Genomic DNA, 288,358 nt, shown 5'->3' with positions numbered 1-288,358 from the left:
CGCATACCCCCCACCCGCCCTTTTTCAAGCTAGTTCTCCAAACATCCGAAACAAATCACTTAATGTGTGTGTGTGTTTGCATGTGAGTATTTGTTTTGCTAATGTTTCAGTGTATGGGTGTAACACTGCTGTCAACACTGTCAGACTCTCAGGAGTAAGTGGTGGTAAAAGTCATGGTAAATGGTAGTGGTGGCTTTGACTCCTGCTCCTTAGTGGAGTAGAAGTAAAGGTGAAGACACTAAATCATGAGGTTCTGTTTTGGTCGAAGGCTTATGTTTCCAACCCAGTCATACTCAGCAAACCTTCACTTAATGAACAAACCTAAATGATATAAGGAGCTTAACTCTGTTCCTTCTTTCACTCAGTTTAAAAAATGCAGCTACATAGACGAAACTTTAGATGGCTTTGGTTCTGTCGATGTTTAATACTGTCTGTGTTATCAACAGTTAAACTGAACTCTTAACAAATCAAACTGTGGGTTAGGAATTTGAGTTTCACGTTTGAGTAAACTTATTAAGTGTTGATGGTACGACAGGGATTAGGATTACTGATTACAGCCATGTTTAGTCTACAAGGTGATGAGTGTAGAAGTAGTCACTGTTAAATAGCCTGTGTCTCTCGGGTATGTGATAATCCAGACAGTGGATAATGAATTGGCTTCTTTGAGTCGACTGTCCAGCCCCTAAAAGGAACCCCACCGTTCATCACTGGAGACTTTTAACTAAGTAAACCATTAGTCATTGTGGCAAAGTGCTCTGCATCTGGACATGAACATGATGGCTCTGTCCTCATGAGTCATGGGTCATTATTTACTGGTTGAGACATGAGGACAGCACTGAGGACCAGGTGTTTTTATTAGACCTAACACACTCACAGCAGCAAGATGTGGGGGAGAGGGGAAGTTATACTGCAAGGTCTGAAGGACCAGAGAATGAAAAAAGTATAGGTGAACGGTTATTCCTCCTTATCAACAACTAATGATATTTATTCTCACACTGCATTGGACTCTAACTTTTTATATATATGGTAAATTTAAAGCCAGCTAATGAGCAGCTGTTAGCTTAGCAAGGTGATGGAAACATGAGAAACTGCCACCTTATCTATTGAGAGATAAAATCTGCCCTCTGATGGTATTTCTGTCAGATGCTGTAACTTCATACTATCTTTTCTTTCTCCACGTTAAAAAAAAATAGATCTTATAAATTATGTTTAAGTGGACAGATTTGTTAGAAATGGTTAATCTATGGCTTCAACCATCAACAAGTCAAAATGTCTTTTAGTGCCAAATCAACACAGGGGTCATCTTATACACATGTTGCACATAACACTTTAATATAAAAAGGTGTTATGTTAGTGTTGTGTGTTATGCCACATTTTCAATCTTGGTCTTGCTGTTCTGCATCAATTTAGTTTGGTCCCTGGTGTTCCCAATATTAAATTTGTCAGGACAAGATAATGAATAGTGTCTTTGCATTGTAACATTGTGAGCATACATACTGAGTGAAGTTGCAGTGAAATAAAAGAAAGATTCTTCAGACTCAGCTTGACTCTTAGACTCTAGAAAACTGATGCTAACCACCAAAGCTGTGCTGATGGACAACGCCCCATGAGAGAGACTCTCATAAAATATCTGACCATCATGAGGAGGCACAGTCTGAATGACCAGTGTGTGTGACCATAATGCACTGCACAGCCTTACCACTGGCCAGTCTTTGGCAATATTCATACACGAACACACACCACATACTCACCCCACTGTGTGCCAAGGGCTGAAAACATCCGTACTGGGCTGCACCAACTATGTTTAAGCTGAAACACAGTATGGATTGAATTTAATTTCAGATGTTACTTCGTCTGAGATTATTTCTCAATGATTGTTTCATTATGAAGGTTTCTAGAAAGTACGAGTTATAATTGGACAAGTTACAATGATATCATGCCGCTACAAATGTTAACAATTCAACTGTTTGATCTCACTGTTCTGCTATTACACTGTTGATTTAGTACCTCCTTATAAAATGCTTTGTCATGTTTTATATACAGTTTTTGTTGTGGTCAGTTGATGAACAGGATTTAACCTTCAGCCATTGGCTTGTCCATCACCTTCTAATTAATTGGCTAAAAATATTATTTCAACAATTTGGCTTGTTTGAACATTGTGCTGTGATAGTTAATTGACCCTTCAGTCTGAAGGCAAATAACAGAACAACTTAAAATACAAATCCACTAGTTTTAACATATTTCTTAGTTCAAGTTTTGTACACATCTTCAACATAAATGGTGTAACAGGCCACTAGTATCTTAATATAAAGTGAATGGTCAAATTTTGCATCTTAAGACACAGTTTAATGTACACTTGCATCAACCAGAGTGTATCAGCCTTTCCTGATTATTTCTAAGCTCAATCATCACGCAAAATCACCTTGAATTTCCACATCTCTCTGTCATATTTGGGTTATTTCGGTTGACTAGGGGAGAGTGATGTCAGCATTAATCAATATGAAAAGCACATACACAGTCACAATTGTATAATGAGAAAAAGGTGCAAGCAGCACAATGCCCATAAGAGCTGCCAGACCATTGGCCTGCCTTTAAAACTGCTCCCCTCCCCCAGCATCCCCCCTCTTTTGGTTCCACATCTGGTTCACAAACTTGGGAAGGGGCCTTGGAGAGAACAATATCTGGGTCAGAGGAAACTCACTCCTTTTTCTTCTGTGCACACAACCATGCATATGTGCAGGACTAATTAGAATCAGCCAATCTATCAGCTGTTGAAAGATGATACCACACAAAGTTTGAATCTGAATATGGTGCAGTACAGTGGTCTGGGTGATAGCTACATGTTTGAGAGTGAGAGTTACCATGGAACAGGTTTTTTAGTGAAAACAAAAACACAAGACATTACCACTACATAACTTTATTAACGGTACTTCATACACACATCTATAATGTTTTTCAACAAAAACCTTTTCATACTTTGTAATAAATGAAAACTTTTGTAAATTTAGTCAAGTGTTTTCTTTTCCTCTGCCAGTTAAAGTCATAGGAAAATGTCTGAGTGTCTGCTGCCACCTTATGGCCAAACCATCAACTTCATGAGCTGCTGAACTATTGGAATAAATGCTTAATCAAGGACTGAGGGGAACAGGAAACAACACAACAGGGAAACAGGTTTATTCAGCATGAGTTTTTCAGTTAACCTGGAGTGTGTAAAAGATGTTTGTGATGAAACAGAGGAAGAAATGTTATCAACCATCTCACACTGTATGTTGTTAAATACAAAGTTGCGAGGATTCATTAGATTTATTGAGCTAGTATCCCAACAATACAACAATACAACAGTAACAATATTAAGCCAATGCAGAAGTGAGTCTAAATATCTTATTTATCTTTTGGCACACCCTTTACATGAGTTTTTTATTTTTATTTTATACCCAAGCTAGCTTAAGTTCAGCATTTTCCGATCTATCACTAGGGATGGGTACCTTTCACATTTGAACTGACACAATACCTATGCCCAGTACCTGGCAATCGGTATCGGTACTCAACGGTACCTATCTTCAGTACTTTTCGTGTGTTTATGCGGTGATAAATATCAATTTGTTTAAAACAAAATCTCAAGTTTTTAATTTCAATATATTTATTTCTCAATATACAAAGTTGCAATGCTATGTTCATTTATAAAATAGAAAATTGCCTTCTTTTCCTCTCCCTCACAGTCACAAGGATGCGTTTAGGTACCTCAACTTGGTACCTTTCGATTTTACATGAATCAGAACCAGGTACTTTTGACAGATTTCGGTCGTACCTATAGCGGTACCTAATTCGGTACCTAATTCGGTACCCAGTCCTATCTATTACCCGCAAACGCTAGGCTTCAAAACTCCACATTAGAAGCAAATGGATGATGTCACAGACATTGCATCTATATATGATACTGTCTATAGTTTTAACCTATCTATAAGTAACTGGAAATTTGAAGATCCATCACTTAAACAACACATTCACAAGCTTGGCATGTTTTTCAGTATACCACAACTTCAGAATTCAAAAATGTGTTAGTTTTCATCACGAAAGGATTGATGCAAATTAATAATGTTTAAGTGGAATACAAATTGGCAAATCACCTGTTCATTTGAGGAATCAAAACTTGTCTGTAACAAACAGTGGACTCAACATCAAAATGTGATTCTCCATCCTCTCCTTCAACCTCCTTTCTTGGGATACTTTACTTTGGCCAGTCTAACAAAGTCCTCCGCGCTGTCGAGTGACACTAGGCGGTCCTGTATGAAAATTAAACACATGGGGGCCATCAACTGTGTGGAACAGGTGAACAAAGATGTTTGACAGAAAATGGAAAAGAGACATAAAAACAAGTAAAAGAAAAAGAAGGGTCTGGTAAATGACAGGAAAGGGAAGGGGAAAGAAGGGTGACCTAGAAATAGGGACATATGAAGGCACGCTGTGAATTTAATTTTAAAAAGCCTGATGACATTTCCTAAGCGTAGTAAAAAGCCCCCTGTCTTCTCTTTATTGAGTTAAAGTGTGAAAAACTGCATTTCCTGGCAAGATGTACAGATGCTGAAGTCTACATGTTTATGCTCTACATGAAGTTTGTTGTGTGTGTGAGTGTGTGTCTGCATGTACCATGACATAAAGATATCTGTTCAGGTGCCCAGTTGTTGGAGGGAACAGAGAGGTGTGGTCTAACAGCTGGTCCAACAGTTCCCTCGCCTTGTTGAGGTTCTCCTGATCGGGACTTAAGCGGCTCTGTCTGTTCACACACAGCAAGGCATCTACTTCACACTGATAACCTGCAGGGATATCAGAAAACATCACAAGGCTGGCTGCAGGGTCTGACAGAATCTAGTTCAGTGGAGGTGATGGAAATATTTGTATGAATGGTGTATCACCTAGCTGCAGAAGGATTTTCTTCCACCGAGCTCTAACTTCACGTCTGGCGTAGCGTATAGTGTGAATGTCATAATTCAGCTTCTCCCATTCCTTTAAGCAAACACACAATTCATCAAACAAAAGACCTTTTAAACTGTAAAAGAGGTGCAAAGGTTATTTTGTGCCAAAATGTCTAACATGAGCTTTACTTGATTAGGTAAAATGATAGAAAATGCTAAAAGAGAGGTAATCACAGACTATTCAGATTGACTAAAATATTTGTCCTCACACCTTCAAGCCTTAGATAATTTAACAGTATGACCCCACACTTGTTTAAAACCTTACAGTTCTTCTGTTTCTTCACAATTGTTACCTCTGAGTTTTCAAGATATTGGTATTCAACACGCTGACTCTGTGTCACGCTGTCATTGCACACTAGGACATTTGAATTGAACAGAGTCATAGTTGGTGTTATTAGAAACACTTGTGCTTTTCCAAATCAAACCCTAACATGCCAGAAAAATCATTGGCCAAAGAAACTGCACACTCAATCCCTAACATGCCAGAAAAATATAGTAAAAACTGGTGTTACTGCATAAAAATTGTTGCGTAAGGTACACACTTTCCATGCTGTCCTGCTCCACTTTATCTACTGGGGTAGTTTCCCCTCCACTGCGTTGCCTGTTCACTGTTATAAAACCAAGTTTGGGTTAGTTTGGCCCAATATTAAAAACAGTCTCTCATGACATAATTGGAAGAGTTCACTGGTTCTTCTCTTTGAATAGCCAGCCAGGGTGTTGGCCTACATTTCTATTAAGGAATTCATTAACACAATGTGGCCACTGTGTCCTGCTGACTGCTGCTCTCCACATGAGGACCGCTGGTCACATGATCGCCAAACTCAAACTCTCAATTGGAACTGCAGTAACTCTGCTTTTCTCTGAAGTTTCACTGATCATACAGCAAGTACTGACATTTTGAGGCGAGGGCCTCTGAATGATAGTCCCACTGTGATTCTACACAAGAGACCGGATGAAAAACAGCAAATAAATTATTTAGAATGTGTAAGATCACGTCATTAAACATTTATAGTGTCATTATGAAAATAGATGCAGAAAAGGGCTTTCCTTCGATGTGGAAGCTGTTTGGTCAGTAGTGGGCATCACTCTGTTGTTCTGCTGGTGTCTGTAACTGCAAGTAAAACGTCAGAACTCACGTGGAGGCTTTGCTGATCTCTTTAAGTCCCCGTCTACACGAAAACGTTTCATCTGAAAACGCTAAAACGCAGTAAATAATAAATCTGCGTTTACACGGAAACGCTGACGGACTGAAAACGCTGTAGTATGCATGCCAGGCCTGTAGGTGGCGCTATGTCCAGAAGCTGCTTTTGGGAGATCTCCTCAGAAGTAGAGTTGAGCTGGTCATCTTGTGAATTAAGGAATACTTTTGGTGAAAGAGAGTCGGCAGAAACAGCAGATTGAGTAGCACAAGCACTATACGGTAGCTCGTGACGATTGTATCAACTGTACTGTTGTATGCACGAAGCGCAAAGTGGAGTTTGACGTCATTGTTTCCACTGATAACGCCGGTTGTTTCCCCGGCAACGGTGTCGGCAGCGTTTCAGAAAAATCCCACTCTGTAGGCCGTTCTCAAAAGTTTGCATTATAGGTACTTTTTGCCAGGTGTACCAGCAAATTTTTAGCTGTGAGAACTTCTCTTCAAGGAACTAAATGCTTATAAGGTATTTTGCTTTTTATTTTTGATGTAAAACAATTTCAGTTCATCATGTAAGGAACATGAAATTGAATCAATGACTTCATTCCTTTTTTGAGAACTTCCTCTGTATGTCCTCTCTTTATTAAATAATGATATTAGAGAGGGACTCTAGAAACTGAATTACTAAAAAAAACTCCTGAAAGAAGTGTGTGTGTGTGTGTGTGTGTGTGTGTGTGTGTGTGTGTGTGTGTGTGTGTGTGTGTGTGTGTGTGTGTGTGTGTGTGTTTGGGAGTAAATAGTGGATTTGCACAAATTAAAATGTGTGTACTAAATGGTAAATAGATATTTAGCCTATAGTTTTATACATTGCTACTTTTTTACCCTCTCCAATTCTCAGCCACTTTCAAGCTCCTTTTTTATTTAACTTTTTATTATTTTTTTTTTACACGTTTTGTGTGAATAACAAATCTTTAAAGACATCATATTACCATTTAGGGAGTTGGAACTTAAACTATTTTTTAATAAACATTTAAAAAGGTTGGTTGAAAAAAAATGTCTTATTATAGTCTTTATCACCATACTCAATTGAAATAAGTGGAATGTCACATGAACCTTTAATTCTTCAACCACGAGGCGAATTTGTGTAATTTAATAAAGGTGGTGAGCTTAAAATAGTGTATCCTGTGTCCAGCCCTAATTCAATTGTTCTTCCTGGCATGTGTTTCATAGTGAAAATATTGTCTTCCTTTTGTAAGAAAAATTGCTTTTGGTTTATATATACAGTGTTAGTATATCAACATGTTGCAGCTTTTCTATTTCTGTGGCTTACTTACCTCTGTGGCCTGGTCTGTCTGGTTTCTCATGCTGATAAAAGCCTGTAGCTCCTTGTCTGATCCTCGCCTGTCGGGAGAAATTGAGGGTTTGTTTGTGGTGGCCCAGGGTTCCACAGTGCTCCTCTGTCTCGGCTGTTTGTTCCAAGGGTTTCTCCTTGGAGCATATGGCCCAAAAAGGCTCTCATCATCACTGTCGCTAGAGTCACTGGATAACACCTCAGGTTGTCTGGGAGCTGTGCTGTGACGCAAACTTAGAAGAAGTCAGAAGAACATCATGAAAAACAGTAATGTGCAAACATTGCAAAAACAGAAATCCAAGCAAGTGTGTAGCTCTCATTGTTTTAGACAAAATTGTCACATAAAACTTCATATGAGCCACATTCACATGACAAGTCCAGAAAAATTTCTAATTTCAAAAATTTTTTTAAGACAAAAGTTAGACCTAAATTGTTCATTAGAATTAAAAAAAAAAAACAGTAAAAAAAATGAGCTTGTCAGTTTCTTGAAATCAAATAATATAAATAAATAATAAATAATATCAAATAATGTACAAACACTTGCTTGCTTATATTTCCTTTTTGAAGTGCAGTTTGGTTTGATTTAGTACTTAAAGCACATTTTTTTAGAGGCAGAACTTATTAAATGTAACTTCTTACCGCAAAATTGCATTCTTCTCTTCCCTGCTGTGATTCAGATAATGACAGCAGCAGATAGTAAACTTGGCACCCATCAGCCTATTCCAGAAGTTCACCACGAATCAAATAGATGTTTCTCTAATTAAATCTCAAACATGCACACAATGTCCACCAAGTTTGCTCCAGAGCCCTCAGTATTATAAATGCTGCCACAATGAAATGTCCTCATTTGTAAAAGCAGAGGACCTGAAAACCCAGGCAATACCTGAGCTTGTTATGTCCGTCCTCCTTCCCCTGTGCCTATCCTGAAATGAATTAGAGCTGTTTGTCAATTACATTATCCACGTGAGTCCAAGCAGGGAATGAAAACAACAACAGCACAAACACACACACACACACACACTCACTCACTGGATGGTTTAGACATGAATGGGATATCTATTCAGACCACTGAATGGTGTGCACAATGATGCAGCGTGCAGAGGCATGGTCTTAGTTGCAGACTCGCTGCATAACATGAAATCCAGCAGTGTGTACCTGTTTTGTAATTGATTCTTCAAAATGTCTGAGTGCTTGCAGGAGGAGCGCAGGGAGCCAGTGATGTGAACACCAGATGTCAACAGATCTTTATCAGCTGTTCACTCGCTATAAATGCTAATGGATAACTGATATAGAATCTTCATGCAAACTGGCATTGGCATGATCTGCATCTGTGTTGGCTTGTAAAAACTTGCAGCTCTCTAGTCAACCATTTGAGATCGTTGTTCACCTGACTGCTACTTCTGACAGCAGTGTAAAGTCCTTTAGGATCAACACAGCACAACAAGCAGTGAAGATACAAAAACAAACTTTTTAAGAGAAGAAAAGTCCAAAGGAGGAACAGGAAATGGGGAAACACATCTTTAAATTTATGGTGCAAAGGTTCTTCCTGCTGATTTTAAGCATTATTTTACAGACATCCAAGAGGTGAGTTGTGTTGTCCCTAATACCTTTTTGTAAATGATAGATCCCAGTGCTTTTTTCTGCTCAAAGTAACTTCTGTTTATTCTATGAAAATCACTTAAGTTGAGACATTTTAAAGTAAAACTTACAGAGATGCATATCAACTACGGTAAGCTAAAAGTTTTTGTCTTGATTTTTTGACTTTTTCTTAAATGTTTGCATGATTTTAATTTCAAGAACATAATAATTAAGTCCTTAAGCAAAGAACAAGACTTTTAAAGAATTTCTCGATCAAGATTTATTTTTTAACCTTGAAAAAAAAAAAAAAAAATTCCTAAAACCAAGTATTCAAGCTCATTTACTTTACAGTTCAGTGGAGGGACTTGATACAACAAAGAGTTATGACTACACCAAATACCACCCCATGGCTGAGGTATGTCTTCTTCTTCTAAGTCTGTGGTTTTAAGTCACATGGGAACACAAAAACATGAAACATAAATTTATAGTCACCGATGAAGTAAGTTTGTGGATTGTTTTCTTTTATAGACCTGGATTAGCAGGTAAGACCTTGTGATATGTTTGCCTGATAATAGATAGCCAGGTCAGATAAGAGATAGACACACAGTCAAAGACAAACAATGAACAGAGATGATCTTGATGCATTATGCTGTTGGCTCAGATCTACAGGTGGATGGAAGATGTGGTGCATGGGAACCCAGAGCTGGTTTCCTCTGCCGTTTATGGACACACTTATGAAGGAAGAAATATCACACTGTTGAAGGTATACAACACAATTCCTGTCATTTTATACCATCTCCCTTTTAATGTACTTTTTCATTGAGGATATACACAACTCTGCTGATTACCTCACATTGCTATACTTCCATGCATATAGAAAAAAGAAAAGAGCCGTCTTAGCTCTGTCTCGTCTTATCTGTGCAGCGGCACTTTGAACCAGGCGTTGGCCACAAAGGGACAATCAATTTACAACCAATGACGCTACTTACTGCAACAGAAACAAACTGTCAACACAAGTCAATTACTTAGGTTTAAGAAACCAGTCCTGATTATAACTTTGTTCCTCAAAGACTGTGCACAGTGACGTTGTGTTTACAAATCTTGTAATACTTGCTTTTAATTACAGTCCTCCATTTGCGTCATGTTCACATAATTTCTAACTATGGTGATTTTTCACCTTAAGGGGGTACTGTTGTTTTTAAGACTGTGGTCTGTCCAATAGGTAATTCCATAGTAGCTTTACTTGATTTACAGCTCAATAAAATCCCTGTTTTTCCAAACACTGGCTTTTTGGAAAACATTTATTTGAGCCTCCATTTGAAAGGCTTTGTTTTAGTTGCTGTCTCTTTAAGGCTCCAGCTCCAGAAACCCCATTCCCTCTTATTGACAGGGTTTTACAATCCAATCAACAATACATCTGACCATGTCTCAGTTCTTAAGTGATTACACCAAGCATCAATTGCTAATTGGATAATATTTTGAACATTACATGCATCCCTCTTCAGATCCTCATTCAGATTTTATTGGTCATGTTTTGTGTTTCCAGCTGGGACTGCAAAACCCAGAGGGCAGAGAGAAGAAGGTTATATGGATGGATTGTGGAATCCATGCCCGAGAATGGATCGCTCCTGCCTTCTGTCAGTGGTTTGTCAAAGAGGTCTGAACCATCTCATGTCCTACCATGTTGTGATGCTAATATTTACCCAGAGAGTACAATGAACTTTCAGTATTTGAATTAATCTGTTATTCAGATTGTGCAGACTTATAAAACCACTGAGAAGCTGGAGCGGATGCTGCAGAACCTGGACATCTATGTGACACCTGTAATCAATGTGGACGGCTACATGTTCAGCTGGGCAAATGAAAGTGTGAGTTCTCCAAATGTTTCATTATTTTAATCAAATTTCAGTTCTCATATTTCAGTTTCTAGTTTAGTGTTTAGTGTCTATTCTGGGACTGAATGACCTCATGATTTCTACACTGGACAATCTAACAAACAAACCATTCATGTGTTATATCATCACAGACACGTTTGTGGAGAAAGTCTCGTTCCACCCCTCCGGCAGATGGTGGCTGTTACGGCGTTGACCTCAACAGGAATTTTAATGCTAACTGGGGAAGTGAGTAATATGCTTTGCTTCTAAATGGCCCTCATTTAATTCAAGGTCATTATTACTTAAAGCTGATATTTCAAGGACTGTGCTGAAAAAACACAGACTGCCAACAATGTTCAGGTTTATTCTGAATTAACTTTAAATGAGTTTATATAATTATAAAGTGAAATATTTAACTTCTGTGCTGGTTTTAGTGCTATTTAGTACTGAAACAGTCACTTTTGCTGCTTAATTCAATTGGTACAAAACAGCCCTTATGCTACCAAATTTACTTAAATACAGTATTTATTAGCATTTCAAACTTACCAATCAGCATTATAAATTATGACACATTTGAAACCATGTTACCCTAATATGAAGTTTATAAACACCTTTTTTTTTACTGAATTTAGAATTTGTATTTATTTCCCTCGAAATATATTGACCACATGTTGTGTTAATGGAATAACCGATGTTTTGAATGTTTCTTTCCTCAGCTGTTGGTGTGTCATTTGACAGTTGCTCAAACACTTACTGTGGCAAATCTGCAGGATCAGAGCCAGAAGCTTCAGCTGTGATTGAATTTGTTGGTAACTACTTAAACATAAATGAAATTACTTATCACTCAGAACCCCAAGCACTTGAGGCATCTGTCATATTTTCACTCACTGTGGTCTCGTTTCTCTCCATAAAGTGCAGCACCTCTATAGATTCAGGACAACCATGGCTATAGGCTGATGTAACTCAATTATGTCTTTGTTTAGTGTAAAAAAATTGAAAAGCTGGAATTCATTAGCATTTTTTAACCTGCCCACGGGTTTGGGATCCAGAGGGCTATAGAAATAATGCAGTATATGAATACAAGGACAGCTCATGAACAGGTATGACTTTGTAGTGGTACTGGTTATGACATTTCAGTGTCAGTAAGACTTGTGTAAGATTACCAATGATACACATTAAGCTGGTGTTGTGCTATAAATAAGTTCATCTTGTTTTTTTATGTTTATGACCTTAGGTAACATGGCTAATAGGACTTTGTGTTTCCTCACCATCCACTCTGCTGGACAACTTATACTCTTGCCTTATGGGCACCCTGAGATATCTGCACCCAACTACGAAGAACTAGTAAGTGCTGGTACTACCATCCAAAATATGTTACTATTGAAGATTTTAGCTTATAAGGCCAGTGGTGAGGTATGCTACAACATTTAATGACTGACACTAATCATATTTGTCTGATAAAAAAGTATCGTTGTGAACTCTACAGCCATCCTTTAAATGAGTTCTGTTTGTATGTTTTGTGAAATTTGTAGGTTTCAGTGGGTGAGGCAGCAGCAGCAGAAATGAAGAAGGTACACGGGATGGGCTACACTGTTGGAACGTCTCCACAAATCCTTTGTAAGAAAACTAAATTAATTTGATCTTTAGAGAGAAAGATATTGTGAAAATGAATTCCTCCCTATTGATCAAACTAAATCAGAAAGTATCTGTGACAGTCTCCTCTCTTCTTTGATCTTCAGATCCAAACTCAGGCTCAAGCAGAGACTGGGCTCGCCTCATTGGTATCCCATTCTCCTACACCTTTGAGCTCAGAGACACAGGTGAGTTGGGCATCAGTTATGTGTGCTCTATGGAGAAATCAGCCTAACTTTGCCAAACATAACATCTTTACATGATTCTTTAGGTGAGTTCAGCCACTTGCTGCCAGAAGAGCAGATCCAGCCGGCTTGTGAGGAAGCTTACGCCGGGGCTCTCTCTATCATCACATATGTCCATGACAAGCATCTCAATAATGCTGCTGTCACCACACTTTCTGGAGTTGCTGTGACTATTTTGGGCTCTGTCATGGCTGTGTCTGTCACTACAGGGGGCTTTATGTAAGAATTCTAAACTGACAAGGTTTTTCATTCAAACTTTAACTATATATGTTGCAATTACATTATAATGAAGGTAATTTATTTCTGTGCATGCTTTTATATAGCTCATATAACATGTTGTGTAATTCACTGTAAGTGGGGACAAAAAGATTTATTTCATTGACATGACCAAACTGTTGTACTCTGTTATCGCAGGAGGGGGGCAGTATTGCCCCATTTTAGGCAGCACACATTTCCTTGTTTCAAATGTATGTTCAGTTGAATTTTACTCATCAGACAGAGAAACACACACTGAATACTGAATGTAACAGTTTTCCTCGGTCCATGATTGTTCATGTGCACTGGATTGCCACAAACAAGTAAATAAAAACCTTTGTCAACATGCCAAATGAAGCAACTGTATTAATTTAATAAAAGCATTACAAAAAAAACATAGCACAAGATCTTAACAAGACTTGTTGAAATAATGAGATCCTCACGAATAGATCTCCCAGCTGGTTCATTACATGTTTGGGTTTATTACAATCTGAGGGAAGGGGTCTTGTGGAGTGGAGAGCCTAAAAGAGACAGAGGCTGATTTTAAAACATGGGTGTGAGATCAATAGGTTTGTTTTGAGCTGTGAATCATGTAAAGCTACTTCAGGTACCAGGTGGACAGTATAAAGCCTAAAAACTATTCAGCACTCTCCTCTGCATTGGCCTTAATTTTCAACACTACAAAGTAGGGATGCACCTATACGAAAATTTTGATTGATATCCAATATTGATAGTTCTGTTATGGCCAATAGCTGATATTTACCTATATCACTATTGGTAAAAAAAATGTGTGTGTGTGTGTGTGTATATATATATATATATATATATATATATATATATATATATATGAAATAAGAAAATAAAAATTAAAAAATGATTTGGGTCTTGAAAGATTCTTCAAGATGCTCTGAAAATGGCCGGCAGCTAATGAGTAAATATTGATACCAATATATCGTGCATCCCTACTTGAAAGTATTGTTTTTGTAAAAGACAAGTGTTTGCTAACATGTTCACCTTTCTTAGATAGAAAATGTCATGTTTGCACCTGTATCTGCCTTTTTTAATTTTCAGTTACAAAACAGAAGTAACTGGTTCATGAGTGAGTAGCACACTCATGAAAAACCTCAGTACTAAAAAGTAGGTCACTGTCAGGAAAGCTTTAAAATGCCATAGATACATACATCATAAATCAGCTCAAACGGATTCACAGTTTGAAAGAAAGGCAGGAAGTCAGGAGGGTAGGAAGGGAGGATTTGTTATCTTCTGCATGTCTGTTGATGGATCAGTCAGAATGTATGTTTAAAAGGTGACGTCCCAACTTCCTGAGTTTTGTGCCTGGACATAGAGTGAAATTCTTTCCATTCACCTTTGTCTGTGTCTTTCATATGGCTTGTCCCCTCTGGTGTCTGTTCTCACACTTTGCTGTTCTCTCACATCACACACTCATGCACCCAAATCTCCTGTTCGTTATGGATGCCAGTGTGATGATGGCGTCACCCTGAGCCAGCTTTGTTATTGATCTCCAGATGTAATGATCACGAGACGCAGATGAATGTGCCGCCCTCATTGATTACCAGTGACAATTAAAAAGCACATCATAATTCTCATTGATCGTCAGGGACAGAGTGTAAAAAATAGGTGCCAACCGCATTGATTAGCCATTAAAATATGTTGCAAAGATATGTCATGGGTCCAGTGCAGAAGAGCCCTCTCACACACATCTTTTCATCATTTGAATGTGTGCAGCAGACATGCAAACATACAAAAGGAGCTGAAAAGCTGTTGAGTCCCCACCTAATAGATGGGAAAGCAGCACTTGTGAAGCATGCTGTGAAAATGAACCTGTCAGCACTTCATGTTGGAGCTAAACAAAGGGTTTTCCCTCTGTTCTCACATTCTCAACACTTGATGAAATAAAAACACCTCTCATCGTTTTTTAAACATTAAACATCTGGAAATCAAACCTTTGCTGTCACCTAGGGGATTCTTTGTAATGGATAAGATGTATTGCTGCACTCTAAAAATACACAGCTGAGACTGAATAAATACATATCAGCAGTAATTAAAGTTTCAACAGAGTTCCCAGTGGTGAAACATCATAGAGTCCATTCATCAAAACTGATTCAAAACAGAAGAAAAGATTCATTTCATCCATTCTTTCTCTTTCATAGACTCCTCAACTGACATCTCAGACTTCCACGGAAGCAGAGATCCCTTGGTGACTGGTTCCATGTTCATGGGAGTAAATAGTCTAGGGTTTCCAGGAACATCACAACACCAGAGTGGTTAATTCTACTGGGCACAAATAGTTAAGGATGGGAGTATTTTACTTTCTAATATTTTAAACATGAATAAAAGTAATAATGCCAGATGTCCACAGGATATGTGCACATTTTTCCAACCACTATTCATATGTCTTGGAAATCCCTCAATCTGCTGGTAAACTAAATGATACAATAAAAAAATATGTTTGTATTCTGGTGATGCAAAGGCATCCATGTCTGTCAAGGAGAACAGTACATGTAACATTGTTTCCTCATGGAGATCCCTTCTTTCTTTATCCAGTCGAAGACACTCATATTTTTCTTTTTTCGTAACAGCATTCATTTCATAAATCACTCATTTTTCTTTCCATGTTTTTTTCGTACCTGATTTAAATCACTTTTTTCTTCTACTAGCTCCCGCCTCCCTCTAATTCATTCTACCCCTTCTTTATTTTGACGAGTAAGCATGATTTCTTCTCCCACTCTTCCTCATTTTCCTGCCTCTGTAAAATAAATGTTCATGCTGTGTTTTTTTCGTCACCTTGATGAGTGTTCAACCACACATGAACACACAAATTTGATGGATGAGCCGAAGCAGCCAGACTTCACTGTGAATTATAATCACTTTCAATCTGTGTGTCTGAATCTCTTCCCAGTTCATACGTGTGTGTGTGCTTGCACGGGTTTGTGTGTGTCAGGAAGCTCTGCTCTGTCTCACTGAGTCAAGTGTCAGTATCTTTCATGAGTGTAAGTGATGGCGCAGTGAATGGTTGGTTTCCCAAAGGGCTGTATGAATGTGTATGGATGTGTGTGTATGTGTGTGTCGGTGTCCCTGCTTATTATTCTCTGAGTCCCCGGGTGTTTGACCCGTCTTTGTGTTCTGTTGAGGTTCCATGTGAGCTGGAATATAATTCTATTTCCTCTGCTGTTAAAATACAGTGCACACACACAAATACACCGACACACACAGATACACACACATACCTTTAGGGAACAGCCATCAGGGCGAGTAGTCCATCAGTCACCCTCACATAAGGTATTCAACTGCACTATGTCAATGTCACATTGTCGGCCGCTGTGTGTGTGTGTGTGTGTGTGTGTGTGTGTGTGTGTGTGTGTGTGTGTGTGTGTGTGTGTGTGTGTGTGTGTGTGTGTGTGTGTGTGAATACCTTTTGGTCTTTCAGACAGAGGTAGCAGGGGAGGTTACACTCTGGAAATATAAATCTTGGCCAGAAAGAGAGGACACTGAAGAAAATATCTGAATATCTTTAAGAAACAAACTTCCCTCACACATGCACAAAAACATCTTGTAAGTACAATTTAAAGGATTGTGTTGAATTTTGAATAAATATGCGGCCCAAATATTAACCCAACTACCACTGCCTGGCTTTAGGGAGTAAGTGATGGATGGGTACTGAGTCAGGCGACTCACCGACTGAATTCTAACAAAAGTACTGGGTACCAATTCATTTAAATTTGAAAGGTACCATGTTTAGGTACCCAAATGCATCCTTGTGATTGTGTAGGAGTGTAAGAGTTGGCAATTTTCCATGCTGGACATGAACACAGCATTGCAAGGTTATATATATATTGGTAACATTGAGTACCAGTACAGATTGCCTGGCACCGTATCATTTCAAATGTGAAAGGTATCCATCACTGGGCTTAAGTGTAACCTGAGCACCAGGAGAACAAAAATCTTCATTGGGCGTGTCAAGATCAACAGTTCATTTCAAATTAATTCACAGTTCAATTTGTTGAAAACATTAACTCATTAAACCTTCACATGCTACCAGAAAGATCAACTCAGACCAAACTTCAAGTACTTAGGCTGGAGTTTAAATACAATTATTGTCCAGCTCAAAAAAAAAAAAAAACTACTCTTAATCTGGGTCGGCCGTGGCTCACTGGTACAGTGGGTTGTCTCTGCAGACGGTGTAATAAATGGACGTAGTGTCCTTGATGTCACCCGTCTGTTGCTAAAATTGAGTTTTGAAGCAAATGGTTGGAGGAAGCCATTAGGTCTGGGACGATATGCTATTCTCGTTATATGATTCTATTACGATTTTTGGGGTGCAGATTCAATTTCAATTGCAATTCTTTGATATCTATGATTTTTGCAATTTTTAGTTTGCTTTTTTAACACTAGACCATGCGAAAAAGTGCAATTATCATGATAATGTCTGCAGGCTAAATCAGGAGCCATATTTTCCCATAAAGCACACATCACGTGAGTTAGAGAAAAACATTTCACCCTCTGCTGGAGAAAAGTGGTATCTTTTTTTCCAATCCAGTTTATAAACAAAGAGTGAACTAAAGAATTTGAAAAAAAAAAACTTTTTGACAAATAATCCAAATTTTGATATTGTCAAACAAAAAATCCTGATATATTGATTTTCATTTTTCTTCTTCCAACCCTAGAAGCCAATAACTGCTATGGGGTACCTGCCAGTCAGGTGCTGAGCTGTGCCTCTGACTGGGCAAACTTGTAATCTTAATATCTCCCAAATTGCTAAATTATATTTAAAAAACCACCCCCTTTAAAGTGTGTGCTTTTTTTAGACTTAAGTCATTTTATGTGCAGGCTGTAAAAACAAGTTTATTTCTGCTGTGAAAATGGCTTATTTTTTTATTTTTAATTTTTGGCTTGGTGGGTATGTGGTTCCATGAGTACTCCTGCTTCCTCCTTCAGTGCAAAAACATCCTCATTAGGTTGACTGGAAACTCTAAGTTGCCCAAAGGTGTGACTATGTGCATGAAATGTTGAAACGGACCTGTTCAGGTTGTACCCCGCCTCTTGCCCCATTATAGTTAGGGTTGGCTCCAGCCCCAAAACCTCAGGTGGGATAAGTGGTAAAGATAATGGATGAATAGATTTTCCCACAATATTATTACTGTTGATTGGGGACTCAGTGGAGTTAAATCATAAAGTATCTGAGGTATTCTTTGAAACCACTGATGATATTATTCTAGGATCAGTGAAAATAACTGTCTGCTCAGAGGAAAAGGAAATAGTGATATGCAGACGTGAATTAGGTGTGGTGCTCCTGTAAAAACACAAAAACTGTATTATTGTCTTATCCAAGTTTTCACCACTGACTGAGTGAGCACAAGGGTGATTTATGTTATTTATTTAACCAGAATGAACTTTCCGACTGGGGCCAGCCTCCTCTCTAGTGTTTCGCAAGTGCAAAAATGTGCTGGAAATCTCTCAGAGAGTATCTGTTCTCCTTCTTCTCATTAGATTTTGATTCTTAATCTCTCTCTAAATCATATAAGGTTTCCATTACAGCACATAAACATGTCCCTAGATCATCCCTCCTCTCAGATCACCTCTTAAAGTTGTTATTCTACCTCCATGACTGACAGCTCTTATTCATCTATGAACAATTGCATCTTCTTGACTCTAGAAAGCACAGGGGGAATGACCACAAGGCCCTCTTCATGATAACTATGGAAACATTTCACATCCGTTGATTCTGTTCATGCACCAAGAGATAAAACAACAGAGAGGGTACAACCAAAGAAACAGAGGAAGTGGGTTGATTGAAAGTGAATGAGGGACATTGCAGTGGAATTCAAAAGAGGCAGAGAAACTAACAGAGACCACACAGCAATCATAGACCCTCACCTCGGGGGTCATCCTGTCTCTGCCTGTCTGTAAAATGACCCACGATCACAACAGGAAATAGCCAATATTATACTAATACACCGAGGCAGCAGATGGAATATGCCTTTGCAGACATTTCTGTTCTGACACTGCTGCTTTATGCATGTGTCATCCTTGCTGTAGTTTAAATTTTTAGTTCTTATGACATTGCTTTATTCAGTAATCAAAGGCACTGTGATGATCTTGCATTTACTGTTGATTGCAGTGACAGCTATGGTCAGAATTGGTAGTGATTTGGTAGGATGAAGACGGGGATGGTCATGGGGTGGCAGTTGACATTAACGTGGTGTGGGATATCAGATGGGAAAAATTTGAGGTCATATTTACTACAGCATAGAGTGATTCAATTTCTGCCTCGTCTTTTAATTACTCTGTTTCAATAACGTGGATACCTAAGTACACGTAATAAATAAACCTGGACCTGCTCTCCTTTCACTGAGCATCTCTGGGGAAACAACATGTGTATGACAAAGTAACATGCTTATGATGAATTGTGACTGTTGCAATATGGAGCTATATGTTGATTTATGGCACCACTGGACTGAATAATAATGTGTGTGTTCCTTCCAGTGTGTGTGTGTTTTCTATGTTTGTAGGGGTTTGCATCAGAGTGAGCATGTGTGCTGTGACCTGACAGTTGATCATGAATAATAATAGTAATCAATAGCCGCACAGATCCTTGACCACTGCAGAAGGCCGGAGATGATCGACAAGATACACACACACGCACACACACACGCAAATCTATTAAGACCCCCTCATTGATGGCTGCATTTGGCGAACATTACAGTTGATCTTTTTTTTAAGTTGCTATAATTCCATTTACCTGTAGATGGCACTGTTTAACAGAAATAAAGACCCTGAAAAGCATTTAGATCAGCATGTCTGGGTTGATTTTCTGGCTGAATACTGATTAGAAATACTCAGCTTTTTGTAAATAAGATATTTTATGAAAAGACAGGGAGACTGCAAGTCAGGTCCCTTGGCGCCAAGGCAAACACAACCCCACTTCCACAAGTGGGGAGACGTCTCAAATGTGCATATAAAAGAATTCTGATGGTTTGCAAATCTATTAAAGCCTATATTAAATTAAAATAGTGCAATAGTAATAATAATAATAAAGATTATGTTAAATCTTTCTTTTAAAACCTCCCAATAAACATTGGTGGAGCCAGGAGTCTAGTTTCTGGAGTTTTCCAGAGCAGAGACGTAGCCAGAAAAGATACAATGTTGTGGCTGTCATGCCAAGCCATACAGGTGCTCCACTTCAGTCCTTTTTAAATGAGCACAGGCCCAGAGAAATTGCTTTATAATTTCTGCATATGGTTTCCTTTTTGAGCAGTACAGTTTTACCGACATGTGTGGATAAGTTAGTCCTTACCTCCAGGAGTACTGCTCTGGAATCACTGAACCATTCCCTCGCCTACCCAAAATTTCCATTTTCATTTTTTTTTCTTATTTTTGCATTATTTTAATATGTACTTTCAATATTCTGCAAAACCACCAAACTCTGTTTTAGCAATACATACAGTGTCTCCACTCTTAGAGAATAGATAAGATAAATCCACCCGTTAACCCCTTAATGTGAATAAACATGACTTTTTTTAAACACCACTGCAGTACAACAAACATCACAGAATATGAACTATAAAGTTTTACTGTGAGAAAGGCTGTGTCAGGCTTCAGAAAACTGCCTGTCCTCATTTCAAATTTTACAGAAGATGTTTCTTGAGTGATGAAAGCTGAATATCAAAGGTCTTTTCCTATTCTGACTCATTCTCACTCACTCGAGGAGACTACGTGGGTGTGGGTATAGATGTGTGTAGGCGATGGGTTCACACAAATGGGCATACAACTGTGAACTCGAGCTTGATTTGTTTCGGCAAAGAATGGCTGCCTCTCAGTTTTCTAGTGGAAAAAAATCAGACTTGCTCTTTTTTATTTTCTCTTTCTGTTTTTCTCCCCACTCTTACTTTTCTTGTGAGTTGATCCTGAATATCAAAGATCATAAACTCGGTGAATCAATAGGCAACTAATCACTGGAATATAATACTGGGTATAAACGTAACAACACCTCCAGTAGAAGATGGATAATGCTCCAGGGTAATTAGGAATGGATGTACAAACACATGAGCCAGCTTGTGATGGGCCCCTTAGCGAGAGCACTCTAACCTTGTGGCATACAGTATTCACTAAAACAACACGGCTTTCCATCTTAACTTCATTAATTCTAAATGAGAGAAAACATTAAACCTGCAGCAACACACAGAATGATATTTAACCTTTAGCTTCTGTTCATCATCAGCTTACTACCAACAAGCGATAAGAAGTACGTAGGAGGAGATATCTAGCTAAAAGGTACCTCTCCTAACAAGAAGTGAGGAAATACACTCCCATGCATCCATCCTACCATCTCCTCCTCCTGTCCCTTTCTCTTTACACCACCTGGTCCTCCTTTCAGGTTAATGTCATGACTATACAATTGGCATGTTCAGATCAGTGGTACCCAATCTTAGTCTTTTAAAAAGCCACATTTACATTTTTAAGGTATTATAGTTTATTAATACATAATAAAGACTAGAAAAGCACTCAGAGAGTGCAGACCTCCACCAAGCATATTGTAATTGCCAAACAAAACTTTAGTCCTACTTTAATGTTGTACTCCCTTTTAGCAGACTGTCTGCGACAATTTGGTTTTAGTTTCAGGTTTGTACGATAATTTATTACCTGACAGTGTTGAAAATTATGATGACACAGTACATATTTCATATTCTGGATCTTAGTATCCAGAATATTTCCAGGATGTGGATCGTATTTGTACATTAATTATGGTGATCTTGTCTTGTATTGTTTTGCAAAGCAATCTGACCATTTATCGTGGAGTTATATACACATATGGTGAAAACTGCCCTATGTCTCAATGATAAAGAATCCTTTAAAAAAAAAAAAACAGGATCCAGACGGTGATCCGGATCACCTCCAAAATTTAATCACTTCTTTCTTATCCCATTTTGATCATTTCCTGAAAATCTCATCAAGATCCACTAATTAGTTTTTGAGTTATGTTGTTCACAGACAAACAAACAAACAGACAGACAAACAGACAAACTCTCAAAACCATAGCTACCTTGGCGGAGATGAAAAATATGTATTGTGCAATAGCTATAATTTATTTTCCACATGCAAACAAAAATATGAATAAAATAATGATAAAAGTCTGTAACAGCAATAAACAGGCAGCACACTGCTGATAATCTCAGTGCATTGTTGTAACAGAAGGTGTTTTGCCTCTTTTCTCTGGGATTATTTTTCAGCACCTCTTTCAGCAAAGTTCAGTTAATGTGTGATTTTGTTGGATGTTTCTGTCACTCTTTCAGTATTATTCGTGTGTATGAAACATTTCTTAGCAGTTTGACTCTGTTTTAACCTTGCAAGCTTATCTGCCCACACATTCTTTACAATGGTACATGATAATGCACCAAGGAAAGTGTACGTCCCTAAACCACAGGCAAACACACACACAACACATACATAACACATGCATTAGTATAATTCATTGAGCCTCCATGCATACAGACTGCCTGTTTAAACCAATCATTACATTGATGCTGGCTTATATATGACACTAAGGGGAGGATGGAGGGGGAAGGCAGGATGGATGAGGGAGCCAAGGTGGGCGGAGCCAGGGTAGGAAAGGAAGAGAAGAAGACAGATTGACCATAAAATGAGGAAAACAAATAGTTAGGTTATTGTAAATCTGCAAGAACAGCATTTGAGAAAGGGTCTCTGGTAATGGGAACTTAAGACTGAAGCATGACACCATTTCTTATTTTCAGTTCATCAAATCAGTGAGGACGTAGAGAAAAAAAAAAACAGGATGGGTGGGGGTTAAGAGCTGTGATCTAGGGGTGGACAGCTGATAAACAGCAGGGCTGTGGTGGCAGGGTGTGGTGCTGTGGACAGGAAGATTTTAGGATGAGATGAAGAGGGATGAAAAAGTGGCTGAAGTACAGTATGGAGAGAGAGGGAGAGGAAACAGAATTTTGAATAAAGCAGTGTCAGAAGTGATAGATGAAGAAAGCAGCAGGTGGAAACAGTTAGTAGACCCAGATAATCACATTTTTAACCTATTATTAAATTATTTTACATTATTTTACACTACAAAACAGTTTTTAGGTTCATGTTAACAACATAAAACAGATATTTACAGCCGTGCATTATTTATAAGTCTGGAAAAGTAAGAAAATGGGAAGTCAGAAAACCCACCCCCTGTGTTAATTCATCCACTGGGAGCACCAAAATTGACACAAACAAAAGTTGTTCAAAGGGCTTTGGTTTCTGTCTTTGATTGCATCATAATTAAGGCGTAACTCTGACAGCCTTATTGGAGACTGTCCAAAGTTACAATTTAACACAAATCTTTTGTATTGTCATTGTACGGGCACAAAAAGTATCAGTACCCTAGACAACTCTCAGAAGTTGAACATGTTTGATAACATTTAATAACTCACCTTACATCCAGAACACAGGGCTGATGTGAACGTACGTTCTGGCAGAGACTGGGCCATTCCTGGAACTTTGGCATCAAACAGTGTCCGCTTTTTGTCTGATAAAAGGAATTCAACAATATGAGTTATTACTCTTCCTTCTGAGGGACTGTCTTTCACCAAATGTCATGGCAACCCAGTCTAGAGCCATGGAGATATCTTCCCCTGCACTGTTGCAGAAATAGACATAGGATGAAGTAGAAGAAGATAGAATGGTAGTCAGATGAAACGGCCATAAAAGCAGTGAATGGGGAAGATTTAGTGGAGACAATAGATTAATAGATGTCTAACTAATTGTAAACCAAAGTGTCAGACTGGGTGAAAAGAAGAGGTGAAAGGGAGAACTGTGAGGCACAGATGGATGGCATAAATGTCATGCTGCTTAACTAATGTTTCCCAGGCCTGTAGTTCAATTCTTTTTCAGAATTAAAGCTCCATCAATCACCCAAATGTGTCTTGTTAGCAGTGAATCCCTAACCAATCCCAACACAACCATAAATTGTAAGAAAAACAGATGATGGGGCTTTTATCTGTCTGTGTTCTTGTCTGTATCGGTTTCTTTCTTTCACCGCTGCATTCACACACACAAATACGAGATGTCTCAGACGCATAGTCATGCCCAAGAGTTGGTCTGTTTTGCTGCCAGGAGATTGCTGTAGTTTTTCATTAAAAACTTCAAAACAGACACTGAATCCCCCAAACCTACATATTGTTTTTCTCTTGATTTGTTCTTTTTAAAAGATCAGTGTGGAATCTGTTTGGTGGGGTAATACTAGACATACCAGTCATTAAATATCTCTTTTGCCACTGCCACAGATAGCCTGTCATTCTTTATCATGGCATGCATAAAATGTAATATATAGCTCCGGTGTAATTCAATATCCAATCAACTTTCTTCTACTTTTTGCAATTATTTGTAAAATATGTATAAATATATAAGCTAATTTAGTGTGGGAGTACCAGCCAGCTAATAATGACTGGGTTGTATTTCACAAAATTCAATTTCAGTGATAAACTGCGAAGATCTTAATTGCTTTTGGTTTTTCCTACTATAAAACTGAATCATTTCCTCTCGTTCAGGGTATTGGAGCTGTTCCCTCACCTCACATATTTACGGCATTGTTTTTAATATGCCGAAGAACCTATGCTAGATCAATGTTGGTTTAATTCCTAATTCCTATTTCCTTAAGCAAAGTTCCTTTTTAAACTTATATTAGCCAGGCTGAATCAAGTTTGTCATGTATTATAAAGGTGCTTTTCAACTGCTGGAACTTTCCTCAGGATTTTTGGAGTTTTTGAGGGTCTCATTTTTTGTTTTGAGGTAATTGATCTACTTTTGGTACTTTCCAGAGTTCTAGTTACTATGGAAGCAGGGCCTGCAACATCAAATTTTTTTTTCTTCTTTGTTGGATTTATTGGCGGGGTAAACTGTGTCATGCTGCTACAGCGTCACACCATTGTTTAATAGCTGCAGCTTTCAGCATGCGGCTTACATGCCGCCTACCATAAGAGGGCACAGTTTTTCTGTGGAGACGCAAACAGGATCAGGCTTAAAAGTACCAAACTGTGCCAAACCGCACCAAACCAAACTGGACTGCTTGGTGGAAATGCGGCTACAGACACTGAAAAACTGGAAATCTTCAGCCGAATGTGTTTAGATCAAGTTGAAGTCCACAGTAATGCATCCCACTTGAATTTTGGATACATAAATTTAAAAATATTCTCACCTGATTGGTATTTAGAGGTAATCTAAAGCCATTTGAGAAGGGTGCATCCAGTTGAAAGTTGTTGATCAACAGTTGCTCCTAACAAAACACTGGTGGAAAGCCCTAAACAGCCACAAAATGCCACAAAACAAATCTGAAACAGGCTCCTCAAAGAGCTTTCATTTTCTATTACGTCATTTTTGCTGTATGGTTTTTGGTGTTGTCTTTACTGCCCTGGTTGGTCTGGCAGTGTTGTGCAATTACTTTTATTTTTTCTCAGAATGTAACTAGCTGGATTTGCACACATTATATAACACTTCACATATATTCTCTCTCTTCTCCGTTGCTAGGCGCTACCCAAGTAGCTGCCTGTTGCAGCAGCTCTCTCGTCTTTGTCCGTTTCTTGTAATTTTTTTGTCTCTTTTTCGTAATCTTTGTATTTGGAGTGGATCATCACTTTGTATGGTTCATTGTTGGTCACGGACACCAAACTTTTTGTGGCTTCGGCGATATTTTTGACTACTTTTCTCCTGTGTTTGTCTGGAGATCCTACATGTAACCATGGCTGCATGTTTACATGCGAACTCAGCTGTTAGCAGCCTGTAGCATGTCAATGCTAACTAGTGTAGGGCTTGATGATTTCCCTCGAGCTGAGGAGGAGGAGGTGAGGACGACGTGCCGGTTCTCGGGTGTGAGCCAGGAGGTGACGACGTGGACCTGTCCTTCCATCCATCGTTGTTGGGAACGTGGGATCCAGCTCCGGGGGATGGACGAGCTAGCCGTGCTAATGCTAACCCAGTGGCATCGTGCTGTTCAGGGACGTGGCTGACGGAGCTGATATCGGACGCCGGCGACACATCGGAGGAGATTTGCCTGCTGTGAGCAGACAGGATCCAGGAGACAGAGACTGAACAGACTGCTGGGGAGGCTCAGTCCTGGACCCTGTGGAGGTGGAGACTGGCTGGGCTGGAGAGTGGTGGACGAGTGGTGGACGGAATGTCGTCATCTAATTTCTTATGGACCTTTTTGCACTTTCTATACTCTGTCTTACTTTTGTTTTCTTAAATGCTGCGGTGACTCCTGAATTTCCCCTCGGGGATAAATAAAGTATTTTCTATTCTATTCTATTCTATTCTATATATATTTAACATGTATGAGTTAAAACAACCAGCTTAAAGGCGTTGATGCTGATTTTTGTTTCACACAAGACTCAAACCACCATAGGTGTAGCTAAAAATGAATGTAGATATAGTTTGTACCAAACTGATGCACAGACAGCCTTAAGGGTTGTACTTTTAAAACAGACAAGCTTTGAATTTATGTCTTTGGACAGATGCAGACTAAAAGCTTCCTCATGTCTGTACAAAGCTAACAAACAAAAGAGGCCATTAAGGCGGTGTCAGATATCTGCTGGGAAAGTGCTGCTCAGCAAAAGGTGATGTAAATGAATAGAGACAATCATCTGCAGCAGATAAGTGCATATTATAATGAAGATAGGAGGCATCCATTCACTGTATTTCTTACCCTGTCTTCCTCCTTTGCTCCTCCCCTATCTTCATCCATCTGTATCTTGTTTTGTGTTCCATAACTGCTTGGGGTCTTCTTTGCTTAAATCCCTTCATCACTTCACTCTTATTTCCGCAGCTGTCTATACATCTGCCTGTCTTTACTGATGGAAGCCATTATTAAAAGCTGTTCTATCTGATATATTGCTTATGGCTGTAATTGATGCCCCGTCATTAATCATTATCGTTGAGTGCCTGCATTAGTGCTGACTGGCCAAAAAATGGCAGACACACAAACATTCATGCCCATAATCGTATATCTATATATGTCAAGGTCTAAAGACACACTCTTTAACGGGGATTCAAGTTTTGTATAAATACAGGGTAGGCAACCACACATACAGAGGCTTTTTGCATAATTAGGAACCTGTGCAATATCTATTTATTTTAGAATAAAGGTAATTTCTTCCCTGTGTTACACTCAGCATTCAATGCACAAGTGGCCACAGACAAAACATCACCTGCAGCTGCAAAACAGGGTTTCCAGAACATATTCAGACAGGCTGCTCATTAGAAAAACTTTGTTTAATCTGAACAATCAGTGAAAGAAATCGTTGTTTATAACTCCACTCCAACAAAATAAACAACTTTACTCTCACTAATTCCTGTTACTCCTGTGCTATCCACAACCACTGTTTATAAGTTGCGTCCTGTACCAAGGCAATTCCTTAGTTTGATCCTGTAGGTTTGCACCAAACAAAAAAACATCACCATTAATCTGAGGTACATACTGTACTGTGGCCCTACTGTGTTGCTGCATCCCTAATATGAGCAAATTGTTAAATTTAAGTACCAGAATAACCCTCATTAGGGATGTTTTTAGCAGAATAGGGATGTTATTCTTGCCTGGGGTGGTTGGTTCAGTTGGCTATGGCTATGTGCTTCTGAATACACAGGAAAAGGGATGCACCAATATCGATCCTGATACTGATCCTGGTATTGGTGCTCCTCAAAGCTCGATCGGTAATGGTAGGAGGGGGCCGATCCATGGTGCCGATCCAAGCAACCAGGTTTATGCCTTCTTTATTTTATTTTATTTTTTTTACCAGTGCTCTTGGCTACCTCATTTTGAATGGTACCACTGATGCACTTTCTTTGTTTTTTGCTGTATTATGAGTCTAAGTCTAAGTCTATTAAGAGTCTTGCTAGGCGCGGCCCTATTGGCTATGGCTGCCTTTTGCAGCAGCTCTCTCTTCTTTGTCCGTTTCTTGTAATTTTTTCGTCTCTTTTTCGTAATCTTTGTATTTGGAGTGGATCATTACATTGTTTGGCTCATTTGGTGGTCATGGGCACCAAACTTTTTATGGCGTCAGTGATGTTTTTACTACTTTTCTCCTGTGTTTGTCTGGAGATCCTATTTGTAACCATGGCTGCATTGTTTACATGTAAACTCAGCTGTTAGCTGCCTGTAGCATGTCAATGCTAACTGGTGTAAGGCCTGATGTCTTCTCACAAGGTGAGGAGAAGCAGGTGAGGACGACATGCTGGTTCTCAGGTGTGAACTAAAAAGTGATGACATGGACCTGTCCGTCCATCCATCGTTATTGGGAACGTAAGATCTATCTCCAATAAGATGGACGAGCTAGCTGTGCTAACCCAGCTACAGAGGGAATACCAGAGAGCAGAGTAGCATCATGCAATTCACAGACATGGCTAATGGCGCTAACATCAGACACCAACGCCATGTTGGAGGAGCTTCACCTGCTGTAAGCAGACAGGATCCAGGAGACAGAGATGGAGCATGACTGAAGAAGCTCAGTCCTGGACCCTGTGGAGGTGGATGCTAGCTGACTGGAGGTGATGGACAAGCTCTCATTATCTATTATCTTATGGACCTTTTTGCACTTTCTATACACTTTCTTACTTTTGTTTTCTTGATTGCTGCTGTGACTTCAATTTAGTTGTACTTGTTACAATGACAATAAATTACTATTCTATTCTATTCTATTCTATTCTATTCTATTCTATTCTATTCTATTCTAATGGGGGGGTAACAATTGAATAGAATTTCTGCATATTATCAAGCATTGTTTTGCTTGTAAACATTTAAATGTCTTTAAAGTTTTAATACATATTGATTTCAATAATTTCGCTAATTTTTTGCTATTTACCCAAAGCATTACCAGTCTTATCCCACAGCAGGGCATGCAGGTTATTATCAACCACTGGTATCGGATCGGTATTGGTTGAAAACCCAAAGCCTAGGTATATCCCTACACAAAATAGGAGTAGAGAAGAATTTCATGGATGAAACACATGCTGGTGTTGTCCTTTCAAATTCAAATGATCCTTTACATACAACTTTCACTCCGCCATCACTCTAAGTACAAGAGATGTCTGATTTATAGGACACAGGGTACTGGTGTGGTTCTTCAGATGCCTTTCTGTCTCTGTTGCATGTCTCTGACATGTGGAAGTACTTTCCCTTGTTAATCTGTGGGCTTGACTGTACTGTCTCAAAGTTTGGTCCTACACCATAAACTTTGGACATCTTTTCAGCACATTCAGCCAAAGTAATCATTAGAAATTTTTTGGATTAGAATAAAATACTTCATCTCATTCATAACCAGTAGGTTCAGTCTGGTCCATTAGAAAATATATTTTACTCTTGTTCCTGTTTGGTGTAGAAATATTCTTACAGGGACTAAATAAGTTTAACTTTTGTCTTTGTTGTAGTCAATATAAACATGGGAGTGGCAAAGCAAAACTCCATCAATGCTATAAAAAGATAAAAGATTTGAAAAATCTCAGGGGTGTGTGTTTTTGTGTGAATGCAGCAGAAACCGTTGGCATTATTCTCTCAGTTTCAACTTTAGCATTACATCACTACAAAGAATGGTACAGAGAACACACTGGAAGATATGAGAGATAGGGGATCAAAAAAATGAAGAAGTGAAATGCCACCAAGGGTGAAGTGCTGCAAACTAATTACACTGTAATAAATGTGCCTCGGAACAATGAGCAGCATCTGAATCCTGCCTTTACTTCGTGACAGATTACTGTGAAGAACTTCCCCCATTATCAATCATACATCTTTATGGCTTCTTTGGGGAATAGTTTGTGAACGTGTACAGAGGATTTTTGCCTGATGACCGCTGCATTTTCTCATTGCTGGAAGCTATTCAGATGTGTTGGGTGTTTGGTCTGTTGAGCGTGTGTGTCAGGGAAGGAGTGGTCAGGCAATTAACCAGCTGTGCTAACGATCATCTCACCGCAGAATCACACAATGTTTTACAGCAGCCTACAGCGCTTTACTGCCTTTGTTGTCACAGTGATGTAGTATTCTCCACCATAAAGTGCTGATACTGGTTGATTGTTTTGGCCTCTTCAGGCTTGTTCTCCTACATGCATACACACACTATGCAAATTCATACTGTCGGTATTACACACGCACGCACACACACACACACACACACACACACACACACACACACACACACACACACACACACACACACACACACACACACACACACACAGTACTCTTCTTTTATAGCCTGTGTATTTTTTATGACCGGTGTCTGGTGGTCTGTCCGGGGACCAATCTCAAGCTCTAGATCTCTCTTATCATAAAATGAGTGTAGTGGGGAGTGAGACTGTGGAAGCCATGCTGGAAAGCCTCCATTATGCATCTCTTACAGATATCCACCATTAATACACTTCACTGTAGTCAACCCATTCTGTGACAACAAAACAGAAAAAAGCCAATGTCGAACAAGCTATTGATACTGCAGGCTAGAAGAGAAAAGGAACGCTCATCATGAATTTATATTTTCTGATCTGATGTATGTGGCAGAAACCCCAACCTCTTCTAAGTAATAAACAAAAGGTGCTTTTTTAACAAGAATTTCTGGGAACTAAAGGGTTCCTGTTACCGATTGTTGTCTACATTTCTGCCAAGGCCTGAAGTCCTGTGAAGTTTATCGTATGGAGAAAAAATTTAGTCATGGAATGAAACAACGCAAACAGCAAGCATGGTCTAGGGATGTCCTGAAACAGATTTTTTGACTTCCGATCCAATTTATTTCACGATATGTTTTGCCGATACCAATCCAATACCTTTCTCTGATAAATCCCGTACTCTGTTGGGTGATTCTGTTGTGAATGACGAATCATAATTGTTGTATTAAAGTGAGCCCTGTTGGTACCTCATTGAAAAACACTCATTTTACAAATGTTGCAAGACGCTGTTTTACTATCATTGCTTTTCAAAGCGAAGTAGTCCAACACAGTTGACATTTTTGCAACGTGGTTTGATTTACTGCAGCCAAAAAGCGTTACGGTGCTGAAAACACATGAAAACTTGATCAGTCTTGATCACATAACAAAATCCAATGCTTTGTGATTCCTCCAAAAATAGCCATATTGGGCGCTGATGCCGATCAGTGTTTCAGAATCGGGACATCATGGTCTATCACAAAGTGTCTTATTTGATTCACTCACAGCGATTGCCATACATAAACTGCACTACAGTCATGGGTTCTTCTTTTCTTTTATCTTTCAAGTAATTGCTATGAAATTAACAGAAAGACAAAATGAATAAAAACATTCTGCCTACATGTGTTTAAGCACAGTACTGCAGATGAAACAGACACAATGATGTACATGTTGTGCCTACAACTGCGTAGGCCAATACATCCAAGAGTCGTCACAGAGCTAAAAAAGCTTAAGAGAACTGTGTTTCCACTAGCTGGTAAAGGTTCCCTCTTGCACCACTTTTTCCCCTTTTGTTTCCTGTCTTGTTTGAAAACTCACCCTGTGTCTCGCCTAGGTCCTCCTCTTCCTGTTCTTCCATGTTTTCAAAATGTGAGATTATGTGCCCCCTCCTTTGTGTTTCACCTGACTCCACTCTGGTGGACAATCTCAAACTCCACCTAAGAGCCCATACACACTGAACTCTCACTGATTTTATGCTAAGAGAGAGCCCGCAAGCACTGGCATCAGACATGTAATGTATGATTCTCTAAAGGCTGAAGATGGTATAAAAATGAGGAATGGATGACATCATACAGTATAATGCCTGGAGACAAGATGGTCCACTGAGCATTAAAAAAAGCCAACCTGTAAATTTTTGAATGGACCTAAACTTTCAAAAACTTTCCAATCCACACCGACTCACTCTTACTTTAAATCAGAGTCTTTGAAAACAAGACGAAATGGTTCCAGACACAAATTTACATTTGTTCTGAAAGCTTGAATTCAGCTCACACAAACCTGCATCTTTACACAAAATCAAACACTCACCCAAAGCGTGCTGCGCCCCAAACTGCAACAGATGCTACCCCTAACAAACCATTACAGCAGCATAAGCACCACCATAAACAAACCCTAGTGGAAGCATCAAGAGAAGTTTGCTGACAACGAGCTCGTTAATGTTGTTTGTTGGCTTTCTTTGTTGACTGCTTGTTGATGCTGTTTACTGTTTACACAGCCGGCACACTCCCCATCTGTATCTGCTGCACAGAGAAAAGTTATAAGAAAAATTATTCCCCTTCTTCTCCCCCTCCTGTGGAGCTGTGGACATTGTGACTTATTGTGTGTTTGTGCAGCCATTTGTGTGTTAAAAAAGTGTGTAAAGGAGTAATGGCATTTTGGCCAGTGTATGTGTATGTGTGCATATGGTGTATGGATTTATGTGTATGTGTACATGTTGTATCAGTGTGAGTGTGTGAGTGTGTGCGTGTGTCGTGCATCGGGTCTTAATTAATCTCTGTCATTAATAATTTAATCATGGCTTTTAGTTTAATAAACAGTTTGGCAGTGATGTATTGCGGCTGGGTCGGGTAATTTGATTGGCGGTGGAAATGAGCTGGTTATGCACATCTCTCCCTCCCTCTTTTTTTCTCTCAGTCTCTCCCTCTCTCTTTGAAGCAGAGATATTACTGCTGGCATTCAGGACCAGCGAGTGTGTGCACACAACAGGGGGAGGGCAATTACGCTAAGATGCCATAATGATCGGTGATGGATGTACAGAGAGGAGGTTCTTTCAGAGCACATTTCTGCTAATGGAGTAACACTGTGGAGACAGAATATGGCAAAGTGAAATTTCAGATTACTTTATATTACAGATGGCGTTTCCTTTGAGCCTCTTTAATTTACATTTAGGGCCAAAGCACTGTGCTTTATGCCTTTTTATATATGAACCCTATATTCAGCCCCTACACATTTAATGAACCTGGGTCCTCGAGGGCAAGATGTACATATACAGTGCTATGAATTTTAACACTAGATGGCACTCTTGAGTCATAAATTTTAAACTGCTTACTCCTTACACCGATTCTTTATTTTCTTTCTTCTCGTCTTAAAACCACACTTCCTTCATCTCCTCATATGTCCCAAGGTATGGTTTCTGCCCCCAGCATCTACTGTGCACCATTAAAACCATGAATGAAGCGTGAATCCTGGACTTTGGCTGTTTTTGAAAAAGGTGGGTGAGTACAACCAACCAGTGAACTCAGTAGCCCTCTCAGACTCGCGAAGTAGCAAAAAAAAAAAAAAAAAAAAAAAAAAAAGGGAGTTGCATACATTATGTCTTGCTTCAGAAAAGAAGTTATTAAAAGATAATTAAAAAAAAATGGTTTTACAATTTCAGTCTTAATTGGAGGTCTTCTGCACTTTTTACCTGTTGATTGTGTTACTGAGTCTTAAGCATAACCACGACCTATGCTTCCATACCTGAACATGCATAGAGATAAATTTAGCTTCATAAAATTAAGCATTACTTCAAACCAAGCATGACTGCCTCTAGGGGTGGGAAAAAAAAACAGTTTTATAATATATTGGGATTATTTGTTTGGCAATTTCAAAATCTGGATTCTTTGTCAAAAAGTCTCTTTTTTTCAGATTCAAATCCTTCTTTTCAGTCTTTGTTTCTCCAGTAAAGGGTGAAATGTTTCTCTTTGACTCACATGATGTGCATTTGATGGGAAAATATGGCTCCTGATATGGTTTGTAGACATTATCTTCATCATTTAACTTTTTCACATGGTCTGGTGTTAAAAAAAAAGCCAACTAAAGATTGCAAAAATCATAAATGTTGAAGAATCATAAACTAAATTGAATTGGCATCCCCAAAATTGTAATAGAATCGAATCACAAGAATAGCATATCGTCCCAGCCTCCTTACACAGGAAAACACAAATCAAGTGATCAGAAGTGTTTATGTCTAACTCTTTCCAGGGCACTTATTGAAATACTTTGAAATTCAAAATTTCAACTCTAGAGTGTTATTGAAGGACATAACATAATTTAATAACTTTTTTTTTTTTTTTTTAACTTCTATTTAGTTTTAGTTTTAGTTTTTGCAGTGTGCTCTTATGTCAACTACACAACCAAACAGACATAGCTGCAGATTCTGCTGACCTGAGGGCCACGCAATCAAAGGTACTGTGAGGTGAATACTTTGCCTCCCTCTACTACTCATACACTTTTCCCACTCTTCATTCTGCCTGCAACTTCTGCCACGTCCGCCTACTCTCCTGCCAAATGCAAAGAACTGTACTGTTTTGCAATGATGGAATATCACAATGACTGTAATAAATGCAGAAGGATTGAGGATATCAGTCTGGTGTCTGTCTCTAAGTCTCAGTGTGAGTGTATAACAGGCTGTGCCATCCTGCATAACTGGTCTATTACAGCAGACAGCTCATGGTGAGATAGTCATGCTGGGGCATTGTTTGGTCCATTTCACATGCTAATGTAGGAATGCTCTGGCATGTCAAAGCTGCTGTGGTAATATCTACTTTGGAAGCATGCAAAGCCTAACCGCCTTGTGTTTTTAAAAGCATGGCCGACAACAGAGCCTGTATGTGACGGATGAAGATTAATTTGCAACAGTAGATAAAAGAAAATGGCAAAGAGAGATAAAGGTCTTTACACACCTTCTTAGGTTGACTTAATAACATCATCCTACTGAAGGCAAAAAGATTAGTACACACAATGAAATATAAGTCCAAAAGTATAAGACACCTTCACTGACTCTAGCTGGTGATAGTGGACCAGGCACGATAACATGGGAGACAAATGTTCTTGATGGATTTCACTCTTCCAGCAGCTACAACCAAATTCAATATGTTTTAATCACTAGAGTTTTTACTGTAGACTTGTTGTTACCAGAAATAGTTATTTGTTAGGTTCTGCAACAGTTATTCAAGCTCGATAAGCAACAGTTGGATATGAAAGCATTAGTTTGGTCTCCAGCAGTGTAACTAAAGAGCTTGGATTGATTGTTTTATTTGTGTTATCATTATACCGAGGTGTAATATCCAGTGAGGCTAATTACAATCACACAAATGTGTCCTACTTGGTATCTGCTGGAGAATTGTAATAATCACATGAATGTTTTCTGGATGAAAAAGAAGGAGAGGTGGAGTATTGTTTCCCCCATGACACTGGTTGTGTCTGGTTTGAAGGGAAAATGGGAGTGTGTGAGTTCATAGAAGAATCAGCTGAGTCCCAGTTTACAATTTAGCATTAGTTAGTATTTTCTTCTTTCAGTGCATCGTGTCCAATGCCCGAGTTTAGAGAGGGAGTATGATGCTTCTTCAGGTTCAACAGTGAGGTTTTAAAATCCAAAATCAATGAGGTGAGACTTGTCAGTGAGGTAGGAGGCACAGGAACTCATCAGGCTCTTGACTCCAAAAAGCAGGAGAGTGGCGAAAGAGCTGACACAGATCTGGTGCAAGTCCAGCATTACGTGAGCAAGTTTTTCTAGCAGATCAATTTCTACAGGGTAGCAGAAGGCCTGCTCACCCCGTTAGGGTTTAAGCTAAAACAACCCGCTCACTATATACAGTGTAATTTGTATTAGCCTAACCAACTGTGGTCCATTCAGTCAATTAATCAGTCTTTGTTTATACACTGCAGATTCACACACATTTTGCAAAAAGTACATTTGGACAGGACTCTTTGTCATGTCACTTACAGAGAGTCAACATTAATCCTCCGTGAACAAATCACTTGGCATTGTTGAACAAGTATCCTCCAATTTCAGACAGGCCGCATGAATTGCCGCTGTCAGTCTTGTCAGTCTGAACAGCCTGCTTACATTACTTCTTACACTGCGCATTTCTGACTGACTTTTTATTTGAACCAGGCAGACTAGGAGCACTGAAAGAATTACATGTAGTGGGAACTAGTTTGAGTGCTCGTCCAATGTGATGAGGCCTCAGCCTTCATTAAAGTGTTTGGGCCACATTTCTAACCCCACCCTCTACTCTCAACAAAAAAGTATACCTTGTACCTGTTTCAAGGTACAAAACAAAAAAGGAGCTCATGCATTCCCAATATTTTGACAAAGGATTTAAGAGCCCCACATCTGCTATAGTGTCATCTTGGATGATAACTACAACACTTAAAACTCTTCTAATCATATGCAAAAAAAGACAAAAACAGCAAATTAAGATGACACTTATTTGTCATGTACTTGTCAGAGCAGAACAGATTAAATGGCATATTCTTCCCCCCAAGCATTTTGACCGGTTTGTTGCACATGTGAATAATTAGACACATGGATCATGAAAATGAGAGTTTGATCGCTCCGATGATGCACAACACATAACTGTACTGACTGACACATGTGTAAGTGTGTTTCCTGAATCCCTCTGAGGTTAAAAATGCATATGATTACTCTGAAATGTGTAAGAAGGTGTTTATGTGTTTACTGGAGCTTGTATTTGTGCATGTCTGTCAGACAGGCTTATTAGCTGGTAGAATCACAGCAGTAGTTAGTGAAGTGTCCAGTGTCCCTATGGAGAACATTCTGGATGTTTACTGTAAAGAAACTGTTCATTAGGACTGCACCTGCAACTCAAGAGTGAGGGGAAAGTATTTCAGAAACACTTGCACCGACAAACGAGGTCAGTGAAGAAACCTTAGGTATGGCAGTTTGTGTTGTAGCTGTTTGTAAGATGTACTGTGTGTTTTTTTTCCAACATCAGTATTGCTGCTGTCTCCTGCCCAGGCATAACAGATGCAAATTAGCTTATTGCTAACTCTGGTACAGATGAAAGCCTGTGATCTGTCCTCATGAAAAACAAAACAAAACAAAACAAGACAAAAAACAAAAGAAAAAAAAGAACATTAAAACTCAGATACAAATACCTCAGTGTAGGGGTCTCCAAACTTTTCTATCCCTAAATAGTTTTAATAGTTTTTTTTTGTTTGTTTGTTTTTTAAGTAGACCACCAATCTGCAGCTGCCATTAGAATACCAAAGTAGGCAAATCCAAAACTGAATAAAATCAAATGAATTAAATGCAAAAGAGAATCTATTGAGCAGATTGGTAGAAAGTTTGACTTTCTTTGAACACATATTATTGTGTTTTCTACAACAATCTGGAGACACTGGTATTGTTGTTATCCTGGCTTAATCATCTCATAACAAAGAAATGTTGAAAACAGATTGAATATTTTCTGTTTGTATGGTTTTTTTTTTTTAAAATAAAATTTAATCCAGATTGTTGTGTATATTATGTAGTTGTAAATAGTTCCTGATTTTAGAAGGTATTTTCTGAGTTTACAATCAAATGGATGCAAAAGGAAATGATTTGTTGGTTATAATGCTTGTCTTTCAGTATTTTAAGGACATGCTTTTGCACTGAGTTAAAATCAGTGATTACTTGCTCATGTCAAGAGGGTTTAGGCTAAGAGTTCCTCACTTCTTTTTTTCATAGTTTCATCTCTAGCTGATTTTCATGCTCACCTTTGTGGGGATAACTTTATGTCGTATTGTTCTGCTGCAAAAGCGAGCCGTAGATTCTCAATAGCTAATTTTAAACTCACTCTAGACTTGGCGGTACACCACTCTGCCACCTAACTATGGAGCATATGACAAAGAGAAGACAAGAAAATTAAAACTTTGTAAGCAATTTTAGATAATTAATAGTCATGCATGCTGGGTCATGGTGAGAGCCAGTCCTTTGTGCTCTGATTGGCTTAATTAGCTTTTGAAGTAGGAAATTACTCCTTCAATGAGATTGTGTGATTTCTGAGAGTGTAAGAAGAATGACTTAATCAAATATAATCAGTAGAGAATAATTAGGATTTATCTACAGCATAACGATACAATGGGCTATTTTAATATTATATCTTCACAATGAGAAGAACCAGCCCATTGGACAGCAGATAAATCTAAGACATAATACAATAATTCATGGCCCTCTCATGTATGGAAATGCATATCAGGCCTGGAGTCTTTTGCACAAATATGAACCACTTCCTCTCATATGGCGAGAGTCTCCTTTGGATCACATTAAAGTAAATAAATGTGGCATAAAAGCATCCTGTTTTGACTGACAGCTGCATCATGTATCATTTCCAACAGAAGCAACCTGCTAAGTTCACACAGGATGCTGCCAGGAACTGTGCCTTTTAGCAACAATGGGAGACAGAAAATACATGTAATTCTTAAAAACCTATTATACATCTTACCAGTAAGAAATGACTGCACTTAAAATAAAAGACAGTGTGAACAGATTATGAGCCAGCCTGTGCAGACACATCTCCCGTTGTCATGGGTACCAAGCTGACTAAAATAACTACTGTTCTTTGTTCAGACACCTGTACTGTTCTCCAGTCATATTCTGTCTTCTTTTTATGATTTTTGACTACTTCTTGATTATAAATCCTCTCCCTCTATTACTACACGTATCAATCCATCTTCAGTCAAAAGGTGAACCTACACACTTACACAGACTCGCACTATTGTTGCTGCCTTTCCCTTCCTGCTTATTTCTTTTTCTTTTTAAAAAGCGCTGAACCCACTGAGAGCCCAGCTTATGTCTTCACACCTTTTTGTTTAGTTTTCTGCTCCCCCTTCGTCCGTTCTCCTTTCCTTTATAAACACACCTTGCTTATTGAACTGGACTCACCACCTCTGAACACCAACACACATACAGAGATACGCAAGCTCACACACACACACACACACACACACACACACACACACACACACACACACACACACACACACACACACACACACACACACACACACACACACACACACACACACACACACACACATTTAAAGCCTGAAGTTGACACAAGACACAAGCAGGGCACACACACACAAAGAGCACACACAGAGCACACGCAGTGCCAATCCACTTAACCAAACCACTCTCTTCCTGAAAACGGCTGATTTGAGCCCCCACAGCCCCTAATCATCCAATCAGGGACAGAGCAATCTCCTCCCCACTGGGCCTATCAGGGCCCATCGTTCAGGTTCCACTGTTCCTGCAGCGCTGGTGAGACAGAGTCGTGTTCAGAGCGCCCTGCCACTCATTCAGGGCACGTTCAGAGGGGCTTTTTCCTTGCTGAGACTTTGCAGTTCATTTATACAGTTCTGTGCTGCACAGAGCTGCTGTTAAAGTGCATTTTATTGGTAACCAGGCAATATCACACATATCTGATGTTTTTTTAACTTTCTGCTGAAGGAACAGATGGCAACCACTGCCTCCCAAACACATTTCATCTATATACCTTCCTGCAGAACAGAGTAAACACATGACTTTCATTTTAATTAAGTGTATCTTACAGACAGATTATATATGAAACTCCTTATTCATAAGGTAAAAAAGTAAATGCACCTGGGGTAGCATTATCTCCATAGAGCACAGCTGTAACAAAATAAAAACTCAATTGACCCTTCATTTATCTGTAAAAAGAGGTTAATTTCCAGAAAAGTTGATCCACTTATTCCATCCAAAACTAGAAAAACACTCAAAGAGCGCAGACCTCCACCAAGCATATTGTGATTTTCATGCAACTCTTTAGTCCTACTTTAATTTTATACTCCTTTTCAGCAGACTGTCTGCAACAATTTGGTGTTAGTTGTAGGTTTGTACTATAATTTGTTACCTGACAGTGTTGAAAGTTATAATGACCCAGTACATATTTCATATTCTGGATCTTGGTATCCAGATACTGTCAGGATCTGGATCATACTTTTACATCCATCAGAAAATATGTCGACCATGTATTGTATTTTTTTGCAAAGCAATCCGACCATTTATCATGGAGTTATGGTAAAAATGGCCCTATCTCGCAATGATGAAGATTCCTTCAAAAAAAATCCTGGATCCAGGCGGTGATTGGGATCACCTCCAAAATGTCTTCACTTCCTCTTTATGCCATTGTGAACATTTCCTGAAAATTTTATCAAGATCTGGGAAACTCAGAACAGGTGTCTGCCACAAGTATGTATGTTATGCCTGGTCTGCCACAGTTAGTAAGTCCTGTCTTAAAGTCTTGTAACACGAAAGCGACCATGTCAAAAGAAACTGAGTTTAACAAACATAAGGTGCAGACATGAAGAGGATTTCTGTGAACCTGTGCATAATTACCGTACTCTTCCTGACAGTTGTAGATGACATAATGTTTGTGGCACGCTGAACTGAAATTGAATTTTACATTTTTTAAATACAAGAAGTAAAGGGAGTTAGTTTTTAAGTACATTTACAAAACAACCAAATTCAATTTCTAAACAGTAAATTTGATTTCAGATCGGGCTTTTTAAATTCAACATAATAATTCAAATTTGGTTTCTAGTGGCAAAAATCTCAGCCCATACCAGGCTTTTATCCAGAACCAAGAAATGTGATTATGACACCATTTTGTTGAGAATCCTAACATTGACTGCATATGTATATTTTCGTCAATTATTTAAAAAGCACTCAATCATCTGCCCCAGTCAAATTTCTGACCTTTTATTACGCCACACTCCAGTGTGCACTCTCTGATTCTCAGCTAACAGAGCTGGGGACAGAGGATTCTCAGTCCAGGTCCTGTAGCTCTGGAAATTGTAATGGTTTCAAGTACCAATCTTGTTTATTCCTTTTCAAATGGTGATGATTTTGCACTTTGCATTTTATCATTATGCCATTATAAAAGCTAGATGACCAAAGGACCACATAATGTCTTGATTTTAAAGATATTAAGTTTACATGATAACTTTTCCCTCATCATGTGCTTGTCTTGGAAAAAGAGGACATAAAGATTAAACTTTGTTGTAATTTTGGGCTGGTAAAGTAGAACATGCTAAGTCATGGCTACAGCCAGTCCTTTGTGCTCTGATTAGCTTAATTAGCTTTTGAAGTAGAAAATTACCCCTTCTATGAGATTGTTGGATTTCTAAGGGTGTGGAGGGAAGGACTTCATCAAATATAATCAGTGGAGAATAATTAGGACTTTTATCTGTAGCATGAAGTTACAATATATTGTGCTCTTTAATAAGAAATGGCCTAATTATTTGGCTCCTGATGTATGGTGGTCAGAATATACCCCATTCTTTATTAAAGCTTATAAATGAAATGGCTCTGAAAATGTGCATTTGCATTTGTGATGTGTAATGTAGCCTTTCTGTTAGCCTTTATGCTATAGCCTTTCATACCCACTACATTGTGGGGCTACTTAAATTTAGTATCCATTTGACCAGCTGAAAGCAGGTTGTTGGGTTTCAATAGCTTCCACTGATTAAGCCTATGTGAAAAACAGGTATCAAAGAGAGAGCAAAGGTGATGAGAGTCAGATGAATGGAGTGACAGAGGTAGAGCCAGGCGGGCAGAGGGAGACGGCGCTCAGCCGCAGACAGAGCAGAATCACAGAATATTGTGCGGGTGGACGAGGGTTGTTGTCAGGGTGATAGCAGCCACAAAAAGTCTTTTCTGTCCAGGCTGATATTGCCGTCTGTTCATTTCAGTGTCATGAAAACAGCCTCTGACACTCTATGTGAAAGGGGATAAGAGAAACGAGTCCAGGCTTTTAGAAAAAAAAGGGGGATGAGAAGGAGGGCAGGTGGAATTAGCTTTATATCCGTCCCTCTGACTCTGAAAAGGGACATAATTAGAGTGAAGCAATCTCCCCCAGTATCTCTCTCTGTCTGTCTTTCTCTACCTGTACTCTCACTCAACCCCATCTCAATCACTCTGTCTTTCTCCCCCTGCCGGTCTCTGATTTTCTCCATTTTCATGCTCCATAATGGCACATTGAGAAACCTTCATCCACCCTCATACCCATCCTCCTCTTCTCTTCCATTATCCCTTTTTTTGTCCTCTATTCCCTCCTCCTCCGCCTCCTTCCTGCCTGCCCTGTCTCTCACTTTCCACCTCTCTCTATCTCATTACTCTGAGGGGGGCCGCCATGCTGTGATCTTGGCCATCGGTAATGGCTCATGGCCTCAGCGGATGGGAGATTGCAAATGTAGCAGGGATGAAATATTAGGTGGTGACTGGGATTGTGTAAATCAATGGCTTATGAAGGCTGACCGAGCTCCGTCACCCCCCCACATGCACATCAGAGGCCTGGCCTGTTTCCTCTATTATCTCCCGCTCCATGGGTGACCCTCGCACTCTTTTTGTTGGCAAATCACTCCTTCAATGTTCTTTCCCTATCTCAGTTTGTCATTAACATCCCACTATTTTCTCTCTTGTGGATTTACAAACACAACCCTTCTCATTCTCCCTTCCCTGCCTCCCCCTCAGTCTGTTTCTACCCCTATTTGATGGGATTTGATAATGAGGGTTATGACATGGTCCTCATTTTTAGCCTCTTTCCTCTCTTCCTCCTCATCCTCCTCCTCTTATCTGCCTCTCTGTGCAGCAGAAGGTAGATAATGGGGATCAGAGAGTGTGTGGCTCTTCCATTAAAGCCTTTGCAGGTTCATAAACCAAATCACAAATCAAACAAAAAGTGCAGGAACAGAAAAAGGACTCCAGATTATGGCAGCCAAGTCTCCAAACAGGGTTCAGTAATGTCTGGATGAAATTAGAGGAAGAAGCATCAAAATGGCATTTAAAAATAACTGCAAGGGTCTCACAAATGGCTTTAATGTTGCTGCTGGAGTTCCAACAAAGATTTGCACGGATTATACAGTTGCAAATTAAAAACACTGTATATGCAAATGTCAGCAAACAAGGATCCAGCAAGTCTGCACAAATACAAGCTCACAATGGATCAGTCACCTATAATAACAAAGTCATCCACAGATTAAGCAGATTTTTTTGTCTTCCTAGTTTGTGGTTCTTGGTCATTTCTTGTTATATTGTGATAGCCATGCCTTTGTGGTCTTGTTCATTGTTATCCTTTTTTTGTGTTTTCACGTGGAGTATCTCAGTCTCCCTCTAGTGTCTTTTATTCCTTGTGTGCGTAATGTCACTCGTTTTTCTCAGTCTCAGTGTTTCCTGTTTTAGTTTGGAAAATTTATTGTCTGTGTGTCTGTTTCAGTTTTACTTCCTGTCCTTGTGTGCTTCCTCTTGTCTGAGGCCCCGTTTCCACGACAACATTTCATCTGAAAGCGCTAAAACGGAGTGAAAAAAATATGCGTTTACACGGAAGCGCAGAGGGACTGAAAATGCTGTAGTAAGCATGCCAGGCCTGCAGGTGGTGCAATAACTGTCTTGTCCGGAAGCCGCTTCGGGGAGATTTCCACTGAAGTAGAGTTGAGCTGATCATTTGGTGTATTGGGGAATACTAAGTGCAAAAGTGGAGCAACAGATGCTCATTTTGTTGAAAGACAGCAGATACAGCAGATTGAGCAGCACAAGCACAATATGGTAGTTTGCGACAATCATAACAACGGTACTGTTGTCCTGTGGTATGCACTCGTGCAAAGCGGAGTGTGACGTCATTGTTTCCACTGAAAACGCCAGCTTACTGTTTACACAGCAACGGTGTCGGCAGTGTTTCAGAAAAATTCCACTCTGGTTTTCAATAGTTTGTGTTTGAGGTGGGCTGAAACGCAACAAAACTTTTGCGTTTTACCCTAAAACCGTTGTCTTGCCCCCTGAGTACTCGATCGGTTTCACCTGTCTTATCTGTGTTTGGTTTTTCTGTTTTCCCTCTACTTTCATTGAGTCTTTCTTGCTTGCTTGTTTTGTTCCATCATTATCTCCAGTGTTTCTTGTGTGGGTTTTGCTTGTGGATTTTGGTGAACTTTCACTTGAACTTTGTTTTAAGTGCTCATTTTTTGCTTTTGTGTGTTAATCCCTCTTTTTTCTGCCATTTAAGTCTTTTTCCTTTGTTTTGCTTTCAGTCATGACAAATAGTTAACATGTCACTGAAAAGCCAGTCAGCTGCTCATTTGCCAAAGTAGCCTTACAGAAGCTATGCTATCATCAGATGAAAACAGTAGTCTTCATATTATCTAAACCACAGAGTTGTAAGAAAACTAAGCATCCCTGTACAGTGTGTGCTGTGAGAGAAATTAGTTATCCAGGCTGAAGTCATTTTTTGCACTAAGCAGTAAAAATGTTTGGTTTTGTAGTACTTTTTTTCTCTTTAAATTGGTGTCTGAGTGGTTCCCCGTACTTCCAAAGCTAGCTTCAAGCAGACACTCAACAAACTCCAGTTTGTAGCAGTTTTGCACTGTCTTCATTATTTGCAGTCAGAAGTTGCTGCTTGGTTGTGACAAATAGTTAGCATATTACATCTGACTCATGCAGGATCTGTGTCCATTCCCTCTCCGCTCCACTGAGTCTTGACTGCATGCTCACTCATTTGGTAAATCCGTCAGTCCAGCAAGTTGCCGGGCAGGACAGCTGAAGTTACAAGACTGAGAAGTTCCAGCTTTTCCTGCCCCAATAATGAGCTTCTCCTCATTCATGATGAGCTGTAAAACCTCAAACATGTTGCCTTCCCGCCTGGCTCCAGTTATTCAGTCATTTTTTTTCCCGTAGTTAAGTCAAATGCAATCTTGTGTCATCACAGGGTGTTTTATTTCATAAGTCAACAGGATGTTTAAATCTGGTTTCTGTGTCTTGCTCAATCTGCTCTATGAAAAAAATGCTGCAACATTTGGGGAAAAAAAAGAAGTCCTGCATTTCTGATCCAGGGGGGTTCAGCTTGCCGGAATGCAACAAAACAGAGCATTGTCAGTCATTGTCTTTCTGCCCAGTCTACAAACCCTTGGTTTCATATTGTACCACACCCTCACTGTAGATTTTTTTGCAGGTTTTTTAGGAATTTATAAAATATAAATGAACAAAAAAATAGATAAATAAATAAATAACAATTTAGCAATTATTCTAGATACTCTCAGACTACTGAAGTTCCAGTTGGAGTAAAATGACAGGTTAATGCCAAGGTTCACAGTGAAAGAGCTATTAATTGTACGGTTTGTCTCCCTTTGTTCTGGCTGTTGTTGGAAGCTATGGCTAATTATACAGCAGACTGTGCTCTGCATAAAAAGTAATTGTACAAACTGTGTCCCTGTACGTTCATTCTTTATTGCAGATACGTGTTCAGAGGCAGAATTGGGTCTTTAAACAAAGAAAGAACACTTTATAATTACGTTTATGTGTATGAATGTATGTCCTGTTAAAGCCAAGTGCAGGGCTTCTTGCTTTTGAATCTCAGTATTTACTTAATTTGTTTTGTGGTTTTTGCAGAACGTAGTGAGTCTGTCACTGTGAGGTGGATATTTCTTGTCTGCCACAGTATCAGATAAACGCCGCTGTTTGGTGAAGTGTCTAAACAACCTCTACAATTGCTTCTCAGTCAGAGTTAGACACTGGTAGAAACTGTTTTTATCACATACTGCTGTTAAACAGAACAGATGAAAGAGCAGCTGCTTATTAAATGAAAAGAGATGTGGAGAATTAAGTTTGAGCTAATGTCTAATCATCTTTGTCTTTTAGCTACCTGTATGTGCATGGATGCTATTATTATATTAAAATGCCCATTACTAGTGTTGCTTAGTTTCTGTTTTTTGTTTTGTTTGGGTTATTTTATAAAATAAAATCAATATGCTGTTTACTCAAAGTAGAATACTCAACAAACTCTGCCTGGATCTCACAATGAAATGTCATTCGACAAAAATAACTAAAACAGCTGCCTTCTCAAATGTCAGCATATATTTGTTGCTGTTGGTATTGTTCATTTTCTGGGTTGGGCAAAACAGCCTGATTGCTTCGAGTGACTAATCATCCAGTGGCTTATCAGCTTTAGGGCAATTCACAAAATTCCAGGCACATGTATGTATTGATCGCTGGAAATGTCAGGAAAGTACTATTATGCTTGCATCCAATGCTTAAGCAGAAGCCATGGAGGTAATTTCAAAATGCTGGTGGCTGAATGCTTTTCAAACAGAATATTTTTGTTGTGGAAATCGAAGCTTTTTGAAGCTGGAGCTTTTTGGCCCAACATTTCTAATCTTTGTGTAGTTCCAAAAGTTTGGAATGTGGCTTATATGATACCACTTCACATGGGAGATGACTAAACACTTATCCAGATTTTACTGAACTTCACTTCTTATGATTCAATAAACTCCCTTTGGAAGGGTACCCAGAACAGGTATGTTGGACACAACTAGTCTCTTTTCTTTCCATGCGCACCAGTGGCGGCTGCTGGTCAGTCAAGGAAAGGAAGCTCAATTTTTTCCGACCTACATCATAAATTTGTTTATTTAAACATTAATTCTATCCTCTGTTCCTTTTCAAGAAAATGATCTGTGACCCTGTCATACCAAACAGGTGTTTTTTCCAGAGGTTTACCAATATCCTCTCTACGCTCATCGTTTTTAAGAAAGGTAAACTCGCTGGGGATTGATAAAGCCTCCGAATCAGTCCATAACAACTGAGAAGATGCCCCGGTGGAGGGTTATACTTCAAGATCGCTGACTGGCTCATTTCACTGTCAATCAGAAAGGGATTCGGCCTCAATCAGATCATCCAATCATCATGCAGAAGCCAAGCGTCCAGGCCAGCCCATTGCATCATAGACTCCTAGAGATGCTTTGCGTCCGATGGGCGGAACAAAGCCCAGCGTTTATCCAATGACGGTCCAGTTTCCACAGTGGAACAACCCACTCTATGCTTCCCCGCCAAAGTCAGAAGATGCTGAGCGTCTGACTGTGTTAAAGCTCTGAGACGCTGCGGGGATGAATGAGAAGGAGGTGGAGCCAGTTACCTGTGATAGGTAGCTGATTCTGAACAAAAGATGAAGGAATTCTAGCGCATATTTTGTCAATGAAATGTACACACAGGAGTACATATCACCACTTTTTGGGGGGTCATTTTAGGGGGAGCTGAGCTTCCCTTGCAGTCTTAGAGCAATCGCCACTGATGCACACACAACAAATGTAGTCGAATAAAAAGACATAGGTTGTAAACCTGAAACATAAGCACACAAAACTCAGAATTAACTTTGAAAAATCACCTTCATATGTGAAACATGAACCCTTCCTTAAACACTAAAAAAACTCACTCACCAACACATCATCCCAGCTCTGACAGTGACTCCAACGATAAATGAAACTTATAGATTAATGGCATATAGCAATGGCCCTGCCCACCCCATGCATACAGCACGTGGTCAGTGAATGTTAATTTGACAAATATCAAAGAACTAAAAAAGTTACCCAACAATTTTAATAGCTTCAGACCAATCTCCAATCCTCCTTGCGTGGTTAAAGTTCAAGGATTTTTGATAGATGATTGGTCAAAAGGTTAAGTTTCGGAGCAAATAATCTTGGCATATTATTTTTTTACCTACTCTGTTTTTTTTTTTTGTGGAGAGCATTTTGTTTGCGCTATAGGAAAAGGTAAAGGATTTTTTTGTTCACAGAAACTCATATTTACAAGTTGTAAAGCACAGATCAGCTAAATAATTCTCTATATTGAGAGTTGGCAGTAATTTGTTTGATCTTATGGGTAATCTTAAGAGTTTTAATGATTTCAGACAAACAGATGGGCTGTTTTATGAGACTCTGTTTCCCAGGAGAATGCTGAAGTTGTCCTAATGTTGACAGAGGGTAAAGCTGTGTGCCTCTTGTTTTTAAGGGAAATAAATTTCATAGTTAATCAGAAAAGGATGGAAGCTTGAGGAATTAAAAAAACAAAAACAAAAAAACCTCTGTTATAAACACAGGTCGAAACTTCTCAGACGTTCTGCTTCAACTGTCCCTTTCTTTTTTCGGTCCAGCTCCCCTTTTCTCTTCCTTTTTGTTTATCATTCCCTTTCTCCTGCCTCTCCTCTTTTTCTTCTGTCCCCAGTGTTCATTGCCACATTGAGTTTTCACAGGAATTTGAGCATGAATTAATAATTAGCAACAGCTGCTGTTCTCGTGTGTGTGTGTGTGTGTGTGTGTGTGTGTGTGTGTGTGTGTGTGTGTGTGTGTGTGTGTGTGTGTGTGTGTGTGTGTGTGTGTGTTCATGCATGTGTTTATGTGAGTAAGCTTGTGTGTCTGGTGGATGCTAACTATTCTCGCGGGCTTGCTGTCACCGCAGTCACAGTTTCACACACTAAGCAGCCTGACATACACACACACACGCGCGCACACACAGTACATACATTAGCTTAAGCGCCTAAATTCACATGTATATGCACACCACCACACGAATGCACATCACACTTGTGTCTATCATTCACAACACACACAATATGCATTTACATTTTTCAGCCTGACTCTCTGTTTTTGCCCTTTTCCTCTCTTCCCTTGTTCTCTCTTTCTCTCTCTCTGTCCTCATTTGCTCAGCTGTTAGCTATGAATTATGGATTATATCCTTATGGAGTGAGAAAAGTTAGCTTAGGGCTATCATTCCCCACTTAACGATCATTAGTTGTGTCTTTGCACCAATTAAAGCTTGATAGCAAATCAGGCCCTTTTTACTGCCATCCAACTCCTGCATAATGCAGCTCAGTGCACCTGTTACTGTTGCAGACTTGGTAGTAAATATTCCGAAAATGATGCAAACGTGAGCAGAAGTTTTTAGTTTCAGACTTGATTTAAGGGAATACACTTGATATGATGTTTGAAAAGACACGAAAACTGTGGATTACTAAACAAGGCTTGGAAGGAGGCGTACCAAAATTTAGCTTTATCCTCTTGATTTCACGCAATAAGATTCACAGTCACTCATTACAAGTAGATTACTGTGTTTCTGTAACTTATCCTTCATCTGTCATGCATCAAAGTGTGTTGTGGGCCCAGAACTTGGTGAATGTTTGCGATGACAAAGGGAAAATCCTTTCAGTGTGATTGAGCTACAACCTGTCCTTGTGGCTTTAAGAGTATCAGTCAGTTATCAGGTTCTGGTTCACCTCTGCTCTGTTGTGTGTTGACCGCATGCTTTCTCATGTTTCTACTGGTATAAAATAGAATAAAATAGAACTTTATTGTCATTGTAACAATAACAACGAAATTGAAGTCACCGCAGCAATCAAGAAAACAAAAGTAAGAAAGTGTATAGAAAGTGCAAAAAGGTCCATAAGAAAATAGATGATGAGAGCTTGTCTATCATTCTCCAGTCAGCCAGCCTCCAGTCCAGGGTCCAGGACTGAGCTTCTTCAGCAGTCTGTTCAGTCTCTGTCTTCTGGATCCTGTCTGCTCACAGCAGGTGAAGTTCTTCCAATGTGGCGTTGGTGTCTGATGTTAGCTTCGTTAGCCATGTCTGTGAAAAGCATAATGCTACTCTGTCCTCTGGTATTCCCCCTGTTGTTGGGTTAGCACGGCAAGCTAGTCCATCTTATTAGAGATAGATCTTACGTTCCCAATAACGATGGATGGAAGGACAGGTCCATGTCGTCACTTCTTAGCTCACACCTGAGATTCAGAACGTCGTCCTCACCTCCTTCTCCTCACCTCCTTCTCCTCACCTTGTGGGAAGACATCAGGCCTTACACCAGTTAGCATTGACATGCTACAGACTGCTAACAGCTTAGTTCACATGTAAACAATGCAGCCATGGTTACACGTAGGATCTCCAGACAAACACAGGAGAAAAAGAAGTAAAAAAATCACTGAAGCCACAAAAAGTTTGGTGTCCATGACCAACAAATGAACCATACAAAGAAATGATCTACTCCAAATACAAAGATTACGAAAAAGAGATTAAAAAATTACAAGAAATGGACAAAGAAGAGAGAGCTGCTGCAAAAGGCAGCCATAGCCAGCAGGGCGGTGCCTGGCAATATAGCTGATATTAAACGCATTTTCAGGTCTAGCATGAAGCAGGACCTCAGACAGCCGTAGTCACAATATCAACGAGTTCCCGCACTTCCCACTCCACTGATGAGCCTCTTTCTATTCATGTTGGGCTGTAAAACCTGAAACCTGTTGAATCCGGGTCTGGCTTCGCTCATTATGTCGGTTTATTGTTGGAGTCAAGTTTAATACAATCTGGTTTTGACACAGTTTGTTTTATTTTGAAAGTCCCCATTCACTTGGTAGATTAAGCCTCTGTTTTTTGCTTTTGTACTCATTATAGACTGTATTATAGTGTCCAAGTGTTATGACACATTTTTTTGCTTTTCTTCTATCAGAATAAATGTCATCCTTTCCAGTATGCTAACACTCACTTCTTGCTTTGGACACTCTCATATGCACACATTCTCACAAACAAACTTCAGATGTTGAGTCTGTTCGAGCCTGTTTCCTGTTAGCACCCCAGCCAGATGTACAGTGGGTGTCATTCCGGCACCATGGCAACTACCTATAAACTGACACTCATGTTCTTCCTGTATGACTGAAATATTAAAGCACAGCCTTTTTCACACCTTACTTCTCATTCACCCTTCCCTTCCTTGATTATGACATTTGAGACATTAATTAAGCAGTTACATAGAAAAAAAAATAGAAAAAGAAAGATAAAAAACTATATGTTGAGAGGGAAAAGTAAGATATAGAAGGTGGTGAGATGCTGTTATAATAACCACTGATAACAATCATGGTAATGCAAGAAAGAAATAGAGGTAAGGATGGGGGAAGTGAAAAAGTAGAGAGAGTTGGAAGAAAAGGAAAAAGAGTTTGAAAGGTCGTGCTGAGGCCAGTAACTGTTCTCTGAAGACAAATGAAAGCAACACTTCTTCAAAGCAAGACCTGATACTAAAATAACACACACAGACTTTGTTTTTCTCCTTTCTCAAAGCTTCGATTTCCATCACACTGTACGTGTTTTTTTATCCCCCTTCAACGAAACCAAAGAACATCTTGTTTATCTCTTATCTTTTCTCTTGTCTTTTATTCATCTGCTTCCTTAAACCCCACGTCTCCTTTCTACATCTGATTCCTCTCTGAGGATTTATTTTACCAAGGGTGAACAGACTGTTACAGAGACACAACACACCAAGAGGACATTCACCTTTGAAAGGGCAAGGCGAAAAAAAAATATTTTAAAGGCTATAAACTCAGATTAACTGGGCAGCTAGAGTTTAGCAAGGAGATGAAAGGGCAGCAAGAGGTGGAGTGAGGGAGAAAAACAAAGAAAGGGGAATATGAGATAAGAGATAAAAAAATGAGGGGGTGAATTACAAACTTTTTTTGCTCTCTTTAGTCACAGGTCATGCAGGGACATATATGAGTAGTGCTGGAGTGAGCTGTCAGTCACAGTGGGGGTTTTACTTGAAAAACATGATATCACAGGTTATGCATGGAGCAGATGAGAAAATTGAGGCTTTCTTATCCCTGCAGACATGTTAATTTGATTGGCTTTCCAAAAAATAAATAAATAATAATAAAACCATTGTATTGTATTCCAATAAACGCTTTTTGTATTTAAAAGAAAACAAATAACATTAATTTATAAATTCAAATTATGATGTTACAAGTGCTGGAATGTGTTTTGCAAGTGCATCACCACAAATCTCTTGGGAGGTCAGTCTGCTAGCTCACAATCGCATCCATTTAGTCAGAGGAGTCAAGTAACAAAGTGAAAATACGGTGCTACCTTACTTAAGTACAAATTTGGGGTATCTATGCTTTACTTTACTAATTATTTTTTGGCCAACATTTTACTACTACTACTCCTTACATTTTCAGGCACACATCTCTACTTTCTACTCTGCGCATTTTTAAAAATAGCCTTGCTACTCCTGTTTCATCATTATTATTTCATCCTGAATTTCTCCTTGGGGATAAATAAAGTATTTTCTATCTATCTATTACAGCTTGTCATTGTTCAAAAAGACACACCAAAACAGTAAAAACCTATCCCTAAAATTGCTGAAATCACGCCATCCAGAAAGAGTGAAATTGAATGTGGATGGATGGATGGATGGGATGTATAAACGTCATACCATTCCAACACCCTACAGGTTTGTACGTGATCCATCACACCTGTCATGACACAAATCACGCCACACTTCAGCAAGGACATAACAGACGTATGTGGCACAGTATGAAGATGTATGTGGCAGAGACTTAGGGGGTCCTAAAGGCATTTACCCCCCTTTAAATTAATCTTACTTTTATACTTTAAGTAGTTTTGAAACCAGTACTTTTACACTTTACTTGGGTAAAACGCTTGATTTGATACTCCAACCTCTACAGAAGTCTTTTAAAATCCTAGTATCTATACTTCTACTTGAGTAATGATTGTGAATACTTTTGACACCTCTGCATTTAGTGGTGTTATCATGGCAAGCAAGCCAAGTTCCAGTTGTTCTTTCCAACATAGTTGGACAAGGTAGTATGGATTTATTGCCAAAGATTGACAGAGTTTGATTGACAAGCACCCTTTGCTGTGAAAGTGTGGTATGTAGGACACATAGAGTATGAAGTGGACAGTGTGACTCCGCCATTTATCATTGTACGGTTTTGAAGCCAAAATACCCCCGTCACAGGCGCAGCCATTGGCAGCGATTGCAGCCAGAGTCTGCGCAGTAGAGACGATGAGGAATTCTGGGAGAATCTGAGTGGAGCTGGGTGACAAAAATATTTTTTTTTTTTTCTTCCGAGAGTCTAATCACTTCTTGACTCTACCTCCCGACATGTTTTACAATCCCTGAAAAAAATACACAAGTATGGCAGCTGTCAATCATCGTTAACCTTACGTAAAGCCTTGTTTTTAACCTTGTATAACTAATAAAAATGAAACTTTTCTGAAAAAAAGAGGACTCGAATACAAGACAGCCAAATGATATCTTCAAATCACCATGACAATCGGACATGAGAAACATTTCTACAAGGAGTATACATTTTTTAAAGTTCGACCACAGCTCATCTGGAATGGCTGGAAAGCTGGATTTTCTAACCTAAACTGCAGCCAGCCACCAGGGGGAGCAGTTTTTGTGGAGACCTCACTTTGAGCCGAGCAAGCAGATGTCCATTTTTTTTACAGTCTATGGTGGGACATCAATTCTGCTGCTATGTTGGGGACCAAACATGAAAACAGCATTGACAAAGTATGCTAAACAGAGCAACACACTTAAAACTTTCTGTTAAAAAAACAAGCAACAGAGGGAAGTTATCTCATTTCTCACTGCATAGCCAAGCAGGAATAACCATTCACTGATAGGGAATACATGAAGGAGACAATGATTTTTTGAAGAAAGTAAGTATAGACACTTTGAGCATGAGTTTATTTTATAGTGGCACAATTCTTGGAAAAGGTTGCCTATCCTTGCTCTAGAAGGTTAGAGGGTCAAATTCCCAAACACTATTGATCCAAGGAAGTATTAACATTCAAGCTGGCGTTTTGAAAATGCAGTGCCTGTCACTGAGGTGTGTGTCAGTCGACTGAGGGCTGAAACACAACCACATAGCCCTAGAATTTCAATGGAGAAACGGTGCTTTTTTTTTTTCATCTTTTGTTCTTTTTTAAGAGCCTATCATGTGTTCTTTCTTTCTCTTTTTGCAGCATGTACCTTTGGGTGTGATTTCTGGAAATGACCCAGAGCCGTAATGAAATGAAAGGATGGGGAAAGAACAGGTTATCAAAAAATGTGGAGAGCTTTAAAGGTCAGTGTGTGTGTGTGTGTGTGTGTGTGTGTGTGTGTGTGTGTGTGTGTGTGTGTGTGTGTGTGTGTGTGTGTGTGTGTGTGTGTGTGTGTGTGTGAGGTGGCGATCACACTTCAATGCCACACAAAACTCATTCTTCTTGTCTCTTTTTTTATCCTTTACAATAAACTGCCGTCCGTCTTTCACACACTATTCCTCCAACCTTTCTTTTTTCCGCTGTCCCTTTTTGGTCCCTGTGACCTGTTCATACCAAGGCCTGTTGAAAATTCAATTTAAGGCATCTGTGATGTCTCCCGCCATTCCTGCACCACCTATTACAGGCTAAAAAGTTCACTGACCAGCCCCCACTGCCCATACATACACACACATACAACAGAAAGTGCAGAAGAAGAAAATTTAGTGTGTGAAGAAGACGGATATGATTTCCTGTGGTTCCAGGAGCGCCACAGTCTCAGGCCAGTCATATATTATTCATTTTCACGAGCCCCGCAGCAATATCTCACACACTGCAGACGTGTGGCTTCTATTTTACCAAAGTGAACAGAGGGAATGGAATTTTAGATGAGCAGACTATGAAAATATTGTTGTAATAAATAGATCTGTTGGTGTTTTCTGAGCTAGCTGTGGCTTTGTAGAACAGTGGAGCTGAATAAACATTACCCCTTCAAAATAGATTCACTTCATCTCGCAGTTGGAGTTGAATTCACCCTCTCATCTGGTGGAATCCTTTTCCCTCTTCTGATTTCAATCCCCCTCTTTTTGTCACACTATGTTTGTGTTTTGTTTGTTTTTCCTTTTTATTTCTAGGGTGATTTCTCCCTCCTCTCTATTTGTTCTGGTCAGACTCTCTCCTTTGATTACAAAATTTGGAGTGCACAGACACACACCCTAAACCATACTCTGTCACCATGTCTCTGGGAGCTGACACATGTTGGGGCTGATGTGATTTGATTTTGCTTTATAACTATCAAATTATTTTATTAAAGATGCTATTAGGAGGATCTGTTTTAATTGCACTCCCTCGCTACCTTGTGGTCCTGAGTCCCCACACAATGTTGTATATTACTGTTACAGAGGCATGTGTTTGTTTTGGGATCATATGGAGATCGGATTGAAACAAAGATTTTTTGTTCAAGACAACTTTTTAGTGGATACAACGCGCCAAGGTAAGGGACTTATCAGTACAGTTATGTAGTGCTACAGTTTGAATCGTGACATCAAGCCGGCTATATGTTAGTGACATCGGCAGCCCAGCGCTCCAATGTATCTGTGGGCTAACATGACAACAAATAAACACTGTCAGTTTGTAAGTAGTTAAGTAGCCGTTTATATTTAGCGCAGCTGGCAGTCCAGTGCTCTGAGACAAGTCTGTAATGTGTAACATTAGTAAACCCTGGTTAGCTATGTCGGGCCAGTCATCTACCAAGCAGAGCTAACGTAACCTCACTCTTTATTTTACTGAAAGACTCTCAAGTTTGAACAAACCACTGCAGAATAACTGCTGACTGTGGGTTGGAATAAACATTAGCACAGCTTAGCCCCTGTGCTATAGAGTGCCACAGCCCTAGCTAAAGGCTAATTATCCTTTAGCTAGGGCTGTATCACTTTCCTGTTTAGCTTTTAGTCTGCTCTTCTGTCCTTTTTCTGTCTGACAGTTAGGCTTCTGTGTCCACCATCACTACAAAATTAATCCAAGAAATCATTTTTAGCAGAGAAAAACACAGATCTCTGTGTTTTATCTCTTCTCACTACTAACCTTTGTCAGCTAGCGTGGTGTTGTCATAGAGACCTAGATGTTCTGTAAATCAGTCTGGTCCTGGTGGGCCCAATTGAGAAGCTATGAAGTAGCAACTTAAAATAACCTGTAACCAGCAGAATTGGTGCTGTTAATCTCATTTTTAAAGTGTGGGTTACGATCAGGCATATATCTACAACAGAGACTTTTTCAAACTCACTTTTAAACTTCTCGAAGCCGCTTTAAGTAATGATCGGCAAAACAGGAAGGGGTGAGTAAGTGGAAAAACTGAAGAGAGCAGGCAAAGAGTTACACTGAATACGAACAAGATAACAGCTTGGCTGACACCTTAAGTCAAAAAGTAAGAAAAGTGCATGTATAATGTATACCTATTTCTTCATCTGTCCTTTCAGGAATAATATAAGCTTAAGAACTGGTGCCTGAAGCAGAGGCACTCTAAATACAAACATGCTTTTCTCAGACATGCATGACTTGCTTTTTTATTGTCCTGGTTTTCTGCATTGCGCACACATACTTGAAAGGGAGCTCCCATCTGCATGGAGGAAGCACACAATCAACCATTCTTTGCTGCCATTACTAAGACAGCTTAAGAGTTTGAACACTAACAGTAGGTGGATGGCTCCGAGTGCATATATGTATTATTCTCCAGCTTAGGGCATCAACACGTTGCATTCTGCGTTAAATTCTTTGAACTGCAGGGGGATTAATCCAACACGAGAGTCTGTGTCAATCTGCACTATTATTCCAGATGACAATGTTAGGATGAAAAAAGCAGGCCAAGACATTTCCAATGAGATGGGGTGTTTAACATGACAAAAGGATGTTTTCCCCTGCATCTTTTTCTGTTTTCTGAAAAACCTTGATTTCATTCAAGCAGTCAGTCAGTCTGCTATCATCCTTTCCTTTCATTGCCTTGTTGTTGAAGCCTCCATAAGCTCTCATCTTTTTCTTACTCTTCACGTTTTTCTTCCTCTGTCTGTCTCTTCACATTTCTGCCTCACTTTTTGCTTCCTCATCTCTCTGATTCTTCCATTCCTCTCTGTGGATTTGCCCCAGACACAAAATACTTGTATATTCAGTTATTTATTTATATGTTTCCTATTTGCATGAGTTCGAGGGTGCAGTGATGACGTGTGTGAGAGAGTGTGTGTATGTGTGTGTGTGTGTGTGTGGGCTGGATAAAAGAGGTCAAAGTATAAGGATGATGTAGTTATGGGTTTGCAATTAATGAATTTACATACGGTAATGGGGAATGTTTGGCAGGCAGAATGCTGCTCCCAGATGGGAACAAGTCTGACCTCTGACAAATGGACTGATCACAGAGGCAGAGAGAGAAGGAGAGCGAAGGACTGACCTTAGAGAAAACAGAACGATCTCCCACTTAATTTCACAGACACTCATTTACAGACGTTTTCATGAGAGAGGGAGTGGAGGGAAAAAGATTAAATTGCTTCATGCATTGATAATATCTTATATTTTGTATTACAGGGAGACAGACTGGAGCCTAAGAAAGAGAGAGATCGACAAACTGACCAATCTCCGGGCCATCTCCTTAATTTCACAGACGCTCATTTACAGGCGTTTTCATAGAAGAGAGAGATTAAATTGCTTCATGCATTGAAAATGTCATATTTTTTGTAAAAGAGAGAGGCAGGAGATGGAGGGTGTGAACCCGATGGTCTTTTGGTCTGCAATTCCTTTGAAACCCATTCAGAGTTAGACTGCTTTCCATTCTGGTGCCTTATTCATCAGCTCGAATCAAATTCTCATGGCACTGAAAAGGCAAAAATAACCACCTGTATTGATTCATGGCATCAGGCTGGGGATATTAACATTTTTCTTTTTAGTCAGCAATCCTATTGAAGAGAACAAAACCAGCAACGAACCTGACATGATGTTATTTATTTCTCTTCTATAGAGCTCAGCTTAGGTTCAAAAACTATTAAAAATCCATCAACGACACAACACTGCCAGAAGTGATAGGTTTCCTTGTGACAATGACCCTCTTCAGTCAAGTGAAACATATTGTTCTGCTGTCCTTAATACTAACTTACATGCAATTTCACATCTGACCATTCTTCCTTGAAAATCAGGTGAGCTTTTCCTGTTGAGAAATGTTTGCTTAAACCTACAGAGCCCAGCTCTTTGAAGAAATTTCCTCATAAGAAAAAAAAATCCATTTAAAAATGTATTAAATAAATAGAGCAGCCAACACAACCTCTGCATGATTATGATAAATAATATTTTTTTAATGGCCGCGATTCACTCAGTAAAACCATCAAACAGCAATTTTAAGCCACTATTTCATTGGTTTTTAGCCACAAGTTATTATTCTGTGGCAACAGGTTAAACTGTTTCTACTCTTAAATGTCACCAAAGAGGCTAAACAGGATCCAAACTTGCTCGTATTTGGCACACAGCCTTTGCAGATCTGAAGTTGTGTCTGTGAATTTTTAGGAATATGATGTGTTTGTGCTATTTATTTTGCTGGACTTGGATCCTCCTTTCTGCTACAACAGAAGCAACAATCAACGTTATGACAGGTATAACATTTATTATTTAAGAAAGTATTAAATAAAATACTTTTTATTTATTTATTATTTATTTATATTTTATATATATATATTTTTTTTTTAAGAAAAAAAAAGAAATTGATATTTACCAATTACTTAACATCTTCATTGATAGATTAATGATAAAGAAGGTCAGTCTTTTTTATAACTGTCTACTAGTTTTAATAACAAGTTGTATTATATCCTGCAGGATTATATCATTCTTGTTGGAGTGAATTCTTGTTTTGAGCTGAAGATTCATTTAGACAAATTAAACGAGGTATTGAATTTTTATTGCTAATACATTTCAGACACACACACTCTTTGTTTTCTCTTTGCTTTTCTAAATACATTATCACTTGTTTTTCTCCTTGCCGTTGTCCTCAGCAATGCTTGGATTAAGTCGGCTGCGTTTCCTGACAGGATTGACAGTGCGTTAATTGAGCTATTAGCCAAAGGTGTTTGCACTCCTGTGAAAGAAAAATGGAAACTGAAACTTGAAAGTGTTGATTGTGAGTGAATGTGTTAAGTTAGGTAGTATATTTGGTCTCATTTCTTTAATTAGCACATTCTGGCAATGTTGAACATAGGGAGCTATTTCTTCATCCTGAACGTGTGGTGATTAAAATGATTCACTGGAAGTCATCTGGAACTCCCATTAAAAAAAAAAATTAAGAGAGGAAATAGTGTGAAATAATCTGGAAATTACAGAAATCATCATTTTTGATTTTGTACTTTTTTGTCTTTTTCCGCTGTGTACAGTGTCCCTCAACTGCTTAAGATATTAAATATGTTTCTTTGTTTTTCACATCAAAGAAAATATTCCAGTGATGAAGAAACAGAGCTTTTTTTTTTGCATAGGAAATGTTACTCTGGGACATCTGTATTTTCATATTGTATCTGTATTCAGCTGCTATTGTTTTATTTTTGCCTCTTCTAACACAAGACTGTTGTTTTCTCAATATTTTTTTTTTTATCATGTATGCCTAAGAACATTTTTCTTCTTCATTTTCTGGGCTGATCATTTACCGGTGCACAGATCTTCTAAGGACAAACATTCTACTGTGTAAAAAAAATAGCAACAAAAGGATAACATGATTAATTTACTACTGAGTTCCACCCATCCCTCTGTCCCTCCATAATAAGTCCAGGACTCCCAGTGATGCTAGAAGTGGCTCGTTACACATTGATGTTCTCTGCGGGAATGAGGAATGATCGACAGGGCCCACTGTTTCTACATCCGTGTGTGTGTGTGTGTAAGCGTGAGTGTGTAGCTGTGTGTGCGTTAGAAGGGTCTATTGACAGCCTACGATTCTTTTCACTGTGCACTCGGATGTGGGGTGTGACCATGTGTGTGCACGGGGGGCTGAGGGTTTAGGGGTGGTGGCTGATCGAAACCTCCCCTCTGACAAGTCCTAATATTGATCTGCCCACATCTGTGTCACACACACACACACACACACACACACACACACACACACACACACACACACACACACACACACACACACACACACACACACACACACACACACACACACACACACACACACACACACACAAGGACCACTCTGCAGGGTGCAGAAAAAAATCTTTCAGTGACATATAATATGCTGGGTACAAGAGCATGGGATTCTACCCATGCAAGCTGGATTAATGTTGATTTAATGAAATATAAATTATGATACAACATAGAACAGATAATACACTTTTAGAACACAAAAGTATTTTAAGGAAACCAATAACTAGTTGAGAGTTAAAATCTTTACTAAAAAAAACAAACAACAAAAAAAAACAACTATCATGAGCCTACGTATTAATGTTTTTTGAAAACCATTATTAAAGGGGTTTTGGGGAGTTTGAAAGTGATCTTGAAAGAGTCTGCCTTATATATGCCTGATCGTAATCCACACATTAAAATTAGATTATCAGCACCAATATTGCTGGTATTGTAAATTGCTGCTTCTTAGCTTTCCTATTGGGTTGACCAGGACCAGATTAATTTACAGCACATCTAGGTCTCTATGACAACACCACGCCAGCCGACAAAGCTTAGTAGTGAGAAGAGATAAAACACAGAGATCTGTGTTCTCTGCTAAAAACTATTTCTGTGACTAATTTTGTAGTGATGGTGGACACAGGAGCTTAACTGTCAGACAGAAAAGGGACAGAGGGGCAGAAGAAAGCTAAATAGAGAGTAATACAGTCCAAGCTAAAGGCTAATTACGTCCACTGGGTAACATGTCTTCTCCACACTTCTTCACTCAGAGAAACTGTAATAGTCTTTGGTTAGCACTGTAGTTCACATTCATACTTAATATTCTGCACACTCACACAGTAAATATTAAAGTTGGCTACAGGTGGCTAGATTTTATATTTCCTAGCGTGCAGCACTTCAAAGACTACTTGTTAACTTGCAAAATTTAAACATTAAGTAACTTACTTGCATCAACACAATTCTGGTCTCTTACATACATACATCTGTGTTGCTACGTTTATGCAGTTTCATCGCTTTGTCTCATCTGTAAATACAGAAACACAAGCACATCAGCTTTGCCCTGGATTAAATTGGAAAATGTTTGTCTTCTTTATTGCGTATGTTCACTTGTGCCAGACGCACTTTTCTGTACTTTTCACCCACTAATGACTTCTGGTAATACACTTCATCCAAAGCAACTGGGGGTGAATTAGAAGCATAATGGATGCTACATGGTAGAAAATATCTGTACATGAACTGCATCATTTTTTCTCTTGGGGATGATGAGAAGACAGCATGAAGCACATAAGCAGTCATGACCATGTATTTATATACTTCTATGCACAGTATGTGCATTATATGAACCCTGGAAGTGTATGTCTCCATCCTGCACTCAACATTTTAATTTTCCATTTTCCAGAGAAAAAACAGCAACACATGGTCTGCCACACATATTACTTTGTTTGCCACTGACTGGATGCACCTGGCCCAGCAGCAGGGGGGCATTCACATCCTAGCATGTTCACTGTGGTTCATAACAGCTAATAATAGAGGAGGCAAGACACAGAACACTGCTGAGATTAAGACTTAACCATGTGGGGTTAGGAGAAAGAAGGTGCAACCATATGTTATACAGAGGTTTGGTTCAGAAATTTCAACTGTACAGATTAATTCAGTATTTAGAAGAAAAAAAAAACAAAACAAACATTTCCAACAAATTTTTAACTCTGTCTCTGTTAATAATGTCCATAAAAAGTAGAAAAAGGTTTATTCAAAATAGTTTTAAACCCAAAGTTGGTTGTCATTTTGTGGCCAAACCTAACAAACCACATAATTACTGTCGTATCACCATGGACAATGGGACAATTTTCTAAATGTGGATTTGTTGGTGCTCATGTCATCTTACTGGTTGCTGTTCCAGATAAGAAAAAAACTATTAAAGGCAGAAAGACAAACTATTCTGTTGTTCATGCTGATGACTTTGTTTCTGTGCGGTTTTGAACCAAGTCTAAATTTTCTTCTTTTTTTAAATAATTAGTTTGACTAAAGATGGATTCACTAACAGTCAACCATTTAACTCATCATGAGGAAATGCCCAGGAGTTGTGTTAGCATCTTGGCAAGCCATCACAGAAAAGTCAGTATCCAAACAGCTGATTGGAATTAAGCCATCTTTGATACATTGCACCTGTGCTATTAAATGAGATGCTGACTGTTTTAAAGTCTTTCTGTGGAAATCTGACCAAAGGAAACATTACAACTTTAACAACTCTGAGGATTCAAGCTACAATCTGTTCATATAAAAAATAGTGAGATGAAAAAAGATGATAGAAAACACACCATTTGATCTTTGATTAATTTAGTAGAGGTTTTCATTTTATATGACTCAAAATATATCAAGTTTGTATTACTTTGTTTCTGTAATGTAAGGAATTATTAATTGAAAGGTTTTTCAGTTACCTATTCATATATGAGTTTCCCTTTTCCCCGTATTTGTGCATATTTCAAAAATGCTTTGAAATTCATATCCTAAATGGTTATTCAAGTGCACTTCTAACTTTTCAAACTTTCCCCAAAGAAGAAAGAAGAAGAAATGCTTGCATGCACAATGTTCCTCCTCCCTTGGGGTTCATTAGAAGCAATGGAATTCAGTGACCCAGAAACTAAACCTAGCCCAAATCAATTAGCAGACTTACACAAGCATTCATTCGAGCTGCTAATTACAAAGCCAAACTCCACCTCAGAGGGAGGGGTTTCCTCTTTGAAGATGAACCAGCTGAAAAAACAAAATGTTTTGTAAATATTATTTTTTGTTGGCTCGAGCTCTATATGACTGAACTTTTGGCAGACAGCTGAAGATTTTCAAGCAATCTGATTCAGTTTAAAGGTTCTTAAGATGCAAATGATGCTCTCTCCTGTTTTAATGGGGATCTCTTTATGTTATAGCTCTGACATTTATTCAAATTTGTTGTGACATGCAGTGAATGCATTTCAACACCAGTATTAACATTTTATCTATTGAAAAGGTTGAACATTTAAACCAGTATTTGTTTCTGTTTTCTTTGGTTAATTTCACTCATATGTGTAATATGTTGGGAACCTCTGGTCACGGTGTAGTCATGCTCTGTCCTGACATTATAATCAAAACTCTAACCAGTTTATATTATAATGTTTATGAGTCTGTATTAAAGAAATGAAGTCTTCCGTTAAAATCCTAATGGCACTGCCATTTGGCAGAGTAGTACTTTTATCCAAATTTGCATTTTTGATATACACAACAATTCCTGGAACACACAAATGGAGAAACTGTGAAGTGAAAGGCTCTTTAAAGTGACAAACCCAGGTGGAAGTTAACCTAACTGCTTTTCTTCAGAACTATTTCAACTTGTGCATTTTTTTATTAACATGGTCCTAAAACGAGCTAAAGGCGGAGTGAATACGACTATCACATTATTTAGGATGTCTGGAACACTAAATATGATATATTCATATTGTTTTAATTGTTTTATGGTAGAGCAGAGAGGATAATCATTACAGCTTTAATCATTGGAGAACAGGGTCGTGAAAACGAGCGATTCTCTACGATGCAGTTTGCCGTATTAGAAACCTGGGTGATGAACTCAAAAAAGTGGTCCTGAGAAAGTTGTAAAAGTTGTAAACGATGTTCCTGCCATAGCATCTGGTTCTTACCCTTTAATCCTGGCGGTGCATCGGAGCACTTCCCCTTTAAGAAAGTGACAGTAACAAGCGGTGGAGGAGCTGGTCAGGAACTGGCCAGGAGCGGACCAGCAGATTGTTAAGGAATTCCAAAACTTTCTCAACATAAAGTGCTGCGTTCACTTTCTCTTCGGTTTCGGTATGTGGCCACAGGTGAATACAGCCACGGTGATGCCTTACTGTGTGGATCGGCAGTAAAGTGAATGTTAGTCACCGCTTGGAAAAAGTAAAGTTACGCGAGGAAAAACTTGTGGAGGAGTGATGCGACTGCATCCCTCCCTCCAAAGTTCAGCTAAGGTGGCTAACATTAGCTATTTTAGGATAGCGGCTGCTTTATGATGCTGAAGTTTGGATAAACTTTTGTCCATCTGTTTGAAAAGGCTACACCCGACCATCGAAGCAGGGGGTGAAGATATCCAATACCACGGACAACCTGAAACCCTTCCCGTTGTGTTGTCGTTTCCAGGCCAGGTTACTGTATCTGGCTTATCATGTTAGCCTAGCTAGCTGACAGACCGCTAGCCTCTGTGAAGTTAACCAGAATCAGTAACCGCAAAGTGAGGAGTGACATGATCAACAATTGTCGTGAACCGGCTAACACTTTCCACACCATATTGGAGGAATTACAGTATCTGCAAGGTTTGGAAAGTAGGCACTGCTATTTATGAACCAACTAAGCAGTCTGAGCAGTGGAGGGATGCTATCTGAGGTGAAGAAACGAGAAGGGATTAACCCCGTGACCGTCGCATGAGAAAGCAACATCACAGCAGCACTCATTATCATCACTTTCTACTCCAGACTGTGGAAGCCAGTAGTAATGGCGTGGACAGCCAGTGATGAAGTTTTGCAGTTTAAATCAGACTCTGAGCCACTCCGACAAGCTGTGTGACCTGTGGTGAAGTTAACTCTTGAGTGATCAACACTTTGAAGTTCCTCATTACCAGCCCTGGAGTTTTCCTGCTTTCATTAACTCACTGGTTGTAACCCACATCCAGAGGGCCTGCGTCTTGGATGAAGAGGAGTGAGTCAAAATGAAGGTTACTGTCACTTTCGGGCAGACAGGTGTGGTAGTGCCCTGCAAGGAGGGATGGACTGTGAGGGATCTCATCCAGCAAGCCACACTGAGATACAGAAAACTTCTGGAGCAGGTATTATTCACACTTTTGCCATGCATTTCTATACAATTTACACTTTTTTCTGTTTGACGGTAATTTTCATCAATAGGCAGTGGTCCAGTGTGCTTAAGAGCATGAACATAAGCTCAGAGAAATGCAATTTTAACTCCCTTTGAGGGTATTTGACCCCTGAGTCATCAGTTAGTAACATTTCTCACTGCCAGAAGCAGCTCTGTAATAACGTGTTAAGATTTTTATGAACTCCTGAAAGAGAGAAGAGGCAAGATAACTTTTTATGAAACAGCGCTTTCATAACATTTGAGGTTTTCCCTGAAGTCATAAAAGAATAATCCGAAGCTTCGTCATTTTTATATCATGAAAAAGCCATATGATTTTCCCATCTCAAAGTCTTGGGAAATTAGACAAAGCCATGGAGGTCCAGTTCTTCATAATTGCTGTATAAAAAATTAAAAGCAAATCTGGTATGAATTATGATGGTCTAGACAGAAGCCGGCACAAGTCGCTTCCACTGAAGTTCTCAGAGTGAAATGCAAATCAGTCCCTCTTATGATTCCTTTATGGCTGCTGTTGATTCCCTGTACTGCTCTCAGAGCAGGAACCCTGTGACCCCCATCAGACGACCAAATCTTCTCAGTGACTCACTTCATATTGGCTCCATTATTCAAAGAGCACACCAGTCATATAGATAGATGGTCTCAGTTGTGATTGAAGGGAAGATGTGGAATCTGTGTGTGTGTGTATTTGTTCGTGATTGTGTGAGATGGACACCAAGAAAGCACTTGGAGATGCGCTCACTTTTTTTTACACCCTCTTCTCCATCTCCTCGCTCCCTTTTTGCCTCTTAATCTGCCATCATCTGACTGCCATGAAGCCACCCTACTCCCTGCTGCTTTTATTTAGCTGCCTTCATTATATTTATCATTCTCTCCTTTCAAGTGCAGTGACTCTTCACCTTCCACAAAGCTCTTCACAGAGCAAGAGGCCTCACTTCCCTTCCATTAATCTCTTCTTCCTCTTTGAGCACTTCCCCTGTTGTACACTGTTCTTCTTTATGGAAGAAATCTGTTCCACCTTGATGTAGGATCAACCAGTTGACACTGAGGCCTTTTAAAGACTCCAAACCAATAAAACAGGTTAAAGGAGCCATGCTTTCAGTGTCATCTGATTATCAGTGAGACCTAAAGTTTTTTCTTTGTCTAACCTTGTTAAAGCTGTTGGTAATCTAAGCTTCCGAATCATTCAGAGCTATACTAATAAAATGTATTATAAACCATGTTTCTCACATTTTTTTTTTTTTAATTTAGGTCTAAAACTTTTCCTACATAAAAAAAAACATTGAACATGGTGCTTGCATTGCATTGTATGCGTCTCTCTGCTATGTTGATTGATGTTCCCCCTAGACATGCACCGATCCATCGGTCGGCCGATGCATCGGTGCCAATTTCCTTAATTTTGGGGGATCAATGATTGGCCTATTCTTACCTATGAAACTGATCTTATATATACCTTTTGGTTGTTTAAGTTAAAACATAAAGGTTTTATTGTTTCACATGTATTGTTCAATGATTTTCAGTAAAATAAGATCAGAACATTGAAGGTATATGCTGTCAGATATGAAAAATAAAAAATTGGTATCGGCCCAAATTGGTATCGGCAGGTCAGACTGTTTAAAGACTGGTGCACCCTTAGTTCTCCCAGTGTTAAAATGCTCTGCTTCCTGTATGAGTACGGATGGGTACTGAATTAGGTACTTTTATAGGTACCGACCAAAATCTGTCAAAAGTACCGGGTACCGATTCACGAAAAACCATATTTACCATATTTAGGTACCTAAATGCATCCTTGTGAGTATGAGGGAGTGGAAGAGTAGGTGATTTTCCATGTTGGACATGAACACAGCATTAGAAGGTTATATATTAAAGAATAAATATGTCTAATTGAAAAATAAAAAAAATGTTATCTAACAAACTTGTATTTTTTACCAAATAAGCACAAAAAAGTACCGAAACTTGGCACCGTTGAGTACAGGTACCGATTGCCAGGTACTGTGCATTGGTACCGTATTGTTTCATATGTGAAAGGTACCCAGCCCTATGTATGAGTGAATGAAAGCTCTCTTTAAAAGATCTATTGTGTCACACAGCCTTACTTATCAGGCTTTCCAGTCTCTCTATCATTAGTGGGTATGATTTTGGTGAAACACTCAAATTTCATTGCTGATAAAACCGGATGCGACGTGGAAATTCAAACAATGCAGTCAGCATCAAAGGAAGTTAACAGTTTTATACTCATAAAATGTTGCTAAGTAAAGTTCATGTATGCACAATGAACTAACTAGATAAGCAGACAGCTGTAGTAGCTGCAGGAATACCCCCAAAAAATCATTGTTGAAATGGCAGCTATTCAGAAAGTTGAAATGATAGTTATGCTACAGTGTTGTTTGTAAGAAAGAGCCCATAAATTGTAGCCTGCCCTCCTACGATCCTCATTTTTTCTCCTGTTTTCTCTCTCTTCCCACACCCTCCCACACCCCTGTCAGCACTTTGCAACCTCCCTTTGTTAATTCTGTTTTTACTTCTCCTTCCACTGTCATTCTTCCTACTTTTTGATCGGGTTGGCCTCTTCCTCTACTCCTTGTTTACTGTTTGACATTTTAAATATTCCTCTTTTTTTCTCATGTTCACCATTTTTAGACACAACTTTCTCCTCCTTTGACAGCTTCACCTGAACGTCTCCCTCCTGCAACCCCACTTCCTCCTCTCTTGTGTGGAGACTTCATGTTAATAACTTTGCTGCATCCTGCCTTTCTTTTTTTGCATTACTTTTTCTATATTCTTCTCTCTCCTCCCATCAGTCCATCATTTTCCTGCAACACTAATCTGGTATAGCTATGTAATTATGTCTGTTAATGTGTTCTGGGATTATAAAGCCAGGGTGTGCGTGTGTGTTGTAGAGCCGTCCAGTTCCTAATCCTCTCACCAAGTGATGGCAAATCATGTTTTTAAATAGTCAAAGAAGCAGCTTGCTTTCTGTCTGTCTCCTTCTCTACTCTATCCTCTTTTTCCCTTTTCCCTCACAGTTAGTGTGCTGCTCATATTCCAAACATGTTCTTAAATCTTATGTGTGTGTTTTTGAACACATATCCACTAGCTTACCTATGCTGGCAGACCCATTTATCATGTGCTTTGTTAGGAGTTTCCGCCGTGGTTCTTAAGAGGAGCTAATATTTGAATAAGCGTTAAATCAAAGCTGAAGTTAGCTTCAAGGTTTAGCCTCACTTTGAATTTTTGTGTTTGAGCTGCTTGCAATCATGGGTCATAGCGCAGTGATTAGAATTTGTATATTTCTTTGTGTTACCCTATGTATATCCAAGAGGAATTCTGAGCGACAACAGGCAGGAATAAAAGTAAAAAGTATTGAGGGAGAGAGATGCATTTGTAGAGAAAACACCAGATCAGAGATACAGTTTCTTTCAAAATATTTTGAAAATAAGCTCATGAAAAGCATTTTTTCACCTACACAGTTTATCTCAGAGTATCTGTTATGCATTAAGTGTAAAGTACTTTGAAGTACTTTGAAAAGGCAGTGAGCCAAAACCATTATGCACACTTTTGTTTATTTCTTTCTTTTCATGTCTCTGGCAGCCATTGTATATTTCTAATATCCTGCAGGCCAACCTCTGGTCCTGCAATCGTACAGATTGGAATCAAAATAGCCTTTGTTTCTAAGTGTCTAAGGAAGAATACAAAAACTTTGACTCTGTTGTTTTAAATTGTATTCTCTCTATAAAACACTCTTAAATAAAAGGAAGGTAAAAAAAAAAAAAAGTGAAAAAAATATATGAAAATTCAAGTTTATTTGCTCAAAGTTATGATCATTTCTGCGTGTTTGTCACTAAAAACACCTTGCTTGTTATCTTTTTTGATTTTATTTATAAAATTTATAGAAATTTTGGACAGTCTCAGATCAATGTAATGCACAATTCTTCATAAACTGCACATCTTTATAATGATATTTTGGAAATAGACATAACTTTCTCTTCAAAGATGCATTTCTAAGTATCCTGTTGTTCCAAATTTGTCTTTAAAAGTCATTGAACTCACTACGTACATGAAGGAATAAAGTGTATAATGATCTGTCAATATTTAGTGTAGATGGAAGCATAAACAAACAGATAACTGACAGGTAAAGTTAAAATACTGAACTCTCATTCTTAATGTATGCAATTAAAGATAAATTATAAAGTGCGTTAGGGGAATAAAAGTAAAAAGACAAAACGCTCAAGGTGCCTATAGAAAAGCAGCAGGGGGGAAATGAATGAAATGAAGCGGAAACAAGGCCACTGAGAGAGACAGGAGGAAGGAAGGCAGAGTTTTTTTTTTTTACGGTGAGTCGTCAGGAAGTCATCAGCTTGTTGACACACTCCTTAATTACATTTAGACAAACAAAGAAGTGTGTACTTGTGTGTATAAGGATACCTCTCAAGGCGTGTAGCAACATATTTAACAAAGTAAAAGCTTTTTTTGTTTTAATTGGCCAAGTAATTAATGTTAAAATGATAGTTGAAAAAGTGACGTGTATAATCCTAAAGTACAATTATAGGAACATTGTGTGAAACTCATTGCCTCTGTGAGCTGACTCATGTTAGTGAATGCTGACATTTGCACATATAGGTTGTGATGTGTATGAAAGGGTTCCTTCCTCAGTGGGTGTGGGCTGTACTTTCATTAGCTAGAGCTGGAATTCTGATGAGGTGCGGTCAAAGAGGCTGTAAAAAACAGAAAACATTCTGGTCCAATGCCAGAACATAAGCGATTGTCACTGCGTGGGAGAGGGAGGAAAAGGAGGAGATGAGGGAGGAAGGAGACACGTGCCGCCTCTTCTGTGGTCATAACACAGGAATGGGTTCATTGAATAATGATACTGTTTGGTTATGTTACATTTTTCTCAGTGTTTGATGGCCTGACCATTAAAAGTTTTGGTAATCTGCTGCTATCATCTGACTTTGAACCATAAAGATCAAAAGTAACATTAACAACACTACAGGAATTGACAAAATACTGTGCATCTGATTAGCCGGACTTGCAATCTTAATATCTTCTAAACTGCTGCATCAAAAGTAAAATTTTCACCTGTGCATTGTTTATTGGTAGAGAAATCAGCTTTTCACTTGAAAGACAGTTTTTGTAAAATTGCACATTTTAGCTTGTCAGCATTACCTCCCATTTTTAGATCGAATGATGCCGCTTGGACGCAGATGTCAACAGAGTTGTCAAAGAGACGGATGGCAAACGCAACAGGTGATTTAAAGTTTGACTTAACTTTGTTAAAAATGATAATGACACAGCAAGCGTCCGTGCATGTTGTCTCCTTTCAGGTACGAAACATAGCTGAGCTCACGTTTACATTTATAGAGAGATAAATGAATCATGACTATAAATATTTTACATATGTGTTTGTTAGAGGTGTGAAAAAAAAAAATTGACACTGCAAAATATCATTCTACTATGGCCTGTGATAAAATATTGATATTTCAACTAGAGGTCGACCGATATGGGTTTTTTGGGGGCCGATGCCGATGCCGATGCTTTCCAAATTTAGGCAGCCGATGCCGATATGCATAGCCGATTTTTCCAATTTGATATTCAGGCCGATTGTTAAATAAATATATGTTTATCACTTTTTTGTGAAACGCAGCAATTTCTGAGCAACTAAAAGAAATCTATTACAACAAGTCGTGTCCAGTCCTCTGAACATTTATTCAGCTTTCAAAACAATGAAATATTTTGTCTGAGTAAACACACAATGTAACAAGCAGTAGTAAACATTCACACTCTTCTTAAAATGTCAAAAAAGAAATTTAAACTTATTAATATAATTTATTATATTAATAATTAATAATAATAATTTATTTAATTCATTATATAATTTACAACAAAAGTATGTAATGTATCCAAGTGGTTCCACAAGTTTGAGGTGCTCATCTTTTTTGTGCCTGATCAAAAATTGCGTCATTTTATACAACGGATCAAAAATCGTCTTTTTAAAAGAAAATACGGCCGATGGCCGATAGAGACAAATGTCCAAATATCGGCCCGATATATCAGCCGGCCGATATATCGGTCTACCTCTTATTTCAACTCTTAATATCAATATTATTGTTTAAAAAAAACAGTTGTATTTTAGGTAAGTTGGAAGTACAATACGCTTTCCACACTTCACTGCAGTAAATGGCTGTGAAGAGCTACTACGCCGTATTTTGTATTAATCTATATAATAAATATAAACTCAAAGTATATTAAAAATGTTTTTTCCTAAACTTGATGATGTGGGTTTTGATGCTGTAAAAAATGTTTTCTCTCTATTCTTGGGTAAGGTACATCAAAATTATTTTCATTTTAGTTTTTACATTATAGTAGATTGATAAAATAACAGTAATAGTCATGTTTTGCACATTATTAGAATTTTTATGAGTTACACTGGTTACACCAAACTACATTTATCAGTTTCACTAACTGACCATGTCTTTCACCCAATATCTTTTTGCAGTTTGTACACAGTAGTTTAAGTAAAAAATTTGATGCACTTGATATTTTCAGGTTGTGTGTTTATGAAACACTGCATCTGACTTTCAATTTATTAAACACAATAAAATTGAAAAGTAGTTTTCAATTGAATATTTAACTGTGTAGAATATTGCAATATTTCACAATATTGTTGTATCGTATCATGAGGTTCTGGCCAAAACTCACCCCTAGTGTTCAGATACAACTCGAGAGTGCTCCTCTTCGTTTCATACACAGAGTCCCTGTGATTTTCCTTGTATGTAGTCACCAATGGTAAGGAATGCAAAATAAGTTATGTGCTACTATTGATTTATGTTCTAAATAATATATTATTTCTGGTGCTGAAAAAGAATAAAAAAGAACATTCATGAATGTTATCTTGTGGACACTTGTAACATTTACATTGTGACTGGCCTTGCACTGCTTTGGGTTGTTACCCAGACTCACATACCAAACTCTTGAGTCAGCTGCCGAGTGAAAAAGCTAACTGTTTAGAAATAAAGAACAGGAGAGAAACACATACTGAACAACACTGAATAACCTGGTGTTTTAACTCTGGTGAGATTTCACCATAACGTGATGATAATTTCCAGTCCTGAAAGTTAATCACCTAAAATTACCCAATTTCATTTGTTATATCCTCCAGCAAAACGCTGTATTAAGAGCTAATCTCCCTGGTTTTCAGATTAGATCAGTGTTTACAGCACTTATCATTAGTCCTACAATATCTAAGTGTACCTCCAGGATTTTTAACTGCAGGACTGAAAAGCACAGGGTTTCTGAAGTTCACCCCCCTACATTATCTATGCACTCCCCCTGAATATCAGATTAGATCGGTGTGCTCACAGCTGTTATCTCTCTACCTTTCCTTCTCTTGTCTTCCTAGCTGTATGGCTTGCCTTCTCCAACAAGAGATCAAAGAGGGTTGTTGACCTAATAACAAGCAGGTTGTGTTTTTCCTTCTGTTCTTCCTGCTTGAATAACAAGAGAACATGTGTTCCCCTAAGCTGACATGAAACAACCTGCTTTTCTGCAAGTACTCCACAGTTAGATCAGATTTTGCAACTTGTGTAAATTGTACGGTCAAATAGACCGGGGTGTTTCATTGACTGAAAAATAGCTGCGCTCACTTCACTACACAAGGCTTTATGCTCTGAATGTTTGCTTTAGCTGTTTTTCCCAGTTATGTAGTTATTGACACAGATTCCTTTTGTTGGTATTTTTAATTGTTTGCAAAGAAAAAAACAAAAACGTACTCACTCATAAGGGCTTGTCCAGTATCCAACAAAGATGATGTTGCCAGTGACATAATCAGCATTTCACCAGGACTCTACTGGCCTTGTGTAGTCATGCTCTAGATGGGGTTGCTGATTTATTTATTTATTTTGTAAAAAAACAGTGCAGGAACATCAATGAAGCATAACAAGATGTCAGTGCAGAATTGTACAACCTCTGTTGCTGGAAAATTAGGCCAGTGTGGAAATGCTAAAAACCACTACAGTGTCCACCTGGGACTTGCTCAAAAAAGTGAAAAGTAACATGATAACCCATGTTAAAATTTCCTGTTTTCAGAGAAGAAAAAACAAGGCTTTCAGGTCGGGTTTGAGGACCAGAACAGTAAAGTGACAGGACATTTTCAGCAGCATTGCGGACCAGAGGTTGCTGGTTGGTTTTTAACATTAACAGTATATATAGTGGACAGTGTGGCTCTGCCATTTACCATTGTACAGTTTGAAGCCAAAATAACCCTATTCACACGGCAATGTTTCATCTGAAAACGCAGTGAAAAAATATGCGTTTACACAGAAACGCCAAGGGATTAAAAACGCTGTAGTAAGCATGCCAGGCCTGTAGTTGGCGCTATAACACAGAAACGCCAAGGGATTAAAAACGCTGTAGTAAGCATGCCAGGCCTGTGGTTGGCGCTATAACTGTCTTGCCCAGAAGCTGCTTCTAGTAGATCTCCGCCAAAGTAGAGTTGGGCCGATCATCTGGTGTATTGGCGAACACTAAGTGCAGAAGCGGTGTAACAGCTGCGTATTTTGTTGAAACACTGTAAGCAGTTTGAGCAGCACAAGCACAACACGTTAGTTCACGATGATCGTAACATTGGTACTGTTGTATTCTTGTATGCGCTTGTGCGAAGCAGCGTTTCCACAGAAAACACCAGCTTACTGTAGGCATTGTTTCAGAAAATTCCACTCTGAGAGCTGTTCTCAAAGGTCAAAGGTCGGCTCAAATGTCATATCGGTGTATCTTTGGAGAGAATCTGAGTGGAGCCGGGTGACAAAAATGATAATTATTTTCTTTCGAGAGTCTAATCTTTTCTTGGTTCTGCCTCCCGACATATTATACAATCCCTGAAAAAAGTACACAAGGACAGCAGCTGTCAATCATTGTTAAATGTGACGTAAAACCCTGTTTTTAACCTCATAACTAATGAAAATAAAAATTTTCAGAAAAAAGATGATCTAAATACAAGGCACCCCAATGATATCTTAAAATCACCACAACAATCGGATGTGAGAAACATTTCTACGAAGTGTATCAGTTTGTTAAAGTTTGACCACAGCCCACCTGGATTGGCTGGGGAGATGGATTTTTTTTACCTATACTGCAGCCAGCCACCAGGGGGAGCAGCCACACTTGGTAACCACGCTTAGAGAGGAGCAAGATGACATTCATTTTTTTTTTTACAGTCTACGTTTTTGTCATCATGGATGCTTGTGAAGATGGCAAAGACTGAAACCATCTAAGAGAAATAGAATCATTAACCTGTGTGTAATGTTTTAAAGAGAAGAGCATTACTATGAGTGAGTTCAGTATTTCCCCGATATTGATGTTGTACCTTTGGTTGTAGTGACTTGAATTTTGATGGAGGGTTGTCGTGACCGTTGTTCCCCTATTCCAAGCACAAATGTCTGTTTTTTTCATCTTGCTTCATGTTTCATAAAATCATTCAAAGTACAGTTTCAAAGTCTTACTGCCAAAATGTAGTCCAACACATACCAAAGAAAGCAAGCAGATTTGACAGTTATCTCAATGAGGTTGTCCTAACCTGCTCCATGTGTAACTCAACAGCCTGTGTAAAGTGTTGCTTGCTCAAATATTGCTTCAAAAGCTTTTTTGTTAAGTTTTTTGCTGCTGTGTCATTTCAAAATGGGGAAATAAGTAGCCACACCTAAAGCAATGTGAAGTGCTTTGCAGTTCTCTTGAATGTTTAGATGTGTTTGCTCAGCGTCTCTGAAAAGAGATACATAACTTAAATCTCTGCTCATCATTGCTGTGTTGCTTGTTTTATTTCTTTCTTGTTCTGATTTTCTGCTTTATAATTCTTCTCAGCAAAAGTACAAAAAGCTGTTATGATCACAAACCAATCTTTTTGATCGTGTTTCCCTGGTTCACAGTGATTAAATTACATCAGATGTCAGTGGTCTCTTTAGCCAAGGCATTGGTGCAGCTTTTGCACAATAGCTTTGCAAAGAACAGAGGAAAAGAAAAGGATTTATCACTACCTAGAGCAGCACACTGCCCTGAGGCCAGTACTCCCAAGGGTCCCCTTAGGCTCCATGTTTACGGTGTGTCAGTTGGCTTGTCGTAATTTGATGAATTGTTAATGTGTGTGGGATCAAGCACCTCTAGAGCATAATATTAAGTGTAATGAAAACAACAATGTATGGTCTGCTGTGAGAACTGTGCTGTGAGACAGCCCCACAGGTCTTTGATGTGGACACAGTGACCAGAGGGGGATGGAATTTGATATATAACTGTAAGCAGTCCAAAAAATATAATCTCCCTCATTGCTTCTCTGCAGTTTTGTTACTTGTTTAAAGTATAACACATTGTGTAGTTTATCATATGTTTTAGTGCAGTTAGTCAGTAAATACTTGTTCTATGCTTAATACTGTGAGGAGGAATGGATAAGGACTTGCCATTGGGTGAGTTTGTGTAAAATTTTAAAACATTGGAGCTCATTCTTAGCCAAAGCCCATTCAAATACTCCTCTTTCTAAACCCTATGAGCAAAACAAAGTGTAGAGAAGATTCAGAGTAATTTATTCCTCTTTGGCACAGAAACTTTCTCTGCTAATCATAAAAAACATTCACATGTGTTGTACCAGAGTTTATACAACTCCCCAAACCCTGCGTCATGGTGCTCAAGGAAGATAAACACTGTACAAAGGAGAAAATAAAACAATGTAAACACAAAGTTAAAAAAAAATCCCCTTCTCTCACACAGCTGGCCTGGGTGTAGACCAACTGAGTGTTACAATAGATGAAGTCACACAATGTGTTTCAGCAGGAGGGATGGAGGGAGGAGAAGGGAGAGACAATTTAATGATAAGCAGTCCCAGTCTCAGAGTCTCGTGGTTGGTTTTATCACATGATAGAAAAAGAATCCATTCAGAAGAATAAAAATGAACTTGGCTGTATGTTTAACGCTGGATAAATGCCCTACTTAAGCATATCAGCTGCAGCAGGTGACTGTGAAGAAGGACCAGACCCACAGCCAAACAACTTATGTTGAGGAATGGAGTAGGTGTACCATATCTCCATTCACTTCTCACAGCAGCACAGTATAAATAGGAACACGAAAAATGGGTGGCTTTGTAATTCTGTTGTGTGTCATCCAGGTGAAAACACCCACTATTAAAGTCAGTTCTCACCACTTAGTCCAGTTTTATAATAACACAAGAACTTTGTTTGTATAACACCTTTAACAAAATTTTACAAAGTGCATTGACAGTCAGGCAGCAAGCCCCTGTGAAGAATAATAAAGAAGACAGAGAGCTCACCAACACTGTACCACCAGCTTAAAAAGATAGAGATATAAAAATAATATTGATTTATTTTTATAAAAAGTAGAGAATAAACAAAAAATCTCCAAGTAGGTATGTCCATATAAAACAGAATGCTAAAGAAGTGGTATTGTGCTTAATTTAGGGCTTTCTGTATCCCTCTGGTACCCCAGCAGTAGCTTAAAATTAAATGTTCACATAAATACAATACTTAAATTTATTTGTCCACCTGTCATAAAGATGTGAAGACTTCCCAGCATCATGAAATGCTTTAACTCTGATGCTTTTTTTCAGAGTTCCCTACCTTTCACTGTTGAGGAGTGAGGAGTTTAAAAGTGGTTTTACATTTTATACCCAAACTTCAGCCAGGAAACTGGGATTCTCTGAGAGGTCTGAAATTAATCAGAAATAATATACAACCACTAAAACAAATTTTTCTTCTGTTCAAGAATGTAATAAATTACTTATTTTATTTGTCAAGCCAAAAAATAGTATTGTGCTTTATTTTTTCTGCTAGGAAAAAAAAGTTTAACATTGACATACTTTTGAAGGGGGTAAGGAGGTTTTTTGAAGGAAAGAGTTTAGTGTTTTGGACCTGATATTGACTTTTGAGACTCACAGTGATATTCCCGGACACCATGCACCCTGCTCCACCTTACCCTCTTCCTGATGGGAGTTTTCGAAAAGCTTTGACATGTACCTGACCCTGGAAGAATGATTTAATGGAGCAGGTCCCTGTAATGTTTTGAGTTATACCTCTCCTCAGGCTGTTTGTGATTTTGTGTGTGCTCTGATGTGTGTGTTGTCTCAATATGTTGTTCAACAACCAGCTCTATGTAGTCAGCTGTCCAGTGCAGTGTCGTTGTCATTAATCACAGACCCAACACAGCGGAGAAAGGGAGCTGGGAGAAAAAGAGAGAGGACCAGGCTGGAGTTCTAATCTGTACAAAGCATCACAGGAAACAAGGAAGCTGTAAGAAGGAAAGGAACCAAGAGGAGGGCAGAAATAGGTGGAAGGACTAGAAAGACAAGGAGTGGTAAATAGGATATGATAGAAAAGAGATAGAAAGTTGGTGCCTTTTGGTGTGAACATAACTTCATCTTCCTTTAAGCAACTATTTTACAGGTTTTTAGTTACTCAAATTCAATGAAATTTTCCTTGTCATATATTTATGGTAAAAAAAGAAAAGCATACAGTCTACTCAGATTAAACTACCATTCTTCAGTTTATGTCTTTGTGAAACCTCAGATTTTTCAAGTTGTATGATGGTGATGGTTATGTCCTGTGTTGTAGGAAGGAGACTTCTTGGTGCGGACTCACCATGTTGAATACTGTGACGGGGGGATTCTGGACCCTGACGATATACTCAGTGACCTGGTTGAAGACAAGGACAAGGTAAGAATCTCTCAGATCAGAATAACACTGTGTGTTTTTATAACGCTGCTTTTAGGAGATTAACAAGCAATTCAATGATTTGGAGTGGCATTGGCTGACTACAGACAGTCCTGAAACATCCATGCATCCACGAGCATGCACAGGTCTGGTTGAAGCCTTTGATTAAATTGGGTCCTGAATGTCTCCCAGAGAGCATAGATATGTCATTAACAAAAAAAAAAAACACAATTAGGGATGATCACAAGGATCAGATGAAAGCCAAACTGGGCATTTTTAATTGATCTCATATTTTTTGTCATTGAGCACAATCTGCAGCTAACCCCTTGCGTGAAGTAAAACTGAGCATCGTGAGTTAGCCTACTGAGAAAATCAGAACTTCATGGAGCAGGATGTCAAACCCTGCCATGTCTTAAATTTGATTGAAGAACACACATGTATCTGCAGTGACATACAGAGGAGGAAAAAAACATTTTAATGTAAAATACATTAAAATGCATCATTTCATCGTAATACAACACATGCATGGCCTGCTTATGTCATCATAAAGCATCTGTTTACAAGAGGCAAGTTCTCATCACAGTCATCAAAATGGAGAACATGGCTATGGCTTTAGTTAAGTTTTGGCTTATGTTAAGTTGTTTTGGTCTGGCACAACCCTCTAACATACCTGTCATTGTTTAAAATGATCAAGAGGAGCAGTCGAAATGATTACGTCATGGATTATATGGCATGACCCGGTTGCATGTGCTTGTGCTTGTAAGTGGTACGTGCACGTTACACTTGTAGTCACACTGGCTACTACTAATACTTTAGGGTTGAAGAGTGCATGGGTATGTCACAGATGTGATTTTACCCTTCATAGCTTTCATATTATGCAGATCATCCCTTTGATGTATATCTATGTTGCATATCACCGTGTGCTCACAGGTGTATGTATTTGAATAAAATTGAATAGGTATCTCTACTTCTATGTCTTGCGAATGTATGTCTGTTTGTGTGTGTGTGTGTGTGCTCATAATTCACAGTATCGAGCTGCATTAGCTATAAGCCACTCCCTTGGATGGAACTTTGCCTCACAAGCAGAATTCAAAGGGAAAAGGTTTTAGGTTGCCTTCAGCATTAGGCAGCATCATTAGCAATTCACTTTTGGAGACTTTGCAAACTCAATCCATATATTCCTCGTTTTTCTTATTTTTCCCCTGAGGTATATGTCATTTTTCATTTCCCTCCTCAGAATGTCTGCTTATTTTCAAACCACCTCGTAGGCTTTAACATTATGAGAATGAGATAAATGTTTGGGTTTTTTTTAACCATGAATCTTTAACCCTCTCTGTGTAGCTCTGGACATTAAAAGAGAATCAACATGTTTTAATGAGCCTGTGTCGTATGGCAAACTGATTTCTTCACTGAGGTCCCAACTTGAAAAGTTAAAGACCCAGTGGCATAGAATATATATAAATTCCCCTGTCCTCAGCTCAAACGGTATGCCTTAAAGGGTCTATGAATACTGCAAGATATGTGGGAGATTCTCTGAACTAATTAAGAGCTAAGTTGCATTAGTTAGCAATTTCTCTCCAGGGTTTGAGAACCTCTGGAAAACGGAAGTGAATATTTAGTGTGTGTCATTTTTAGCCTTCAAAAAGAGGTTCAAGCATTTCTACATACCAAATGGTATTTGCTGCTTTCAATAATAATGGAATAACAGCCTATGAATGCCATAAAGACAGGCAATATAAAAATAATGCTCTGATGCAGTGGCAGGATGGCAAACTGTTAGCTAGTCATGGTCCAGAACAGCACTGGGTTTTGCCTAGTTTATGGTGCTTCATGAATTGGGTTTGGAAACAGTTTTTGTGGATGTCAGAGACTTGGGGGAAAAGTTTGGCTGGTACTGCCTTGCACAGTCTAATTTTCATTGTTGTTTTCCTGGTTTTTATTGTTTCATGTTTTTGTCAGCTTTTTCTGTTTTTAAATGTGCCTAATAAATAACTCCACATTGGATTGGATTTGATTGGAGTTAAATTAGTTTGGTAATTATAGACTGCTCATTTATAAAAATAATTTCTAGTTTTCAGCTCTACCATCTGCCTGAATTCATGTGACTGCAGCAATTTTTATCAGCTCGAGCAAATAGGATGGAGTAATTGTGTGAAACAACAACTCTCAATCACGATTAATGAAATTGTTAAATAATTATTGACCAGTTTTTTTTTTAAAGCTTAATACCTTTGCACCAACATATTTTCACAGGAATCACACAGTTAGCAAAAGTTTAGCTGAGTGACAGATAAATGAACAACCTGTTGGACAAACTTAGCATGTCTTGACAAAGGTAAAAATGTTACTGATGACCTCTATTTTTAAAGCAGGATAACATATTTCCACTTATTTTCAAAAACACAACAAAGCCACAATGTTGTCTCTGAGTGTTGTATTTATGTGTTTTTGGTTGTGAGGGGGTGACATAGCACACTAAGCTATAGCCAAGGGGGCATATGACTTAGTGACATGTGAGCAGTCCCAGTGTCAGGAGACCAGCTACTGACCTGGAGGATAACCATTATGAGGGTCAGTGGTATAGAAATATATAGACTCAAAGAACAGTGTGCACTTGTTATTGCAGTCATGTGAAACATCATATCCATGCTCTAAATCATGAATGAAGTAAGGCTGAAAATCACTTTGTTTAGTTTGTTTTGAGTATTGATAGTCATTGATTTATTTGTTTACCTGTGTGAAACAGCTGTGTTACTGTTCCAGGTCACTTCAGTTCATACAGTAATAGGTCAAAACATCAGACTCACTCTGATGCTATTTTTGTTGCTGACCAGAAAGAAGAAAAAGGAAATAAATTTATCATTTCTTCAAAAATTTAAGGAAGTGTGTTCTGTAAATGACCTGTTCAACTCATCTCATCTTCTCACCACCTTGAATGCTGCATGCTAATGAACACTTAACATTTGGTCTCAACCAATCCCCCCTCTCCATAATTACATAAAGAACTGTGATACTTTTAGTATTTATTATTTGAAAGCTAAAAGGCAAAAAAAAAACACATTTACAATACACACTAAAAAAAAAAAAAGATTAAACAATACCTCACTATTTTCACATTTCAGTGCAGGGATCCAATGAAGTGCCACAGGTTGATTGCCCAAAACACCAACGCGGAGACTCAAATTCATGCAAACACAGAGTTATAAACTGCACAGCCAGCAGTATACACTTCTGAGCACCAGGGACTGCATTGGAAATTAAACTGTGAAATTTTCATTGGGTTTGATGCTGGGCTCTAAAAGTATTACCAAGCTGAGATTAATAAATGACTCATAATCCTAGATTATTTTTAACTTGAGGCAGGTTGAAGTTGTTTGACTATTCGTTTGAGAAGAGAAGAGAAGAGAAGAGAAGAGAAGAGAAGAGAAGAGAAGAGAAGAGAAGAGAAGAGAAGAGAAGAGAAGAGAAGAGAAGAGAAGAGAAGAGAAGCACTTTATAGTTTGCTGAACACATATCACAAATACAGCTTTTGAAACCAGAGGATGACTTCTGGGGATTTCCAAGATGGAGGACTTCTGTGCCAACTACAACACAAAAACATCCATCCTGTATAGAACGGTGTTTTCCAAAGTGATCACAAAAACATGGGCAAAACTCATTCAAAAAACTTGATGAAGCACACTTAGCAGGTTTTTGCTTTGTTTGATGTTTGACCCAAATCCTTTTTGTCTTTTGTATCTTGATCAGCAAAAAGTAGAAATATATATATATATATATGGCATAGCTTAGCTTAGTTTACAGGTAGGACAAGGAAAGTGGTTGTCAATTTTTGACCAAAGTGTTAGTTCTGTCTGAAGCTAACAAAAAACATTTTTGTTGTGTACATCTTAACAATTTCTAAATTCACAGACAAACAGGCGCTTCTAGTGTCTGAAATACAAAAAATATTGGCATTTATATGACACAGTGATCACTGTGATAACCGTGTGATGAACAATTCCTGGCGTGAAATTTTTGCCAAACTCGGCAGTGAAAAGGAATTGGTGAAAAAAAACTTTTGTAAGCAGTGTAAAGAACATTTCTATTGTAATTTAGTACAGTGATAGAGGTGCATTTGTTATACACCGCCCCCTGCAGGGGGATAGCGTGTCTCATTACTGTGCGTCATGTTAGTGCAGAAAGCACAACCCAGCCTTTATGAGCTGGCTCTCCTGTCTGAGCTCTATAAGGCTCTATAAAGTTTTCCATAGCTATCATGATTACTTTACTGATTAGTGGTGCCTAACACAAGCTGTTGATGCCAACAGATGCAACTCTGTGTAACTTGATAATTTGTTTCTGTCATCCTGTCTAATTCCTGTCTTTGTCAGTGTGTATGCTTGATCATGCTAAATTTGCTAGATACGGCAGTTCTTGCCACAAATTAATCAATTAAGGGCTGACAAAGTGTTCATTTAGCAAGTGTTTGTGAGGAATGATTTGCTGGACTGCTTTACAGTGTACTTACAGACAGAAAAGACACATGCAGAAGTCATTTGGCTCTGATAATGTATGTGCAGCATTATTTACAGATTGATTATTGTCATTACTAATTGTGAAAACTTGTAATAGCGTATACAATGGAAGTGGAATGTAATGCTCTCACATTCATCATCACTGATCATTATAGCTTAATATTTTATGAGGTAATTAACTGTGAGGCTAACAGCTCTGCTTGCATGAAAACACATTTGAAGTTCAAATGCGGTTTTTGTTCCATATGTAATGTAGTTTTTGCCAATTAATTTATTGTGTTGATTTTAAACATATATGTAGCTCAATCCTGTGGCAAAACACCCTGCTGAAAACAGAGAAATCTGTAGAAATAATCTTAGCAAATAAGGCTAAAATAGCTTGAATATAAGAAAAGGCAACGAAAGAAGAAAATCACAAAAAGAACAGGGTGTTGTTCTGAGGGGCTCAGTACTCTCCGTGATAAATAAGCTAATGTTGACCCTGTTTGGGGTTATTATACATGCTTTCTCATACTTGTCCTTGTTAAATGGCATGTACCAACTGTGCAGCATAAAAACACAGACAACACTGTCTGACTGTATATTTTCCATTTTTTTCTATGTTATCCTCAAGCAATTCACATACACACACATATACAGTTGTGCTCAGGCATTGATTAGTAAGGATGATGCAGATATAATGTGATTATTTATAGCTGCTTATTCTGGTGTGACAAGATAATGAAGACAATAGACACCAGACAGACAGACTGACAGTATAAGACTAGGCCCTTATGCTGTGTAAGCTACATATTTTTTGCATTAAGCTAGTTAATGATATAGTTGTTGCATTGGTGGTTTAACATGTCTACATTGCTTGAACCATGACCAGATCTAAATAATGAGATTTAATTGGATTAAAAAAAATGTCAGACATGCATCAGTTTGTGTGGGTTTCCTCCACACAAGTCTACATTTCCAGGCAATTAAACAAAAAGCCAGGCAGCCAGGAATCCAACAAATCCTATTTTTCACCTTTCACTGATAGGTTAAGCTTAATATTGCTTGTGGCATTACAATTAAAATACAACAAAAATGTACATTTGCCAAAATAATTTGGTCTTTGCTTACATTTTTCTCATTGCTACTCCTAAAATAAAGGGATTTTTTACTTTCTGAGTATCTTTACATATAATATATTTTCCATTTCAGTTCACATGCACACTTATAGTAACATTATAACTTATTTTGTTAATTTCACACATTTAAGTAGAATTCTGCTTACACTAATGATTTCCATTGATCTCCATTGATAGTACAGTCAACACTCTTGACCAATCTGAGTCTTCATCGGAACCACTAATGAGACATTAAATATCTGCTTTATCAAATAAATGAATCATAGGAGACTCATGTGACTCCCTACCAGTATTGATAAGCTCAGACCTAACTGTCCTGTTATAAAACCCGAGTTTTGCTCTCCATCCCTTATCATCTGTCTTTAAAATATTTAGTTTAACACTCTGCTTTAGAAATATACTAGGCATTATACATTAAAATTTCTCAATTTGTGTGAAGTCTGCCCCCTGTGCCCTCATACACCTCTCTACATACCACTGAGAGTTTATCCCTCACAGGATTTCTGGGTTTAAATGGCTGCCATGTTATCTCAAACTCCCGGGGTGGGCTGAGCTTGACCCCTGACCCTGTTCATCTGGTGAAAACCTTTTCAATTCACGTAGGAAATTTTTATGTTGCTTTTACTTTGCTGTGATTATAGATTTGAGGTTAACTGATAAAATAACATTTCAATCACTTGAAGGTTGCTGTCTATCTTATGGCACTCTTGTGAACCACTTTTCCTACATCTCAGTAGTGTCCTGATTGTAAAACCACTTCATCCATGTTTGAACATGTAGTTCACTTGTATTTTATTGCCATATTAGCTTCTTAATGAAAGCTGTGCACTAAAACATTGGGTCAGCACATTATTTGTTATATGTGTCTTGAAATAGTCTGGTCTTCTTGCTGTTTCCCCATGTTCTCTTATTAACTTTATTATCATCTGATCTTGGAAATATTTTTCTTCTTGAGTGCGATGCGAGCTTGCAAAAGGTTAAGTGCATAAACAGATGTACATACATGCTTCCCACACACACTGACAGCATGCTTTTGTAATACTAACAGTATAAAGCCACCTTTGCCCCCTCGGCCAACAGTAAGAAATGTCAAGCTGGTGAGAATAATATTGACCTTCTTCTAAAGAAAGCAGGACCCCTTGTTGCTCTCAAACATTAAGTACATTGCGTTAGTGTGTGCCTGTCAATGGGTTTGTGTTTTTGGACGTTTAACAGTAAAGAGGGGGAGACACATGTCCCACTGGTGTTTATTTGGATTGGGGTTTATTGGTTTTAATGAGAATGTGAAGCAACAAAAGAGTTTTAAACTGCTGATGTCAAGAGTTGTAGAGAAATATTGTGGATGGCTTTATTAAATTTTGTGTTAAGGGGACGCTATTAACAATGGTTTTTAATCCAAATATCCACATATCACTATAACTTGATGATTAAAGAAGCTAGTAGCCACATCACTGCTAACAATACTTGATGTGTTAAGAAGCTAGTAGCTACTTTACAGCACACAAGTTGGTGCTTGAAGGAGCTACCACCTTCTTCACTGAACGAAGTCACCACAGGCTCAGCTCAAATACAGCATTAGTAGTTAGCCAGATAGCTTGAAGGGTTTTGAGGCTCTTCAAACTCTAAACAGATGGCACTAACAACAGTTAATCAGCCCCCAAAAACCTGCACACTGGAAGACACTTTTCCTTTTTCCCTTCTGGGAAACTTCCCTAGACAACTTGTCTTTATGTCTTGCTTCTAGCAAAAGGATACCATGCATATTTATATTTGTCATACAAGCCTTATGTTAGACATCAAATGTGTCAACAAAAAGCCTTTCAATTGAAATATATTTCCATTTTCTTGCATCCTGTCATGGATTGAACTGCCAAATTGATTGAACAAAGTGTAGATCTACTTTGGCTACCGAGTGAAGAGGCCAAGCACTGTTGGGCCAGTCCCTGAAATAAACCTGTCTGTCCCTGTTAATGTCAGCTTGTGTATTTATTGATGTCAGTAGTTAACCATGCACTTCAGTTTATGAATATGTGTGCTTGCTCTTCCTAGTCCTTCAAAAGGGTACAATGGCCATAAAGTCTTCTTCCTGTCAACCATGCATGTGACCTGGATATCTTTCCTTTGTCATTTTCTTTATGTAGCCTGACATTTTTCATTATGTACAAATCATGCGTTCGTTTTCATTGATGGGCTGAGAAGGTGCCCCTGGTAGTCCTTGAGAAGGGTAGAGAGCCCATAAACCTCATCTTTCTGCAGGAGCTGAGATATCAGCTATCAGCCAAATTGTGAGTTATATTTGATGAGGCTACATCCTCATTGGTCAACTGCAGGACCCTGGCACATATATCAGTCAGCACTGACAGTCAACATACATTAAAAGGGGCCCTTTTTCTATATGTGCAAACTGTATGTACATGTGTTTCTGATTTGCTAGCTTTTAGTGATAAATGACTGACAAGGTGACATCTGTAGCATTGATTTACAGTGTCAGTATGTACAGTGAACATTGTCTTGTGTTTTTGATAGGGTTAGAGGGTATCTATTCAAGATTGGGGTTGGCCTAGGATCCATTATGGAGGGTAGAATAATGGCTATATTGTTATGTATATATTCGTGTATATATCATGCTCAGGTTGTGGGCCCCACACAGAGTAAGGTGGTGCCTTTTTTAATGTGAGATTCCAAATCTAATGTTTTCCTGTAGTGCATTAAAAGAATGTAACAGAAACAACTTATTACCTTCGTCAAGGAGGTTATGCTTTTGGGAGAGTTTGTCCGCCTGTCTGTTTGTTTGTCTGTGAACAACATAACTCAAAAACTATCAGATCTCAATGAAATTTTCAGGAAATGTTCAAAATGGGATAAGGAAGTACTGATTAAATTTTGGAGATGACCCGGATCACTGTCTGGATCCAGAACTTTTACAAACGATTCTTTATCATTGCAAGATAGGGCTGTTTTCACCATGTGTATATAACTCCACGATAAAGGTAAAAGTATGATCCATATCCTGTCAATATTCTGGATACTAAGACCCAGAATTTGAAATATGTACTGGGTCATCATCATTTTCAACACTGGCAGGTAACAAATTATGGTACAAACCTACAACTAACACCAAATTGTAGCAGACAGTCTACTGAAAGGGGGTATAAAATTAAAGTAGGACTAAAGTGTTGCGTGACAATCACAGTATGCTTGGCGGAGGTCTTTGCTCTCTGAGTCCCTTTCTGGTTATTAGTTGTTACAGCTGAAATTTAAATTCTGCCATGCCAACTAAACCATTGGTTCCTAAAGTAGGGGTTGGGGCGTGTGGGTTGTTGCAAAACACTGGGGGTTGCAAGCCCCTATTGTAAAATTGTTGACAGATAAATAGTTATCCTGAACGTGTAAAGTTTTAGCACAATTGAGTCACAAGGTCACAGCATCTTTGGTTTGAAAGCATCAAATTAGTTTGCATAGAAGAGCTTCCAATAACTGCGGTAGCGCCACCAGCCATTCGTCCTCACTGAAACTTTCGCATACCTGTGCTGGTTGTGTATTGCTTCAGTCAAGGTAATGAAACACAAACTGTGTATTCCTATCTTCAGTTTGTAATACAAAAACCTGCCAGGCCCTGCTGTGCTATGAGATATATCGCCAACTCATTTACACTTAGGTTCAATTTTTGCTCTCAGTCAAAAACAAATCCTTTTTTTTTACTCTACCAATCCACCTGTAGCTCTGGTTCCAGAAAATCTCCCAAAACATCCAGGATACTGGATAATACTACTGATAATGTAGTAATAGAAATTGAAACCTATTGTTCTGGTTAGGTGAGGGTCAACCCAGGCGATACAAGCCTTCTGGCTTGCTACCAACCAGCAGAAACTGGTTATTGGTATGTTTAATGAGCACATGTGTAATTCCTGTGTATCATCTGGAAAATGCTGCTACACCCCCACTTCCATCTGTGTCACTTTTACACACAGACACATTTCAACTCGTCAACATCACATTGGCATCAAACATAACCTTTGATACCTCAAAGCCTCATCTGTAACAGACATGTCATGTCACACTTGATCACACTCACAGATGGGGTAATGCAATATAACTGGTGTGTCATATTTTGAATAGGTTGGTAATGTTCCATTAGTTTGATTGCTTACAACCTGTCACACATGATGGGTAGAAACAATAAAACCAAAATGGAGCAAAACCAAATTAAATGGCTGTTTTTATGTTGTAATTTAATGGTTTAATTTTAATATTGTTCATTTACGACACAATGATGGCAATGGATTGTTTCACTTGGACACAGATGCATGGAGATGAAAATGCACGCCTGCAGAAAGATCCACACACAGATATACTTCAGCTTACACGCACAAACACATCCACACACCCTCACACTCTTCAAAAGCAGTGGAGTGGAATAATGGACAAGGCGAGGGAATAGTGGGGAGATTTTATCATTCACACCCTCTTAACCACCAGCCATCTGCTAAATGCACACATTCTTGTCATTGTGTCTGTGTGTATGCATTTTTTTATGATAGTGCACACACAAGAACACGAACAAATCAGTCTATTTCCTTGAAGACTTGGACGAGCACTCATCATGCTCAACTGGCTGATACTTTTTAATTAAACAGATTTGTGAATGTCCCCTCTTGGTTAATAACTAATACAAGGGAAGAAAAAAGATAGAAAATGTGTCTCAGTTGTGAAGTGTGTTTCTATTCTTAATTTTGTTGCATCAAACTTGCATCAAGCTTTTGTAAATATGCTGTAGATGTTAAAGACACTGAAGTAGATTACATCAACAGCTCTTATGTCGTAAAACCACAACTTGAATCCATCAACATGAAAACTTTACTCACATAATGTTATGACTTTGTTCCCTAAACTATTCATTGTTCATTCATGCACTTCAACATTTTGAAGATATATATTTTTTTGGCATTTTTCCTTTGAGAGTAGGCAAGATGTGGTAAATATTTAAGGATGGAAGTTGAACCAGCGCCTGCTGTGACAAGTACTGTAGCCTCTGTCAATGTGGCACCCGTTTAAACTGCTTAGCAAACAGCACCCTGTCCTTTAGATATTAATCTAGACACTCAGCTTCTAAACATCTCAAGGTTTCCTGTGTATAATTCCATGTTTCATGATGTGCCAAGTGCTTTCCATAGATAAGACAAGTTGGGACTGCTGGCAGGCTGATATATCAACCAGTAATACACAAACACACAAAAATATGAAATCTAACAATTTATTCTGCTTTCAAAAAGTATTTAAAAAAATACAATGAAAAAGGAGCAATAAACTTAGGTTTTCATGGAATATTTTCCCCTAAAACACACTGCTTTTATTGTGCAGGTTGGGACATAGAAGGTAGCAGTGAATCTTGTTTCTGTATAGTTTCTTTCTTGCTTGGTAGAGTTTCAACTTAGTTACCTGGCTGTAGTTGTGTCCACAGTTTATGTCATGGGTTCCTCAGTCAATGTGATGATATCCACAACAGAATCAGCTCTCAACCGTTTTCATTAGTGGAAATTTCTCCAAGTTGTTCAGACCATAGACTGTATATAGAGTAGACAGCATGACTCCACCATTTAGCATTGTACAGTTTTGAAGCCAAAACTCCCCCGTCACAAGCACCGCCATTGGCAGTAATTGCAGCCAGAGTCTGCGCAGTAGAGACAATGAGGAATTCTGGGAAAATCTGAGTGGAGCTGGGTGACAAAAGTTTTTTTTTTTTTTTTCTTTCAAGGGTCTAATCACTTCTTTAATCTACCTCCCAATATATTTTACAATCCCCGAAAAAATACACGAGAATGGCAGCTGTCAATCATCATTAAACCTTACGTAAAGCCTCATTTTTAACCTTGTATAACTAATGGAAACTAAACTTTTCCAAAAAAGAGGACTTGAATACAAGACAACCAAATTATATCTTCAAATTACCACAACAATCGAACGTGAGAAACATTTCTACGAGGAGTATTAATTTTTTAAAGTTTGACAACAACTCATCTGGAATGGCTGGAAAGCCGGATTTTTTTTTTACCTATACTGCAGCCAGCCACCAGGGTGAGCAGTTTTTGTGGAGACCTCACTTCGAGTCGAGCAAGCGGACGTCCATTTTTTTTTACAGTCTTTGGTTCAGACATGGTTCATGTATCATCAGAGGTGTCAAGTAACAAAGTAAAATTACTTCATTACAAACTAAGTAGATCATTTAAAAAACCGAGAAAATCCCACTAAAATGAAACTATAGGCTTCCTCTCACCTTAACCTCTCATCTCTTTATGCTACCTTTCTTTCACCCACTTCTCTTTACAGCAGTTATCCTCTCAAAACCCATTTGCTCTGTTCTTTCTTTCCACTCCATACCTGCTTTTCCTGCCTTTCTGTCTGTCATAGCTCTGTGTCCTCAGTCCACCACCAGAGCCTAGTAATACCCTCTTACCTCCTTCCTTTCCTTTCACCACCTACCTCTTTCTTTCACCCTTTCCTCTAATTTGTCCAATCATTTTGGAGTCACACCTTAGTGTGCACATTTGTGTGTGTGTGTATGTGAGTCTATGTGTGTGCAGACTCTCCATTTGTCAAAGTCACGTACAGACATGATCCAGACCTGATACATATGTTGACCCTTAGCCAACTACCAGGGGGGTTAATTGAGTAATGGTGTTTACCAGAGGTAGGGGAGGGAGAGTGGAAGAGAAAATTTAGACAGAGGCAGAGCAGGGCGACGGAACGAAAGCATTAGAAATGAGGCAACGAGACAGATAGGTGCAATTTGTTCGATTATAGAAAACGAGGAGAAGTGTGAGGGTGTGAGAGACAAAAGGGTTAATTGCTGCAGTGAATAAAATGAAAGTCAGAGGAGATTAAGAAATTGTGTGTGAGATGGTGTGACAAATGTGAGGTTAATGGTGACAGTGCAGAGTAACAGCATGGGGCTGCAGGATGTAGAAGATTGATTTAAAGTGAAAGGGTTAACAGAGGGATTGAAATGAAACAAAGAGAGTGGCAGAGAGGCTGAAAGCAAAAGGGTTAATTATGATTATAATAAACGATGGAGGCTGCAGTCTTTAAGGACCTTGGCTCTTAATTAAGAGAACAGCTGCACCTGGGACCCACCTCGAATAAATGGACCCCCAGTATTGCATGATATTGTGTGTGTTGCTTATTTTATTGTTATGAAGTCTACCTCCTCATGGATTTATGATGCTGATGAAATGTCTTAATGAAGTGTCTAAACAGGGTTTTTAATGGGGAGAGACTAAATAGGAACCTTACTAAGGGACACTCCATCTCTGCTGGTCTAAGTATTTAGAAAAACCTTTTTAAACAAAGTGAATGCACATGAAATATCCATTCAGTCATCATTTTTTCCTTTTCATTTAGTAGATTGTGAAGAATTCTACAATTTAGCTGTAATTGTTAGTTTACTAAAACAAAAGTCTGATACAATGATCTCTCCAAAACCGTTTTTGTAGGACTACAAGCATATGGTAAGAAAATGATACTACGGCACATTTGCATGATTGAAAACAACTTTGACTTGTCAGTCCCATTCTGCGGTACATTATGAGAATACTGAGAGGCGGTAATTTTCTGCTTGATCTAATGACTTCAAAGACTTAAGTCATAGACATTTAAATCTTTGAAGGTATTATGCTTCAAAAGGCATCTGACTATTTCAAGAAAATCTGTTCAAATCTCCCTTAGTGATTCAACGCTTACTTTTATCTTAAACTGGAGCTTTTTGTAGCTGCATGTTTGGCAGTGTAGGCTGTAGAGGCTGTATTAAGGTGGCTTGTTCATATAAGGGCACATCATTAAGTGTCAAGATCAATTTGATTCATGGTCTTCCGAATAGAAGATACGATCTTTTAGCAACACTAATGTAATCACTCTGTTAGCTATGAGCTTCACTCTTCACCTCAATCATAGAGATGTTAGGAGGACCACCTTTTGTGTCAACCTTTTAGAAAAGGATGTCTGTGATGTGCATTTGTGGGTGAGTAGGCTTTGTAGGTTCTGGGTGAATGTGTTCAGAAGAGATTTATGGTGTGTGCATGCGTGTATTCATCACACACACTTTAACACACAAAGCTAACGGTGGTTAGCAGAAAGATTTACATACATTGACAGAGTAATGTGCGGGGCGGTGAGAGCTTTAGAAAGAGTGAACCTGTCCCTGGATGTGTGTGAGTGATGATAACAGGCTCATTTAATTGCATTAACCCACACACATTTATATAGATCATCAGGTCCCTGATAGGCACCACAGAATTTGTGTCATTCACCTTGAGGAGGGGGCGATAAGACAGATTGATGGAGGGGATCACAGAAAAGGGGAAGGATTTGGTCAGTGGTCCATCCGCACCGCTGGGGCTTGCAGCACAGTCAAGCTTAGCTATACTGCTTAATGTAAAAAAAAGACTAATGAAGTGTGTAGAGTTGGAAGTGGTCATTTTTGGAAGATTGCACAGATGCTAAGGGATAAGACAGGCTTAGAAGTCTGCCTCCTTTTTAAACAACTGTTTTTATGTTATTCTTTAAAGAAATGATGAGGAATTCTAGTGAGTGTCTTCCTTTCTGGACTTGAAGTGCTTTTGACCTTAAGTTCCAGGAACTTTTAATTCCTGAAACTGCTTTTCCAGAAACTAAATGAATTCTATGGTCCATTATTGTCTGGATTTCCACCATGGCTTAAAGTTCCTTGAAAGATTACACAAACAAGGCCAGTACACCTGAAAAAAATGAAAGAAGAAGAAGAAGAAAAAAAAAGTAATTTAACTAAACCATCAGACTAGATAGCTCTGAAGGCCATTTAGCAAAGACAACACCAGAGAAGTCAAAAACAGGCCAGCAGCAACAAGCTGGTGTTTCAGTTACAAGATGGACTGTGTTTGTAGATGACATCTATAAGCAAGGGACATGCAAGGGTATCAGAGATGTGTGTAATGTTATTGTGGACAGTGGCTGAAATAAAATACACTTTGGATGCTTCACCGACCAGAAACGTTTGGCTTACACGCCCTGCCCCCCCATAGTTCCTGGACCTGTAGAAAGCACTACTTCCCCAGATAGGGCAGTTTCAAGGGTAAACCAGTTACCTCAAGACTAATGTAGTTATTGCTTTAGCTGTCAAAAATAAAAAGTCCCTTAAAAAGCCCTGAAGTTTATACTATGATACTGTCTTTGTAAATATAATTTTCTGTCTTGCTTTAACGAGTGATCCTGTGTTTTGGATAGACTTAATCGAGACAGATACAAATTTTTATCAGCTCAAGGTTTATAATGCAGGAAAGATATGGTTGTTTCTTCTGTAGAAGCTGTTGGATTAAGACGGTTGAGTTGTTATTTCTGTGTGTTTTCATCAGTGAACTGGTTTTGAGTGACTGCTGACATTGATTGTTTACCTTCAGCTGTGAGACAGATAAGCTGTCTGGGGGTCAGACAGCAACCCCCTCAGCAGTTAACCCCATAATCCTCAAGGTGGTTACAGATTATAGACTTCTGAATGGTTAAAGTAGCATTGCTACAATTTTAGGATGCAACAATATTTCTCGGTATTTTAGAGAGCACAGCTAAATGAACTTGTTTGCCTGTGAATATCTTTTGAAAAAGGTTACACCTTGTTTCCTGCCAGATGTGTTGTTTTCTCCCAAGAGGGCCTCAGGGGTTTGTGACTGATTGTAGAAAGTATGACTTTTGATTTTTTTCACTATTCTTTGTGATGTGTTGTGTATTGATTGAGGTTTAGAACTGTCAGCTGACAGTTCTTACCCCTCAGTGTTTTGACTATTAAATCCTCTAGTAATCACCATCAAAACACTGAGTGTGTGTGTGTTGTAGTGTGAAGTTGTGCATGTAACTATGTGAAAGAAACCATGGTGTGTTAGGGTGTGTGCGTAGCTTAATCAGTCACATCTGACAGACAGCAAATCCTTGTTCAAAAGCCACTCAGACATCCATTGTTATGTGGAGAGCCAATTGAATGAGATAAGACCTTGGAAAGAAAAGAGGATGACAGAAACCAAAGCTGGATAAATGAGCCTTTGGGAAGTGAAAACTAGGAACTGGACCTTCCTTTGGGTTAGAGTGTAAGCAACTTTAAGTATAGGGCTATGCTAAAAAAAGGCTTTAAAAATTGTCATTTTTTAATAATATTAATGGAAGATCAATTCTCAAAATCCCAAGATCAGTCTTTCATTGTATTTACTTTTATGCGGTTATCAAGAAGCCTTTGGGCAATTAGATCCAAGACTTTATAAAAAAATGTAAGCATGTTTTTTCTTACCATTTGGTTTGTGAGTAAGTTGTTTGCATTTCCATTTAAACAATTAGCAAATTAATTGGAACATCTCCATTTAAATGCTTTTGTTAACTCAGAATTAAAAACATTTCCTTCAACTTGAAATACAACTACTGTGCAAAAAGATTAAGTAATTTCTGTTCTAATTTGCATATAAATGAGCGAGTTGAATGTCAAGATTTTTAATTTTAGAATGAGTCTTCCTTTATGGAAGTAACATTTGACATAAAATATTCACATACTTTTGTTTTAAGTGGTGATGACTGTGATGAAAGTCTCATTGCCCAGGGTGGGATCCAACAGACACCTGAGTTAGAGGGGGGAAAAATTATGGCTTGGCAAAACGCCAACCCGATGTTATCTGTGCCCTGCTGTGCGTTTGGAGATGTTCTTTGTGGAACTGCGTGTAAGACTGCTAAGCCCTGTTAATCAGCGCAAGCTAATTTTAATTCCTTAATTACAAGCCAGTTGGAAGGAGAGAGGAAGAGAAAAGGAGAGCAACCCTCATTGTCCCTTAGGGAAAGTCGGCCTGTAACTCAGGGTGTCATCAGGCTTTGTTTTACACTCAAAACATCATTAAATACAATAAGCATGCTAGCCATATGCTTAGCATAGAAAAAAAAAAGTTAACACTGACAACTTGACAACTTGAGGTACGTCATTAGAGTTTAGCGCCTCGTTGCTCAGTTACCCTTATTTTTAGTTCAAGATCTTTTCAGTCTACATGAGTAGTTTAACTTGGTTGTAAGTCATTGGCTTGTATTGAATAACAAAGATATGAAAGTACTGCATAAAATTACACTATAAAGTTGTGTGATAAAGACAGATTATACATATGTTTGTTTGTACACATATGTATTCTAATAAAAACTATCAGTAGAAAGGTGAGATTTTGACCTAAATGTAAAATAAGTAAGAGTTTCAGTGGACCTGATATTTTCAAGGGGTTTGTACCAATGTTTTGACTGGGTATTCTCTCATCTGTCAACTTACGTCAGCTGTATATTCAGTTTGGCACAGAGCAGGACTGTACTTCCCATCACAATGATAAGCCTCTCCTCATTCATTTTGTCTTTACTCAGATGTAAAACCTCAAACCTGTTTACGCATAGCTCCAATCATTATGTTAGTCTTTTGTTGACATAAAGAAAAACAGGATCTGGTGTCAACACACAGTATTTTATTCTGAAAGTCAATTAGATGTTTAAATGTTGTTCCAGTGCTCTATTTTCTGTCCCGCTCAATCTGCTGTGTGCAAATTTATGCATAATTTCTTCAGCATTTGTTTTCGGCGCTTGTTGACAAGCAGACAAACTATGGACCGCAGGAACCATGTAGTTCCTGGGATTGGAACTTGAAGGTCATGGACCTTCTGGTTGAAAAGCATCTTTAATATGGTTTTAAAATTCTGGCCTGAATCTAAAACTTTTATTTAACAGTAACATTAGATTTGGTGACCATTTCTGCTTTCATTACCTGAGTTCAATATCTCATTGATCCTTCTGCATTACAAAAATTAAGATAAACCAAAGATAAAGATGTTGCAAAGATTAAGATATCTGGCCACAATCGCTCATTTTGAGAAAATACTGCTAGATCTAGAGTAAGTTGCACTGTTAAATTGTCTTCATGAGCATATGAAAATAATTCTAAATCTCATTTGTAAATAACATATTCAGTGATTTGATACACATTCACTCCTTTACACCCGGTGGGTGAAGCATTTTCTGTTTCCTTTGGACAATAGGCTCCACTGGTTTATGGGTGCTGTCTGTGAAACCACTACTGGTGATTCATGGAGAATATGGCCTGCACATAATGTGTCCATCTGCGCCTCTGTGTGCCTCCCTAATGCTGTTCCATATGGCCAAGTGTGGTCTACACACAGCCTCAGGGAGGCAGTGATAACACATTTACACTTGTGCACACAGACTCTGTTTTTCATGCACAGGCATAGAGTCACACATATACATAAATGTATGAGTATACGGATAAAAAGTCACATCGAGTCATAAGCAGTAATAATATGGACGTAGGCACATTTAAACCCAAACTGAGGAAACAATTTTGAATCATATTTTGGCAGAGTGACGAGCACTGAAGTTCTGCACAAAGTTGCTAATGGGATGAAAACATTATGCCGGATGAAATTGTTTGCATTTCCCTGCCTCTTGATACGCTTTTCGACTCTATCCCAGTTTTTAATTTTTTATATTGGCCCCTTGCTCTGTGTGGAGTACTCTGAGTCTGTGACTTTGTCTTTGCATGTCTGTGTTTCTTATTCTTCACAGTATTTCTGTGTGCCATTAATCTTTCTCTACCTGTCTGTCCTGTCTGGGTTTCTCATGCTGTACTGGGAGGTAAGATGACAGGTGATCAATAGAGGGTCAACGCACCCACATACACACAAACCTGCTCTTTAAACTGCTGAGCAGGTGCATTTCATTCATCCATATTCTTCATACGAAGACACTACCATCCTCATTATTGATTAGCACCGCGGTGGATAGCTTGCAGCAGAGAGGTCACAGTTAGTGATATGTATGCATGTCTTTTGCTCAGTGTGAATGCAAACGTGCACGATTCCATTGCTTGTATTTGACTTTTTGAAGAAAACAAGAACATAAAAGATAAGAGAAAAGGAGGAGATATATATAGGTGAGATAGATGAGCTTTTTGTTTCTTTGTGGTTGTATCCAATAGTGCAAAGTGATAGAACATGAAGACTTACACTTGCTGATTTGTAACTCATGGGACAAAGACAAGCCAAGAATGAGAGGAAGACAAGGAAGAATGTGAAGCAGGAGGAGGAAAAGCAAAATGTGGCAGGGGAAATAAGAGGAAGCAAAAGTATAAAAAAAGAAGAGGAGGAAAAAGTGAGAAGAGGAAGCGATGAAGAGGAGGCAAAGTGAAGCCAGAGGGGAAACAGGCTAAGCAGGAATATCTGCTGATGGAAGAGGAAAAAGGCTAACATGTACATAGCCTAGCATAGAAGAGCTGACCTGCCTCAGGATTCATTCAAATTCTCTTTGTGATCTGCACAATTATTTTTATGGGCATCACACTAAAATGTGCAAAGCTTTTAAAAGTTATTCCTCATGGTAGCTGCTCAGAGTGCTGCACAAAAGTGACCTTATCCGCCGGCAGTTTGGTGACTTCTTTTTATGACTGCGGCACAAAGAGCTCTTTCGAAATTATGTCATTGGACATCAGTGTATGTATTTATTTATATTGAATTTATATTACATTAAAGGAGGGAAGAGAAGGACGGCATGCAGATATAGAACCTTTTACTGCGCTTGTGAAGTGCTGCACAATAATTCAAAAAATCAATGAAAACATGCTACATGTAGAGAAATTGAAGAACACAGGAAAGCACACACACATAGCTTCTTCATACTGCTTCTCTTTCTTTGCTTATCAAAGGCAGATAGTTGAAAACAAAGGAAGTGAGTCCTTTTTGTCTCTTCTAATCTGCTTCTCACATGCACAAACCTCTTGTGTTTTTATAGGAAACTCATGGTGGACAAAGGAGAGGGTGTTAAGGGCCTGGGGTGGTGAAGGGTGCTTGAGGGCAACTTAAGTTGCAGCTTCTGTTATGTAGAGCTAGGTGGTGCTGTCAGACTTTCCACTGCCATTAAGTGAGTTTGTGTCACTGAGTGATCAAACCTGCTCCCTGCTTCTGAAAGATCTGAACCGTAGTAACAGCCTTGTGATTTTCAACCCAGGAGATTCAACTTTTTGCTGTGAGTTGTTACATAAGTAACATCAAAGCTGAATTGCATTGTCGCAGTGAAAGTTGAAAAATGGAGAGCTTTACAGACCATCTCACTGTCTCTGAATGCACCTTTGATTTGATGTAGCTATAACCACTTTATGATGTAATACCTGTGCTCTGTGTGTAGTATGTCCTTAGTTTGCACATCCCTGCACACACACAGTGTCATTCCACTTGATAGACAGGTGCCATTGTGTGTGGCCACCTCTCCCCTCCAATCTGTTGTTAAAGGCTGTAGTGATGGAGTGGTCATCGCTTGGAAAATTGCTGACACTGCAACATGCCTAAGAACACACACACACACACAAGCTTCGACATCATGGATTGATTGATTTATTTTTTTATGGTAAGAGGACATGAGTGGAAATCAAAGCCCAGTGGTGTTCAGATAGCTTAAGCTTATTTAAAGACTGTTGTGTGTGTGTTTGTGTCTATGCAGTGAATACACTTGTGCATTTGGCTGATTGTGCCATTTTATTGATCCACTACAAACTACTCAATCACACCCTAATCGACCCAATTTATAAAGGGTAGGATGTGAAAAGAGGTGTGTGTGTGTGTGTGTGTGTGTGTGTGTGTTTGTGTGTGTATGCTGATGCCATATAATGCACTTGCATCCTAAAGTGCTTTTAATCTACCTATCTCATATTCATTTGCTCTTTTAATTTTAATAAAAGGAAAGGAACCGACTCTGCACTTTTGAAAACACCCCCACCTCTTAACCAACCTTAACACACACACACTGTTACTTCAAGAGATGCTGAGCCTTGCATAGAATGGTGTGCAATCCTGTTTTTTGGACTGCAGTTATAAAGGAACTGTATTATCATATGAAGTCTATAGAATTTGTCTTTGTAATTTTTTTAACCTTTGGGGTTAAAAATATATCTCACCATCTTTTTATACTGTATGTGCCACTACCCATCATCTCCCCAGATCTAAATGAGGAGAAAATGGGATCTTATTCCTTAAAGAGAGGGTATTTTGCTTTTCCAAATTTTAAACATGGATGTACAGTAACAATGCTGAACATCCATCTGTCTATAAAATGCTGTTCTAACTTCACAAGATCTTCACAAGGCTTGCTGAAACAATGAAGTCATCAAATAAGGACCTCCTGTCTTGGTTATAACAGATTGGAGGGGCAAGCCTCAAACACCAAAGGCGGCCCAAAGCTCTGCCCCCCGACAGGCCTCCAGAGGGTTTTCTTAGGGTTTTTAGGGTTTTCTAAAGCACCAGTGTTAGGCAAAAAAAAAATTAATTATAAGTCATGTAATGCTACTTTTGGAGTGGAAGAGTGGCACTTTAAAGATTTTTAAAAAAGCACAATGCCCCCTCTTTAAGCTCAAGTCTCACAGATGGATAAAGGCATTTTTCCATAAGGCTGTCAACTCCATGATCAAAGTCAAATTAGTGCTCTGACAGTGAGCTGTAACCAAAAACAGACAAAATCACATGTTTATTATTCTCTTCATCTTCCATTCTGTCACAGCTGTTGTCAGAAAGCGGATGAGAAGGTGAAATGTTAGGTGTAATTGCATGAAAGAGCTGCATGATGCTTGGAGTACTCGATTGCATAAAGTAATGAGAAACTTATAATTTACAAGCGGAAAAAAAAAAATCTCTGTCAGCTGAACATTGCTTTCAATATGGCCTTAGCTTTGAGCTCTGAAAGAGAGGGATGTGGCTGAAGAGAAAAGAGGCAGAGATTGCAGCATGTAACTCCTCATTTTGCTGAAAATGGACAAATCATTGCACAGGCACTTGACACGCTGACACTTTCAGACAGACTCAGGTTTCAGGTTTGCTTTTTGCTCATTCTTTGACACCCCGTTGGTTTTTTTTCCACTACAGCAATCTGTCAATCCCTCACATTATTATCATTATAATACTCTCTCGCGCTCTCAGAGGCAGCTTCTCGGGTTTTCTCTCTTTTTCTTTTTCTTTGAGCTGTCTCACCTCTCAGTCTCTCTCAGCCCGCGCTCCCCCTCTCATGCTCAGACTGCAGTGTCATTTTGTTTGGCAGGTCTTTGAGTCCCCTGTCGAGGAGAACAGAGGCTAAGTCCTCCCCCTCTCATCTTGATGTCTTTCTTTCTTTCTTTTTATCTCTGCTTTTCTTCAAAAGACTCAGCAAAGCTATGGTGAATTTGTCCACCCATTTTGCTCCTTGTCATACTTTTAGATGCTTTTGAGGAATTTTAGCCAAAGTGTTTTGTGTGTGCTTTATCACTGAGCATTTTCTCTGATATTTAATTTATAGATTTGGATTTTCCATTTTTCACATCTTACAATACCAGTTCACCGGTATTGAGTCAGATCGGTTCAAGTTTTAATCTAACATATGAGGTTGAGCCTGATGGTTATTTTATTGCAAATTCAAGCTTTTCTAACTTTGTAAGCTGAACTATTAAAAATGAAAAAACAACAGTAGAGCAAAAGAAAGCTCAACAGGAGTTAGAGAGCAGGGACTAAAACACACTTTAAGCTGTTTGTGTTAATGTGCATTTCAATCCACATGCAGCAGTTATACTTCAGGGGTCTGTGTACGCTTGAGTATCAATAAAATGAGGAGCCAGGTTACGTTTGCTCTGATTGGTGAAGTTGTTGGTAAACGAGCAATTGGTAGGACATAACCAGGATTCTCTTACGTTACACGTCTCAGAGCACCAGGCAGTGATCAGCAATACTGAATACAGCCTGGTACAGACTGAGTGTACAAAGTTTGCTTGTTGTCATATTTCAAACTAGAAAAGCATTCAAATAGCGCAGACCTCCGCCAAGCATATTGTGATTGCCACGGAACACTTTGGTCTGACATTAATGTTATACTCCCTTTTAGCAGGGTCCAGACGGTGATCTGGATCACCTCCAAAATTTGATCACTTCTTCCTTATCCCATTTTGAACATTTCCCGAAAATTTCATCAAGATCCGTATTTTAGTTTTTGAGTTATGTTTTACACAGACAAACAAACAAAAAAACATACAAACTCTCCCAAAATTATAACCTTATTGGCGGAGGTAACAATAGCACTACATAACTGTTCGTATACATCACCTCCATTCATTTGCTTCTAAACAAATGTATGCCTTGGTAAGAGTCACGTCCTCATAACAGTGGCTGCCAATGCTCATGGGTAGTGGAGTCTTTATCCCAGAAAAAAAAACACTAGCTTTTCCAAATTGTCCTCACAGCCCATTTAACAACAACAGAAAAATAAAAATGAATAAGGAAATTTATGGCAGGATGCAGAATATTGAACGCAGAAAGGCTGAATAGACATATGGAAACATCCTAACATTACTCCACAGCAGCAACACTCATGAAGCTGCCTGCAGTGTCTGCAGACATAAACACCTTTTTTTTTTATATAGTCAGCTGTGTGAGTGCAAACATTGACTGATCCCAGATATATCAGAACGCAATTAATCTGGATTAATCAGCCTTCCAATTTATTGGTTTGTCACCACTTGAAATGATATAGATACAATAATGTGGCTGTATCAGTTATCAGTGTTCATGTCTGAGTGTGAGAGCCTGTCACACACCTGTTGGTTCCAGTGTAGCAGGAAGCCTCTGGCTTTGCTGGCAAAGTCCCCTTTCTTTACTCATGGCCATTACAGACATGAAACACACAAACATAAAGACACACACACATGTACACACACCCTCACACAGGTCTATTCAGCTTTTTCGTGGAGGCCCCTAGAACACTGTGTTGACAAGCTCTATGCTATGTTAGGCTAAACTAAACGCAGACTCAGTGCAATACTCAATAGACAGGGATTCCACTATATAACACAGTTAGCACCAGCAGGCTGCTCCACACATGTAGAGGCTAGACACGAATGGAGGCAGTTATTCAGCGGTAGACACACACACTCTGTAGCAGGAATGCTGGGCTCCTTGGACGTCCTCTATGGTGTCCTCATCCACAAGGTAACACAAGGAGGAGTTTTAAAAAGAAAAACAATTTTATGTCTTTACCTTCTGTTAGTGAAGTAATCTGTGTGCAGTGGGGTGCATTGTGGTATTTTCTAGGTCACTAAAGAATATAGTCTTGAGTTTTTCCATTAACAATCATTCGAAGGCTGGGAGTTAGAAATATAAAATGTTCAATATTGTTGTAGATAAAAGCTGCTAGCATTTTTGTGGTAGGATCCTTAAAGGTTGTATTTTTGTACATTATTTTGCATTCTTGTGACTCCTTTTTTTTCGGCATTTTGCGTCTTTTAAATCCCAGTATATTGCCTGAAATGAAGCAAATTTAATGGCTGCGAAAAAAAATAAAAATCTTCAAAAAGTTATTTTCACTTCTCTTCAGAATATTGTTTTATTTACAATAACATATTAAAAAAGACCAAATCTACACATAAGCTTCATTTTGTATGTTTGTGTTTTCTCTTGATGCAGCTGATGGCGGTGTATGAGGAGCAGGAAGCCCAGCAGAGGGGTGTGGTAAACACAAGCCTCACCCCCAGCCCTGAACTCTACCAATCAGAGCTCTCAGTCTTCCAGCCAATCACAGGAGGAGAGATTGAAGTCAATTCATCGGCTCTCAAATCCAGTGAGTACAAATAATGTTTGGCTTTACCACAACTGTTGTGGTAAAGGTGTGCAAGGTGTGTCTTGTCAATGCAGGACGTGAACAATCAAACATGAAGAGTTTGCCATCTCTGAAAAATCAGTTACGTCCTACTGTTGGATAAACACATATCTATTCTGAGTCTTAGACGTGTGGTTTGTTGCATTATGTACTATCAGTCCTTCTGAATACTTGACATTTAAACATAATCTGTTAGAACTGTTTTTCAAATGCCATATATTTCAAACAGAGGATGGTCACACTCATTAGTCTGTACTATAACTTGTAATGCATTGTTGTTTGGACAATATTCATCACTCTTTACCTTTTTCACAGATTAGTGCTACATCCTATTTTCCATTTCTTTAAAATCTCATTTCACATTCTCTTTATAACAGAAGCAGAAACCACAGCATACTTTACCTCCAACAGTAATAATGGGATTGGCATTTCAGATCTGTTTGAGTAGTGACTGTCCCTCATAGGCTGTACGATCCAGACACTTGTAAGACAGGAAGTTTAGTCTGTGTCAGTATGGTTGCCTGTTGGTGGGGATAAGAAGAAATGTGTGGCTGTCATGGTAGATTAGAGGTACTGGAGCTCTGGAAATCATCACTGTCAGAGTAAGAAGGCCAGACTTAGGTCTCTATCACAGTGAACTGTTTCACATTAGCCCTTAGATTTTTCTTCGCTCAAACTTTTTCTCGAGTCTCATCCTCTTTGTCTTTGTTCATCGTTTGAACATCCAATTGTCTCTTTCTGTCTCTGAAATCATCTTTTGTCTTTCCTCTTTTGCATAACACTTTGCTTTTTGTTACTTTTCTCAACTTCTTTTATCACATGCTTTGATTATGTCTTTCTTTTTGTCCCCTCTCTCTTCTCTGCTAAGTTTTTTACTTGTCTCATGTTAGCAGTTTAAGGTTCTTAAAATGAACAATTACAGTCTTGAAGTGAGTGAGTCCATTATCAGCAAAAGAACAGATAAAAAAGGCTTTCTCATCAAAGTCAGACCACTGGCACTTAAAATGACTCATGTACCGTATTGCAGGGATTGCAGAAATGTGAGACATTAAAATGTGTGCTTCTATCCATCACAAGTTGAACTTGGTGATTCTAAAAAGTCAGAGACAGATCTTTTTTCTCAGATGACTGATTAATGTGTCAGCAAGCAAGGCACAGGTGTACATGCAAGGGATGATACAGAGTGTAGGTAACGGGTAGCAATGTAAACCATAATCCATGAGGGTGAGCAAGACCTTTACGTCTTGGTCTTATCTCAATCTGCTGTTCCAGTGCCCAACTTCTTGTTCTGCTTGTTGTGCTTTCTACAAACTTATACTTTGGTGCTACATCTAGCAAAAATAGGAACCTTGCATTTCATATCAGATGTCTTCTGATATGCCGGATATGAGATGCAGCTGGAACACAGCACAGCTGTTGAGCAGCAGTTTTCTGGGTAAAATAATTTTGCTGATGTCAGAGGAGAAAGGTCAGACTGGTTGGAAATGATAGAAAGGGGTGTTTCACCTTGTACTAACAAGGTGTACTTAATACAGCAACAAGTGTTAAGAAAGGAATATCTTTGGGTTATCACTTGTCCTGTGTGTATTGCTTTTATGTTTAGTCCTTTTGCATTCATTAATATTCTAAGAAAATCATGAATACATACCTTTTAGGGGTGGGAGAAAAAAAGCAAAATTCTTTTTATGGGGATTTTTTGTTTGACAATATCAAAACTGGGAAAGAAATTTTTTTTTTTTTTTTTTAATTCAAATTCTTCATTCCAGTCTTTGTTTGTAAGCTGGATTGGGAAAAAGTCACCACTCTGACTCACGTGATATGTATTTTATGTGAAAATATGGCTCCTGATATAGTCTGAAGACATTATCACCATCATTTAACTTTTTCATGTAGTCTGGTGCTAAAAAAGCAAACTAAAAGTCACAGAAATTGTAAATATCAAAGAATTTACTATTTAAACAATTTCAAATCCACACCCCAAAAATCGTAATAGAATTGAATCCCGGGATTAGCATATCGTCTCAGCCCTAATAAATTGCAGCAACATCAAAATATTTTATGGTAAAAAAAAAAAAAAAAAGTAGGAGACCTTTATAGATACTGCCCTGGTTCATTGTCTAGCTCTGGTCCCATTGATGCTGGAATAACAGGGGGTGGAGGTTTACAATGGTCAATTCAATATAATATTGCATTCAGTTGGAACAATCTAATATAAGAAATATTGATCTTGGAATATCCTCCAGACAGAAAAGTACTCCCTAGGTAGCTATTAGTATCAATCTCAATGTGTCTATAAAGGTACACATCATGCAGTAAAACCTCATATAAAGGGACTAATGTCTGGTTTTGTGACCTGACAGGCCCGCTTTCACCTGGAAAGTATTGAGCATGATATTAAGGCTTAGTTTGATACAAAGACCTTTAAAAAAGCTGAATACTTTCAGTTTTTATTGTTATATGAATTTAACTAGTCTTTAATATACATTTTCTCTGCATTCCACAGCCCCCAATCCCAGCTGTGTTCCCTTTGTATGGTAATTGTTTTTTATTTTCTTTGTCCTCATTGCATTTGTCCCTCTGTCATTGCCTTCTTTGAGGAGTTGAATTGATTGAAGATCTGATGTAATCCATACCCTCAGTCAGTCTTAAGAGCACCAAGGGTCCATTTTGTTACAATCAATATTTGACCCTACAAATATCATTTGGCTTAGCTTCTCAGATGTCTACTCATAAAGAGGCTCCCTCCACCCGTACCTCCATTCCCATTTTATTCCCAGCAGAACTATAGAGGCTAACATGACAATGTTTGTAAAGCATTTATGGATTGATGGGGTCTCTATATGGGGATGGTAGAGTTGGGGTGTGGCACAGTCTAAGTACCACACTGATCAAAATAACAACCCTAGGTAATACCTGTTATTTATTTGCATAGCTTTCAGCTGTGTTGACTTTTCTTACCGTTTCAATATCCCTCAAAGCATCAGCAGCATCAGCAGCACAGGCAATAGTGTAGTGTGGTTCATCCATCAGCTCTGTTAAATTATGATTTTATGCAGTGGGCTGGTGAGATGTGAAGAGGGAGACGCTATCATATGTTACCTACATGCACACAGAGATCTGCAAATCAGGCCCTGATTGGCCATTTGTGCTCATGAACACCGGTGGGTTCACTGAAGGAGTATTAAAGGAGCAGATTGTACATTATCTGCTCATGCAACAGGCTTTCAGATGGGCTCATGAGAGACGTAGTGAGCACATGAAGGACTGCTCACTCATCAACTCAAATATTTAGTAGGGACTTTGGAATGACACTGTTATAGTATGTAATCAAAGATAGGAGTATATGCAGATAATGCCCCAGGCTGTGCTGGCTGATGATCAAGAGGAGAACCCATTAAATCAAAAGGTTTCATTACATGAAGGACATTTTAGGTCCACATTTAAAATATAAATTAAAGGCTTTATGGTTATCTGTGAAAGCTTGACGACTGATTCACACACGCAGTGTGTTGGCTGCTTGTCTGTTACGAAGCAGGCCAACTTCGACTTGTACCATCATGGCATTCAGGTATTCATATAGGCGTCATGGCAACACAACCCTATTACGGCCTGGTATGGCTCAACCAGCCCTGCCCAGGTTTTTTATTTGTTTCCTTTTCACATTCCTCCTTAGCTCAAAACTCAATTAATTTACATATAGACATAGAAAATGCTCGAAACAAACTCACCAACAAATGCAAAGGGCATCCTTGGCTATAATCTTCTCCTATTCCAAAACCCTCAGAAGCAGGCACTCTTCTGTTTGTGTTTCACCTAATTAGCTACTCGCATCAACTTGCCACTGCAGCGCCAGCAAGTTGTCGTCATCTCCTTCTGTAGCTGACAGGAAACATCAGGTCTAGCAATAGTTAGCATCGACATGCAACAGGCTGCTGCAGCTAATCTCATGTGTAAACAGTGCAACCATAGTGACATATAGGATCCCTAGACACACAGGAACACAAATAGTAAAAGCACTATGTGCAAGCATCATCAGTTTGGTGGCCATGGCCTACGAATGAGCCGTCCAATTACAAAGATAAAAGGACAAGGAGGAGAGAGCTACTGGAATGAGCACCCTGTTTTTTTAACATGGCTTTCCCACACCAAACATGACATCATTTTTTTCTTAAATAATAAAAAATATATCTACGAGAAAGTTAAAATATTTTGCTGACCAATCAGCGAGGTTGCCATGGAACATGAAAGAGCTTAATTCAATCACTTGGTCCGACATTTACCCTCTCAAGGGGTTCAAACACTGAAAATAACCATAATGAAATAGTCACTCCTGATAGCCTTGTTTCCTTTATAGGTCACACATCATTACCAGTTTCAGTCTGTTTCATTACAGCTCTAAAACTCATTAGAGAAGCCTTAAATATATAAGTTTATCCAACATGTGCTGTCATGCCAATAATCATGTCTGGTTAACAGCTACTGACATGGTCACACAGACACATTTACAAATTTGTGCTTGCATCCAGTCTTGCTTCTTCACTCCTTGTCCATTTCTGGAGATATTTCTAAAAATTTTGGTCTCATAAAACATTCTCTTTGTGTATTTCTCCAGATATCATGATGTGTTTGTAAGCATACTTTGAGTCAGACTGACATTTTACGCAAACTTCTATGATGGAATCTAATTTTATTTATTAAACTTAACATTAAACAGTTCTTTTTTTCCCTTTTTATTCTTCCCATTGTGTTTTGACACTTGCAAAGAAACACACACTCACTCCTCTCCGTAGTGTGACAGTACGAGCTCAAGGTCTGTATCTTGTCATCTGAAGGATTATTATTAGACATGATTTTTGCTGAACTGTGGCTCCCTCAAAATAGCATTAGCATTTTTTAAGGTGTGTGTGTGTGTGTGTGTGTGTGTGTGTGTGTGTGTGTGTGTGTGTGTGTGTGTGTGTGTGTGTGTGTGTGTGTGTGTGTGTGTGTGTGTGTGTGTGTGTGTGTGTTGACACAGTGCGCATATATCAAAGAAATAAGCCTATTTTCTGGAGCGGTGCAGAAGCAGACTTGATCAATTCTCACCTTTCCATTTTGCATCATTTTGCATCATTTCTGTGTCCTCACTGTCATTCACTCCTTGACAGTCTGACAGAGAGGAGTCACCATGTGTCTTATTGGATAGACAGAGAGATGGTCTCCTCTTGTTTTGAAACAGAAACCCGCAAAGAGGAAACCTGGAAAAATAAACACATTTGATTTGGATTCAAACAAACAGAAAGAACAAAAAAGTGTGACGAGTATTTTTGAGGTATGAGGTCAGTTTTGTCTGCTGCTTTAATTTCTGTTCAGCTTGTTTGTTTAGTTGGATGTCTTGATTTCCTTCAAAGTCATTCAGTGATATAAGAACAACCCCTGTTTATGCTTAAATGTAAATGTAAATGTAAATATTACTTGAACTGCTCTGGATAATTAAACATGCATTTTTGTTTCCCACAGACACCCCTCTGATGGTGAGAAGCAGCAGTGATTCTGCCCTCGGTCCCCAGTCCTCAGAGACTGAACCTTCCTTCAGCGAGGACTCAGCTTTGATGGTAAGACACTGAAGCAATCAGACACCCTCAGTTAGACAGAAACCTTTTACACAGTTCACACAGAAAACATACTGCCAGAGGAAATGCATTACACAGAAACAATCTCTGTTAAGACTGAGGGTAAAAACACAGCTCTGAATGTGACTGTCCTTGAAAGACATGAGGCAACCTAAGGCCTGCAGGTGTCAGAAAAAAATGACATCGCAAATTTTTATCTTGGGAATTTTGAAAAACAACAACAAAAAGATCACCAGAAAAATACAGTATGTGCTTAAGCTTGTAAGTAATGGGTATTTGATTATTGAAAACCATTGGATGCACTACCATTTTTTTGGTATCTAGTTAATAACTCTGTTAGCTATAGTCTTTTGCAATGTGTTTGATTGTAAGTGCTTATGTTATGATATTGAGAAGCTGGGATTTATTGTACAGCCACTGCCAGCCAGATTTTTTTACTAGTTTGCCTGCATTTTAAACTGAAGGGCTGGTAGGTATTTTTAATAAGGATGACTTGGAAAACTAACCCTAACCGTAACAAGTACAGTTTTACAGTTTAGTATGGTAAAAAAAAAAGGCCACAGCAAAAACACAGCATGTCATGTTTATTGCTTTCATTCTACAATTATCTGAACTGAGAGGGATCTGCTCTCCTAAGAATTTGACATTATATTTTGTGACATCGTCACTGCTTTTTGCTCATCATCACACAATTTTTGTATTTCAGGTTTTACTTTTAGAACACTAAATATTTTTCTTATTTTCCCTTCTGTCATATCATCTTTCAGTCCTCTACATTCCCTTCTCTTCTTATCTGGGTGCCTCTGAGGTGAATCGTTCTTGTATGTGTTATTTAAAATTCGCAATTCGTTCACCAGTTTCATCACACCCTTGAGTCAAACTCACCACCTACTTACCTGAACTTGCTGACACATTACCTTAACATAGTGTTCCACGAGTATAGAAATACAGTTTTGATAACAAAAAATAGTTTGGCAGTTTTTTATTCCCTGTAAACAGTTGGACACAGAAAATCCCTGCTGTCCTCTGGATAAAGAAACAACACGCATGATTGGACTCTTGAGCAGTGAGCCCTCCTCCCTTGAGAGGTTTCACTGGACAAACATCTTTCGTTAACAGCACCTTATTCCCCTTGGAGGGACCTGTTTGGAAGGTTCAAATCTTTTGGGGAATGTGATTGGTTCTCAGAGGTGGCACCTTTTTCTTCACTGAGGCTTGTGGAGTAGATTTGTAGTGGATGATGTTGTTTTGAGAAAGAGGGGTAGGACAGACAGAGACACCACGTTTACTATGAACAATCTAAGCTAAGTACAATCAAAGTAAGGTACAGGAAATTACACATTTACTGCTAAGTTGTAGAACAAAAAAATAAATCTATAATGTAACAATAAAAAATTATGCTAATTTAATTGTAAAGCACATTTCAGTTAAGCATCAATAGTACCTGGATGTGCTTGTAACCATGACTGTATACTGCTAGAATGTATCCGTTTACTTTTCTTAAACCGTAAGCTGAAGTCTAGGAATGTGTATGATGTTGTTCTGAGACCCCCCTCTACTCCCTGTGTCTTAGCACTGTTTTCCCTGCTCGCTACCACTCCTGTTTCTGTCAGTATGAAATATTATAGAGTGTCAGTTACACAGTAGGCCTTTCCAGACTCCCTGCTTCTGGGTGTTTATCCGTTGGTGCCCATACATGATAGCATGCATATGTGTGACCTCAGTCACACCAGCTTTGGATTCTCTTCTTAAAAACAGTCCATGCCAGTAAGATGAAGAACTGTGGACACTGCAAGTTGAAGGTTTTTCATAAGCCATGAAGAAATAGTAGGTCATTGGAAATGTACAGTGAAGCTCAAGCTTTTAACCAAGGACAGGAATCATGATTTTATTGATGCTATAGCTGTTATTGATTCTGCTGTTCTTTATTAATTCCCCAGTGAATTCACTGTGAATCTTCTGTGTGGAAAAAAATTAAAAGTAAGGAAGTGGGTCATGACCTTAAAACCAACATTTTTTTGAACAAGGCTGTAAACATTTAATTATTTATTCAGCAATCATCTTTCTTTTAAATAAGTGCACATGTGTATTCTGGTGTTTCTGCAGACAGCCTTAAGCAGACTCAGGAAGAACTGTAGTTTTTAGAGCTTTCAGAAGGAGGCAGTGCCATTTGACCAGTGAATATTGCTCTTCTCAGAAGTGATTTTGGGACTCGGTTAGGGATTTTGGCAGCCTGTTTCTCCTGTTAAGGTAAAAAAGAAAATAGATGCTGTACATATAAAAAGGAAAACGTCTTCTGAAAGCTGTGTTTAAACATGCACCAAACTACAAAAACTTCCTTAAATTCTCAGTGTTTGTCCTGCCTTGTGCAATTCATTTTTTCCTCTTCTCACCTTCCCTCTTGACCAACAGGAAAGAACAGTTTTGTAACTTTTTTAAAATTTTCAGGGGTTTCTAAAAATGTTCAGGACCCTAAAAATCAAACCCAAGTGCAAGAAAATCACCCTCTACTATTTTTGCTGCCGTCCTTTAGCCCACTACATGCTCTTTGGTGCCCCACATTATTTCTCTGCTGTGCCTGATAACTGCCACGGAGAAGAGGGAAAAGACTGTGAATACTGTAAATAAAGAAATTATCTTCATGATTCTTCACTGTCCCAGTCCTTTTTCATCTCCTTCACTTCCCCCCACTTTTTCACTCACGTACACTTATGTACACACGAGGTCACTTCCTCACAGGTCTGCCTCTTTTCAGCCTGTCAGGTTCAGATAGAGGTAATGGCTCCGGGTAATTTTGTTCAAATTGTCACTTGGCCTTTTGGTGAGAGCGATGAGGGGAGGAAAGTACTCCTTTTGCAGTAATTCTCTGTCTTTCTACTCACTCTGTCTTTTTCCACACTCTCTGTCCCCTTTCTTCATTTAATTTCAATCCAGGAAGATTTACTGGTTTGGGGCTTTCATTCTTAATGCCAGCAGCAAATGAGTGAAGTAAGTCTCAAAATCACTCTTTATTTCACTCTTTAACTTTTTGTTTCCAACAGGACACTAATGTATAACACACGCACGCACACAGGGTCGCAAGTCAATTAGATTGTGTTAATCAGTTAGGGGGTATTTGTTTTTAGTGAGAAAACTACTGGGGCTAATAAGGCACTCCTACACTTATTAATCACGTTACACTGTGGTTTCAGCACATGCCTGGCCTCAGTGTGTGTGTCGCGCAATTAGTGCTGCCGTCAGTATACTGTATGTCAGTAAAGTAGGTTTTGAAGAGCTGGGTTTTCTGTTGGTGTGACTGCTTTCTTATATGGTATTTTGCTTGCTTTGTGTTCTTTTTAGAGTCGCCTTTCAGAGACCCCAATACAGTAGTGACAGGAGACATCCTGCAGTGGGAATGCACTTATAGACAAATCAAAAATGAACAAAAAAAATGGGCCTGAGATACTTACTTAAATTGATCAGTAGACAACTAGACTACCTTAGTGCACATATTGATTTTTTTTCCTAAGTTCAGAAAAACAGAGAAGCAACTCCTATAAAATGGTGACAGGAGTATCCAGTGTTATTCTAAAGGGGTAAATGTAACTAATTCAATGTGAAGATGTCTATGTCATTGTTTTATTTTCTTCCCTGTGCCGCCCTCTTGGCCCCTGACGTGGTATTAATCAAAACGCATATTCACTTCAATTTATCAGCCCTATCCGCAGAGATACTTCTGGATAGATTACCTTCCACAACAGACACACACACACACACACACACACACACACACACACACACACACACACACACACACACACACACACACACACACACACACACACATGCACAGGCAAGCACACACACTACAAACTGAAACTTTCTAGCTTGCATTGCTATGAATTTATCATCCTCACTCTGGGAGAGTTTTCAGGGAACACTTAGCCTGATTGGTTATTCAGTAATTAGCAATTTCACTATAAGTTCACTGGTTTTATCCACTTTTAGCAATTATTAGATTGGATTAAAGGAACTGGATGCTGAACCCATTTATTATACACACAGTTATGAAAGGAAGGATTATCAATCATTGAGTAAAAATGGAAATTACTCTGCTCTCTAGTTTTTGGAGGGCTACTACTGCTCTCTATTGATTGAACTGTCCAAAGGTCAGAAACGTATGTATTGATATCTTCCTGGTCTTTCCTTATACATATCTTTGATAACTTATATTAAAAAAATCTGTCATGTAACAGATATCATTTCAGCTCAAATTAATAGAGTATCTACTCCTTAAAGTATTATTTAGACAATATAATCTGTGCAACAGGAAACAAGTTTGTTGTACTTTACAGTTCTGATACAGTGTGAATCAGGGATGCACCAATCTGATCCTGGCATCAGAAGTTAGTCCAGTACAGACTGAAAACTTCGATCAGATCTTGATGATAAAAAGCTGATCTATGTAACTCAGTTCTACGCTCTTCTGTGTTTATCGGCATAGGTAGGGCTGTGCATAAAGGAGAATAACTACGGCAGCTCAGCAGTTGGGAGGTATTTTCTGCTTGTTTACCAGCAACTCTGTAGTAGTTATCCAATGTCTGACTGTGATGCAACCAGTGTGGTGTCAGTTGAAAAGGTTTACTTTTTAGTGCCTTTGTTTTCAGTGACAATGGTAAGAATTCACAGGGAGTGAAATATTTTAACTACTTTTCATACGCAACAGATCTGAAACATTTACATCAAGACATAACCTTTGTTCCCAAGGGTCCCAGAAAAATCACACAAATCAAGACCTCCTCACAGTATCCTTATATGAACAACTTTTTAAGGTGGAAAGTGTTCAGAAAAACAATATCATGTTTATTATTTTGTGCTAATTCTTTTAAAGTTGCTAAGGCCTTGGGAAATGAAACAGCGTTCAGCTATTTAAATCACAATACTCTGACTAATAAGCCATAGTGCTTTTCATTTTCTGTACTATTGTATCTTTAATATTGTAGCTCTGACATAATTAATGAGGCATGTTTATTCATTTAGACTGATTCACTTTCACTAATTTACCCCTTTGATAAGTAAAATACATGGCGAGCCTATGATTAATATGCTGCTTCCCCTACAGAGAGAGAGGCTATTTCTGCTTGTAGTTTTTAAATGAGACATACAATTAAGCATCGGAGACTTTCCAATTAATGTATGAGTGGCTGTTATTATGACAAAGAGGTTAGGATAATTAATGTTACCTGTCATCCTGTTGTAATTAAGCTCACATGAGAGCATCTGCAGCTTGGCCAGACTAATTGATTTGTAAACCACCAAAGCCCAAACATATGGTTACAGTATCTGCGGTCTGTCACTTCCTGTTAAGTCAAATCTAACCTTCATCTAACTCTTCTCATCAGCTGCTGTCACTGATTCCTTTGTTCTCTCATTCTCTCCCTGAGTCTTTGTCATGTCCTCTCTATTCAAACTCATCCACATCTCTTTTTATAGCCTTGTTTTCTTTCTTTCTCCTGTTCCTCTTCTCTGGCAGGTGGCATGGGTCATATGGCAGCAGGGTGAGAGGTCAAAGGTGTAAGGTCATATTAGGAGTCCATTAGTGCCTGCTGCTAACATTGAGCCTTATTGACCTGCACATGTTTGTCTGCATATGCTTACACAAGGGCGCCTGAGATCAGATATCAACATGTTGTCTACATGTGAACATGCAGATAGAAATTTAGACGAGGATGACACTTGACATATATCCTAGTTCAAAGATAAGATCTGCGTAAGAATATTATCTTGTATTTTATCAATAGCTTATCTGTCATGGCTGTGACTCTAGGAGGTCCAGAATAGGGCTGAACAATTTTGGAAAATTGTCTAATTGCGTTTTTTTGGACCAATATTGTGATTAAGCATGCAATTTTTGTGGGTTTATCTTCTGCATTATTCACTTAACACAAGCAATAAATCATTCTATAGTATGACTGCCACAACAAAGGGTACTGTTTATATATAAAAAAGGCTTTTCTGTAGGCCAGGCCTACATGATATGAAGAAATGAAATAAATTGATGCATGAATTGATAACATATCTAATAGAGCTGGGACGATACGCTAATCTTGGATTCATTTCTGTTACGATTTTTGGGTTACCAATTCGATTTAAATTGCGATTCCTCAATATTTCCTGAAATATCTTTGTTTTTTTTTTCCCCAGCCCCTAATATCAAACCAATATAACTTATGTCTGTTTAACTTCAAGCCTTGTAGAAGTGTAACATTTTTGCCAGAAAAAACAGCATATTGACTTTTACTAGTTCTAAGAAAGAACAATTAACCCACACATCATAGATATGTGAAAGCTGAGGAAGTTAAATGAAATGAATGCAGAAATTATGAGACTTGTAGAAAGCAGCTGGTCCTGAGGTGACATCAAGGCCTAGGCTCTCAATAGATCAGAGAATCAATACTTCAGTGTAACAAACATGATGAGACAGATTTTCTTATAGAGTTCTAAGATTCAAAAAGCTCATGATTAACATGACTGATTATTTTGACATGGACATGAAACATATGTAAGAGTGATGAGCAAATGTGTGCCGTCATACACTCAAGAATGTAACACTGACATGTTGAGCATTGGATGATCCATCATCCTAATATGGTTGGGCTTGAACTCTGACCTCTTCCCTGTGGAGCTGACCTCTGAGTCAATGACACAAACACGTACACACTTCATCGAAGCCTGATGTCACTATCAAAAGGCATTATGACATCTCCCTTGGCTCCCATTTACACTTCTTTTCTCACTTCTCTCATTCTCTTTTTCACTCTGTTGACATGCCTACTGACTGTATTATTTATAAACACTTGACAGCATTGTCTTCCTGCTTCTACATATTAATAACCATTTGTGCATCATCCAGTCATCAATTTAGCAGCTCCTTCACTCATTGCTTAACTGAAATTCATTTATTCCACTTTGGTATCCTCTGATATTTTTAATCACAGAAGCTACCCAGGATTTCCCGTCCAAGGTGGTGCAATGAAAGCCAAAAATCAAAAACGGGTATTTCCTTAATCCACTTAATCTCTCATTCACAGCTTTTTATTTATTTCCACTGTATACTACATAATCTATCCAACACTCTTCAGTTCCACTTTTGGATGTGCTGTTGGAGCATTTTGTTACGCTCTTTTTACTTTTTTTCCACAAATCCCATTGGCACACAAACAGGAAGGTGTTCTTTGTGTTGTCTCTGCAGGCAGCCAGTCCCGCTGTGGAAAGACCAGCAGGGGTAGAGCGACCCCAGGGCAAACACGCCTTCAGTGACAGGTCAGTGTGTTTGTGTGTGATTGTTGGTCCATCTATGCATTTTCTGGAGTTGTACATAGCGTTCGCATTTTCAAGTCCATTCACATTCATATTTATGGATGTTCATGTGCATGTTTATGCCCTACTTTTCCTTCATTAAAACTGTATTCAAATCCAGATCAAGGCCTTTCCAAATATAGTGAGTGTAAAGAGGCTCCATCATTAGCCCAGTACAAAGGACTGCCAAAACGGGGTCAATGCCACACACATGCACATGCACAAACATGTCGACGGCCATACGCAAATGGCCTCTAAAATAAACAGCTACAAACACACTTGCTTCTTTTTTTTAACAGGCAAACACAACTAAACACACAACACACATGCACACACTAATGAGCGCTGCCTAATTAAGTGTTTGGAGCACTGAATGTCCTGTGTCTCCTGTGGGCTTTCTGAGGGCTTCGAAGCATATGTGTGTGTATGTGTAATCTGGCAGTGTGTAGGGAAGGGGGTGGAGAGGCAGGCTCACTGTACCTTATAGCTGACAGTTAATAAACAAATAACATGATGAACCATGGTCAGGGCTTCTATTTATCTGTTTATGAACAACCAGTGTTCAGCACTTCTCAGGTAAGGCAAATGCTGCTGTTATCAATGCTAGTTTAGTCCTGGTTAAACTACTTAACCCTTCCTACTAATAACTGTTCCTCCAGGGCCTAACTCCCGTGAGGCAAGGCTGAATAAATCTTTGGCCTGAACTGCAGTATGATTTTCCATAGCTGTACATTTCAGCTTTTGGGAATTCATAAAAATATTTCAGTTTTAACAGACTTTAATGTCCAATAAGAGTGATAATGGGTTTATCTCAGGGGACTTTTTATATGAATAAATACAAAACAAGAAAATAATAATTAAAAAAAGTATTTAAATGTATTTCTTTCTCTCTTTACTTTGTTTTTTCCTTTCTTTTTTGTGTTTCTTTATTAAGTTTTTTTCCCTCAGTTTTGAGGCCTTTGCACACCAATGGCGACGCGAATAAACAGCACAAAGTTGTGAAAAATTTGGAGGCGTCACATTTAATCATTGTCTTTGCAGTTGTTTATGTCTTTTGTCGTAAACAACCAAGTGCTGGGACACAAACACATCAATGTTGAATGTTTTGGTATGTGACTTGTCAACGACAAGCGTTTTGATTGGTCGGATGCAAACAAAATTTTGGGAAAAAACATCCTCGGTCTGAAAAAATAAAAGCCGCAATTTTGCTCAGCAAAAGAACGCTGCTGGTGTGAAAGCTTGCATTACACGTATACACGTCTAGTATGCAAAAGGCTTTACAGACCATGATACAGCTTTAACATACAGTGTTTTAGGGTCTATCTACTAACACACATAGTTTGACTACACAAGACTACTCTTGTATGTTTAACAGAAACTTCACATTTTTATATTGATATAAAATCACTGTCTTCTTCCCCTCAATTTTTCACATTTTTTTCCAGATAATAAGGAAACATACATTTTAAAGGCTAAGCTCCTATTAAACCCTATAACGACCAATCACAGTAATATTGTGACTCATACAGAGCAAATGAATGGGTCAGCCTTAAATTCCAGACAGTGGCTGTTACATCATTGATCTATGTGCTCCTCTGTCTGCCAGCATTAACCTCTGTTAATGGATCGAGTATTACTCCATGGTTTGAAATCAACAGGTCATCTTGGGCTAGTTCATAAACAGTAAAATAAAGCAACATAATGTTAACCTGTAAATTGACATGCAGGGAGAGAGAGTTATCAAGGATCAGTGGGGAAGAGAATAACGTCAGACATTCGCTTTTGCTGTTTTAGCTCTTTCTCTCCATAGCAACCAGCTGCAAGCACAGAAAAGAGACAGTGATTAGATCACACACTCAAATACACTCCTGTTTATGTGGACGACATGCAGATCCTCTATGAAGCAGCTGGCTGTACATTGCTTTAACATTGAGTAATTTCATTATCAAATACATTTGGAGTCATTTTTGTACATTCTGTAGGGTAAAATAATGCTTTGCAGAAAATTCTGTTGCATGTGAAAAAACATGAACCTCTAGTTAAAAGAAAGCGTCGCAGTATTGCTGGATATTCAAGCTTTATCAGACTCTTTGGTGCCACACAGTTCAACACAGTGGAATGGAAGGTAATATTTAAGACATGTTAGTTTTTCCTCAATAACTTTTTATGAGCACATACCCCTCATGTACACACACGCTCACACACTCAGCTGTGAGTAATGAAAAAGTGATGTAATGGTTTTTGTGGTCGCCGGTGAAACGACCCTTGAAATTGCAAAAAAGTCCAAAATGAGGAGAGGAACGCCGCCATAAATATTGGCACAGTACAGCATACGTTAAGTGAATGTGTGGGTGTTTGTGGCTCTGGATGACTTTCTACTTCACTGTGTATTTATACACATATTTTGGTCCTCTTCTGTGTGTTTGTGTGTGCTTTTGTGTGTGTGTGTATGTGTGTGTGCCTTTGAATTGAAGCTACACCTATAAATACAGTAATGGCTCATCATAATTTAAACCACACAGCACGGTCACTGTGGAACTCATTACCTGTGACTCAAAATGTGCTTTTATACGAGGGAACAGATTTACTGTAAATTGGTTTATTGAAATAGCACTGCCAGTATGTTATATTTCTTTGTGAAATAAGGTGCTCTGTTTGTTGGAGGTGTTTTCAAAGCTTGGAGGTGAAAAGGTAAATGGGTTCCATTGGCTGCATTAGACAAACTGGTTGTGAAACGGATTTTACTGGTTATTCATAGATCATTTTGATTTCTCACACATTCTTACAAGACCCTATTGTTTACATTTATCAATCCAGTTCTTTTTCCCCTTCTTCTGTTTTTGGTTTCTATTCTTTATTTTTCTTTTTTACCCTTTCCCTCTCAGTTTTCTTTTTTACTCATGTCATCATTTACAGCAGAATTAAAAAACAAAAAAGAAAAAAAGAACAAAGTTGCTCACTTTGCGCTGGCTTTCAACAATGTATCTTTATCTTTAATGGTAAAAACTTTTTTTATTCCTTCTTATGCAAAAACTTACAAAGGCCTCCTTACTTCGCCCAAACTCAAACAAATTTAGGTTGTGATTAGCAGTTCAACTATGGCCCCCATCTGCGATGTGCTTCAAAGGATTTTAATAAGAAAATGTTTTTTGGAGATGATGCCGTTAGAATAGAAAATAAAGATTTCATTGAATTCTGGCCTTTGTTTAGACTTTAAACTGTGTAATAATATGGACACTCTGGGTCTATCTCCTCACATCCTGAGATGTGAAGCTTGACTGCATGCTTTTAAAGGATATGTTGCCCTTGTGGAACCAAGGCATGAGAATACTCCCTTTTAGCAGACAGTTTGGTGTTAGTTGCAGGTTTGTATGGTAAATTGTTACCCAACAGTGTTGAAAATTATGATGAACCAGTATGTATTTCATATTCCGGATCTTAGAATCCAAAATATTGTCAGGATCTGGATCGTACTTTTAATTCTGTCAGAAATTATGGTGACCTTGTCTTGTATTGTTTTGCAAAGCAATCTGACCATTTACCGTTGAGTTATAGACACATATGGTGAAAACCGCCCTATCTCACAATGATAATCCTTTAAAAAAGTCTTGGATCCAGACGGTGATCCAGATCACCTCCAAGATTTAATCACTTCTTCCGTATCCCATTTTGAACGTTTCCTGAAAATTTCATCAAGATCCGTTTGTTACTTTTTGAGTTATGTTGTCCACAGACAGACAGACAAACTCTCCCAAAAACATAACCTCCATGGCGGAGGTAACTAACCATAGTGGCATGATGCATTTGTAAAAAAAAAAAACAATAATAATGGCTTAACTGCATGCATTATTTTAGTGTATAAGTTTTTTGAAACCCTTATTCCTATTATTAAATCATAGTGTGTTTTGTGGAGAGCCCCCTGCCCTGTAGGTAATAACCCTCTGTGCACTGTTTGCAGCACATGCAGCAAATCTCAGGAGAGAGGAATGGGGTTTGTTCTGAAACTTTCTTTGTAAAACAGTGATTAAATGTGTTTATTGGAGAAATTGGTCTCTTGGTGCCACTACAACAGGAAAATATATTTTTCCTCCAGCAAAGAATTATCCATAGCTGATGTCACTCAGTTTCCCCCTCTAAACTCAGTACCAGTATCATATGTGAACTGATGTAGCAGCCTGGCTCTTCCCTTCATTCACTCTTTCATCAAATAACCAGACCTAACATTAGAGCTTTCCCTTTAATTTGCCTTTGAATGTGTTTATTTGTGTATTTGCATGCATTAACCTTAAGCTTTATTGTGCATTTGTACTGATTTACATTCCCTTTACTGGTTGCATCACTGGCGCTCTGCACTTTGAAGAGAGAAGGGTAGATAATAAATAAGAAGAGGGAGAAACACAGTGAGAGGAGCAGAGTGGTTTGGTAATGCACATCCTCTTTTTTTCTGTTCTCCTCTCTGTGCCTCTGTCTTTCATAGCAAGGATCAGTGAAGTGGCAGGTGGATAAAGAGAACACCTGCTCTCTTCATCTCTCTGCGCTTCTCTCCTCTCTCCTGCTCTGTGTGTTTGGCCCTTTTCGCTGTCTCTTGTTCTCTCATCATTGCGCTCCCTTCCTTTTTTTTCCCAAGTCTCACTCATGTCTCTCCCCCAGCCCTCCTTTTTTGCCATGATGCAGCCTGTCAAACATCTCACACACACACACACACACACACACACACACACACACACACACACACACACACACACACACACACACACACACGTGTGTGTGTGTGTGTGCACGCTCCTGTGGGAGTGTTCGAGATCAGAGGCTCAGAAGCAGGAAAGGATAGAGGGAGGGTTGGTTGTTTCCCTCCCCCCTTATATTAATGCTATTCATTAGCCTTGTCTAATTAATTCAATGCCTCCTCCTCTTCCCTTCATTTCAATATTTCTTCCTCCCAATCACCCCTTCCTACTTTTATTCCTTTTTATCTCTATTTTTTACTTCTTTTGTCTTTAATATTTATCCATGAAAGATGTGCTCGCACCAATTCCCCAACTGATAACAATGCTATCAAGTATTGGTGAACACCAAATAATCTTCTGGGCAGGATTGTTGGAAAAAAAAATCCAATTGCCTAAATGTTGTACCACTGAGCTTCCGTCCTATTACCTTATTGTAAAAAGGTAAGGGGATAAAACACGTGGCCGGTAGGTGTCAGACGATTTGCAAAAGCTACAACATGAATGCAAGAGCAAAAACATAAATGAAAAAGCCAAAACATAAATGCAAAAGCGGCAGCACAAAGGCACAACACGGATGAAAACGCTTCAACACAACGGCCATAGTATGGCCACAATAGAAGTTAAAAGAGAGTTAGATATCCAAATGGACACACAAAAGTTGTGAAATAAGTAATTAACATCATCTATGAAAAATATAGCTTCATAGGGGGGGGTCACCTTGTGATATCCTTCATAGTACTTATATTTCTTTATTTATGTTAGCATTAGAGCTATATTTATCAAAGCTTAAAAGTTATAAAAGAAAACAATCACGAGAACTGTCTTAACTTCCGTTGTGGCTGTACTTTCGTAGTGTTGTGGCTTTTGCAATTGTGTTGTGGTGTTTGCGTTTGTGTTGTAGCTTTTGCATTTGCGTTGTTGATTTTGCAAATCGACTGACACCTATTGGCCACTGTACAAAATCCCTCGACAATGCTTATTGTGGTAAGGAGTAATGGCACATGGAGTAATCTTTTGTAAAACCTCTGTATTTCTGCTTGGAGAGAACAAAACTTTATATCAGTGTTTGATTGCAGACAAGCAGAAAAAGGAAGACTAATATTGATAGAACTATGCAGGATTAACAAAGGATGCTAATAATCAAGGAAAGATAAAGATATGTCAAACAGGTTAAAGAAAAAAGACACAAAGTAACCACAAAATGCAACACAGTAAGCGCTAGAATATAACTGGTTAAGTCCAAAATGAATGCAGACAGAAGGGTCATGGGGTAGATTGAGTTTCTAATCATGCTTCTTTCGTACACAATAATTTAGCTTGAATACAGTGATTCAGCATGAGACATAAGGTTATTTAAGGTGGGTTTAAAAAAATGCAGAACTGGTCATTTTTGTACCAGGTTTCACTACCCATCCTTTGTAAAGTATGTGCAGTTAGTGACCTGTATCGTCAGTCATAAATTGTTGACTAAACTGGTACTTACAACATGACTTGTTTTGAACCCATTACAGTTAAAGCTTTTCGTTCAAGTTATTTCCACTGCTGCCTCTCCTTCTGTCCCTCTCCCCTCAGTCCTTGTCTCCTGCTGTCCCTCCTTCCCTGTTGTCTGGCCTAACTCAAATGTGCTGCATGACGCAGCGGCCTCATCAGCCTTCTGTGTGTTTGTTTGTGAGAGAAAGAGTGAGCCGACAGCGACAAAGAGAGCGGGAGAACTTTTTTTTTTTCTACTTTGCATCTCTCCCCTGTTGCCCTCACAGTCATCAACCATACTCTCTGTGGAGTTTATCAGCATCTGTACTGCTATCACTTCATGGGGGTTTAGGGATGGATGAATGCTTAAGAGACAGAGAGCGAATGGGGGAGAGAGGAAGAGAGAGGAAAATGAAATGAGCAGACAGAGTGCGAGGGGGAGAGGAGGGGAGAACTAAAGAGGACAAAACAAAGTTCAGACAAACTCACTCAGAAAAAAATCACACACCCACACTGGGAGCAGGGAGAAGGTCAGGGGAGGATTAATGGCTGTGCTCTGATAGATAAACTAATCAAACAAACAAAGACTTCAACACGCACACATTAAAACACAGACTGAATGTAAAACAGACGCATACTTGAACAACACAGACTCGACTGAGACATTTAGAGACTGGAGAGAGGAAAGAACACATGATGGTGAACAGTTACAGAGAGTTGGACACAAACATGAAGCAGTCTGGAGGGCTTTTGACTTTGCTGAGCAAATGCATCTTAAAAAAAGATTTCCGGATCAATGACAGTTAATACCATTATGATTCATGTCCAGTGCACACAGCATGTTAACAAAAAGGTTCGAGGTTTGCATGTATGGCTGTTTTTAAGTTTGTATTATGGGTTTATCTAGGGATGCATCGATATGAAAATTTTAGCAGATACTGATATCTGATATTAATATTGCTGTTATGGCTGATACGATATTTACCAATATCAATATTGGTAAAATAAACATTTTGTCTGTTTTTTTTGGTCAAAAACAGGAAGAGAGACATAAAAGAAGAGGGTCCACTCTTCTAGGTAGTTTTGGTGTTCACATAGTTTTATTTGGGTCTTGAAAGATCATTCAGTAGAAAATGGATGGATGGAATGGAAGATCGTTCAAGGTGCTCCGAAAATGGCAGGCAGCTAACAAGTAAAATTGGCCTACCTTTACACATCGGCCAATGCCGATATGTCAAAAAAAATGACCACAGTTGGCTGATACTGATATTGATGCCGATATATCGTGCATCCCTAGGTTTATCGGCTAATGTTAGCTTGTGTCAAATAGGTCTGCTAAAAGATGTAGTATAATTGCTGAAGTTTGACAAAGATTTCTTTACAATAAAAGAAAATAAAAAATAAAGGTCCTTTACTTATTTCTGTGGTAAAGGAAAAGCTCATTTTAACAGACCCCTTAAAATATTGAGTAAAATTATTATGCCCTAAATCTTTCCTTTGACTGGCCTTAATTATGGTATAACACCACCTCCTGATCGTTGCACTTTATTCTGACATGTCAGAACATAAACCTTTCCTTGTTCAGCATTTCTTGTTTTACTTCTGTTTTGTGCAGCCTGACCAGGACAGTGGAGATCTTAGGAGAGGACAGTCCTCTGGGGATTCATGTTGTTCCTTACAGCTCATCACTCAGTGGAAGGTGAGTTTGGTGCATTATAGATGCAAACACTCCAGCACACACACAGTAGTTCAATCTGTATCAGCTGCTATTCTTCCCTTAAAACTGTAAAAATTACATTTATTCTCAGTTCCTGCAGCTGAAATAACCCTGTGCAATATTTGTGAGGATTTTTATGACCCTGGTACAACAGTAAATGCCAACCACATGCAAACACAATGGAAAGAAGAAGAAATAGGAAGGGAGATTCTTCAGCTATGCAGGGTTTTTTCTCTGGTTCTGTGACTGTCAGACAAGGGATGGGGATTTCCTAAACCAAAGCAGGATGAGTTTTTATTGCTGTTCTCATGACTCACCTGACCCTGCCAGTCTCCTCCTCAATTCTCCTCCCCCATCTCTTTCTCTCCTTCCTGAACAACTCTATCCTTTCTCCCTATCGTCCACCAAGTGTGCTTTTACCTCTTTACATAGATTCATCCTTTAGCCAGTAAGGACTTTTATATGTCAGTGTCATTAAGGTTTTGTTGTTTACTTGTATTTTGGCGGTTATGGATGTCAGATAACACCAAATCCATCTTTTCTATTGTCTTTCTATCAATCTGTGAACCGCCCTGATCTACATTTAGATAAAAAACTCGTTAAATCACATTTATTTCACTGGTTGTTAAAATCCAGAAAGTTAAGGGGTCTATCTGACACAGACACTAAGAAAACAATATGAACGGTCTCTTTGGGCTTCCCCACTGCATGAATCAGTCCCCTGAGACACTCTGAAAGCCAGCCTGAGTAAGTAAATGTGCTTGTGTAAGTCTGCATGTGTGCAAGTTGATAAACAAGTTAACTCCATTTCTCTCCGTGCCCACTCTCCTGTCAGGTCTCTCGGTCTGTACATCCGTGGTGTGGAGGAGGAGAGTCGATCAAGAAAGGAAGGACTCTTTCAAGAGGAAGAGTGCATCGTGAAGATCAACAACACTGACCTCATGGACAAGACCTTCAGCCAGTGAGTTCAGCACTGTCTGTGTCTGGCTGGTCAGAAAGGTTAAAAACATGTCTGCATAAGCAGGCCTCAAGGAAGTAAGGGAAAAGGGTTAAATAAGGCTGTCAGGGTAGTATTTATGAGGCAAAATAAATAACAACTCAGGGCTGAAAAACTCTCTCATTTTGCATTTCTGATTAAATTAATAAACTTGGTTTTGACAGAGCAAGACAGAGTGCAGATACTTGTCTAGACAAGTAAGCAAAAACCAAATTCGCCAACATTACTTCCAAAAGAAAATAAATAAATATCAATCACATCGATGAAAGTTGATGAAGAGGTGTTAAACCTCATTGTCAGTATGTGAACAAGCACATCTGAAACCTTTTGAAACCAGACTTGGCCTATCTTTTCTCCCATGTCCCCTCTGCTGCCTTTGTTTCTGTGTCTTGTGTCCTTTGCATTGTCAGAAGGCTTATATCACTGTTGCACCGCTATCACAGACAGCAGCTCAAAACACACTTGGCAGATGTTTGGAGAGCACTGCGCTTGCATGTGTGTGTCCAAGCAGGCTTTTGTGTGTGTGCCCGTTCCACATCATTCAGTGGAGACCAGATGTTTCATAGTTTTCTCACTGTTCCCATTTCAAAATCAGGAGAAGGACACTAAATATGTGTGTGTTTGGGGATATAACATGATTACAGAGCATTAAAATGACAAAAGACACACCTGTGACAAGGATTGTCACAGTTTACAAGGACTGATAAGGATATTATAATGATTACAGCATATTATAATGTCTCTACAGTCCACATAATAGTCCTTATGCAGTGTCCAGTGTGGTAATAAGATTATATGTGTGCTGTTTTATGCTAGACTGTAGGTAAATGGATTATCACTTGAGGGGTTTGCACCTATTGTTCAAAGATGTGGGTAGTCCCAGGTGCACTCGCTTGTAATTCACACAGTAGTGTTTTTTTTCAAGCCAGACACACTTGAGTTACAACATAAACCTATACACATATGAGCAAGTGTAGACATAGTTCAGTATTCTTGCACTGAGATGCACTATACACATCTGAATGCATACATTCCTGCCAGTTTTGTGTCCTGACGTTTATTGAGATGTAAATCCAGAAAAAGAAAAAAAACAAAATGTGTATATAGGCCAATGAAAGTCTTCTGATCCTTTTGAGCGTCATACACACACACACACACACACACACACACGCACACGCACACACACACACACACACACAAACACACGCACGCACCCCCACCCACACACACACCTTATTGTCCCAGCTTGGCAGCTGTTTTGAGGTAGCATCCTTGATTAAAATATCTCCTCCACGCCAATGTGCCTCCACACATCGTCCACCCTGGGGAGCAACAATAATGTTATTGTGCACAACACATACACACACTCACAGCTTTAACACTGAGTTTTGTTGTATTTTATTGTGTTTCTAGTACAATGGCTTTCACTGCAAGTGCCATTCTGTACGGTGTGACACAAGCGCTTGTACTGCGTAGTGTTTTGAACAGTTTCAGGATGCAAATCTTGCTTGACATGACCGTGCATCCTGAAGAAAACACAATCAGGCTCACTGAAACAACAAAAAGCTTATGATTTTTCTTGTTCTCAGGTGAATGTGGCTCATATAAGGTCTAATAAAACATTTATGTATTTGTTTGTTTTTTACCAAAGAAAGACATAAACACTTACTTAGATATCAGTTTCTGTGTTGCGGTCTTAAACTGGTTACAGACAGTCAAAAGAGTAAATGTTGTCGTCAGTAATACACTGGGGTTGGCAGAAAACAACTTTGGTGACCTATTATTTATTGAAACACTGAGGTATAATGTAGATTGAATGGCATTAAGTACTCAAAAGCCAAACTCCAAAGCTGATTCATTGATTTAGATTGAAGCTTCCCTCAGTACGATAGTATTATCATTAGTAAATAACAATGCATTGCATATCTACAGTGTTAAAATATGTGAATCCTTCATACACGGCTGTATAAGCCCAGTCTGTAGTGAAAGACTCCACGTTATGATCATTAGACCACTGATGGTAATCAAGGAGGGAAATAATAGGAGTGTAATCCAATAAAATTTAAATAAAGTGGATTTTCTCTCTGTTGTCTGGGGTGAATGATGGTGTTTGCCCATCGCCTCTGACACAATGGCTCCCCAATTTAGTTAGTATAATCTGATATATACCACTTTCCCTGCAAAATTATCTCTTTTATGGATGATGGGATTATAATGGCCAGCTGTGAAGGTGTCATGGTTCTGTGTTGCATCTGCTTCTCTGCCCTGCTTTTAGTTCATCCTTTCTGTCAATGCATCCAAATGCACAACGTAGAGTGGCCAGTTTTTACAATGACCTCTGGGCTAGATAAAATAATCAGCCCCATTTCAGCCCCTTTAGAAATGAGGGCTTTCAATTGCGCCCAATTGTTTGATTAGATTGAAATAATTGACTAAACTTATCGGGTGCTTCCAAACTTTTTAAAGCCAGTGACCCCAACTAAGCAAAATTAATTTTTAAGGGTGGAGGCCTCTTGCAACCCTTGTTCTGTGTTCTGTGCGACTTACCCAAGGACTCCGAACCCCCATTTTAGGACCTACTGTAGTGAATGGATTCATCTGTATTAAAAAAAGTAACGTGACATTGACAAGAAGAATGAAGCACAGCGCCAGTCGTAGGATTGACAATAACTTAAATTCAGTGAAGTTAAGATGTGAAAGTCTTACATGTGCTTTGCTGTATTTCACTTTTATGAAAATCAAACACCCCATTTGTAATAGTTAACTATCAATTGAGACTCTTTTAATTTGTCATTTTTAATTGGATTTATACTGTGCATCTTTTTTATTAATTCTGTGCTCCTAATAGAGTTATATGTCCTTTAATAATTACTTTCCTTGTCTAAGATGAAAAACTACGCAGTGCCTGTAAATGTGATTAATGATGTGATTAGTTTTACGGTGCAGTTGATGTGGTTTGCATACTTAATCCACTTCGCCCACTTGTTGAACAAAAGTTTTTCTCTCATGTTCCCTGTGTTTTCTCCATTCCAACCACCCACCCCTCTTTCCCTCTTTCCCTCTTTCCCATCCTCCATTTCTCATTCTCTCTCGCAGAGCCCAGGAAGTGTTTCGTCAGGCAATGCGTTCCCCAGTTGTCCGTCTGGAAGTAGTTCCTTCCTCTAACAGAGAACGCTATGAGAAGAGTCTGATTGGTCAGCTGCTCGGCAACAGTGCCGGTCCTGACTGCAGTCCCCGAATCGCCAAAACCAAAGAGCCACCTCCACCTGTAAAAGCCAAACCTGTCTTTAAGCCCCCTGAGAATCCATCCATGCGGTTGGCGGATGAAGCTTCTGTTGTGGAAGCTAATGTAAGTTCACTTGTCACTCACAGAAGGGTCATCCTGACCGTGCTAAGTCTGATGTTTTGCTAGTTCAGTGAAAGCAGTAAGCCAGTTTTAACAATAAATATAAGTTTGCAAAGAAGTAATTTGACAGACACTGAAATTTTGCTCCAGCAGAGAAATAAATATGAGCAGACAACTCACAACACTGACATATTGGTGTTCTATAACTATGCTCTGTCTTCCTCCTTTTTAACGATGTTCAGGTGTTAAAAAAACTTAAATCAGAATTTATTAAAAGGTATCAATTTCCTTTAATTGTTTTATAACTGCATTATGGGGACCCCCCTGAAAATGAGATGCTGCATCTCAAGGGGCTATCCTTTAATACATTCAAATTCAAATTATGTCTTTCTTGGATCCAGTGCATACCTTCATTCCACACCAAAGGAGCACAACCTTTTTGTCAAACTAGTGTATTGTCCTGAATATAAGACAAGGTTTTTTTCGTTGGAGATAATGTGAGAAAAGGGGGGGATCATCTTATAATCAGGGTCTAAGCATTGACACATACTGATAGTTGTCTAGGGTTGCTACAAGACCGCAGCAGCAGCCAGCTTTTTGTAAAGCCAGTGACCTCACGGTGGCTGCAGTGATCTGTCAATCACAGTGTGTTGACAGACAACTCAGGTGAAGTTATGGTGCTTATGTTAAGATAGCGATGGTCAATGCAGGATGTTAAACAATGGCCAGGCAGCAAAAAAATATGGAATATAAAATAAGTTATGGAGTGTAATGTCGAAGAGCGCATGTCCTAAAAGAGCATTTGGAATCACATTCAAAACACAGATCTTGAAAATGAAAGCAGTCTTCATTATTTCCATGATTTTCCCTGAACTTTCAATGGAAAAGATATTTTCTTTAGGTAAAGTTTCAGAGTCTTTTTCTGAAAATTCGTCTCAAGAAGAAGGGAGTTGTCTTATAATCAGGGTCATCCTACATTCAGGTCAATACAGCAATATTTCTTACTGTCAAAGTTATCAGTCTCCTTAGATCTTTCAGTCCAGTTTCAGTACTGGACTGCAGAACGCAGAAAAATACTGATAGTGTACTGCAAGCATTCACAACAGTAAAGTTACTTAGATACAGGGCAAATTAAAGCAGTTTTTTGGGCTGAAGCTATAAAAATGAATGAATAAATAACAGACTTTTGGCCCCACAAACACTTCCTTGATAACTTCACTGCCCTCAACCGTTTCTTGATTTGAACTTGACTGCGACTTTGGGTACTGTTGTTTCAGCAGACCATGGTGTAAGCTGCTGTGCTGCTAACTGGCTCTCTGACACTTTCTGAGCTTGTAGGCCTGTTATAGCTAAGATTTCTGTCTTGTAAGTTTTTCAAGTGGCCCCCTTTGGCAAGGCCACTACGCCTACTTGCGCTGTTTTGTCAACAGCCATTCCTGTGCTTTGAAAGCGAAGCACATTAACTGACTATAAAGTGAAGGCCATGAACTACCACTTACATCCACGACAGGTTCATGCTGTCTCATACTTCTGTATATGGGGCGCAAACTTCAGTTGCTGATTGTGTTTTTAGAATTTTATTTTTGGTGTATAAACAACAAAGTCATTCTCATCAGACACTATAAAACTGTGTGATAAGTGTCACTATGGTGAACTGTGAAAACTAGTTGATGTAGAAGCAGTCGTTCAAAGCACTGAGCACATCTAATTATCATCTTAGAAAAAAGAAAACATTGTCTTTGATTTCATAATGCAGATATTTTATCATTGCATAATAACGTTTTAAGCAGAGCTTGGCATTGCTTGTCATTTTTTGCGGTGGTTCCGATAACACTGAGTAAGTCTACGTGCTCATTAGTGTTCTGTTTTTGAGTCTTTTCCAGTTTGGTCCCTTTTTGGTTATCATGTTTACACGGAATATAAGAAAACCTTGTCATTACCCCAGAAAAACATCATCATAGCAGCATCCGCCTTTATGATCAGTGCTCTACAGCTGTGTCTTGATTTGTCAGCATCTTAGTTTCTATGTTTAGCTTCTCAGAAACCCAGCTGAATAGTCTACTCGCCAAAATATTCATATTCCCCTTTTGGTAAATCAAAGTTATCTTGGTTTCCAAATCCAGGATATGATCAATACATTAACACGATGCTTTATGAAGTTCTGTAACAACCAGAATACAATTTGGTGTGTGAAAACTGATTGAATTGAATGTTGTACAGGTTGGCTTCGCTTCAGAGACTTTTATTTTTAGTAATTGATAACAATTGAATATAACATCATTGATAACAACAAAGACACGACTCGTAGAAAAGTTTTGCTTAATATCTTCTCATTTCAAATATAAATTTCAATATAAGTTAAGGAGATTAATCAGAAATAGCTTCTGAGGGATTTGAAGTTATACCAGTAGAAACAAATGTATTTTTGTGTTATTAAATTCTTTAGAAGTGAATAAACTGACTATGTTTTGTGACAGATGCCAAAGGGAAGGAGTGAAAGCCCACTCTTTAAGAAAAGTCCAGCTCTTTCCAACTTGGTGACCAGTAAAAGAGGAGGACGCCGACTGAGGATTGATTTAAAGAAAGGTAAAGATCCTGGTGCAGAGGAACAGACTCTTCCTGTCCTCACAAAAGGCACAGACTTATTGTCTTTATCATTATAATTTGAAGAAGTAAAGATGAAGAAAATTTATAAGTGTATAGATTGTCTCCCTTTCTCCTTTATGTCTGTATTTTATTTCAGCTTTACACACAATTTTTGCACGCTCACATTGTAATTATCCAAGTGAGCATTATTGACCCTTTTTATGTATCACCATTTTCTAAATGTGTTTAATGAATCAGGTTTATTTCTCCTGCTGTTGGCGCAGTGTAGTGCTTGTATCCCCAAAGCTTCCTTTCTCTGCTCTCTGGCTGACTCTCCTTCCTCTCATCCTTCCTCTCTTCATCTTCCTGATTCCCTCTCTTCAGGCTCTATTAAGTCTTTATTGATCTGTCCATTTCTGCTGATATGAATTCATACTGGATCAAACTGCTGACTTGGCTCTGCTAAAGAGACCAGACTAAATGAGGTCCATAAAACACACTGCTTGCCTCTCAGTCAGTCCGTGGTCATTTTTGTCCATGCATGTGTGTTTATGAGTGCTTTAATACACATTTCTTGGTGCATGTGGTTCTTTACTGATTACTAATCTTAATCACTTTTTTTTCCAGAACATTCACTCCCTGTTTCCGCTGTGTTACACTTCATCTTCTTTTACCTCTTCCTCCTCTCTGCCCCACACCTGAACCCATTTCTAAAGCCTTCACACCTGCAGAGTCTGTAACTCCAGCTATAGCTAAAGGGTTTAAGGCGACACACACAATATCCTAAAGGATTTAAATTATCAACCTGAGAGTATAGTCAGGAGCTGAGTCAACAATGCTGTGTTGAAGTTCTCAGAAATACTTCAGGATGTGTGTGTGTACTGTGTCCGTTTGGGGATGGATTGGAGATTTTGACTCTCAAGTTAACACAGGTACAGAGGCAGAAGGTATGATGCTTTAGAGGTTGTTCTTGTGTTGAATCTGAAACGACGATACTTTATCCATCTTGAAGGGAAATTTAGTTATTACAGTTTCCATCATACACAGTAAGCATACGGGAGTAGAAGTAGAAAGTACAAAACAAATATGGTGAGGAAAGTAAGTATGGACTGAATCAGTGTTTTTTCAGTAAATTAATTTCAAAAAAATTATCCCTCAGACGGATGGTGGTCATTCGCAACAAAGGTTATTCAAATAAATATGAAAAACATTTCAACTAGGGATGCATGGTAAATCAGTATCAACATCTGTATCAGCCGATGTTGGTAATTTCTTAATATATCGGCATCCACGGATGTGTAAAAGTGGGCCGATATTTACTCATTAGCTGCCAGCCATTTTCAGAACATCTTGAACAATCTTTCAAGACCCAAATAATGTTTTTTTCTATGACTATGTAAACACCAAAACTGCTCAAGAAGAGTGGATAAGGAAAACAAGTTTGAAAGTAAAGGGAGATATTGAAAAATTCAGTTTGCATGGTTTTTAGTATGTTCACAATTTGATCATCTCAGATTTTTTTTTTCCTTTTTTTTTTTTTTTTTTATCAGTACTGATATTGGTAAATATAGGTTATCTGCCATAACAGCAATATTGATATTGGGTGTCGGTATCAGACAAAATTTTCATATCTATCTTATCTGTGCCACTTCATTTCATTACACATAATTTATGGATGGTTTCTTTTGTTTTTCTTCCTTTGTGCAAATATTTGCTGTTAATGATTCTTTTCACAAAGTGAGCAAACATAAATATTGCACTGCTCTCTGTAATCCTGGTCAGCCCGGACTTTCTCAAAGCTGTCGTAGATGACAGTGCAAGTGGGAATATTGTATTGTGCTTCAGCGCTACCAGCTTAGCAGGATGCAAACATATCAAGGTTTCTGTTACTTCATTGTGTGTATGTTTGTATACCTAGGTTCAGAAGGTCTTGGCTTCACTGTAGTCACCAGAGACTCTTCAATCCATGGTCCTGGTCCCATTCTAGTCAAAAACATCCTGCCACGTGGAGCTGCTGTCAAAGATGGGCGCCTGCAGTCTGGAGACCGTATACTGGAGGTACAAGGCAGAATGTACTACGAACATGTAACAACTTTCCAACCCGACATTGAGAATTTTTTAGACTAGAAAGATGGTTATGGTTTTGGCAAATTTTAATGGTGCTGATGTGTGTGTGTAGGTCAATGGTGTGGATATCACAGGTGTTGGACAAGAAGAGCTGGTGTGTATGCTCCGCAGCACGCGTCAGGGAGAGAGTGTGTGTCTCGTCGTTCTACGGCAGGAAGACATGTTCCTGCCACGAGAGATGGTAAGAACCAATCACATTGCTATCTGGTTGTCCAATAAAATGATATATTCTGGCTGGTTGGCAGGGTAGTGACCTGTAGCGGAGAGGAGGGTTTTCCTTACTTATTTCTCTAACAAGGCAGCCAGAAAGACAGGCACACACACAAATTTCACATCTCTCTAATTCTGCAATCTTTGGTCCAACCAACAGGCTTGCCTGGATGATGCACAACCGAGCAGCCTATAGACCAATAACCACAAATGTCACTGAAATGTCATGCTCACAGGACAACCACGTAAAGCAGTGCTATAAAGAAAATTCTACTCTGCAGGATTTGAATAATCAGATTGTAAAGCTTTACATTGATATTGGATAAATCATGTGCCAGTCTTTCCCTGCCACATTGTTTCTGCTGAATTTCAACTCTGTTTCTACCAATAAACACTTCTTTTTCCATCTTTAATCAGTTTCCCATGCTTTTTTTCTTCATTTTAGCTTTGCTTGATCAGTTACTGTGCATGTATTAATCTTAATCATCTTTTAATTTGTATTTTCTTTCTATTATTTTATTATTTATTTCTATTTTATTCTCTATTCAGAGTGTTAATAATACACATTTTTCTTATTCACCTGTTGTAGTTTGCTTACGACTAATGACAATGACATTTTATTAATAATACCTTCCAACAGTTTTCTCTTGTAACTCTTTGTTAAGTCAGAACAGACAGTAAGTAAAGACTGAGCAGATATCTGGTAAATGTGTGAACAAGTTAACCCCTCAACCATCTGAAATTAGTTGCTAGTCTTGCACCCTCTGTATTACACACAAAGGCACCTTTTTTTTTTTTTTTTCTTTCAACCCTCTTTGTTTTGTCTCCTATCATTCATTACTCTGGCTAAGGCTCATTTTTCTCCCCTTTATACTCTTATTAGCTTGTTCCTTAACGGCTGCCAGGAAATTACTTGCACACACCCTCGCATGCAGCTCTGAGCTCCATAGGAAGTTCTGTGTCTGCAGACAGGAAAAGGAGCAATGTGTTGGACTGTGCAAATGTTCACATCGAGGATAGGATTTATCACAATATCTCACCCTGAGTTGCTCCATGTGCGCATGACTGAACTCTGTGATCATTTTTTTTTTCTTGATACTGAAAAAGTGTTCATGTCTAGAACAGCTGTACCATACCTTTAAACAGAGAAGTGTCCTAAAAGCTCCTTTAATAGCTCCCTTAAGTTAGAGCAGCATCGTACATAATTTTATCTGCCAAACTTTCTAGACCAGTTTCACACTGAATTATAGACCTCCCTTTGGACCAGTATAATTCAGACACTCACGGTTGTGTGTTCACATTGAGGAAAGAACAGTCTGAGTTTTGTCCTTCAACATAAAAACAAAGTACTAAAATGTTTCCCAAAGGTGAAATCTTCTATTTTTTCTTTATGTTTGGAGACCTGCACAAAGCAGTGACACAAAGACACTGCCCCAAGCGTGTGAGAAAGTTTGCCTTGAATTGTGTTTAGAATTTTATGACAGTAATCAAACTTTGGGACTCTTGAAATATGGACAGTACTTAGCCAATTCCAAAGATTCAGGGCTTTATTCACTTAGAAATTGTGCAAATGAGGCAAAAAAGCATCATCTAATTCACAAAGTATGCATAAAGGCTTAAATGTACTACAAAGCGTTTCTGTGCATCACTGTTTTTAGAATACGATTAAACGGGCCATCAATCTCTGACTTTTCAGCGATCGTAATGTCATTTCCACATTCAACATTAAGTACAATTTCCTTTGGGGGTTGGGTAAATTGGTATAATTACCTTTTAACTGACTCACATGTGATCAAAAATGGAACATTAGATACATTTAGTCTAAGAGTCACTTGTCCTTGTGTAGACATAAGAATGCAGGACCATTTATGGCAGGAAGATTTTTTTAACATACTGATTTGGTAACAGCATTACTGTTGCTTTTATATAGATGTTGGGGACGCCGCAATTCACTCTTTACATGTGAGAATGGAGTTTTTGCTGTTGCAGCTTAATTTAAATGTAAGAAATGCAAATTATGCCTTGGCAAAATAGGACAGATGTCAGGGGAAGATTCATAGCAGAGATTTGTTGGGAGGAAGGCGGACTGATGAGACTTCAGACGCACCACCTGCAAATGAAAAATGGGGATGAAAAAAAGAAATGGATGGATTGACTCCTCATTGCAGTTAAATGTGAGAACTGATAAATGACATGGCATGGGAAAACTGCAGCCCCTTATAGGCATGCTTAGCTTTTTTGAATATATAGTATGAATTTAGGAAGGTGATGACTCAGTATGCGTTACTGCGTGTGAATCAGAAAGTTTTATGATAAGTTTCAAATTAACAGAGTGCTTTCAGTTTCTTCTTTCTTTCTCTAAGTGCCTTTCTTGGTTTTATCATCTTGTTCTGACAAATATATTTCTCTGTAGAATTTATTTCTACACATGGTCCAGTTTGGTACATATCCCAACTTTTGATAGTGTAAACGTCACCAGTTGTGTTCTCATCCCATACAAAACTTCAAGTAATTCTATACAGAGACCACTTTTACCTGTTTCCTGGTTTGTGTTTGTGAAAACAAAGTTATTATATACTTTCAAACAAAGGAAAGAGAATAAATGGAAGATTAGGACTCATCAGTATGTCTGGGTTAAGAGCAAAAGCAGGGCTAAGAGAGAAGGATGTAACATAAAGCTTGATAAAGGATATGAGGTGTCAGTTTGTTCAGTATTTTAATTTTTTATTCACCAGAAACAGGAGCTCGGGGACACCCCTGGAAAAACAACACCTAGTGCAGCCTGGTATGGAAATAAAATCCCAGTGCTTATAATACACATAAAAGGAAAGTTATACAACCAAACTCAAACTCTCCACAAACACATAAAGGATTATAAAAGAAATAGCTGTGCCCTGTCACTGGTCCCTCTGGACAGAATATAAAAGTAGATTTTTCTTTTCTTTATATGAATAGTTTGATTTAAAGCAACTCCTTCAACCCTGCAGATAATACGCATCTTTATGAGAGGGAAAGGCAAAGGGAGTGAAGCACAGATTAGGTGATTTTCAACTGCATGAACTTGCCCCCGCACAAGGGACTATTTTAGGAACTGTGTGCTTTTTGACCACAGAAACTAGGGTCAGAATTTAGTTCTGGGTTAAATGAGATAGCCTTTGACACAGCCAGGCCTGGGGATAGTACTTTCCAGAGATACAGGAACTATAGGAGGCAGCATTTTATGTTAATATTTACTATTAATTTAATTTTAAGAAACATATTTGCAGATCGTGCTAGAGTTCTGGGATTGGCATGACTTAAATAGATACACTTTTTCAAATTTTTTATTAACATCTATCTCTTTTTTTTCAGGGAATGCTCTCTGTGCCTTCTTACTGTGATTGTTTGTCTATTTCTGTAGTTTTCCTGCTTACACCTTTTTCAGTCAAAGTGAAAGAAAAAAAAAACACTTTTAAAGGCAGGGAGCCCATTGACACATTGCTATTAACACCTTGTTTGTATTTTCACACCTCAAATTCAAGCATAAGCCGGTAGTATTATCACACCTCACAAACTTGAATAGTTCCCAGTTTTACACAAACTTCCACATGACTCTGCCACTGTTGTTGTTTTTGCCTCTGCAGAGACAGACCATAAAGACTGGTCTGGATTTAATGCTGTTTTTATTGCTGGTCCATTGCTGTTTTCAAAGCACAATATTCCAGCTGCTGTCTAGTAGGGACAAATATAAAGCCACCTTATGTTTGGAAGGAGAGCATGTATATGTGTGTGTGTTAAAGTTAGTGTTGCACAGTACACTGGAATTTTGTTGCTTTTTGATAATATTTTATTCTTAGTTAAGAGAATAAAAAGAAAGCAAAGCGAGAATTAAGAATTTTGAGTGAAACATCTGTGTATCATTTTAACCGCCACTGCTAGCTGCTACTTTTGAGGGTCTTATGTTTGTGACTGTAAGAGAACGGTTAGTAAACATGACATGCTTATCTAGCAGTTTATTGATGATGGTTGCGGATATTTTCTCATTTGTCTGTTAACTTTCACAAAACATTAATACACTCAATTTCTTCTAACTAGCATGAACCAACAAAAGGAATACAAACATAATCCCTCCATAGACAATCCATGTTAACTTGCTGTATGACTCATACTGCTGCTTGGATACAGCACTCTGTGAACAGAACCATCATCCAACACAATTTAAAGTAATGAAGTTCCAGTTTCTTAGAATGGATTCATATTTTATGATATAATTCAAAGGTTTACGCCAGATTGTTTGTGTTAACGGAGAGGAAACAGAAGAAGGATGATGATGAAATGATGGAAGGATCTTGTCTATCTTCTCCTCCCCCTCTTCCGTTGTCTCATTTTAGCCGACCATCTGGTGTTGTCTGCTAATGTCTGTGCTCGCTGTAGAACAAAGGCACTTTATTACCTCTAAACACACAAATACAGAAACACACACACAAAAAAAACCAACCAACACTTAGTCAAAGTGTTGGGTTTTTTTTCTTTCTTTTTTTTTTCTTTTTCTTGTGACATACGATCATATTCATGCAATTCTACAATACAACAAGCAGAAAGCAAACACCCACCTGCTGTGTTGGCTCACTGTAAAGGCATTTTGTAAACACATACACACCATCTCTCACACATTCTACATAAAAGACATTCTTTCAGTCATTTTCTTCACACACAGACAAGCATACGCCTGCTGAGTTGGCTAGTGGCTTGAGACTAATGTTTGAAACAAAGATGCTCTTTTTCTGCTTCCAGACATTTCACACCTCTCTGTCTCCTCCATCTCTTGTTTTCTTAAAGAAAAAAAGAAACTGGGAAAAAAAAAGAAATTAATTAAACTTTTCCTCCTCCTTAAAGCGCACAAAAATAGTTCTGTAAATTTATAACAAACAAATAACAAAAAATGAAAACATAGTGTATTCAAGTGAAAAAAAAAGAAAAGAAATGAACGGATGTGCAAAACAGAATATGCACAGTGATTGTAGTTGCACAGTGATCTACTAGGCACTGAAAATGAGTTTTGCATATGCACCAAAGATGATAATATATTGATGTGGACCCGATGACATCACTTATTTGTTTCAGATTTGGACTTTTGAAGCCTGTCTTCACCAGATGCCATGTTGAAAAAGCACAACTCAACCCAACTTTTGGTTCAGTTATTGAGTTTGATTGAGATCAAAAGGCAGGTACAGGGTAAGAGCCTGTCAGTCAAGTTAGCCATACCTGTACATTGGCAAAACTCATAAGTTTAACAACTTGGAAAATTTCAACTCCCATACAGTGTGTGAAGGTTGAGAAATTAGCTATTCAAACTAAAACTGCTTAAACACCAACCAGGCTCTAAATATCAGCTGTAGTGTCAGCGTGTGTGGGTTGTCTGGTGTTTCTGTAGCTAGCATCAAGCGGATGCTGTTACAGGCTTCATAACTTTAAGACTGGAGGTTGCTGCTTAATGTGCGCACAGCTCGGCTCTTAACCTTGAGTCTGGAAGTAAACACAGAGAACATTTCCTCCTAAATCACCTTAGCTTGAAAAAAAGGAAACTTTTACACAGCCTGCACAAGTTTTATTTCCTTTCAAAAGTGAAGCCCTAAAATCCAGGAAAAGTAATCAAAAGCAGAAGATATTTCTTTCCTGAAGGGGAGTTTTACTCTTGAGTTGATTTATAGATTAGGAAACAGAGTAAGAGAAATTGAAACAAAATAAAGTTAAGGCATAGTGGGATTTTTATTGTTTCATTTATCACTGTCTCCTTTGCAGTCCACACACAAACAGAATAATAAGAAATAATACGCGACATCAAAACACAAGAGATGAGGGGATAAAAAAAGACATTCGCAAACATGTTTTCTGAAATGCAGAGGACTGAATGAAAGGTTTAAGTGTGATTTCATTAAGCTATTTTTATAGCACTGTTTTTGGCATCCAGGATGCAATGACACTCCTCTATCTGTTCTTTTTCTCCCCAACAGGAAACATTCTCCTTAGTGCCAGATGCTCCTCACACACTCACTGACGTATTAGAGCAGTACAACGTTGGCAGCTGGTGACGGCGCACAATGAAAACAAAACAACTTTATTGAACACTTTCTTCATTCTGATTATCCCTAATCCATCACCGCTGCAGCCATTCTGTGTGTGTGTGTGTGTGTATCCATGTTTGTGTGTGTGTGTCCTCATCTCTGCTGTCTATTGCCTTTCCTCTTTCTGTGTGTGTGTTACATCTCACTGGTGTTGTCACCAATGTGACCTCACAGAATCACTACAGTAGATCCCCCATCTGTTCTTCCCTCAGAGACCTATGCATGTGCGACACACACACACACACACACACACACACACACACACACACACACACACACACACACACACACACACACACACACACACACACACACACACACACACAAACTCATTGGCAGCTTGGTGTCTCTGCAGGAGCTGCCATCATCCCAGTGGAGAGCAGCTGAGAAGGGTATCATGTCTCTGTTCCCTCTCTCTCGATCTGGCTCTCCGTCTCATCTCACATCCCTCTGCTGTTTATTGAAGGTTTATCAGCTCTTCTGTCAGCCTCTTCTAAAGTCACTGCTGTCTCTTAAAGCCTTCAGTACACAAGTGACACGCACACAAACACACGCATAAAAATGTGTTAGCTGTGAGTTCACACCAATGAGAAGCAGCATTTAGATTGTTATAGCAATATGTGTAACTGACAAAACCTTTGTTTGGTTTGAAATAACAGCGACAGATAAGTTGACAAAAACATGGATGAAAAGGAATCCCCTGAAACCTGTTTCAAACCTGTTGAGTGACATTCTGTAAAATGGGCTTTATTCACGTTCTCGGTAAAAGTTAGAGAAGAAGGTTTTAGGGGTTTTATTTGCTTTAGCTACTCACAAACCATACTCTGTCCTGCTTCTTGACAGGCTAAGATGTTAAGATGCAAACACATTGATGAAAACATTAATTAGAACTTGAAAAGCACCCAGAGAGCACAGACCTCTGTCAAGCATATTGTGGTTGTCAAGCAACACTTTAGTCCTACTTTAATGTTATACTTCCTTTCAGCAGGCTGTATGCTAATTTGTTCTGTTGATCTGTTGATCTTAGTATCTAGAATATTGCCAGGATCTAGATCTTACTTTTCCATCTGTAAGAAATTATGGTGACCTTGTCATGTATTGTTTTGCAAAGCAAATCCGACCATTTATCATGGAGTTATATAAACATATGGTGAAAACGGCTCTATCTCACACTGATAAAGAATTCTTTAAAAAAGTCCTGGATCCAGACAGTGACCCAAATCACCTCCAAAATTTAATCACTTCTTCCTTATCCCATTTTGAACAATTCCTGAAAATTTCTTTAAGATCTGTTTATTACTTTTTGAGTTATATTGCTCACAGACAAACAAATTAACAGACAAACTCTCCCAAAAACACAACCTCCTTGGTGGAGGTGATGATATTTCATTAAATCAAAATCATTTAGTTGTACAGCCATTGCAGTTAGCAGTACAGGATCCAGAATGAACAACCCCTCTGTTGTTTAGACTGATAAATTAGCATGCTAACCAAAGCTTATGTTTAAGTCATTTTTCCCCAATATAATGCTTACAGAAACTTATTGTATTCCAGTCATGATTGACATATAGAAGGTATAAACAATTGACTTAAAATGTAAGATTAGAATATGTTCAAGATCAGATTTTCAGTTTTGGCAGGATTGTGCCTATGTAAAAAGAAATAAACATGCATTTTGACTCCTGGCCTGCATTATGGAGGGTGTCAAGTCAAGAACTGATGATGATTTTTAAGCTCTGCTAGTATCACAATCATAAAGAAAAAAACATGCCTTTTGTTTTACAAGCCTGTACCTACATGTATTTCTGAACTACACACCCTTAACAATATTTCCATTCTCTTGTATAACCCACTGCTACCACTCCCACTCACTAGTTACGATCAGACGTAATGAAACATTCAACTCTTTCCGAAAAGATCCCTTTTAAGTCTTTCAACCATGTCAAGACAACAGAAAAGATGCACACAGCCTTGCCAAGAAGACTCCGTGCTCATGTGGTGAGCTTGGGCACATGAACAGAAGGCTGCCCAGCGCGCTTCATGACCCCATATTACTACGTTGACCGCCCATGACCACTTGTAGCCTTGGAAAATGAACCCTGCGCCGGCGTCATCTGCTGTGGGGTTCTCAGAAGTTGCTGGCCAGTTCGCACTGCATGTTGAGATCTTAGATACCCAGCCCTAAGAAGAATTACATTGGTAGCTTCAGTGTATTCACTGAACAACAAAAGACTGTGTGAAGAAGAGAGGATGAATGTATCTGTATGTCTTTGGCAACACACTCTGTGGAGTCCTAAACTTGCCTCAGACACACTGTGATTGTGGTGTGTGAGCCTCCATCACCACCCTTGCAGTGACCATTATGGGACAGAGGGGGAGGTGAAAGAGGATTGAACAGGCTCCCTTCTGGTGTCCTGGTCCTGTTATTTTCATAAGTCAAAATCATAGCCCATGAAGTCAGGATATTTTTTTTTTACCTGAGATGTTGTTCCTCGGCCATTTGTGTGTGTCAGTGTTTGTGCCACCATACCTCTGTCACTTTTAAGCACAGCAGCTACTGTTGTTTGGCCTTGTAAAATGGGTCCTTTGGCAGTAGTTACCACTGCATGGGGTTTTCTACACACACACACACACACACACACACACACACACACACACACACACACACACACACACACACACTCTTCTTCTGTGTGGCTGCTTACCCACTCTCATTAAAAGACTATGTGGCTAAAGCAGGTGTCCTTTAATATCATGACAATAAAGTTTATGGCAGAGTATTAAAGAACACCTCTAACATTACTTACACATATAAAATTATGACCTTATCTCCTTATGTCTCTTCTCCACCCTCATTCTATCCCTTTTAATCTTTTTTTGTTGCCCTCTTTGTCTCATCTGTGCTTCAGGGATGAATTAAGTTTTGTGTGTTCTAGCTGACTGCTTTAGCTCATTTCAGCATGGCATTCATTCTACACACTCATGGCTCCCTGGCTGAGTTAAATGAAAAAAACACACACTATTTCACACACAGCAACAAACACGGAGCTGTTTTTTTTTTTTTTAATAGTGTATCCTCCTGTTGATCCATCATTGTGGCGAGCCATTTCAATGTTAAACGACCGGCATGAGGGAGTTCATCTATGCAAACAGGTTTTTTTTCTATGACTGGATGGTTTTGATAGAGTTCACATAGCAAAGATACAAACAGAAAACACACATGAGTGCACACCATTTTGTTGTGTTGTACTTAGATATAACCAGCTATCATAGCAATGAGGCTGAGATAATAGAAATGTCTCATGAAAAATAGAGCTTACAGTTTGTTTGTGGCTTTGTCCACTTCTGTCTGTGTTTGGGAACAACATGAGTTCATAAAGAGAGGCTTTGTTTGACTTTCTTTTTTAGTTAAGCCACTCAGTTTCTTTCTTTGTCTACTTGGTGAAAATATAGAAAAATGCACAAAGAGTCAGGTTTGACACCAGACGATGATTTTTGTCTTTGTTTAATCCTCACGGGCCTGTGTTTGTCTGGTGAATTATGTGAGGAAGCTTGGAGCCTCTCTGCTTGTTCATTGTTTTAGAGGGAAATTGAATTCATCACCCAGATAACCAACTTTACATACATTTGCATATTTTTGTCAGATTCCATAAAACATCTCAACCCTGTGGGTGGGCCTGACCCCCAAGCTGAGACTTGCTGCCTCAAACTTTTCACTGGTATAACATCACCCATCTTTTTTTGAAATTCATCCTGACATGAGCTCTGTCCTGTGCTGAGTGCAGAGAAGAGATCCTAAATTAGCAAAGCAGGCCGGATACATCAGGTGGACAAAAATTGCTAAATCAGGAACATCAGATTCTTTGAGAGTAATGAATTGTCGGTGTAATTAGATGCAGAAAGTAGCAAACATTTCTCTGCTGGATGTTTTGAAGTTCTTCCTAAGGTCGTGGAGCTTCCTATCAGGTCTGGACAGTCAGTGTGATGAGAGGTTTTTCCAGCAGGGAAAACTGTTTTCTGCCGAGTAGAGGACTTTGTGTCGGCTTAGCGCTGTTAAACCTACAATCCCCACAGACAAACACTGTCTAAACCTGACACTGCTGACCCACGCAAACACACACTCATACACACACTCACCTACACACAGTTACACACAAAACAAACAGACCCAGACAGAATTCATGCAAATACGTACCCAAGCTAATGCTCTCTAAATTTGGCACATGCATATCAGAAGTACCCCTAATTGTTCGCAGATTTCTAGCAAACACACACAGGAAGTTATGTAAAAACAAGTGACGCAGTCTTGATGGACAATCAGAAATGGGAACACAGTGTTTTATTATTTCCTCTCGCTGCCTAAAAGCAATTTATTTGACACTAATTCATCATCTTGCAATGCATTCCCATTAGGCAGCACGTCTGGGTGCTCTGCAGACTAATCAAATGATGATCAGAATGGAAAAACGGCAAGATAGTCTACTTTACTGCTGATTCATGAAAGACATTCCTTTTTGGATGGAAGAATTTTAGAGGGCTTGGCTGTGTGCAGAAAATCAGTCCATGTAGAGAGCAAAAGCCTTTTGTAATCTCATGGTTGGACCTATTTTTGTTTTTTACTACTGTTTGCCTTACATCATATCTTAAGGAGTTGAATTACATATTTTACCTCTCCTGCTAAGCTGCCACAGCTTTAAAACATATTTCATCCTATGGGAAACCGCTTCCTGTCTCTGTTACTGATATTTTCTGCTCTAACTCTGTCTCAAACTTGTTGGCAGTGTGGTGTTTTTCTTATACCATCCCTCTGGGTTTATAATAGTCATTTTTATCTATACAGTCAGTCTTTTGTTCCTGTTCCTCTTTCCCTTTTTACAATCTTTCTTCCTGCTCCATATTCCCCGAGCTCTCACTACTTTTGTCTCTCTGGCTCTCTGTGTTTGCCGTACTCTCCAATTACCTCTTGAAAATGCACAGGTCATTTTATTGATATTGCTGAACTGAGAGAAGAAAAAGAACATAAAAGCAGTAGGTCCAAATGGCTTTTTTCTTCAACTATTTTCTTTCTCTTTGGAAATAGACTAACTAGATAAAATAGCCGCTATTTTTTTTCTTTTTGCCCACAGAGAAATTTAGCTGAAAAGCTCCTTGTGATGGCTTGTCTCAAATGGAAAAGCTTTTAGTTTAGCTTTAGGAGACTATTCATGTCCAATGAGCTGACCTCTGTCTCCTCACCATTACCCTGTTCCCACCCTCTGCTTTTCCTCATCAATGTCTCTCTTTTCTTTTTCCCTGTTTCTCCCTCTCCGTCTCACTCCCAGAGGGACGAGGTGTCCCGTGTGCCAGGCTTTGTTTCTGAGAATGGGAAGGAGCAGCTAATGTTCGAGGTGCCCCTTAATGACAGCGGCTCTGCAGGGCTCGGCATCAGCCTCAAAGGAAACAAGTCGAGGGAGACAGGAGAGGACCTGGGAATCTTCATCAAATCCATTATTCATGGAGGGGCTGCATACAAGGTGACATACGATTCTCAAATATAACCAAATGAGGAAAAAAAGATCAGTAAAAAAAATATTTCTAAAGTTGTCTTCAAGAGTTTCAAAAAATGTGTTTCTACCTCAGTTGTGTCTGCTACCATGTGCTCCCGCTCTGTTGACCTCCAACCTTTTCCTCACAGGGACACACTTGACATGCTGTAGACAGCAGAGAGACAGACTGGCTGACATATGCCCATATGCACTCACACACATACCTGTGCAGCATTTACCAAGTATCTGACAGACAAGAATAGACTGAAGTGCTGTAAAGGAGTTGTAAACAACACACCAGGGAAGTCAGACAGATGGAGCTGAGTGTGTGTGTGTATGTGTGTGAAGCTTAATGCAGTCAGGAAGTCAAGCGAATGTGTGCGCACAGTACTTTTTACAGGTTCTGTGTATTCAATCTGCATTCTAGTACCATGCAGCAATCTGCAATCTGGTCACTGAACATGAAGAAGATGTCTTAATAAAACGTGTGGGTGTGTGTGTGTACATTGCACAGGATGGGCGTTTGTGTGTCAATGACCAGCTGGTCGCAGTCAACGGAGAGTCGCTGCTGGGGCGCTCTAACCATGTTGCCATGGAGACTCTCCGTCGCTCCATGTCACAGGAGGGAAACGTAAGGGGGACCATCCAGCTTGTGGTGCTACGGACTCTGAAGGTACACACAAACACACTCAAATGTATACAATGCAGACATACAGGCAAACTTAGTTTGCAGGAGTGACTTTTTATTTTATGGTGAAAGAGGAAAACTGACAAAGAACATCCTATTTGAAAGAAAAGAGTGCTGCAACAGAGATCAAGCAGTGAGGACTGAACATAGACTGTGTATAGAGTGGACAGCATGGCTCCACCATTTACCACTGTACAGTTTTGAAGCCAAAATACCCCCGTCACAGGCACAGCCATTGAAGCAGTTGTGCAACCAGGGTCTGTGCAGTAGAGACTGTGAGGGATTCTGCGAGAATCTGAGAGGAGCCGGGTGACAAAAATAATAATTTTTTTCTTTCTTTCAAGAGTCTAAACACTTCTTGACTCTTACCTCCCGACATATTTTACAGTCCCCGAAAAAAAATCACGAGAACGGCAGCTGTCAATCATTGTTAAATGTGAATGTAAAGCGTCGTTTTTAACCTTGTACAACTAATGAAAACAAAACTTTTAAGAAAAAGAGAACCTGAATACAAGGCAGCCAAATGATATCTTCAAATCACACAACAATCAAGAAGAAACATTTCTACAGGGTATATTGATTTCTCAAAGTTTGACCACAGCCCATCTTGAATGACTGGTGAGCTGGATTTTTTGACCATTACTGCAGCCAGCCACTAGGGGGAGCAGTTTTTGTGGCAACCTCACTGCGAGCCGATTAAAATGACATCCATTTTTTTTTTACAGTCTATGGGACTGAAATATTAGAGGGTATTAAAGACGAGGTGGGGTTTTATTTCATCTAAATCAAACCTCCAGACTTACTAACCAAGTTAACAAGAACTGGGCCTATAATAGAGAAAACTAACCAGATAAGCATGAATAATATCCCTGCGGGTGAATTACATGAAGAGTCAACACAAAGACACAAGTTGAGTGACGTGGATAACAGATATTTGCATCGGATTCAGCAGTGTGAGGATTCTCTGGTGATTTATGGACAAACATGCCAGCAGGAGGTGTGCTATGTGGAAAAAGTGTGTAAAACCAAATAAATATGTAATACAGGGATGTACTCTATCGAAACTATCATCTGTTGCAGAGTTGTGAAGTACTTGGCTTCCCCATCATGCAGAATTTGAACAAATGAGGAGACTGAAATATATATATATGGGGTGGTGCATATGTGACCAAAACACCTCCATAAAACACATGTGTAAAGGAGAAATGTACAGCATTTGTGTGCAGTAGTAGAAGTATCAGATTTGCTCATCTTTTTTTGATCATCAAAAAGCAATAATAGAGGAACAGATGCCAAGGAGATGCATGCCATGAAACCAAACCTTCACAATGTGTCTTTCAATATCCCTCTGTATCTCCTGCTACCTCTTTTGGCCCTTGCCAGCTCAGAGCATATTTCTTTGGCTGGTGCCTCTGCCTCTTTCTGCACATACTGACTCTTAAGCTCTTCCATCCATTCTCCACACACTTGACACTACTTTCTCTGCTCTAACCAGCAGCCAAAAAAAGAGCATTTACACTTCAGCCTTTCAGATTCTGTGTGTTTGCGTGCTCCTTTGTGTGTATGAGCAAGAGAGGGGAAGAGAGACACAGAGTGTTCTTCGCTCAGCTCTATCTCCTTTCTTTATGAGTAAAAAGAGAGGCTTTTCATCTCGGCTGCTTTTCAGCTGATGCCTTGTACGCGGCTCAGTAGAAGGTTTGTACAAACCTGTATACACACACAAAGCTGGGGTTTTGGCTCAAGTGTGAATGGCCTCTTGCATGCCCTGCAAGTGGGAATAAAGGCTACCTGCTGTTTACACCTTGTGGGCTGTGCTCACCGAGAAATGCAACAAACACAGGTAAACATACAGAAAAAAGAGATCATAGCACATGCCAACTTTTCTTTGGAGAATTGGAACTTAAAATTGAACTAAAAAATAACTGCTGCAGTTTTTGGTAGTTGTGAAATATTGATCTTGCGTGTGTTCATGTAGATGTCTTCTATGACTTGCAGTTTCAGAGCATCCTTAGTCAATAGCTTTATGGAGAAAGCTGTTAGTAACATCAAAGACTTCATCCATGTTTCCCCCTTTGTCTTAAGAGCACAGAGGAAAGGGTAAAAGGAGAGTAAGATAATGGCAAACAGACAAGAGACTGTACCTTAAAAGCCTTTTTTGGCGTATATTGATGCTTTTACTTTTCAGAAGCAGACCACTTTACTCTTTGCTGTTTTTTACTCTGAGCTTTTTGTCTCCTTTTTCCAGAATATTTTCTTGGCCTGACTTAGACGCTCTCACTGTATTTATCTTCAGCCAGTTATCACTGATCCCTTGTTTTATCATGCTGCTCTTCTCAGTCAGTGCAATGAGACTAAGTCCTTGCTAAGTATACTCAGGCCTCTATAAAGAATCCTTTGGTGTAATGTATTACTGCTCTTTGGCTCTATTGTCTCTGCATATGTCTAACAAAAAACAGTCTGTATCTATTGAATCAGAGTACCAAATTTAGATTGTTCAGATTTTTTATATTATGTTTGATTAAATGTTTGTCCTGACAATTAATACAGGTTTGTTTTTTCCTGTCACATTATCATCATCATCATCATCATCATCATCATCATCATCATCATCATCATCATCATCATCATCATCATCATCATTAACATCATTTAATTAATTCAAGTCCTTGGAAAACACATCGAATTATCAGTATTTCAAAATGTATCAATAAATAATAATAATAATGATAATAATAATAATAATAATGATAACAATAATAATAATAATTAAAATAAAAATTGTAATAATAAAAAAAATAAAGATAATTTTTATTTGTAAAGCACTTTTTATCAAAATTATTTCAAAGTGTGACAGTAAAGCAAGATAAAAAAAAACAAGATTACGAACAGGTTAGATAATTTTAGAGAAAGCTTTTTAAAAAAAGAAAGGTTTTCAGGCCTTTCTTCAAAGAGTCTGTTGCTTGTGGAGCCCTCAGGTGCTCAGGGAGGGTATTCCACTAGCGAGGTGCGGCTGAGCTAAAGGCACGATCACCCATGGTACACAGTTTAGTCCTGGGGAACAGAAGGAGGTAGTTGTTACCTGAGTAGAGGCATGATGAGGTTTGTGGTGTGAGGAGTTCTTTTAGGTATGGGGAGGCGTTTCCGTGAATGCAATGATGAGTTGGAAGGGAGATTTTGAATTGAATCCTCAACGAGACCAGAAGCCAGTGGAGGGAGTAAAGGATGGGTGTTATGTGGTCGTACTTCCGCACCCTCATCAGGATCCAAGCGGCGCTGTTTTGGATGTATTGAAGTTTTTGTAGGCTCTTGCTAGAAGTCCTGATGAGGAGTGCGTTACAGTAGTCGAGCTTTGGGGAGACAAAGGCATGGACAAGTTTATTAGTGCCTGAAAGACTAAGTAAAGGACGGAGTTTTGCAATAAATACTGGTGCTGGTCTCTGATCTCACAGCCTTTTACGGTATTATACAGAAGTGGGACAGCAATTGATTTTAAAAAAGGCAACAAATGAACCCCAAAACCTTTAATGTCATTTGTTATTTGTTTGGTACTTTTCATGCCTTGGAGTGCTGATACCATGTCATTGTGATTTTCAAATGTAGGTCCAATTGTGTAGAAAGAAAAGCTGAAATCTAAGCAAATGTACAATAAAAAATGTCTTATCAGATTTAATATTGGCGACATTCATCTGACAAGTTCAGAGAAAATGTATTTTTTTGAAGATATTAAAATACAAAAATGAGTGCTTGAAGAAAGTAAAAAGCACAGATGGGGTAAAAAAAACAAGATTATCAAGATCTGGAAAAAAGAAAAATGTCTCGATACAAGAAACTAATCCACTTTACCCTATTGGTAGATGTTTTTTTTTTTTTTTTAAAAAGGCATTTCAGGTGTCACATATGTCTTTTGATGTCTTAATGTTTTACATTTTTCATGTGAAGGAGGCTCATGTTGAGTCTAAAAAGACATTTTGGGGGGGTAAAAATAAGATGTAGACACTTGCTAAGCTCTAAGTTTTTGCAGTGTGTTTCAACCTTGATACTTTTTTGAGTCACAGAAAAAGCATTGGATTTTCAAGTAATCTTTTTGCACTGTGACATCAGCTAAATGGGAGAGTGCCGGGAAGAGGAGGGGCCCCACAGGACATCCAACACACTGAAGAATGATGGGTTCTGTGAAGGGGATATGGGGAGGGAAGCTGGGCATGGGGCAGGAGCTGTTGCTTGGTGGGGGTTCAAGAGGAAGATGACAAGAAGGATTTATTACACACGCGCACACACACACACACACACACACACACACACACACACACACACACACACACACACACACACACACACACACACACACACACACACACACAAAGCATAGAGTTATGTCTTCTTTGTTGCTTGAGAAGAGGGCTGCCTCTTCAGACAGGCAGACACACAAAGAAACACTTAAAATACACTTAGCCACACAGGCAAATGGCATAAATATGTATACATGTTAATGAAAATATATCCTTTCCTCAAACACACACAAGAGACAAAGAAATGCTAATTGTCATGTAATAATGCAAAAACAAAAAGAACTGCATCTAAATGGGAATAGATGTTTTATTTGAGTATTACTGGAACTAAAGAGGGCCAGTGTCAGTGTAAGTGCGTCATTATCACACACAGAAGACAGAGGCTCTGTTGAGGACAGTTGTAACCCAGGGGCCATGGGAAATACGTCCCCCTGTTTCACCTTGATTCTTCTCTGTCTTTCGGTGTCTCCCTCTTCCTCTTTTTTCTTTCCTTCACATCTATTTGAGTTTAAACAGATGACTCTGTTCAGCGGCCATTGTTCTGTTTAATTATGCAATTCACATACCAGACACTTCAAGCCAGGGTCAAAACACAAGTATAACAGGGACAACTTTTTTTTCCAGAAAAAACTTTTATATAAAGCTTTTGCCTTAAAAATGAACATGAACTGTCTATTTAATAAATGAAATGTTATGAATTGCTTGTTTGTTGTTTCAGGATCAGATTGGGGTGTCACCTAACCGCTCGTTTGACAATTCCTCTGGTGTGTCTGGACTGTTGAGCCCAGAGAACAGTCAGACTAACGGCCATATTAACTCAACCATGATGGACAACAGTCTGTACGCATCAAATGGTGAGTGTTTTATTTTTTCCTACCAGGGCTAAGTCAGAGGGTTTACAGACGTGACATTCACGAACAGCATGACTAGAATTTAATATCAGAGTTATCCATCTAAAAATCAACTAGTTTTCAAATTGACTAAAATAAATTCAAAAAAATCCCCTGGCTGACTTTTCTGTAATCTCAGCTCGAGCAGTGCTCTCCCTGACTTTTTCCTCCTGAAACAAATTCCACACCGTTTCAACCCGGTCCCTTACTCATAACAAGTTTTATTGAACTTTCACTTTTCTATCCTTTCATTTTTTCTGTTTATTTTTTCTTCTTTTTGCCATTAAAAAAACATCAGTGCTGGACATATTATTTGCAATAAGTTCAAGAACACATAAAGTTTAATAACCCTGTGAAGTTAACATCCTTGAACATAAAAACAAACAAAGAGGAAACATACACAAGATTTTTCCTCCCATACTGCAATGATAATTAGAGACTACTCTGCCCCTCTTTTTCCTCTCATATCCCTCCCTCTCAAACTCTCCACTTCTTTTATTTTTCTTTCATGTTCCTCAAGGTTGTTCAGCTTGTTTGTTATTGCTAGGGTTGGCCTGTTAGGAAGAGTTATTTTAGTTCTGTGTGCCTCTTAAAGCTGTTTTCTCTGTATTTGCCCCCTCCTATATTATCTGTATGTCCTTGTGTAGTGTGTGTGTGTGTGTGTGTGTGTGTGTGTGTGTGTGTGTGTGTGTGTGTGTGTGTGTGTGTGTGTGTGTGTCTGTGTGTCTGTGTGTCTGTGTGTGTGTGTTAGCTGGAGTAAGTGTATATGTCGTTAGTGTAGCCTGTTTGTTAAAAAATGTGCCTTTGTCATGATGTGTGGCTTAATAATATCTGTGCTGTTTAATGTGTTTATGGCTGCTCTGTGAGTCGCTGTGTGTGTGTGTGTGTGTGTGTGTGTGTGTGTGTGTGTGTGTGTGTGTGTGTGTGTGTGTGTGTGTGTGTGTGTGTGTGTGTGTGTGTGGTGTGTGTGTGTGTGTGTGTGTGTGTGTGTATGTGTGTGTGTGTGTGTGTGTGTGTGTGTGTGTGTGTGTTGGTTCAAGGACTGCTGGCCAGTATCAGACAGTGTTGGTTTTGTGTGTTTACACTGAATCTGGTAAACAGCTCTGACCTTGAGCACACTTTGCTTTTCAAATTCACATCAGCTATGGTGTCATCCACACACACACACACACACACACACACACACACACACACACACACACACACACACACACACACACACACACACACACACACACACTCACACACACTGTGTATATCTGTATATACTGTAAGCACATTTCCTCAGCTCTGTGACCTGCCGTGTGTTCTGATGTTACAATGTGTGTATATGTGTGGATTGAGCACATTTGCTGGTATTTTACTCCTCTAATGAACTATTTCTCAAACCGAATTCGTTTTATTTGGCGCTGAAATTGAAATGAAAATGAAGATTTTTTTTCTCAAGCTTTTGCAGAAGAATAAATTGAGTTTAATGATTCTCTACATATGTATTTATGCAGATGTGTTATTTTTGCATTTATGGATCTGTCTCTTCATCTCTTATCCTTCTTTGCATCTCATTTTTTCTGCTGCAAGTATTCTTCCTCTGTCTCACTTTTCAATCTCTGCACACTTTTTGGTCTTTTATCTCGTCTCCTTGCTTTCTCTCTTGAGAGTAAATGTGTTTGATGTGGTGAACTCAGATAAGTTACAGTTTGAGTCTAGCTTCAAATATTATGCAATCATTCCACAATTTGTTATTGGAGTGCATTTGATTGTTTTTGTGATAGAGTCTCCCACCCCCTCAAAAAAGAAAACAATAAAAGAAAGAAATAAACAGTCGATCAGAGATGAATAAACTTTTTTCAGAATCAGAACCATCTTTATTTGCCAAGTTTCTTCAAAAGAATACAACTAATTTTACTTTTTTTTTTTTTTGATTGTTCTCTGTCCGTACAATTATAAGTAAACCTCACCAAAGGACCAACTGTTCCACCTTTTGTCCGTATGTAGCCTCATCACCATCCTGGATGAGACTGATGATGGTGGTGTTGTCCTCAATCTTCAGGATTATAAGAGAGGAGTCCCCTGAGTTGCAGCTGTTGGGGAAGTTTTAATAACCTATTTAAAAAGCTACGGCGAATCTATTGAACAATCTATGTGAACAGTTATGACAGTGCGTGTGAGATCCAGTGTATTTATTAGGGGTGTAACGGTACATGTATCCGTGCCGAACTGCTCCATAAGGCCGTTCGGTTCGGTACAGTGCTGTATTCGAAGAGTACAGTAAGTTTACGTTAGCCGCTGCACATTGCTCTTTAATATACACGTGAGTACTCGTCTATGATTGGCTGAGCAGGGAAGGCGTTTTTATATTCACGAGGAAAGTGGTCTGTGATTCGTGCTTGCGTTCATGTGCATATCATGTGGACGTGACGTCTCACCGTGAGCCAATCAGAAGATGAATATCATACAGCTTCCGTAGCCACAGGAGCTTGTGTCTGAATTGTGCATCATGGCTGCTGCTAACGACCAACCGGAGCTTGAAGAGCCTCCCCCCTCGCTGTATAATGGCAAGTTTTTGGTTTAATAAACATGCTAAACAAGCTAATGGTTTTGCGTTGTTCCATGCTGTACCCAAAATGTACCAAACCGTGACCCTAAAACCAAGGTACGTACCGAACCGTGATTTTTGTGTACCATTACACCCCTAGTATTTATGTATCTTAAACGAAAGCGAGACTTAAGTGATATAATGCACCTTCAAAATAAAACATTTTTTACAGGTTTTTAACTCAGTATAGGTTGAGTATCATTCTCTTTCAAGATGGAAACACTGCCCTGCAGAAATATTTGTTTGCTGGAATCCTGTCATTGCTGGAGTCATAGATTTTAGAAAAGTTAAATATAAATTTTTTCTTAATGATAAAAATGTAAACCAGACTTTTTTTTAATTCATTTTTTGAATTCAACCCTCATTTTACCATGAATCACATTTTCATCAGTAATTCTTTTATTTGCATCCAGTGTGCTGAGTTACAGAAGTTTTTAAAGAGGGGGGGATTTCTGCTTCCAGTTTTTTAAAACATGGGTTTAAACCATCAGTTCTGGATGTCAATACTAAACCTGTGCATATTTTTAACTGCTGCATGTTCATATGTTGTAGAAATCATGAGCTGCACATCAATCATGCAAAGCTTTACAGGGTCAACAGAGGGATAGTATAAAGCCCAAAAAAGCACAATACCCCTCTTTAAAGACAAACACTTCCAGTTTAGTCTACCATCAAATAACAGCTTATTCTGACTATTATTGATCTTGTTCTACAGGCTGAGATCTTCAGAATTCTGCAACACAGCTTTCAGTTAACTCATCTTTCAAAAAAGGCAGCTCATACTGCTTTGGACTAGAATTTTAATTCATGGATGGAAGAAAAAAAGTTCCTTTATAAAATTTACTTCAGAGTCAGTTCAACATCCTGAGATGGCCTTTATTGTACTGTTAGTCAAAACAAAATTGGCTTACTTGTTTTCAAAAGATATGGGGCCTGATTTAAAAAAGATAATTTCTTAGGCTGAAGACGTTTAATAGACCTGCTGTGTAGCCTTGCATCCTGATATGCATGCTTTTAGAGCATAGTTTCTAATGACTTGATATTAAAGAAGTGAAAAAGGGGGATAGGGAGATGAGAGAGGTTTGACAAGCAGGATGTAGACAAATACAGATGAAGGAAGAAAAAAGTTAAGCGTAAAAGAAGAGGAATCATATACCTGCCATCAGAGCAAACTCCTATTGATCATCCACACAGCTTTTTACACGCCTAACACTCAGAGTCAGTGAGAACAGGTGTGTGTGTGGCTGTTACTGTGTGTGTGGGGTGAATGAAGAATGGGCTTTTGACAGTTTAGCTGATTAAGGTGCTAGCAGTGAGGAGGAGGGAGGAAGTTTAGGAAAAAAAAAGAGGACTGAAACTGAGTGGGAGATAAAATGATTTATGGGAGATCTGAAAGGAGAGATAAATGACAGCCAAAATATCAGATTGCAAGCACAGGACCAGAAGAAAAATAAAACAGGTGATTAGTGTGGAGGGGGGAATAGAGATGAGAGGGTGTGATATCTTCTGAGGCTTCCGCTCACAGGCTCCTCTTTAGCTCCAGCATCTTCGCTCCCAGTGCCATGTGTGGATTTGAGCTCACAAAGGACTCACAGTGAAGAGTGTGCAATAATCCCAGCATGTGTCATGTGGCAGCGATGCACTTGGAGAAATGATGACTGTATGTAAATTGTGCTTGGGTGGATTGTGAGTCAGTGTATCAAGTTGTCGTAAACTCGTTTATCAAGAAGTCACAACCGTATCAGTGAGCTCCATCTGCAGCCACTTCTTGAGATAAAAGGCAGCTGCATCGTTTTTTTCTCTTTTTCCTATTTTTTTTCCAACTGAGTTTCTTTTCAGTGGTCTAGTCTAGTTTTGAGATTTAACACTTTTATTTAAGAGATAGGACTGGGGTCAGAGTCGAAAACTGGGAAGAAGTGGGGAATGACAAGGGGCCCAGCTTGACTGTGACTACTCAGTTATGCTTTCACACTTTTGATGCAGTCAGATGAAGCTTGAGCTAATTATCTCCTCAGAGTAACTGGTGGCAACTCAACCATTAGAAAAAAACAAAGCCCTTGATTTTAATATTCACTCTTTATTTATTATGTAGTGCAATATTTAATGTATCAATGTTGCTTTTGTTGCCTCATTGCTGTTTTCACCATTTTTCAGTGACCAATGGGAGCTATTCTCACATGGATGAGGATGAAGACGGGGAGCTTTATGGACATGATGCAGGGTACAGCAGCTCTATCCAACACTCCTATCTACAGGAAAGGTTTGATACACTTTTTTTAATGCAGCACACACAATTTGATATGTGGAAATTCATCAAATGGAAGTTTGATATAAAAATAAACTAAAATGTTGTCTTTTTCTTCCAGGGAAAACACTTGCACCGCTCAGCCCCAGTCCCCTACCCAGAACCAGAACCAGCGGCAGTTCCAGCATGTTAAAGCCTCCAAGAGCATGGATCTGGGTACGAGTCAGAACCAGCAGCACACTGGTGGGGAGATTTTTCAGTTTTTGAGCTCTGCATGGTGGTTGCATGCATCTTCTCCTTAAAGATACCCAAATATCTTTCCTGATGCATGGGGATGCTCCTCAAAACCACATGCAGGCCGACACCTCTGCAAACATGCATGGCACACCAGCTTTGCCACCTGTTGCTCTCTGATTACTAAATTTCTGATGTGACAGTTTTGTGACATCTTGGCTATTCAGCTTCAAAAATGAGCACGCTTCTTGTTGAGTTTGTGCACATGCATGCATCTGTGTAATATGACAGTGAACTACAAAAGCTTATTGTTCCGAATGTCACTTCCCTCAGTCCTCTTTCTCAGGCTGGCTGTGATGTGAGCTGCTAGGGTTTGTGTTTAGAAAGGCAATGACACAAAAGAGATGGGGACGTTTTCAACATCCATGTTACATGTTGCACAAAGGACTGATTTTATGTGATGTAGTCTGTATACAGTACATAATTTGCATTATGTAAGGCTCTTATGGTTGGTCTCCAACTGAGAGGACTATGCTTTTCACTTGAGAGTGACAAGGGAGTGGATTTTTGCTTCTGTCCCATCCCAATTCCACAGAAAAAAATCGGGTTCAGTCTAGGGATGGCTACTTTTTACATTTGAAACGATAAAGTGCTGATGCGTAGTACCTTGTTCAGGTACCTAGTGGTACCAATTTTTGGTACTTTTTTGTGTTTATGTTGTAAAAAATATCAATTATAACCTTGTAATGCTGTGTTCATGTCCAGCATGGAAAATCACTTACTTCTCCACTCCCTCACAGTCACAAGGATGCGTTTAGGTACCTAAACATGGTACTTTTTGGTTTTACGTGAATCAGTACTCTGTACTTTTGACAGAATTAGGTTAGTACCTATAAAAGTACCGAATACGGTACCCATCCCTAGTCCAGTCCCACTCCTGGTAAAATGACTCCCCCCACTTTTTAGTTTATGATTTAATTTTCTCCTCATTCTTTTATAGATTATTGTTGACTTCTGGGAAGCGTAGTTCTTTTCACTTACAGTGTAGGCTTTTTGGAAATAAACTACAGAGTGGATGGCGTCACGTCACATATTATATAACTTTTTATTCTGTACCATCCCAATCCCATGATTAATGGTGAAGTTGACTCCCAACGTTCGGGAATCCCACGGGAACATGTCATGTGTTCACACACTTACAGCACTGTTGTGTAGAGTCACTGAACTGCCAATCCTCTAGTGAGCAGACATTCAACCTATCTCTGAAGCTTCAGCCATGAAAATCCATATTTGCTTTAGTTTTTACTTTTTTAATCCTTGTGTAATTAGAAATAAGAGTAAATGTTACAAGACTCATAATTCCATAAACAGATTTCATTACTTCCCTAAGTTATCGCATCATGCATATTCACATCATATTCACACTATCATATACTCTTTTGTTTTTCTCCATACTCTCATTGTTTTCGTCTTTCTTTGTCTTCGTTATGGTAATGATCTTTTTCTCTTTTAGTGTTGTTTTCTTGTTTCTCACAGTCTGTGGTATAGACCTTTTGAATGTCCACCTGTTCTCGCCATGGTGGCACAAGCAACAAGTTTCTTACTGGGACATAAAATAAAGCACTTTGACCAGTTTTATGTACTAGTGCAATGCTTTTGAGTTAGGCCCTAGGCCTTCTGTCCTGCTACCATTAATACTAAATATCAACCATACATAGGCAGCTAGGTGATTAGATAATACATTCTGCTAATTTGAGCATAAATTAGCAATTTTTCCTTGTCAGCACACTTGCCTTTGCAGAGCCATATGGAAATCAGTCTGTGCTCATTAGGACTGAACGGAAATGCTTTAAGGAAGTTTTTCAAATGGAATGTTGTCTTTAAGGGTATATACAGAGAAAAGATTTTTGTGCTAACAGCATTGCAAAAAAAAAGGAGCAAGGTCACTAAACTATTTCCAAGTTAAACTGAAATTGTCATTTTTTCTTTACTTGAATATAACATGACCCATCCCTCTATCCGTCATCCTTAATGTGTTTCTCTCTCCATCCATCAAATCATCTTATCCTAATGAAATACCAAGAAATATCAACTATCACTAAGATAAAAGTCAGATAGAAAGAAAAAGAATAAAAAAGCATCATGCCTTAAACCTTTGGTATGACTTGGCTCAGGTTAAACTTTTTATGGGTCATTGGGTCATAAATAAACTTTTTCTCTTCTTTCTCTTTTCCTTAGTTTCTTTTTTCTGAGTTTTGCTCCTTAGATTATTTATCTATGTATGTTTTTTTCAACAGTCATACTCGATTTCATTGTATTTTTCCTCAAATAGCAGATAAAAAAGCGAGGTATGTGGGTGAAGTAATGTTTTTTTTCTGAGACTCCCTCATTTTTAATAAGACGCCACTCTGTGCGTCACATGCGTGGCATTTAAAGTTCTGCTGAAGTAGGCATACACACGCACACACAGTGATCCTCGAACTACCACGCTGCTGAGGCAGTCATGTTGATTCACCGCAGACAGATGCTGACACACACACACACATACACATACACACACGCACGCACTTGCAGCTAGAATTACACTTCAGACTTGGTTTTCATTAGCGAAGTATTCGCTGGGAGAAAGGATGTTAGAGCTTGGCTTTTGTGGTCTTACTGTGTATGTGTGTGTATTTTAATGGTGCTACCAGTCAATGTGTTCCTTGTTGGCGCTGGTCTGCGCTGTGGCTTTAGTCAAGGGGGAGAGAAATAATAAAGGATGGGGAAAAGTAGAAAGTGAAAGGGGGAAAAATAAGAAGTAAAGATGGAGAGAATGGTGATCAAAGGGAGGAGGACACAGAGGTATGAAGGAATTCTCACTGAAGGAAAAAAAAACAATGTTTTGAGAGGATAAGTTAGACGAAGGGGCAGAAGGTGAAAAAGGGTAGTTGCACAAGGAGGGCCTGACAAGACGGGAGTGTAAATGACAAATGAAGTGAGAAAGATTGGAGGAAGTAGAATGACTTCAGTGGCAGTGTTGAAAAAGTGTGACTCTTTACCATCAAGAACACAGAAAGAATTGTTCAGAAAATTGCAGATTTTTAGAAAAGGGAACGATTCACAGTTGGGGGAAATGTCTTACCTTATTAAGTTGGCGTAAATTAACATGACTCTTTTTGTTTCAGTTGCAGATGAAAGCAATGTTGGCGCCATTGTTGGGAACCCTGAAGGTAAGACAACAGCAAACAGATAACGCATGCACATCAATGAATATGTTGCACAGAGCACCAATAATGGGAGTCAAAGCCTGGGACTGGTTCAGTCTGGCCCTTTAAAATGATTTTCATCTGGTCAAGAGAAGGATACTTTTTCCTATTTGGTGTTATATGGTTTCTATTTTGTATTTTCTTCAAGTAACCTCCCTTCACCTTCCAGTTATCACCCTGTTTTGATCTGACTAATATATTTTCCCTAAACTCTTCTACCTGGCTCAGGCTTTGTTTCCAAGCCACTTCTCCTTCCCTCATGCATCTTACCTCTTGTCTCCTATGCTATTTCCTACTTTCCACCTCCCTCCAGGTGTACCTCCTTGATTTAGCTGAAGTGCAGATGAAAGTAAAATTTGCATCAGGGGTGGAAAAAGAGATACTATAAGAGACTTTCGCCACATCTTTACAAGCCACATGTTCTTAAGAGTACGGTAGGAATGGACTGAGTGAAACACTCATGGAAGGACGGCAGGGGAAAACAAATGACTTGTGTTTTAAAACCTTTCACCTCAGTAGCCTGCACACACTTGTTTTGAAAAGTTTGACACCAAACTTTTCTTTTTCTCTTGGCCTTGAGGTCTCCCCCATTTCATTTGTAGCCACTTGAATGTAAGAGCACTCTACCTCATTCCACCATATGTGTTTCTGCTGTCTGCCACTTTATTGGTGTCAATCAGTCCAACCTTTTTCCACATTCTGCTGGGTTTCACTTTTACACTCAGCGGTATTGACTTTCATGTACTTCATCCATAACCATTCTGAAAGCAAAAAAGCAAATGGAAAGGGTTTAAATGAAAAGATATGGAAAGAATGCAATGCTGAGTTTGGAAATTTTACTAAATTGAAACCATACAGTGCAAAAATGACCACTTATTTTCTGCTACTTAGCAAGAATGAAGTAAAGGTAATTTCCATTTGAAACGTCCCACCTTGGGTTTAATGTTCAAAGCAACTGTTGCCCAAGAAGCTGGCTGTATGAGCCAAATCACTGGACAGTGTTTAAATGTGGTCAGGACAAGATGTCAGAATGAAGGCAGGGGAATATCTATCACAGGATGGAAAGAGGATTACTATAAAGGGATTGAAAGGTAAACATTTAGAGAAGAGGCTGTAAGGGAAAACCTGGAGTCTTTATCAAATGATTTGAGGATCTTCTTTTTTGATTGTGTCACTCCTCTCAAACCTGCCTGATGTAAAATTCACCCAAAGCTTTTTCGACTTTGGAAGTAACTTAATGAAAGCTGGTTGATTTTTATCTTAAAATAACATCACTTTTCCATCTTTAGAGATTTAGTTTTCTTTATATAGATGTACCCCTGCTCAGTGTCCAATAAAACCTTGTCAAGCCCTTATCTTTTCCTACACACTCCTGAGACTTTTTCTCTTTCCCTCAATCCTGTTTACACATACCTTCAACCTGTTTCTTGTCATTGTGTCTCCTATTTTATGATTCTGTATAACCCAGAAAGCAGTTTCTGGGAAAGTGTGGCACTATTTTCCATCCTACTTTGCTCTAATGTATTTTTTATAACTGAAATGCCTCCAAAAACCCTGAGCTGAGACGTCCAACAGCTGCATGGACCCGTTAGGGGGGAGTGGGGATGAGGGTGAGCTGGAAAGAGAGGAGTTTAAAGACAATGATTTCTGGGAATGCTGATTTCACTTCCAGCAACGGTCTTTCCCTCCACACCCTGAGAAACCACAGGGTAACTGCTAGACGCTGGCACACACACACACACACACACACACACACACACACACACACACACACACGCACACACACACACACACACACACACACAAAACTATTAATGTTATGGTAATGTTCTCGTAATGGAAAGTCTCCGTCATCCTGTGGAAAATGTGAACCTTGGAAGATTTCATATTATATTATAATTTTGCAGAATCTGAGATGCTAAGTGAAGGAAATGGGAAACCATATCACAGTGTGTGTGTGTGTGTGTGTGTAAAACCTTTGCTGTGAGTGAGTGGGTGTTTGTGTGAGTGTGTTTCTGAATGAATTTCCCATGTGTGTAGACTGCAGACTGCAGCTCAATAATTTTTGAAACTCCATTCAGATAATTAAAAAAAAAAATAAGAAAACAAGCTAACAACAAACAAACTTCAAACTTCGCTGCACAGACACGTCTACAGAATGTCTTGATAGAATTTCAGATTATTCTTCATCACATTTTAACTTCATTCTTTTTTGCAATGACGGATCACTTTATCTGTCAAAATACTGCAATAAGGATGCTTATAAAGCTCCAAATATGGAAAGTACAGTAATATAGACATAAAACTTATACTTGTCCTTATTTTCTCCATATGCACTAAATTGTTCCACTTTGAGCAGTGATACAGTGAAACTAACTCTGCTGACAGGACATAACACAAACGGTTGCAGCTGTGTTTCTTTCACTGTGGTTTCCTTTGGTTTTGGGGACAGCCCATGGCACTCTCTGTGTTTGTGTGTTTCTCTCAGAATCACTGTATCAAGACACTCGTTTTAGAGCCAGTGGCCTGTACCATGCAGAAGCATTGATAGCCTCTGCCTCCCTTTGTCCTCTGCTGACCTTCACTCCGGGCCTGAGATCATAAAGCTACGATCTAATGAAGCAAATTTAAATGTTTTAATTGATTTCTTTATTACTACATGGCGACATAACCAGGTGTTAAAAAGCTTAGTTGCAATGAGAGAAATGGAGGTTTTTAAACAGGACTAGGTTGTTCTAGGGCATCAGAGCTAACTGTTGAGACCCGTGGAGGTGCTGTGGGCCTAACTTAGTGTAACAGCAATAAAAGGTGCAGCTTACTTGATGATTTGACCTTGGTGATTTACCTTAGACTTTGTTTTGGAGACTTAAGGCACTAGATGATACATGAGAAAGGAGTGGAGTAGATTTCTTTACAGAGCCCTCATCTTTTCTATTTAGATCAGGAAAAAAGAGAAATAGCGCAGATAGAGCACATCGGTGTCAATCTGCTGTGAAGGAGTGTCATCATTCCCTTGTGTTGTCATCAGCTTGTGGGAGACTAAAGCTTTGTAGCAAGGATTTAAAGTAGGAGAGAAATGTAAGGGAAGTGATTGGTCTACTCGGCCTCTGGGCCCAGACTCTGGAATAAGCTGCCCCCTGAAATACTCACCATTTGTTTTTTATTTTAATCCAGGCTCAAAACTAACTTATTCAGACCGGCTTTGAACACACAGTAATGCTGTGAGATATTTTTTGTCATTATAATTGTTTCATGTTGTTGTTATATCAAATTTTCTGATGTTTTTGATTTTAATGGAAAGCACTTTTGTCACCTCATGTGTTGCAAAGGGCTCTACAAATAAAAGTTGATTTGATTTTGATTTGACTACAGTGTCATGACTAAGGGCATTATGACCTGGTTACGCTCTGTAGACTCACATATTATGCTCAAGCTGGCCGTTACTTTTCTTTCCCTAAATTAGCTCAAGTTTCCTCTCCTTATTTGTGACAGAGAAGTGTCTTACTTCATGTCTTGCTGACGTTTGACTTTTGGGTTAAAATAATGTGCTCCACTGTTTTATGTATGACGAACAAATAAGTTTGAGCTTGAGTGAATGATTTGATCCCACTTTTTGGTGTGTAAGGGTATGTGACCTTTGTTGTATTTTGCTCTTTTTTTTATTTTTTTTGCCAATACAGTCATTGTTTATTTTAGTTTTGTATTAATTATGTAAGGCTGCCTCATTATGAATATATCTTACTAGGGGTGGGAGAAACAATAAAAAAACAATATATCAGGATTTTTGGTTGACAATTTTATGGTTGATAATATTCTTTGTCTAAAATCTTTTTTTTTTTCCAGATTGAAATATTTCATTTCAGTCTTTGTTTATAAACTGGATTGGAAAAAAGTTACCACTTTTCTCCAGCAGAGGGTGAATTATTTCTATCTGACTCACTTGATATGCATTTTATGGAAAAATATGGCCCCTAATATAAACTTTAGATTTTATCGTAATCATTTAACTTTTTCACATGGTCTTCACACCAAAAATTGCAAAAATGAAGAATAGCAATTTAAGTTGAATTGGCAAAAATCGTAATAGAATTGAATTGCGAGAATAGCATATTGTCCCAGCCCTATATCTTTCCTTTGCCTATGCTTACCATGCCAAATCCCAGCCGTACCAAGTAATACCATGACTAAGAAAGTTCACTGACTCTGAGCACAGCACAAAGAGCTCACACTAGTCAAACAAACTGGACTTTGGGCATTGAACTTCCCTGGGCGCTGTACAGATTGTTTAGTGTGAATGCGCCCTCCATGATGTTTACTTCTGAAAAGGTCCACAGGAATGATGATGAGCCTTCCAGAGATCCAAAGAATGTTGTGATCCTTTTGTGTACATGTCAGTCTTCAGCAAGGTGCTTCATCAAAAAGGCTCTTTGTGCAATCACAAGTGAGGCAAGTTTCTCCTGAAGTAAACAGGTCTTTTTGAAACACTCAATAGCCAATATGCCTGTCAGCTTTTATTGTAGTTTTCTGTCTGATGTCTTTGTGTTGTCGTACTCCAGTTCCTCCACCCACCACCAGCTCTCTCTCGGTCTCTTTCCTGCTCTTTCTTGCTCTCTTGCTCACGCTTGTACTTGCCAACGCCGATCAGGCTTAGAGGCTGACAAACAGGCAGAGGAGCTTAGAATGAACAACATCTCTGAGAATGTGTGTCTGTCTGCTTGTGTGTGTGTGTGTGTGTGTGATTGTGTGTCAGGGGGCCAGTGTGATGCTGAGGGAGAATGCTGCAGTCCATTGTCTGCGTCTCTCCCCAGTGGAACTTTGACTTTCACAACGACAGTCACACACTGACAAGACTCTGCCAAAACAGCGTCTTTAGAGACTCTTCCCTGCCTCCCCCCTCTGTGATTGTCTCTTCATTTCTCTTATCTTTCCCTCTTTTCCTCTGTCAGTTTTTCTCGTTTCCCTTTTGTTTCCTGGTCTCCATGGCTCATGCAGACTTTGCTGAGGATTTAACCTGAAAGCCACCTTGTTAGGCTGATGTGGATTGATGGATTAATTTGTCACAGCGAGAGCAGTACATCTTTCTGCGTGCATGTGTGTGAGTGTGTCTGCGTGGTTGTGCACATGTGTGCAAATCGACTTCATGCCACCACACATTAGCTCTTTACAATCACTCTGACACAGAACTCAAACAGCTGAACTAAGCAATCCTAGCTCCTCCATCGCTTTTAACATTACATCCTGCTCAGTGTGTTGCTGTGCACAGGTGTGTATGCTTGTGCATGTGTTTTTGCTCCCTTTTTTTTCTTTTCTTCCTTTGTATGTTATGCACACACTTGTGTTTCAAATTCTTTGTGTGTTCTCTTGGCTACCTTTCTGTATATTGAATGCCCTTTGACCCCGCTCCATCTCCCGCAGTAAGCCAATAAAGGTGAGCAGTAATCAGTAGATGGTCAGTGCTGTCGCTTCTTGCTGGTGCAGCCATTCATCTCTATCAGGTTGTACACACTGATCACTGACATGCACTGCACTGGATATTGTATGATGCTTGAGAGAGAGACATAAAAAGGCGGGTAGCCATTTGTTTCTGTCCTGATATAATGAGTTATATTTCCTTTGATTGATTTTTTTTCAGTTGGTGCACTTGTTCTGTCTTTGCTGCTACAGTAGCCCTGTTAATGCTGGGTTACAACCTCAGTGCCATGGCAAGATTCACCATCACCCCTCTTTTATATCTTAATATTGGCATCCCAGCTTGGTGACAGAAACCCTTCTTTCCACTCATAGATTGAATCACACATGGACAAAGTCTCAGTGACATCACCCATATGTTACTAATGTGGAGTTTTAAAGCCAGTTGTTGTCTGCAGCTACAGCTGAAAAGCTTGTCTCCACCTAGCTTCAGTTGAGGTAAAGAGGTGGGCTTTGACCCTCCCCACTGACAGCTACACTTTACCCATCTGCCAGTGAGATAAGCCGTGCCTCTGATTGGGCAAACTTGTAATCTTATTAAACTCCAAAACTGCCGAGTTGTAAGGAAGTTGTCCCCCGTACAGCTTGTGCCGTTAGAGACAAAAGCTTTTCAGACTGAAGTCATTTTTTATACCATGCTGTATACATTTATTTTTGGTACTTCTGGAGCTAGCCTCAAGCTACAAAGTTAGGATTAGTGGATCGTAACCAGTGTCACAGTTTGAATATTTGGATTCTTTTGCATAGAACTTTGAAATGTCTTAATTGTTGGGAATTGAACCCAGAAACTATTTGCAATATGATGATTTTATTGTGTGATGATTGTTGTGGAGCCTTGTGGAAAGCAAGAGGAGGTTCATCTGGTTTAAAGTAATGTTTTATTTAGTTACTGGGTTAAAGTCTTGCACTAAGGCTGCACAATATATCTGTAACATTTGATGTTGGTCATGTTTTTCACATATTAGCATCGGCCGATGTGTGAAAGTGGGCTGATATTTACTCATCAGCTGCCAGCCATTTTCAGAGCATCTTGAACGATCTTTCAAGACCCAAATAATAATGTTTTCTATGACCATGTTAAAACCAAAACTACCTTCTTTTATGTCTCTCTTCCTGTTTTTGATCCAAAAACAAGACAAAATGTACCTTTTTGATCGCATTCATTCCATCCTTTGATCCTCTCCATGGCCGCCGCTCTTTCTCTCTGAACTACCTCGGCACATTATCTCAGATTGCTTTTTAAATTTTTTTTTACCTATATTGATATCGGTAAATATCGGTTATCAACCATAACAGGCAGTATCAATATAGGATTTTAGTATCGGCCAAAATGTTTATATTGGTGCATCCCTATCTTTTACCCAAGACGTAGTATATATCTTTAACTCTGCAATGAGACAGTTAAAGAAGTCAAATTCTGTCTCCTCTCTGAAGAAAGCAAGCAGTGTGGGTGTGTGTAACGTATAAATAGAGAGCAAAAATTGAGTTGCATCTCCTTCTGAGAGCTTCCAAAGTGGAATGTGGTGAACTAGAAGTTGGTGTGAGCGTTTGGTCTGCTGGCTTTGTTGCTGCAGCCCGCTGCTAAGCTGCTCCTTGGAGTAATTTTGACTTTCAAAGTAGCCCATTGCTTTCCTGCCAACTAAATAGCCTTGGGATAGCTTGGCGTTCTCTTTTTGTGTTTCGTTCTTAATTTTTTTTTTTTTCATTTTTTCCTTTTTTCTCTCCTTCTCTCTCCCTTTCGTTGTCAGTCCCATACTCTCTCTTTCATTCCCAGGCTTCGTGTCTTTGTTTCTCTTTCTATGGCGTCCCCTCGCACTGTCTGTTTTCCCTGCCAACGCTGCCGCTCGTCAGTCCTCTCCCTCAAACCACTTTGTTACTCTTGTCTTGCTTATCATCCTCCCTCTCCCTTTTTTTCTTAACCCCTCTCTCCCCATCTCTCTTTCGCTCTCTCACTTTAAAAGCAGCTTAATTCTATCATCTTACAGTTGGACAGCAGTAATTACATTTATGACACAAATCCTGCTACTCACAGCAAAACATTTGTGTGTCAGAGGGACCAAATAAGTGTGCATGTGTGTGTGTGTTTGAGGAAACACTTTGATGCTTATGACCCTGTGTGTGTGTGTGTGTGTTCTGTTCATGTTATTCCCAGATATGCAAGCTATAAATAATACTGTTTCTTTCACCCAACCCTCTGTAAACAAATCCAGAGGTCACCGTCTGTGAACAAACTGTGCACTCTTTAATATGAGACTGCTTCATCTTGCTGCAATTGCCCTTAAACTTTGTAGAGCCTCCGTGGAAAATGAACTTCGACCCTAAATCCTTCAACCCAATCTAAAGACGATCCGTCACACATTTCAAAACATTTTTGAAAAATATCTTTAGAAGCTGAAGAAAACACTGATGTCTACAAATCCAGACATGTCTTTAAAGTCTGCAGGATTATGTGGGGTTTTTTTTTAAATTGAAATAGAAAAAGCTCATTTGAGGGCTTAACTTTGACAAAGCTTTTGTTTTAGAGTGCTGTTAGCAACTTTAAACATGTTTGCTGAGAGTTTAAGGATATGAAAAAGAGAGGGATGATATTTCAAAAGCTCTTATTCTTGACCCCTTATGCTTTTACCATAGATTACCTACTAAAATTATTTTGTCGTACTTTCTTAGACATATGAATTGTCCTCAGTCCTAGAATAAAACTTTTTTTTTTCGCATCTGATAGGACTGCATTTGAGCTATAGTACTTATTTACCTCTTCTATTATCAATGACTCTGCCCACTCTTTTGGAAAGGCCCTCATAGCGTATTTGTCATAGTTTGCTTGATTCTTTATGTCAACAGCACAGTCCTAGCAAAACTCAGTTTTAGAGGCAGCGAAGAGTGCGCTTATGCAGTGTAGATCATTTCGTCTCCCAGGGAAAAAATACATTTTGTGCTTTTTCTCAGCCATATAAAATAAAACTAAACCTAAACTTTAGTGAGCAGTCATATTTAGTGCTTTGGGGTGCTTAATCTTAGATACTGCAAGATTCAATTTTTGGATTTATTATATTACATTTTAATGGCAATAACTACATTTAAATAGATTAAAAAAAATCTGACCAAGTGTACATGCCTAGACTGTAGATGCTGCACCGTGGACAGTGTGTTAAAACTCAAGTGAAAATGTAACATATTGAACTAATTATTTTTTAACCTGTTTTGCGATTGGACAGGTTGTAGCAATAATAAAAATTAAACAAACAGAGGATCATACTTCGTAACAGTCTTGAGTATTGAGAGCCAGTTCCAACTCGAAACCAACTTTCCCTGCTTAAAGTCTGTTTTGCTTTTTGGGTCCATCCAGTGGCAGCATTACATGCTTTCAGGAACACTCTAAATCTCCTCATGATTAAGACTACATCTTTGCTTCTGACACACACACATTTGGCAGTTGTATTGAAGGAGATATAAAGATGTGATTTATTGTAAGAGAACAGCATCTTACAGGAAATGTTTTGTCCATCTATAAGCTGCATCAAAAGACAGAACCAGACAGACTTAATTCAATACAAGTGATGTATGATGGACACGCTGCTATGCACCTGAATGTCATGTGGACTGTGAGTATGGATTGAAGTGTCTCATGTTGTGACCCTTCTTCATCCCCTTTCCTTGCAGCAGACTTACATTATGTATGTGCATACTATTACTGCGTGTTATTACTCTGTGTGTGTGTTTGACTGTGTTTGGTTAATAGTTCTTCAAATAGATGTGGAAGTCACGTCAACCCTCTCATCCCCTCTGCTTTTAGAGAGCACACACACACTCACACACAGACAGAGCAGTCATGTGTATAGGGAATCATTAGCTAAAGTGATGCAGGTTTAGCTATCATGAATCACAGTGGCATCATATCGACAAGCCAGAGCCAGCAAGGAATCCGAAATGTGTGTGTGTGTGTGTGTGTGCGTGTGTGTGTGTGTGTGTGTAAAGATTACCAGTTTTTTGAGCTGGCAGCAAGCCCAGCCTTCCTCCCTTGTTCCCCATTTTTCTCTGTCTTCCTTTCTGCCACCATGGTATTTCCCAGAGGAAACTTAATTTGCCCTCCCCCTGTCTTTTTTTTCCCACCTTGCCCACCGTCAGTGTCTTGCTGTTCTGGGGGGCAGTAAGTGACAAACCAATTTGGAAGCACACATTACCTTCTTTCCTCTTTTGTTTTACAATCAGCAATCCCCACAAGGGAAAGGGACAGAAGGGGGGAATTAAGGCTGAACTTTGTCCAACTTCAGCAGCCAGCATGCCATTAGTTGTAGTTTCTGCTGCGGGATAGCAACAACCCCTCGAATGCTCTCATCATGGCTCCATCTGCTCATCACCAGCTCTCCTCTTCATCATCCTTTCTGCTGGATCCCTCCCTCCCTTAGTAATATCTCTCACTGTATACTTGTGATGATGGATGGAGAACCAGTAACAGTGAAGCGGACCTCACATCAATCACGTACTCCACAACAGCAGAGTTATAGATGCATCAGTGTTTTTCCCTGGGTCTGCTCTTCAGAGTTCAGACATGTCACAACCTTTCTGGCTCCTAAACAAATTTCTCTCAGGCTTTTTAAACCAGTCAGAGTCTGGCTCTGTAAGATTGTTTGTCTGGATTTAAACTGTATTTTGAAAAGAAAATATTTTACTGGGAATTAGACAAAAACATGAGCTTAGTTTTAAGGTTTTACTTAAGTTTTTTTTTTCTTTCTTCTTCTGCTTCTTCTTGTACTTCTTCTTTTATTTTTTCTTTTACGTCTTCTTTTACTTCTTCTTTTACGTCTTCTTCTTCTTCTTCTTCTTTTATTTCCTCCCTTACTTCTTCTTCTTTGACCACAACTACTTCTTCTTTTTCTTATAATTACTATTGTTATTTTTTAGTAGCATTAGTAGTAAAAGAAGCAGAAGTAGTAGTGGTAGTAGTAGAAGTACTAGTAGTAGTAGTAGTAGTAGTATTGGCAATGGGGATGCACCGATATGAAAATTTTGTCCGATACTGATATTTATATTGCTGTTATGGCTGATAACCAATATTGACCAATATTAGTATTGGTAAAAAAATAAAAATAAAAAAAATCTGAGATGATGTGTCGAGGTAGTTCAGAGAAATAGTGGCGCGATCTTGAGAAAAGATGACCATGGAGAGGATCAAAGGATGAAGCTCTCAAGATGAATGTAATCAAAATAAGTGCATAAAAAATGACCAACATCAGCTGATACTGAAATTGATACCAATATATTCAGCATCCCTAATTGTCAATTGTCATTTTAACCACTGTGGCTGACTCTTTAGTAGGTGTAGGATGAGATAGAGCCATCACCCGGCAAGATAAACCAAAAAGGTCAAAGCTGTAGCAACACTCGTAGAGTGAAGAGCTTTTCTTCTCAGACCCACGTTTTTGGCTCGCAGCCATCATCAGAGTCATGTTGAAGGCCACAAGCTGAAACATCTTGATCTGAGAATTCATAGAGAACACCAGTGATTACAGAACCCCCAAGCAGTGGTTCATAAAATCTACCAATGTTCAAAGAACAGCAGCACGCACGGACTCTCTCTGGCCCGCGTGTGGAGACTAATTCCAATACCAGCTGTGAACAGCTGTGCTCAGAGCTGTTCTCTTGTAATCGGATCACTGAACAGGCTTGCTCTCGTCCGGTGTAAACAGGGCACAAGTTGATGGATGCATATCACTTACCTTACTTTGTGTCTGTCTCCTACTTCCTTTCCAGCCCCATCAAGCCCTGTTGAACTGGGACCTACCCTTGGCCTAAAGAAGTCCAGTTCCTTAGAGAGTCTCCAGACGGCCATGTCAGAGGTGAACAGAAAAAATGATTACCTCCCATTCCACCGTCCACGCCAGAATATGGTCAGGGGAAGAGGCTGCAACGAAAGCTTCAGAGCAGCTATTGATAAATCATATGATGGACCAGCTGAAGATGAAGATGGTAAGCAATGCTCTGGGTTCCCTTTTTTTATCCTTTGCTTAACACTCAATCTGTTGGTCATGGTTGACTTTTGTCTATGGCCATTACTTCAGCAATGAAAAACTTAGAACTCATCAGCAAAACAAGGTGTTACCAGAGACAGTGATCCAATTCCAAATGTGATTTAAGCTAGAAATGTTTATTCAGGAGCTAAAGGGTAGCTGCTTAGTTAGTTTCACCGGAAGGCGTGTTTCAATTCCCAGCTGTGTTATTAGCAGCAAACTCTTATCAGTCACCACCAGAGTAATGAGTCAGGCTGTTTCAGATCCCCCCGCTCACACAGGATGGGACTAATAGGGCATGTCAACAGCACACACACGCAGTGGCCACATCTCTCACCATCCCTCTAAATGTTCAACACTTTGAGAGCGGCTGTTAATTGACAGAGACCAGTTCTCTGAAGTGAACTGAGGATCTGTCTATCCCTCTTCTGTTTTCTTTTTACCTTTCTCTGCTCAGACTTAAACCACATTTTCCCTTTAGTTATAACTAATTTGTAGTATATATATATACTACATGCCGACCACTCTGACTATTTAAGGAAAACATTTTCAACATTGAGACATAATTTTACTTTAAACATGGCGTCAGAGTTCACCTGAAGGTAGATGATATGTTTGGGATCCTGAGCTGAATTCAGCTAATACCACTTTACAGTTCCCTCTGAATTGAGTTGTCAAGAGGACTGTTCACAGAGGCCTTCAGTTATTTGCTTTGATGTCTCACTTTTGTGTCAGCTGGGACGGATTACAGTGTTTATGTTTTTTTGGTTTACTTTGTCTCATTTTTGTGATTTGCCATACCACTGACTAAGCCGTTTAGTTTAGGATGCTTGGCTTTAAGGCACATGTTTAAAAAACCAAAGCATCATTGTTAGTTCTACTTCTGATGCCAAATCGATCTGGGAAAAATACTGTCGACAAGATTCTTAATTCACTTTTTTTTTTTTTTTTTACACAAAGGTCCTGGGCCAAGGACAGGGTCTAGGAAACTGCAGACAGCATTTGTGCTTTTAACAGATCTATGCATGGTCTGGAACACCACCATGCTTTCTTTTCATTTATGTCCAAATAGTTCAGATCATAAGGTATTTACTGAACAGCAATGCTTGGTATGTAAACTAACAGCCACTTGATTAGGTACACCTTGCCAGTACTGGATTTACCCCCTTTCATCTTCGGACCTGCCTTGATATTTCTTTCTTAGGACCATTTTCTGTAAACCCTAGCGGTGGTTGTGTGTAAAAATTGTGGTTGATTTGTTGTTCCTGAAATACTCAAACCAGATTGTCCGGCACCAGAAACCATCACTTAAAATTATCTCTCTTCCCCAATTTGATGATCAGTTTGAACTTCAGCATGACTAGATGCACTGAGTTGCTGCCACGTGATTGGCTGATTAGATAACTGCGTTAATGAGCAGTTTAACAGGTGCACTGGCTTATTGGGTACCCATTGGGTGTCTGAGCTATGCTTTTTAGACCATACTAGGGATGGGTACCTTTCGCACTTGAAATGTTACGGTACGGATTCCCAGTACCTGGCAACTGGTATCGGTACTCAACGGTGTACTTTTGTGTGTTTATGTGGTAAAAAATATCAGTTTCCTTTATAATAAAATGTAAATTCATTTCAATTTAACATTTTTATTCTTCAGTGTATAACCTTCCATTGCTGCATTTATGTCCAGAATGGAAAATCACCTACTCTTCCGCTCCCTCACAGTCGCAAGAATGCATGCCGGTACCTAATCATGGTTCCTTATGATGTTATGTGAATCAGTACCTGTAGGGATGGGTACCGAATTAGGAACTTTTATTGGTACTGACCGAATTCTGTCAGAAGTACTGGGTACCGATTTTATGCGAAAGGTACCCATCCCTAGGTACCCGGTACTTTTGACAGAATTCGGTCGGTACCTATAAAAGTACCTAATTCGGTACCCATCCCTAGACCATACACTATGAATCATTTAAACAGTGTCAAAATTTGTTATGCACTTGGCTTACTCAGAATCAGTACTATTTTTTAGTGATATCAGTTGGTTAAATTTGCATAAACATGTACAGGGTTTGTCTGATGGCTACCATGTATCTTAAGAGAAGTTTCCTAAATTTATTTCCTGTGGTCATTCTTAGTTTGGATCTCTTCAATAAAAGTCTAACCATGTTTGGCACATGAGGCCATGCATCTTTGACCAAAGGTTAAAACACACACATGTATCCACACGCCCAATGACAATTTCCATTCTGTTTGACAGTCTTTGTAATTAAGGCAGAAGTGAATAGCTACACAAAGCACAGTCTCAATTAAAGAATCTAATTTGGTTTGGTTATCTAATAAAATCTGACAAGTGATTCTTGTGTAAATGTGTATGTGTGTATGTGTGTGCACACGACTGAAGTAATTGAAGGCCAGTCTGTAGTGTAATGAGCCTCCACAAATTTAGCTTTGAACATTTTTTGCTTTCTTATTTCAGTCACAGTTAATTACTTCACTGTCAAGTTAATAAATCTGTCACTGAGATACTGAATAGAAAAGTTTCTGCATTACAGAGAACTTTTTATATTCTATGATAAATCACCACTGGCGAGTGCTTAATCATATTTTTATGTAGTGCTTCCTTTTTTATTACTATATTACTAACAAAGACCCAACATCAAGATATGACAAGAGTTATGTCTCATCAATCCAACCATGAGTTGTGTACTTTTCACCATTTAGCAAGTTAATTTACTCCTGACAGAGGATTAAATGGTAGTATTTAAATACCCTGGGCGTTTTTCAGTTATTTTGATGAATAATGAGGTTTGAATAGTTAAAGATGGAATTTGTGAATGACAGATGTTCAGTTGATGATTTCAGTTAAACATCTTATTGATAATTTGTGTAAGCCTTACAAAATGTTGAGACAGATAGCAACCAAGTTATCTTTTTTATTTTGTTCTCTCCAACATAAGACGATGATTCGGAGCAAAGTTCAGGCCGGGACACACCAGCAAGTGGTTCATCTCGCCAAGGAACAGGTGATCGGGTCGAAGAGAAAGGCAAAAAAGAAAAGAAGAAGAAAGCAAAACCAAAGAAGAAGGAAAAGAGCAAGGGGAAAGTAAAAGAAAAGGAGAAAGAGAAAGAGAAAGAGAAGAAGAAAGCAGTGGAGCCTGAGGAGAGTGAAAAGAAGAGCAAGAAGATAGGTTTTGGCCTTCTCAGGTAAGCTTGCATGTGTGTTTGTTGTTTTTGCTTACAGTATTATTGTTTTTAATTTCTTTTTCTTGGAGGAAAGTGATTCTCAACAAGGCTTGTGTTTTGTTTTTAACAGATGATATAAAGCCAAGCTCTGACACGGTTTTAACATTTCCATCTTTATTATAATGTGCAGAAAAAGAAGTCATGGTCTATTGTTACAATTATTTTCTTTTTCCAAAAATTACCATAATTATAGTTGCATAAATCTTTCCTCTACTTAATGTCAGAGATTTTCTAACCTCCATAAACATATACATTTATATTTGTCATAAGGGACTCATAAATGAGCACAGTCTCTGCTCTCCTCATGCATTTATACTACGCAGAAACAACCTACAAACGAGAACACTATGGTCCTTTTTCCCCCCACAAAAGACTTTCACGTGCTCACAGGATCACAAAGACCACTCTGAGAGTGCTGCCCCAATTTCCTTAAGAAGTGCTGAAATTATCTGTCGGACCCATTTCATGTGATTAACTTTAACACCATACCTTCCAGTGTGAATGCAGCAAGGCAGAGGCACAGCATGAATGGGGCAGAGTGTTCCAACTCTCCCATTTGTACCCTCTATCTTAATTCCCACCTAATGTAATTTTTTCCAGGATGGTAATTCCTGAAATGGGATTTCACATGACTATTACGTAGATGGAGATCTTAAGAAAACACTGGCATGCAATTTGATCTACAAAATACAGCCTCAGCCTTTCAAAATATACTTTCAATAGCACCTAGTGTGAACCAGAACGTAGTAAAACACTCCCAGATTTCAAAGTCACACTTAATCACAATAATTATATCTCAAAATTGCATGTTATTTAAAGAGAAAGTGAGGCAATTAGTCTAATGTATACTAATTTTACTCGACTGAGAAGGTTCAGTGCTCTTACTTCCTGAGTGTCTTCGTTTCCTTCACCTTTTCCCCTCCTTTTCCTCACGCTTACATCCGTACCTACACATTCAGATATGAGTGTGATATTTTTGTGGGGAGCAGAAATATTCCTTTCATGGTGTAAAATGTCTTTCTTTGGCAGTGTCAAAGGATCAGAGTAGCTGACTTATCTACCCGGTCTCATCTTTGGCATTCCTCCTCTAATGCAGGATCTTCAATCACTCCAACCCATCATCGCTCAATAAAGAGATGGGGCTAACATAAACTTAAAACACCAGCTGCAATTGTATCACTGGTCCGCGTAAGACAATAAAAGAGACCTTACAAAACTGTAAAAAGTGATGATAACAGTTCTCCCTAAAGATTTTGTTTCTGTCAGTGTGACTGCACCCCATACAACTTTCTGCTGACCATCAGCATCTATTAAACAGAGCTTCGAGGAATCAGTTCTTTTTTATCTACATAGTGCCCAACTACAATAAATGTTGTGAATGTGGGTAGTTAATTATAAGACAGCTTCTAAAAGTTTTTTTTTCCCATGTTGTGAATTTTGTGGGTTAGGCCGGCTGAACTATCAATATCTAGGAGTGTGTTATTAAATGACGACTGCTTTCAGCTGCTAATTTTATCAATAACTAATTGTGTCATACACTGGTTCCAACTCCAGCTGAAATCTTCACCAGTTTCACCACCATCTTAAAGATGCTATGAGGAAGATCTATTTTAATCGCACTCCCCCGCCACCTTGTGGCCTGGAGTCTCCACACACTGTTGTAAATTACTTTTAGTGAGGGGTGTGTTTGTTTTGGAATTAAATGGGATTAGATCGAAACAAATTTTCTTTTTTCAAGACAACTTTTTACTGGATTCAATGCGCAAAGGTAAGGGACTCAGTAGTACAGTTCATATCACTACGGTTTAAAACGTGACATCAAACAAACATTGTGGCAACCAGCTATATGTTAGCAACATCGACAGCCTGGTGCTCCAACTTATCTGTAGGCTAACGTGGCAACAAGTAAACACTGTCAGTTTGTAAGTCACTCTCCCGTTTAGCTTTCTTAAGCTTTTCTGTCCTTTTTCTGTCTGACAGTTAGGCTCCTGTGTCCACCATCACTACAAAACTAATCACAGAAATTGTTTTTGGCAGAGAAGAACAGACCTCTGTGTTTTATCTCTTTTCACTACTAAACTTCATCAGCCGGTGTGGTGTTGTCATAGAGACCTAGACGTGCTGTAGATCAATCTGATCCTGGACAACCCGAACTCGAAGCTAAAAAGTAGTAATTTGAAATAGCTTGTAACCAGCAATATTGGCACTGATGATCTCATTTTGATGTGTGGATTACGATCTGGCATATATCTAGAAGAAAATCTTTTTCAAGATCACTTTCAAACTCCTCACAGCTGCTTGAATAAATAAGGGCCATTGTCATTAAAATGGTCAAAATGTGTTGTTGAAGTAGGGCCTATCCTTTGCTTTGCATGACCTGTCCTTAAGATGATTAAAGCAGTAATATCTGTACATAAAACATGGACATCTTAATAATGCTTTGTATGGAAGCCTCTGTTCTACCTCAAGTGTTTATTTGCTTGAACCTAACTGTACTGGGCACTGTAATTAAAGTGATCCTCATTCCCTAATATGCAGCGTGTAATCCACTTTGCCCCTCTATACACACACCTCTATCAAACCTTTCATCTGACCACCAGCACGCCCATTACATCTTGCCTGAAGTACCTATAGAAACCAAATAATACAACCAAGAATATGTCAGACCTTCCTCTATACTCCATCTCTCATCAACATAAGAGGGCTTTGATTAGAGCACACTCATAATTTTCTCCTTTCTCCCCTACCCTTTCTCTGGCCGTATTGCTGTAACCTCGCTCCCTCTCTCACCAACCCCCACCACTCCTGTAATCTTTGCATCATTTCATTTTTCCCCCTCAGTCTGTTCCAGCTCCAGCTCCAGCTCCTGATCTGCATTTGATTGCATGTAATGGTGGTAGACTGAGAAGGCAAAATGGGGCTATTCAGTATGGTTGAGTCTGGACTGAGCTTCTGATTTTTCATATTCATCTAAGGCCAGATTTGATTGGTTGGTATCAGGTAATAAGGGATACTCAACCTTTCTCTAGAGTCTTTGGTTTGTGAGCAGCAAAATATGAATGTTTTTCATTGATTGATTTATAAAGTTTAATTACAAAGTTCTTCATTGGGTTTTTATGCAATCATTAGCTGATAAGACTTGGACTTCTAGTTTCCTGAATGTGCAACTGTCATCTGAGATCCTCCTTTTGCAATTGAAAGGCAGTACATTTTTTTAAGATGGTTGATTCCCTGACTTTGATAATGAGTCTGGGATGCGTGCACTGACCAGATCTGTAACCCCAGATAATGAGACATCGAAGATGTGGAAAAGGTAAATGTAGTCATTGTGTTGGTTTGTTCATTTTTTGTTTTTAAAGGAGAAGAGTGCTTTTTACTCAACTGCACAATTAGGCATCACCCCTTATTGCTAGTTGACACATAAAAGGACATGGTCTCGACAACATCATCCAACTTTTTTGATACAGAGATTTGAAGCCTATCATTGACAGGAGACATATCAGACATGTTGAACTCAACCTAGCTTTGTTTGAGTGAGGACGAGGCAAAGAGGCGACCTTAGCCTCTTTAAAAACAGCCACAGGGTGCTTACATGTCAAGTCTTCTACGACATCTGATAATTGAACCCCTCAGACAGTGTGTGCCGTTAATCAAATTTGCTATTTAGACCCAACCTGTTTTTTGAACCAGGCTGTCAACATGCTTTTTTTTTTTGTTGTAAGCTTTCTTGGCTTGGTGTTTATGAGTTCCTTATGTTTCTGCAGCCAGCCATAAACAGGCACTCAAAGAACTGTAATTTTCAGCACTTTCTCACAGGCTACACATTTTTAGACTCAGGCTTGCCGCTTGGTTGATACTAACATTACTAGTCAGTTAATACAAACTATTAGTTTTGTATTATTGTGAAGAAACATCTGGTAAACAGTATGTTGTGTCTAAGCTCCAGCAAACCCACTACTGGACAGAGCTATAGCTCTGTTTGATGACGACTGCTATGTTGTTGGAAACATGCCTATGGCGGCTGATATCTCAAAGCACTGCATGATTTTGCACATTTTGAATGATGAAACTGAAGGCTCGAGCTATGCTTAACAAATAGTCATGTGGACCCTAACAAGCAAGAAGGAAGTTGGTCACACATAACAAACAGTGAGGTATCTTTACCAGCAGACTCTGTGAACAAAACTAAATGAGTATTACATTATATAAATTGTGTTTAATGTGGACTTTTTTCTGGGGTTTTTCATACCTTTCAGGTAGCCGGCTAGTCAGAATTTAGATTTTAAACGAAAATCGGATTATTGGAACATCCCTGCTATTTACTCAGACTTTAAACTTTGACTCAGATGGTTTGTTTTTAATGTCCTTTATAGGGGACAGCTGGCCCTGTCATTTGAACTACTGCTGCCTGCCAGTCAGTTCTGCCAATCATCTCTATTTGTGTGTGTGTGTGTGTGTGTGTGTGTGTGTGTGTGTGTGTGTGTGTGTGTGTGTGTGTGTGTGTGTGTGTGTGTGTGTGTGTGTGTGTGTGTGTGTGTGTGTGTGTGTGTGTGTGTGTGTGTGTGCGTGCGTGTGTGTGTGTACCACCCTAGCATCATGAATATTCATGTGGTGATAAAACATGATTGGTCACACAGTCAGATGGCAGGCATATAGTTGGCTCTTGGTTGCTGTAAATCTTTCTTAGACCCCTTCGTGTGTGTGTGTGTGTGTGTGTGTGTGTGTGTGTGTGTGTGTGTGTGTGTGTGTGTGTGTGTGTGTGTGTGTGTGTCTGTGTGTCTGTGTGTCTGTGTGTGAGTGTGTTTTCTCCAGATTGTACATTGTTCTCATGTCTTTGTTCTGCACCAATAGGTGCATCTTTTTTGTTCATCAGCAGATCTGTAAGTGTTCTGGTCAAACAAATTGAGTAACACTTCGAGCATACACACATGGCACAACATACACATACACATATATCTACATTCATAACATAGCTAATGGGTTAAAAGTATGGTGACAGGCTGTTCGGTCATCTGTCCATGTTCTTTTTGTGTGTGTGTTTGTAAGTTGTGAAAGAGAGGAGGAGGGAGAGAGACCGCCTGTACAAATAAAAATATGGAAATCTATTAGGTGAGACTGGGAATGTACACAGTCTAGCAGAATCAAAAAGGCCCTGCCACTGCTGTTGCCAGTGTGTCCTGTTTATTTGGTTGTGAATGCGGGTCGTGAAGTGTACGTACATGCTGTTCATTTTTTAGTGTTAAATGGTGTGAATTTATGAGAATCTATGATAATAAATGCAAAGTTGCCAGCTTGGATGTTAGCTGGCTCTGCTTGACTAATCTCCATCTCATATGGGTGTGTTGGTTGGCGTGTGGCCTGGCACTTACAGATGCTTGTAGACTGTTTGGTAATGAACTCTTATAGCAAAATCTAAATTGCTACTTTTCTTTTCTTAGTTTTTTCTTAAAAAAAAAAAAAAAAAACGATATATAAATAGAAATAAACTTGAAACAAATAAGGAGAATGCAGCCATCAACCAAAATGAGTACACCATAAAAACTGAAATTGAAAAAAGTGTTTTCATGTTCTTTTTGTCAAAATTGTGTTATTAGTCTCAGAGAAGAAAAACTGAATTCTAAAACTCCAGATTAAGACTGGAGCGAATGGCTTTAAGTTCTCTGGTCCTTTATTTTCAGACAGGGATGCCTATAAAGCTTTCTTTCCTCATCCTTATGTCTATCTCTGAAAGTGGTCTTAATGTATCACATTAGAATTTATGTCCTCCATCATATGTGCTGCTGGCCGTCAGTTGGCCTTTCCCTTTAGCTGCCATCGCCAATTAGTCGGAACATCCCTTACTGTCGTTTTCTTAATTTGAAGACCAAGGTAATCCATAAAGTGAGGCTTTCATATTAGAAACAGCTTCCATTTGGACCTTTGCAACACCTCAATTAACGTTAATGTGATGCATTTTGTTTTGCTGCTTATCATGTCAGCTTTTAGCAACATAACCACCAAATCAAATTAGGTTCTGATGTAAGGGTGCACAAAATGTGAACGAGACGGGATTTAAGTCCTTGTATGTAGACAAAACCCAGTCTTTTGACCAGACTTTGCTTGTCATTGTTTCATAATTAGAGGGCACATGGTTGAAAGGGGAGAAGGAGCCACAAGCTGCCAATCAAACACCCTGACAGGAAGTCATTGAAGTGTCGCGGTCTGGTGTCATGCCTGCCAATCACAAGTGTGTGCATGTATGTCTGCTTGCATTTGAATGCGTGTGTCTTTCCTCATGTCCATCCAGTGTGTGTGTGTGTGTATGTGTGTGCTCGTGCTTGTGCTCGTTATCGCTGCAGACGTGTCAATCACTCATTCCCATCGGGATCCATTTACCAATGATCGCAAAGGGAGGCGTGTCTAAGGAGAGGGAGAGGGAGGGAGTGAGAAATAGGCAGAAGAATAGAAAGAATAGGTGAAGTGAGAGTCACAGATGTTTGCACTCATTTTCTGCTTGTTTGTCAGTCGGTTTTTGCCTCATGAACTATTCAGAAGCAGAAGTGTGGAACAGCCCCCTGAACACTCTGCTGTTCCCCATTAGGAACAAACACGTGGAAATCAGTGTGTCTGCCATGTGGTTTATTATTGTTAATGACATCTTTTAGTCGTTTTGGATGCTTTATCAATAATGTTACATACTCTTTGGTTAAAGTTTGAAGGCATGTATGAAAAGGCACACAGACGAAAGATCAGCAAATGAGTTATGAGATATTTTGGGGTTTTGTTTGTACTGATGTCATTGAATGTGAAACCAGCACAAAGATTTTAAACATTCTCCGTGGAAATGAAACATGCTAATTAGTGAGTTAAATTATCATCATATATTATCATTAGTAATATTTAATGTACTGAAGAGGCTCCTGTCACATTTAGACATAATGCCCCTCAATCTCTCTACTAAATAATAGAAAAGACTCAACGAGAGAACTGATAAGGTCGCAGATCATTAAAGAGGCTTGGTAACAGTATTCATATCAATAAAAATTAACAACCCCATTCCTACTTAGGGGTGTTGCACCATACCCACTTCTAATGGCTTGGGGAAATGAAACAGTAGTCTTAAGTAGATACCTATGAAGTCAGGCTGGAAACTGAAATACAAAGTCACATATATAGTGTTTGTATTTATAAAAAAATATGTGGACTCTTGTTACAGCACACTCATTTTAAGAAAAAAAAGCTTGATCTCCTAATGAGACATCAGACCTGAGTGGTTAGATGTTTTTCTCTCTTTCATTCTCTTAGCTCAAAAAGGTGAAAGCTCGGGGGATGCTTTGCTATTCTTCGAATCAAGCCTCCCTGACATGCAAAACAGCGACCATACACTATCCATACAGATCGTGGTGTTAGGTCATAAATATTCATGAATCATCACTCTGTTCCTGCTAATGACAGAAGAAGAGGTGATGAATTATTTTAATTTGCTGCTAATCATTGTTCTTACTCTGTTTCTTGTGAAATTAATGCTGCAGCTTTGTTCTTCTTGTATGTGCTGCAAGCATGTGAGAATGGTGGCCATGCTAAGTGTGTAACATTACCTTTCAAGGCATTTTAAGAATGTTTAAGAAGAGAATGGAGTGTCAAATACTGTCTAGATTTAAATTAAAGCAAGTAATTTGTACGAGCCAACGTGCTTAGTTTACATCTTTTATCCCCTCTTTAAAATCAGAGCCAAGAGAAGAAAGAAGAACAGCATGAAAGGAGGTAGGGCAGGAAGGGAAAGGAAAGGTTAAGTGCTCTGAGAGAAGTGTGTGACACCAAGAGGCCAACATGCCAAATGAGACAAGTAGATGAAGGGGTGATGGTGAGGTAAGCTATAGATAGAAGAACCAGAAATGAGGGTAACGAGAGAAAAGGAGGAGAAGTGCTGGGGTGAAATTGGAGGAAAAGGCAGTAAGGAAGTGAGGTGAAAAAAGGGTAAGTGAGTGGAAGGGAGAAAGAGTTGAAGTGAAGGGTAAGCCTGTTACTCCGTAGGTAGCAGTAATTAGAGCAAGGCTTGTCCCCTGTGAGGTAAATACACACTCACACTGTTAATGCATGCACGGTTATAGCCCTTCATTGCACATTGAGCCCCCCCTCTGCAGGCTGTGAACGGCCATTATAACCCCCCCTTCATTCACATTAAGCGTTTCAAAAAGACCTATTGCCTCAGCTCTGCATTTTTCAATATATTAGTGCACAAGCAGTCACATGCTTAACAACACAACGTCTGACACAAATCTGCACATTTAATAAAAATGACCAAAGATGTTGTTTGAATAATAAACAAGCTTCTAGATGTTTCCAAAAACTTCCAGTAAATCCAAATAAACTATGAAGTGCATGTTTAGGTCAATGTTTACATGTTAGATGTATTAACTAGAATTTGTTATTGTTACAGAAGCAGGAATTGATTTATTAGTGAAGCAGAACTAATAGAAACTGCATAACTTAAGTCATGCAAAGATGGATCCATGGATGAGTTAACAGATTCACAAATTCAAAGACAGATCTGTACAAAGAGACACAAATATGTAAACAGATCTGCAAATGTGTAAACAGATCTCCAAACTGGTACACAAATCTACACATGCGGATACTGATTTGCAAAGACGTACACATAGGAATGGGTACCTTTCACATTTGAAATGATACAGTATCTATGCCCATTACCTGGCAATCAATATCTGTACTCAACAGTACCAATTTTCTGTACTTTTGCGTGTTAATGTGGTAACGAATATTGGTTTGTTTGTTCAAAATCTTTAAGTGTTTCAATTAAACATATTTATTCTTTGATGTAGTAAAGTGCAATGCTGTGTTAATTTACTAATAAATGGGGTGTGCACCCTGATTGGCTCACTGGTTTATTTATTTATTTATTTATTTATTTATTTATTTATTTATTTATTTATTTATTTATTCATTTACTTATTTATTCTTTTTGCTGTCTGTCATGCCTTGCTGTCTTGATTTACACTTGTCAGCTTGGACTTCAAAGTACTTTCAGCCTTTTAGGCCAAAACCCTATTGGGTCATTGTTTGGGTCTTTATGTACAGCTTTGTGGATTTATTCATTCACTCATTCGTTTTATTAATTTGTCCCTTGAAGGGCGATTTGGTTTGCAGCAGATTTACATTTAGACATAAAATCATAGAAAACATACATGATAATATGAGCAGTATAGAAATTGGTGCACAGGGAAGTAGACTAACAAGGTGGACTTATCAAACCAAGCTGAGCTCCTGATCAAGGAGAAGGATGGGGAATGACAGACTACTGGTCAGCAAATATACAGTAGCTGCATAACAAGGTGCTTGATTTACAGGATGTATGTAAGCAAATGTGTACAGATTTGTCTTCTGGTATTTCTTCTATTGTTGTGTTGAAATTGGAATGATTATGCAGCTGTGGCTTAGAAGAAGAGTCATCATCTGTCAATCAGAATGTCGGGGGTTCAATCCCAGCTCCTACTGTCACATGCTGAAGTGTCCTTTAGCTAGAATCTGACGACGCTTTGTTGTTCAGAGGTGTTCCTACCCAGCCTCTGTGGGGTCACAAGCCAGTGTTCTCATTAGTGTCTGTCCAAACCCCAGTTAAATGTGGAGGATTATGTCAGGAAGAGCGTTTGATGTAAAACTGTGACAAATCAGCATGCAGACCAGGAATCAGAAACAAGTGATCTGATGCAGCAGCCTCCTAAAAAGGGAAAGCTGAAGGAAGAAGACATTGATATGTTTGTTTGTTTTTTCATTTACAACAGTAGCCATCGGTTTTCTTTCACATTCAGTTTTGAATTTAAGCCTGATGTGTATTTGATTCATGGTTATCTTCAGGAAATAGAGCAGTAGTGCTGACCACACACAAACTGTATTGAGCGGTGTGGTTTCAAAATCCAATATGTGGCCTCTGAACAGGCCTCAAAGTCTATTATTTATACATCATCTTTTAATTTCAATTAGACTGAATATAGATAACATATTTACAGGGCTAAGTAACAGCTTTACATCAAGCCTCTGTCTCTGTGTCTGGTTAAAAGGCGTATTCAGTGTCTGTTCATTAATGTGCTCTGCTGCTTACCAGAACAGCAGGCTTAAATACAGTCACTCTTTATTCCAACTAAGCATATTTAAGTTGAACTTGTTTTCTCTTAAATATATTTACCTTTACTTCCCCTATTAAATTAACAGCATTGACAACAAGTTTTGTGTCTGTGAAAGGTAAAACAGAAGTTATGAGAGCTGGTGGGCACCAAATAGGACATAACTCTGCTGTTTGTACATATGATACTCACTTTATTGTCCTTCTTTTTGTACCTATCTTTGTCTCTGTTTAGATTTGGGAAGAAAAAAGATGAGAAGAAGGAGGCAAAAGCAGCTCTGCAGCGACAGAAGTCTGACATCCTGAGTGACCATGAGTTTGAGCGGATGAAAGAGGAAAGAGAAAGGTATGGAAATAACATTATCGTTATGGTTATCGTTAACATTATTGATCTGTTTTGCACCATTTGCAACACTTTCCCTGATATTTAAATTGATTCCTACCCGTCTTTTAGAATTGAAGCTGCACACCCTGAGCTGAGAGATCAAAAGTCCAAAGACCAGCAACTTGGCAGTGGGGGGATGCCATTCCCAGACGTGGAGGATGACGACACAGACCCAAACTATGCCCGTATACAAACCTTCAGAGACCGTGATATGGGTGCAGTGCCACAGCCGCTGTCTCAATCACCGCCATACAGTACGATACAACACACCTACGCCCGCACTCCTTCTCCTCAAGGCCCTCCTCCTGCCTTCCCTGGGCATGGAACTCATGGCAACAGCCCAGCAGCTGTCCCTGATGACGATCACATCGATAGGCTGTACGCCAAGGTCAATAAGCAGAGGGGAGGAGCTGGAACTGCATCTCCTCCTGTTCCTGCTTCTGCCAATGAAAGGTAATGCACTGGCACTACAATGATACACTTAAACAGCACTAAATTAGCTTGATTTGATTGTTTGAGTTAGGAAGTTTGTCACACAGTGTTGTAAGTAACACTGTTCAAAGATGATAAACCTTCGGCTTGACCTAAGCTGGACTCCCTCAGGTTTCTCCTTTTCCATTTCTGCCCTGTTTTATTGGGCAGTAATTTCTTGCTGATGCTTCATTTTCCCCTCTAACCTGTCTATATCAGTGTATCTGACAGGTGTGTGTGTCTTTGTGTGAAGTGGTTGTATGTTCACAGGGTGGACTGCATTCCTCGCAGCTTAACAATCCTTTAACCCTCACTCTGTTGTCAGTCACTGACCACTACAGACATCCTCTCTCACAGACAGTTCCTTCTGCACCTGTCGAAGAGAGGCTTCACAGAGGTTTTCTCTGGCTCTATTTTCCTCCTCTGTTTTATTTCCTTTATGCACAAATCATTATGAAGAGTCAAGACCGAGCTGACCTTGACTTCCTGTTCAGCATTTTTATATGAGAGTACAAAAACAGTCTCAGGCTTCTCTAAAACTACAACCTACAGCTAAAGAAGGAGAGAACTATTGGCTCGGGTCCAAAGGAAAAGTCACCAGCTTGTGTACATGCATGATTGTCGGGTCAGCTCTGATGGTCAGCTTGTTGTTTAATAGCAGAGTAAGGGCAAATATATGTGGGGTTAGGTGTACAATGTTCATACTCATCATCACTCACAACTTAGATGATGAAGAGGTTTGTCCGATGGATTCAGTGTAGAATTTCTCCTGACAGTAACTTGATTTCGGCTGATGCCACATTGTTTTAGTCAACTTTTTTACTGTAGTTACTCTTTCCTCCCTTAATGTCTTGATTTTGGAAACCTGTGTCCACGGCCACTGCAGTCTTGGCACATAGCTCTATTCATTTATCATCACTTCCTGAAACCTGATGATGCAGACAGAAGAAAGTCCAGGTATTGGCTGACGGTAATCGATAGCGCCAAAAAAAGAAGGTAGTGTGTCAGCGCTGTCCGTCTGTGCGTGCGTGACTCTGAGCGACTGTGTGACAGGGTAGGCCAGACCGGTGGTGTGCCTGTGGGAGACAGAGATAAACAAAATCGCTAAGGACTCCATTCCATCAGCTCCTCGGCAGAGCTCTGAGGACACAAACACACACTCACACACACACACACACATATTGAAGGTAAAAACAAACTCAATGAGCCGCTCATACATATAATCGTGCAAAATGAATACACAATTATTGTATTAACGACTTGTATGAATTCAAAAGATGTGACCAGACAGACACAGCTGTGTGTCCATAGTGTGTTTGGTGATATTGATACTTACACCAACAGCTGAACTCAACAACATAAAACTTGGCTCCTTATAGCCTCTGCAACAGTCGATAGTTTTTATGTGAGTTCAGTTTCATGTCTGTTTCTTCTCACAGCTGACAATGACTTTGTCTGAGTCAATTTACATATAAACTCCAGGTCATAAAACAGAGTCAGATATATTCCCCAGAAATTTGTTTCTGGCTGCAGCTTGCAGTTCTCTGTGATTTATGAGTGTTAAGTGACTTTTTTTTCTTTAGATTTATTTTTATTTATCACTGGTTTGCTTTAAACAGCTCAATAATGAAAGGACAGTTATTCAAGCGCATAGCCCAGTAATATATCACACTGTCTGCTTCTCAACTAGACCACCACCTTTAATTCTAAAGGGCACAGCCAGCTCAATATCTTCTGCATGACAGAGTTTAATGCAGACTCATTTAGCAAAATCACCACACAAACACATGCATGCGCACACACACACACACACACACACACACACACAAATGCGCACACACACACACTACAATCTTGTTTATGTTTACACCACACCTAATATTTGTTTTAATCTATCAGATGGAGCTAATGTGCAGATATTTGCGAGCTGCTTCATAGATGCTTGGAGAGAATCATTTTGCTTTGGTTTGCTGTTGCCTAACTTTGAAGCAACTTCTGAGTATTTTTTTTTATTTAGGTGAGCTGTTGTTAACCAGGCTAAAAGATTTTAGTGGTTTAGAAGTCTCCCTTAAACCATGAAGTGAGGGATATAGCATGAAGATCAGGGAAATACAACTCTGACAGTGTGAGACATGACCTTGAACATATACTTGTGCACTTTGACAGATGGACACAGTTACACTCACACACCTGCATACTCACCTATTCTGTTTAACTATGCATGAACCAGACACATTAAACCCAGTTTAATTTCCTTTAATTTCCCAATTTCTACTTGTCACTATGTGATGTGTCATTTTATATGAAAATGTTCTTTAAATTAAGAGTAACAGATGTGAAACCTTGTGGGTATAATTAAGGGGTTCATATGAACCTGAAATGTAAAAAAAAAAAAAAAAAAAAAAAAGATCATTGTTAATGTTTTTTTCCTGGGGCCTTTTTTTCTACCTGGAGGTAGGGGCTTCAAAGGAGCTGCTTTGGGCATGTAGTCAGAGTCAGAGGTGGAGGTCATAGAGTTACATTGCAAAGTAACAAGAGAGACACAGCTTGATTTTTTTAAAATCATTTACTATAGGGGTTCTCTAAAACAGTGGTTCTCCAACTTGGGGCACTCCGGGGTTATGCAAGATTAAATAGTGTATATTGAAAAAACAGCAACCAAGCAAAATTCCTTTAACACAATTGATTCAATTAATGTTTGAATCCAGCATAAGTTTCAGTTTTAAACTGGTTACTTTATCCAATAGACACAAATCGTACAGCACTTTGCTTTACGTCTTCTTTTTGTTACGGGGTACTAAGCAGAAAAGAATTATCATGGGGGTAGGGGCTTGCCATATCATATCGTTAACGCTAATAACGGTATAATTTTTTTGACAATATGAATTTATGATTTCACAATATTTACAGTGCAGAGGTGCAATGACATCTGACGCTCCCTGCTGTGCACAAAGCAACAATGGCCAAGAGCGAAAGTAGCACAGCAGCATCAACTTTGTCCCCACATGAGGATTTAGTGACACTACAAAAAGAGGAGCTACCTCAGTGTTGTGGAGGTGGGTTAACTGAACAAAGTTCAGACATGCAGCAAATGTGCAGGAGAACTATTACCGCGAAGGGTGGGCACACCACAAACATGCTCCACCACCTAAAGCTGAAACACACGGCAGAATACAACCAGGCTATGAAGACACGTGAGGAGGACGTGAAAGGTACATTATTATCGGTGGATTTTTTTGCCTCTATGACAGACATGTGGTTGAGCCGAGCGTCCGAACCCAATATCAGCATTTCCCCTAGTTCACACACAAAGCGTGAGCGCAGCGCAGTTCTGCGGAATCATATCCAAATCATACTGGATGTGTCTCTGGAGCGCCACGCAGCACAGAGCAGGGCAGCCCCCAAAGTAGCTGGATACCCGAGACCACAAGTTCTCAGGAGAACCTTATGTTCCTGCAGGAATCCCACCCATGACAACAAACTTTCATGGTAATTAATTAGTTTGTTAAGCTTATCTGGCCCCCCCAAAACTTCAGCACCTTCAGCCCATGCCTTCTCCTTTCTGTTTCTGTTGCTCATCTGGTCCTCCTCCAAAACGTCAAATTTCCTCTTGATCTGACCTACCCACTATGTTTACATTTCAAGCTTGTGTAGTAGTAGTAGTAGTAGTAAATGATTGGAAATGTGTTTGCCAAACTGTGTGTGCAATAAAAATGCTGTCATTCAGAAGCAGCAACCATTGATAATAAGTTGTTTGTTTTTTTCCCCCCATATCGTCATAAATATTGTCATCGCAAATGTCCTTAAAATATTGTGATATAGTTTTGAGGCTATATTGCCCAATCCCTGATAGGGGGTACATCACTGATAGAATTTTGGAAACCACTGCTCCAAAACGCCAATACTAGAAAAATCAAAATTTATTTGAGATGTCAATTTTGTGAAGCTACTACAGGGGTACCAGAGGGACATTATCAAATCTAAATAAAAGCACAACAACACCTTTTTAGAGACTTGCATTTATTTCCATGGTGCAGCTATTCTTCCATCTTAGCACCAGGTTGAATGATTCAAGGATATGAGTAGCTAACACACGTAGCAAAGGCCAAAGATTTCAAGAGGATTTCACCCGTCTTTGCCTACATACACAATGCACACACACATACATGTACACATCTTTCCCCCCGCTCTATTTTTTTGTCTTTCTCCTGCATTTTGCGCTCACACACTGTTATGCATGTACAAAGCTAAGGTAGTTAGGATATCAAACACACACACTCAGTCCATTTTCTAAAGTGACCACCCAAGCCTTGGTTGAGTGCTGCCCTCGGTTTTCTTGAGTGGGCACCCCCTCCCACCCCTTCCCACTCCCACCCAACCACTGCCACTACCACCACCTAACCCTCCCAAGTGCCCCTTGCAGGTTACCATAACAACCACGACCTCTGGTACTCCACCTATTAGAAAACAGTCAGGCTGGATAGACCAGAGTGGAGTGAGCTTGAGAGAGGTTCTGCAGCACTTGAGTGTAGAGAGCAAATAACATCAAGAATGAAAGAAAGGAACGTAGAGAGGTTTACAAGAACATTCTGGATGGATGAAAATCCTTCAAGCTTAAACACAATTAGAAAACAGAGGGATGGAAAGAAGAGGCCGTGCAACAGATGTCTTTGCTTTTACTGTGACATGTTTTGAGACTTTGTCAAACAATATTTATAGTTTTCACAGTTCAAGGAAGAGGATAGTGTTTACACACAGCGGCTGCTTTTTGTGCTCCCACTGCTACAAAAATCACCTGCCAGCTTGGTAACTCTGAGTATGAAGCAATACAATTAAATGTAACCCCCCTCATGGAAAGACAAAGTTCTTGCTCTACCACTCCTCCAATCTTTGGGTTTTTCTTTGTGTTTGTTTTGGAGTTAGCTTGACTAAAGAGGATAAACATGCTTGAAGTGGTTTTGCCATTGGCTTACACTTGTCTCACCATCTGCCATTTCAGGAAGCTTTGAAAACCTTAGCTCTGTTGGTGCTGGAACAGCAGCTGTCCCATAACTGCTGTGTACTATGGAGTAAAAGTCTAGCACCAATTTTTTTTTCCAATTAGTTGAGACAAAGTGATGTTTTTAGAAAGTACTACACATGTGGGAAAATGTTAATCTGGTTTTTTGTCAGAGTATGTAAACAAAAATCACCAAATCTCAAAATAGGTTTAAACACAGTCAGAATAGTAAATAGAGGCAAGACACATAGTAAGGTTGCTTAGGAGAGAGTGTTAACTCTTTACTGGTCAGATTCCCCAATGTTAATAACCAGAAATTCTCTCCCAGCTCTACTACCATGAATTAGTCTAAGTACAATAACAATACATGATCACATGCTTTTAGTGCCTGCTAGGTCAGTGGGTTTGGCTGATATCATACATTACTCTCTTCATTGGGACAATTAGTGTTGGTTTGAGTGGGTGCTTTGTGTGTATTATTTGATGCAGCTTTGCTAGCGTTGAGTTGTTGCACTTGGCTGGTGAGTAAGAGAGGATACCATGTGAGAAAAAAATACTAATTTATGAATCACTTGGGCCTCATAAACACCCAACTTTAGTGGAATAGTGACAAAAAAGTTAGAACTGGCCTTAACTTATAACTTGAAATTTGATTCTAGGCCCACAGGTAGCGTTTGTTTGAATGCATCAAATCATGCTGAGAGCAGGAATAGATCCCACAAACATCCTCCGTACATGGAGTGCATGTACAAAGAGTTAATGTGTCGCCCCTGTTTACTAAAGACTTTTGAATCCTGAGTCCGTTTTTTTTTTTTTTTAGTCCGGAACTTAGGCACGCTAAAAATTAAATTCGATCCCATGCTATGTCAATCATGTTTGCACACTTGCTCCAAAACTTTCGTCCATCACAAATTTTTTTCCCAACAGGTTCAATTTTTTTTTTTACTTCTTTTGACAGCTCGACTATTCAGAGATGCTGTAGGCTCACATTTTCCCATTTTCTGACATATTTTCTCTACACATTTTGGGCAATGTTTAGATGATGAATGAAAAAGTGTATGCCTGTGTGACGGTGTATCTGTGTGCCTGTGTGAGTGCATGCCACATATACCTCGAACATACTGACAGCTGCTGCTCAGGATCGCTTGATGATTCCCTTTATCTTGTAATGCAAATTTTCACAAATACAAAATAAATGCATGAGATTCAGAGTGCAAGATGTCTGTGCATGACGGTTTATTTCGGATTATGGATCCAAAAGACACATCTGAAAAAAAATGGACTCATTGTGCAAAGACCTTAGCTCTGAACATCAGCCATGCAGGCAGCTGTGCTGCTACTCAACTCTACTCAATGAGAATGCCTTGCAGTCTTTATGACTTTTTATCAAATTCAATCAACATGAATAGACTCTCATTACAAAAATTGGTATTCTAAAAGGTCAGTATACATTGTGTCATAGAAAAAATAACTTTTGTTCTACTAATTTTGTAAACTAGTTTAACTAAACTTTTAAGTCTTTAGTTTTCCAAAAGATTTCTCGTGAACAATAGCGTTGGGAAGACAGTTTGATTTTCTACTTGAAGGCCTGAGAGAAATAAGTAGATAATGGAGCATATGAGAACGTACCCTGGAGTGTTTTGAAAGTAAAAGGAGGTAAAATGGAAGGTTAAGTGGGATTAAGAATAAAGAGGGAGGAAAAGCTTAAAAACAAGAGATGGGAAGGGGTGAAACAGAAGAGAGGTATGCAGAAGAAAGAGTCTGAATGTGCCAGTTTGTGGAGCTGCAGTCCATAAATTAGCCAGAGGAGGGGTAAAAAAGGTGGACAATGAGTAGAGAAGTAAAGGGTAGTGGTTGGCTGAAGTAGAAAACTAAACTATTATTAGAAAGAATGTGAATAAAAAGAGACAGAAATATATGAATCCCTAGCCAGAGTATGTTTACCATTGGAAAGAAGAAAAGAGTTTGAAAGGGTGAATTTGGGGTTGAAAAAAGAGATGAGTGGACCCAAACAATGTCAGGAATGTGAAAAAGAAGGGGAAAAAAGACAAAGGGATAAAGTAGCAGGCGACACAGAGGGCAATAAGATGCCAAGTGGAACGAGTAAAAACAAAACAAGAATGTGCAATGGAAATCAGGATCGTGGGTTTGTGAATGTCCGGGGCTAAAGGGGAAAATTAGACTAAGAAAAGGAGATCGAAAAATGATGCATAAACCAAACTGAGATTCTGGGAGTGGGGAATGTGAAGAGGACTAGAAGAAAGGAATGAGAAGTGGTAGTGGGCCAAGTGATGGAGAGCAGTTGAGAGAGGGCCCGAAGTGTGTGTGCGTTTTCCGGACTCAAAGCACTGGATTCAGCCTGGCTAATAAGGAAAAGCTCTCAAGAGGCACTTGTCTATTCCATCTCTTCCTCCCCCCTTGCTCTCTTTCCTACAATATACCCTTTCTGGGTCTCTGTTCGCCCTGTTGCACTCTCTTCCTCTCATTTAGGATTTCCGCCTCTCGTATTTGCACAAGTAGTCCTCAATGAAAAATAAATTCCATGCAAAGGACATCCGGCCAGGATGGAGCACGTACATGGTAAAAGGACACACGAGCACATAGACTCCGGCTTTTTAAAGGACACTCACATGCAGATTCAATACACTGAAGTGTCATCACGAATGTACTAATGCTCAGGTACACAACTATCATTGTGCAAATTTATTTTCCTGAATAAATGTTTCTCATTCCTACACTTGGTCTTGTACATGTGATTTTAAACTCCACTTGATGAATAATTGTATTCGATTGGAACGATCCAGAAACATGAAGCTGGTATATCTTACATTTTATTTGACAGATTCTGAATTTTTGGGGCCATTATTTTTGTCTGTGCCTTTACAGCCTTGGCTTGACTTTAGCATGATGCTACAAATACAACAGACAAACATACCACACACTACCAATGAAGCCTAGAATACAAGTGGCACCAAGTGTGTTTGTGTATGAAGACTTCCATTTATTACCTGTCACTTTAACCCAGCCCCCACTTTAACACCCAGAGAGAGCTGACTGTCATGCACATATCCTGTATCTGTATGTCACATTAATGTAAAATGTAAACATGAAGGCAGCTGCAGCTGTCACAGATATCCAGCAAATGCTAAATTATGCAACAAGAGCCACTTGACCAGTGCTCATTAACATTTTGCGCATGTATATACACTCACCAACTACTTTATTAGGTACACCTTGCTCGTAGTGGGTTGGACCCCTTTTGCCTTCAGATCTTCCTTAATTCTTCAAGGAAAACAAGGAGCTGGAAACATTGCTCAGAGATTTTGCTCCATATTGACACCACAGTGTAGCACAATAACTTCAGATTTGGTTGCACGTCTATGATGCAAGTCCCCCGTTCCACCACAGGAGCTCTATTGGATTGAGATCTGGTGAATCTGGAGTCCTAGTGGAGTTCAGTGAACTCACAGTCATGTTTAAGAAACCAGTCTGAGAGGATCTGAGTTTTGTGACATGGAGCCTTGTCCTGCTAGAAGTGACCACCAGAAGATGGGTACACTGTGGTTGGAGGGATGGGCATAGTCTGTAACACTCCTCTAGTAGGCTGCGGTGTTTGAACCATCCTCTATTGGTACAAAAGTAGAGTATGTCAAGATACCATTACACTACCAGCAGCATTCAGAGTTGTTATTAGTGGTTATTTGAGTGACTGTTATCTTCCTGTCATCTCCAACTGCTCTGTCCATTCTCCTCTAAACCTCTGGCATCAAGCATCCAGCTCAAAGAACCACTGTACTCTTGATATTTTCTCTTTTTGGGTCAAAGAAGGGCATAATACCCCCTCTTTATCTTTAAACATTAGGAATTCTTGAGCACATTTATGGTGTAATTTCCAAGCTAGCACACTAATACACTGTAATTCAATGTAAATATGAGCAGTTTTCTAGCAATGGCTACTGTTAAACTGATTAAGTTTTACTTTGGGATGAGCTCTGAGCCCTGATTCGTCTCTTTGTTTCCAATTATAATTTTCTTTTCGTTTTCTAATTTATCAGTATGTAGTGTAGTGACAAGGACATGACACAGCCTTACTTCAACCTGCATTAGGCCAACCAGTCAGAGACCAAGAGCCACAAAAATTACTGTGGTACTACAGAGAGCCACGTCACACACATAGTCTTGCAAACATACTTCCTCTGACACACAAACAAAATGACATAAAATGAAAATCAATACATTTCCAATTTTCAAGCGAGATTTATTGTTTGTTAGTGTGTTTAAATCCATACTAAAGAAGAGAAACTGAAACTTAAGTATCAATCTGTACACCCAAACATTGATCAACACTGGACCCAACATTGGCATCAATGTATCAAAATTTTAGATTGATTGGCACACCACTACTCATAACTATATATATTTTTTTATGAATGGATCAAAGAGCTGCACACTAAAAGGCAAAGAGCCACGCGTGGCTCGTGAGCTGCATGTTGGCCACCCCTGCTTTACACTTTCAACATTACACTAAAGGAGATTGGCCACAATAAGAATATACTCTCTCAAATATCAGAGGCTTTGTTTGCAATGCTAACCAGCCGCAACAACTGAAAATATAAGTCAAAGAACCAAAGTGACAAATCACAGTTTATTTCTTTGTCTGGTTTATTTTTGGCCCAAAACTGAGCAATGAAAAGTCTAATCTATGCAGTAGGTATCTCTCACTGGACAGCTGTTAAAGCATTGCGTCAGTTATTTATTCAGCTTCAGAGAGATAACATTCGCAGATAGTGTGGTTGGCAGACGCATGCGACGAATCAGCCTCCTGTCACACACACATGGCTGTCAAAGTCAAAGGGGACTTTTTGGCCAGACAGCCTGCCTACATAATTTTGATGCCAGCCAGTTTACCACCTGTAGCGCTGCCTTTCTCTGTCTGTCTGACACACACACACACAATAACACACAGACACAAGCCCTGTCTGAATAATGCTATGCCAGACAGTTCTCAACCTGGACAGCACATACACACTCACACAGACACACACTGATTGTGATGATGATTGGATGCCAGCTTTCCATGCCACTGTGAGGGTCTCTCTTGCACACAGAGGCATACAGACAGCTCGTCTGATTGATGTCATGGCAGTCGATAGACCGCTAATTACTCCCCGTGCTTAGACGCCACTGCATTAGGAGCAGTGTCATATCCTGTCAGCTCCCTTTTAAAAACACGTGTCACTTCCTGTTAGCCTGTGGAGGATAAAAGAGCAACAGAGCAACCTGACAGCACATACACTGCACACACCACCACACTGTAGAACTAATTCCGTCTCTGTCCTCCTCCCTTCCCTTCCCTACCGCTCTGTCTTTTTGTGCCCCTTTCATTTCTTTTTCCCCTGACCCACCTGCCAGCTTTGGTGATCTTTTGTTGTCAAATTTCATTAGCAAAGACGTGAACTAATTAGAGCCCTGCACAAGCTTGGGAGATTAGGAGGAAGAAGATGATGGTGACAAAGGTGGCGAAGAGGGAGACAGAGCAGAGGAGATGGAGATGAGCAGATGAAGAAGAGATTAAGATGGAGTGGGAGGGAAGGAAAGATAGATGGAACCGGGGAAGGGATGGATATGACAGTGATGACGATTACCTGAATAAACTGTGGAGGGAGGAACGAGGAGAAGGAGTGAGAGGAGAATGAATGGAGATGGATTGTGCAGAGAGGGTGACAGACTTGTGAATATTTACTGCAGTAATGCAAAAATGTGAAGAGAAAACTGAGTTTATCACAGACATGTCACTGACAGAGCATATGATATGATCAAACCATATATCTATACCGAGGCAGAATGAACACCACTAACATTGATGAAGTTGTTTGTGTCTTCTGGAACTAATGGTGTATGTGTGTCTGTTCGTAAGAGCAAGCAACAGAGTGAAACAGAGATACCAGGAGTGAGAGATAAAGCATTGACCTGTGCCTGTTGTTGTGATCTACTTGATCCTTGTAAGACACGGCTGATAACGATCCTTTCTTCTACAAACAGACACCCAGGGGAGTACACAGACCACCGAGCATTTGTAGAAATGTGAGAAAAGAGAAAATAACTCTGCCTTGTCATCAGTACTCAGCTACATTTCCTCTATTGTGCTGTTTCAGAGATATCAGCTATGATTTTTGCTGTCATCGCTAAGGCGTGATAGACTAGAACTGACAGGATGTGCCGAAAAGGTATGCACACTGCTCAGGTCCTCTGCAAAGATGAGTGTAGTGTGTGGTAGTAGTGTGCAAAATCTGCAAAACCCTTGAAAGACCCTTTCACACATGTGCTGCACTCCTGAAATTTCCTCAAGTGCGGATCTCTGAGGCTAACTTTCTTTTTGTAAAAGGAATGTGTCAAGTCTGGGTTAGCTGATGTGAAGCAGCTGTTCACAGTCGGGAGCAATGATCCAGAGTCAAATGAGGCTTTTAGGGAATTTCAGAAAATTTCAAACTTTTATCATCTGATTTTTTTTCCAGCAGGACTTGGCAATAGGGATGCACCAATCCAGCTTTTCAGGTCCTGATACCGATACGGATATCTGGTCTTTGAGAATCAACCGATCCGGATCAGATACCAGTGTTAAATAATAACCTGCATGCTCTACTGTGGGATAAAACTGGTAATATTTGGGTCAAAGACAAAAATGAGTACATATGAAATTACTGAAGTTAAAATTTATTTGAAATATAAGTGTTTGAATGTTTAACAGCAGTCTGGTTAAAAAAATGCTATAGAATTTACAAAAATGACTATTTGATTGTAAAATTTTATACCTTGTAGACCAGGGGTCTCAAACTCGTGCCATGGAGGGCCAAGAGGCTGCAGCTTTTCTGTCCAACCTAAAGCTCCACAAGCTGATTTCACTAATTAGTCCCTGCTCTCTGCTTGAAGGTGAAGTAATCAGTGAAATCAGCTGGTGGAGTTTTCGGTTGGAAAGAAAACCTGCAGCCTCCTGGCCCTCCACGGCACGAGTTTGAGATCCCCGTTGTAGACTAAATCCTAGTTTGGCCTTAGTGTCAAGTTTGGACCAGTCCTTTCCCACCAATACCTGATCCAGCTTTGAGGATTGACTGGATACCTGACACCAGGATCAGATCGGTGCATCCCTACTTTGCACCTACCCACACCACCTAAAGAACCAAAAGCTGGCAAAATGACCATGTTACTACTGTTAGCTGACATGAATGCAGCAGATATAGTCAGGGAAAATGCTAGTGAGCAAGTAAGGGAGTCAACAACATTGAGCAAAAGTTGACTACTTAATACTCTTTAGTGCTTTTTTTATATTGTTGTACAGGCTGTGGTGACATTAATCTCAGAATAGTCACTTTTACTAATGATTTGTGTATTCCTCACCCAGGTCACTTTCTCTCCTCAACCAAACACAGTGTTTCAAATGGGGGCTGTGTCCATTGGGTAAATAGACAACTGTGTCTAAAAACTGCCGAAAAATTTTTCAAGTGAAGGGGAGACAAAACAAAATAAATCTTGATGTATTTGCTAATGCACACTGTATCACATTTGGCTCCTCCTGTCCAAGTGTTAGCATCTTAGCTGCGGTTTAATTTCATGCTTCTAAATTTGCATTATCTCTCTTACCAAATAACATACTTGTGAAAAAATAGCACATGCAGAAAAAAATCAAAAGTTAACACAGTAACAAACATATCATACAGTAATAGTATGAAAACCACATGGTCTACGACATGAATTTAAGTCGCATGTGGATCAATTTGCAACCGATTGGTTCTTTTTGAGACATATCTGGTCCTTAATTTTAAGAGATTTTTTTTTCTCCACTTTAAGTCAGGCAAGCACTCTGTCTGTTACCCTGCTGACAAACACAAAGTGGGTTCATTTTGTTTATTTATGATATAAATTAGGATGTTCATACAATTTGAAATAATTATTAAAGCTTCCTCAAAGGATTCAGTCTTATAACCTCTCATTTGAATAGGAAAGTGATGTTCCCTGTGTTCCATTGAAAAGGGTAAAACAGTTATCTGTGACATTTTGTCTGTGGTCGTTTATTGTTCGCTGCATTGATCAGTACCAGCAGGGTTCAAAGACACAAATGACCTACTTGCCCTTAAAAAGGGTGAAGAAGCCACTTATATATACAGTGAGGGTCATCTCTTAAGCCTTTAAATCAATAGCAGTTTACATTTTCAGGATTTATTGATTTTTCCAAATGGCTATCATGACTTAGTGTTTGTGCTAATGATAGGAAATCCTACTTTACGATTTCTCTCTTTATTCTGAAGGTCAACCGCTCTTTAAGTTGAAATGATGCTTTTTTTGTCCATGTTCCTCAAAGAATGAAAGATCGACGCCCACTCTGACATACTAATTGTAGCAACTTAATAAAGTGTAGATTGACTTGTCTTTATAGTAAAGTATCACAAGTTTATGTAAGAGATGACATTTTAGACATAACTGTTTTGTGTTTGTGTTTTTGGCCATGATGCTTGAATTTTTGAATTGCTTTCCAGCTCAAATTGATCTATAATCTCTTTCTGTCTTGGTAACAACCCCTTTGTCCTTTCTTCCTTTCTTTTCCTTTTTTTATAAAAAAATACTGAGGACAGTAGCATTAGATCAGCCTGTGGATATTATTACATCAGCATTATCTTTAAAAATAAATCAGCTCTGATGTTGATGATTGATTTTACTTAATCGCTTGATATGTTTGCTTTTAAATGTTGGTATTTTCATCAGGTTCATTTCAAAGGGAGCCAGTCTGGTAATGTGTTTTCAAGGTATTTACAGTAAATGTCTGTGCTAAAGTTAGAATAAATAATGCATCTCCTGAAAAATTTAGTTGCTGTATTTATTTTTCTGAAAGGATTGTGTTTGTGCTGGACTTGACTTCCCACATTATGTCATTAAATATTAAACTGTAATACACATGGCCTTCGATCAAATGTGACACTGTGTCCTGAATTACCAGCTGTTGACTTTCACTTTTAGATTTTTTTTTTCTTTTAGGATCCAGAACATGATTAACAATGAGCCAGAGAACGGACTCTAGAGCTGCAACTTTGGAAAAGAAAACCCTATTTTAACCATGCTTGTAAATATTTATAGGCCTTAATGACAGAAACATATGACTTCACGGTTAACATTGATGTATTTAAGGCTGAGCTTATAGTGTTGTTAATGGAACAGAAGTCTTAATATTTAATGGCAGTATTATTAACAGCTATGCCAAGTTTCCGATTCACATTTTAAACATTTATGGAATTATTATTGGAATGACAGAGCAGGAGCGGGAGATTGATCTCCCTAGGCTTCTGTGTGTGTGTGTGTGTGTGTGTGTGTGTGTGTGTGTGTGTGTGTGTGTGTGTGTGTGTGTGTGTGTGTGTGTGTGTGTGTGTGTGTGTGTGTGTGTGTGTGTGTGTGTGTGTGTCTGTGTGTTTCTGTGTGTCTGTGTGTCTGTATATACGTATATACGTATATACTTATCTTATTCTTAAGAGAAACTACTTTCCCTCCCTTTCTTTCTTTCTTTCTTTCTTTCTTTCTTTCTTTCTTTCTTTCTTTCTTTCTTTCTTTCTTTCTTTCTTCTTTTTCCCCCTCTTATACTGTCTCTTTTTCGTCATTGCCTTTTATTTTCTTCTCTCATTTCCCTCTCTTCCTTTCCTCTATTCCTTTCCTTTTTTCTCTCTTCCCTTTCTCTTTAACTCTACTTTTCTTTCTCTTTCTTTGTATAAATGAATTATTTTTTTGCTTTTAACCTTTGTATTTGATTATAAACAAATTTTCCTGATGTTAGTCCTGATTTAAATGGAAGGAAATAGACAACGTGCAGGCTTTTCTTCTGACATTTATTAGATAAACTGTAAAATCTGGGAGTAAAGAACAGTTCTTTATTTCATTACAACCACCTGAACTAATACCACTGGTCTGGTTTTTAACGGCCATACGGCGGTTAAGAAGTGAAGCCATTAAGTTCTGCTTTTTATGACTGCCTTCTTCTCTCAAACTAATCAATAGCTTTCTTAGTCTGTGGTTGTGGAAGTATTTGCATAACTGTGAGTGGATGTTTGTGTGAGTGTTGTGTTATGTCTTTGTTTATCATATTTATTTCTTCTCGAGCCTGCCCTCTGCCTTTTATGTGTGCTCATAAATCATATTAAGTACCCTTTGTGTGTGTCTGCTTGTGCCTTTTTGCGTGCTTGTGTGTGTTTGTTTATGTGTTTGTATATGTGTGTGGAGGGAAAATGAATGTGGGGCACATTTTACCAGCCTGCTCTCCCAGGCCCTCTGTCAGTCTAGTGACGCAGAGGGTGAGGTGGTGTGTGGGGGAGTATTTACATGTGTGTGTATCAAGAGCTTCATGTAACACAAATCATTTGTACTGGAATGTATAAACATAAACTAAACAAAGCAAATAAAAATAAATTCAGACACAATGGAAAGGAAAACCAATGTAACGATAAATAATGTTTGAATACATCTGAAACTTTTTATTTCTTACTTGACCCTTTACCGAATTCATCCAAAAGCTGCACTGACCTCAACAGAAGTATTGTGCGGGTGACCTTTTATGCAAATTAGCTGGTTAAAAATTCATTTTTTTTGGTGAAAACAGAATTTGGAACTATTATCCATGAGCGCTTGCAAATCTTCAGAGTTGGTCAAAGAGGGAGGGCAGGCAGGGAGGGAATATGTGGGAAGGAAAATCAATGGACAATAAATGTTTGTATTTATTTCTGTCTGTGTGGTACCCTTGTGATGAGCTGCTAGATTGCCTGAGGTATTTATCTGCCTTCTACAATCTGGGCTTCTATAATCCCCATGGTGGTGATTGCAGTGTTTTTTTTTATTTTGAAGAAATTTAACAAAGAAAATTATTCTCTTTACTTTGGCAAAATTTAAACTGCGATTTAAAATCCAAGTTTTACTAGAATTTAAAAACAAGACGATAGAGAGCTTAAGACCTTGTACTGTAAAGTCCAGTTGTAGAAAAAAATGTATACCCTTGTGCTGTCTGTTGATGGAGGTTGATCAGGTGGTGGAGCTGAAGGAGCGTCGTGCTGGTACAGGGCAGAGCACCAAACTAGACCACCAAATCAGGAGGTTTGTCAGGTGATTGAGGGAATGACGTGGTAAAAGAGAAATCATTCATTGTTTTTTCGAGTTGGATACAGCCTTAAGGATTGAAAGGAGAAATTGTTCTGTAAAAATTTGGGTCACCAAGGTTGTTTGGTGTATAAAATTTAATTAAAGAGGTCACTGTCGATTAAGTGTGAAAGGATTTCTCAGAGACAAAATCGAAGAAGTAAGAGCTATCAATGTCATCCTCATTAATCTGAAGTTTCACAGCTTCATGGCACAGTTTTTTGTTTTGTTTTGTTTTGTTTTTGTTTTGTTATTACTATTTACTTTTTAGTCAATATTATTAGTTAATATTAGTTAACTATTATATAAATATTATATAATATTTATCAAACTATAATTAATTAACTATTATAATATATATTGCTATATGATATTAATATAATATAATATTATAATTAATATTATATCAATATTTTTAAGTCAATTTCGTTGTACTTTGTTGCAATGACAAACTACTATTTTTTATATTTTTTGGTGGGGTGGGTCTCAATAAATGAATGCATTTAAAACAATGATACAACAAACCCTGCTCTGTGGTGATCATTTTTTATGATCAGAAATTAACTGAAGACCAACCAAAATGTACCTTGACGTTGATTAATAACTTTGATCAGCTTCTTGATGTCTTCTTACGATCTCCATCCTGGTAAATGTGGGGCATCATCTGTTAGCAGGATGCTAAGCCTAAGCTGAGTTGGTTGGTTTGTCTTCTGGGTACTTATCCTCCTTGTATTTTTTTGCCACATGAATTGTTGGTTTCACTGAGTCAGTTATCTACAAATCTAGAGCAACACCAGTATTCACGTCACTTTGTGTGTCACATGCTGAACGCTTATAATGACCTCTCAGACAGCACAGTTTTCTCCACAGCCTGCTTTGGAGACACTGAGAAAGTGTGTTGCAGTTTTTTTCTGGCTCTACATAAATCTGATGATGATGATCTTTCCATCAACCTGGTTAATGTAATTGCATGCTGCAGTTCTACCAGTGCATATGGGTGCATACTGCATACATACTTCTACTGCATGACTTGCCATATTTCTGTTATGTGTGGGTGTTTGGATATGTATCAATGTGCATTTTTTATGAGGGTGCCCTGGGTTCAGTGTTGATGGGCTGTATTTTTCTCGTGCTACAGAGAGGAGGAACATTCATACGATTGATGTTTCTGTTTTCTTTCCTTTTGCGAGAGAGAAACACAAAGACAAACATGTACAGACGTAGGCAGTTGACAGAACGATCAAAATATTTATCCTGGTGTATTTCTGCACGTCCACAGGTGGGTCTGTAGTTTTTGTTTCTGCTGTCAAACTTCTGCTTCTTTGTGGGATGAATCACTCTTTCAGTAAACAGATGTTTTCTATTGGATGGTTCAACATTTGAAGAGTTGGTTTGTGGTGATGTCAGGCTGAGCCCTAAGTGTGTTTCATCATATTGATGTGTATCAGGTGTTCACAACATAAAACTGTTTACTGTTTTGATTCTGTGAATCATTATTGAACATCTCTGCCATTAAAATCTTCCACTTTCCAGATTTCTACAATTCTTCAATAGGAATGGAAATCTTTGTTTTATGAATGCTGAAAGGTTGATTTATTCCTGTTGAGTTCCTGATTTTTAGAATGACCTTGATCTCTTCTTCTTTGCCAACTTCTTGCTTTCCCTCTGTTTGTATACAGTGTGGACAGGATCCAGCAGCTGAGAAGAGAATACTTGCAGGCAAGGAGAGAAGGGATCGTGCCACCATATGAGGATCAGGACCTGCGTCGCAGAGGACATGAAAGTGAAGCTCACAGGGTAAGGAGCATTTTCTGTCTTTTCGTATGATTAGCCTTTCATCAGCAGGCTTTCTTTAAACAGGATATCCAAGTTATCTGCACCTGCATCCTTGTTCAGTGTGTATATGTGTACTGAGGATTTGTGAGGTGTCTTACTCCTTCCCTGCTATCAGCCTGATCGCTGCTTTTATTGCGTTTGTCGAATGATCAAAGCCCTTTAGCTGTCAGTCACGAGGTGCTCTTTGACGTGAATGGCTCCAGCAGGCATTGAGCTGATAGCTCTGATATGATCCACTTTACACGGAGGATGAGACACAGAGGAGATAAATAGAGATTTTACACACTTGTCATCTTGCAGGTAAGCTTTTCCCAGTCACAGAATCATAGTCGTGTCCTCAGAGCCACATTTAAATGGCTGTGTCATGCAGGAGACGCTTTGAAAACACCTGTGATGCTGTAATTTTTGGTAACCTCCCACACTGGTACCAGGTGTGGAACTGCAATAACTGTTGCTTCTCATAAAATTGAGGCACTGCTATCAGAAACATTTCTCTGGGTGCAAGGTTCATTTTAGGAACTTTGAAATTGCTGATATTTCCTTGTCACTCAGAGAAACAATGCACCTTTTCTCTGTTCCAGGTCTTTGTCCATCCTAATGGCTGTTTATACAGACCCAAAGTCTAAACTATACAGGAAAATGGGTTATGTATTGAACTGAGTAAATGTAAATCAGTAAAGTAAAGTCTACACCTCCCAATTCCAGCAGTATACTGGTTCAATGTTTAGGAGCAACAACTTCAAAAGCACAGTCTCCTTTAGTTTTCAGCCTGGTATGATCAGAGGACCTCTGGGCCCTGCTGGAATCATTAGGCTTCAGCAGCTCTCTGATGTCAGCTGAAGCTTGACCATGCAGTGCTTTGTACACAGTGACAACAATTTTAAGCTGGATACTGAAATTGATTGGCGGTCAGTGCAACAACACAAGAATGGGTGTAACATGAGACCTTCCTGATGATTTTGTTAGAAGTAACATGTTGGATAATTTCTGGGCAGTTCAAGGTTGCATTGCTGAGAGATGAAAAGAGAGTTACAATATCCATCCAAATTGACACAAAAGCAGGAATAATCATCCCCACTTGAGCTCTGGACACAAAAAGATCTGAGTTCAGATGTGACACTTTAGTCCTACTTTAATGTTATACTCCCTTTCAGCAGACTGTCTGCAACAATTTGGTGTTAGTTGCAGGTTTGTCCGATAATTTGTTACCTGACAGTGTTGAAATTTATGATGACCCAGTACATATTTCCTATTCCGGATCTTAGTATATCACCAGGATCTGGATCCTACTTTTACATCTGTCAGAAATTATTGTGGCATTGTCTTGTATTGTTTTGCAAAGCACTCCAACCATTTATTGTGGAGTTTTATACACATATGGTGGAAACGGCCCTATTTCACAATGATGAAGAATCCTTTTAAAAAGTCCTGGATCCAGACGGTGATCCGGATCACCTCCAGAATTTAATAACTTCTTTCTTATCTCATTTTGAACTCTTCTTGAAAATTTCATCAAGATCTGCTTGTTACTTTTTGAGTTATGTTGTTCACAAACAAACAAACAAACTAACAGACAAACTCTCCCAAAAACATAACCTTCTTGGTGGAGGTAATTAACCAGCTGTTGACATGATGGTCTCAGTACAGGTAATGTCCTTTTCAGATACCTAGTTTGTGCAGAGTAGGCTCAACAGCAGAGGATTTAGCCCCGAAACACCACGGTGATTCAGAAGTAGAGATAAGAGTTGTGGTTAGGTCAGTATTTGCTGAAAGATAAATATCTGTCATCCATTTTTTATGCAGTATAGACAACTTACAGACATTTTGCGGTGCATAATTTCATCTGCATAGATTTTTTTTTCTTTTTTAGATATTTTTTTATGGCTTTTTATGTCGTTAATTGGGTAGTAGATAGAAGTAAAGAGGCCCTTTGCCAGTGTGGTCAGGCTGAATGGCCAGTCAGGGTGTCTGTGTCCATCACCAAAAGCTGCAACAATGGACATTACAAAATCAAAACTGAGCATCTGAATCTGCAGTATCTCAGTCCTAATGTGTGAGATGTTCTAAGTGAGACACATGGAGGCCTCATCTAGACTTGAACAAGACCTTAACGATCAATTTCTTATGTCCTGGTGCCAGATACCAGAGCACACCTATAGAGGTCTTGGGGGGAGTTCATTTCTCATCAGGCCAGGACTATATTTGACCCTGTTTTGTTGAGACCTTGGGGCTGAAACAATATAACGATGGCTGAAACGCAAAACCTCCTTTCTGCAAAACTTTCTGATGGGCTGATTTAACTCTGGATGATGAGAAGAAGGAATACTGCTCACGATCAGTTTGCAGTTAATATACTAACATAGTCTAAAATCAGTGTGTCATGTATTGAGTATCCTTAACAAATAGTATTGCAAGAAAACAGCATGCTTTTTTTTTGTTTTTAAGAATTTTGCAGATATGAGGTTTTGCATTTCAGCCACTGCTGACTGGCATACGCCTATCACCAGTTGATAACAAGTCCAAGAAGCTAAGGATAAAGGCAACTTCCCAGTTCAACTGCTGAGTTTTAGAAAAGTCTGCCTGCTTGTGTCTGTTGTGATATTTATTGGTCATTTTTCACTTTTCAGAAATGTTTTATAGACCCAACAACAAATCTTTAAAATGATTAATTGATAATTAAGATGAAATAAAGCAGCTCTACTTCTGGCTGTTCAAACATTTGAGCTACCTGGGTGCACTGAGGTGGTAAGAGTTTTATTTGCAAACCAAGGAAAGTCATAGTGAATGATTCAGAACTATATTGCTTGTGTCACTGCATCCACACAGTGTGTTTATCCAAACTTCTACCTTTCCCACTTTAATTCAGATCTTAAAGTCATTTGCTTTATGACCGGCCAGGGGCAATCTCTTCTCCCCTGCGATCGATAGCCACACATTACACCAGTCTCTGCCTCCAAATAAGAAAACTTTGTTGTTGTTTTTAAAGAGGAGAGGGAGAGAAATTAGCATGCTTCAGAGGTGGAAATTAAGTTTGAAGTTTGAAAGTTAAAAAAAGGAAAAATATCAAAAGGAAATCAGACCAGAAGCAATTGCCAAAGTGCCTACCAAGCCCTTCTCATTAGGGATGATGCATTTATTAATTAAAGCCGAGGCGATTATTTACCTGACTGGCTTTCAGTGGAAAGGAAAGGGGGAAGTAATGGTTATGGAGGTGAGCTGACGGCAAGCTAATTCAATTTCACTTTTTATTGGTTTGTTTGTTTCTCCTTAAGACGTTTTTATTTTTCTGTGTAGGATTTGCTGAACAACTATGAAGGAAAAGCATCTGCAACGTAAATGTAGAGAGTGGCGAGAAGAGGAAAAAAGGGGTAGAAATCCTCATGCAACACTGCCACAGTATGCCGTGTATGTGTGCCTGTGTTTGTGTGTGTATGTGTTTTTTCCCCCTATGGCTCCATTACCATCTCATTGATTCATGGTTATGGCTTAGCTGTCTGTGCTAGCAGAATTATGTTTGCCTAAAAACAATTATCTGGCAAGAAAGCCGCACCACAAGTTTGTTTCTAAGTGAGTGCATTGTGGGCCCGTGGGTGTGTGTGTGTATTTTGGAAGACAACAACAGACTTTCTCCCTAAGGAAAGGGGAACTAAATCAACAGGGTGCTTTTGCTGTTGTCACACACGCACTCTTGCATTTATACACAATCATACAAAGAGGCTATGGAAGCCAATTGTTACAGAGGGCGGTGGGACACAGCCTTCATTACAGAATTTAATTATAATCAGGAGCTATTTCTACTTTTCCCTGCACTTTGAGCTCAGATTTGCAGGTTCATTTACTGAAAGTCATTTAATTACTGATGGTGTTTCATAGTGTGATTTAACATTAAATGTTAAGGAGGCCTCAGATTCAGAATCTACTGAGCTACCATCAATGTTTCTTCATCTGTAAACTTCACAAAGGGTCTTCTCTGGACACTTGTTGCCGTTGGTGGTGAAAAGTTTAACTACCCTAGGAGCATTATCTTAATTTAAGGAAGGTGCCAAAGATGCTGATTTAACAGTTATGTTGCTATCTTGTTAAATGTACTTTGCTGCCTACTTGATTTGGATTGGTTGTCTTGACCAAGGGCCAACATCTGATTAGTAAAAATGAAGCCTATGCAAAAGTGCTAAGAGTTGCTGTTTGTCGAAAATCCACTTGAGGCTGGCTGCAGAAAGACTGGAAGTTAAAAAGCACATTTACAGCCTGGTTCTAAAAACAGCTTGGGTTTAAAATGCTGATTTCACTTTTAGTACACACTATACGGTGGGTGAATTTTATTCTAACTCAGCGATTTAGAAGTTATTAGGATCGTTTGATTGTCCAATCAGAGGCACAGCTCAGGTCATGTGACTGTTGGGCGCACTGTCGCTGTTCAAAGAAAAACTCACAGCCGGCGTCACGGATTAGCTCCATTTCACGGTTTCAGGAACAGACCGGCGACGTTGTGGGTGCTACGTCCATGTTTTGTACAGTCTATGGCAGGGGTGGCCAACTAGTCACAAACTAAGAGCCACAAAAATTACCATGGTACTACAAACAGCCACAGTACACACATGGTCTTACAAACTTACTTCCTCTCACACATAAATAAAATTACATAAAATGAAAATCAATACATTTCCAATTTTCAAAAAGAGATTTACTGTGTTTTTAAGTGCGTTTAAATTCATACCTGGAGCTGTGTCAAAGAAAAATTTCTGGTTTTGCTGCACAAAATCCATCTATCTATCTAGATAGCAATGAGTACATGAGTGATTGGGATGAGCACGTAGAGAAGAGAAACTGAAACTTAAGTATCAGTCTCACATTATTTTAGATTGATCAGCACAGCACGACTCATAACAATACATATATATATATATATATATATATATATATATATATATATATATATATATATATATATATATATATATATATATATATTTTAATCCATTCGTACAAAATATTTAAAATGTTGTACGAATGGATTGAAAAGCCGCACACCGAAAGGCAAAGAACCACATGCAGCTCACGAGCCACAGGTGGGCCACCCCTGGTCTATGATCACATCAGTTTTGAAAAATAGAGAATCTACACAAGATCTTTATGGGACTTGCTGAAATGATGAGGTCACCTATTAGGGATAACTTGGTTATGACAAATCGGCAGGGAAGGCCTCAAACACTAAAGTCTGACCAATCAGAGGGAGGGAGGGGGGTTTGTGGAAAAAGGAATTTTTGTAGCTGTGATTTATGTAAAGCTTCGATAGGGGTAACAGAGGAATGGTATTACGCTTTTTAAAAGCACATTACCCCCTGTTTATTTTGTATTTATTTATTTAAATCAAACCATTAAGAGAGTGTTCGTCTCAAGTTTAATAGCAACAATTATACTGACTTCACAGATCAGCTATTTTTGTTCACAACAGGATTGCATCTCAATATTTAATTTCTCACACATTTAATTAAAGAAAAACTCAATCATGAGTAGGCAGACGTTGGTTATAAAACCAGATAGCATTGCAAAGTATGAAGCATTTTTTTTAATTATCATTATATTTTATTTTATTATATGTTGCACAGCACACCTGTTCATCCTCATTACACCTGTTTGCATACAGAAAAAAAGACATCTGCTTTTAAAGATAGTCAGTGAACAAACATTTAATTAGATTGTTTGCTCATGTTTTTCTTCTTTTATCCTACCCATCTGCTTCCTGTATCCACAGATGAAGTTAAGTAACACTGGGCCTGTTTTGGTAAGAGGGAGATATACACTCTAAAGTACTAAGGCACATTCAGAAAGTAATGCTCTGTGCCTGTTGACATTCATAGTGTATAAGGAATTTGTTGGGACAAGAGGAAACAAACCCCAAACTGAGAGGTTCGTGCAGACTGGCTGGCACAATCCTGGTCTCAAACTTTGGATTTGTGGGTTTGGAAGATAATACTTCATTCTTCAAATTGCTTCTCCTTCCAGTCCTGATGGTATGTGTGTGTGTGTAGTTGTGGGTGTGTGTGTGTTCTCTGTTTTTCTCCATTCAATATAAAGTTCTCTCTAGTGAAGCTTGGAAATCAGACTCAGGAGTATCCAGCCAAGCAGTCAGAAGGTTTTTATTTACTGGTGTAATATTTTGCTCTTCCATCAGGCATATTAAAACATGCATATACACAGTGCAAGGAATAAGTCCACAGCTCGGCAGGAAGTCAAGTCCTCTGGTTTTTCCATGGACACAAAAGAATAACTTTATTTAAAATAATGTTTTAAAAAAAAGTCCCTCTCTTGTCAAAATATGTGATTCAGATATTTATTTTAAGATATGTAAAAATACAGGGTAGCATCACTTTCTGCAACTAAGCCAGCAAGAAAAGGAGTGCAGATGCATTTAATTGGAAGGAATGCAGTGTGTGAAGCGGTTAGCCATTGTACCAGGATGTGTGGTGTTCATCACAAACTTTTTTAAAGGTTTACTTCTGATCTTTTTAAACTGCCTTTTTCAGTGCCTCTATGTTTGGAATTCATAAAGAAGCTTTATGACACTATTGTCATTCACTTGCCCTCGTTCTGTGGATAGCAGCAAATATTAAAACGCATTGTTTCTGTAAAGGGGGGTTTTCTATTTGAGACAGCCAGAGTCTCTTTCACCTCCAGTCAGTCCAAGGAAGCGTTTTGTGTGTTTTCCAACGTACTGGAAGCCAGGTTCAAAGCAGAAAAAAAGCTCTTGACCATAAAACTGCCAATCTGTGCCACTGTCAGATGCTGGCCATGAAAGTTTCTCGGAGGATCTTGTATCATATCCTGTTGATTGAGACTGAATTCCCTCTACTGTGTCTGGCCCTGTGTTCTGTGTGGACCTCAGTGTGTGTGCAGCTGGCTTTTTATGTGTGTGTGTTTGTGGAATTTCTCTTTGTCTTTTGGTTCAAGGTTCCACTCCTCTGAACTGGGTCCAATATTCTCTCTAACCTTGTCACTGTCACCATCCAGAGACAGGCACACTATTGTCTGACGGACAATAAGATTTGGGAAAAACCCAGCGTGTGATTCCCGTAACCTCTTTCCACTTCTACCTCCTCTTTCTTTTTTATAACCTGGCACTCAATTTCATGCCTTTATCTGACATCTTCATCATTTGTGCAGTGAATAATGACCCAATAAATACGCTGATAAAAGTGGCACCAAGTAAAACATTGTGAGTTCACAGAAAGCCTTGTGTTTTTCTTGGTGACGGTATTATCACCCCATTTAAAAAGTCAGTGTTTGTTTGAATAAATAGCATTTCTTGGACCACAACTTAGACCACATTTCATTTTAGGATCTTCAACAATCACACACTCCAATGTAGAGTGAAAGTAATTGCCGCATTGTCCTCACAGCACTCTGGAGGCGGTTAAGGAAAAACAAAGCCAGAGGCAAACTTTGAACACATCAAAAATACTTTAACACTGACATGGTGTTTTGACCTGAGCAAAACTGAAGCCTTTTCATAATAATAACATAATTTAGTGCCACTGACTGTTTGCATGTGGGTGAATTAGTCATGAGTATCGCCCACTGACATCCATGACTAACAGTGAACACAGTTTTCCATCCTGCAGAAGCACAATAAAACTGTGGAGCGGTGCAAATATATCTGTAGTTGGACAACAGGGTGAAGTCGGGACAGATTTAAGAGCCGTCAGAGAATACTTCCCTTTTGAAAATGTTTCGAACTGTATCTTGTCTTAGTGCATTCACCAACTTTTCTTGAATTTGTATAGAATTGACATGTCTGCATTTTTTTTTTAATCCTGTTCCTGGTCTTTGTTTATTTATTTATTTTTTTGATCTCTCTATTTTTTTTTCATTGTTACCTTCACCAAGGAGGTTGTGTTTTTGGGAGAGTTTGTCTGTCTGTTTGTTTGTCTGAGAACAACATAACTCAAAAACTAACTGAGGGATCTTCATAAGATTTTCAGGAAATGTTCAAAATGGGATAAGGAAGAAGTGATTAAATTTTGGAGGTGATCTGAATCACCGTCTGGATCCAGGACTTATTAAAATGATGCTTTATCATTGTGAGATAGGCCCGTTTACACCAAATGTGTATATAACTCCATGATAAATGGTTGGATTGCTTTGCAAAACAATACAAGACAAGGTCACCATAATTTCTGACAAATGTAAAAGTACAATCCAGGTTCTGGCAATATTGTGGTGGTACTAAGATCCGGAATATGAAATATGTACTGGGTCATCATCAACACTGTCAGGCAACAAATTATCGTACAAACCTGCAACTAACACCAAATTGTAGCAGACAGTCTGCTGAAAGGGAGTATAACATTAAAGTAGGACTAAAGTGTTGCATGACAATCACAATATGGTGGTACAGCTCATCTGGGCTGAAGCGATGTCCAACTCTGTCACCAACTGAAGTAATTAAGTACAAGGACTTATTTTAAACTTTATTTTAAGTTTCTCTTTTAGAGGGCGGTAACTGTAAGCTGTGGCCATCTGTGCCCAGTCATCAAGGGCGCTCCACACAGACCTTCAGCTGCACCAGTTTTGTCATATTATTGTTGTTTGTGACTCACGTCTAGATCTACTTTTAAACACAATGGCATCTCTCACAGCCCATTCCCATTCTGTTCTACTGCTACAATAATAATACAATGATAAAAATAATAATGATGCATGCTCATAATAAAGTGTCACTCTCCCCACCTCATATTTTTGGATCAGTGCCGCAGCAGTGGCTGTCACAATTAAAGCTTTTGTTATTTCATTGTCTATTACAAAAGACTCACATTATATATTATTTTGGGGACTTGTGACAGAACCGTGCTGTAAATAAAGTCCTACAAATCACCAAATACCTCATCGTCAACAAACATTTTCCAAACCACAGTTGTTTTGGCAGACCTCTGTGTTTGCCATGTTGTCTTTTGGAGAGAAGAAGAACCTCTTTGCGCTTCCACTCGATGCTCTTTTTCTCATCCTCCCTCTTCTTACATGTAGGCACAACAATCACGCCCTTGTCCTTTGTGACCTTGAGATTGTTCTCTTGATTGCCGCCATCATAACACAGAAGTGGACACACTACCTTGGGTTATTTTTATTGATGTACGTGTGGAGGATCGAACCCCAACTCTTTGTTAGTTAACCTTGTGGCTGAGTGTAGCTCCTGTTGTAACTGACAGGGTTAAGAGTGCTGTTTACGTTCTGTATATCTCCCTCTTAATCCATCCATTTCTATTTGGTACTCCATCTCTGTCTCTCATTTAACTCCAGATTTCCATTAAATTCATGTTCCCTCCTTTTTTCCCAGCTATTTGGTACCCACCAAACCTCTGCTTCCCATTCATTCGTCTCCCACTTATTATTATTTTCCTATTAAATATGACATTGGGGAATAAAATGCTGTTGTTGTTATTATGTATCCCTTCTCAACCATCTCCTGTTGCAGCATTTCAACACTCAGAAAGAGAGGTTGATGGGAGAGTTTGGAATAAAAGCAAACCTTACTCTCATCACGTTTGTAAACACAGCCTGTAGTTGGAAATGCAGTGAAAGAAATAGAAATTGAGGAATAAAAAGAAGGTTGTCTTCCTCATGATGCCAACTGAACCAAATGGGCTCATTCATTTGCAGTCTCTGTTATTAAAACCAGCTCTTGGTTACCATCAATTCACTGGAAAATATTGTACCACATCACCCATTCACCAGAGCCTTCAGAGCTGGCAGCAGTCTCGCACACACCACATTTGCAGGCTGCATTACTGGAAAGAGTCTTAACGTGTAACATTTTGACTAATCAGAAATGAAAGACCCAGATGGCAGGTTCAAATTAACTCATGATAAAGTTATGTGCGCAAGCTCATTCAGTGTTATTTGGTAACCACAAAATTTTATTCCTCATTTCTTTTGACAGCCAATCGCATCACATAGTTGATTGTGTTGATACAATCACTCTCCTGCCCCACTGCAGCAGCTTCAGATTTCAGCCTTATAAATTATGGTTTTCTTTGCTTCAGTTTGTGGTAAAAAAGTAATATGAGCAGTGTTTCTGTTGGTAAGAATTGTCTAATTAGACTTCATATGGGCCACATACATTGGACCAAAAATATGAAGAAATGAAGTTGAAAAGTATATGTTTCGAATAAATAAATAAATAAACAAATGAATAATTAAATTATTATTATTATTATTATTATTATTATTATTATTATTATTATTATTATTATTATTATTATTATTACTACTATTAGGGTCCAAAGCCTGAGCTGAGGGCACCTTCTAATTATTATTATTATTATTATTATTATTATTATTATTATTTTTTTTTTTATTATTTTCATTATTTTTATTATTATTATCAATAATAATAATAATAATAATAATAATAATACATAAACATTTTTAAGAAATGTATGTAAAGGTGTAGGGAAAAAATATTGGTTAATTCTTGTCTTTGAACTTTTGTCTTAATTCAAGATTTTTTTTTCACCCAGATTTTAAGCTATCCAGATGTCATCTTTGTCTTCTAAAGTCTCAAAATACATTTTTTTCCAGGGTTTTTCCAGCTGATTGTGATCTATTTTAAGTCAAATATACAGATCTCACTAAAAATAAGACATAAACACTTGCTTAGTTTTCAGTTTTTGCAGTGTATGTCAGAGCAGTTGCTGCTCTATTACATTTAGTTGGTTTCATAACAAGCTAAAACCTCCTCACTGGAGCTTTAACAAGAGCATATTTGCACACAAAAACAAGCCTCTACTCATAAAAACTAGCAGGATTAAAAACTAAACTTTTGGCTTTCTCAAGGAAAAGCACATTAGTGCTGCTTGAATCTTTCTTTTCTCTGTGTCTGAATATGACTTCAGTGTAATGAACTTACATTTAATAGCATGAGAGAAATTTAAGGCCGTTTATTTACTCCGTTTACTAAAAGATTTGGCTAAGACTTAAATGACATTACAGTTTTTCCTCATTGCACAAAGTGGATGAGGCTTATTGTTTGGCATCTCTGAGACTCTCATTGTTTATTTATTGTCTGAAAAAACAACATTATGCCAAAAACAGCGGGTAAGATCTGCACTGCGTTGATGACTTGCCTGGATAAACAAGTGGTTCTTAATAACTGACTGTTTTGGAGCAGAAATCTTGAGTGACTGATTAAAGCTGGTTAGGTGACAAAGCAGTGACAGGTTTCTCTAGGAAACCCACACACATGCATCAAATTCATAATAACAATTCATATACGTATGTATCAAAGTCTCACATCCTCAGACAAATACGTATTTTTCAGTCAGACAGTGGTGTTTCCTGTGTGATCATGGGCTTGAGCCTGATGCTGTTACTCAGCATAGCCTTATAAGGACAAGTCGAGTGTTGGAGCTGTGCAAATGTGCTGAATCTAATGGAACAGAAAGGAAACTGGGCTTATAGTGACGGTCCAGAACAACTGCAAGACAGGGTAGGAGGGATCGAAACTTAGAAATAGGAGGGGGAGCAGGGAATGGCAAATATGAAGCAATTAGAGAGTAGATAATCTGTATTTGACAAGCTTTTTTCTTTTCTTTGCTTTGAAGTAAAGCTTTTCCGTGTCACAGTGAAAATGATCTGTGGTATTATAGTCGGACAGGAACTCGTTTTTTCCAAGATCTCTTTTCCTTTCCTTCCTCTTACCTCCTCATTCATCTATCATCTGCTCCATCAGTGTGTGTGAGTGTGTACCTCTGTGTGTTGATGTATGTGAGCACGCCCAGCAGCAGGTCAGGAGGTTGTAATCCCCAAGTCAGACAAGATGGGATCAGTGCCGACTCAGTGGACCCAGACACATAGCGGCGTCCTCAGGGACCAGAAAAGACATACTCAGACACGCAATACAGCCATGATCTACATCCTCTCTGTGTCCCAGTCAATAATGGAGACACTCTCATGCTGGGACATTTATTGTTCCTCTGCCGCTCCTATGTTCTCTTTCTATCTTTATTTTTATCCCCTGTGGAACACAGCACCATCTAGCCTCACTCTCTAACACACACATTCACCCCACACACACTTAGTCATTAGGTAATCTTCGATGAGGTCCGTTGGTTATGACTGACTGCAGCAATTAAGGATTGAGTCATCCTCACAGATTTTGCACCATTAACAGTTAAATCATTCACACTAACTGACCAAGTAAGATAGTGTTGGCCTCCACAGCTCTGTGAGTAGGTGTGTGTCAGAGTGGATCACTGCACATTTAGTGAGTGAGAAATTTTGTAAAATTCTCAAAAGTGATTTAAGTCTTGAGAATACCCAGAAAATGGGAAAGAGGCCTAAAGCTGAGGATCACTGTACGCTTTAAGAGTTAACTACATACCCCTGTGAAAGCAGATGGAGCCGCTGCATAACATCAAGCCAAATGCAAAACTGTTTTGAGTGAGAGCGGTCCAAGCCCTGGTCCCTCAGCTTCCATTTGATTTGGCTGGAGAACAGTAGAAGCAAACCTGGTGTTGATAGAGATCCCCTTACACACACTCTCCCGCTAACACAAATATAATCCGAGTGAGTATAAATATCTAAAACAACAGAAGGCCGACCTACAGTAAGCATAGCTGCGTCACACTCTTGCAACACACAGCAGAAGTAAGGTTCGGCTCATGGATCAAAATGCCGACTGTTTTTGCAAATGTCTGATCCAGAAAATGTTGGAGCCGACATCTGAAGGTTTATGGTGTTTTTCTTTTCGCGTTGAAGTATCAAAAGTCTCACCGCAGAGTTTTGACTTCTTTTCAGATTATGAGGGATTTTGTTTCTTAACTTTAAGGGAAATGTCTGACTCTGTTGGAACAAATCTCGAAAAAACAGAGTAACCCCATACGGAAAGACAAAAGTTTATCATTGCATGTTAAGTTAAATCTTTCTCGCTTAGATTTTTAGAGAAATGTATGTATAAATCTATTATCTTACATAGATGGTTGTCTGGTAAAAACTCTTAGAAATCCAAGGGTGCTTTTACACCTGGACTGTTTGGAGTTCTTCTGAAATAGGAGATGTTTTCCTACTTGGTCTGTGTTGTATTTAAATATGGAAAAGTCACACTTAGATACAGATTAAACAAACCAACCAAGATCATGGGCGTAACTCTCCTACACTGTAAACAAAAAAAAAAATGCCAGTAAACCAGTTACCTTGATTTACTTTAACTCAACATCTTTAGTGGTTACAATTATGGAAACTCATTCTTCTATCAGATACACCTGATGCTTATTTGTTCCAAATTAAAATATTTATTAATGTTAAATAATGTTGCTAATCACTGTAAAACAAGAAAAGTTGACCTTACTCAAAACAAATATGTGATATCAATAAATTGCCTTATGGATTAAATAAATGTAATAATAAAAAATTGAAGTAGATCTGAACAGCTAAATGAAAAAAAAAATAAAATAAATTAAAGTACAGCTGGGTCTCATATCCACAGAGTTCCCTCCTCACTCATGGTTACAAATGTTGTCACAACAAAAATCAGCTCTGATTTCACAACTTTGGTAACCGTGAGTGAGGAGTGAAGGCGGTAGATATGAGACCCTGCTGTACATTGCAATATTGTTCTTTAGTGGGCACAGGTTGTCTGAGCCCCCGACTGGTGGTTTGTGCTCAATGGCAAAGGGTCTTGTACCTGTTGACTCTTTCAGTATGCCTAATGGTTAATATATTGATAAATGATATGTTTAACTCGACTATCATGCTATTTTGGCCAGTTTTGAAATTAAGTGTAAAAAACTATTCTTGTTTATTTTTGACACAGAGAGTCCACACCATGTAGGGCATGGACAGCTGAACAATGCTACAAGGGGCACAGACAGCTGGTCCATGCTGTGACACAGACACAAACAGTCCGTGTCATGTGGAGCACAGAAAGCCTGTACCACTGTGGCACGTCTGGAAGTACAGCAGGGTCTTATATCCACTGCATCCCCTCCTCAGTCACAGCTAAAAAACGCAGTCAGATACTTATGATTTAAAGTAGTGCTTACTTATACAGTTAAAGTTAAATCTACTCAGAAATCATCTGTTTCACCACTGAAAAACCAGACATTTGAGTAAATTAAACTTACTAACAAATTTCAAGTTTTTATAGCTTAGTCTAATTGCGTTACTTGAACTTGGGAGTCTACAGTGTAACAGCTTCCAGTCAAACCCCGGCAACCCTGAAATTATTTGAATGAATTGAAGACAGATAGAAACTTTTTTTTTAACCCTGGTTTGCATTATTTGTGAAGACAAGGTGAGCTCATGTAAGGGCACAGAAAGAACTCTTAAGAATAATCTACTGCATGCCAAAAAAAATAATAATAATAACAAAGGATCCCCAAACCCCCTCTCATGCACAATACTTTAAGTTTGTAAACTCAAGTATTCATATGACTGGTGTCCAGTGTTTGATAGAGTCACCTACAGCTCATGACACTTGGCTTACACTTGATGGCGTCTCGGGACCTGCCCAGACGGTCTTTGTTTACATGCACAGTGGGAGCAGGAGGCTGAGGCGCTATGACGTAAGGAAAGTCATGCAATGATGTGTGCTTTGGCAATATCACAAAATGCAGCACTATATTATTTTATCATCTGAATCAGAACGAAGCAAATGAGATACAGTGCTAAGAGTGTCCTGAGAGGTTGAACCAGAGAATATTTTGGCAGCTTGCTTGGAAAGTTACATATATTAATCTTGGAAAATTACATACGCACATTTTTGACCTCAAATGAATGGATATTTTCCTTTGAAGACCCACCCTTGTTACAATTCACCATATGATGGGCTCAAAGATGGAAAAACACATTTGTGTCTGTGCATTAAACTAGTTTTTCCACTACCGTGTGCACATCATTGCCAATAGTCTGTGCCTTTAAGGATAACTTCAGTGACCCACTGCTGCATCAGATTGGGAGAAACTCAAGGACTTTTTAGTGGAAACAGGAGGATGAAGAAAGATAAGTTGGTGGTTAATTGGAGGAAATGAAGAGAAAATTGGAGAGAGTGAGAAGTAGAACGCATGAACGGAAAATGAGAAGGCGTGGAAAACAGAGAAAAACATACAGGAGTAAAGTCAACAAATGAGAGAGCTGTTTAGGGTGAGAGATGGACGGGATAGTTAAGAAGGAGGGCAGAAAGAATGAGGTGAGGTAGATTAAATCAAAAAGAAATATAGAGGGGATTGAAGAGGGGTGGAAAGCATGACTGAGGCCAGTGGATGGAGGCAGAAAAGGACTGAAAAGAAAGGGTTGCATTGGGTCATTATGTTGGAATGTTAATATGATTAGTGAATGACTCTGACCTCGCTGTCTGGAACTGGTGCCGAGCTGGTCTGATGACTTCTGAATGTCTGTTACACACACAATAGATGAGGATGAAAACATCAGACATACATGCCAAAAAACACTCACACAAACACAGAAGTGCACTGAAGAACGAACACATGCACTAACATTAACCCCTATTAGTTCACATATTTCACTTTAACACACATGTAGACTCTGTCACAAGTATTAGTGATTTGTGTCTTCCTTTTACAAGCAAGGCAGAATGAGTCAACATGTCATGACTTATTATCTGTTTCTGACATGCCTGATCCCCTACAGTCTGGCCTCTTAAAGTTCAGGTCAAGATCCTGAGTAGCTCATGACTACTTCAGTAATTTGTTTGTGCCTGACTTCTGGGGTTAGAGACAAAATCTATCACGTAAAGTCTGACATGAGAAACTGAAGAAGCCTTTATTCAGAATTACCTCTTTCTTGGTGGGAGTTGGTAGCTCTGTTATTTATGTTGTTGTACTTTTTACGCAGTCTTTTGGCTGACAGCGCTTGAACACAGTATTTTAATACGTTTTTTATTTCTGCTTGAAGATTTAAAGTTGCATGAGCAGGCCAGATAAATAAAGTTTGATTGTGATTTAGGGGCAAATGTCGGACATATTTTAACTTTATGCCTTTCAGTATCAGCAGTCGCATCCCTTATATTAATCTGCGCTAATTATGGTGAAATATGGCAGTGGTATATCAACTTTTATAGAGATGACTCTTATTTTTCTTTTTTTCTTGTGACTGTGTATAAGACATTGGACGTATATTACTTTATATAAAAGTCGATGGCTGCATCACTCATTGCCTCACTCAATTAAAACTACATTATTCTGATATTCTGATATGTTGTTGGATCCAGAAATGGTTTTAACAACATGGCAAATATGATTCATTAGAGCTTGCTCCATTCTTCAATTTAAAAATGAATTACTTTACTCAACCGAAGTTGACCAAAGTGCTGTACAGTTTAAAAGCAGCAAAACTAACAGAATACGATCCTAAGATACATAAAAACATAAAATGAAATAAAATTGAATAGAATAAATTTAAATTTAATTAAAAAGATGAACATTCAGGCGTTGATTTGGCACTGTCACCTTTAGTTTTGAGTCTGGTTTTGGGGGTACCACTTTACTTTCGATTAAATCCTCAAATGATAAAAGCTGTTTTTGATGACTGAGCTAACCTGGCGGACGAACTGGCACTTCTGCTTCAGAGCAAAAGTTAGCATGATACCACTTACATCTGGGGAGCATCTTCCCTTTTTTTTCCTCTCATTGTTGCAAAGTTCCTTACACTACTTAGTTAAGAGAAACAGCCAAACAGGCTTAAGTGTTGCAGCAGGTATAGTTTATGCATCTACTGGGCACAGAAATCACTTTCACCACCTCATATGCAAAACCCTGGCACCTGTTGGCACCTGTTGGCACCTCTGCACCCACCCGCACACCTGACTTTGTGCTTGACATTAAAACACCACACAGACCGGCATTGTGAATTTAAAGGTCAGGAAAATATCAAACGGTTCGAGCGCTGCTTTGGCTGGCTTTTGCATCTCTGTGAAAAATGTCCCCATGCTTCTGCTGCACTTGTGAAACTGCTTCCCAATAAAACCTGTTTGGATGTGAAACAGAGTTGTCTTAGCATAAAGGCAAGTTATAGAAAATTAGCTGTTGTCTGTTTATGTCTCTTTAGAGCCCACCACTCTTTAGCAGAGGGATGCACAGAGATGCTTCTGGCACAGGCTGGAAGTGCACCTCTGTGCTTCCTGTAAAAACACAAGCATCTACTAGAGTGGGTGCCTGTCTGCTCAAGAGGGTGGGGTACTAACAGAGAACAATGCACATGCTTCCTGTGGAATCTAGGGGTCATCCTATTTTCACTTTATCCCCATTTTCTGCATCAGTACACTGCATGTCGGTCATCTGTGCTTGTTTTAACTAGAGCTTGAAATGTGGCAAGTTTTGGGTGGCTGTGCTACACTGAAAAGAAAATGTCCAGAAAATGTGTCTTGTTTTAAGTTATTTAAAGACAAAAATGAGGTCTGAGTTGCTTGTTACAAGTAAAAAAAACTGACAATGGAACAAGAGGAAAGTTACTCATATTAAGACATTATTCCAGTTTCAAGCAAATGTTTTGAGCAAATTTTTCTTGTTCCATTAGCATATTCATTTTACGTCTTACAAGCAATTCAGACCTCGTTTTTGTCTTTAAATGACTTAAAATAAGACATTTTTCTGGACTGGTCAGGTGAATGTGGATCATATTAAGTCTAAAAAACATTTTTTACTTAAAATTAGACAAAATCACTTGATAAGATTTTAGGTTTTTTTTTTTTACAGTGTAAGGATTATTGCAACATTTTTTTCACAACATTTAAGTTTTAAAAGATCACAAACAATTTTTTTACTCAACAAATGTGAATTTTTTAACAGTTCCCTACCCACTTCAGCAACATGCAAAAGAGAGACGAAGAAAGAAAAAAAAGAGAGAGATAAAAAGCAAAGGAAAAAATGTGTATCAATACTGAAAAATATGTATGGTACAGCAAAAAAAAAACCTCTGACAAGAAGGAATATAGAAAATAATAGTGGACTAGAGAAAACCTTAAAGAAGAGAAGGAAGACTCATAAAAATGATAGTTATTAATTAATAAACATGAACAGTTCAGACAAGAACAAGCTGTCCTTATAGATTAACTTGTAGTATAATGATGCTATATCTCCTCCAACAGATACAAAATAAAAGGTTGCTGGATACAGAGACACTTGTCCTTAGAACCTTGCCATGAAAAATGTATTCTTTCTAGCTTCAAGTAGTATAATGTATCCCTGACCCACTTTTTGAATGAGGGGGGGGTTGGGGTGTATCCATTGTGTTAAAATAAGCCTTCTAGCTAGGAGAGTGACATATACTATACTATACAGTTCGACTGAGTCTTTGGGAGATTGCTGTCCTCAGGTTGGATTCCAAAAATGGCTGTAAAAAAGTTTGTGGTAATTGGTCTTCCAAGTATAGGGCTTATTGCAACATTTGACCAGCATTTTGGGCAAAAAATGATATAAGAGATATTAGAAATTGCTTAAATCGCCCAGTAATTCTGGTGCCGACCAGTGGAGTTGATGATATGTAGTTGTTCAGTTGTCCAAACATCCCTTGTTGTTCCTGCACAGAACCAAAACGCTGCAGTCAGCCTGTCAGCAAAGGGCCAAAATGCTTAAGGGACCTCAAGGGAAACATATTTGTCTTGAAAACAAATAAAAAACATGTGGTTCAGATATTCATGGTGCCTCATTGTTTTGCACTTTCCCACCTTCCAAGAAGCTCCATGGTTTAAATTGTCTTCCATGTGGAGTTAGCATTTTCCCTCTGTGATTACATTACATCTTATTGCTCTGGTTTTCTCCCACAGTTGAGAGACGTGTAAGTTGGGTCAACTGGCAGCTTTAAATTGCCCATAAGTGTGAATGAGAGCGTGAATGGATGGCTTCATGTGTTAGCCCTGTGAAAGACCAGCATTTTGTCCAGGGACTAATGTGTGCTGGGAAAGACTCCAGCTCCAACATGATCTTGTATGTGATAAGTGGTCACACTATACAACCACAGAAAAAACCTTTGTAGATCTTATTTTTCAGCCTTAGTCAAAAGCTTTGAAAGAAAGCTCGATTTTAATTTTGATTCTTAACACCCAAGCACACAATTCTCGCTTACAGCTCCCAGAGTTTCTGGCTGTGTATGTGTTTTCATCTCGTTTTTAGGCGTATTCAGCAATGGGCCATATCAATATCACACACAGAAATAGAAATGATCCTTTAATCAGGCGTGAAAGCCTCTCTTGTTGCAGTGCTGTTGGCAGAAGTTGTTGGAATAATACTGTTTACGATGTAGAGGTCACATTCTTGGAAAACCTATTTGTGGCTGTGGCCATGGTTGTGTGTTTTAGTTGTATGTTTGTTGATGCTTCTGTTTTTTCAGGTATACATCATGTGTCCTCTTATCAAATCAAGAAAAGTATTTAGTTCTCGTGACTTCTTTTTAGGCTTTGTGAGAGAAGCCTAAATGCAAACACACACACACACACACACACACACACACACACACACACACACACACACACACACACACACACACACACACACACACACACATCCTTGTCGTGATTTGTGTGTAAAGTGATGAGTTTTGGTCCGATGGAGAGTGTTATCATCAGTGGCCACTGCACTGTGGACAGGACAGATAGCCAACTGCAGCGTGTGTGTGTGTGTGTGTGTGTGTGTGTGTGTGTGTGTGTGTGTGTGTGTGTGTGTGTGTGTGTGTAACTCTTTTTTTCTCTCCTTCTCTCAATTGTTGGCTCAGCTGTGTTGTCAGGGACATACACACCTTTAAGTGTCAAATATGTGTACCTGTGAGCACATTGTACAGACACTTCCCAGTGTGTGAGCAAGCAAGGATGACGCGCGTGTGTGTATGCGTGTGTGTATGCGTGTGTGTGTGTGTGTGTGTGTGTGTGTGTGTGTGTGTGTGTGTGTGTGTGTGTGTGTGTGTGTGTGTGTGTGTGTGTGTGTGTGTGTGTGTGTGTGTGTTCAGAGATTGTCAGCGATTCTTAAAGCGGCATGCAGCTCTTGAGCTTCACAGAGGAGAATATCGTGTTGAAATATGGTGAGTCATCTGGGAGATAAGAAATACTGAGAGACAGGGAGGGGGAGACAGGGAGAGGGATTTGCAGTGTACAGTAGTAAGCATTAGTGAGTTTTACAATGAAGCAGGCGTCTAAATGTCAAAGGAGACTGAATGAGGGAGTTGAAGACAGAATCACCTGAAAATGATACAGAGAAGACAGTTCCCAAGAGAAAAGAAGAGGAAGGTGTAACATCATGGGCAAAAAAAACGCTTTGAACCTCCTATAGAACGCCTGAATAGCAGTTCTTTGGTTTTACTTTTCATAGATTGTCGTCCTTTTCAGCGTAGTACTTTTAATATTTGCCAATCTTTACCTTTGAAGACCAATTCCCCTTGAGAGCTGTAAGAATGAGCCACGCTTACAAGCCATGGTAACTCCTCCTGGGACCAGATGTTTTCATGGATAACAGTGATATGCTTTGATTTCTCTGTTTCAAATGGCCAGTCTTTGTCTGCATACAGTATGCCTCTGCAAGGGCACCTTCAGAGCAGATTCTTCAGCATGCAGTTACACAGATGTTCTCAGAGCTCCTTGCATGTGATGGATTCTTATCCACGAACATTTACAGTGAACAGCTATATCAATATCATATGCAGAAATAGAAATAATCTTTTAATTAGGCTTGAAAGCTGCTTTTCTTGGAATGCTTTTGATAGAAATACCAGGAATGTTATAGTTTTTTTGTATCTACTTCTGGATTGACTTCTTTAACTCTCTAACTTCTGGTTATGGCAATGATTGGGTCAATAAATGCAGAAACGTATCCAACATTTGTTTAAGATTATAATTAAATGAGTACTATTGTGCCATCAATGTAACCATTTAGACTTGGACACATGTACAAGCCCATCCTCTACTTCTTGAGTTCATCATTAAGCGATAAACCCCTTCATCACCCATTCAGCACTACACATATTGAAACTCGCCTGTTCCACCAATTAGACCTGTCAAAGCAGAGGAGTATGGGAGAAATTCAATTTTCACCAGCTTATCATTGCTGCTACATCAGTGCCAAGGCACCTGTGGTTACAGATGTCCATTACATATAGGCTATTTATAATACTTCTCTAACTCAGAATCATCAGTGGCTTACAGCTGAGAATGAAATGAAAAATCATTTACGCACCAAATTATTGCCTTCAGTTAAAGGTAGTTGTTAAAAACCAAGTCTCCAAGTTCAATTTTATTTCTTCCCTGCAAAATATGTCAAATGAAACCAGACTTGATTCAATACCTTGAGCAATGGTTTTCTGGTAAGATGAAATCTTTTGTCTGCATCTTGATTGGAACAAACAATAATAAGTGTTATACACAGACTTTGTTATTTACTCGGCTCTCTTCTCCAAATAGACTTTGGTGTAAAAAATGGAAGCGTATGACTTTCCTTTTTTATATATCTTTTGCCCTCTGTGTGCTGTGTGGGCTCAGAAAATATGTTGGATTAAGTTTGCAAATAACCACACAACCAGACAGCTTTTCTAGGTAATTACTTTGAGTGATAACCTGCCGCGTTCAGAATTTAAGACAATTGCTTCATTTTGGTATGAGATGACAGTTTGTAGAATCAATGTAGTCAAACATAGCTGACATTTTTGTCAAATCTGTAATATACATTGTATAGGTGAACTGGTCTGTTTTTGTTAGGCTTCCTGGTAGGGATGGGAACCGAAAACTGGTTCTTGTTGAGAATCGATAAGAAATGTTTCAATCCATCACTATCGTTAGCCTTTGTGCTTAACGATTCCCTTATCAATTCTTCTTCTTCAGGCTCATGGCTGACCTTATAACTACGGACAGCTCCCAAACAACTTAAACCATTGCTATAACCACTTTGAGACACTAGATGGCCTACTTGAATTATTAATATATTACAACACAGTACATTAACGTCACATTGTGTGCAATTTTAACCTGTTTCTGTATAATCATGCCCAAAAATATCCAGACCCAGGGACCAATTACATTTTATTCAGTATAAACTGAATAAAATTTATTCAGTATACAGTATAAACTCAGTTATATGTTGTTGACACAGAAAACCTGTAAAGCTACTTTTTGTACCAAGAAAATTCACAACAGGAATTGATCAGGGAATCGATAAGGAATCAGATCGATAAGCAGAATCGATAAGGGCATCAGTATTGACAAGATCTTATCAATTCCCAACCCATTTTCCTCGTGAAGAAGGCACTGAAGGTTTTCCTGCTTGAAGACAATCATTGCGTTAAGAAATGTGTCATTTCTGTGCGGACGTGTAGTACCATTTTTTTTATTGCCACTCTGCTAGTTTTCTGTCTGTCAGTTGAAATCAGCCTATGGTACTGTGAGGGACTGATGGATGTACTACTTGTGATCATTTTTCAAGTAACCCCCCTCCATCATAACACTGAAAAAGGTTTAACTACTTAGTATTATACCAAGTTTTCTTTAAATCCATGGTTAAGTCGTAATGAGATAGAAAAGTGGCCAGATAAACAAAAAAATGATCAAAGGTGTGTTAAATACACCACATTTGACACTACTTTTTATCTAGCTTTTATAATCATCACGTTTTCGACATGTTTTTGTTTTGAATTCATCAAATCCTCTTCTATGTCCCCGTCAGCATGGAGGAGCTTTCATGTCAAGCCAATAAAGAGAGCTGAAATTGCAATTTAGAGAAATGTCTAGATAGAAAGTGTTATCTGTAAATACGGCAAAGACTGTGTGTCGGGAAAGATTCAGTTAGACTTGTGCAGAAAGAGAAAATTCCAGTCACATGCTGAGATATTGAGAGGGGGAGCTTATGTAACTGTGGCATTTCAGTACAGCTGTCCAAAATGCTGACTGAAAGAAAGTCAGTTTCACTTAATGTTTTAGTGATAAAAAATAGACACACTGCTTTAACACTGGGGAAATTTCCACTCCAATTCAGTGTAACTAGTGAGGCAAGGAAAGCTTTTCAAGTCCCACTCTGCATTTTTTCCATTTTGTGCTATTTTTTTTATTTACACAGCTTTCTGATGCTCTCAGAACATGAAGGCCTCTCTTTTTAATACTAACTTTTTACTTAGCTAAATTGTCTTTTGGGGGCTTTCCACGGCATCAGGCATGATTGGCTATAAAATATCAGCCTGTAAGCAGCATTTCTATTAGACAGCGATACAAAACGTGATTATAAAGGTATCGTTTTAACTTGTAGCTTGAAAGATGAAAAGATTTGTCTTTTTAACTCTTAAACAAGTATTGATTAAAGGTGTTTCATACTTAGTGTGCTGGATGTACAAGGATGCATGAATAGATAGTCCCTGTCCCATAATGTTGCTGGTTTGTAGCCTGGTTTTATTTTGTCTCATCCACCAGCAATGGCAGCCTCCCATTGGTTGCTTTAAAATGAAGAGATCTGTCTCCTACTGCTAACTCAAAACTAGCCAACCTCTTCAGTGGAGATGTCTCAATAGTGGAGGGAATTCAAGCCAAGTCCCTCACACCCTCGCTCACACACACATACACACCATTTCATTTCCCCTCTCCCTCTTTTCTCCCTTTCTGTCCTCCCATCTGTGAGTTCAGATGAACAGAAGTCTCCCGGGGCTTTTCATTGGCCGGGCTCCACACTAAGAGTTGAGCTAATTGGCCAGCTGGGGCCCAGCCGGTTGTTGGAGACAGGGCATTGGCCGAGAGAAGAGTCAAGTGACATGTCATTGGTCAGATTGGCCTGTAACCTGGCAACACTTTGGACTTTTTCTCTTGAGAAAATCTTGGTGGGAATGAGGAAAAAAATGAGGGAAAGACTGTTGAGTCTAATCTGGCTGTGGTTTCTTTAAAAGATGGAAAATTGCTGCTCTTAGTGTTTTAAAAGAAAGTCTTTGCTGTCCTTGTGTTAATTTGCAAATAGCCCCAAATCATGTGCTCCCAAATTGGTGCACTGTCACCTTCAGCTTTACAACAATTTATTAATCCAAACAGGCAGGAGGTCACAGCCAACACAAAAGTGAACACACACACACACACATTGAATGTTTGCGCGCTTTGTGAGTTTTATCTGCTGGTCTGCTGCTGAGTTTAGACAAGATAGTGATAGAGAATAAACAGCACTGAATGCCGTTACCCTGTTTTGTTCTCTGCAGCTATTTTCTCTTTGATTTGAATCCAACTACCAACTGTTTACCTTCTTTCTCCATTCCCCTCTATTGTTTGCCTTTTCCTTCAGGTTCGTTTCATTCCCTCTCTTATCTATTCCCCTGTTGTTCACTTACTGTACTTCACTTTGTCCCCCTTTGTGGCTTGTTTGATTGAATTCCTTCCAAAATAATCCAAACACATTTCGAGCTGGAAACCATTTCAGCGTTATTATATTGTTTGTCAGTGCTCTCCAAAACAATTTGACTGATTTGGGAACTGTGCAAGCCAGCGGTCAGATGGCCAATGTGTTTAGAGTTGCCCATTAGTTTATAACCACAGATGATAACAAATTTAGAATTTACATTCAGCTTTTCCCTGAATTTATGGTCCCATATTTCTAACAAAAAAGTCAGCGTGCTAAAAGTAATTGTTCCGAGGCGCAGCAGTCATTAAAAGGTAGTTTTAGGTGTTTTTACAGTGACCAATAGTTGCAGTTCTCTACATAAGACATTTGACAGTCAGGAAAAGAGAGACACAATCTTCTCATTTTTTCTTACTTTGTCACAAGAGGTTCATATCTATCCACCTCCACCTTTTTCATTAAGTAGCAGAGTGAGCTAATCCAGAGGAAATGAGGGGTGGAGGTTAGTCACCAAGGATTAGACTAGTCCCAGGACATCAAACGTTCCATTCCCACCCAGTAGATAATCATAGCCAGGTTAGCCAGGAAATTAAGTGACTGCCTTTCAGACGCTTCCTAATCCCCGTCTTGCTCTCTCCTTACATTTCTCTTTCTTTCCCACCCATCCCGCTTTCTTTAAGTCTCTCCCCCTCCAGTACCCATCCCCCCTCCCAGCTCACCTTAAATCCACGCCTTGGCCAATTTGAACAGACTGCTTGTGTCTGCAAGAAAACTTCCACCTCCATCTCTTGGAGGGTATTTCATAGATGACACCATAAACCCTTGTACCTAAAGTAATGTGTGACCCCTTAGCCAAGTCCAGGCTTTCAGACAGATTGGACACTAATCAGTGATGTCTAAAATCTCCTCATCTGCAACTTAGGAATTTAATTTGTGCAATATGCAGCAATTCACCTGGAGACTAAAGCTATCTGAGCTACCTTTTATGTTTTATATTGTTTTTTTTGTTGTTGTTTTTTTCTGGCATGAACCCCTGCAACATTTGGCAATGGAAACGTGGATTATGATATGACAAGCAAAGTATTTAAGAATATATTTTAAACTCTGGATTTATAGTTAAATATACTACACCTGTGCAAATTTCTGCAACTTTTATTTATTTATTTATTCATTTTTATTTTTATTATAAGCCTCTCTGTTAAGCTGTGCAGATGCCATGTCCTGATGTACTGACTTAATTTTCTAATGTGTCTGCTTTATTTTGAGATTTAAGATTTAGAAACGAGGTAAATCCATCATTATGTTGTTGAAAATCCTCTAACATGCACCAGGCTTTAATTTGGAGTGATAGCACTTACTCAGGTATGAAGCTTTTATACATACTACATTTGTAGGGGGCAGTATCCTTGGCTCGGCCATAACTTCACCTAAACGGTCATAGACTGGACTACAAAAGAAGAAGACAAACAGAAGATTTACAGCAGAAAAAATGGAGTGATGTCAGATGGAGAGGACAGGAAATAAAACGTGTGGAGGCTAGAATAGATTATCGTACGGAGTCAATGGAAGAGAGGAGGTCAAGACTTTCATGAGATACCACAGGGTTAAAAGTATGAGAAATACAGGAAATGTCATAAGACATCCCTGCTGTAACTACCCCCCACCCCCCACCCACCCCCAACTGGAGCCAATCATCTGAAGGAGGGAGAAAGTGTGTGAGGGAGGCAGAAAAAGAAAGTGTCACTTTCATCCTATTACAGCTCCATCTAACCCGCCACTGGAGCCACCTGCTCCCACTGACACACAATCTCACACATACTCACAAAATGTATTTTCAGAGCTCTGCAGATTTTCAGACTCAGAATCTGTGCATGCACTAGCACATGCATCTCTTCTTTTCTTCCTTTTTTTTATTTTTTTTATTTATTTTTTTTTTTACCTACACTCAAATGTATGAATGTGAGTTTTGCTCTTATGCTAAGTCCCACGCCTGAAAAATCACAGCCAAATACATGAGAAATTGGAGAATCCACAAATGAACACCAGGGACAGATTTTCTTACCTACAGTGCTGACATATGACCCTTGGTTAAAAAAAAAAAAAAAAGAATATATCAGTGTCTCACACCGTCTCATCGTCCCCTTTAGGTAAAGGAACTTCCTTTTAACCCTTACTCCTTTGCTCTAACCAGTTCTTCTTCTTGGAATTCACCTTTCTTTGTTCCCTCTAATCCTCAAAGGGGAACTTTTTTAAGTCGGGAAGTTTGGGATAGGGAGAAGGAGTATGATACTGAGATGGAGAGTGGGGGGTGGAGGTAGAGGGATATAGTATCTGGGTAGCAGGGAGGGGGCTTAAAGCGAACAAAATTATCTTCTTTTACTTTTTAGGCTCTCCTTCTCCTCATCCCTCTCTCTGTCCCTCTATATATAAAATCACCCCTGACTCTCTTTTTCTCTCTCCGTCCTCTTATCAACTCCCCACCTTGCACTTTCAAGGACGAGCTAAACTGTTAAGAACACTAAGGACTGGATAAACCTCTGTGTGTGTGAGAGGAAGCTCAGTGTTTGTGTGTGTGTCTGTTCACTTTTAAAGCATGTGTTATTTTGTGTCTCTTATTTTAACTCTTTCACTACTTGCATGAATATATCGTTGCATAGATATAGGCGCACAGCTGAAAACGCGTGTGTGTGTGTGTGTGTGTGTGTGTATGTGTGTGTGTGTGTGTGTGTGTGTGTGTGTGTGTGTATTTCACTAAAGGCTTTGCTGCACAGTCTAATCCTATCCTCTCTGCTATTGCCTTACCTTCCCTCCTACTATCATTTATTTATCCCCATCTCTCTACACTTGCTCTTTCCATTTTTCATTTTCTCTGTATCTCTCTGTTTTATTTCTATCTCTAACTTTGCATGCTGGCTTTCCAAATATATATAAGTATGTTGAAATAACATACTTTCTCTGTCTTGAATGCAAAAAGGTCCGCTAGCCCCCACTTCACAGTTTAGTTTTGTGTCATTGTATCTACATCAGGCTGAGCGCAGGTGTGATACACACTTAAATGCAAATATCAAATCAACCAATCACATGGAAGCAACCTGATGCATTTCAAGATGAGCTGCTGAAATATGAAGAATAGAGGTGATTTAAGAGACTTTGAACTTGGCATGTTTGGAGATGAAAGGCAACAGTAATTCACATAACCACTTGTTACAACCAATGTATGCAGAAGACCTGCTCTGAATGCACACCTTGTTGAACGTTGAAGCAGATAGGATCAGTAGCAGAAGACCACACATAGTGCCACTCTTGTCAGCCAAGAACAGGAATCTGAAGTTACGATTCACATGGATTACATGGATTCTACACCACTGTACATGTGTCATATACCACTGAGGGAGCTACATTTGTAATTTTATGACGCTTGCTTCAGGGACAATAAAGGCATTCTGATTCTGATTCTGTAGATTGAAAAGAACATTACCTGGTCTAATGAGTCTTTGTTTCCACTGCCACATTTAGATGGTTGGGTCAAAAGATGGTGTAAACAATATGAAGGTTGCTAAGTGGAAGGTTACAGGTTTGATCATGGCTCCTGCACTCAAATTTCCAAGTGTCTGTGAGCAAGACCCCAAATCCTGAATTGCTCCCTCTGTTTGTCAATGAGCTGTGAATGAGATTAGCTATTGTAAAAGTGTTGTGTAGTTAGAAAAACTCGAAAGTGCTATATAAGCACAAGCCCGTTATCATAACCACACTATAGCATGCTACATTTGTGAGAATGATAGCTCAATGGTGGAGAAGTCATTAACTGGAGCTGCAGTCTTGGCTAATGTTGTGGCTTTTCTACAGTTCAGACATAATATTTGACTAGGTGGTGATTAAAAAAGTTCGTAATTTGTTTAACATGCTTGTGATTCTGATACCAGCTAGTGAGGGTAATGATTCCTGTCCAGTTAGTTGTCAATACAGGCACATCTTCATACCTAATTTGTTTGGTTCAAGCTAACTTTGGCAAAAGGTGCCTGTCTCAGTCCACTTCAAAGATGGTTTTGTTAGTGTGATACCTTTAAGATGTGACAGTAACCCAGGGGAGTGTGAGCTCATATGTATGAGATTTTAGTCCAAACATATTGATAACCAGCCGTTCTGTTATGGGTTACTGTTAACCCCTTAACTATGGTCATCCAAGCACATGTGGTAGCCTTTTTTACAACCATGCGACTGCACCTTTTTCTGAATCAACAGAAGTTGTCCAAAGTCACAATCCTGGAACTTAACATCAGTTTTGGTGTGCTATGAGTTTGTTAACTTTAAAATGCCATATTTATAAAGGTATTAATTTGATTGAAAGGTCCACGCACTGCTTTGCATACAAACACACACACACACACACACACACACACACACACACACACACACACACACACACACACACACACACACACACACACACACACACACACACACACACACACACACACACACACAAACTTAATATGCAGTCCTCTCCACTCCTCACAAACCCACACTAAGTAAACAGGATATGCTTTGCATTAAGTAGTATTAATCGTTGTATTCAAGGGAGACCCATTAAACTGCGTGCTTTGGGGAAAATTGACCTTCTGTGGTCTTAATTGTATGAGAAGCTCAACAGCGCTGTGACATTTAACTGTGAACCGGTCTTAATTCTTGGCCCTTTATTCTAGTACTTCACTGACATTTCAGTAGGAGGAGGATTGTGCATAGGAGATGCTCTGGTTCTTTGGTGATGTAAAAAACCAACAAGTTTGCTCATGATTGTTTTGTCTTTCAATTTTACTTGATTTATATTCCTCTCTTTTTGCTTTTATTTGATTTTTATTGTCATTTAGGCTGTCACTGCTAGATTCTCAGCAGGGCAGAAAGAGATTTTACAGTCTAATAGCACAAAGTGACAAAACTGTTATACATGCACAGAGGTTTTGGAGAGGGTGGTAGATCAATAGCAATGACTCAGCCATTACCCTGCCAGGTGCTGAGAAATCTGGTTTTGAAACTTAACTCCACAGCCTCATTTTTTATTCTGTGGCAGATTTTTATTTGTTAAAGTTCAGCTTTTAGCGGCCAAATATATTTGGTTCCAAAGATAACATGAGGGAGAAAACAGAGCTCAAAAATGTAATCTGTTGTTTCAGAGGTAGTTTGTTCATGCAGTTGGCTATGTTGCTATAATAGTGTGTTTCACAGTGTTTAAACTTAGACAAGAGGAAAGCTTTGCTTTCGTACAAAGAAGCTAATGTAGAATTGACCAAAACAAACAAACAAACAAAAATAAAAAGCTCCTTTAGCTTCAATTAAGTTTGGTTCATTAACTCATAAAACCCAACTAGAGAACACAAGAAAAATGGTAGCAGTCTCGTACAAAAAATGGTTAGAGCAACTGTCATTATTGCCACATTGTATGTTATTATAAAGATATGGATGAGAGGGTCTGTATAATTTCTTTTCCTGCCGCAAATCCAGAACTAAAGCTGGATTCTGGAAATGAGGAACTGTCAACGTGACTATTTTTTAATTTCTTCATTTATCTATTATCTATTAAGAAATGTAAACATAACCATTCCTATGTCACCGGGCATTGTACATCAATTTCAAGCCCCCAGCAGAGACCCCAAAAGTTTATTGTTTCAGCTAACAAATAGCTCTTTATGACAATTGTCTTGTACACCCATTTCATGTCTTTTCAAACACAGTATATGTTTCAAGTTTTTTGGGGAGCAGTAGTAGTAGGATTTGTGAGATAGGGCACTCTTTAGATTGAGCCAGGCTGTCTGTTTCAACCTGTTTGTGTGCTATTTTTGACATGAAGTAAACACTTGAGTACTAAAAATACTGAGCTACCAAAGCAACCAAATAAATATCTGTATGAGGAGAGCTGCTTTTTCCTGTATGGTTTGCATAGACCTAGAAGGCTGATGAACTATGTGCTAAAAGCCTTATGAGCATAGCTGTGTGTGTTTGCAGAGGTGAACTTTTGTGTGAATTTGAATGAGCATGTTCTTGGGAGTGTGCTTTTCTACCCTCTTTACTTTGGTACTCCTTTGTTAAGAAGATGTAGTAATTAGGCTGAGAAAACGGATGGCTTTTCACTAGCAGCTGCAATTACTGCTTCCTCTAGAATGAATGTATGGATGGGTAGATGGATGAAGGGATAGATCAATGGTTGGTTTTTATATAATGGATAAGCTGAATGGAGACTGAGTCTGTGTGGTAGAGAGAAAGGGTGAGTGAGTCACAGGAAGTATGTTTTGTTTTGAAATACTGTGAAGTACAGCCTAATTTTGGTTTTCTGAGATGTTGATGAGTTTGATGAAAAAATTGAACATAGTTTTTCACCACATTTGGGAACATCTGTCAATCTGCTCGTTAACTCAAATTTCTGATCAGCCAATCACAAAGCAGCAACTCAATGCATTTAAGCTTGTAGACATGGTTAAGATGATCTGCTGCAGTTCAAACCGAGCATCAGAATGGGGAAGAAAGGTCTGAACGTGGCATGGTTGTTGGTGCTAGACGGGCTGGTCTGAGTATTTCAGAAACTGCTGATCTACTGGGATTTTAACCGAAAACCATCTCTAGGGTTTACAGAGAATGGTCCCAAAAAGAGAAAATATCCAGTGAGCGGCAGTTCTGTGGGCCAAAATGCCAGAGGTCAGAGGAGAATGGCCAGAATGGTTCGAGCTGATAGAAAGGCAACAGCAACTCAAGTAACCACTCACTACAACTGAGGTCTGCAGAGGAGCATCTCTGAACACACAACAAGCCCAACCTTGAGGCAGATGGGCTACAGCAGCAAAAGACCACTGAGGCTACAATTCACGCAGGCTCACCAAAACTGGACAATAGAAGATTGAAAAAATGTTGCCTGGTCTGATGAGTCTGGATTTCTGCTCCACATTCGGATGGTAGGGTCAGAATTTGGCGTCAACAACATGAAAGCATGGATCCATCCTGCCTTGTATCAACAGCGGCTGCTGGTGGTGTAATGGTGTGGGGGATATTTTATTGGCTCACTTTGGGCCCCTTGGTACCAACTGAGCATGGTTTAAAGTCCACAGCCTACCTGAGTATTGTTGCTGACTATGTCCATCCCTTTATGAGCACAGTGTACCCATCTTTTGATGGCTACTTCCAGCTGGATAGCGCTCAATGTCATAAAGGTAGAATCATCTCAGACTGGTTTCTTCAACATGACAATGAGTTCACTGTACTCAAATGACCTCCAAAGTCACCAGATCTCAATCCAATGGAGCACCTTTGGGGAGTGGTGGAACGGGAGATTCTCATCATGGATGTTCAGCCGACAAATCTGCAGCAACTGCGTAATGCTATCATGTCAATATGGACCAAAATCAAAAGTTAAGTTTCTGAACATGCAACATAATTTCAAAGCATTTCCAGTTTGGTTACTGTAGAAAGAAGATCATGGTTTTAGTCAAAGAAATGTGCACATCTGCCATTCAACTAACACACATAACCCTCTGAAGCACTCTTTATGATCTAACCACAAAGAGGTCAACTTTTTGAGGGAGTGACAATTAGTGTATTAACATAGTTACCTGAAAGAAAATTCATTGTTTTTGAGCCATCCATCATCTCTAACTGCCGCATCAAAGATCAGTCACAGCCTACATACAAGTTTAACTAATTTAACAACACATTGAAACCATAGACAGGCTAGAAGTGCAAAAGTGTCGTTACAGAGGTTACTCAAATGTCATCATTTGACACTTTAGGCCACTAACCAAGCTGCTGTATTTGATGACTTGGAAGGGAACAGGCTGGCACAGACATTAGGTATATCACAGCCAGCCACGCACACACACACAGAAAACGCAGACTCTTCAGAGCTGTGTGTTAATTGTGTCAGCCCAAAGTGCTGGCTGAGCAGAACGATATGACTGATGCGGATTAGAACCAGCCTTCCCTTATTCATCGATTTCTGCATGGGTGGGAGGCAGACAGAGGGGGATGACTGAAATGGAGCAAATCTTTTTGTATCAATTTATGGAAGGAGAGAAGGACAATAAAATCGAGAGAGAGGCAGAGGGAGTGAGAGGAAAACAGGATGAATGGATGGAAGGAAAAAGGGGTTATAAAAGGGGCTCACTCCTGCAGAAGGAGGGCACAGAAAGTGACTGATGGAGGATATGCTGTTGCTTACTGTCATCATTGATTCAAGAAGGGGAGCAATAGACTAAATCTATGGAGGGATAGGAAGAAAGGATGAAGGCAAATGGAAAGAATGAGGAGGAGAGTTGTAAATTTAGGGATAAGTGATGGATTGGAAGGAGAAGCAAGACAACAGCATGAAGGATGTTGGTGTTATAAGAGATCTTAAGTAAGAGTAAAGGTTAGGGAGGGGGCTTAACGGTGCTCAGAGGAGCCTTTTATTTCACTTAAGGAGAGATGGTTAATGAGGGGAAAAAATGAGGTGTGGATGTGTGCAAGGAGGAAGTGAGGATGAAAGAGAGAAGTTGGGAAAGAGTCCAAAGAGGGATAGAAGAGGAGGAGTGTGAGGAGGGTAGAGATGGAGATGATATAAGTGTTGAAGAAGAGCACAAAAAGAGTTGAAAGCAGAGATGAAAGAGAGAGACACACACTTCACATTCGGGCTAAGTAGTCTCATTGAAGCAGTGTGCATCTACCAAATACTCCATGTCGATCTAAATCCCTTTGAAATCCTTGAAAAAGCTAGAGCGAGTGAGTTGGGACATGTGGGCCATTATATGTGTGTGTGCAAGTGCGAGTGTGTGTCAGTGTAAGTCAGGCCAAGGGGGAAAAGAAGCTCTAAGACAGAAGGAGAATGTGTGTGTCAGAGCTGAAAGTGATGGGGTGGTGTGTTTTATGGGTAAATTGAAGGGTCTGTTGAAATGAGAGAGATGAGCCCCTCTTAAAGTGTGTGTGCGCCTGTGTAAATGTGTGTCTGCATGCATGTGTGTGTCTGCTCCCTCTTCCTTCAGTATCAGTCTCTTCTGCTTGATTTTCGTGCTCTCTTCTCTGCCTCTCCTCTGCTCGCTATGCCGTGAAATGGTTTTTCACTAGACCATTACCCCAACCAGTGCGCGGCACTACTGCCACAGCCCTGCGTGAGAAAAAGTTATATTAAATATGTGTGTGAGCTCCTAGAGGGGGAGAGAGAGGGCTGTGTGGTTGACTGCGTGCCTGACTGAGACTTTGTCTGTGTATGTGTACAGTAGTTTGCCTGAGATACTCTGCATGTTTTGTTAAAGTGTGTGGGGAAGTAGGATTGTGATACTTGTTTTTGTGTGTGTTACTGTTTTTGTGTGGGTGACAGTCAGAAAAAATAGTATTTTATCATCTACCTCTTAACTTAAACGGGCTGTGAGAAGTTGAAAGTAAAAAAAAAAATCTCCCTTCTAGATATATGCCTGATCGTAATCCACACTTTAAAATGAGATTATCAGCACCAGTATTGCTGGTTACAGGTTATTTTAAAGTGCTACTTCTTAGCTTTCAGTTTTGGTCAATCAGGACAAGATTGATATGGCACGTCTAGGTCTCTATGACGACAGCACGCTGGCTGACAAACTTTGGTAATGAGAAGAAATAAAACTCAGAGACCTGTGTTTTTCTCTGCTGAAAACGATTTCTATGATTAGTTTTGTAGTGATGGTGGACACAGGAACCTAACTGTAAGACAGAAAAAGGACAGAAGAGCAGAAGAAAACTAAACAGGAGAGTGATACAGCCCAAGCTAAAGGCTAATTAGCCTCTAGCTTTGGCTGTATCACTCTATAACACAGGGGCTAAGCTGTTTATGCTAACGTTTATTCCAACCCACATACAGCAGTTATTCTGCAGTGGTCTGTTCAAACTTGAGAGTCTATCAATAAAATGAAGAGTGAGGTTATGTTAGCTCTGCTTGGTAGATGACTGGCAGGACATAGCTAACCAGGATTTACTAACGTTGCACATTACGGACATGTCTTAGAGCACCGGGCTTTCAGCTGCCAAACTGTTGTTGGCTTGAAAAAAGATAATTTGTTTCAATCTGATCTCCAATCCAATAAATCAAACACACGCCTCACTAAAAGTAATTTACGACAGTGTGCGGAGACTCCGGGCCACAAGGTGGCGACGGAGTGTAATCAAAACAGATCCTCCTCATAGCTTCTTTAATTAATTAAACAGACAAGACACTGAAAAGCTAGTTTTGCAGAAATTAGGCTAACACCAAGTTATTAAGACTTGTAGTTCATCTACCAACATCCCTTTTGGGCTTTTTCTGCAGAGCACTGATCCATGTTGCTTTGAAATTAGAAAAATTTATCATGTTTCAACCTAATATCCATAAGTTACATCTATCTTTTATATTATCAGGTTGTATTTGCAATTCTTCCTGATTCAAGCTGCATCCCACATGTGTTTGTGTGTGGTCAGATATTTGTTTGCTTTATTTGAACTTCCTCGCTTCGTATGTACTCATGCACAGTCATTACACACTCATCTGTTTGTGTTTGCTCAGTTTGTGACATCCAGCACTAATCTCCACTTGATCCATGTGTTTGGAAACACACAGAGCCACACTTGAGCAGAAGATTACTAAACCATGAACTCAAACTGACTGTCTGTACTTTTAAGCCACAAGATACAGTTTATTTCGGAAAAGGTTGATTACTACAACTAATGAGTAATGTTTCTAAGTTAATGGTTAATTTATTTACGTTCAAATGTATCCGATATATCAACCCCTACTTCCAACTCTTTGTCTTCCTCCATTTCTCTGACACCTGCCTCCCTCAGTTTTCTTCTTCAGTCCTGCATTCGTGACCCTTTATTTCTAAAACCTCTTTACTCATTGCTCTCACCTCTCACTGTCTGCCAGATGTTGCAATCATCTCATCTCTACCCCGCTACCTCTTCTTCCTCCTTTAAACATCTTATTAAAATTGTTTCGTCCATGTCCCTTTCACCTCTCCACTCCCTCGTCCTCTTTTTCACCCCATTTTCCCTCTCATCCAGTGACTCACCTCTCATCCCTTCTCTTTCCCTCTCACTTCTCAATAGCTTCATAATACCCCTCATAATACCCCTCCTCCTCTTTATACCATCCTCCCTGCTCTCTATCTCATTTACTCCTCATTCACTCTGTCTTTCTTTCCTCCCGTCTTCTCCACCTAATGCCTTTTCATTCTATTGCTCCACCCCACTCTTCTCACTTAATATCCTTCTTTCCCTCTACCTGAGATATTGAAGCTATAGAGACAGATGTTCAACAGAAAGCGGGGCTAGCAAATCTGTTTTATATACCTGGCATCGTTCCCTGGAATGCAAAGAAAGGAGAAAAGACTTTGGTCTATACTATCTAATGTGTTGGCAGTATTACTTTGAATTGAGGAAAGAAAGAGAACCTAGTTTTCAGGAAATCCTTTAACTTTTTTTGTCCTCACTATTTGAGGCCCCACGCACGTCAGCATCCTATTCTGCTGTATTTGACGGCACTTTTTACTCTTTTTCAGGATGTTGGAACATAGTGTACATCATAATCCTGCAGGACATAACAGCTTCGAAATGTGCTGATGACATTCAGTGATACCCATCAGAGAGCACTATTTCACACTGGCAAGGGTGTGATAGACATTTGATAGGCTATTGTCAGAGCCTCCACATCACATGGACCCCAGAGGGACTATTTAGTGCTGCATATAAGCATCATTATTATTGTAAGAGTTCAGCGTGTATGCAGAGTCACAACCCTCTGAATTTCATCTTCCTTTCTCATCACACATAATTTTCAAATGAGGCTAATTTACAAAGAAATGGCTGGCGCATATTTCTCTGTGTGTTTAAATTTGTGTGTTTGTGTGAATGTTAATGAAACTTGTTGACGTTTGGGGTTTAGGCCGCTTCTTTAAGGAGCGCCATGGCAGCTGGAATCTCACGACTGGGCGGATAATCTCTGACAGAGCTACTATGTGTGTGAGTGTGTGTGCTTGTGCTGTGTGTGTGTACAAATATGTGTATCAGGAGAAAGAGGGAATAGAGGAAAGAAGATGCAAGCAAATGTAGAAGATGAGATGAACTAAAGAGATTGAAATCTCTGCACATGAACGTCACTTTTTTTCCTCAAAGATTCAGATGAGACTTTTCTGTGCATTAGTGTGACTCTACTAATGCTTATGTGTGTGTGTGCATGTGTGGGTATAAGCAAGACTGCTTCATCCTGTTTTGAAGTAACTTAATCTCAGATGGAGACACCCCACCCCTCCCCCAGTTGTAAGACCTCAGAAGACCAAAATTCTATCTCTAAATCCCTAATAACTGGTCATTGCTCAGTTACTCCTGCATCTTTAACACACAGAAACACACTTAGACTTTTTTTTACATGTTGCTTCAGCACACTCATAAACTAACAAACCATCTCTTTCTTCCAGATCCCAGCCAGAGGTCCTGATCCCAGACTGGCACCAAGTTATGAAGAGGTGGAACGACAGTACGCCTCCCTACCAAGGTAAAAAGAAGAGGTTTTACTGCAAGTAGCACTGTCCTGCTTTTCTTTTCCTTTTTGATTTATTTAATTAAATCTGTGTAGTCCTTGTTTCTTTAGAGGCCACAATGTCAGCCAAGAACTCGCCTCATCCCCTTCTCAAGGGAATGTACTCGCACAGAGGAGACAGGGGCTGGAAACTGATCTCTGACCCCTAGATCTAAACCCTGACTAATCTATATTGACAGATTTGACATAAAATGTTGAATCTGGTCTCAGGGGTTCTGGTTTTCAAGGTGGTTTCTGTTTGTGGTCAATTGTAGTCCAAATAGTATTTCTCGAATGTTTTTCAGCAGGCTTTAGGGAAAACCGTGCATGGAGAGCAAAAGCAGGTGGAATGCACAGTCCTGTGATGGCATCGTAGGGTCTATCTGTGGTAATCCGACAAAATTTTTTTATCCATATAAAAGGTATCTTCATGCAAGTCAAGCTTACATTTTAATCTTGATAAAGGATTTGAAAATAGGCAAGTAGATCTGTCTGAAGCTGTTTTGTGAAGCTTAGTTGAAAGTAGCCGACACTGTCATGAGCACTTCATACTTCTGCGTCAGAACTGTGGTACAAGCACTTTGTAAGCGAACGAAAAGGTGGTAACACATTCAAAAGACCTCCATGGGTCTGTAATTATAACATTCTTCTTAAGGAGCTAATTGTGGATGTAACTCATTGAGTCAGCTCCCATTCTTCTTTCTAACTGAACATCAAGAGTTGATTCCACTAAGACTTGCTTTCATTGTTGTCTCAATGTGTCATCACTGAACTGCTTTGTGAAAATGGATGTGATTACCGCATTTGTTGGACCACTCATAAAGGATCTTAAACTTTTAAAGAAAGCTTTTCAAGTTTATTGTTCAGCACATCATGTTCTTTAAGGAAACAGCAAATCAAAAGATTTATGATACCTTCTGAGTTTCCCAAGGGTCTTTGAGAGTTTGAAGAGATTATACATTGTTTGGTCTGTGGAGAGAAAATTGCAAACAGATCTTCTTAATCTTAAGGAGATGCTCTGGATAACTCGTATTGTTAAGCTGTAATCATAAACTATTGTTGTTTAATCCTTTATTGTTTGCTTTCGTCATAGCATGCTTTAGCTTTTTCTTCTCAAGTCAGACTTTTTCCACACCCTTGATTTCATTTATTCAAACAGTTGAAGATTAAGAAGGCAGGTGAGAAGAGGAGAAACTCAAACATACGACTATCTCTGGACATTATTATCCTCACGGACGTTTTGTATTTGGACAAGCATAAAAAAATCACTTTAATCAATTTTTAATGGATTCCTTCCATTGATGTCTTATGATTTGTTTTCTTATGTAATCAGATAAATATTCATGTCCAGATATGCCATAGTTGTTCAAAAAAGCATGTAAAATCGGCCTGGAACAAGCATGAAACCACAGCTGCTGTCTGATAATTCAAACATATCAATGTGAGTTGAAGACATGATGTGTTTTCCGACCATTGTCTTTCATCGCTCTTTCAGCGTCTCATTTATCATTCACAACTCTCCCACTGTTTCTCCGTCTGATACGCCTCAACTTTAATTCTTCACCTGGTGCTGCAGAAACTTATTATAAAAGGAAAGAACTATTAATACTGAACTACAGTACAAGAGTGAAGTAAACCCTGGAATTGTGGGACTGTAATCTGTGTGTGTGTGTGTGTATATATATATATATATATATATATATATATATATATATATATATATATATATATATATATATATATATATATATATACATACATATATATACATACATATAAATATAAATATATATATATATATATATATATATATATATATATATATATATATATATATATATATATATATATATATATATATATATATATATATATACATACATATATACACAAACATATATGCGTGTGTGTGAAATATACCTGTGAATTTCAACAGGAAATATTCAGAGTAGCTGCTACATGCTTCTTCTCACTTTATTTTACTTTTCCTTCTCAGAACCAACACCTCGGCAGACTAACAAGCAGACAACAAATGTTTGTCTGTGTATGTGTGTGTGTGTGTGTGTGTGTGTGTGTGTGTGTGTGTGTGTGTGTGTGTGTGTGTGTGTGTGTGTGTGTGTGTGTATTTGGGTGTGTGTAGAGAAGAAGTCAATGTGTTGAAATCACGAACAGAAGTTAAGAACGTTAGGAAGTTTATAGCCAGGTTCCCACCCTCGTGAAAATGGTGAGGGCTGGCTATTTCACACCTCCTTTTTGTGTGTGGTGTGTGTGTGTGTGTCTGTGTCTGTGTGTGTGAGAGAGAGAGAGAGTGAGAGTGGGATGGGGGGGAGAAAGTGTGTGTGTGGGTGATGACTTTGGCAGATGGGAGCAAGAACACTGATGATAGTTTTGAGGTCTGGCTGTGATATCTGAAAGGCCTTGGGAAATTGGACACATACATACTCACATACAGTACACCCTGTCTCTGTTTCCACATGCAGGCCTGTACCATAATCCCAAAATCCTGCGCCAACTTAACATGTAGACCTCATGTTTGAGGAGTATCAGAAAGTCATTCAACCATAAAAGTAGCTTTAACACTACGCCTGCTTACAACCTGGCAACAGTCCTGAAGCATTTTGTACGCAGCTGATGTGCGACTAAGGACAGTTTTATTTCCTATAATGTAACTTTGTGTAGGAGTAAGAGTCTTAAAGAGACAGCAGCTCAAACAAAGCGTTTCAGACAGAGGCTAAAATGTGTTTTTTTTTAAACACAAACATAAGAAAGATTGGGATTGCAGAAAGCTACCACAGCTACCACAGGGGTACAAGGGGGATAGTGTACAGTGACACAGTATACCCCTCTTTAAAGATCTCTGTGATGGGTCTGACAGGTCTTGAAAACAACAAACAGAATAGATGCAAAGACATCAGTTAACAGTGTCACTTGTTGGATCAAAAGAAAGCACAGTATCCTTCCACCTCAGTCCCCTTATTGTCAGCATTGTAGGCCCAAGTGAAAAATGTCATTAAGTTGTTTAATCAACCTGTCAGTCCAGCACTAACTGCTGAGAGTTTCAAAGTTTTTTTATTTTACCTTAAACATCCCTAATTGCTTCTTTTTATTCAAAGACTTCACATTTCAAGTGAGTCAGTACACATTTTGTCACAATAAACACACCCTTCACAGAGCCAGTAAGCTTTTACTAAATAGGCAGAATAACCAGGAAATGTTTGTACTTCTCACTGGCTTTATGTGTGAAATTGTCTCATCATACTCTCTCTGTGTTTATTTTCCGTTGCCTCTAGCTTTGCCTCTCTGTGTACATGTTTCTTCTGCTGTCAATTAACTCAAGAGACATTTCTGCATCTAGAGAGTCTGTTTGGAAACCACATACAGCCCGCTGTTGACCTTATCAAAACATATTATTTTGCCACTCGCACAGAAATAGCTAGGAGGCTGTGTGTATCTAATGTCTGCATGCATGTGTGGTACGAAACATGTTTGTGTGTGTGTGATTGGGTGATTTATGCGTTTGCGTGTGTGCGTGAGTGTGTGTAAGTTTCAGGGGAAACCAGAAATAGCTGCAGGGTTGCTTACTCAGGTACTGTACATTTGACTCAAAGTGAACCAGAGCGCTGTGTGAGTGTGTATGTGAGTGTGTGTGTAAGTGTGCGTGTGTGTGCGCGCACACTATTGCTGTGACATAAGATTGTGATGGCTCTAAAATTAAAACATGACCCAGACGTGGATGAGGTTTCCCTGCCTAAAGCGCAAACACTGCCTAACAAACTGTCAGCAAATGTCAGTGTATGAAATAGAGCTGTGGTGCATATATGGTTTAATATTCCTCTGCCTGAATATCCAATGCTTTAGGAATTAATTTCATCAGAAAAAGACACCAAGGCATCAAAAGTCAAGTTTGGTCAGGGTGAATCAAACATTATATCAGCTGTTTTGAAAAGTCAATCATAACTACATCAATACAGGTGGAAAATTAAAGTTGCTGTTTGATGGTTGAAGGATGGAGGTTTTTACAGCAAAGGAATTTAAATATATACTAGAAAAGCACTCAGAGAGCGCAAACCTCCACCAAGCATATTGTGATTGCTACAATTTGGTGTTAGTTGCAGGTTTGTAACATCATTTGTTACCTGACAGTGTTGAAAATCATGATGAGCAAGTACATATTTCATATTTCGGATCTTAGTATCCAGAATATTGGTGGGATCTGGATCATACGTATACATGTGTCAGAAATTATGGTGACCTTGTCTTGTATTGATTTGCAAAGCAATCTGACCACACATGTTTAAAACGGCCCTATTTCACAATGATAAAGAATCCTTTAAAAAACCCTGGATCCAGATGGTGATCCGGATCACCTCCAAAATTCAATCACTTCTTCCTTATCCCATTTTGAACATTTCCTGAAAATTTCATCAAGATCTTTTCGTTACTTTTTGAGTTATGTTGTGCGCATGGCATCTCATTTCAGGTACCTCAAGATCTCCTCACTTGGCCGTTTTCTTGATATGACCTCTCCATCCTCTCTCGTTATTTCACAATAGCCTTACACTGCTCCCCTTTCATCCCTGTTTCACAATAATAGATCATACAGACAAATTTTCCTTTACCTGTACCAAAGTGGAGATCTGTTGTTAATTTCTCTTTTCAGTTTGATTAATAAACACCAAAAAAATGGATTAGTTCCCATTTTCACAAACACTCCCAAAATTTTCTCAAAGACTACAACACCAAGCTCACAAAATTTAGAAAGGAGTTGTAGGTAATGAGTGATTTTGAATGCACTCACATTTTTATTTAGCAGGGAGGCTGTGTGTACCCCTCAAAAAAAGGAAAAAAGTATTTTGTCTTATTAATTAAAAATTATGGTCAAATTAACAAGTCCTTATTATAGAATCCAATCAGATTAAGTGTAACTATCAACTGGATTTTGTGAAATGAGTATCTGTGCTGCATTAAATTGAGTAGTCTCTACTAGCCTGTACTCCAAGCCTAACATCAAGATAAGGAGTCCACTTTCAGCATTTAGCATGTCGCAGTGGCAGGGGAAAATGTTCTTTTAACAGGCAGGAACCTGGGGATTGATGCTACAAGAGCTGGTCCAGGCCGGAGTCAGCTCTTACTATAAGCTTTTTTAATTATGGTGATAATTCTTGTAGTGTTGCCCACACAAAGATCGTACCTAGGTTGGTCACTCAGGCACTCAGCTCTCTGTAGACAACCAGAAAACGAGCTGGTTCCACTGTAATGTTATATGAAAAGCATGATTTGGTTTATACCTTCTGGTAAAAATTGAATATCACTGATTCATTCATTTCAGAAGAATATCTTAATAGTGTGATCACTTTCGTATTAAGTGATATTTTTTTGTGTTATTGGCTAGGAAAAATAAGTTTATCTCTGTAGAGATTTACCTTAAACGTAATCACTTTACAGTCCACTTAGTAATGTTTAACTGTCAGTGTCCAACTCTGTCTTTTGGTATCAAAGAGAACATTTTCCTCCATCATGCAGTCTTCCTGCAATTTTCTCCTCAGCTTGAGAAACTCTTAAGCCTCTTAAAAGTCCCACTAACTACTCCTAACAGTTTTTCACCTTAGGAGCTTTCCTAAGGGCTGAGATACTTAGTGGATAATTTTGTCTTTTCCAGAGTTTAGTCTTAAATAAAAGGGAAAATGTCTCTTGAATGTCATGGTGTTGTGAATTTCTTAGAATTTTAGAGCAGCTCTTTGAACTTGAAAGCGTATTACTTACCATTTTGTGTGCAGATGTTTGAGCATGAATCACTGTAACTACATCAGTGTGTATAACATATACTTCATGAGTGTATTTGTTAATAGGTTTGGGTATGGGAGTGTGTGCATGTGTAGGAGTGTGAGTTTCGGTCTTTCTGAGGTCTGTTGATCACGATCAAAGTGGGTCTGTGTTGAACATTTTCAGGTTATGCCCCCGCCATGTGTGCACTATTAGGGCACACATGGTAGGGCATATATTTGCCCTCTTTTAGCCATGCACACATGCTGACACACCACCTACATTCTGCTATACATATTTTCTCCTTTATTATTCATTATAAGAAACCTTCATGGCCAACAGTAACTTGAAAGTGTGATTTTTTTTTTCTAAATCTAATTTTATTCAACCAATTACATAACAGATTCATTTGTGCTGTTACCAAGGTTAAAGTTTTTGATCTGTTAGCCCATGGTTTTGTGGCTCCTTTTCTTCCATAACCCCTCATTTCTCCAGCTCAAAGTACTGCGCATTTGACTTTCATAACCCCAAGCACTGGTGTAAGCTAACTTTGACTAAAACATGACTTTGCTCCTCAAGGATTTCTGTTGCTAACAGCAGCCGTTTGTTCCAAACACAGCCTTGACCCAATTAGATTAACCAAACACCCTTTCTCATTTGTCCTTGTTATTACTCTTATTGGATTAAAGGCCCAATCAGAATTCTTGTTCTTGTATCTGGGAAGGTTGTCCACTTCCTCATTACAGTGATAATTACATGATTAGTAATTACAAAGCAGATGCTGTATTCCGTCCGGCACTCTGTCCCCTTGAGTTGTATATCCTCATTTATGCCATGTGCTCTCTGCATCCTAGCCCCTCCCCTTTTCATTCTAAACATGGGGTGAAAAGGACATTGTTGAGTATTGTTTCACTTTGCTGAGGAGAGGAAACGAAATGGGAATGTGTCTCACTTCTCTTTCTGTCTCAGTTGAGAAGACCTCCCAACCAGGCTCGAGAGTTTCCCAGACCACTTTACAACTGCTGCACAATCCGGCCCTTTGTTGGTTGTTTTCAGTGTTTCTCTGGACTCATCGAGTCTCTGCTTGTTTGTTAGCCATGCAGGAGACCCCAAGCAAGACCCTGCCTCTCATGGACTCTCCCCACCTCCTTCCTCCCCATTTCCCTCTTGACCCTATCTTGTTCCTAGCTTCTAGTGTTTCTGATGTGTTCACCCGTTGTTTCTCTAGAGTCATAGGCACAGCTTTGATCCTGATCATAGACTCTAAAAAGTTGGGTAACAATCCATAATGTGTTGCAGGACCAGTGGGTGCCTCAAGACAAGAGCATGATACGCTTTCATATGTCTGCACCCTGGGGTGAGGCAGGAAATTTTCCCTTCAGGCCCCTGCCAGTGAATGTTTAACAGGTTTTTTGGAGCACTGGAGTTGGGCTGTGTTAAGTGATACCATGCTCATGTCAAAGGTAGGGCTGTGTTACAACTAGTGAGATACACACACTAAACACATGCTCCATGGGGGCAGAATAACCCTTGAAGGAAGTTTACTCTGAGTTGATCACTAAATCATTTGAAGGTATCACATCTCGTTTGCCTCATTTGCCTTCTCAGAAGGCCAACTTTAGGTTGAACACTCTGTTATGGTTAACCAATCACCAACAATGTGTGAAATACATTAAGGGGTGCTGCTCTGTTATTTATATCTGCTCCCAGTACAAGAAGGCGGACTATGATTCTAACATTTCAACAGTTGCAGCTGTGAAATGTTAACATCTGGTGGCAGCTTAATGACCATCTGCTGTTCCTCTGCTGCTACAAGTTACTGTGTTCCTCAGAAATCTTCAGAGTTTCACCAGATAATTGGGAGTGTAAAGATATTCAAAGAAATTCCATAAAGGGCAGCATGATGAAATTTGCTGAGAAAACCAACTATAAAAAAAACATGCAATTATTTGATACCAGGCAAAACGGACAGTCAGTTTTCATTTTGATTTATGCATTGGACAAAACAGGAAGCAGCTCTTGTTACTGCAACAGGCAAAGTTTGACAACACAACACACTGCAAAAAACTGAAAGAAAATGTTTATGTCTCATTTTAGTTTTTTTTTTTAAGTCTCACTGGACTTAATACTGTCCAAATTCAACTAGCATGTCCAGAAAATAAAAAATTCTGGCAAGATATTAAAAGACAAAAATTATGCTTTTGAATTGCTTTTATAGAGTAAAAAAAACTACCATTGAGGCAAAGAAAATTTGCTTGTCAAGTTTCTTTAAATAAGAATAATGTCTCATTACAAGAAACTTTTTTTTTACTCGACAAGCAGTTCCAGTGGCATGTGCCTTTTTATTTTATTTTAACTTAACTTCATCTATAGTATAACAGTGACATGTTATGCAGGTTACTGTGTATAAACCTACCATGACTTGTCTTCAGGCCATAAAATAAAGGCCTGTTGAGGCACCTCCTTAAGTCCTTTCCAAACAAATCCACAAGTGTGTTTGTGACTGTGTGTAGGTTTTTTTCTACAATCTCCCTCTAGCAAGTAACTCATCTCCATGTACAAAATTAGTGGCTATGGGGGGATCCTAATTTGACAGCAATTTGTTTCCTGTGGTCATGCACAGAGCAAAGTGTCCCCAGCTTGAAACCATTATATCCTGCTGAGGGGGAACCTTATTGGCTCAAGATGTGAAATAATAGGCTATAAGAGTGGGGTATGGTATTATAGGTGATGCATTTCATGATGTTTCAGGAAGTCACCCACCGTACTGCCTGTAGGTGGTTACGTGTGATACCAGATTGAACTGTTTTCACTCAGAGCTTGTCTCTTTTTTCATTACTGTTTGATGTGTAAAGGAGAGATGTTCAACATGTCTTCTCATCTAAGTTCCATGCATTACTAACATGCTCATGAAAAATTTCTGGTTCACAGATTTTGCAGGCAGATCTTTTATTTTGAGTGTGAAGGGTCAAATGTTTCCGATTCAATGCCACAAATGTTTCACCCTCATCTTTGTTTGACATACAAACTCAATTTACAAAACACTGGCTAAAACTGCTCAACGTTATGATCATGGACTCAAACCTTTGACAAATAAAATGTTAAAAAATTAAACTTAATGTGTAGGGTAATTGCTTCTCACTGTTAAAATTAATCATTTTTCAGTATCAGATGGTGGAGTTTATGCATTTTAGGTTAGGAGAGTTCAGTCACAGTTACATTAACGTCTTTATGAGAAAATTCACCCTGGTGATTTGGAGAACAGATTTCTTAGTTTGTTGATCAGTCGGCTTATTTCTTATTCAGCATAAACTAATTCAAACAATGTCTCCAAAATTCGGGCTGCATCCTCATCATTCAGTTTCCAAATGGCATGGTCGTATTATGATGGGACAAAGACCACACCACTCCTAATCCCTATCGTTCTGCCCTCTCTGTGTTTCCGAGGCAACAGCCTCCTACCATCTGGAAGGCCCTCATCCCTCAGTTCCTCTCACTTTCCTCTAATGGGTTTCTTCTCTGTCCTTTTCCCATCTCATTTTCTTTTTCTTTCAGCACCGCTTTCTTTTATTCTCTTACATTTTTTCCCTCTTTTTGTGCTGTAATTGTATTCGCTCTCCAATTTTCCCCATTTGCACTGCAGCTTTTTCTACAACTTTTCACTTTAGAAACTGACCTTATTACCATATTCTTCCATTTTCTTTAAATGCTAACCTTTAATCCATCAATGGTCTTTTTTTATTTCATTCCCTGTTGGCTTTTTATGTTTGTTAACGTGTCTGTAATGTTCAAAACAGTAACTCTGTATTCTTTACCCCCATTATTTCACAGTCATACACACTCATGACCCAATACACACATGGTAGGCTTAGTTTACACACACATACTAACGTACACAAGGGAATGTAATCATGTTAACTTCCTGGACTGGTCAGTTTGTAATTCATGATATGTGAGTGGATGAATCATCTTTGACAGAACTTTATTGACAAAGACAGATAGGAGCCCCGGATAGGTGTTTAGTTTCATTTAGACGTGAATTGTATGACCAATCATCAGTGTGTGTGTGTGTGTGTGTGTGTGTGTGTGTGTATGCCTATTCCTCTAAAGTAGGGCCCATTATTCTCAGCAGATGCTGACCTTCAGCATGCCAGTTCTCTGGAGGGCAGCACTTGTTCTCCGCTCTTTCTTCTCCTCTCCTCGTTTCTCCCCTCCTCCCCTTCCATTACTCCTCTTTGTTGTCCCTCCCTTCTCATTTTCTGCTCCTTTCTTCCTCCTTTGTCTATCATGTTTTACTTCTTAGCTACACAAGAGATCCATCTGGGAGGTTCAATCCTTCATGCTTGTAGTAACTGTTTGTCGTTTCATTTTTGTAGTTTGTGACTGTCTCATACATGATGAGTCCCTCAACTTTTAGCACATTGTCCTTAGCTGACTGTCAAATGGTTTCCCTAACAAAAACAGATTTTTAGAACCCTTCTATTTCTCATTTTCATCACACTTGTTGAAGTCAGTCCCTGTCCTCTCGATTCCCCACGCTGTCATCCTCTTGTTCACTCCTAGTTTGGTCAAAGGTAAGCAGCAGTAAACTGAGATTTAATCCATGGGGTTGTCTGGTAAAACTAGTGTATCTTGCACTAAATTCACTTCACTGTAGTAGATAGGGAGTGATTTCAGACACAGCTTGTCTTCCCTCCTCGTCTTCCTCCTGATCTTCCCTCTAAACCCTCTGCTGTCTGCAGCCCCCACACCTCTTTGTCTTGTGTTTATACTGACTCCTTATCCTCTTTCAGATTCTTCTGCCTGTCTGTCCTTTGCTCTTTGGTTGTTCCAAGGAATACAAATGATGAGTTAATTCTTTAGTGGTTTGCTCCTTGCCTGCTAAACTAACACAAATTTGCCCCTGATGTGAAGTCTTAGATCATACAATCTTTGGCATGAAGCCCATAACACAGTATTAGCATGCAGGTCAAAAACAATGGGTTGCATCTTCATCTTGGTTAGAGTTGTACATTTTTCCTGCTTGGTATTCAGTTTTGCATTTCCAGCAGCTTTGCGCCTGGTGACAGGGGTCAGCAAACCACAAAAACCTATTTACAGTGAGGTGCTATGAGCCAACAGATTCTTATTTATTTTTATTCCATCAATTCCACTCACAGCCTTCTATATCCTAAAAGTCAAACTTTTTGCAGTAAGAATCAACATTTTTGGCTTGGTATGTGTGTGGTTTCTGGTGTTTCTGCTGCCAGCCTTAAGTAGACTCTCAAAGAACTGCAGTTCTAAGCACTTTGGCAAAATATTCATATTTTTAGACCAGAGGTTATTGCTTATTTAGTTGACTAAACATTTAAATACTGTCATCCCACTGTTTTTTTTTAGAAAACATTATCATATGATTGTTATGATGGGGAAGTTGCAAAGCAATCAACCCTTTGCTTCACTTATTCAAAAACCAAACGAGATGGGCTACCTTGCAATTCCCACTATACAAATAGAGTCCTTTTCCTAACATCTGTGTTTAGCCCTCATCTAGTGAGTTTATTGTTTCGAACATTCACCCTTAAACCTTATTTTTTTGTTTTTCCATGTTTTGGACCCTTCTCAACCAGCAACTGTTAAAGCATGAAATATTGTCCAATATTTGTCAGTCAAGTTTCTTCAGAATCTCAGTCCATGAGTATTTCTATTAAATCCTACACTTTGTAGTTTCAATGAATACACAACAGAAACTCAGCTTTATTTGCAGTCATTGGGGTCAGCTTGGTCTGAAATGTATTAATGCTCTGGATGTTATGTCTATGTATTTGGTATGCACCCTAATCCGAGATGATAATACCCTTTGTTAGCCTTTGACCCCGACCTCTGAGTGTTTGGTGGGAACTGATGGAGTTTCATGTGACTTAGAGGGGTCAGGGGTCAAGGGAGGTTTAGGGTCTAAATTAACACACTCTCTCACATACACACACAAACACACACTCAAGTACCACCACAGACCACATTAACAGCTGAGCTAACAGATCCCCATCTCTGAGGTACACTCACACACAGACAGTATGTGACCACTTAACCATAAGTAGGAAAACAGCTTAGTGTCTTATTGGATTCTCCCAATAAAGCTGAAGAACCTCTCTGTGCTGCTTTAGGTGTCTCTTAATGAGTCAGCTGTGTCTTTTTTTACACCAGGTGCTCTGTACAGTATCTTTGCAGCAGAATAAAAGCAGCTTTGTGCAGTTAAGTGTGGTCAGACAGAGACAGCTGTTCATCATGCTTTAAGCACTCCAAGTGACTATTCAAGGATCAGACTTTCAGGGGTACTCAGCCCGAGAGAGATTGTGATACAGAGTTTCTCACATGTGATGGAACCTGTAGCTAAACCACTCATTTACTTAACAGTTACAACATGTATTTTTCTACATGAGATTTCTGTTCACAACATTTAGGTGGAAAACTTATGCTCTATGTGATATAATATGCTCTTTATGTAAAGGCACTGGATTCATCCAAGCGCTAAAATTAGGGATGGGAATCAAAAACCGGTTCCTGTTGAGAATCAATAAGAAATGTTTCAATGCATCGATATCGTTAGCCTTTGCCCTTAACGATTCCCTTATCAATTCTTTACATTGTGCTGGAGCCGCCGAGCCTTACGTCGACTAGTCTGCTGCAGCTATCTTAGCTTAGCAGTTAGATGTTTCCCAAGAAAACTCTGATTCAGGATTTTCAGCTTGAAGTTTTACTGGAGAACTGACTTCATAAAGAAATGTACATAACTGTCTCTCAGGAGATTCAAATTCAGTGCATTCGAAATGGTATAAATCACCTTATTTATCAAAATAACAAAATAGCACAAGCTTGATGCTAATGTATATGGGAAACTGCATTGATATGCTAGCAGTTAGCATACATCAGTATAACTTTAGCTTCAGAATAGAATTTCAACTTTCATCACAAAAACATATCACATCAACTCTTTGTAAAAAATACTGAGAATTTCAAACGTCAAAAGCTAATAGGCAATTGAAAGGCTCATGGCTGACTTCATAACTACGGAAAGCTTCCAAACAACTTAAACTATTGTTATAACCACTTTGAGACACTAGATGGCCTACTTGAATTATTAATATATTACAACACAGTACATCAACTGCACATTGTGTGCAATTTTTACCTGTTTCTGTATAATTATGCCCAGAAATATCCAGACTAAGGGACCAATTACATTTTATTCACTTACAGTATAAACTCAATTAAATGTTGTTGACACAGAAAACCTGCAAAGCTACTTTTTGCAACAAGAAAATTCACAACAAGAATTGATAAGAGAATCGATAAAGAATCAGATCAATAAGCAGAATTGATAAGGGCAAAATCTTATCAATTCCCATCCCTAGCTAAAATTAGCAGGAGTATTATTCTTAATTTCTTTATTTGATTTCTTGGGTTACTTGATGCCATAATTTACTGCATGTTTATATACTGAACCTGGATTAACAGCTCAGCAGTTTAAAAAAGTTATTAATTTTAAAAACCTAAGCTGTATGTGACACGTTCTGTTTTTCTTCCAGTACATTTCTCCTACAAATAAACTTTCCTCCTCTTTCCTACCCTTGCTGAAGATAAAATATTTCTCCACCCTTCATTATTTCTCACTTAAGCTTTTATTGCCTCATTGTTTGGACTGTGATGTGTCTGTGATTAAAGCTTCATAATGAAGTATCACATTAGGAAGATGGAACTTAGTTAAACTTAGTTTAACTCCAGGGACATTAGATCACAGCAGCTCCATTTTCACTGCGCCTCACCAAATGTCATTACGACAGCAGTTGTGGAGCAATTTGAGCTATTAATCTGTTTTATTACCGCACTGTCAGAATATCGTGACTCTCATTGACAAAGAATCTGACACTGTTGAATGCAATTTGAATATATGAAGTAGTTTCCCATCCTCAAAGCTGAAATCTGTTTTAAATGCACATCAACACAAGGTGAAGACTCAGCTTTAGAGAGACTCATAAAGAGGTAACCGAATTAGAGGTGCAGTAGTTTATCTCCTCTTCTTTTCCTCACTCACTTTAAATATCACTCTTTACTTCCCCTTCCTTTTCTCTTTCCTTACCCCCTGTAACTCTCCCCTTCTCATCTGTAACCGCTCCACTCTTCTCATTTTGAGGCAGCGTTGTTTGTGTTTGTGCTTTGCTTTTATTGTGACAATCCATCTGTGAAGCAGCTGTCATTGGCTCTCTGGAGTTTTTTAATGTGTTGTGTCACAATACTACGTCTCCTCTTTCTTTCCTAAAGGTATTAGCGTCTCTTTCAGACAGCCTGGGATGAGCGATGGCTATGCCTGCATGCGCGGGTGTGTATTTGTGCGTGTGTTTCCACAGTCTTAACAGCTGTATCCAGGCCTTTCAGAACCAGTCAGTGAAAGTTTGGTTGAGGGAGTGAGGCAGGTGCAGAGGACGTATAACGACTCCTTGTTTCCCCCAAAATCCATCAGAAATCTCTTAAATACCGGGGTATTAGAGAGGCTCACATTACTCTCAATTACTGTCAGTCATGGAGGAGTCATTCCAATTATCCTTCTAATATATATCCTCTGCAGTCTGAGCGCTCTGTCTGCATAATGTTAAAGAAATCATCCCTAAACAGGTATCTCATATTTGATTTTGATTCAGACTAAGCCCAGACTGGCTTCTCTGTTCAAGTTTCCAGTCTTTTATATAGCTTTGATTGCTTGCTGTGTTTTGTCAAAGTAAAAGCTCATGTGCCAGGAAGCTGCTCTCAACCATTATATTTGTTTCCATCTTTCTGTCTGCTGCTCAAATACATACAAGGACTGATATACAGTATACACAGAGACCACCAGCCTCTTCATCTGGTCTTAACTCTCCTCCAGCTGTGTGCCAATTTACCTCCTCCAGAGTTTGCGTGGTTTGGGGAGGGGTGATTAACAGCTAGCTTGAGCTGTGTGTGTCCTCCTCAAGTGTTTATGCTGTGGAATGTTTCTGTGTGTCTTTGTCCATATAAGTATTTTAGTTCTCATACTTTGTGATGTCTTGTGTGTGTGTGTGTGTGTGTGTGTGTGTGTGTGTGTGTGTGTGTGTGTGTGTGTGTGTGTGTGTGTGTGTGTGTGTGTGTGTGTGTGTGTGTGTGTGTGTGTGTGTTTGTGTGTGTGTGTGTGTGTCTGTGTCTGTGTCAGTGTGTGTGTTTGGGTAATGGTTTCCATCCTCATTACTCCTTAATCCCCAGCTGCTGTGCTGTGCTGACCGGGTTCCTGGAGAGAGAAATTCCAAAGTTGCCACCGGATTTACAGTGAATTCCCTGAAGGATCCCTCTGGATTTCCACTCCATTCCCCAAACATCTATTTTCTGGAGCTTCCAAAGAAATAAACAGTTATCTTAACTGAAAAAAAGTCCTGCCAGGCTGCTCTGCCTTTCTATATGTAACAGAACTTTTTCTACTAAAGCATAACACTTTATACCAGTAAATTTGTCGCACTGATTTACAGGGTGTACAATCCTGTCCAGCACAATGAATTTTAAGATTGTTCTTTTTTTTGTGGCCAATTTACTAACAGCAGGTCTAATTGTAATCAAAAGCCTTGTACTCAAAACTCTAAATCATTTTATTAACTTTCAACCAAGCAACATTTGAAAAATAAAGCCTCGGAGGTTGGACTAAAAAAAGACTGCACTTCATTTATTGTCCTCTTGGGGCTATCAGCAAATGCCATGAAACCCCAGACTCAGTAGAATAAATATGAGATCCAAAAAGCATTCTTTAATTTAAAGCTCTTTTATTTTCAATTTATATGCACTGTGTGGGCAGACTTTTGTTTCACTAAGATTAATCCATTTTTTTATGACGACTGAGAGTTGAGAGTACATAAATTAGCCTAGTTTTGGGCACCACTGTGTCGATGGCAGTGTGCCAAGCGTCTAAAAGCCCATCACAATGTCTTTGCCTGGGTCTCGGTTGATCATAAGTTATGTTGCGTCATCATTTTTAATGTTGCGTTCTCTATTTTTGAGCTACAATACTTCTTACCAGAAACCATTGGGGTGACATCACACAGGCATCCATGTTTTACTCAGGCTGTGCTCCCCCCCAATGCACAACAACCCTTTATTTTTATTTTATTTATTTATTCATTCATTTAGTTTTGCTTAAGATTCCCCTGTTTGTTCTATTTAGGTTGTTTTATTCTATCATTAAGGGGACAGAGAGCCATGAATGTGGAATTACAAACCTCAGCAAGCCGAAGGCATCACCATTAGAGGACATTATTGTTCAGCTATTATCAGAGTTTACAGCTTTATCCTTGAAGGATCACTGAGATACCACCATCCAATTTATTCGCCATCAAAGATTCTTCACAGTTCTTTTTCTCACTATCTTGAATGTGTCTTATCCAGTATTTCATGCCTCACTGTCCTTCATTGTTTCATCTCATTAAATCTACATTCACAGGTTTCTTGCCAGTACTTGTTGATATCATTCAAAGCACAATTTAACTAGAAGGAGACATCTATTAATGATTATTTTAAAGCTGCTGAGGGCTAAACTACCTGTCTAATTTAAAGATCCACTTTTCCTTTCTGTCTTTCTCCCTTCTCTTCGTCTTTTTTCTCTTTGCACTGTCTTTAACTTTCTCCTTGCTCTTTTCTCAACTCTAATGACATCATCAAGATGAGGGGCGAAACTCTGTCTGACAGAATGTCACACTGATTTGGGCAGAGATTTAAAGGCACAGGGATAGGTAGCAAGCGATGAAGATTAGCTTGCAGGCAGACGTGTAGTCATAAAACTCCTGAAATGGGAGCAACAGCAGTGGGCAGACACATGGACAGATGACGTGTTGGTGGGTTTCTGCAGCAGAAGAGGGACAGACAAAACGACTGCTGCACTAAGGATAGGAGACATTTGAGACATGTAGCTGATTCTCTTTCTAGAGTGAGTTACAATACGTGTGGCAAAATAAGTCGAAAACCAGATGACATATGACAGATAGTTTGACAGGGGAGCAGAATTTTTATGAGTATTTGTGAGCGTGCACACACACACACACTCACACTCTCATAGCGGATGTGGAGCCAAGAGGGGCAGGAGCAGACATTTCAAGCATGATGGGCATGTAGTTAGTTAGACGCTTTCCACTGCTGACCACCCAAATTGACACACACACACAGGCGTCAGCATGGAGACCACCAGCACTCTGGCTGTGTGTTGATGCGTGTGCCCTCTGCGCAAGTATTTATGCACAGCTCTGCTGTTTGATTCAGGCGGCCTGTTTCTGCAGTTGGGTGCACATGAACATTATCTCCAGGCAACAGGTCAGTTCTGCAACTGGTTGTAGACTGATGAGCCCCACCTACTGAACTGTGCATATCAATAATAGCTGTCATTATGGTAGTCAGTGAGAGTAATGTTAATCTGGGTGAACACATTTCAACATAAGCTCATGCTACAAAACACGTTGAAGTTTATCTTTTGAAAGTGGGATTCTTTTTTTTAATCCATGCACATATTTGTTCTTACAAGTCTGGATAAATTTACAAAACCTTAAGCACAAATAAAAGAGGGGTTAAAGTCTCTCGATTGAGGAGGGGTATGAAAGAAATGCAGACAGATGAAGAGACAGTTAGACAGAGAGTCAACATGTAATACCTCATAACGTTTGCTATGTGGACGACACATGTTTGTGTACTTGCTCTCCACTGTGCACAAGACATGGATATCTATTAATGAGACTAGACTGGATTACCACAGCTGTGTGTGTGTGTGTGTGTGTGTGTGTGTGTGTGTGTGTGTGTGTGTGTGTGTGTGTGTGTGTGTGTGTGTGTGTGTGTGTGTGTGTGTGTGTGTGTGTGTATGCATGAAAGCTAAGTGAGCCTTAGCCTACTTAAAACTGTTACATGTCACTTATATTCAGTTGCTATGTGGTCTTTGGCAGAGATGGGCTGTTGGCTGCAAGTGTGTTCCTCTTCCTCTCTTTCTCTCTTGTCCAACATAAATAGTTTTCAGCAGGTTTTCATGAATATTTTATCCAATTAGTCAACAGAGTTGCCGGAGAAACTGGCAATAAATGCAGCATCAGAATTTGCTGATATTTTCTTATTAAAAGTCATGAAAAGAACATCACAAACAAACAAACCGCAAAGTCGAACATGATGTTCACAGTGCCAGCAGGTGGCTGATGATTTGTTTTATTCCTAGTGATTTCCTGCAGAGAGGGAGGTTCAGACTGCATCTATGTAGTGGTTCCATGCAGACAAACATGTTTATTTCATGTTTACTTTTCCAGCTTCATGCCCACAGCTTTCCTTTCATTGACATCACAGTGGATGCAGCCAGTTTATCTAATCAATTGGTGCAGAACAGTGAACTTTTAATAAATGTGTTGTTCGATTTGCATGTCTTTAGAGTTGACAACACATAATTGAGGCATAATAATGCTGTTAACCAACTAATTTAAAAGGCAATAGCTGCAATTTTGAAGAGATGAACCAATCACTTCTTGATTCAAGACACAAGATTTTTGACCATCTTTCTTTGTGTTTAGTTTGATAATGATGTGTGAGTAAATCCATCTATGCCAATGAACTCTTCCTCTGCATTAATGGAAATCTTCAAAATTCTTGCAACCTAGGTACAATCCATGGCAGTGAAAGGAAGTTTTTCCAACTAGTGTTTATATTCATTAAGTTATCCTGACACAACAGGCAACACAGCTTCTTGTACAGGCCCTTGTGAGTTTATGCATCTACTACTACAACTCCCTCCTGGCAGGCCTCCCTGTGTGTACAATTAAATCTCTGCAGATGATCCAGAATGCAGCAGCACGTCTCGTCTGTAACCTTCCCAAAACAGCACGTCACCCTGCTGTTAATCTCTCTTCACCGGCTTCCAGTGGCAGCTTGAATCAAATTCTAAGCTCTTCTTCTGACTTATAAAACATTGACAAGAACGGCTCCTGCCTACCTGGGGTTCCTCATCCAGGTCTATACTCCTTCTCGCCCTCTACACTGTGCTTGTGAAAGACACCTGGTGCTCCCAGCCCTGCGTGGCTCTGAATCTCTAGCCAGACTCTTCTGCTCTGTTGTGCCCAAATGGTGAAATAAATTACCTAAATGTATACAATCTGCAGAGTCCCTTTTCGACTTTTAAGAAATGTCTGAAAATGCATTTTTTCAGGGAACACTTAAGCACTTAATGTGACCCTTCTCCTCTTTGTCCTCAGGGGTAGAATAAGTCAGTAGGTCTAAGATATGGCTCTTAGTGAGTTTTCAGCTCTATTACTGAATGTTGTTGAAGGTTGAAGTATATTGTTGGAGCAGTTAATTGTGGTTAGTTGGCTAGATTGTTCTACATTTAAAAAGAATTATTGCACTTAAAGGCAGCACCTGCAGCCAAATAACTTGTAGCACTTCTGTCGCACTAACTATCTTTTTTCCTTTTGTATAAATTCTTGCTTGTGTTGTACATTGCTTTGGACAAAAGTGTCTTCTAAATGAAACTCTAGAACTGAAAGAATTGAAAAAGAATTGAAAGACTCAATGCTTAAATTCGTAATTTCTTTTCCCCCCTTTTAGACGAGGTCCATTGGAACCAGCTGATCACTCCATGCAGCCCTGGTCCGGTCATTACCCCGCAGCTCCCCAGGCCCCACACGCATACCCTCAGTCTCCATCTTACCATAACCCTAACTCTGGACCACCTTACTCAGGCTACGCACCCAGTCAGCAGTATGCCCGTCCAGTGGATCCTCGAGGCATGGACCCCGGGTACTACCCGCACCCAAGGTAACTAATGAAAGGAAGTTGATTTTTATTGCATGGACCATAATGTATTTTCCTTGTAGATAAAGTTGATGTCTCACTTTATTTTCCTCTCTTATTCTCCTCAATCTGTTCTTTTTTTGTCTCAAGCTCCCAGCAGAGAGGCCCCTTGCGGCAGGATGTGCCTCCATCTCCTATCCCTCCACTGCGTGGTCTACGGTACGACACTATGACCCGTGGAACTGGGGGTGGAGGCTACAGGTAGGGGAATTGTGGAAGAAGATGATCCCAGGTAAATTCTGAGATCCAAAATCCTTCATAAATACTTCAAAATGATCTCATAACAGCAAATTTAAAGTTAGGCAACACAGGTCAACTGCCCTGGATAACTTTGAGAACATTTTTTACAGGCACATGGTGGATCATAGTCCAGAGCAATATAACTACATTGGGGAGGGAAGACGACAGCAACAGCAACACCAAACCAACCAGAGACAGAAGAATGCCATGACTGCAGCTGTGTAGAGCCATCAGGTCCAGAGATGAAAATGAGCAGAATGCTCACTGCTTTGTGTTGTGTTGCTTCAGTGCTTCTGGTACTGTCATAAAATAGAGCTGACACCTCTAGATGGTGTGATTTGAATCACCATCATTATCAAACATTGTCTGAGCTGTTTGAAGGATATGGTAATACACAGACAAGCAAGGTAGAGGAGGTTAATTGTAAAGTGGCCAGTGTGCACATAAAACCTTGTTGTTTGAAGTCATTGAAATTGCTTTGAGTCTCCTGAGAGTAAAAGATTGGCACTGCTTTCACACTGTCTCTACACTCTGTGCTACAAAGGTTATTGTATTCATTTATAAAAAGCAGTAAAGGCACACAAACAGCTTTACTCACCCATATTCAATCAGGCGGTTTCATTGCTGTTGCTGCATGAGCCTGACAAATTAATATTTCAAAATATTGTGCAAAAATGTGCTGCCTTGTGGTCATAGGTGGCCTTTGCTAAGAAAAAGGACCCAATTAAATGTCAGTATTTGTTTCTGCTAACTGCAAATGTTATTGTGTTAGTAAAAGCTTTGGCTACCTTTTTAGGCCTGGTAAGACATAAAAGTGTTCTGGCGTTCTAAACCTGTGTGAAGAGAAACAAACTAGTGTAAAACAATTTAAAACAGAAAGTAATAATATAAGATGGAGCATTCACAAACAAAACAAAACCTTTAAGCATTTAAGGGCTTGGCCTTTTCTAAATTATGTGTCTTACTTTTTACTCACATCCCTTAACATGCTGGAGACCACTGCCAATCTTAATGAAATGGCACACTTAAAACTCGCAACTTGTCTGATTTATATTTTCAGTTTATTTGAATCAATGATTTACAGGAAAGTTCAACTAAATGAATTTACTGCAATCTGTTGGTTCAATAATGTGATGGTGCTTTCGTTTTCAGAGTATTCTTCACGTTTCAGATGATCCTCAGTCTGAACAAATGTCCTGAGTGAACAGTTTGTACAGATGACCCTGTTCCTTTTTTTAATGTAGTCTGTGAATCATTTCACCCAGAGATGTACCAGACCTTCCACTAACATCCATTTGTATGAAATGAATAATACCACTATAGGATCTACGTTTAAACTCTAAAAGGTAGAATTTACTAAAAATGAGCTCTACTTGAATGTGCAAGAATTTCATGGATAACATATTCACAGTCATCTGTGTTGAATCCATGAAGTCAGTCTTTGTTTTTAATCATAGAAATTTCACTGCAGTTTCATTTTTAACATAATCTGGCAGCCATATTGCAAAACCTTATCAAAGTGTTAATAACAACATACAAACTTTAATAATTTCTTCAGGATCAAGAAAACCATAGTCATTTCTTTATGACCACTTCTAGGAGGAGAAAAGGTTTGATTATTCATCACAGTTGCCTTTGTGAAAGGGGTTAAGTTGATGTGTCAAGAAGCAGGAAAAAACAGGCCACTGTAAAGATCCGAAACGACATAGGCACGAGCTAGCTTATGATGGCTAGCTGATTTGAGATTAAAGAAACTACAGCTAGTGGGCGGGACTTCCAGGTCTGCAGTGGTCGAAACTTACAAAACAAGGTCATGAGTGGTCATGGTTCAATAGAGCTTTGGCCAGATAGAAGCAGAAAAACATCAGCACTCGCAATAGAGTACAAACTTTTCATTTGTCCAATAAACAGCAGCATTTTGGAAAATGTTTTAAAACACAGACTAAAGACAAGAGCTGCAATGTTTTCCATTTCTACCAGCAGCTGTATTTTTTATGACCATTAGGAGTTTGAATTTTATTGCAAGGGCTTACATTACATAAAGATTGAGTCAGAAAGCCAATGTGAGCTCAAATTGTTTAAAAAATGCCTTGCTTGTTTGATATTCTTACTGGGCACACAGGGCATTGTAGAATAGACCTGTAGAGATGTAGTGGAGTCCATGTCCCATCCGGGTCAGAGGTGTTTTTGGCCCTGCAAGTTGGTCTACATGCTTGACTTGTGGTCGTAGAGTTACGGCTGATTGGTGGAAAATGGTGCTTTAGCAGATACAGCATTGTACAATTAGTTGTGCAATGGAACAAATAAGCAAAATTGCCAATAATACTGGAAAAGTTCTGTACTTTATCTAACTACATACTCTGTAACCACTATGATAGCCCATTGTGTCTTATTTTTAGCCCTGTAACACTTTCACTCTGCAGAGTAATTGAAGTCCATTAAAATGTGTCTACACTGCTCGGTAAAAGGCGCTAAAAAAGGCCTCTCATATCTGGGCACCTGTCCAGTTTCAGAGCACATTTCCACTCTGTATAACCGACCTGCCTCTTTTCTTTGTGTCGCCTGTGTGTGCCATGTACAGTAGTTTCATGTAATGGATGAACACAGCACATATCTGTGACCCGGCAGTGTAGGCGTGACTGTGTGTTAAAGTGGACACTGGTCCTGTTGAAACATGGATTGAGCAGCAAAGTGCTCTTCTCACTGCTGCACCATGGTATATATCCATTTAGCCACTTACTGAACCATCAATTAAGTATAACTAAGAGTTAGAGCCGAGCTTAACAATTCTGTTTCACTCCACAAAGCTCAGCAGTATTCATTTCAGTGGAGATTAAACACTAAAAATGACATTCCAGGATTAGGTGAATTGCTTCTCTGTTAATGTGACCGAGGATGAAATCCCACTGAAGTGAATGTTGAGTGTCATTTGACTGAAACCAATGCAAAGACTGTGAAGTAGACTCCATTTAAAACCATCCTTTTTTTTTTCTTTTAAGCTGGATCATGATGAAGGAGGTCAGTAAGCGAGCAGGTAGGAGGGATGAGTTACACAGATTTAGAAAGTAAAAAACGATATGGGTGAAAGAAGCAGGAATTGGAGGTTTGGTTGTGAAACAAGGAAGGATAAAAATGCAGCAAAAGAAAGTAGTGAGGGAAGGAAGAAAAGTGTTGCTATGAGAGATTAAAGAAACAAGCAATAGATGAAGAACAGAAAGATGGAGTGAGGTGAAAGGAATGGTATGATCAGTTGCAATATGATGCCCCTAAAGCCTTTGTGGTTCGAGATTGTTTGATTCACACAAAATCTGAACAAAGGAGAGAAGAAAAGTTCACAAAAATTTGGGCGTCAGTTGATCTCCAGTAGGCGGAGGGTCACTGGAGTGGGTTTGTATTGATTGAATGTAGTGACTGGGAATTACTAACAAACACTTTTGCTTGCTTTTATGACTTTAAAGAACCAGTTTGGAAATAAACTTCAAAATAATCATCTCAAGAAGTTACTGAATGTATCATAAGAAGAAACACATCATCAGGAGGCTGGTTGGGTGGTCAACTCTGATACAGAAATGCCCAATGATCTTAAGTGCTCACTCAGAGACATGAGCTAGCATTTGCCAGCACTTAGCACTAGTAGATGAGTCTGCTTGGCATTATTTCAGGCATGCCAAAAGTTACAAAAAAATGGTAGCATGTTTTGTCGAAGCACTATAAATCAAAGCATAAGCAACATGATAACAGCATTTCCTAGAGGATTACGCATTTGAACTCATCTGAGTTTAAATGCGTGAATCTTTTCAACAAAAACAAAGTTTACCGTGCAAACCAAAAGGTCAGTTTAACTTGTATTACAACAGTCATACAGACAAAAGGAGTAAGCAAATCTTTAACTGGGGTCAGCTGGACAGCTTCCGTGTGATTTGATTATAAAAAATCAAGAATGTATTAATGTATGTAGGATGTCTGTAGGATTGGATTATCTCATTGGTCTCTTCCTAACTGTGTGCATGTGAATGCTGGATCAGTGCCTGGTGGGACTTGGTTGAGATCTGATGTGATGAGATGTGAACATTTCATGAAGCTGTGTTTTTTTGTTACTCTCCTTATGTTAGTGCACAATTCACATGTATGTTACTCTTCACAAGCATTGTGTTCAATTTTTTTATGTATTTCTTTTTTTTTTTTGATAGTCTGTGTTGTTGGTTTTACAAACCAGAGCCTCAGAGTGTTTGGACTGTGTTACCATACTTGTTTGTAAAAGATGGACGCACTGCTTACTTGTGGCTTTTCTTCCAAATAATGTTCTTTTTCAGTTTTACGTATGCATTTCCATTTAATGAATCAACTCAACAAGCAAGCACAAAAAAGCAAAAGGAAGAAAAAAAAGCATGGTACACCGCTCAAGCATTCATGGGTCTTTGGTTTTTTGGCAGCGTGGTATGACTTGCACAAGCTGAAGGTACTAACCAGAGCCCTATATATGACTTTTGGCTCTCCTGGTTTGAAGAAACTTTGATGAAACCAGCGCATGAAGGAACCAACTTAACAACCTACCTGTATAAACTTTTCTACTAGACTGCTTGTAACCAAAAATGTTCAGCAAAAATCTCTTTTATAACGAACCAATAACAATGATTTGTATTGTTCCTTTCCTACATTTTATATTTATATATAGAACATCTCTTTTGCATTAAAATATTCATTTGAAAACAGGTTGTGCCCATGATGTCGTGCTTTAAATGTTTTAAGATGTTCTTCTTTTTTAAGCAACAATGCCAGCCCAGCACATCTGCTAAGGTTAATTAAATATGAGTCAGGAGAAATTATTTCCCTCATGTCCCCTATACACGGCAAGGTGAATCATTAACATTGCCAACCCAATTTAGTCCATCATTTAAGCTGCTGATAAATTGTACCTTTGTGATAAGAGATAGATGTTGGCCTCCAATTAATGCAAGACTAATTATCAATTTAAAAAAGAAGATAAGGAACGGTGATTGCAGTGCAAACTTTTTTAAGATTCTCTGGCGTGGTGCCATCGCACTGCTGGGTCATTTCCCTCGTGCACATTATGAAGCATTTAGTCACAGCCAGTGCTTAAAGGTGATTCCTGTTTATCAGACACGATGGGTGCTGGACTTGTGCTACAATCACAGAAGTTGGTTGTAATGAGACACACAGGCCAGGGGAATGTTTTATCAGTCAAGGCTTAATTAGCATATTCCAAACCTTTCAGCCAATAGGGAGAGAAAGTTGAAGTAATAAGATTCTCCAGAGTCCCCGCCAAGGCTTGTGCACAGTGTGTGGTATGGATTTTCAAAGTGGGTGTGTGTGTATTTTCTAAAGTCAGTATTCTTTTTAGTGTGGCTGTTTAAGTGTAGTGTTTGTGTTCATGTAAGAACTTCAATTAGTTCAAGAGATTAATTGCAGTGTACTTCTGGACTCACTGCCTGGATTAACTTGTTACTAAAGTGGAACAAATGAATGGTTAAGTGAACAGCAGAGTGACTGAACAGTAGAGTGACTGAACTCCAGATTACAGAGCATGGTCCAGCTCAGCGGTGCCCAAACTTTTAAGCCACAGAGCTAGACACCAGCAGCCCCCCTGCCGTGAGAATACACTGAGAGGTCAGTCTGAAAAGAAACAGATAACACAGAAACACATTTAAGAACTGTTTTTATTTGTCTGTTGTGTGCTCCTGGCCTCTGTACATCTGTCTACTGGTCAGAATAACTGAATGCAGATTAAATTGACTTTTTGAATGGAGACTTAACACAATTCCAAGGTTTCCTAACAGATAGCTGACTGAGTGGCCTCGTGCTGGTAATTTATTTTACTGATGCTGTTTTTGAGAGACTGTCAACATCCTGATTGACTCAGAGACTGACTGTATGAACCACTCTCTGACTGACTGGCTGTGTAATTGCTCCAACCTCCCTCCCAGGGCATGTTTGGCATGCTGTAATTATTAGCAGTTATTATTAGTAGGTTTAATAATCATTGGAAACCATTGTAATTAGGATTTCCTCTTATGAGTGGCAGCCAGTCTGTGTGTAACTGTGCGTGTGTGTGTGTGAGAGAGAGAGAAAGAGAGACTCTGCTTGGAAAGGTATTGTTCAGTTGTCGCTATTATTAGCAGCCTGCTTTGTGTTCCTTTGACTTCTCATTGTTTTCATGTACACGTGCGATCGAAGGCCGTCCTTGGAAGTGACACAGCTTCCAAAATCCTCATTAATTATTGTCAACTTAAGATTGTGTTTTCCCTCGAATGACTCAAGCCTGTCAAGCTTGTATCACATCTGAGAAGTTCTTTTTTAAGACAGTGACACATTCATACACCTGTCTGTTGTATTCTTGTCACATCAGATGTAAGAGTGTCCGGTTTTGTTGCCTCAAGAACTCATTTGATTCAATCATTTTTTGAAGTTGATTCAGTCATTTCAGTACATATAACCTGCATAAGCATGCAGCAGTTGTAAGTAGGTAGATTTTAAAAGTCATCAAGTTTCAGTATATCTTCAGCACTTTGTGTGAGCACATTGTACTATGGGTTATTTTCACAGGCTGTATAATAAATGCAGGTAACTTCAGTGACATCACCCATGGGTTTCAGGAGTGGACATTTGAAGCCCGTGGAAGGTGGCAGCTACGTTGGAAAAGCAACATAACTTTGGGCAAATCTGTCTTCAGGCAAAGATGTGGAGTTTAGGCGGACCCTTAGCCTACGGTGGCCAAGACCCGCCACCAATGCAAACAAAAGTACCTGCAAAGAATAAAGAAACACTGCAAACAAAAATAAAAACTGCTGCAAATAAAAGCACCTGCAAACAAAAAAAAACAGCTGCGGAGTTGGCAAAGAAACAACAATAGTGAAGTGGAAATTGTTTGACGAAAGAGAAAGTAAGTGAGAATGCTAGGCCTATCCAAACAACACAGTAGAAAGTATACACAGTGACATAAAACACTAGCATTCTATCAGCAAATCTGCTGATGAGTGCAGCCCGAAGCATACCAAACCCATTATGGACAGTGCTTTTCTGACATAAAACCCGTGCCAGCCTATCAGGAAAAACCCTCGTCATTCAGCTGTGACGTTTGAGAACCAAAAATTGTTTCCAGGCGTCTTCATGAATCCATGAAACTGGAGTTTTCCAAGATCTACACTTTGGAAACGTTTTCAGAAAACATTTCTTTAAGTGACGTAAAACTGGGGGGGTCATGTGGACAAAAGACGTAAAAGTATAAAAATATATATGCAGTTCCCCAAATACCTGGCTATATGTGGATATGGCCTAAAACTTTAAGCATCCATGCTGAATTATAGCTAATTGGTTCCAAATCCTTTTAAATAAAGCCCAAATTAAGACTAAATCAAAGCAGCAATTTTTCCACATCATATTCAGAAGCCAACAGGTTGAGACCAATTTGACCAAAGGGTAGTTTTTGTTTTTAAGGTAGCTGTTTTCATTTTATTCAGAGACTAGAGGCAACATCATTTGTAATTAAAAGGCGCCATGGGCAATAGTATGTAGCAAGCAGTGTTGCCTAAAGCAAAATTCCCTCTGGGAGAAATAAACGTGTCTCATCTAATCTTAAGATATGGATATTCAAAAGAAATGTTAAAAAAATGTGGCAGGAATATGTGTTTTACATCCAGGTAGGTGTCCAGCTGCTGTTCTGACTGAAAACAGGAGAGTGACTGTGTGAACAGCAAAACACAAAAAGCAGAGGAGGATAAGAGAGGTGGGAGTAATGTTTACAGTAAATTCTGTTTTGTGTGTCTGTGGCCTCAGATTCACATCCTGACAGGGTCATGGACAGTGTATCAAGAACACTGAGTGTATCTCATTATGAGTGTGTATGTGTAAAATTACATTTCCTCTGTCCCCAGCGCTCTGTAATGACTTGTGGTGAACTGCACTGGCAGCTGTTTCCCCTTTCCACACACACACACACAAACAAATACACACAAGAGCAAGGCATGGAGGTAACCTTGAGGCATCTTTCCAGTACTTTGCTGTGAGGTCAGCTGCTGGGTAAGTTATGGATTATGTAGGCTAGACTGCGCAATGTAAGCAACATTTTTATTCCCAAAAAGTGAAGATAGAAATGCAGCTCATAGCAGTGTATTATAGTGGCAGGCGCCCTCTGTGTATGTAAATCACTGACACTAAATTAATGAAGTATTCACTCCCTTTAATTAAACTTAACTAAAATCTAGTGTAAAAGATGCACTTTCACTACCCTTTTTTGTCCAAAAAGTGGGCTGCATTTTATGTGTTAGTGCCACCAGTATATTTATATGTATACACGCAAAAACGTATTTTGATTGTGCACAGGAATTTTATCCAGAACATGATGCTGCAACAAGCAAGCAGGGTCTTTGCTGGTCAGGTAAATGCTCATTAGCATTGGATCCATACTCGACAAATGAAGGCACTTCCCTTTTGGTTTCCCAATTTTGATCCTCTGCCTGTCTTTCACCTGCCTCCCCTTGCCCTGTTTGGACTATTTTGCCTTTCTGGACTAATACCTGGTTTTGATCCTGATGCTTTTCTGACAAGGCTCTTGGTCTTTCCCCCTATAGTACTGTTGTCTGGTTTTGAACTTTTATTATTGAAGTTACCTCGATTAAGACATTGCCAGAGTTTGTTTTTTGTGTGATGCGTTTGGGTCCAAACACTGCCTGTTACACATTGTTGCAAATACATTTAATTCGATTTTGTTGCAGGTGGTATTAAAGGTCTTAAAGCCATTTTTTAAACTTGACGAGTCTTGGGGGTGTCAAGGGCACAGACAGGAGGACTCGAGGCGCAGGAGTCAGAGTTCAATCACAGGTCTTTAATCCAAAAATAGGTCGGTACACGGGAAATCCAAACACAGGCAGAGGTACAAAATCGGCAGGCAGAGGGTCAACGAGAAAGCTAGAAAAGGGTCAGAACACGAGAGATCAGATACGAAGGAACGCTGGAAAATCAAAGTACTACTTGTGATAATCTGGCAGGGAGTGAAAGGGAGACCAGGGTAAAATACCCACAGGGAGTGCCCAGAAAATAAGACACAGGTGAAACACATTAGGGAGGGGCCCGGTGATCAGCAGTGTGGGAGAAGCTTGACAGGAACTGAAAAAAGAAAGAGACACAAGTTAACAAAATGAAACAGGAAGTGGAAAATGAGCGAAAAGGTAACAAAAGAAACTTTACAAACTGGTGGTCCTGATAGGGGGTTTCCTGCAGGATGAGAATGTATGTAGTTTTTATCTGAGGAGCTTTGTCTGAAATACCTTTTGCAGCTTTTAAGTGTCGGCACAGTTTTTCCTCAACGTGCATTCTTACATACTTTGACACCTGCGCAAGTGTTCCTCATCTTTAGAGGACATATTATTCTCTGCTGTACCTGTGTTTAGTTTTGCAGGAGATAAAAGGAGAATTTTCAGTCATCACAGAGAAAATGCAAAGTGAGAGACTAAGAACTAGTACTTCTTTTTTTTTTTTCAAACAAAGGTAATGAGGCTTCTTTATCCACCTCGCTGTCTGATTCTACCCTTTCTTTTCCTTTTCCTTCATAGCAGCTCTACAGACTGCTGAAATTTCCTCAAACCTCTAATGCTTTTGATTTATTCAGATGTGAATCTTTTTAAACAGTGTTATTTAAAGTTGTTTAAAAGGAACGTTTTACTGCTGTAACGTTCTCAAAAAATGAAGAAAACCCTGTTTCCATAAATGCTAATATGGCAATGAAAGATTTGTGATGAGTCTGGAAATATTCCGTTGACACTGAGGTCAAGAAACAAATTTGACACACAGGCTGTTGTGAAATTATAATTATAAACAGAAAACAGTTTTTCAGTTTCTGAGGCTGTCAGTCAGCAGCTGTGACGGCGTGGCATTGTTTCATCTTTATCAATTCATAACAGTCTTCCTTGTGAATTATTTTGGGTTTTCTAAAATAATTACAACAGAATAAGCCAAAAAAGAAGCAAACCATTTCAGAAATAGTCAGTCTCAGTGATAACACTTTTCAGGCACCACCAGGCAAGGTCACAAACTTTTCCTGAGTTTAGCCCCTAATGCTCTCTCATAGTCTGGGAACATACAATATTTCATCAAGATCAACCGACAACAAGTCATATTAAATATTCAAATGTGCAGTGGTTACAGTCCACATTAGGCTTAGCAAATTCTACTTCAGCAGTAGAAATGTAGGGCCTGACAGTCTCAATTTAGAGTCAGATTGACCCATTTAAGAAAACTTTGATATTTTTCAAAGAAAATGAATGAATGAAAGAGTTTAAAGCTCTAGAGTGGATAAGCAGTGAGTATTTCCATCCTTTTTTTTTCTCTCACACACACACGCAAATACACTGTTCATACAGCTGTGGGGAGTTTCAGCCTATGTACACTTGCGCGTGCACACACACACACACACACACACACACACACACACACACACACACACACACACACACACACACACACACAGATCAAATAGTCAGTTACAGTCAGTCACAGAGCGGGGACCAGCATGACATGAGCAATTATAATCTTCCAAAAATACATCTCCCTCTTTGCAGTCCCTGTCCAAGCTAATAGACTCCGTGGTGGAGGATTTGTGTTTAAATCGCTGGGGGAAAAGAAGCAAAGAAGAGGACAGTGAGGAAGCACAAGTCAGCTTACACACGCCTGTTTAGGTTCTCATCCTGAACCAGTGATTGCGGTGAACACCAAGCAGTCAAACAGGCTGTTTTACTTTCATTCATAGTCAGAGCAGCACAAGTGTTGTATTAAATGAAAGGCTCAAATAAGTAAGCAACTAATAACAGAAGTAACTAATTTGATAATTGAGTGATATTCAATATTTTGCTTTCCAAAGTGGAATTTCTAAGAGTACATTTTTTGAGTTTTGAAAGCCATCCACACAGCAGTCTTATTTACAAGATCTGAACGAATTAACTTGTGTCGACTTTCATGCTGAAGAATCTTCATGTGAGTACACAATTTATTGGTTTGAAAAGTAAGGTTTAGTCCAGCAGTATTTTGCATTAAAAACACGTTTTACAAAACTGATATCGAGAGATAAACAAGTTTGAGTGTTCACTGTTATTCAAACAAAGTTTGAGTCCCTTGCTTTGACATAGTAAGTAAGTAAATTATTACTCAGGAGTAGGACTGCCACAGTAACCAGTATTGATAACTATGTTTTAAAACATTATTATGTTTCTGGATTTCCCCTCAAGAATCAATAAAGTAATAAAAAGAGGACTTTGTGGGAGTTTGCAAAAAATGAGCCAACAGAAATGCCATTCATAGTGAAGGATGGTAGTAAACAGATGAAGAGGATTGTTAGGGTAGATAACTAGTGGAAGGAAGGTACTTTTCCCCAACCCCAAAAGAGTTTCTTTATTTTGATTTGATAAAATTGACTGTCTGACAGAGAAATAGACAACTAACAGTTTAAAGAGCGACAGACTTTTTCCTAAGATTCATACAGCAATTAATTTCAGAGCAATAGCATGAGACAAAAATTATATAAAATATGAGGAAAAAATAGTTTTAAAATCACCATGACCTGAGAAGAGGGAGGAGGCTGAAGGAAAGAAAAATAAGACACAGATTGAAAGAGATGACTGTTGAGGTAGAGTGTCTGTTTCTTTCCCCCATGTGACTCAAAAGGGCTGAGGAAAGAAGAGCGTTCAAAGACAAGAGAATGAAAGATGAAGATTAGTTGTGAGGAAAGGAAATTGCACACTTGTTTGTATTCCTTTGTGTTGTACAGGTAGAACAGTCATCCATCATCTCTTTGTTTTTATTAGTTTTATTAAGACATGTCAGCAGCGAGTAATAATGAATCACTGTTTGGATTTAATTTGATGCCAGTTCTGAAATTATAAAGTATCTCAGGCTCTTTAACTGGCATTTAATTTCCTTTTTCATTCATTTATTCCCCTGTGAGTTTAAACAAGGTGTATCCAATATAAACATCCCTGTAAGTTATATTGCTCTGGTCAGAATTTCTATATTGATCATGAGAAGTCAGTTAACATTCAACCAGTGTTGTGTGGTCAGGGGAGTTATGGGAGGCAGTGCCTCTCTTTGGCTAATAAAAAAGATTTTTTTTAACCTCTTTTTCAGTTGATTGTTCATCATTTACTGTCGTGAAAAATTAAACACAATTTGTTGTTATGACGAAATATGGATCAGGGGCGTGTTGCATGCCCCTTGCTTCCAAAACTGTCTTTACGGTTTAGACTTTTAATGGCCGTGTGAGGCACTCTCAACCTCTGCTATTAACCTGAAAACAGAACTTTAAGGAGGTGCGCGCATGCGTCGTGACGTCTCACGCGCACTCCAACATGTGCATCAACGAGGTCTCGCGGTAGTTTGCTGGCGCAAACGCCGGTTCGTCTAGCATCCGTTTTGTCTAGCTAGCTGCCAGAAAATAGAGATCTCTCGTTTTAAAAGTTTCTGACCTTGACACTGGATGAAAGAAAATTAGACACCTCGTCGAGGGAGCCAACACCTGGCCTCAAGGGACAAAAACTGTGAGAATTTTCCAATCCCCTAGAGATGAGAGGAGTAGGATGGAGCAGGACAGACTTTCATCTTTGGCTCTGATTTGAGTTGAAAAGCAGAGACTTGTCAACTTAAAAAATGGACCTAAAAAGGAGGACTACATGAGTTATCGGCAAGTTTGTGCAGAGGGAGAGGCGCATGGATTTTATGTACACATGAAGTAAGTGTCATCCCTCACTACCCGTTTACTGTGGTGTGCCGACACCAAACTTTTTTTCCCGCCCTCTTTTCCTCTATCAGCACCACTAACAGCGCCGTTGTCTGCACTTACCTGCAGTCTCTGTATCTCTTTCTTACACGCACTGAGTTTACATATTAAGCTCAAGTAACGCCCAACGTCAAAGTAAATGAGTACAAATTATGCCTTTTTTTAACGTTATGTCCCCTTTGAGTATACACAGTGGCCCCTGCGGCAGCAGTCCAGTGCTGCTGATAGCCCAGGTGGCGGGCTCATCTTAAGTCTGTTTCAGTTGATTCAGGACTGTTTGTGGTGCAATAAGCTGATCTTCTGGTGACTGAGTGCCATGTTCTGGCACGGACAACTGGTGGACAGACTCTCTCCTAAAGCTACTTTTATCCATCGAAAGGCTTGAGATGAGCAGAAGGTGTAAAGAGGAGTGGACTGGTACTCTGGGAGACAGGGTTATAAAGTCGAACCTCTCACGTCCTCTGTCTCACCATCTTCTTTGCACCATCTTGTGTTTAACGGGGACATTTTTTGGAACAATTTGCAAAATGTCCCCAGTTTAGATTCAAACTTGAGTTTTTGGCAGACAGTTGGATCATCTTATATCCAACATGTATTAGGGTCACATGACAAGCTATAGTTTGGAGAACAAGCGAGTGTGGGATGAGAGGAGGAGTTAAACATGGATAAAAGAGTTTAAAAGGATAAAGAGTGAGAGGGGATGAGGATTAGTTGTTTCCTCTCTGGGTGATTTGGTTTGTTCTGGGTCTGTTTGTCTGTGCCTCTGCATGGTTTTGTGTTTCTGTGAGAGTGTTGATGTTTCTTGAAGGTCACAAAATAATTTTCTGAGAGAAATGTGAAACAACATACATGTGGTTTACAACTTGCTCAGCAGAATTCCATTTCAGTTTATTCATACATTTTTCTACATTTGGCATAAATCAACAGTGGTCACACTGACCAGACATTGGCTACTTCTATGTTTGTTCAGGTGTTGCTTTCGCCTCCTCTGACGTTGTAAGCTAAGTCTTTGGCCAACTCTGCAGTCACACAGTAACAAACACTCTGCTGTCCCCAGGCAGCCTCAAGACTTTCTTTCCTTGTGTATTTACTGCATACAGTAGCTAATGAAACCAAAAGTAAACTCCATTTTTCACTATTAGCGTTTGTCATTTTATTATTCGAACAGTGAATTAGGCTGAATTATTCCCCAAGCTTGAAAATGTTTCTTTTTAATTTGCGGATTTTGGAAAAGCAGAGTTGCTTCTTGCCTGGAGTTAACAATAATCACAGAGAAATCCTGAGTGAGCATTGTAGCATCTTGAGGCTAAGACACAATTTTTACCTCCTGTTAACATTTGATCACTATATGTAGATGTTATCTTGATGAGAAGAGGAAAGACAATAATAAGGGAAAGTCTGAATGAGCTGTGACTGGAAGGTGGTCTGATCTGCTAAATCACATCAGATACTTGCATATGTTGTTTTGTAGGACTGAACTCATTTATGTTTGTCCCCCCTCTCTCCTTACCAGATATGTGCTTGCTGCTAAATAAGTCCTGCTATTTGGTCAGGTATCAGTCAACATGCAAAAAAAATACAGTTTTCCTCAAGATGTGTTCAGAGTTAACATTAATAGTGGGGGTTGGAGAAAAAAATAGAAAATCGAAATATTGAGATTTTTTCTTTGACAATATCAAAATCTGGAATTTTTGTCAAGAAACTGATTTTTCAAATTCTTCATTTCAGTCTTAGTTTATAAACTGGATTGGAAAAAAAGTGACAACTTTTCTTCAGCAGAGGGTGAAATGTTTCTCTCTGACACACACAACGTACATTTTCTCTAATTGACAGGTGCTCGCAGCTCCTACCAAGAGTTAGCTTTTGTCTACTCAAGTACAGCAGTATATCTTCAACAAACTCTTTCACAGAGATGAGGACTCAAGTTTGCGACTCTAACTTGAGTCACGCTTAAGTTGTGCACACAGAGACTTAAGACTTGACTTGGACTTGTGCTCAGAAGACTTTAGACTTAGTCCGTGGTTGTTTCCTCTGTATTCCTTTCAGTCGCCATCTGTAGCAGCTCCTCTTCTGGGTACTCCGGTTCATACAGGTATCCTTTCCAAAGTGAATGGAACTTCATCGTCGCTGTCATAGTCACTCATTTTGAATTTCCTTTCGCTGCCTCACAATCCTTAGAGTACAAACAAAAGAATTACGATACTTGATCAAACTTAGACGAGGCTACAACTGGCGCCCGAAGCATAGCTTGTTTCCATTCCCTACAGCTGAAAGGAGGAGGGGGGGGGCGCTCTAGCGCTGCGCGGGAGGATACATGACCAGTTAGTTAGGTCCGGATAAATGTTTATATTTCCGAAGACTTAATACACTTAAAATATTTTATGTAGCGTACTCTTAAACTGTGGTATTACTTTTTGATTTTAGTTTTTGTAGGCAGAGAAAATAGCCTTTAAATCTGGAACGGTATGTCCCTGTTAGCGCCTATTTCCTCGTCACCAGCGATTACAGTCTGTGTCTTACTGAGGGAGAGGAGACGACTTTCTACTGTATCTAATGTCCTTAGTGGTCACATAGAGCTCATACAACCCCACTTCAAAACAACTGAACTATACCTTTAATGTGATTTCTTCCTTTTTTTGTCATAGTAACCATGGTAAACACTTTAAGCATTGAGTGTGCAGCTGCACCATTTGTCATTATATTTGGTTATAAAAACTTAGAGCAGGACAGCACCAACAAAAGGGGTGCTGACTGCAAAGTCTGCTGTATCTGAATCAAAGATGTTGGATGGACCGCAAATTTTATCAGGTACCAGATAGGATCATATAACAAACAACTAATCATTACTGATACTGCATGCTAATAGATAGGAGTGAGAATATTACAGTAAGTGCTTTGAATGCTTTTTGTACATATAGCCGTGCAGTGTTCTTAGTTGCCTGGGTCGCAGCAGAATGGCAAAAGCTCATAAGACTTAATTTTTTAGAGACTTGAGACCTGACTTGGACTTGTCACCAAAGACTTGTTAGCATCTCTGCTCTTTCATGATTAAAGAAAGGGAACAAAACACGCACAGTCCAATTAAGAGGAAACTAACAGCCTTCAGAGCACTGGTGTCCCTTTTTAAAAAAAAATTAGACTCACTGTGAGCAACCAATTTTGTAAACATTACCAACCAGCATCATGAGAGAGCAGAGTTCAAACAGAGGTGAAATGCATTGCTTTTGGCGTGTGTTTGAATATTGTTACTCCAACAGGCTTTGCAGAGATACAAGTCGGCCTATTGTGCTTTTATAAAAACACATCATGATGAAAAATTACTAAAATTTCATTCTCAGAGGGCTCAGATAAAAGCAGAGTGGTGATGCTGTTCAAATTTACGATTTTCTGTTACAAAATCTTGATGCATAAATACCTCAGGACCACTGTCCACAAACAATTTAACATAACTGTAAAATCTGTATGTCTTTGGCGTCTTGCATTTTAAAACTAACAAAGTTAGTGCAGGGTTATGGCCAATCAAAATCACGTATCTGATAAAGCCTAGTGAAAATACTTGAAAAATAACTGAGAAAATGCCAAAACCAGTAGATTTCTTGTAGTATGTTAGGACTTTGTGCATATTTATTATTTCTCTCTTGCTTTGTCTATGTGTACGAACAAGTGGCAGAAAGATCTGGGCAAAACTGTAGACTTGTTGGAACATGTGAGTATGAAAAACAACAAATTAGAGAAACAAAAAAAAAAAACAGTTTTTGAGGAAGAACAGTGGCGTGGCAGAGATGAGATCAGGGTGTGTTTGAGGTTAGGCTGTCTTCTTTGTTGACACTCTTGATGAGGATTCACTTGAGGCTCTGATAATGTGCTTTGGTTTTGTGATGAGAGGGTTTAGGTGAACTTTTGTGAAACCAGCGACAAAGCTTCTTCACTTCAGCCAAACCACGTTTTAGTGTGAGCTATGAAGAAAGAGAACTGGAAGTGGTTTTGCTCATGGAAACTGATATGAAACTAATCCACAGAGCTTAAAAGCATTAAAGAAAAAGAGACTCCATCAAGCTTTTTAAATATGTTCATCAAGGCTCAGACACACACACATACAAATCCACACACATACTCTTAAATGTTCACTCATGGGACAATGCTCTTCAACACTTGACAGCCATGAGAGAATTTAAAGGGTTAGTCTTGTAACAAGCATTTAAGAGCACTGATGATATTGAGAAATGTTTTTTATAGCCAACAGGGACTTAATTAATTTCCCAGAATGTAGTGTCCATCGCAGCTCTGCTTTGTGAGCTGGGTCTGAAATGCAAATAAGCTAACAAGCAAAGTGTGACATTATTCTCTGTGTCATTTCATTTTAAGCTCTACAGCAATTGTGGTTTGCTCATTATTCACTTGAACGAATGTTGTAATGTGATAAAAGTCTGGCCAAATTATAGAGAAAAAAACAGTGGAGAGCCTTCAAGTTTTGTATTTATTACACTTTTCTTTGTTTGTTTTTTAACTATTTACAATAAAACATGCAATATTGAACAGAAATATAGCTCCAGAAAGCATTTTATCTGGGGCGTGGTTTTGTAAATTCTGAGTGTATGCATTCTTTCCAACACACTTTATTCTGTCTTGTCAATGCCGATTATGGACTTAAACATGTAAACCTGGAGGGAATGAAGAAGCTCACCCTGGGTGTGTGATTGTGCAGCTTTGCATTGAAACACGCATGTTAACGTCTCACAGGCTCTCATCATTAAACACGTGGACATGTATTTACACACATACAGAGCAGAGACAGAGTCCAGAGGACAGGAGACAAGAGGAATGCAAACATGTCTGACAGATACGTCAACATCTACTGTACTTGTGCCACTAAAATTCAACTTTTATTGTTTTATGTGTGACCCCACTCTCAATTGTACTTGCACTGGTAAGAAAAAATAATGGCAATGTTTGACGTTTGAAAAATACTTTTTAAGTCTTTAAGGACGATCTGAAGAAGAAGAAGGAGTCCAGTGTCTTGGAGTTTTTTAGTGTATTCCCACAGCAAGGGGTCGTTGCTCTCTGTTACCGCTGTTTTGAGGGTCAAGGATAGAAAAGTTTGTGATTCTGTGACTTTCAGGATGGAGAAAATGCTTTTTCTGTAAAATGTAGAGCCTAATTATAAGCATTACACTGTTGTGGTACGGCCACACCAAATGCAAATTTGCGGTGAGATTACATTCATTATCCCCAGGGAGACCTCTGGGAACATGGGTCGGGGGTTCGGGTGGTTGGGGGTTCGGGGGGTCGGAGGTTAGGGGGGGTCGAGGATGATATCGCAGGGAACAGCCAGGCAGGGCCGGTGGATTACCAGGGAGAGGCAGCAGACCTTGATTGTGATCTCCAAAGCTTTCACACACTCTCCTGTCATACTTTTGAAACCACAGCTCATTGTTTTTCAGCTGCTCTTTTGGCTTTCGGTCTTTAAATGAAAGGGCTCTCTACTCCACATGTGCAGTGCTGCACTAACGTGCGTTCGCCCCTCAGCTTGTCAAAATAGTCCAGCGGCGAGACCCGGGCGTTCTAGCGGCGCGTTTGGTGTGGCCGCAGCGTTACACACAGTCAAAATGAAGGAGTAAATATTCAAAATGTCTTATCAGTAATATATAATATAACCAATATTAGAGATGCACCAATCCAACTTTTCTGGTCCTGATACAGATACAGATACCTGGGCTTTTGGGTATCAACCAATACCGATACTAATCCGATCCTATATGTTAAATAATAAGTTGCATGCCCTACTGTGGGATAAGACTGGTAATGTTTTGAGCAAAAGACATAAAATAACATTTATTTGAACATGAAGTGTTTAAATGTTTAACAGCAATTTGGTTAAAACAAAGCTGTAGAACTTACAGCAATGACAATTTAATTGTAAATTTTATACCCTGTACACTAAATCATTGTTTAGCCTTAGTGTCAAGTTTGGACTGACCGTTTCCCTCTAATATCCCCGGTCCAGCTTTAAGGGGCTGTATTGGGACTGATACCCAATACCAGGATCTGTGTGCATGAAACTTATGTTCCCCTTGACAACGAGACAAGTGGTGGTTGAACCTGACATCTTCCCTTAGACTGGAGTCTTCCACAGTGTTACCTAGTCTGCACCCAGTTCTCTCTCACTGAACAAGCTCTGTAATTTTACTAATTTTCATAAACAGGACAGAAATAATTGTTCACCCATTAACGCTGAGCATGTAGTTCAAATTTAAATCGCATATTTTAATGCAGTTCTTCAAACAGACTTAACTAAGCACTTTGGGAACTTTTAAGCTGGTTTCTGCCATTCAAAAGTAAAGTAGTGATGTTATTTTCCATCATAATGACTGCAGAAAGACCCCATTGCAGATTTTCTAAGGTGTGCAGAGAGTGACAAATACTCAATTTGAAAATCAGATGTTAATGCACCACCGAAGTAGAAGAATGCAAAAACCTGAGTTTTCGATCTGTTGTTCTTAAAACCCTCTTTGCCAATCCTGCTTAGGTAAAAGCTTTTTTTTTTTTTTCTTTTTCTTTTTTTTTCTTTTTTTTCTAAATGGATTTAAGTGTTCATGGTCTATGATGACGTACAGATTATATTTTAAGAAAGAAATAACCTGTTTCAGTGTACGTCTTAGTGGCAGCAACATAAAGTATGTTGAATGTACAACACAGTCCTTTGTAAGCTTGACAGTGCCATGTGTCCAGCTATGCATGCCTTTTTCAGAGGCTCTGTTATTTGGTAGAGGTGCAGTGATGTCTATTTAATGGATCTTTTCAGCAGGAGTTCTGCTCTGTGTTAAAGCATAAAATATACACACTACACACTCCTAAAGATCCCTCTGAGAATAAAGCTTGTACCCTTCAAACAGACATTTTACACATGAAGACAGAACATGTGTGCATATATGCACCGGCACAGATGCTCATGTACACACACACACACACACATACTGGAGTTGGGGTGTGTGTGTGGGAGTCTGTGCATTCACTCACATCTAAACACGAAAGCGAGAAAAATGGTTTTCACCTGGTCTGGATAGAGTTTCATTCTTTCAGCTATGAGAGTTTATTAGCTGCTTAAAACATTACCACAGAGGGAGTTTTCCCTGCGCTCCCAAGTGCTGCATTCCTTGGAGTATACACGCACACATTCATGCACACACACAGGCTAGACCAAACCCTTACTTTCCATCCTTCTGTCTCCATCAAGCCAGTCTCCCTCTTTCACTCTATTACACCAGCAAATACCTTCCTATCGCTCCATCAGTCCCCTCTCCCTCCCTCTGACACACACACACTTGCAGACACCCACACACTCCAGTAGGTGTAATATTACAATGCAGCCTGTTAACATTTCCCTGGCTGCCCTCTGAAGCTTTCCAGATTGTCCTGTTCATCCAAACAGTGCTGCACAGGAACGAAGGGTGGAAGCCGCACGACAGAATATGAACACACACATGTGGTAGTGAGAACCAGCTGACATGCAGAAAAAGACACGCACATCCTCACACTGTGCTTCACACTCGAACAGTGCATGTGTGTATTCTCAGGTGCACATTTGCGTACATGTCTAAACCCCAACGCTCAGCCCCAGTCGTGGTTCATCCTGCAGAAGGACCCTCAGCTTTCCATCTCTCATTATGCTGTTCAAATGTCGGCCTCGTTAAAGTGGCCTATTTGACATAATTGAGAAGCAGAGTGTAAATAAAAGCTTCGGTCCAGTTTGTTTTCATGGCTCTCTGCAGCACTCTGCTCTCATTCCAAACCAATTCATCAAAGAACCCTTCACTCGCTCTGGCTTACTTTATTTCTTACTTTTTCTTCTTCTTTCAGTCCTTTGCCCTCAGTCCTATTTCATGTTTACACCTCTTCTTTGTCTTTCTTTGTTTGCAGTGTCCTCTCTTCTCCTTACCCTGTTGCTGGGGGAAATATTTGAATATAACATCTCTTGCTCTTAGCTTTTCTTCAAGCAAATTGCTCTCAAAAGTATAAGGCGGTAGCTGTTTGGGAGGGGGGCAATATACGGATCTTCATTTTGATAACTGCCTTCTCAAAATTTACATTTTTGTCTGCGTGGTTAGATCCCTCCTACACAAACTATCTGTAAAATGTCAAAAGTGCAGAGTTACACAAGGCTTTAAGTTGCAGTAAAAGCTCCCACTCATAACTTCTTATGGTAGTTTTGAAATTTCTCTTTGGTGCATTTCAGATAGTAAGAACACTATACAAAATCTTTCTTAGTGAATGCAACTCTTCTCTTAAACCATTTCTTCTTTCAGATAGTCCTCAGCAGTGAATCTTGAATCTTCTTCACCAGTCTGATCAGTCCCACTCTCCTGTATCCTGTCCACTCACAGCAGGTGAAATCCCTCCAGTGTGGAGTTTGTGCCTAATGTTAGCTCTGTTAGCCATGTCATTATGGACCAAATGCCCACATTTGTTTTTTTGCAGGAGGGAAAGTGGAACTGTGATATTCAGGGTTGATACTTTTGAACCAGCATCAAAACAGTGCAGTAAAACTGTTTTCACTTTCCGCTGATGCACAACAAATTTACTGATGGACACAGCAGCACAGAGAAAACAGTCGGACATGAAGTATTGTGAAGCACAAGTTTTCTCAATAAAAGCAGCAGGAAAACATTTCTCCATTGATTTCAAAGGGGTACGGGAGAGCGTATCCGAATTTCAACTTCTGTTTTAGTAAGGCAATAAAAAAGCTGAGTGTGTACTGACTGGTGTGAGGATTTAGGATTAACTATCAGCCTGTGTGTATTATGGACCAGTAAATCCACAGAACCATATTGGCATTGATCATTATTGTCTCCCACAAGCTGATCACTGTGTAACAGTAGGACAGAGGAGAATGCTGCTCTATGTTGGCTTTATTATATCCCTCTTTGAGGATAACATGCTCTAAGAGTTGAATGTAAAACTGTGAAGACATGACAACAAAATAGGCTGGGGCTTGGCTTGCCCAACAGAACCCAGGAACCAATAGCTGTCTGTCATCCAACATCCATCTTTGTCTCATACTGATCAGACAAGGTTTCAAGGTTTGTCTCTTCAAGGCTCCCCCTCCGCTCTGGTTGGCCATCCTTTTGGAGGCCTGTCAGGGGGCAGAGCTATGGGCTGACATTCGTGTTTAAGGCCCATTGTTTGTGAAAACCACCTCATTTCGGCAAGTGTTGTGAAAATTTTTGCACGTTTAGAATGGACACTCAGCATTATTAATTTACATACATGTTGTAAAGCATAATACTCCTCTTTAAACAATACCTTGAATTCATCTAGATGGAATTAAAATAGGGATGCACCGATACTGATCGGTGGTATTGGTTATTGGAAGGGATGCACGATATTGGATTTTTGCCGATATCCGATATGCCGATATATCGAAACCCCCTTCTGGCCGATACCGATACCGATAATCACGAGTTTGTTTGTTTTTTTCACTGTAAAGAAAGCTAAGTCTATCCTGTACTGGCATTTATATGTTACTCTTATTGTGAGGGTCTTATTTGTTTAAGAAAGACACATAAAACAAGACAAAAAAACATTTGATTTTACCATAAATAAGAAATGTATTATTTTTTCAAACCCAAGACATTCAGTATTGAAAAACAGAAAAATATTTTCTTTAGATCACATGAACTTTAAATGTACAATGCATTTTTAAACATAACCAAGTTGCATTTGATTATTGTAGAGCTACTGTAACAACCTGGTGACAGACACAGAGCTCTGCAGTGCGAATAAATGAAGTGCTGCATTTTATTTAAGGAGCTTATTTTTCAGATGAAAAATAATAATAATCCTAACTGAATAGCACCTTATCGGCTGTGCATATCGGCAGAAATTTTCATATCTGCCGATACTGATTAACGTGTTTTTAAGCTTTTATCAGCCGATACCGATATTGTGCCGATAATATTGTGCATCCCTATATAAAAGTTTACATTTGAAAATAACTTGTGTATGTTCTGAAGAATCGTTTTAATGGTTAACATTTAAATATTTAAACGTTTAAATAAATATTAACTTCAGTAATTCCACATACTCATGTTTTGCCTTTTACCCAAAACGTTACCCGTCTTATTCCATAGTAGGGCATGCAGGTTATTATTTACCACTGGTATCGGGCCAGTATCAGTATTGGTATCAGTCAATACCAAAGCCCAGATATCGGTATCGTTTTTGGAATCAGAAAAGTTGGATCGGTGCATCCCTAAATTAAAAAATGTTAATAATATCAATACAGTTGATTGCATAGTGTAATGCTTTATAAAAGTTTCAACAGCCATCAACAAATCAATCGTCAGTCAAAACAGTAGGGATGGGTACCTTTTACATTTAAAACGATGCAGTACAGATGCCCTATGGTACCTGGCAATCAATGTCGGTACTCAACAGTACCAATTTTACGATACTTTTTTGTGTTAATGTGGTAAAAAATATCAATTTGTTTCATAATTAAATCTCTTTTTTTTTATTTAACTTTTTTTTTTTTCAATATATATCCTTGTAATGGTGTGTTCATCTCCAGCATGGAAAATCGCCTGCTCTTCCAGTCCCTCACAGTCACAAGGATGCATTTAGGTATTTTACGTGAATCAGTACTAGGTACTTTTGACTGAATTCGGTCGGTACCTGTAAAAGTATCTAATTCGATACCCATCCCTACAAAACAGCCTTATTTATATCTGCCATGGCAAGGATTCACAAAACACTCCTTGCACATTTAGAGGAGAGAATCACAAAGTATATCAGCCATCATGTTTTGTACACAAGAGTTGCAAAGATCAACATAAACTGAAAGTTTCTCACAGCAGCCTCAGTGAAGTTCATCTTGGCCACTCAGACATCCCTTCATGCTCTTTATGATGAAACCTTTCCTATCAACATTTCCCTCCCCTCTTATGATCATTGCCCCTTCTTCTGACTTTCTTCTTCCCCCCTCTCTTCCTATTTATCCACCTTTACCCCTTTACTTCCCCTCCGTTTATTTCACCTACTAGAGTTACCTGCTGTCACTCTGACATACACTGAACCCTCTCTGTCCGACACAAACGCTTGCAGTGAAGCAAAGACTGAATGCTCGATTGCTCGCTCCTACTATACACAGACTATCTCGTTGACCCATGCAACCTCGCAGACGGACGAGGAAATACGGCCTGCACTCAAACACAAACACATGCAAACACTGAGCCATACACTCTCAAACACAGCCGCAAATGTCACACTCCAAATCCTCTCATTTCCTCCTTCCTGTAGCCGCTCAGTGAGGCGTGTGTGACACTCTGAGGGTATCGATAGCAGGGGCAGGTTTTGCTTGCCCTCTGAGACACACACACACACAAACACACATACACCCTTTGACAGCCACATGGACAAACGCGCACACACGCATACAGAGGCTTTGATGCAAATATATGCACACAGGCCCACACACTGACACCCCTGTGGTGGCTAGAGATGTGGTTCAAATCCTGCTCAGTGACTCTTAACTGCTACCATTCCCTGAACCAGGATGTGTGTAAGTAGGCATGTTAGTGTGTGTTGTTCCTAGATGGTCAGCAGTGTGTGTGTGTGTGTGAGTGTGAGAGCCAGGTGATTACGATGTCCTGGTTAGCTGACCCACCATGTCGCTGAGTGGTTTTATGTGTGCATGTGAGCGTGTTTGTTTGTCCAGGCAGGTCATGGACTTTTAAACTCGCCACTGAGCCCCAGACCGTAACCATCACCTGTGGAGAGCCTGTCTCTCTCTGGTGTTTTGCTTTTCTCAGCGTGTCCATGTCTGAATATGTTTGTACTCTTAATATTCTACTTGATTAAAATCTCCAGACTTTTTACACCTTGTGTTAAACAAAGTCTGGGTTAGCCAAAGTGAGGTTAAGACAGAAATGATTTTAGTGATATCATTAAACAGCCACTGAATACTTGAGTCTGGTTGGTCAGGCTCCAGAGCTACAGTATTATCTCTTGAGAGAATTTTTTTTTGCAATGAAGACAGTTTTCATGGTCCAAATTTGGAGGATATTTTAACACGGAACAAAGGTATAAAGGCATATCAAGATGCTGGTTAGACTGCATGGTTATTACACAAGTGTGTCTTAGGCGGGCCATGATAAAAGGCCACTCTAACATGTGCAGTTTTATCACAGCACAATGTTGCAAGTTTTGAGGAAGCATGCAATTGGCATGCTGGCTGCAGGAGTATCAACCAGGTGTTGCCTGTGAATTGAATGTTCAGTTCTCTACCATAAGCCATCTCTGGAGGTGTTTCAGAATATTTTTCGGGATGAGTACAAATCAATACACAAAAGTAGGGCTGCAGCTATCGAATATTTTAGTATTTGAGTATTCTACTGATAATCCCATCGATTAATCGAGTAATCGGATAGAATACATTTTTGTTTACTTAAAGAGCAGTTATTTTTCAAATGAAAATTTTTCTCTTTAAGAAATAGAATTTTCTGATACAGCATGTCAATAAGAGCACTTGCTTTGGTAGCTCCAAAATTTGTAAACACACTTTGACACATTTTTTGTGCCTTGTACATCTCATCAAATGTTGCAGACCCAAATGGCACCCATTTCGTAGAATGACCCATTAGTCTCCAAACTCCAGAAAAGAAGCTACATTTGTTGCTAGTTGCTATTTTGTTTAAGAGGTAGCTTTAGGGGTCTGAAAAATCTCTTAATATGGCCTCAGCTCTATTTGAAATACCACTCTTTGATCATTTTTAAAATTGCGATTCTACAATATTTACGATTTTTAGTTTGCTTTTTTGGACACCACACTATATGAAAAAGTTAAATGATGAAGATAATGTCTACAGACTATATCAGGAACCATATTTTCACATAAAATTCACATCATGTGAGTCATAGAGAAACATTTCACCCTCTGCTGGAGAAAAGTTGTAAGTTTTTTCTAATCCAGTTTATAAACAAAGACTAAAACTAAGAATAAGAATTCAAAAAAACAAAACAAAACAGATTTTTGACAGAAAAATCCCAATGTATCTTTTAACGTTTTTTCTCCCGCCCCTACCCTCTATACACCTCAGAAGTTGGTGAATTTTTTGCACATTGTTCTGAAAGCCGCCCCTCTAGTTGTGCATTTTAAGTGGAAAGGTTGCCGATGTCAAAGCCTTTGAGACAGATTAATCTTGCACATTGGAAACTATGGACAGCAGGACAAACAGTTTGACCAGTAATCCATTTACCATTATGCCACTGACACAGAGTGACACATGATTCTCTGTTTATACGATAGCTCAGCATTGACCTGTAACATGACTGCTGCTACTACACCCATCACCCTGCTCATGCTTGAAAAACACTTAGAAAAGTACTCTGAACACATTTAGATTCAGGAACACAGTTTTACATAACACTAACATTAAAGGCTATACATTTTTGTTCATGTACAAAAAAACAAATATGTAGATCACAACATAGAGTGGAAAACACAGGCACAGTAATGATCGCCACATTGATCATCATATTGATTAGAATAACCTTGTCATGCCTCCCACATGCAAACACAGATACATGTTACTTCCCAACACTATCTTATTTATCTTTTCACTGGCTGCTTTTGAGTCAGTGGGAAAAGTCTTAGGTTGTGTCTGTGAGGCACATAGTTAGTATAGATGGTTGTCTCCATTGTATTCTTGCCTGGTTTTATGGTTTTGTTCACGTTTTATGCAGTATGCTATAATGTGGCACTGAATTTTGGGTAGTGTTCAATATCTCAGTAAAATACCTGCATCTGCATTTTATACTTAAACACAATGTTTTAAATGTCAAATAAGTTATGACCGTATGTGATTCTTTGGTCTTTATTCCCAGCCAATGTGGAAAGCAGTCAAAGCAGTTTAGAGAGTCACTGAAAACGTGTGAATTTATGGTGGTAAGGTCTGAATCTAGGCAAGTTTCCCTTCATTCGTGTGAGATCTACATTTCAAAGGCACTAAGAGATCACCGCAGACCACAGGTCTGGTCAACCACAGAGAGGTATGGTTAAGCATCGTCAGTATTTTTCTTTTCTCATTTTTCTTTTAATAGCATCCAACATGCCCCCTATCTTTTCTTTTTTTTGATCATTCTTTCCTTTGTTTCTCAAAAAGAAAATCTCTAAGGTGACACAGCTTTAAACCCAAGTCTACCTGTTTGATCTTCACTGATGCGATAACGCTGGACACCAGCTGCTGCTCTGTTTTTATGTGGGGGCTGCAGTTTTAATGGGCCACTGCTGGCACAAACATCTGCAGGTCAGTTAAGGAAGCCGTTGGACCAAAGAACAAACAAACGCAATCCTTCCTGTGTTGTTTTGCGCTTGGCATTGCTTTATGTTGTGTATCAGTGTTTTCAATGCTCTCAGCCTGCGTGTGGGCGGAGAGGAAGCCACTCACTGAGCTTGCTACTAGAAGAACTGAATGTTAACAGCAGTGAGGGTGCGAGGGGCTACGTGTTTGTGTTTGCATTTCTCGGGCAGATTACTGATTTCTGTGTGTTTGTGTGTTCAGGGTGTTGCTTGTATGGAGTTCTGTGTGTGTTTAATAAATGAGGAAGGGCAACAAAGGTTGAGCGCAGTGCTTGCTCCCCAGCTGGCATCGTAGTATCATAGCAACTCCACATGAATAATAATCATAAACACACACATGTTCACACAAACATACACAGTAATGAGCCATTCTCCTCCAGCTACTCTAGTTAATCTCCCTCAGCTGTTTGTGGTCCACACTGAGATCCAGTTTACAGTCAGCATTCATTGACTTTGGCTGGATCGTAATGATGATTTGGGTTTTTAAATGGTTTTGGCATTTTTGTATTAATGAGCCTGGCAACAAACGTGTGCCCGAGTTTTTTTCCTCACAATTCTGAACCATTGTGTATATTTGTCTCTCTCTGTGCTGCTATTTATATCCTGTATGGTGACAGCATGGCAACAACATGAAAGTTTCCTATTCAAATGAACTTGTAGTTAGCATCATGAAAGTTTCCCATTCACGTGTTAACTCGGCTTCAATATTGCGCAGTCCCCAACTTTTACTAACAAAGAAGCCACTGAAGAAAAAAGGAGTAGAATTCATGTCTACATGAGTGTGTGAAGAACTGTAATGTTTGTAGACTCTATAAAACAGAAAACTAGCAGGAAAACTCCAGCAAACTCTGGTTCAACACCCTGGGGGAAGCTTGACATGGATTTAATGGGTCAGTTTCTCAAAAGCTCTGAAAAAAATATTTACTCATTGGTTTTTAGGAACTAATATCACCAGTGGGTGGAACTATTTCCCATCAGGGATGCCCCCAGCTCAGACAATCTCCCAAGTCCTGGCTAAATCAATCTAGATCTGCTGAGAAATTCCTGACTTCTGTCTCTGAGACTGCAGGGTAAGGTTCAATTTATCCATCTTTCAAACTGTAGGCAAAAACTTGAATGTGGGACACAAGTTACATCTTACAGAGAGTGAACAGGACACTGAAAACCATGACTGAGACAATAATGATATGTTACAGAAAAAGACAAATATTCAAACGTGAAGCAGACTTCAATGAGGGTACAAACCTAGGCCCTGTTTACACTACAAAATTTCATCTGAAAACGCTATAACGCAGCGAAAAAAACACCTGTGTTTACACAGAAACTCTGAGGTACTGAAAACGCTGTAGTATGCATGCCAGGCCTGTTGTTGGTGCTATAACTGCCTCGTCCAGAAGTTGTTTTTAGGAGATTTCCACCAAAGTAGAGTTGAGATTATCATCTGGTGTATTGGTGAATATTGAGTGCAGAAGTGGTGCAACAGATAGGGATGGGTATCTTTCACATCTGAAATGATACAGTACATATGCTTGGTACCTGGCAGTTGGTACCGGTACTAAACGATACCAATTTTCGGTACTTTTTTGTGTGTATGTGGTAAAAAATATAAATTTGTTTAACTGTAGAGTATTCTTTATCAATTAAACATATTTATTCTCTAATACACCTTGCAATGTTGTGTTCATGTCTAGCATGGAAAATCGCCTACTCTTCCACTCCCTCATAGTCACAAGGATGCATTTAGGTACCTAAACATGGTACCTTTTGATTTTGCTTGAATCGGTACCCAGAACTTTTGACAGAATTCAGTCAGTACCTATAAAAGTACCTAATTTGGTACCCATTCCTAGCAACAGATGCACATTTTGTCAAAAGACAGTCAGCAGATTGAGCAGCACAAGCACAACATGACAGTCCGCGACGATTGTAACAATGGTACTGCTGTAAGGTTATATACACTTGCACAAAGCAGAGTATGACATCAGCATCTCCACTGAAGACGCTGGCTTACTGTTTACATGGCAACAGTGTCGGCAGTGTTTCTGGAAAATTCCACTCTGGAGGCTGTTTTCAAAAGTTTGCGATTTAGGTCGGCAAAAACGTTGTGTCTGTGTAAAGCAAGGCCAAAACCTTTGCGAAACAGTACACCTTAAATGACACATATTGGATTGTGGGCCATCTGAAATTCTCAGCAAACTTCTCAATATTTAAAAATTCCTGAAATCTAAGATATTTGCTACTCTTTTTTTCAGCTTTAGTAGTAGTCAGGTCACCATCAACCACTTTCTCATTTTTAGGAGTTGCTACTCACATGCTCATCTGTCGCTGCGACTGTTCTGGACAGTGGCCTTCTGAGCTCACATACTGGCCGAATCAGACATTAAACAGACTCTGAATGAGGTATCTCCAGGTTCAGTGTTAGTAATGCACACACAGCTCCTCAGGGGGAAATGTAGTGAAGTTCAGGGTTGCTGTGCATGTGTAAAGGGGACAACAGAGCACATTAAAAGCTGTCAGCATCCTGTTGAGAGAAAACAGAAGTCCCTACACCCTGCAGACTGGTCTAAGTTGTACAAATATATGGACTGCTCAAGACATACTTGGGCTGTCTCTGGACACAAGGACAGTGGGAACACGCAGATGTCTGGTTCATTGCTCTTTTCTTCAGGGTGAAAATAGAAGTCCTTAAAAGTATTTGTACAGTTGGACTGAACTGACAGAAGCCAGTGAAGCTGCACTCTCTCTGTTTACAGTCTTTCAATCGGCCCAGCGCTGGTGAAAATAGCAATTTAACAGTGCTCTTAAGAGAGTGCTTGTGTGTGTTGGAAAGAAAGAAGCAGTTGAATGAAAAGTGTTCTTGTACTGACCCCGCTGCCTATCTGTTTGGTTATCTGCCAAAGCCTGTAAACACACTTTGAAAGAAGCCAAAACATAAAAAGTTGGCCGTTTCAGAAGTTAAACCAGCAGCTGCAGCCGTAAAGTTCAGCCTGCGTGTCTCTCTGCCAGAACAAATACAACCTTTCATTTAAGCTGGAGGTGTTGATGACTGTCATTGCTGCTGTTTTTAAAGCTTACTTCCAATTTTCCCTCGAAGCACTTTAAAATAACTCAGATGTGCATTTTGTAATCTCCTTTTTGGTTTCTGTTATCACTCCAACAATCCTGTGACTCTCTTTTTTGAAACCAGCAATACTCGGAGGCGTGAATGAAAAAATGTTTTTTCTACCAAGAGTTACTTCCTCTGTAGGTCTTGTTGAACCAGTTGTGTGTGTGTGTGAGTTTCTCTCTGTTTGAAATAAAGCTTGGGTCAGAGGGCCGGCCAAGCAGGGACTGTTCCAGCAGTCAGCATGACAGAGGAAAGAAAACAAACGGTTTCCAAGAGAAGTTGGGAAATAAAGAGAGAGATCAGGGATTGTTTGTCACACACACTTCCTCCTTCTTTCAAATACTTGACCTTTGCTCGTCTTCTCTCATCTCCTGCTCTCTCCGTCTTTCTCTCCTCTTCCTCCCTGCTGTCATTTTGACACCCAAGTGACTTCAACGCATGCCCTCTTCATCACTCTCCTCCGCTCTGTCTGTCCTCCCACTCTGCTTCAGGATGACATACTCTCAAATAGCACGCACACATACACAAACACACACAGACTCAAACACACACACAGACACACAAAAGCCGACACCACAAACAAAAAAATCTGACCCTGTGTAATAAACA

General features: G+C 39.1%; 3 protein-coding genes across 5 annotated transcripts; 2 read left to right on the top strand and 1 right to left on the bottom strand.

The window, feature by feature from the left end:
- Nucleotides 1-3,322: 3,322 nt before the first annotated feature.
- Nucleotides 3,323-8,172, bottom strand: LOC141808816 (melanoregulin). Its single transcript, XM_074695540.1, has 5 exons — nt 8,099-8,172; nt 7,443-7,692; nt 4,914-5,004; nt 4,648-4,814; nt 3,323-4,283 (listed from the first exon to the last, which is right to left on the bottom strand). The coding sequence occupies exons 1-5, from the start codon at nt 8,170-8,172 to the stop codon at nt 4,206-4,208; spliced, it is 660 nt and encodes a 219-aa protein (XP_074551641.1). The 3' UTR covers nt 3,323-4,205.
- A 1,234-nt stretch (nt 8,173-9,406) lies between these two features.
- Nucleotides 9,407-13,145, top strand: LOC141808813 (carboxypeptidase O-like). Its single transcript, XM_074695537.1, has 10 exons — nt 9,407-9,452; nt 9,699-9,800; nt 10,584-10,694; nt 10,789-10,905; nt 11,064-11,157; nt 11,628-11,720; nt 12,146-12,255; nt 12,444-12,528; nt 12,651-12,731; nt 12,815-13,145. Exons 1-10 carry the CDS (start codon nt 9,444-9,446, stop codon nt 13,009-13,011), a joined length of 999 nt encoding a protein of 332 aa, XP_074551638.1. The 5' UTR covers nt 9,407-9,443; the 3' UTR covers nt 13,012-13,145.
- Nucleotides 13,146-63,025: 49,880 nt separating this feature from the next.
- LOC141808170 (partitioning defective 3 homolog B-like) lies at nt 63,026-262,183 on the top strand. Of its 3 annotated transcripts, none has more exons than XM_074694588.1 (26): nt 63,026-64,117; nt 76,764-76,865; nt 101,004-101,157; nt 106,693-106,787; nt 114,037-114,107; nt 121,956-122,039; nt 122,893-123,018; nt 126,151-126,403; nt 128,878-128,986; nt 130,905-131,044; nt 131,166-131,294; nt 142,749-142,940; nt 143,467-143,625; nt 148,648-148,783; nt 153,570-153,675; nt 153,782-153,876; nt 157,062-157,106; nt 168,363-168,578; nt 171,577-171,823; nt 182,218-182,328; nt 182,437-182,820; nt 200,680-200,797; nt 237,564-237,640; nt 257,021-257,230; nt 257,357-257,467; nt 257,617-262,183. In XM_074694588.1, exons 1-26 carry the CDS (start codon nt 64,001-64,003, stop codon nt 257,729-257,731), a joined length of 3,702 nt encoding a protein of 1,233 aa, XP_074550689.1. In that variant the 5' UTR covers nt 63,026-64,000; the 3' UTR covers nt 257,732-262,183. The 3 variants fall into 3 exon arrangements, with proteins under 3 accessions (XP_074550689.1, XP_074550688.1, XP_074550690.1); XM_074694587.1 differs by having other exon boundaries at nt 153,782-153,903; XM_074694589.1 differs by having other exon boundaries at nt 153,782-153,903; nt 257,357-257,498; nt 257,617-257,754.
- Nucleotides 262,184-288,358: the final 26,175 nt, after the last annotated feature.

This window comes from Halichoeres trimaculatus, unplaced genomic scaffold (genome assembly GCF_033239565.1).
Source record: "Halichoeres trimaculatus isolate MK-OKI-2021-1 unplaced genomic scaffold, fHalTri1.1 fHalTri1_scaffold_19, whole genome shotgun sequence".
Lineage (NCBI taxonomy): Eukaryota > Metazoa > Chordata > Actinopteri > Labriformes > Labridae > Halichoeres > Halichoeres trimaculatus.
The sequence above is the reverse complement of the archived record's forward strand: the minus strand, read 5'-3'. Positions and strand labels throughout refer to the sequence as shown.

Coding starts and splice junctions, on each gene's coding strand:
- LOC141808170 (XM_074694587.1), top strand. CDS start 64,001: ATGAAGGTTACTGTCACTTTCGGGCAGACAGGTGTGGTAGTGCCCTGC. Junction 101,158..106,692: donor TTCATCGGCTCTCAAATCCA/GTGAGTACAAAT, acceptor TGTTTCCCACAG/ACACCCCTCTGATGGTGAGA. Junction 153,904..157,061: donor TCAGAACCAGCAGCACACTG/GTGGGGAGATTT, acceptor TTTTTGTTTCAG/TTGCAGATGAAAGCAATGTT.
- LOC141808816 (XM_074695540.1), bottom strand. CDS start 8,172: ATGGGTGCCAAGTTTACTATCTGCTGCTGTCATTATCTGAATCACAGC. Junction 5,005..7,442: donor AGACAGACCAGGCCACAGAG/GTAAGTAAGCCA, acceptor GTTTGCTTAAAG/GAATGGGAGAAGCTGAATTA. Junction 4,815..4,913: donor GAAAATCCTTCTGCAGCTAG/GTGATACACCAT, acceptor ATATCCCTGCAG/GTTATCAGTGTGAAGTAGAT.
- LOC141808813 (XM_074695537.1), top strand. Junction 11,158..11,627: donor TTTTAATGCTAACTGGGGAA/GTGAGTAATATG, acceptor TTCTTTCCTCAG/CTGTTGGTGTGTCATTTGAC. Junction 12,529..12,650: donor AACGTCTCCACAAATCCTTT/GTAAGAAAACTA, acceptor TTTGATCTTCAG/ATCCAAACTCAGGCTCAAGC.